Source organism: Muntiacus reevesi, chromosome 4 (genome assembly GCF_963930625.1).
Source record: "Muntiacus reevesi chromosome 4, mMunRee1.1, whole genome shotgun sequence".
Classification (NCBI taxonomy): Eukaryota; Metazoa; Chordata; class Mammalia; order Artiodactyla; family Cervidae; genus Muntiacus; species Muntiacus reevesi.
Window position 1 is genome coordinate 108,951,858 of NC_089252.1, and position 216,015 is coordinate 109,167,872.

At 44.2% G+C, this 216,015-nt stretch overlaps 5 protein-coding genes and 1 pseudogene across 8 annotated transcripts; 5 read left to right on the forward strand and 1 right to left on the reverse strand.

Annotated features, from left to right (window-relative positions):
* Nucleotides 1-999: 999 nt before the first annotated feature.
* Nucleotides 1,000-37,612, reverse strand: ARIH2 (ariadne RBR E3 ubiquitin protein ligase 2). Of its 3 annotated transcripts, none has more exons than XM_065933753.1 (16): nucleotides 37,437-37,612; nucleotides 34,642-34,717; nucleotides 32,962-33,304; nucleotides 13,576-13,643; nucleotides 13,013-13,076; nucleotides 11,681-11,831; nucleotides 10,615-10,736; nucleotides 9,344-9,453; nucleotides 7,889-8,006; nucleotides 6,888-6,938; nucleotides 6,776-6,797; nucleotides 4,595-4,746; nucleotides 3,613-3,756; nucleotides 2,949-3,017; nucleotides 1,735-1,874; nucleotides 1,000-1,514 (listed from the first exon to the last, which is right to left on the reverse strand). In XM_065933753.1, the coding sequence occupies exons 3-16, from the start codon at nucleotides 33,208-33,210 to the stop codon at nucleotides 1,508-1,510; spliced, it is 1,467 nt and encodes a 488-aa protein (XP_065789825.1). In that variant the 5' UTR covers nucleotides 33,211-33,304; nucleotides 34,642-34,717; nucleotides 37,437-37,612; the 3' UTR covers nucleotides 1,000-1,507. The 3 variants fall into 3 exon arrangements, with proteins under 3 accessions (XP_065789825.1, XP_065789824.1, XP_065789826.1); XM_065933752.1 differs by having other exon boundaries at nucleotides 1,735-1,818; nucleotides 37,437-37,610; XM_065933754.1 differs by lacking the exons at nucleotides 34,642-34,717; nucleotides 37,437-37,612 and adding an exon at nucleotides 20,217-20,262 and having other exon boundaries at nucleotides 1,735-1,818; nucleotides 32,962-33,101.
* A 7,537-nt stretch (nucleotides 37,613-45,149) lies between these two features.
* On the forward strand, nucleotides 45,150-80,223 carry SLC25A20 (solute carrier family 25 member 20). Its single transcript, XM_065933755.1, has 9 exons — nucleotides 45,150-45,356; nucleotides 54,386-54,478; nucleotides 57,761-57,888; nucleotides 60,706-60,796; nucleotides 76,762-76,879; nucleotides 77,650-77,722; nucleotides 78,099-78,208; nucleotides 78,813-78,937; nucleotides 79,358-80,223. The coding sequence occupies exons 1-9, from the start codon at nucleotides 45,252-45,254 to the stop codon at nucleotides 79,418-79,420; spliced, it is 906 nt and encodes a 301-aa protein (XP_065789827.1). The 5' UTR covers nucleotides 45,150-45,251; the 3' UTR covers nucleotides 79,421-80,223.
* LOC136167829 (adenosine 5'-monophosphoramidase HINT1 pseudogene) lies at nucleotides 49,997-50,370 on the forward strand (annotated as a pseudogene).
* A 5,661-nt stretch (nucleotides 80,224-85,884) lies between the features above and the next one.
* On the forward strand, nucleotides 85,885-156,808 carry PRKAR2A (protein kinase cAMP-dependent type II regulatory subunit alpha). Its single transcript, XM_065933756.1, has 11 exons — nucleotides 85,885-86,410; nucleotides 109,593-109,628; nucleotides 120,191-120,243; nucleotides 122,672-122,755; nucleotides 127,982-128,088; nucleotides 130,924-131,077; nucleotides 139,240-139,341; nucleotides 139,521-139,595; nucleotides 150,032-150,097; nucleotides 152,308-152,449; nucleotides 152,935-156,808. Exons 1-11 carry the CDS (start codon nucleotides 86,158-86,160, stop codon nucleotides 153,066-153,068), a joined length of 1,206 nt encoding a protein of 401 aa, XP_065789828.1. The 5' UTR covers nucleotides 85,885-86,157; the 3' UTR covers nucleotides 153,069-156,808.
* Nucleotides 156,809-172,832: 16,024 nt separating this feature from the next.
* On the forward strand, nucleotides 172,833-195,889 carry IP6K2 (inositol hexakisphosphate kinase 2). 2 transcript variants are annotated; one of them, XM_065933757.1, is made up of 6 exons: nucleotides 172,833-172,965; nucleotides 188,045-188,375; nucleotides 190,256-190,478; nucleotides 191,605-191,780; nucleotides 194,496-194,671; nucleotides 195,118-195,889. In XM_065933757.1, exons 2-6 carry the CDS (start codon nucleotides 188,174-188,176, stop codon nucleotides 195,616-195,618), a joined length of 1,278 nt encoding a protein of 425 aa, XP_065789829.1. In that variant the 5' UTR covers nucleotides 172,833-172,965; nucleotides 188,045-188,173; the 3' UTR covers nucleotides 195,619-195,889. The 2 variants fall into 2 exon arrangements, with proteins under 2 accessions (XP_065789829.1, XP_065789830.1); XM_065933758.1 differs by lacking the exon at nucleotides 172,833-172,965 and adding an exon at nucleotides 178,942-178,960.
* Nucleotides 195,890-197,710: 1,821 nt separating this feature from the next.
* On the forward strand, nucleotides 197,711-210,145 carry NCKIPSD (NCK interacting protein with SH3 domain). Its single transcript, XM_065935376.1, has 13 exons — nucleotides 197,711-197,972; nucleotides 200,500-200,609; nucleotides 200,834-201,038; nucleotides 201,226-201,316; nucleotides 201,510-202,021; nucleotides 203,346-203,516; nucleotides 203,651-203,737; nucleotides 203,828-203,966; nucleotides 204,055-204,135; nucleotides 204,310-204,438; nucleotides 204,554-204,646; nucleotides 204,781-204,953; nucleotides 209,229-210,145. Exons 1-13 carry the CDS (start codon nucleotides 197,802-197,804, stop codon nucleotides 209,430-209,432), a joined length of 2,166 nt encoding a protein of 721 aa, XP_065791448.1. The 5' UTR covers nucleotides 197,711-197,801; the 3' UTR covers nucleotides 209,433-210,145.
* The last annotated feature ends 5,870 nt before the right edge of the window (nucleotides 210,146-216,015 follow it).

The window sequence follows — 216,015 nt, forward strand, 5'->3', positions numbered from 1 at the left end:
AGAGCCGCAGGAACCCCGGGAATCACAGATGTAACTTCGGAAAGGCCCACAGGACCAGGTTCAGGACAAGTAGGATACCATGCAAACTGCTTGTTCCTTTGCACTGTGAAAAGACTGGCCTTTTCCTTGGCCAGCCTCCTGGAACAGGAGCAGGGACCACCAAGTAGGAACCCCCCCACCAGCCTCAGACTCCAGACCCCAGAGGTGTTGCCCTCCAACACTGGAAACCAGGCGAGGGGGAGCACACCCCACCCCCAGAGCAGGTCATGGAGACAAACGCTCCAGGTTAACATGAAAACAATTTGTGCAGACACAGCCCGAGCCAGGCAGACCAGAGCCCTAGGGAGGGCTCTGCTGAACTCTGACCTTAACATTCACCAGAGGAGAGCGCAGCAGGCCAGCGTCAGGTATGGCTGTGTGTGAACCTGGTTGGAGTCCCTCCATGGGAACACTGGCACAAAAGAAGGGGCCGAGGTAAAACAAGTTTTTGGGGGAATGATTCCCTTTAAAAGTGGATCTCTCTCTTCAGGAAACAAAAGAAAACTGTGCTGAACCCGCGTCCCCTGTGGTGGAGGGCCACAGCTCATCCATGCGCTCTGCTGTGGGCTCTAGCCTGAGTGGCCAGGCCCTGGTAAAGCTCATTTTCAAGATAAATGAGTCCACAGACACGCAGTGCCATTGGACATGATGATACCCGGGGGCAAGATTCTGTTCTGTATTGTCTCCTAACTGCCAAGGTGAGGCAGTACCCCTGATCACAGAAGGGTCTACAAGGACCAGGCAGGAGGCACGGCGTGATTCTCTGCACACCACGGTGTTACACAGGCCAACCCCATTTCCCACCATCTGCCGCCCATGCTCTTTACTTGGGGCTCCAGCTGTGGCCAAAGGCGTGTGAATCTGGAAAGCAAGTACCACCCGGGGCCCTTGTGCAGCAGACATCCTGAGGCAAGGGGGGCGGACAGCGTATGTCACGTTCTAAGTAAAATAGCTAGAGGGTAAAACACTCCAATGCCAGTTTATTTTTAAAAAGGGTTCTGTGTCATTCTATGGTTTGTTTGCCCCCCGGTTTTGTTTTTGTTTTTTGTATAATTGTACAGCCTTTGAAAATTACATAAGTTGTAATGATCTAATACTATTAATAGTCATTCAAAAAAAACTTTCCTTCCCTCCCAGCAACTATCCAGGGGGAACTGACGGTCCTGAGAAGAGGCCAATTCAACAGGGCCTCTACCCTGGTGGAAACAAAAAGCAAAAAGAGGAGGGGGAAAAAAAAACAACAACACCAGAAATCGACTAAGAGGTGTGTGGCCAGTGTCTCTCAGGAGTGGGGTCCTGGCTGTTGCCTGGGTGATGAGAGGCAGGGAGCCTGCAGCATGCAGCACGGCAGCCGGGAGACCTCGCAACCACATCGTCCTCAGCCGGCACGCCCGAGTCCCAGCCTAGGTGTCATGGAAGTCCTTCAGCAGCGTTCTCCTCCGCTGCTCTGCTATGTGCATCTGGTTCTCTAAGTCCTGCACCAGGGAAGCAAGACACGGGCTTGCATGGCCCAGCCCCGTGAGGATGGGCTAGCTGAAGCCGCCCCCTGCCACGGGCTCCGAGGAGTCAAAAGCACGGCCCTCCCCACCCTTCTCAGCAGCAGCCTCCAGCCCCTAGGCCAGCCACCATGGGACCGATCACCACACCAGCTCTCCCTTGCCTGCCAGAGGGTCCTAGAGGACAGCAGTCACTTACCCCTCTGTCATAGCTGTCCGCCCGCTCCACCTTCCATGACAGGTTTTCAATCTCAGCCTCCAGCTGAGCCTGCTGGTATTCAAACTGTATGGGTAGAGCAGGAAGGTCAAAAGGAGTGGGGACGGTAGCCAGGGCAGGGCCTGCAGACGGGAGGGGCAGAGGCAGCACCTCAGGCTCGCAGGAGCTCCAGACAGCCCGGGTGCTGTCCTCAGAGGGCAGTCCTACTTCCTGCACCCAGAGCCAGAGGCCGGCTCAATGGTTGCCTGCGGAGGACAGCCACGTGGCCAGGCTGCACTCGCCCTCCACCCCCAGAGAAAGGGGAAGGACTGAAGCCACAGAGGAGAGTGCTCCCGACATACGGGGAAATGGCCGCTGCAAAAACAAGTCAAAGTGGACATTCACAGACTCTGCGCTCACTGAATACTTTGTTTTTTTCCAGCCCTTCTGAAAATCAAGAGTCTTCAAAATTTTCAAACCATTTGACTTAGTAAGTATACACCTCTTGCACAAAGAGGTTTCCCAATGTCTTATTTGTGATAGTGAAAAACAGAATAAATGCCTCAAATGATGGTACAACCATATAATGGGACATCTATGCAACTATTAAAAAATGGCATTTTCCAGCCTGGTGAATAATGACAGCTGCAAAAACTGGTGTAACAAAAAATGTCATATATATAACTGTGATTATAGAAACAGTACTAATTTTCAAAGGCTGGAAAATACTAACAGTGCTCATTTCTTTCTGGGGGGATGATGGATGATATAAATGTTTTCCTAATTTTTTCAACATTTGAACAATCAATGTGAATCTCCTTATAATTGGGGAGGAAACAACCCCTATCTAAGATGAAAATTACACAAAGATGCAAATGAACGCCACAGTATTTAGGAACATGCATGCTGGGTATCCTCCCAAAACATAAGCACTGGTTCCCAAGTGGTCACGGATATTTTCAGCCAGCCACCCTAAAAAATATAGCTGTTAACGGCTTCAGTACACCTGCCTTCCTATTACATGAAATGGCAGTACCTGAGATCCACTCTGGAAATGCCTAGTCGGGGCCCGGGGATCAAAATTTTTCAGTGGCCAGTTTTGTTTTGATTTTGCCCTCCCAGCCACCAGGGGTCTGGTCCCTGCTCGCCTGCAAGGTGCGGGCAGAGAAGGCCCCTCTGAAGCTAAGAGGACAGAGCAGAAGGACGGCTTCCCTTACCAGCTTCTTCCTGGGCCCGGACTCCATGTAGTAGGCGTATGGATACGTGTACTGCAGGGTGTATCGACACTGCAACAGAAGACAAGGGATCTGTGTCTATGACTCTTAATTCCACGGACCTCATGGGGCTGATACAGGCCTTACCCCACCATGCAAATCAGCCTGGCTCTACGGGAACTGGCCTGAAAGAGATGAGGCCAAGGCAAATAAAAGATGAACTGGGGGACAACATGGCAAAAAGTGAAACAGAAACGATTACAGAACACCCATGGTTCCTCTCCACACTAGGATTTATTACCAGCAGCTGCCTCAACGGCTCTTCCCTCGTGAGTCGGACCTCAGAGTCCACACATCTATCTCAATACTTGTCCAAAGACAATCTCTTATTTTCCTCTGAGTGATGCATGGATGGGACAAAAGAAGAGAAGGGCTCTCATTTTCCCTGTGGTTCTGTCCCCGCAGGCAGAGGCACTGGAATACTGAGTGCCCTGGATATCCGGGGAGGGCAGGGTCCTCAGTGGGCACAGCCCAGGAAGATGTGGACCCATGAGCAGGCACATGCGGGACTTCACAGGGGGTGAGCCCTGCCCTCGACAGCGCCTCCCACCCTCAGAGGCCTGGGCCTCACAGAGAACTAGGGATGCGAAGACTGAGGGGGACAAACCTTGGCCAAGAGCTTGGCAGCATTCTGGAGGTACTGCCAGTCGATCCAGGTGCCCAGGTTGTTCATGACCCTCTCCTGGATCTTCTCATGAATCCGCTGGTATGTTTGTGCCTCCAGCTGCAAGCTCTTGTTGTGGTTTTCCCACTGTGGGGTCAGAGGAGAGAGAAAGCTGCAGGCATCCAGGAAGGTGGCTGGCTGTTCAGAATGGTCACAGCCTTGTCTAGCTGATGGGGGCTGTGTGTCCTTAGGAGCGCACGAGGCGGCTTCCTCAGTCCACACTACCAACCCTGTCTAGAGCCCCTATGTGCCTGCCAGATCACTCTACCCGCTTACAGCAACAGGACTCTAGCCCTGAGGACAAAGCAAAGCTAGGTACTCCCAGGCCTCTTGGTCTCTTGTGCTTAGAAACCAAAGGTTCCATGCTCTGTGGGCTTCCGGGGAAAACTGCCCTCTGAATCTGACTATTAAGACGGCACTGGATTGGGGGACATGGCAAGATGTGGGCTGGGGGCTGAGAGATACAAACTGCTGTGTGTGAAATAAATAAGCTACAAGGATACTCTGAACAGCACAGAGAATGTAACCAGTATTTTATAATGATGATAAATGGAGTATAACCCTTAAAAATTCTGAATCACTACATTGTACATCTGAAAGTTACAGAACATTGTTAAGCCAGTTATACCTCAATTAAAGACAAACAACAAACGTGGCACTGGATGGATAAAGACCACCTGATGGTCCTTCCTTCTCCTTCACAATTCAGCATCACACAGGGTCGGCAGGTCCTTCCCGGTTGGCTGTGCCTGCCCTGGGGAGCCTGAGAGCCGCACCTGGAGGCAGCACTCGGCCCGGCTGGCACTCCAGGCCCTGACTCCAGTGTGCATGCGCTGTGCAGCCACCGGTCACTGGGAGTTTCGCCCAGCAGGGCCAAGTGGAAGAAGCCTACCCTCGAGAAGCAGGTGCAGGAGAGGACGCCTACCCTCTCAAAGTAGAACAAGTACTTCTTGAGGGCCTCCCTGGCCTGGGCTTGCTGGCTCTGGTTGACAATGTCGGGGTTCTCCTTGTACCGGCTGCACTCGTAGTACTCGCTGCCGTGGGTCTTCCAATCTCCTAGACACATCCAGCAGAAGTCTGCAGGGACAGAGAACACAGCCCTGACACACATGACGCAGGCCCACATTCCTCCACAGGCACGGGCGGCGCAGGAGGCCGGACAGAGCCGGCTCCAGCTCCGGGGATCGCCTGGCCAGGACGCTCCCCGGCCGCCCCTTTACAGAGGGCGTGGACACGTCTCGGACACGTCTCAGGCCCGTCACAGCCACGGTCCCCACAGCCGGCCCGTGCCGATCTGAACTACAGCCTGCAGGTGGTCTCCGTTTCGAGAACGCATACGCTTAGTGCCTTTTTAATCCAACACAGGCAGACGCTGACCGTACAGAGGCCACGGGTCTGCTGCATCAGTGCCTCCTCAGCAACAGAACAACGTGTCCGACTGAGGCCCCCTGGCCTCACCTGCCCTCCTGTCAACCTACCCCTCTCAACACCTGTCCTAGGTGTTACACGTGAAACTGGGGATGAAGACTTTCCCCCCTTTTTCTTCTTTCTTAAAAAGCACATTTTTATGGGAATCCCCCAGTGGTCCAGTGGGGGGTCTTGACCAAGACTCAGTGTCTTTACTGCCAGGGCCCAGGTTCAATCCCTGGTTGGGGAGCTAAAATCCTGCAAGCCAGTGTGACCAAAAAAAAAAAAAAAAAAAAAACCAAACAAACAACAAAAAAAGAGAAAAAGCACATTTTTATCAAACTCACTGCTACCCAATAGTTCATGCCCAGAATTATGACTGTTTCCACACCGAGGAAGCCAAGAGGGAAAAACAGAGATCCCCTATGGATGCTATATATCTGAACAATTACTGTGCCTTAATGGACAGGGGCCAACCACGGTTGTGTGTTCTGACTGCCAGAGACCCAGACAGCAGTAATCACTGTTTCCCACGATGCACTCTCATAAGCTGGCTCACTGACTTCCTCGGGGCTTGTGTAAAACTTGGGGAAGCTAGAGCCAAAAGCTAGACCCAGAGGTCGTTCACTTCTCTTCTCCTGGGAGGCTTCACGGAACAGTGCAGTACAGCTTTCGCCTCCGTCAGCTAGGTTGTGTCTGCTGTCTTAAATACTGCCACATTGCTTAGGGTTGCCCATCCGGGTGGTAAAACTATTCAGCAACACGAGGGATGGTAGTTAACTCTGGCCAGTACAGGATGGGGAGAGGACACACCGAGGACTCTGCAATACCAGGCCTGTGGTGGGTACTGGGGTATACACTCGGGCATTTCTCTTTAAACTGTACGCATGCCTTACGCACTGTTCTAAGGGGATTGTGCACATCCCTCTCATTCAAACACATGCAGAGAAGACGGTGGAATTTCACCGAGGAAACGGGCCACTACTCTTGGCCTATCTTCATTCTACACTTCGGCATCACCGTTCCCTTCTAAAACCTCGCCTTGACTACTCTGATTACAGTGTGATCCTGGGAGGACCCAGGGACAGCAGTGGCCAGGCTCTTACAAAGAAAAACGCTCAGGACCAGCTGGGCGGCATGTCAGCAGCTGTGGAAGAAGTCTATCTGGACATACATTCTACCTGAAGGAGTTTTATCTCTTTACTTGATCTGGCAGGAAGGAAAGCAAAACCAGTGGTTCTGTGGAACCTACACCGGCCAGATGAAGGAGGCCAGAAACCCTCTCTGAAAACTTTTATAAAACCTCAAAGGCAAACTAGGATTTGACTGCTTCCAGGAGAACCATGGGCAGCCTGCTCTAAATGGTGTCCGTCAGGCAGCACAGAAAAGTCCCATGCTACTTACCTGCCTTGGCAAAAATCAAAAGAACACACTAAAACGTTGTTCTTGGATGACTGAGGATTTGTGAGGGTGTAAGAGCCATCCCAAAGTTGGCAGCAGGATTATTTGAGGGACCAAGAAACAATAAATCAGCAAATGCAGAGCTGCTGTACTCTGGTCCTCATGGCTGTAAGTGACGGAAGGCACCCTGCTTGATCACTGTATCATGAAAGCAGTGGAAAAATACAAGCAGTGGAGACCCAGGCACAAGAAACAGAGACTGTGCCGCTGGGCCTGGGGCACCAAGCTTGGGACTCACCGTGTTTACATTTGGAGCATTGCTGTCGGAGGGAAACAGAAGAGAACATGTTAAGGGCACGCTGACCAAAGGCTTCAGGTCACACAAGCAAAACGTACAGGCCTCTGCTCACCATGTGATTGCAGCCGCCGTTCTTCTCAATGCAGATGTTGCACTTGGGACACTGAGGAGACAGAAGGGCGCCGTTAGGCTCACGCACCAGCAGGCCGGCTCTAAGACAAATTACACAAAGCTCCTGGCACCCGTGCCCAGCAGCTCATCGTGCGAGCACTTCTGGGGAGGAGCCTCTCACTTAAATGTGGCGGGTCGCTGAGGCTGGAACAGCAATTCAAGGAAATGAGGTCAGCAGGTTTGGCCCTGAAACACTCCAGGCTGAGCCCCGCTAAGTCTGCCACCATCTGTCCCTGCCAGGAGGCCGCTCGGATTAAGCTCAAGCTGAGTCAGTAAAAAGCTGGCCACTTGAGAGGAACGGCAGCGCAGCCTACGAGCTGCCACCCTGGACTGGGGCCCGCTCAGCCTGCCTGAACTTCGACTTCCAGAAGAGGGCATGGAAATCACCTCCAAAGCTCACTCCCATCTGAGAGACGCCAGCAGCCCCAGACAGAGTGGGGACCAGTCACGCCGGGCGCTTCACGGTCATGAAGAGGGCCTTACTTCATGATGTCATGCTCACAGCTGCGCTGCAGGGTGCCTCGCCTCGGCGTGTGACTGGCACCGGCTAGGGCCCGAGTGCTGAGTCATGCGCAATTCTAGGGGCTGCGGGCCGTGCTTTCCCATGGGACGTTTCCAGAATGAGAACTGGGCAGGCCTGGGGATTGCATTCGAGTTTTGCTACTTATTTAATGTGGCTGTCAACCACCTCCCTCCCAGGGCTGTTAATGTTGGGGAGGCATTCAGTAAAACCTAGTTTCTATCTAATGAGTCTTCCTGAGGGCCAAACTTCTCCAAGCATTTTAGCATTTCATTCAAAGAAAGGCACCTGGTGCACGCTAAGATAAACTGCTGCAAACTCTGCTGCGCCGGGGCAAGGGTCTGCCACCTCCATCACGAGCCCCACGGCCCTGGGTGGCACTAGGGAGGGCAGACCCATGACAGGTAAGATACAGTCCTTACGTCTTTAGTGTGGGCACTAATGTAGTTGGCTGTTTCAGAGTCGTCTGCACACTTCGTGAGCCATTTCCGGATTGTGGCGCAGTCTGTGGGGGCGTGATACATCTGACGACACTTGAAACTTAAAACCAGAAAAGATAACTGTTAGGTCAGATCCTATGTTTTTCCTTTTCCTTCTGTCCAAGCCAACAGATCTGGAATTAGAGCTTTTCCAAGAGGTAAAAAGTCACCTCTCGTGGCGTCCGAGACCTTGACTTACCCAGGATTATTCTGAAGTCCTGGGGGACTTCTCTCAATAAACCCAAATGAGACGTTTGTTTTAAATATCTTAGGTGATGTCAATCCTTCCTAACAGGATATCAAATTCAGAACTCGGATTTTCAAAGGGCTCGGAGGTGTATTCTGAGAAGAGGACTCAACTCCTACCCAAGGCAGGAATGAGATCCAGGCCTGGGAGCCCTGGCTTATCTGAGTTCGAGGTTCCCAGCGGATGCACGCTGTCGGCACTTGTGTAGTCTGTGAGGGGCACGTTACCTCTGATGAGACCGAAACTTAGAATCAGAAAAGGAAAACTCTGACACTCATCCGGCCAGGCTCCTGTGTTTTTAATTCCCCTTCCGTCCAAGCCAACATGACTTTCTGGATAAAGGCTCTCAGGCAGGTAGCCTACCAAATGTCCCAGGGAAAGACGGCCCTAACGTGGGACACAAAAGGTGGAGAGCAACTGCATTAGTGGTTCTTAACGCTTGCTGAGTCACAGACTCCCTCAACCATGCCTTGAAAGGCAGGCACATATGCACACGGACCCCATTTTCTCCCTACTTTCACTGAAGCCCCACTGTGACTCTTCCAGCGAGGTGCAAACAGGGAGCAGGTCTGGACCTAAATGAAGGCTCTGCCATTATCTGCACCTCGCTTTCCTCACCTATAAGTAAGGGGAACAGCAGTACCAATCACATGCAGTCGCTGTGACAATGAAGGGAAAGTGGTCAGGAGAGAGTGGTTCCACTGATAAGCCTTCAGTATGCTTCAGCTAGTTCCATCATGTTTACTGAATAGAGTAAACCCCAGATAGATGTAAACCACATTTATGAATTGCAGTGTTATAAAATTAGCAGAATGGCCAACAGAGAGAAAGATTAAAGTGCTGGTGGCTGGAGCCTTCATATACGGCAATATGTGAATTTTCTGTGTAGATAAATCTACATCCACACAGACACGCAGTCTCTGGGCCCTGAATCTTAGTAGCATAAACCCCAGCCCATTCTCCAAGAGTCTGTGTCTCCTTCTTGTCTCCTGACCAAGTATCACCAAACATCTGCCCACGTGGAACAGCGCTGCTCTTCTGGCCCAAAGGCCCTGCCTCTCCCAGCCCGCCCTCACAAGAGCCACAGCAGTGATGCTGAGAGGAGGAGAAGGCACCCGCCAGGGCTGCTCGGCACCCACACTCACTCTTACCAGAAGACCTCGTTGCACCGATTGCACTGTACTCGGCGAGCTCTGGGCTCCTGTACCCGGATAACCATGGGGCAGTCTGCACCAGGGCATAGCTGGAGCTGGTAGTGACTCTGTGAACATACCAAGGGGGGGACAATGAGGACATCCCCTAGTTGGCGCCTCCAAATTAGACCTCCCTGAGTATTCAAACGCCTCCTGTTCTTCCATCAAGAGGCTACAGGAATTCATGACGGATGTCATGAAGACCAGACATTAGGCAGGTCCTGAAAATGCCCTTTGAATGTTTAGCTTAAACCAGGGAACAACTCACCAGAATGACCTAAGCTTAGATGACAGAACGGAATACAGAATTGTGTCTCCGAGATGAAAGTGCATGGGGACTAGGGTTGCGAAGGAACAGGGCTCAGTCAGTTGTGCCTGAGACTCTGAGGGGCTCAACAACCCTCAGGCATCTACCAAAGGCAGCAAACAACACCAGGAACAAGGCCTTTTGTTGTTCCTTCAGCCCGTGCAAGAGCCGACCCAGATCATCATTCAATCCAATAAGCTTAGGAATAAAAGGCAAAGATCAAAATTATGCTGCGTGGAACCAGCAAGCCTGAACAGGCAGCCCAACAGAGGGGAAGGACTCCAAAACTGACCACTCTGAGAACTCGAACAAATTGCCAAATCGCCCAAAAAGCAACACCGCTTCTTTGGGCTGACTCACACAATGAAGGGAATAGAACAGCAACTCCTGAGATATGCCTGACTTATGTTTATCCCCCTACATACAAGAGCTTGTTTAAGTAACTCTGTATTGGGGCGGGTGGGGCAGGGGGGTGTGCGGCTTCCCTTGTGGCTCAGCTGGTAAAGAATCTGCCTGCAATGCTGGAGATCTGGGTTTGATCCCTGGGTTGGAAAGATCCCCTGGAGAAGGGAAAGGCTACCCACTCCAGTATTCTGGCCTGGAGAATTCCATGGACTGTACAGAGTTGCAAAGAGTCGGACATGACTGAGTGACTTTCACTTTCACAAAGTGGGCGTGCCTGACCATTCTACACAAGAAAGAAACCAAGGGTCAGAGAAGGACTATAAGGGGTCAAAGGATACAGAGTGAGGAAGAAACAGACTTGGGATTTACTAGTACTCTAGAGTTTTCAAACTTTTTAAAAGCTGTGCAGCTCTTCAGATGGAAAGCATCTCCTGGCAGCCTCCTCTGTAGAGTAACTGGTGAGCATCTGATGAGACGGGGACTCAGGAAGACCAGGCACAGCGGCGGCTGGGCATACCTCCACGTAGTCCCTGAAGAGGTAGCGCCTGTATTTATCTCGCAGTTCTTCATTGGGCAGCAATGGAAACACGAAGTCCTCTGGTGTTCGAAGTGGGCAGTCCTGAGCCATGCAAGAGACACCTGTTGAACAAAGACAACCGGATGGACAACTGTATCACAGAAGACACACCTATAATGTATTTGCTGAGTTCACCCAACAAATTCACATTTTACACAGGGAACCCCGGAAGCATCAGAATTTATTCAAAGAAGAGAGAAATCAATATGTTTACATAGTGATGCAGCTAAAATATTATTACAAATTTTTAAAGGACAGGGAATTCCTTGATGGTATAGCGGCCAAGATTTTGCACTCTTTAACTGCCAGAGCCCTGGGTCAGGGAACTAAGCTCCTGTAAGCTACACAGCACAACAAAAAGAAAAAACAAACAAACCAACCCATGAAAACCAAAACCAACCAAACAACAAAAACAAAACACTAAAAAGCCAAAACCAATTAAACAGTATATATCACAAATAGCACCGATTAAAAAAAAATGCTTAAAAAATCTCAGAGGGTTCTTGACTTACAACTTAAGTTTTGTGATGTGCATGTGATTACCATCAACAGAGTGAGCTTTTACAGATATTATTAATATAATGCTGATTTTAATATCATGAAGTCATATAATTTAACAAAGACTCCTTTAACTCATCACCAAGTTAGATTTGTGCTTACCTAAATCACAGTAAACCCTCTAGGAGTTTCTGAGGTACGGCTGCCACTTTGAGAATCAAGATAGACAGGGTAGGCAGCTTAAAGGACAGTTTTCCCTAAAGGCAAGAGAATGTAGCCTTGCCGTCACACCAGCATTTACATAAACGCCCAAACATTAGCCTTAATTCTTGGATCTTGCTCAGGACTAGGGTAAACTTTGCCATTGTTCGGACTGACATGTTTGGAAACCAATGGTTCCCATTTTGAAAACTTCAGTTAGGCTCACAAGAAAACCTGAATACCAGAAGGGGCAGAGCTGAAGCTAAACAGTTCCTGCCAGCCTGTTATGCGCCCGTGGCGGACTCACCCACACCCACACCGTCCTTGACGAGCACTGAGCAGTGCTGCTCCCAGCAGCTGCGGCAGAACTGGTGCTGACAGGCCAGAGAGAGGAGGTTTTCCTTCCGCACGAACTGCATACACACTGCGCAGTGGTGAGGGGAGTGGGCCGGGGGCACCTGCAGGGAGGTAAGCGACGTGAGCCAGCCTGCAACAAAGGTCGGAACTCAACTGCCAGGTATGGGCTCTGTGAGTGCCAGTTCTGAGCGGAAAAATGTATTATCAGGAAGGCTTCTCGAAGGAGGTGATAGTGGAGCTAGGCTTGGTGAACCCCTGAGTTTAGAGGAGCACAGAGAAGATGGAAATGAGCTCTTACAGTAGTTTATAAGGTCAGGATTTCGGAACTGTCAAGGTCCTGAGAGGTCATTCCATCTACCTTCTTTGGGAGGCTACTGCGTTTCTTTTGAAAACGGCCTTCATTCAGCATGGCATAGAGTTGCTTCTCAACAACTACTATAAACCCAGCCAATAGATTCTTAGGGGCTGAAGTGTGAGCCTCTAATAGCTCCAGAACCCATACTCTGCTACACAAACTGGCAAAGACAGTCTGGGGACACCAGCCAAAACCACAAACCAGTGAAAACCTAACATGAGGTTCTTGTTAGTTCACTGGGAATACCAAAAATAATTTGAGGAAAAGGACCATACTCTGTCTAGTATGTTCCTGGAAATTTTCTAAGAAGCTACATAAGTTATATGGTGATCTGAGCCCCAATTCTCCCCCATTCATTTGACAAATGCTGACTGAACTCTTAGCAACAGGAAATTGCTATACACTGTAAGATATGATTCCTAAACTTAAAAAGCACTTACAGTCTACTATGGGAGCTAAAAAGATATGAGTGTATCACTGAAACGTACATGTAAAGGTAGAAAGATATAATTAAAGGAGTTTGGAGGGGAGTGTTCCCAGGAGACAGGTTTTGTGAGAGATGGCTTGGATTTGGGTCTTTAAAGGTGAGTTCCATTCTCACGAGCAAAGATAGGGACAGGATCTGGACATTCCTGGCCAAGGGAGGCACCAGCAGGGTTAAAGAGGCATGCAGTGAGTGGGCACCCTAAGAACACAGCAGGAACAGAGAACAGGCTGTATGTAAGTGCAGGAGACAGGTGAGGCTGGAGAGGGCGGGCAGTGACTCATTCCTGGTCTGTGAGGAGAATTTCCAAATGATATCGGAAATGGAAGATTTAGGCCTATACTAGAACAAGTATCTTGGGCATGCTGCACTATAAACAAAGTAAGATGGTTCTCAATAACTGTGTGAGCCACAGCAAGAGTGCGTCAGGAGGGGATACTCACATGTTTTGATGGATTGGGCTGAACTCGAGCCTCAACGAGCAACTGAGCAGAATTAGACTTGTATCTACAAAACAAAAAGCATAAAAGGAATCAGAGCTCCAGTTCTGGAGGTATGGTTGTAAATGAGCTGACCTTTTTCTCTGAAGGTAATAAGCACTAAGTCATGATATATTTATTCCACTTGATGTGTCTGAAAGAAATAACTGGAGATACTGCCAAGTGTTATCTAGAAGGGCACTGATTTAACATTAATGATAGCATAAAAACTCTGACCTAACTTCACTGTCCAACAACAGGGGTTTGGAGTAGGCTGGAACATCAATATGGTAAAATACTGTACCTCCATTAAAACTGGGGGTACAGAAAGAATATGCTGAAAACATTGGAAAATGTTCACCATATACTGAGAGAAAAAAGGCTATAAAATATGACCCAGTGTTTTAAAAATACAATCTGCACATTGTAAGAATATTCTCCATAACACAGACAATTATTACCACTGCATGGGCAGGCAGAGAGAAGTTACAGACAATGCCATCTCTTCCTCCCCCAAAATACCTTACCTGTCCAGTATCTCTGCAACTTGCCAGTGGAAATTAACTAATATAAGTTTAGCAACTGAATGAGATACCTAGAAAGAAGAAAAAAAGAAATCAAATTATAATGTAGTTTTTTTTCCAGAGTGCTCTTACATTTTGAGAAATGCATACATTCCTCTCTACTGCAGGTCCAGGCTTGATTTTTAAAATCTTCCTCTTGGTTCTGTTTTATCTTTTATGATCAGACTCTTAAGCAATTTCCTGGATCTCTCGATTTTTCAAACTTTGTTTTCATTAGCAACCCTTCAAAGAAATTAGTTTGATTTCAAACTTACACAAAACCATCCTATCTACAGTAAATAAGGACCTAGAATCCAAAGTAAGCAAAAGAGCTATAGGTTCCCTAATGTGATTTATGTTTGCTGAAGCTGCCATAGGAGGCCATACACGAGCACCTCCAGTTAGGCGTGTTACTTGCAGAAGCTCTCCAGGCTTGGACTTTTTATATAAACCCAGAAAAACAAAACAAAGCAAAAAACACCCCTGGTTAAAACCTCTGACTCTATAACAGAACTATTCATCCACAAAGACCGCTATCACAGAATGAAACAGAGACAAACTATTTGGTATAAATGTTAAAATTTGCTTGAGAATAGCTTTTGGATACAAATATATTTTTACAACCTGAAAATTATATTGTTTTATTTTATTTATTTATTTTTGGCTGCAGTGTGCCGCTTGTGGGAGCTTACTTCCCTACAGTGGAAAAGTGGTGTCCCAACCAATGCACCGCCAGGGAACTCCCAAAATGAAATTTCTTGACCTTCCCAAAGAAAGAGAACTTCAACCCCATACCTGGCCTGACCCCTTGATCTCAAGAGCACGAGCAACCGCAACCAAGCCTCAGAACCAGCATACCAGGTGCAGCCCTTCCGTGTGCGGAAACGACCCGGGCCTCCGCGGAAACTGAACATTTTACTGACGACCACAGGTCCACTGTGACCAGCTCAGTATTCCAGTGGAGTTCTGGTGAGAACTGACAATGTGAAGAGAGGACGTGTCTCAGTTCAGCTCCGTCGCTCAGTCGTGCCCGACTCTGCGACCCCATGGACTGCAGCACACCAGGCTTCCCTGTCCATCACCAACTCCTAGAGCTCACTCAAACTCATGTCCATCGAGTCAGTGATGTGTCCAGCACCTTATAAAACTGAATAGATGTCCATCTATTCTTTCAAAGCCAACTGCTGAGGATCTATCAATATATACAACGCTGTAGGCACAGGCGCCTCCCTCCAGTCTTCTACAGGAGGCACTGTGATTGCCCACAGTGTATCACAGACTGTCAAGGACTCAGTTTCCCCCAATTAATCCATTTAGGAATGTGAAGGAATTTTGAGAGCATTAATTAAAGCAAATCGTAGAATGATGGCACCTTGCCCAGTAACGGACACCAAGAAGATCTACAGGGAAGTCAGGATACAAAGGGCCCTCTGCGCAAAAAGCAGCACAGGGTGAAGGAAGAGTACCTAGAAGAATTTACGCTAACAGGTAGTCTCCGAAGAGAGGCCACCTCCTCCCTGATTTGGGTCACAAGAGAACTGACTTCACCACCCACTGTCACCCGCAGCAGTCTCCCAGAGGAAGAGATGTCAGGTGATGTGTGGGGGAGGGGGGCACTACTTAAGTTACCTTTAGCAAGAGGGCCAAGACAAATATATGATATTAAAACATTACAGATAAAAATCTGTCATTCTCAGAGTGCAGACAGCTGAGCTCAGGAAAGAACTAGCCAAGTATTCACACCATTTTACTGTGTAATGCTTAAAGAGCTTGGCAATCCATTCTGAATCTATTAAAGTTGACACTTGGTAACTGAGGAAAGTCTTCCACTCTTTTTATGTGTTCAATTGTGGAAAACAAGAGTCTTCCAGCAGAACCAAGACAAACTATTGCTAGACTGTTTTGATCAAGCAACTAATAACCTGTGAGTGGTTAGGATTATGTGTTACCAAGAAGGACTTAAAAGTATCTATGTATGTACCTATGTATGCATTATCAAGTAGGTCTTAGAGCATTCATTCATTCATTCATCTTTGGCTGTGCCACAAAGCTGTGAGATTTCAGTTCATGGTGGTGAAAGCCCAGAATTCTAACCACTAGGCCACCAGGAAAACCCCCCAAGAAGAACCTATGAGGTCAAACCTCTTCCAAAAAGGGTGATAAACAACCACTGCTAACCAAAATAGACTTAATGACTTGGGAAGGACACATGACCATGTCACATTCAAGACAAATTTGCGGTTCTATAAGATCACCATGTAATAAGAAAATTAAAAGTCTTATTTATGTATGAGGCTTTTTTCCATTTCTGAATACACTTTCAGAAAGGAGAGCAGGAAAGAATACCTCTTTCAAATTCACTTTGTGAAGCTAACACAACTCTGATAAAAGGCTGATTTAACATGTGAAAACGCCTAAAGCAATTCACTGAATTAACAAAGTAAAAGTAGAAAAAACCCAAATGATCATTTCAATAGACACAAGAAAACTCATTTGACAAAATTGAGGAATCACTCAAGATAAAAATTCTTAGCAAATTAGGAAGAAAAATAAAACTGCCTAAATCTAATACAGGGTATCTAAGGAAAACATTATACTCAGTAACAACACAGTGAATGCTAAGATCAGGGACATGACCGGGAAGACCACTCTCATCATTTCATTTAACACTGTGCTGAAGGCCCTAACAAAGCATGGGAGGAAAAAAAAAGACACACAAATAGAATGCCAATATATAAAAATCACAAATGTGTTTCTACATAGTGGCAAATAAAAATTAAAATTTATTGATAAATATATTTTATTTAACTGAATATATCTAAAATATTTCAACGTTAATGCATTGAAAATTATTAATGAACTACATTTTACATCTTTTTTTCCATCTAATTGTTCAAAGTCCATTGTATTCATAATTATAGCACATACCAGTCCAAACTGGCCACATTTCAAATGCTCAATGGCTACATATGATCATAACGCAGCTAGAGACAGAACACAGCAATCAAAATTAATCAAAATCAAAGCAGGGGGTTAGAGTATAAATTAACAGTTGACCCTAAAATGTATGGAGAGAACCCAGAATATCCAAAGCAACCTTGAAAGAGCAAAGTTGGAAGACACTTACACCATCTGACTTCAAGACTTACTAAAAAGCTATAGTAATCAAGAGAGTGGGTACTGGCTTAAGGACAGACATATATACAGATCAATGTAACAGAATAGTAAACTCATACACTTATGATTAATTTTCTACTAAGGTACCAATGTAATTCAACAGATGATAAACCAGTCTTTTCAACAAATGGTTCCAGAATAACTAAACATCACTATACAAAATACAGAACTTAAATGCTTAGTTCATGTCACACAAAAATTACCTCAATACAGTTCACAGTATTAAATGAAAACTGAAAACTATAAAACTTTCAGAAGAAAATTTTTGCAATCTTGGTTTTTTAGGTAAAGATTTCTTAGATATGACACTGAAAGCACAATCCTTAAAAGAAAAAATATGATATACTGGAGTTCATCAAAATTAAATTTCATTCTTCAAAGGACATTATTAAGAAAATGGAAGAGACGAGCCACAAAATATATGATTTGCAAGAGAAAAAATAACTGCAAATCATATATCTGATAAAGAACTTAATTCAGAACATATAAAGAACTCAACTCAAAAAGCTCAACATTATTAGTCGCTAGGGAAATGCAAATTAGAACTACAAGATACTACTTCACACTCACTAGAATGATACAGAAGACTGACAATACCTAAGTGCTAGCAAGCAGGTGGAGAACCCGTAACACTTATATAATGCTGGTGGGAATGTAAAATAGCAGAGTCTCAGAAAACAGTTTGGCAGTTTCTTAAAATGTTAAACGCAATCCCACTGCTAGATATCTATCCAAGAGAAATGAAAACATGTCCACGCAAAACCCTGTTATACAAACCATCACAGCAGCATATTTCATGAGAGCCAAGAACTGGAATCAACCCAAATGTTCATCAACTGATGAATGAATGAATAAACAAAATGTGGTATATATCCATAAAATAGAAAATCCTCACTGGGCAGTAAAAGAAAGCATTACTGACATGTGATACAACATGGATGAACCTTGAAAACATGTCAAGTGCAAGAAGCCGGACACAAAAGACTACATAATATAAGATTCAATTCATACGAAATTTCTAGGAAAGGCAAATCTATGCAGACAGTAAGATGATCAGTAGTTTCCTGGGACTGGGAGTGGGGACTAACTACAAATGGATATAAGGGAACGTTTTGGCTGATGAAAATGTTCTATAACTTGTGGTGATGGCTATACATTTGTTTACATTTACTACAACTCTTCTACTGGTACACTCCAAAATGGATGAGTTTAATGGAATGTAAGTAATACTTCAGTAAATGCTAAAAATAAAATTGATCAATGGACAGATACATGATAAAGTAAACGCAGGAAAAAGTTAGCACCTGTATAATCTAGATGGTAGACAAATGGATATCTACTGTACAATTCTTTAAAAGTCCTTGTATATTTTCAATTTTTCATGAAGTTGGAGGGAAAGTTTGCCAACTTTAATTCAACGGTAATCTTCTGAATAAACAAATGTCACAAGAAACAGAGGGTTGACCCTTACACCATTGCATCAGAATAGTTCATTTTGATCTTTTATGTACTCCTCAGAATGAAAACATCCCCTTCAGAATTTTGAACATACATAGTTCCAACCAAAGATGAACTGACTAGACAATGTGAATTTTAGTATAAGTAGGTCTGTAATGCCAGTAACTTCACAACACTCCGGATCCCTCTAAACCTCCCACACCAAATCCTCGAGGGAGGGAGGGAAAGTAGTGGTATACAGTTCATCAAACACTGGAGGGTCCCGAACTCCCTGGGTTGTCCAGAGAAGGCTTTCAGAGTCAAAGATGGAGTCAGATCATGGTCAAGGGTAGCCCATCTTCCTTACCCTTCCCTCTCATTCCTTCTGCCTTCAAACCAGACCCACGATGGGTCAGAAGGCTCTGGAGAGTGTTCCGTGAGCTTGAAAGGACCGTGGGGTCACCTCTGTCATCATCCAGCCTGGACTCTGCTCTGTACTGCCCATCCAATCTGGCTTGGCTTTGCCATGACATTTACAATCTCAACACCCTCAGATGGTTTTCAGATCTTTATTTCAGGAAGCACTTGGCTACATGAATGTCAAAAAGGACTTGGCTGCTGGACATCACTATTTCCCAGAGGTTGCAGGCAAACTTCTGTCATCCTCCCTAGTTTGTGTTTGGGAGAGACCTTTAAAAAGCTACTTTCCAGATACAGGCCCTCAAAACATGTTCAGTAGTTACCACCTGTGCAGACACCTAAAGGCGTAGATGACTGTTGGGGAATCAAGTTCTCCTTTCTGTTTTTTTAATAAAGAATATACAAAGTGTCCATACAATTCTATCCCGGCTTCAAAGCAGGGTCTGCCGGGGTGGGTGGGGAGGAGGTGGACCTGAGGCCTGAGGGGGAAATCCTGGATAGCAGCCAATGATGCTAAGCTTTTCTCACAGAGATGCAGTGATGTGTACATGAGGATTTTAGCTGCTGTTATCAGCAAGCCATTCCTGACATGGCTAACAGCACACAAGTCCACAACCTCAGCATTTCAGGAGATATTCTGGACGCACTTTCTTCTGTGATCTAAGGGCTTCAGAAACAAGAGAAGTGAAATGGTAAATAGTGAATAGGGCTTGTCAACTTGGAATGGAGACTATCTTGATAAGATAAAACTGCTGGATCTATGCGGCCTCTGACCCACTCAGTTTAAGGAGACAGATGCGGATTCCAGGAGCTTAGAAAATGCAACTCCAGCAGCAATTTGGTTACTGGCTTATATTTTAGCCTTCCTATGACTTGCTGCCCCACTCTATGTTTCAATTTTCTTGTATGTATTTTCTCTGTTAGGTCCCCAAGCAGAAAGCAGACTATGGTGAATCTGTTTTTCAAATTACAGGACCCCAAGTCCACCTGAAGTTCGTTAGTACATGAGAGCCTCAAATTTCTTTTCTGATTTCCACCAAACTCAACTCTTTCCCCAGAAAAATTCAAGTATCAGAATTTTATAAATTAATCACTGGAACAAACGTTTTTGATCCCCTGACCACAAAGCACTTAAAATACCAGAGGGAGATAAATCCTGCCATGGAAGGAGATGCTCAGTACATACAACATTCTGAATCCTTTCTAATACACAGCCAACATCTACCTTTGGGGAAAACGTATTCAGAATTTCAGGAAATTTAACCAATATTACTTGACATCCCAGAGCACTTGGATTGTATGCGTTTATTATTCAAGTAATGCACAGGACATGCTAATTTGATATATGGATCAGGGCACATACTGAATAGCCTCCATTCCTGACAACAGCTCCCCAGGAAAACCCTGAGCATGGTTAGTTGCTTCTTCATCTTTTTCGTCTCCTACAGTTGGTTCAAGCCGTCCAGTCCTTGGGGACGAGTTAACAGCACAGCTTACAAATAGATTTTTTCCCCCAGAAAACAGAAATTCAGCAGCCCACCAGAACTGTCACCAGCCCTTCCCACACTTACCAGTGCCATAGGGAGGATGCAGCCGATGGCAGAGAGCATCAACGGCCTGAAAAAATACAGGTGGTAGTTTCAATTTTTATTTAGACTTCTTACTTGCCAACTGCCTGAAATCTTTTAAGGCTACCCGAATGGGGTCCATGCCTCAGCCTGTTGTTAAGCCACTTCATGGTCCAATCACATTTGTTAACAAACACTAGTGGTCATTCACTAAAAGACAGAGAGGAAGGAAAGGAGTGAACTGTTGGCCAGCTTCTGGTCTAGGGTAGGAAGGGACGTGCTATGGGAAAACTAGCCTAAGGAGATCAAGATGGATGGATTCAAGTCTTGGAGGGCAGAAGGTGAGGTGAGAAAGTACTGAAGGAATAAGAGAAAGAAGTAAGGTTTACGCACAGAGACAAAAGAGAAGGTGAACACCCGGTTAGAATGGGGCAAAATCAGCGGTGGTGGTGGTTGTGGGGTCCCAGAAGATCAGCTCTTAGGCAAGATCCAGCCCTCAAGTCTAATTTCAGTGGTGGGCCTTCACTCCTCCCATACTCCACACCTACATACTCTCAGACTATAAAAGGTCAGCTCTCTGGCACCTTATTCTAACTTTGCTTCCTTGCATTTTCTGTCCATGAAGGGAGAGCTGACTGGTAATTGAGGCACTGACATGTTATAAATGCTCTACAAAATCTGATTAATGAACACTAATTTGAAGATTTCTCTCCAGTCTAACCTTAGTTCTGTTATGGTCTCTGGTCATTAAAATCAATGCCAAAAACATCTAAAGACCTCACTAACTACAATTACTTATGAAAAATATAATAAAACAGAAATACAAAAGTCATCCCTTCCTTGATCTTGAGGGTACTTTGTTATGAAAAACTCTGAGCATCTACATAAGTGAAGAGTATGATGAAACCCATGTACCCATCACCTAGCTCCAACATCAACTCAGAGCTAGTCTATACCTTACCTACCCCACTACCCTCGAGATTGTTCCAACAAAAATCTCAGCCAGCATATCTTTTCGGGTTTGCATTTCCATGAAAAGCTTCTGGGAAATACTTAGTACAAAAGACAGATTACAGCCCCTTCTAGAATTCCAAAAGGTTTTCTAGGGAGGAGCCATATACAGCTAGGATGAATACTACTTTAGTGAATCAAAGTCATATCCATTAATCACAACCAAAAGGAATGTAGACAGGAGCTCACAGCCAATGAATGACACACAGTAGGACTGAAAGCCAAGTCTCCTACCCTATTCCTGCAGCTACAAGCCCATCCTGTCCACGTGTGATTTCAAACGATGCACTGTCTCTTCCAGCTACAGCGACTGTGAGGAGGGCAAAGGAGAGGGAATACCAGACACTTGTAGGGCGTTCCAGCTAGGTCACCTCTCTTCTCCAGAGGGTACTCAGAGCCCAGCATATCTTAGCGACAAAGCCACAAACTCCAACAGCATGTTTCAAAGAGAGCCGCTGAGAGCTGCTGTTAACTGTGCTCAAAACGTATCACATTTCTATACCCTTATATGTGTATATAAATAAACCTCCATAGGAATGAAGTTCTTTTCTGGGGGAAGAGGTTTCTCACAGCACCTCCCTTCTCTGTCATACCTAAGCACCGAGAACAATGCCTGTGCCAGTACTGGGTCCCATATGCTAACACTTCCCTCCACCTGTCTCCTGTGGTCTCATCTGAAATCACTGCCTATCCACAGCCTCCTCCAGAGCCCAGGCAGGCAGGCAGGCAGACAGGCATCAAAGCCTTCCAAGTCCTCAGGGGGTGCACAATCTAGCAGGAGAGGCCAGATACAGATCTAAAAAGGAAGGTTTAAAGGAAAAAAAAGAATGGTGAGCTGAGAGGTCTTTTAAAGTGACAGGAATGGCAGAGATGCTGACAGGAGGATTGAGGAGCCAAAAATCTAACGTTAGGGAGCAGAGCAGGAAAGAGTTTAGGCTGGAATCTGGAGAAACCACTTCAAGTTTCTCAACAGAGCAAGATAAAATGGTGTTTTCAGTGGCTGTGTCAGAAAATACGGAATAGAAGCAGAAAACATTTTATTTATGCATACCTGCTTTCTGTCTTATCATTCTAAAAAAGGAGGCAGAAAGTAAAGGCCAACAGACCTTTAAGTTATTTTATGGTAGAGGTTAAATTGGTTTTTCCCCATCTTTCTTAGCATCTATCTAAAAGTTAAAACAACAGAAGATACTCAAAAACACTTGTTTTATGGAGAATCAACAAATTCTCAACCTATCCCAATTATAGCAAACTCGGAACCTACTCCAATTATCACTGAACAAAAAATAAAATGGTTCATAAAATGCATTTTGATGAAAAGGAACAATATCTGCCACTCCATCCCACCCCATCCTGATCCTCTCCCAGTCTTCCTAGCCAGGACAAATCTCTCCCAGTCACTTCTCTGGGTTCTTCTGGTTGCTACCAACATCGCTGAGCGCGCCCATAATTCTCTACCAGACCTAGCTTACTTATGTCACTCCCTACCCACTCCCATTCCAGCCCCAACTTCTGAATATTTAAATCACTATTTTCAGTTCCTCTATCTGTAGCCTTTGTAATTTTAAGACATTGTTTACGGGACCAGAGTTGCATTTTCACCCCCGAGCTTTTTCAATGGCATGCTCCTTGGCCCACTCAAAGAAGAATGTTCGTACCTCTGGCATAAATACATTATCATTATTAGTAGCTGCCAATCACGCATACTTGTGTCACATGGCGTTTGCTTTCTATTTATTTGGCTTGTGATTTTTGTGTGTAGTTTTCCTGCTTTGCATGGGAAATTCTAATTCCCTTCCCCCTTGTGAAGAGCTCTATGGTTTCTCACCACATCCCAACCATCTTCCAACTTCTTCATTCTATCTATTGCTAGGAATCCACCTCACTCCTATTCCAGAAGAAATTTTTCTTGGATCCCACCAAGTTCTGTTCCAGTCTGGGCTGACCATTTTCCAGGCCTGCTACAAGCACAACATGGGATTTTTCACAGGACTGCTAAGTTACTCTATTTCTTGAATTATTATTTTTCTTTTTTGATCTTCATCTTGAATTACTTCAGCAAAGGTACAGGGAAAGTAAATATTTGGAGTCCTTGCTCATCTGAAAATGAGTTTATTTTTGCAATGACAGAATTGTAGATTAAAAACTCTTTTTCCTCAGGACTTGGAAGACCATTGCACCACTGTCTTCTGCTTGTCAATGCTGGAGATGGGAGACATGATTCTCATGTCTTTTAGAAAGGTGTATATTTATGGAAATCTTTAAGGTTTTCTGTTCTTGTTTTTCTGAAATTTCATAGGGACAATTCTGGCAATGGCTCTTTCTTTACCCTTCTGGGCAACAGACAGACACTTTCAATATGAAAACTATTCCTTCTGGCTCTTGGAAATCTTCTTTTACTTTTTTAATCTTTTCTTTCCTTCAGTTTTCTTTGTTCTCACTTGCCACAAATTCTGGTAAATCCTGGGTATCTGGATTGAATCTCCATGTCTCTGTTTTTTCACACACACACACACACACACACACACACACACACACACAGCCTGTATTTTGGCTTTATGTTGAGAGATTTTCTTGGTTTTATCTTCTGATCTATCTATGGTATATTTTTTAACTTGGCAAACCCATAATTCATCTCCACAGGTTCTTTTCTGCTTTGATTTTCTTCCTGACGGCATCTCTGATTGTTTTACAGAAGCCACATCTTGAGTATCCTGGCAAATACTAAATAGTGCACTTTTAAAAACAAGCAAAATTACTTATTGGTCTACATCAGCTACAGTCAATTTCTCTGTTTCTCTTCCATTATGCATGTTTTCCTCAAATGTCTGGTGATTCTTCGTTAGAATCACCATTCACAGTCAACAAAATGAAGGGCAACAAGGGGGATGAAATACTGATATAGGCTACAACTTGGAAGAGTCTCAAAAATGTATGCTAAGAGAGCCACCAGACACACAAGGTCACATATCCATGATTCCATTTCTATAACGTATATAGGTCAATCCAGAGACACAGAAAGCATATTTGTTGTTGCCAGAGACACAGGGCGTGGAGAGTATGTATACATGCTTACTGGGTATCAAGTTTTCGTTTTGGGGGTGAAGAAAATGTTTTGGAACTAGATGCAGAAGATGACTGCCCAACACCATGAGTGTATTAACATGCCACCAAACTGTACACTTTCAAATGGTGAATTTTATGTGAATGTTACAATTTGTAAAAAGAGGGGGTCTCAGGAAATGAACCCTAACTCTGTGTACATGAACAGAACCAGGCAACTGCCAGGCTTCTCTTCAGGGTGAATGATTGGAAGCAGCTATTATTCAAGATTCAAGGGCTCCCAAAATGACAAATAAAGATAGCTAAATCTGACTTTCTCTAAGTGCCTGATTTCCCTAAGATTATCCAGATTATTTTGCCAAGAGAGAGACCAAGTGGGGGTGGGCCTGGCTGTTCCACATACAGACCTTTAATTAATCCTCCCATCTGCAGCACATTTATCTTCTCCAGTCTAAGTCAGTCAGATCAAAGCCCACAACCTCTTCAAAGACATGCTGGACAAACTGGCTCCCGTGTGCAATAATGTCCCATATGCTGCCCCTACATGTTCTCTTTGTTATTCTGTGTTTGTAACATATATATGCCTTTACCTTCATTTTTGTGGTATTTAAAAATGGAGAAGTACTTCCATATTTACCTCATGCTCTTTAATAATCTCTCTTCCTGCCCTCCCCAGCTCACCGGGCAACCATTAATTTATTTTCCTTTACAACAGATAAGTTTGCATTTTCTAGCATTTTATATGACTGAAATCATAAATTGCTTTTTCCCTCACCACTACCCCTGAGTCCCTTCATGCAGCATATTCTGAGATTTATCAATGGTACTTATATGAGCAGCCCACTCTTTTTATATTGATGACAGCATGCTGTTCTATGGGTATGTTACTGTTTGTTCATTCATCTGTTTGTAGATATTTGGGTTGTTTCCAGTTTTTGGCTATTGCAAATAAAACTGCTAGAGACAGCCGAATACCAAACAAACAAAAACAAATGCAGAAGGGACAAATGTACATGAGGGCAGCCAACCAACTTGAAGCAAAGACTTGAAGTGTTCTACTAGAGTGTCATAAAATAAAAAGCCTTTAAAGTATTCACATTGTATTTATGATTGCAGATACTATTAGTCATTTTCACAGCTACTCATTATCAACGTAGACATAAGAACCCACTTTTATTTTGTTAAGGAAATATGAAGTTACATTTAGATGTCAAAAATATTACAGGAATCCTATCCAATTTGTGAGTACAGGTGGGCAGTACACTCTACATCCATACTGTACATCCTACTCCCATTCTGGTTACAAAACCAGTCCACTCCAAATGTTGGATGTATCTTTTCAGCAGCCAAAAAGAGGATGTACTGCTCACTCCTCATTTCAGTAACCTGGATTGTTTCACAATTTTTTTTGTACTTCCACGGGAATATAATGTCAAATACCTCATCTCATCTCTGAAAATTCTGTTTTATTACATCTGCACGAAGTTCAGTCTTCTACATGAGAACTGCCAAAGCTAAATCTGACATGCACACCAAGCTAGGAACCACACATCCACCAGATATATACTATCTATATTTAAAACTCAGCTGACTTCGTGGAAGCCCTTAAACAAGCATATTGTCTATTTACAAATGGAAACATATAGATGTACAGCCTTGGGGTGAGATGCTCAACTTTTGTAATTACTGGCCTGGGCTTATTTAGACAGTCTTATCAAAAACAAGCAACACTTACTGAGAACAAAACATAACCAGGCATTTTTGCTTGGTGCTGTTTATACAAAGAAAAAGTATGGACATATATCTCAAAGAGTTCAATTCCTGGCTTACAAACAACTAGTATCAGTATATATCAAGAAACATGCAAAATGCGGGGCAGAGGTAAGTGTCTGAATCTGCCTGGAGATCAGAAGTCAAGGGTAAGTCCTCAGTTTCCAGCTTGATGGAGGTGGTATCCCCGATGAAGACAGAGATTCCAGAAAGCCAGGCTGGATGACACTGGAATATTGTAAAAGGCAGCAAGACTGGAAAATGATGGTGAGCGCACTGAAGAGACCAGTAAAAGTCTAAAACAAGGGAAAAAGGAAATGTGTGGGTAGAGCATGTACTGGGCAGGAAAGAAACTGTTAGTCAGAGAGAGCAGCATTCCCGGATAGAGACCACTCTTTGTTCACGACTATAAGAACAGCTCTGTTGTCCTGTTAAACTCTCCAAACAAACATCTCGCTCTTCTTGCCTGTTCTTTCCTCTATTTATGATTGATTACTTGTGGTCACCACAGCAAAACCATTTCATGTTTATAAAGGACTATGACAGTTCAGAGAAAAGAGAACACAACACAAGCTTCGAATTCTGAAATCCATGTCAGTTTAAGTTATCGAGCCACAGCAGGACACATTTCAGGTGAAGCAGGATGCGAAGCCTCCTGCTGTCTCAGTCTGTACCTCTTCTCAGATTTTTGCTCTAAGCCTTCCTTCTTTCAGACAGAGAAATCAAATCCTTTACATTTTCCTGGGGCAGCAGGGGAGTGAACTGGGGCAGAGCAAAAGTTAAAGTGCTTGGGAGGTGTTTGGGAATTCCCTGGTGGTCCAGCGGTTAGGGCTCTGAGCTTCCACTGCAGGGGCCACAGGTGTGATCCCTGGCTGGGGAACTAAAGATCCCACATGGTGTGTGGCAAGGCCAAAAAAGAAAAAAAGTAAGGAGGCATCTTAAAAACAGGATCCTTAGTAAAGGATCTCAGAATTAACTAAGCTAAGCAAGCTAAGCACTTCACTAAGGAGTGCTGTCAATGCAGGCACGAGACCAAACACTGCAGTTAACTAGAAATGCAGAAACAAAAGACAGACCATATTCCCCTGTAACCTCTTCCTGGTCCCAATTCAAAATTCAATTTGTGTTATTTTCACTTTTCTTATCAGGAGGCCCCACGAGAAGGACATCAGAGTATCTGGATGAAGGCAAGAGAGCCAAAAGTCCATGATCCAAGTACCACATGCACACTCTCAGAATTGTCAGTCAGTAATACGTCACCCAGAACCTTCTGCAATTTGGTTCCCACCCTGCGACTCAAAATGCACAATCCTGAGAATGTGTTCTAAGGAACCACAGCACACATGTGACAGCAATATTCTCAGTATTCAACTCCTGCCCTGCTTCTACCATGACTATGTTTAAACATTCATGTGTCAGGCACTTTATGTGCATTATCTCACTTAATGCTGGGAAGAAGGTATTAATTATCATTATTTTATAGATGAGGAAACTGAAGCTTACAGATGTTGAGAAACTTGCCCATGGTCATGTTATATTAAATGGCAGAAAAGGAAGCGGAACTCAGGCTAGCCTGACCACTAGCCGTGCAGACCCAACAACACAGAGGCCACATCCATGAAAATGCTCACAGCAATATATCCAGTCCCCGTAACTGTAACACACACGTACTCACCTAAATGCCTAATGGGGAAAGCCGGAGCAAATTATGGTTCAAAAACAAGACAATGTGTTATACATAAAATAACATATGAGGATGAAGTATAAACAAAGGAAAGTGTTTGAAATTCACATTTTTAAAGACAGAATATATAAATACATGCACATAATGAATACTAGAATGTACTGTCACTCAGAGTAGAGATTTTCCATTTTGTCCACAGGTATGTTCCCAGTGTCTGGCACACAGCAGATGCTCAATAAATAGTAGCTGAATGAATGAATTGTGGAAAAGTAACATTATCTATGAATACTGACAAGACCTGTGGGATAATGAACAAGGAAGAGAGCTTTTACTTTAGGGTAATGAAATTATGAATGGTATTCTTCAGTGGAATTAGAATCACCCCCTTGATTACACAGTTCCTAAGGCAGTGTGCAAGTACAACAAAAGGCCAGAATGAAAGCTGGCCTTGAACCTCATGGAGAGGTTCTTTTCCAAAAGGCAGTGAGCATGTGGTATGTGGTGCCAGGTACGCAGTGAGGGCACAAAGTCAATGATAACAATAACCTTTCTAAGCTCGCCAGACAGGCATAACTCTAGCACTAGCAGCTCTTAGGCAATTCTCAATGTCACTCTGGACATTTCTCATCTCCCTTTAAAAAATGCATTTACACACCAGTAAAACACTTACCAGACTTCCAGACTAAAAAGCATGGTGAAGTATGTCAACACATCCACTAATGACCAACTATTTGAAACACAGGAATTTAATCTAGATTCTAGTGAGATAGAGGCACGCAAAGAAACCCGACATCAGATCATAAAAATAGAAATAAGATGGCCGCTCAGCACACAAACATTCAGTGTTACTGGGCCCAGCTTAAAGACACTTTACCATGAGTAGTAACATGAAAACAACCATTACTTGGTTAATTAATGAATGTATAAATAACAGTAAAATGTTCTTACATTCAGCTATACCCAGATACAAGAAAGTTAATTTAATAAATACAATTAGTCTTTTCCAGATATTATATAAGAACTCAGTGCTACTTGAGAGAAAGGATAAATATAAGGTAATTCACCCACAAAAGGGAAAAATGACCCACAGAAGAACTTGGAGAGATTTTCCAGCCACAATTTGCTGAAGAGCAAGCACTAGATCTTAAAACAAATTCAAGCGAGAGGGTGGCAGAATAGTCTTCTGGGGAACATTCTCCCAGCTCTACTGCAGTTAATATAGCAATTTGTAAGGCAAGAACTATAGTAAAAACACTCACAATAATCAGTTTGTATCTCTAACCCTATTTGAGGAAAACCAGGCTTGAGAAAAGTAAGCAGCACAGTTCAGCAATGAAGTTTAAAAAAATCTAATTCTTTCCTTCAACAGCAAAGACACTTTAAGTGGCATTCATGATCTATTTCATTCCTTTTTACCTATACATCTCCGTCTCCACTCTAGCCCAGAAGGTACCTTCCCGCCCCCATGCCTAACTGACCAGTGGAATTCTATCACTACCACTCCTGTCACATCCCATCTTGAGGTTCTCTTATCAACACAAAGCTGAGAGCTCACAGCAGCTCCACGGACCAGATCTAGTCCAAAATGGACTCTTCTCCTTTCTGAAGCTTGGGCGGGGCTCTGAGCAGCAACATCCCACCTTTCCTGCCCACAGCCCTAACAAGCTGCTGAGAAGGAGCACACAACTCGGCAGGCACCTCCAGCCCATCCTCACCAGTCAAAGCCAGCCTGGGCTCTGTCTGAGGCTGGACCACGGCTGAGACCCTTCTTGAGAAGCCTGACAGCAAATGCCCCCTGAGATTCAGAGAAGAAGTACCAACAGGATTCGCTGAATGACGAAACTCTTCTAAGTTAACTACACCACATTTTGTAATGAAAAGGGCCTGTTATTACTAGAGAAGGCCTCCCGTATCTACCGCAGCAATAATACATTTTTGTGTAAGTTTCATATAAAGAACAGCATGTTAAAAAGGTAACTTTGCTCATTTTTTAAAGACTCAAATATCACAAAAATATTCGTCAGAGATTGCCCCCTCTTACAACGCAATCCACCTCTTTTGGCAATCATTTCATCTTTCACAGCTATTTCATTTGTGTAGGATAGCTCATTCTCTAAACAAGGCTTCTGTTTTGCCATTATTTGAATATCAGCAGTTCTCCCTCTACCCCATAACAGGTAAGCATTTTCTCCTTTGTCTATCCTCAGCCCTGAATTTAATTTTTCTGGGCACTTTCTTTTCTCAATTAATGATCTTACTCAAGGACTGGTCACTGAATACATATAGGAAGTTACGCTCTGATAGCAAGAGCCCTCAATAAACCAAAAGCCCAGTGTCCCAGACAGCTGGGAATTTTCTGCCTAAGAGACTTGAAATCCCACAAGGTAACAGAAGGTTTAACTTTATGTTAGTCTATGGCTCATCCATAGGCAACTGCCAGAACACAACAGAATGAATAACACAGATCAGTGGCTAACTGATGCCACTTCTCAAACTCAGCTTTTGCTCATGGATAGCTGGCTGTTCACGAGGCTCTAATTTGAAACTACATACACATCACATTTCCTATTAGCCAAATAACACCTAAATCATATGAAAGAAATATCTCAATAAGTCATGAGTATGCAAACAGCATGTGATTGGTGAGGGAAAGTAGTGACCTGGGAGACGATTATGGAGCTCCTTTCTCACAGACACATGCAACAGGAGTGAGAGTAGCCAAAGCACCTGTGAACACTATTCTGTAAACTCAACACTTCAACTGCTTCCTCTTATCTCAAAAAAATTTCAAATACAAGAGTAAAACCAATGCTAGGTTTTAGCCAGCCTGAAAGAGGAAGACTGTGTGGAATTCCTTCCTCCTGTACTCTTGACCAAGCCGTTTCTGCCTGTCATCTTTGGTCAGATTCCTGAACCACTCAGAATACCACGGAGCCCCCTTATGTGCAGCCAAGCCGCCAGAAGAGCCAGGACCTCGGCTGCCCAGGCCGAGAATGGAAATGGTGTTAACACACTCCTCAGTGAGGGAGGGGAAAAAAAAAATCCAGCTTCCTTTTCTACCATCATCTAGAATTTCATAGATTATCTTCCTCTCTGCTTTATTTTCCCTTTCACCCTTTCTTGGGGTTTCAACTTTCTTCTTTCTCTCTTTGTTCCTTCATCTCTGTTCCCAGTTCTTTTGGTCCTATTTTTCCTGATCTTGCGGGCGAGAATAATGCCCTTTTACAACAGTAGAGGATGGATAGCATGGACTAGAGAATCGAGCTCATACCAATAAAGTCAGCGATGTCATCAACAGTCGACAAAATCCACAGTGCCCCCAAATTATTCAATGCCTGCAGTGGATGAACACTTGTGATAGGAATCATGGAAGAGACAAGATAAAAAGTAGTTTCTGCCCTCTGTGAAGTGACAATCAGTGAAGAGAACATCCAAAAATATGTGAAAATGTAAAAACGACATCAAACAGTCAGAAGATCGCACTATATGAGTTAATAAACTTGGGTTGCAACATCTGGGCCCTGGGACCAAAACACTGTGGTCTAGAAGGGTGCGAGGAGGCTGACTCGGGGAGGGCGCAAGGTAGGCCTGAGAGCGCCGTGAGGGCACCAGAGAGCAACGGGGGGGCCTCCCCAGGCCCACAGTAAGACAGCCGGACAAAAAGGAAAGGAGTAAAACGGTCTACTTTATGGATTTCATTACAATTAAAAAAAAAAGAAGGAAAGGGCCTGTGCCCCTCAGCCGTCTCTGGCAGAGTGAGAAAGTCGGCAGGGGGCTTAACAAACTGAGAGTTCCTATACAGAGGTGGAAACATCCTGATGAACTTTGCCAACTGACTGTCCAGAACTACATACCCGACAACGCCTTCTCTAATTTTAAATACCAACACCATGTAAACTATGGTTAAAGAAAAAGAAACTAGTTGACCAGAGAGGGAGAGGTGGGAATAATGACGAAGGAAGAGATCTGAGATCGCTTTTCTACCAGGGAGATGCCCCAGCAACTCTGCTATTGCTATGAGCAGAAATCCCAAACCCCGAAGTTCCAATGGGTCTTCATTCTTCAAGTTTTCTGCTGAGCGCCAGAGAGGAAACCTGCCCATTTCTAGAAGTGAGTTGCACAAAATCTTTAGCTTTCAGCTTCTAGCTAGCTGCTAATAAAGCCCTGAGTATCCAAATCCAAGGTATTAATTAACATTTGCTGATCACCTGGGAAAAAAAAAAATTCCTGGACTAGTAGGATAAAGCAACTTTTACAGTACGGCACACGTTCGTTATTTCCATTTCAATACCAACATGAAAATTATTTGGTTGAAATCATGCCAATGTGCTCTTGATCTTCAGTTTTAGCAAACAATAAAATCCATGCAACAGCTCCTGAAAGGAAGGTCAGTGAAAACCGTAAAGTAGGAGAAACGTTCCCACTTTGACACAATGGTCCACATGAGAGGAGAAACATGCTGGGACACTGCCTGAAGGACTATAATAATATTCACAGTAAATGGTGTTCTACGTTTTACTCTGTACTAGTTCGATATTATGTAATACAAAATGTCCCCTGTGAGGATAATACCTGGCCTAAGGTGCAAGACATTGAAAACTATGCTAGTTTAAGTGTTAAAAATAAGCCACTTGCTAGAATAATCAATTGTTACTTACTTACAATTTTAATTTCATACCACCTCAAATCAATGAAATACAAGCTATGAGAACTTACTTTATTCTTGGTTACTGCTAAAATCTCTTTCAACATCGGACATTAGTCACCAGTATACGAAACAAATGAACTCATTAGCCTAGAAGCACCGATTATTCACAGCAAATCGGGAGATCTAGGAACTTCTCTTAAGAGATTTAATCAGTTGCCCACACACTGTTGGGTGATTCTGATGCTTATCCTATGTTACCTCATAAAATTTCATAAGACTTTCTGAAACAAGTGTTAATCTACACAGCTCTGCTTCTGTGTATTTCTCATCTACTTCCCCTGAATCCACTCCACCCTGCCTTTCTAATTCCTAGTCGTCTGAGAAGCTGAGGTCCTGTGATATGCACCTAGTGGAAGACAAAGCAAATACATCAGATGTGTCCAGAGGACGTAACACATAATTCAGTTTGGCTTCAAGCTACAGTCCATTTAACCAATCTGGAGACTTTAGCAACAGCTCATATTTAGATTTAATTTCAGGGATTACACTTGGGAGTTGACAACACTGCTCACCTTTAGGACAGAAGCTAAGCTGGTCATGTGCTCATTGAGGGCACCCTCGGACTCTTTGTAGGTCAAGCAGGTGAACTGGTATTCCTCAGGATCGAAGGAGTCGGCCCCCTGCTGCTCCACATCGCTGGCCACTCCCACGTAATAGTCCTCTATGTCACCAGGGTCCTCGTCCTCTTCCTCCTCCTCACAATTTGGGTCATAGTCCTCTTCATTGCTGTCAGACCCCTGGCTATTCATGTCCACAGACATCTTAACATCCAGTCAAGTTGCAGATCAGGAAAGCAGTTTTTTTCCCTCCCCCCAAACTTCACCACTTTTCCAAACTCATTAGTGTTTTTGTCTTCTAAGGGAGGAAAAGAAAAAAATATGTGTTAGTTACTTTCACTGTGAAAAGCTGTAACAGAAACCACTCAAGAACCAAAATGGCACAGCCCTGGTCCTACCCCTACTATGGCCTACTCCAACTCTCCTCTCATCCAGGAAATCTCACCATCATCTACCTGCCCAGGCTTTTCAAAGGGAAACCCTTTCCTGGAAGGGTCTGGCATGAAAGAGTAAGGCTGTCTGCTCCATGTCAAGGAGTCAAATTCCCATAGAGTTGTCCCTTCTGCCACGGTCCTTAAGAGAGAAGCACGTTCCCACAGCTGATTACCCAAAGCAGAAGTATCCTAAAGGCTGATGATGAGCCAATGTTTAAATTTTCTCAGCCAATCGTGCCCTACTGAGTGGTGACACAGAACATAAATAGGGACACAGTTCCACCCCGCTACAATTTCTGGGGAAATAAACCAGTGTTTTACAGACATCGCTCTCACATATATGGGAAAAAAAGGTGCATAGTAAAGAAAAAATAAAAACCACACAGCTCTTCAACATCAACATCCTCCTCTTGTCTGCAAAGGTAACTGATTTTTCCACTTTAAAGGGTTCTACTAATCCTCTAAAAGAAGTACTTAGAGGCAAAGAAACTGACTCGATAGTGAAGGAAAACTACAGATATACTACTTTGGCAGGATTGAGCCTAGGAAAAAAACAGAATCTACCTAGGGTAAAGAAACATGATCAAATGGCAACAGCTACTGAAAAATCCTCATATATCAAAATGTGACTCCATTACATATAAATAAAAAGAGAATACTAGTTGAAAAAGTAAAACAGTCACATATCTTAACTCTTGGAGACGATTTTGGCAAATACCTATTAACTTCTCTACACAAGAACTATTTCAAGTGACCGTTTCCAAAGAACAGTATCAAACAGTGATTTAAATCTAAAACTAAGAGGATCTTAAAATGCAAGAGCATGTGGACTGAATGGAATGAAATAATTTATATAACCTAATCTGGATTAAATACTAAACTAAATTTAAAACCTATTTGAAGTAGATAATCTCTCCAAAAAATTAATAATGAGAAAAAGATTAAAATGAATGTCTACTGAATATGTAACCAGTCTAAAGGACTACAGAGTCACATTTTAATGATATTATAAAAATATCAGTGAATCTACCTCTGATATTTTACCTATAAATGCTTAAATTAAAAAAAAAAGTCACACTAATGAGAGGGCAGTTTGACTTTTAACAAATTGTGTTATATGCTAGAACCACCTAATCACAACTGAACTTAACTATAGTATTTTTCCTTTAGGAGAAACAATTAATCTTTAAATTAAAAATACCTGTAATTCTTGAAGATCTTGCAGGAAGATGTCACCTAAATAGTCATTCATATAATTTCATTCATATAATTTCCATCTAAAATGAAAAAAGATAATTCTATTTACATACTATAAAACTGGTGCCCCACATTCACAAATTTTAAAAATAAAGACATTTAAAAGAACAATCAGCAAAGGACCAGAAATTATTTTCTTATAAGTCCCATAGAAATCCACTTCACAATTATATTGACATGAGTTACATGGCCTTCTAAAAAAAGAAAGTATTTAAAGTAAACAGCTAATAATAATTTAACCCCGGGTACCCAGTTCCCTCTCATTCGTTCCCTCAGTTTGAAAGTCCACCACTTCACTTCTTTTTCTTTAATTTTTATTGGTGTATAGTTGATTTACAGTGCTGTGTACCACCTCGCTCATATTGTTCAGATTTCCTAAATTAACTATTTTCCTAAATTAATTAAATTAACAATTTCAATCTTAAATGTTACATAGAGATTGACAAAGCAAATTTTAACTGACTTGAACTGGGCTTTTACCATAAAGTCATCTCCATTGTTGTACTCTAACACTTATAGAATACTGTTCAGTATTTCAGCTCTCACTTTATTCATGAAAAATTATTTTCAAATAAAAAAGTTCACAAGAGAAACAAAACAAAACTTAAAAAACAAAATAACAAAAACAGGGGGAGGGTGCAATTTCCTAGTGGTCTAGTGGTTAGGGCTTAAAAAAAGAAAAAAAAAATGTTCCTAGTACAATGCTCACTAGGCAGTATTAACACCCATTTTGTACCTCTCTTCTGACATGCTCAAGGTCTACTTGACTTTCTCAGAGCTACAGATCCCACTATCAAAGACTAAGTAAGCACCATTCATGTACTTAATCAGAAATTTTAGGTCCATGTTTTTATCCTTTTAAATTTCTTGGAAAACCAGCGATAACTTTCAAAGAAATACTTCTAACACAGACAGGCAAATATAAACTAAATGAAAATCAAAGTCCAAATAATGATTGTGGAAGATGATTTCCAAAATAGTAAAGGAACAATTGATTTCTTAAGTCTGTTTTCTTTTATCTGCATTTTTACATAAGATACTGCTTATTAGGCAAATAAGCATAAATAGCATTACAAATACTGCTCCCATCTATAAAATAATCACTACCAAGAACAGCTTTCATTTAATGAGAGCCAATTTCAAGTCAGACTCATTCTCATTAAATGTTTATAATCCTACAAAGTGGCGATCATCCTCTTCTTACACATGAGCAAACTAGAGTTCAAAAAGATTAAGCAACTCGCCCAGGACCACGGTGCTGACAACCAGTAGAATCCAGCATCACACTTTTCACCAGATCTGTGATCTATGAGGACTCACAATGCCCCATTCACCCTCCCAAAGAGCCGAATATTATCCAAAGCTACCTACAACCACAACAAAAAAAGCACAGTTTTCACTTTCTCTGGATTTCTTGCCAGGATTGGGGCTTCTCACCAGCTAAATATTCAAGAAGCAGGGGAAAACTTCAGGCTCCCTTCCAAAAGGGGGGAAATCATTTCATACTTACTGGGTGCTCTAGGTCCAGGTTTAAATAAAATCTTAATTACTAATCTTTTCAAAGTTAAATATTCCTATTCTGTTTAAAAGAGTGCTGACACTGTTTAAAGGGGCCAGTATGTTATTGCTTCATTAACACAACAGATAACGCTTTGATTTCCTTCAGATGTTAAACATTAGCCTTACGTCCCAAACAGGCAAGGATTAACAGAAATTACTGCGCTCCTCCTCGCGCCCCCCACTCCGCATCGAAGTCTCGAGTTCATAAGCGATGCCAACCATCCAGGGCTAAGGAATTCAAATGGAAGACTTCTCAGTATAAAACTGACAAGAACAAGACAACAGACTTTTTGGTATCAACGTTTACTCCAGATATATTTAGCACTGAAGCTCCATTTACTAAATCCACATTTCCGAAGAAAACTAGTTGGTACAAAAATATGAACCCTGTCTGATGGGGTAGCCACTAACCACATGTGGTCATTTACATTTAACTCAAAGATGAAATAAAACCTGACACTTGGATTTTCAGTCGCACTAGCCATAAGTCAAATGCTCAGTGGCCACATGTAGCAGCTAGTGGCTATCCTGGTGAACAGCAAAGGTACAGAATAGGACCGGTGTGGCAGAAAGTTCCATGGGACAGGGTAACAATCAGTACTGAGGTGAAGTCATCCTGAGAACCCGATCGCCTCTCCGGCGGCTACCACAAGCGGCGTCCGGTGAGGCGGCGACGCAGCTCCAAGGCCGCCTGTCCCAACCCCAGGCACCGGAATATATCCTCGAGGACACGGAGGCCACGCGCTGTGCCCCCTCACCAGCAGGCGTTAACTAACCGCGCGGGGAGCGGGGCACTGCGAGAGCTCCCGAAGATGACCCGAGTGGGGAGCCCCCGGAGGCGCCGCGTTTCGCCGGCACGCCGGGCGGGGAGGGCCTAGATGCGCCCGGCGCCAGTCGGTCAGAGGCGCTGGCCTGCGACCTCTCGGCGAACTGCAGGCGGCGGGAGGCGGAAAGACCGCGAGACATCAGGCGCCGGTCCGCCCTGGCCTCGGCCACCGGCAGCTCATCAGCAGGATGGCGGAGGGCCCTGAGACCCAGTACGAGATGCCGGGGGCGCCGGGACCTCGCGGGCAGCGACGAAGGCGGAGCCCCGGCCGGGCTAGGGAGGCGCGCGGAGAGCCCACCCCCTCCCCCGGCCCGCCGGGGTAAACAAGGCCGCTACTCGCGCCGCGCACTTACCGGGAGCCGCGGCCCCGCGGCCGCTGAGCCCGGGCGGGCCAGACCGGGTCGGGCCAGGCCAGAAGAACCGGACCCAGGCGCGGCGGCGGCGGAGGCGGCGGGCCAACGCCGGTCAAGGCCCGCGCTGCTTCCTCCGGCGGAGCCGTCGCCGCAGCTCCGGAAGTGCTCGGAGCGGTTGCGTCACTTCCCGCCAGGGGTCGCCCCGCGGTCGCCGGGGTCGCGACAGGCGCTGGGTAATAACGCCTCTCTGCGGACGCTTCACTCCAGCCCAGCGCAGCGACCGGATTACGCCCGCCGTACGGCTGGCGCCGACGGCTAGCAGCGGAGAGGCTTCTTGGAGAGCGGTCACGGCATCGCTGCGGGCTTTTGCCTACCAGCGCCGCCGGCCCGGATCATTTCAACCAGGGTTTTTGTTGTTGTTTTTTTTTTTTTTACGTACTCTTCTCAACTCACTGTACTCGGTGTCCGGCGCGAAGACCTCCAGTCGTTCGTGGAGTGGATAAAGGACTCATGTTTCACGGCCGCTGTTTGGTCGAAGGAGAGCTGGGTCTTCGTGTCAGCAAGCCGGGCCGGGAATTTCTGCCTAGGCCGATTCGTAGAACCATGCCACGCTTCCGCTTCCCTCTCCGCGGCCTAGTCCGCTGCCTAATTTCTTTGGCTTCCCAGTCACCCGAGATTGAATCTTAACTACTGCTGCGCAGTTTATTCACACAGTATAGGAAGTGCCATTATGACTTTCAGTACCTTCTGGGTCAAGTGTTATGGATAGACAGCCATGAAGCCTTACTTAAGTTGCTGCTGCACAATGTGGAAATGCCGGAGTGAAGCCAATGATGTTAGGGAGCTTCCTCGCTGTGCAAGTCTGTAGATAACCCGAACCATTTCCACCTATGCATGAGTCGTGTATGTGCTAATATCCAGGATATTGATGTGTAATGGGCTCTCTTCAGTTCTTGCATGTAGTTGTGTATACATGATTTTCAGCTTCCTGTTTAATTAGGAGCATGTGCCCAAATTAGGTGCATTCAAATACCAGAAACCACCCCCCCACCTTAATTTGGAATGAGAACTAATAGTAATGAGTGAGTGACATGTTGTAAGGTTGTGAATTTTATGTATTAGCACCGTAAAAGTCTGTCTATAAGTTGCTCAGTTGTGTTCCACTCTTTGCGACTCCATGGACAAGAATATTCTCCAGGCAAGAACATTGGGAGGAATCTTCCCAAGCCAAAGATCTAACTCAGGTCTCCTGCATTGCAGGCACACTCTTTACCATCTGAGCCGTCAGGGAAGCCTGTAATTCCATGTACTTATTTGTTATAAGAAAACATAGCCCTTTACATCATGACACTAGTGAAGGACCCAAACTATATTTTCTGCTAATGAAATCTCTTTAATTAGACACATTCGCTCTGGGTTACTGGTAATAAATCCTCCCCAGTAAATAAAAGGGAACAATGACTTTTTCTGTATAATTAATACATTTGCAAAATAGTGCATGAGGACATTCACATATCAAGCATACAAATGTACAATATATTGGAATCCCAGGTACTATCCTTATTTGTTCTCCTGTCTCTCCCCTGCTGAAGGTGAGTTTCTTTTCTTTTTTTAAAATATTTATTTGGCTGCACTGGATCTTAGTTGCAGCACACAGGACCTGTAGTTGCAGCATGTGGGATCTAGTTCCCTGACCAGGAATCAAACCTGGGCCCCTGGATTGGGAGCACAGAGTCTTAGCCACTGGACTACCAAGAAAGTCCCAAGGTGAGTTTCTTAAGGTCACATATCCATCCTTGTTTTCAACATTACTCTATTAAATAGATGTTTATTAAACTGTTGCTAATACCTTTTTTTTTTTTTCTTTTGGCTGTGCTTGGGTGTCTGGGATATACTCTTCAAAAAAATTTTTTTTTTAAATTTTTGGTGGCCCTGGGTCTTCATTGCTTTGCTTGGGCTTTCTCTAGTTGCAGGGAGTGGGAATTACTCTCATTTTGGCGCTTGGGTTTCTCTTTGCGGTGGCTTCTTTTGTGGAGCAAAAGTCTAGGTGCATAGGCTTCAGTAGTTACAGCTTACAGGCTTAGTTGCTTGCAGCATGTGGAATCTTCCCGGACCAGGATGGAATCTGTGTCCGCTACATTGGCAGGCAGATTCTTAGCCACTGTACCACCAGGGAAGTCCTGTAATATATTCTTAAGTGATAAAAATAGGATATGAAATGATACGTGTAGTATTCAGTCTTCAAAATAAATATGCATATAAGATATGTAAACAAAATACAATGTCTGTCAGTTTCTGTGTCACAGAATCATTCCCTATAGTGGGAATGATTGGTTTTAGCTCCTTGAAGTCTGGGGCCTCATCTAAAAGACTCTTATTTCTTCACCAATATCATACAACACTTCTTCTTAGATTCAGGTTGACATGTTTTCATTTTTGAAAATCCACTGGAGAACATTGAATTTCTAAGAATAACTTAAAGGGTAGCACTGATAGCCTCATTATTTAGTCTTTGCATCCAAGGAATATACTATTTCTTTATACTTCTTTTGTTTGTCTTTTGTGTATTTGAATTTATATAGCTTTATTCACATGGATCTTTGGTTTAGTCCCGCATACATTGTGGGGTTTTGCTGTTGTTCTGAATAGGATTGATTCTTCCTGTTTGTGATCTGTTATTGTTAACATTGTCAGCAAAGGTCCATCTAGTCAAGGCTATGGTTTTCCAGTGGTCATGTATGGATGTGAGAGTTGGACTATAAAGAAAGCTGAGTGCTGAAGAATTGATGCTTTTGAACTGTGGTCTTGTAGAAGACTCTTGAGAGTCCCTTGGACTGCAAGAAGATCCAACCAATCCATCCTAAAGGAGATCAGTCCTGGGTGTTCATTGGTAGAACTGATGTTAAAGCTGAAACTCCAATACTTTGGCCACCTGATGCAGAGAGCTGACTCATTTGAAAAGACCCTGATGCTGGGAAAGATTGAGGGCAGGAGGAGAAGGGGATAACAGAGGATGAGATGGTTGGATGGCATCACAGACTCAATGGACATGGGTTTGGGTGGACTCCGGGAGTTGGTGATGGACAGGGAGGCCTGGTGTGCTGCGTGCGGTTCATGGGGCTGCAAAGAGTCTGACACAACGAGTGACTGAACTGAACTGAACTGATCAAAAAGTGATTGCTTTCTGATACTGTTTCTTCTATCTGTCTCCTTACTTAAATTTGCTCATTATTTTTCAACTGATTCTCTTGAATTTTCAAAGTAAGCATTTGGATCACTTGAAAATAGGAATATTTTGGACTCTTAGTTCTTTGCTTTTTTGGTTTGATCTCTGATCAAACCACACTCCCTGCGGTGGAAAAACAGTCTTAACCACTGGACTGCCAGGGAAGTTCCAAGGACTCTTACTTTTTAATATTTAAATTTCTTATTTCTTTTCTTCCTTTTCTTTTCTCCCTCTTTTCCCCCCACACTCTTCATTCTTTCTACCCTACGGGCTTCCCTGGTGGCTCAGCAAATAAAATGCCTGCAATGCAGGAGACGTGGGTTCGATCCCTGGGTTGGGAATATCCCCTGGGGAAGGGAAAGGTACTCACTCCAGTACTCTGGACTGAAGAATTCCCTGAACTGTATAGTCCATGGGGGTCACAAAGAGTCAGACACAACTGAGCAACTTTCACTTTCTTTCACTTCTTCCTTAGTTTGCTATTTCTTTCCCTCCCTCAAGTCCAGTAAAACGTTAAGCAGTAATCATGATTAAAAAAATCTCTACTTGTTTTCCCATCATTAATAGGATAGCTTCTAATAGTTCACCATTAAATTGTTTTGCTGAGAAAAAAATATGGTAGTTACTAGTTTGCTTTAAAAAAAAAAAGTAGTTACTCTTTATCTATCACAAGGGAGTTTGCTTCAAATCTTAAATTTACAGTTTTATGTTCTTTTCCTTTTGGTTTTATCTTGTTTTTGCTAAGAAATGATGTTGAATACTACTGTTGCAGGTTGGACTCTTTGGAAGCAAGTACTGAGATGGAGCTTGGGGAGCAAGATACTTATTAGGGACCAATGTATGTAAAGGGAGGGGGCTGGAAGCAGAATTAGGCAGAGGCAGCAGTTAAACTGTGATGCAGGCCCAGTGAAGCCAACCCAGCAGAGAGCACTGGAGTGTGAATACTACCTGTCAGAGTATCTGATACCACGCCAGAGTGGTCAGGCATTAAATCTCTACCTTGCTCAATCACAGGGTGTGGACGGTTTTGGGAAGGGTGTGACCTAAGGGAATGTCTCCCTCATTCCTGTTTGATTCCCAAGGTCTAGGAAGAAGGCTTCTCAAGCGAGGTCCAAGTGATCTCAGATGGCCTCGGCCTGCAGCCGCATGAAGTTGGGCCTCGTTCCCTGGCCAGACATTGAGGTTGAGGAGAGGCAGTGAGAGCACCAAATCCTAGCTGCCAGACCAGTGGTCAGTGTCAGGGCCCTGGCTCTTTGGCTTTGCAGAAAAAGAACTTCCACAAAGACGGAAAGTAGTGAAACAAGTCAAGTGTTTATTAGGAGGAAAGAAGAGTACATATGGATAGACACATGGGTGGACTCAGAGTCCCAGAGTCATGCCCTCGTGGTAGTATGATCACTTATATGGAGCATTTTTTTCTGGGTTTCCTTTGGCCAACCATTTTTATTTCCCTGGCTCAGAGTCCATAATTGGTGTATCTTAGGATCCTCCTATGTGTGTGCACACATCTCTCAGCCAAGGCAGATTCTACTTTAGAGGCGAGGCAGATTCTACTTTAGAGGTATAGAGGTAGTTAGCATCACCTAGCATCACTCCCCCTTTTGACCTCCAAGGAGCCTTTCTGTGCATGTGTAGTCAGGGAGGTCTGACTTTTCTCATTTCAAAAATGAGAAATAAGTGGTCTCTCCTCTTTGGGCAGAGCCCAGCCTCCTCCCTCAATTGTCCTCCTATTTTCATCTTGCAGTATCTACGCTGAGTGGGGTCCTCTTGCCTCACAAAGATAGCTTCACATTCCTTATGAAGCTTGTGGTTCAGTTCAGTTCAGTTACTCAGTCGTGTCCGACTCTTTGTGACCCCATGGACTGCAGCACGCCAGGCTTCCCTGTCTATCACCAACTCCCGGAGTTTGCTCAAACTCATGTATATCAAGTCAGTGATGCCACCCGACATGAAGCTTGTAGAACTGATAGCAAACCTGGAGGTGTACATTTTTCTGGGGGAGAGGGTGCCAGGAATTCTCTACCTCCCAGATAGATGGCTAAGAACCACTGGTTGGACAATGTCTAGCATATGGGCAACTTGGTATCAATCTCCTGCATCAATATGTTACCTGGAGTGGGGAGAGGAAGGATACCTTGTGCTGAAGGGGACAGGAAATGTAAAGGCCTGGCCATTGCGGGGTGGAGGGTGGGGTCAGTTAAGTCACAGGACTGTGTGGTAAACCAGTAGAAGCTAAGTTTGCTTAGAGAGGAAGATACAGTCTAGGGAAAAACGGTTGAAGCAGTAAGGTAGCATGAAATATGAAAAGCCTTGTCTGCCCTGAACCACTTCTATTTTATTCTGATGCAGTGAGGAGCTGAGGAGGTTTTTTGGCCAGGGAATGACAGTCAGATTAAATTTCAGGTAAGTTTTCTAGCAGTGTGTAAAGGCTTATCAGATGAGGAAACAGGAAGACCATTTGTTTGGGGGATCATCAGTTAGCCTATGAGGATTTAATAGAACTTGGTGGGCTTGAGTGGAGTCCATGTTCAGGTCTGTCAAGGTTTACCAAGAGGGTCTACCAGGAGAGTTTATCAGGAGGGCTGTTCTAGAACAAACAGCACCTCTTCCTGAAGCTGCTCTGATGCAGATTGACTCTAAGTTAGCTCCTCTTCTGCAGCCAGTGTTAGAAGTCCCAAGTGAAATAAACATGGTCCCATTACCAAACCCTGAATCTTGGACATTCCAATAAGGCCAATCCAGTGATGAGCACCCTGTTCAATTAATGCCTTCACTACCTCTTGCCTGGGCCAATATAATTTTCTCTTAACTGTTCTCCCTGCTTCCATTCTGTCCCAACACAAATTCATCGATACCAAATAGATTTTCTGAAACAAATCTGATGTCACAGCTGTGCTTAAAATTGTTCCATGGCTCCCCATCCCCACCTAGAAAAAGCCTATAACACAGAGTAAATAGACTTTTGAGCCTTGCCCCAGCCTCCAGTTGCCTTCCACTCCCGCTACAGGTCTTCTATCCCAGTTAGACCCCATCACTTCCCGACCCCAATTTTGTTCTTGTCACTAATCTTCCCACCCCTAGTGTACATGGTCCATCCTCCCCATTCTAGGCTTCCTCCTAGCTTGAGAATGCCTGTAGGGGAGGATTGCTATCAAGTTAGCTGGGCAGTGAGGTTCCTGTTACAGAGTAGGGGTATGCTTATTGTTTACAAATTTTTAATTTGACAAATTTCAAACATACAGAAGTGACAAGTTATATAGTGGATACCTGAATACCATCCACCGAGAGTCAATAAGTCAAAAACATAAGCATCACCCTTATGGCAACCCACTCCAGTACTCTTGCCTGAAAATCCCATGGATGGAGGAGTGTGGTAGGCTACAGTCCATGGGGTCGCAAAGCGTTGGACACAACTGAGCAACCTCAGTTCAGTTCAGTTCAGTCGCTCAGTCGTGTCCCACTGTTTGCAACCCCATGAACCGCAGCACGCCAGGCCTCCCTACTCCTGTTGTATTCATTAACAATTCCTTTAGGTTCTTCCTTCAGAATATATTCAGAATCCAGACACATCTTAGCACCTCCTCTGCTGTGCTCTGATCCAATCCAGTCCAGCATCTCTGACTATGACCTTTAGCCTCCTCAAGTCTCCCTGCTTCTTAGTCTGCCCTCAACTGGCAGTAAGAGGGATTTTGTTAACTCACGAGTCAGGCTGTCACTCCTCTGCTCAGAACCCTAGAATGGCTCCCACCTTCTTCAAAGGAGAGGCTGATGTCCTTACAGTGGCACACAAAGCCCCGCTTGATATGTCACCCTTGGCACCATGTCGGCCTCAGTGGTCCCTCAAACAGTCGACACAGCCCATCTCTGGGACTTTGCAGTCTTTGCCTGGAAGATCCCTCCCTCCCCCCACTCCGGTCCCCCCTATATCTATGAACAGAACTCACCTCCTCAACTTCTCGGGTCTTGAATCCAGTCACCTTCTCCGTGAAACTGTCCTTTACTCACCTAATTAAAACTGCAGGTTACTTGCCCTCCCCCCCCCCCCAGTACTAATCCTTATCCTCTTTCCAGATTTATTTTTCTTCATAGCAGTTCTCACCACTTGATACACCATGCATTTTTCACTAACTTTGCTACGGTCTGGAAGCTCCACAAGAACAAGGACCCGTGTGCTGTGCCTCCAGCACTTAAAAGGGTGCTTTGTCACACAGCAGAGCGCAGTCGCCTTCAGCGGAGTGGGTAGAAGAACGGGAACTTAAGGGAGGAAACCGGTGAGTCCAGGAAGAGTTTCTGGAGGAGTAAGTCCCCTCGACACCCCTCAACCGCCACTCCAAAATACGCCCAGAAGGCGTAGGGGCCAGCCCCTCTCCCGCAAGCCACGCCCATCTAGGAGGGGCTATGGCCGGAAGCAGCGCCGCCGGCGGAAACACGGGCCGGGCAGGCGGTTTAGGCCCTCCTCCCGACCTGCCCCGGGCTCATGCCCCGCCCACCCGAAAGTGGGTGAAAGGTCGGCGGCGCCGGCGCCGCGGCTGGAGCAGTGGAGCAGAGCCGGCCGGGAAATCACCGGCACTGTGACGGACGGACTGACCATGGCAGACGAGGTGAAGCCCATTAGCCCGCTCAAGAACCTGCTGGCCGGCGGCTTTGGAGGCATGTGCCTGGTGTTCGTGGGACACCCGCTGGACACTGTCAAGGTGCGAGGAGGCTGGGGCGCGCGGGCTGGAGGGAGGAGGCCCGACCGAGCAGGGCGCGGAAAGCAGGGTCTCTCGCGACGCTCGGTCCGGGACAGAAGTGGGGCCCGGGGGTGCTTCCGTGAGAAGTCTGGGGAATCTCCCTCTCGACCTTTTCGGGTGTGGAGGAAACTGTTCCTGCGCCCCAAGGAGCCAGACGGCGCACAGTGAGAAGCCTCTAATCGTCCACCGAAGACTCTTGATTTAAAAAAAGTTCTCTGTTCGGCAACCTTTTCTGATCTGGCGCCCCTACTTTGGGGATGGTAAAGAAAAAACGTCTGCTCAAAGTTCTAACTTCTGCAAACCCTAACATCAGCAAGGTTGAAACAGGTCATCTGTAAATCCCTCTTCTGGAAGAGAGCTAAAAGCAGGTTACTCAAGATAGGTCTTTTGACACATTTCTCTGGAGCCAGAGTGCTCCGGCACTATGTCTTTTGCACCTTTCTTAACCATCTTCAGTCTGTAGCCCCTCCTTAACCTCAGCGGTCTCCTGTGGGAAGCAACAATGCCCTCAGTGACTGAGTCCCTTCCAAGGAAATCAAGTGATCAGCTTTGCCCAGGGCCAGGCTGATCCTCGCAACACCTGGTGTGGAAGCCATGGTCAGATTGAGGCTCTGGGAAGGTGGAAACTCATCAAGGCTTGTTCCCTGATTATCCTCTCATTGCACATCGACTCTTTCCCCTGTAGCACTTTCAGCAAGTCCTTACTGGAGACCAAAGTCCATACCCTATGACTTAGCATTCAGAACTTCATCCTACTTGTCTAACCTTATCTCTGCACACACTTGGAGAAAATTGACAGTTCATGGCCAGGGTGAGCCTGTGGAGAGCAGTTGTGTGTCTTGCAAAGTGGGAAGCCTGGGTAGAGGACTTCTTGGATTGTTGAATTGGGTTTCCTCCACCAAAGCAAATTGCTTTGGTGATGTTCTCTGAGCAAGTCTGGGCAGCAGGCTCTTTGCTGCCTTTCATCTAGAAGAGGATCTGGGGTCATTTTATCACAAGACTAAGATTAAAGCCATCGGGCTGGTTTGGGCACTGTGAAGCATGAAATCAGATGTTTTATTCAGTAGTTGATCAGTGCCATATGTGTTAGGGCTTCCCCAACAGTAGTCATTCTAAGCAGCACTCATGTAGGGGAGAATTGTCTGACCTCTCTTTCTACTCTTGATCTTGTTAGTTCTAGTTATCTGGGGCCTCTCTTTAAAGAAAAACAAAATCCTGTTGCTCCCTAATACCAGTGTCGCTCCTACCTCCATATCTTTTTGCCCTTCCTCCCCATCAGTTGTCACTCCGAGGAAGGGAAGGATGATCTGTGTCCTGAAATGTAAATGACTGAAAATGCTCACTGCGTTTTTTAAAGCCTGTATCTTTTAAAAATAATTAATTAATTTTACTTTTGACTGTGCCGAGTCTTCGTTGCTGTGTGTGGGTTTCTCTAGGTGCATCAAGCGGGGGCTACTCCCTAGCTGCAGTGCACAGGCTTCTTATAGCAGAGGCTCCTTTTGTTGCAGAGCACAGACTCTCGGGCATGCAGGCTTCACTGGTTGCAGCACCCAGGCTCAGTAGCTGTGGCACTAGGCATGTTGCTCCATGGCATGTGGGAACTTCTTTCACCAGGGATTGAACTGGCATCTGTTGCATTGCAAGGTGGATTCTTAACCACTGGACCACCAGGGAAGCCCTCACTGCATTTTTAGTAACCAGACAGTCTCCTTTTGATTTAAGCCCAAACCACAAATTGCTGACTACTGTCCTTTTGACCTTAGGGAGCCAGGTGGGCTCTGGTCAAAGCTTGGCCAAGAGACACTTTCAGAGACCCAAGGCAACTAACAGTGGTCTGAAAAGGCAAGAGCTGGAGCTCTTCAGCTTGGAAAGACTTTATGGTGGGTGGTGAAGGGCTGGCTGAGTTCTAACTGGAGAAGTAGGGAGACCCAGATATTCCAGGCAGAGAGGAGGCAGGACTGAAGGTGGATATAGGCTTGTCAGTCTGAACCAGGCTGTAAAAGAAGACCAGCCATGGAGGACTTTAATGTTCTTGCTGGGCCTAAATGGTGGATGTCATGATGAGACAGGTATGGATTTATACAATATCACAAAAAAGGTATCAGTCAGAAGTTTTGGTCCATCTCTCTCTCTCTTTCTACTAACTTGAGGAGTTTGTGCCTGACCATGGAGAATCTGAAGGCCAAGTAAGGGATATTGGATGTAAAGCAGTGGGAGCCTCTGGACATGTCTACTGTTATGTTCCATAAACTCCTCAGCTTTGCATGTCACCTCCATTGCCTAGAGCGCAGGACTAACAAAAGCCCTAACAAAATCAAGAATGAAAAATTTGTTAGGTTGGTGCAAGAGTAATTGTGGTTTCAGACCCTGAATTTTAAATCATTATAGCTAGGCTCAAACACATCTTTATTAATCAAAATAAGAACCATTACAAGCAACACATTTTTTGCCAATGAGAAATAAGTTTGTTGATTCCTGTAGCATAAAAAGCTATGCTTCAAAAAAAAAAAAAAAAAAAACTATGCTTCAAGATTCAATGAACTCTTAAAAAGCATTTTCTGCATCCTGCTGATTGTGAAAGCATTTTCCCTGCATGAAGTTGTTGAGTTGCTTGAAGAAGTGGTAGTCGGTTGCAAGAGGTCACATGAATATGGCCAATGAGACAAAATTTTGTAGTCTTATTCATTCAACTTTTGAAGTTTTGTTTGTGCAATGTGCAGTTGGGCATTGTCACAGAGAATTGGTCCCTTTCTTTTGACCAATGCTGGCTGCAGGCATTGCAGTTTTCAGTGCATCTCATTGATTTGCTGAGAACACTTCTCATATATAATGATTTCGCGAGGATTCAGAAAGCTGTAGTGGATCAGACTGGCAGCAGATGACCAAACAGTGACCATCACCCTTTCTTGGGTGCAAGTTTGGCTTTGGGAAATGCTTTGGAACCTCTTCTCAGTCCAGCCACTGAGCTGGTCATCACAGTTGTATGCTATCCACTTTTTGTCCCATGTCACCATCCAATCAAGAAATGGTTTGCTGTTGTTGCATAGGATAAGAGAAGACAGCACTTCAAAATGATGATATTTTTTTGTGATCAGCTCATGAGACACCCACTTATCGAGCTTTTTCACCTTTCCAATTTGGTTTAAATGCTGAAAAACTGTAGGATGGTTGACCTTGAGTTCTTGAGAAACTTCTCATGCAGTTGTAAGAGGATCAGCTTTGATGATCTTCTCAATTCATTTCAGTACAGTGCAGTTGCTCAGTCGTGTCCAACTCTTTGTGATCTCATGGACTGCAGCATGGCAGGCTTCCCTGTCCAACACCAACTCCTAGAGCTTGCTCAAACTCATGTCCATTGAGTCGGTGATGCTGTCCAACCATCTTATCCTCTGTCATTCCCTTCTCCTCCTGCCTTCAATCTTTCCCGGCATCAGAGTCTTTTCCAATGAGTCAGTTCTTTGCATCAAGTGGCCAAATATTGGAGCTTCAGCTTCACCATCAGTCCTTCCAGTGAATAGTCAGGACTGATTTTCTTTAGGATTGACTGGCTTGATCTCCTTGCAGTCCAAGAGACTCTCAAGAGTCTTCTCCAACACCACAGTTCAAAAGCATCAATTCAGTGCTCAAATCCTCTCAGTTGGTCTTTGTCAGCTTCCAATGGTTGACCACTGTGCTCCTCATCTTCAAGGCTCTCATCTTCTTTGCAGAGCTTCTTGAACCACCACTGCACTGTGTGTTCGTTAGCAGTTCCTGACCCAAATGCAGTGTTGATGCTGTGATTTGTCTTAGCTGCTTTATGACCCATTTTGAACTAGTATGAGAAAATCACTTGCATTTGCTTTTTGTTTAACATCTTTTCCATAGTCTAGGATACATATAAAGTAAACAGTAAGTAACAATTCATTAGCAAAAACATAAAGCAGCAAATGTACATTAAAGATGTATAATATAACCACATTTAAGAATGTATTCCAAAACAAAAAAATTTAAAAAAGAAGAATGTATTTCAATATCAAATGGCAAAGTTCAACAATGTAAAACCAAAATTACTTTTGCACCAACCTAAATAAATAGAGGAAGAGCATGATGAAAATGGTGTCTTGGAAAGGTTAGTATGATAGCAAACTGAGAAGGATTAGGAAGTAGAACACAGAGCAGGAAAAAGACTGCAGAAATATAATAACTGGGTGTATCAGTTATCTTGCAATGTCACAACTTACCCCAAAACTTAGTGGCTTAAAACAACAACAATAGGGACTTCCCTGGCAGTCCAGTGGTTGCAACTCCATGTTGCAAGGGGGCATGGGTTCGAGTTCAATCCATAGTTGGTTAACTAGGATCCTGCATGCTGCACAGTGCAGTCAAAACAACAACGACAACATTTGTCAGCTCTCTTGATCTTTGTGAGACAGGACTTGGGGAGCAGCTTAGGTGGGTAGTCTGGCTCAAGGATTTCTTGTGAAGTTGCAGATGTTGTCTGGGATCCAGAATATATAAAAGAACTCTTACAAGTCAATAACACAAAAAACAACGCAATATAAGAATAAGCAAAATCTTCTCCCGACCTTTTCTCCAGCCGGCCGCATGGGAGGGAGGCAGAGATGGCAGATGAGATCACCAAGGCTCAGGTGGCCTGGCCTGGTGGCGACATGATCTTCAAGAAAATGATTCGCAAGGAAATCCCAGCTGAAATCATTTATGAGGATGACCAGTGTTTTGCTTTCCATGACATTTCTCCTCAAGCACCAGCACGTTTTCTTGTGATACTAAAGAAACATATATCCTAGATTTCTGCAGCAGAAGATGATGATGAAATAATGGGCATTTGATGATTGTTGGCAAGAAACGCGCTGCTGATCTGGGCCTGAAGGGCTATCGAATGGTGGTGAATGAAGGTTCAGATGGGGGCCAGTCTGTCTATCACATTCATCTCCATGTTCTCGAAGGTTGGCAGATGAACTGGCCTCCTGGTTAAGCATGCTGTAGGGATAATTTTGCCTTCTCTATGCAGTGATCAGGTTTGCAAGTTCCAATATGCTAAACAATTATTTTTTTCTGCCTGTGAATGGAGATATTGCAAAAATAATTTTAAAAACCCATACATAATAAAAGATTGTTGCATGGTCTGAAAAAGAAAAATAAGCAAAGTACTTAAATATACATTTCTCCAAAGAGGATATATAATTGGAAAAAACCATGAAAGAAGTGTTCAATATCACTAATCATTAGGGAAATGCAATTAAAAAGTATAATGAGATACCACCTTATACCCAATAGAATGGCTGCTATCAATAAAATAACAAAGGTCGGGGAGGATGCAGAGACTTTGGAACCCTTGTGCACTATTGTTGGGAATGTTACAGCCACTATGGAAAACAGTATACCACTATCTTAAAAAAGTAAAAATAGAATTACCGTATGATCCAGCAATTCTACTTCTGGATATTTACCCAAAAGAATTGAAAGCAGATTCTTGAAGAGATATTAGTACACCCCGTTCATAGCAGCATTTTTCACAATAGCTGAAACATGGGAGCAACCCAGGTGGCCACAAATGGAAGAATGAATAAGCAAAATGTGGCCTATACATATAATAGGATATTATTCAACCTTAAAAAGAAGGAAATTCTGATACTTGCAACCACATGGATGAATGTTGTAAACATTAGGCTCAATGAACTAAGTCATTCATAAAAAGACATGTACTTTATGATCCTACTTATATGAGGTACTTCAAGTACAGAAAATCTTAGAGACAGAAAGTAGACTGGTTACCAGGGTCTGGATATATGGCAAATGGGAAGTTATTGTTTAGTGGGTAGAGATAAAAAGAATTGTGGATGATGGTGACGGTTGCATAGCATTTTGAATTTATTTAACATCACTGAAAAGTGAAAGTGAAAGTCACTCAGTTGTGTCCGACTCTTTGTGACCCCATGGATTATACAGTCCATGGAATTCTCCAGGCCAGAATACTGGAGTGGGCAGCCTTTCCCTTCTCCAGGGGATCTTTCCAACCCAGGGATCAAACACAGGTGTCCAGCATTGCAGGCAGATTCTTTACCAGCTGAGTCACCAGGGAAGCCCAATATCAACGAACTGTGCACTTAAAAATGATCGAGATGGTAAATTTTATGTATATTTTATGACAGTAAAAAAAAAAAAAATTGGAAAGGAAAAAATGGGCAAAGAATCTGAATGACATTTTTCCAAAGAAGATACTCAAATGGCCAATAAACACATGAAAAATGTTCAACATCATTATCCATCATGAAAACATAAATCAAAATCTTAGTGAGATACCACCTGATAACCACCTAACACCTGCTATAATTAAAAACAAAATAAAAAATAGATGTCAGTGTTGGCAAGGATGTGGAGAAGTTGGAACACTCATAAACTGCTGCTGGGAGTGTAAATGGTGCAACCTCTTTGGGAAACAGTCTGGCAGTTCCTCAAAAGGTTACATAAACAGAATTAACATCTGACCTAGCAATTCTCCTATTGTGATTAATTTTATGTGTCAACCGAGCCATGGATGTCCAGATATTGGTCAAACGTTATTCTGGGTATATCTGTGAGGATGTTTTGGGGTGAGATTAGCATTTAAGGGAGACTAAATAAAGCAGATTGCCCTCACTAATGTGGGTGACCCTCATCTAGTCAGTTGAAGGCCTTAATAGAACAAAAGCCCAAAACTCCTCCCTCTTGACTGATTGAACTGGGATGTTGATCTTTTCCTGCCTTTGAACTCTAACTGAAATGTTAACTCTTCTTGGGTCTTGAGCCTGCCAACTTTTGAACTGGGACTTAACCATTAGCTCTCCTGGTTCTCAGGTCTTAACACTTGAAATAGAACTATCTCATTGACTTTCCTGGGTGTCCAGCTTGCTGACTGCAGATCTTGCGGTTTGTCTCCCTCCATAATTGTGTGAGTCAATTCCTTATAACAAACAAACAAATAACTCTCCATAGCCTATTGGTTCTGTTTCTCTGGAGAATCTTGACCCATACAACACCCAAGAGAACTAAAAACATATGTCCACTCAAAAACCTGTACACAGAAGTTTGTAGCACCGTTATTCATAATAATAAAAGTGGAGAAAATGTAATTTGTCATTATCTGATGAGCAGATAAACAGAACATAGTTTATTTGTGTAGTAGAATATTATTTACCAATAAAAAGAATAAAGAATCGATACATTCTGCAACATAGGTGAACTTTGAACACTTTATGCTAAGTAAAAGAAACCAGATGTGAAAGACCACATGCTGTGTGATTTCATTTGTATGAAATATAGAGAATAGGAAAATTCATGGAGGCAGAAGGGGGCTTAGTAATTGCCAGCGGCTGAGAGAAGAGGAGAATGACTACTAATGGGTGTGGTGTTTCTGGGGTGATGAAAATGTTCTCAAATTGATTATAATGAAGGTTCCACAACTCTGCAACTGTTAAACACCCTCTAACTGTATACTTTAAATGGGTGAATGTTATGGTATACGAGTTATATCATAATAAAGCTTTAAAAAAAAAAAAAGAAAAAGCAACCCCGTACTGGACCAAAAACCCTCCCTTCCAGTCAAAAACAACAACAAGATGTTGGGCAGGACTATACTCATCTAAAGAATTGACTTCCGCATGGTTCATTCACCTGCTGGCAGTTAGTGCTGGCTGTTGAGAAGAGGCCTTGTTTCCTCTACACATGGCCTTTTCAGGCTGTGTAGGTATCCTCATGGCATAGTGATGGACTCCCCAAAGCAGATAACTTGAGATGGACACAGGCAGAAGCTAGCCTTGGAAGTCACATAGCATCAATATCATCACATTCTGTTTGACAGAAGTGAGTCACTGAGTCTGGATCACATCCAAGGGGAGGGGATTTAGGGTTTAACTTCTGAAGAGCAGGAGTATCAAAGAGTTAATGGGCATTTTTGAAAACCACCACACTGGGTAAGAATGGGCAAGCACTTTGCCTGGAAGAAGACTTCAGATGGAGAGAGGAAGAAATTAGGATCCTGGCAGCATCTTGAAAGAACTTTCCCTTAGCCTTGGTGCCCACATGGATAAGAGGAGAAACACAGGAAATAGTTGGATGCTAGAGTTTCAAATCCTGAGAAACAGGGTAGACTGGTGGCTCTGGGACAAATGGGACATGCATCGAAAGGATGAGATTTTAGAGGTGATTTGAGTAGGGAGAGCTTCCCCAGGCAGTGGAATATAGCCCAAAAAGTGAGGTGAGAAAGTCTGAAGATGGCTGAGTAAAAGTCATCACTGAACATAAGCTGAAGCCCTGGAACGTGTTTTCTGTATAAGTACCGTGTGCTAACCGATCGCGCCGCTGGAGCTCTTGGAACATGTTTTCTGAAAGGGATAGTGGGACCCCTGGAGTAGAAAAGGAGACAAAGGATGGAGTGCTAAGATGGGAGATTTAAAGAGAGACAGCTGGAAGCATTGAATCCACCGAAAGGTGGAGAAGGATGACCAAGGAAAGCAGGATTAAATCCACCTCTTTCCAAAATATCTTTGTCAAGCATGTTACCTGACCTCCAACAAAGCACTTCAGATGGGTGTGGAGAGTGCCTGGAATTGAGCTGAGCTTTGCATCAGCCAGGTCTAGTTACTGGCACATCACATTTTGAGGCACATCACTGGGCCTCAGGGAACCCAGTCTCCTCATTGGTAAATTGGTCATACCTATTCCATTTGGTCACCGTGGGATCCGTTAGGTAAGAAATAAACAGCAAAAGTGGCTGAGGAAATCAGAGGAACTGTCTCACTCTTCAAAAGCATGCTACTGATGACTTATGAGTACAAGGTTGGAATAAACTGGAGGAAAGAGAAGTCTGGATCCAGCAGATAAGGGGAATGCTGAAGACGTGCACACAGGAGCCGCTTACTCTGATGAGATTCTGGCAGATGGTCAGGTCATTGCTTCCGACACGCAGTTCTGCTTCTGGGATATGACTGTGTTTTAACTTCTGGTTTTAGGTCCGACTGCAGACGCAGCCCCCAAGTTTGCCTGGACAGCCTCCCATGTATTCTGGCACCTTTGACTGTTTCCGGAAGACTCTGATGAGAGAGGTATGGAATCGTGGTGCTGGGCATTTTCTTATTCAGAGGAACACATTTTCAGAGGGTTGGAGTGTTACTTCTCCGGGGGACTGGGTGACTGCATGGCTCTGCAGGAGGTCCGGCCCACGTGCCTGGCTCTCTCATCCCCGTGTCATCCCATGTCCTTCTGTTGTCATCGCTTTGGAGTGTTTGAGAGTTACAGTTACTGTTTTATGTGGATGAATGAAGCTAATAAAGTGGTTCTGTCTCTCTTGGAAGGCAAAATTTAGACCACAGGGAATTCGTGAGGAATAATTGGAGACATGAAATAGAAGAAAATGCAAAGCTGGTTCAGTCTGTTTGACAGGGATCAGTGTCAGAAGTTCATGTAAAATTTGGAGGAAAAGTCAGCTTGTCTGAGGAAAAAAGAGAGTGAACGAGAGGGTCTTCAAACCCATAGACAAGGAAACTAAATTGGTGTGAGATTATTGAATTGTATAATCATTTTTCAGGTATTTCTTAGTGTGAAAACATGGGATTTTAGAAGTTTTAATGACTAGTGATGCTTATTACTGATGTCATCAGCACATAGGTAGCAACACCTTGTTAAGAACTTTTCCTTCATTGCCGAAAATATAACTCTGATGTGAATAAATATTAAATATATAGTCTTTGTTAAATATACAGAAGTAAGAAGCAGGTATCACCCAGACAAAGAGGGGATGCTGGTAAATGATGGACTCAGTCTAGGAGGAGAAACTGTTCCCAGGGACCCTGCAGGACCCAGGTGTGGGAGGAAGGTTTGGAAGTAGAATCTACCCAATCATCCATGCTGGAGATGGTGCCGTCTTTTCTTCTGTAAGGCTATCTTTCTCTCATCACCCAGAATGGAGTCTGATCAGTGTCCAGTGGAGGCTTTGAGCTTCCAGTATGCTAAGAGTTCTCTGCCCTTACAGAGAGACAGGATTATATGCCCCTTGGTCAGCAAATGTTACTGAGCACCTGTACAGCGCCTTGGCAATGTGCTGGGTGCTGGAGGCTTGGTGAGAGTGGCTTGTATAAACCCAGCTCATATATATGAAATTTAAAAAGATGGTAATGATAACCCTATATGTATAAACCCAACTCCCTGCAGTGTCGAAGAGGCTTCCTCAGTCCATATTTGTGCTTGTCTCTGGGTTTCACTGTGCCAGATTGAGCTCACTTTCTGGTACTACTGGACGGATATTGGTTGTACTGCATGGAACTGGGTGGGCCAGACAGTGGAAGGAAGGCTGGAGTTGTTGAGAGTCGCTGGCCCTCCAGGCCTTGGGCATCCTTCTCAGCCAGGTGGGAAGCTGTGGGAGGGGCTTTGGGAGGGTTTTGTCCCGAGGGGCTTTTGCAGATCCTTCTCAGAACCTTCTCTTCCTGTTCACCCTTCCCTCTTCACTTTCTCTGCCCTTGGAGAGTCTGCTTACAGCCTGTAGCAATGTTAGACCTTTGCAGGATCTGGGAGGAGTGCTGACAAGTACAGTTGTGCCCTTTAGTTCTGGAAAGAAGATGGGTTGTGAGTGCCCAGAGTCTGCAGTGAGTCGGGTTCTCCAGCTTAGGTCTGTGGACCTTCCCAGAGTGTAGCATCCCCTTCCCCTGCCCTTTTCTCCTGCTATTTCCTGTTGGGAGCAACTGTAACATGTTTTTTTAAAATTAGCCCTTATTTTGTATTAAAATGATACAAGCACTTAGTTTGTTATTGAAGGACTTGTAACAAAGTAGCCCCCCACCCAATTGTTTAGAAGTTGCTACTTTCTACTTTCTCAGTTACTGTTTTTCCTCCTCCCTTTTTGGGAACTTCTCTCACCAAGGATTGCACCCCTGCCCCCTGCAGTGAAAGTTCACAGAGTCTTAACCACTGAACCATCAGGGAAGTCCCTCAGCTCTCTGTTATTAATGCTGTTTTTTACCTAGCTGCATGCATGTATTTTATCCATTTAAAACTGTTTTAGCTACCTGTTTGTGGTAGATGGTTGTAACTCTTACATTTCTGAGTAGCTCCTCTTTTTGCTCTGCCCAATAATTTTCATCATCCTTTGTGGTTTAATAGAGTTCACTGTTTTCATGATTGCAACTTTATGTATGTTTTTTCTCTGTTAACAAAGTAATGTCCTTCAGTGCGCTTTTCATTACCGCTTTTTGTTTTTCTTGAGGTTGCCTGCACAATTGTGTCAGTTTCTCTTGCTTGTGTCTCTTTGAGCCTCTGCCTCTGTTGTCCTGTGTCCTAAATGTGCTGTAGAATACCTTTTTGTTTGGTTTTCCACACTGCCTGACACTTATCATCTGTTGTTCCAATGTTTGCTGTTTGCTTTGTTTTTCTTAGAAAACAAACAAACTCCTCCTGGAGTCCTATGTCCCATACTCCCATGTCGACTGGCTTCTTCCCAGGCCCGTCGTACCCAACACCTTCCTGGGAACACCCCTCCCCTCTCTTGGGCCAAACCCTTGGTCTCTTGGGTCCCAGATCTTCCTCGTCCTTGTTACACTAACTTGTTTGGTTGGAATGTCTATTTGTCTGTCTATTTATTGGCTACTACATAGTCAGTTTCATTATCTAAATGTACTAGTGAAAATTGATGTGCAATCTTGCTCTTGTTTTTAACAATAAGAATCTTGTGTCTTTTTTGGGAGGGGGCATACTGGGTGGCTTGAGTGATCTCAGTTCCCCAACCCAGGACTGAACCCAGGCTACCACAGTGAAAGCCCAGAATGCTCACCACTAGGCCACTGGGGAACTCCCCTCAGGTCCTAATGCTTGGGAAATACAAAAATTTCTTAAGCACCTGTAATCTCACCCCCAAGCAAGTCACATTGTACATTCTGTTTTATAGCCTGCTTTTTCTTTCCCCCAATTTAGTAATCTCTTCTCATGTTACAATGTGATTATATGGCTGTGTGATAGTCCAATACGAGGTTTCTGTAATTTGTCTCATAAATCTCCTATTTGGGAATGTTCCAAAATGCAGTGCTTAATAAATGTCTGATGTCATTCTTTTTTATATCTTTGAGTATTCCCTTAGAATATGTTTCCAGACAGGTAGTTTTCTGATGGAGGTGTAAGCTACATGTTGCCAGTTTGCCTTCCAGAATAGAAGCTGTTTTCAGTTTCTCCAGCAGTATATAAGAAGACAACCATTTCTGATAAATGGGAAGATTCTTCCTTTTAAAGCTCTCCTTGCTTGGGGAAAGGGGGTCACAGATCAGAGGACACACTGCTTCCCTGCTTCAGTGACGGAGACGTCAGTAGTGTCTGTAAACAGCTTCTCCTATGCTTCCTTGCAGGGCATCAGGGGTCTATATCGGGGCATGGCCGCCCCCATCGTCGGGGTCACCCCCATGTTTGCCGTCTGCTTCTTTGGGTTTGGTTTGGGGAAGAAACTGCAACAGAAACACCCAGAGGATGTGCTCAGGTGAGTCCTTACTTACCGGCCCAGAGCACTCGATGCTGTTCTGCCAGTGGTGTGACGCAGGTTACAGGAAAGAACTGTCAGACCGGCAATGGCTGTCCTCTTCTCCACATGAGGGAGGTATTTGGGTTTCCTTTGCCCTGTGCACTGATAGGGGAAAAGATAAAACCCAAAGCCCTCCCCCAACCCCCCTTACTAGGTTGTCATCATTTCTCATGTGAAGTAGTCTTGCTTACTGGGGATGTTAGTAACACCAGCCCTGCAGCACTGGGCGGTCCGGATGCTAAAATCTGTGTCAGATACCACGACGGTACCTGGTGCTGCAGCAGGGACAGCAGCAGCCTGTTTCTCATCCCCTGGATGGAGAAGGGATGGTTTCAGCTTCTGTCTTACTTCATTTTCATAACATGATTATAATTACTTCCAAATATTGGTGTCTCTGTTGCGGTGAAAGAAATTAGTATATTTCCTTCCAGTAGACTTTCAGAAGTTGGATTTGGTATGGAGAGGCAGATGAGGTAGAATTAGGGCTCAGAACTGACAAAGCAGTGAATGAAAATTGGCTTCTTGGGATGCAGGGGCATTCTGAGTTGACACCTGGGATGACAAGGCACACTCAGTCTGGGATGACGCCTCTTGGGTGGGGCTGCATACAGCACAGGACCCACAGCAGCTGGCTGGGCTTGGATTCTAGAGCTCAAGGGAGGAAGCCCAGGGTGCCCTGTGGTTGATTTCAATCACTACTTCAGGCCGCAGCAGGCTGAGTAAGGGGCGAGGTGTAAATAGAAGTGCTTGTAACATGAAACTATTTCTGGAGTCCCCGTGACTCTCTGAATGTGGCCAGCTTCTATAAAAAGTCACAGGTGGCCCCAAATGTGAGTGTAGGGGGCGGGGTCCTTCGGAAGCTGTGTTTGACTATTTTTTTTAATATATATCTTTATTTATTTGGCTGTGACGAGTCTAGTCCCCTGACCAAGGATCAGACTTGGGCCCCCTGCCTTGGGAGTGTGGCGTCTTAGCCCCTGGGCCGCTAGGGAAGGCCATGTGTTTGCCTGTGATAGTCTGAGTAGCCTATGGACACATGTCCTCTCTGAGCTCCTGGGCTTTTAGCTCATATGCTAGCTCACAGCTATATCATGAATCAGGGCCATGCCCAAGAACTTTCATGGGGTGACTGCTGCTGCCTCAGCCTGTGAGTTGTATTCCCTCTACCATCACATCAGTGCTCAGAGAAGTACCCTTCCTGCCTGGGCAAAGGTTCAGACACTCGGATCCCCGTCCCATCATCCTGCCATGTACTGAATCCTGAATGTCAACCCTGCCACCTTCCCCTCCCCACTGTAGTGTTTGGGCATAGTGCAGAAAGGAACATTACCAGGACCTTGGATGGAAGCTCAAGGGTCAGACCTCACAGATGCTCCCTGGGATGGAGTGAGGGGTGGCGGAATGGGCCACCCATGCAGGCTGTCTGCATGGTACCCCGTGTACACGCAGAGACCCTGTTCAGAGGAGAGTCCCCAGTCCCAGGGGATGGAGGTATGTGCAGCCCAAGGTCTGGGCATCCATGGAAGAACAGGTGTTGGTCTCATGAGGGGAAGTTCCGTTGCTGAAAGGGTGCCTCTCGGAGACAGCAGTGTGAACTGAAACTGTGAAGGAGGCCAGGCCTGAAAGCAGGTTCTCTTGATGGTTGAGCAAACAGCTTGTATGCTGGGCTTGCGTGCCTGAGGTAGTTGTGTGAGGCCTGCCTGGGGTGCATGCATAGGAAAAACAGCCTTGCCCTGCCTCGTGACCAAACTCGTACTGCTCTTAAGACCTTAGACCCCGCCCCTGGGAAACTTGATGTCAGGACGGGAAGTGGATGTCTCCTTATCCCCATTTTTCGTCTCTTCTCCAGGTTTTGGGCTCCTTGTGGGGTGGGACATTCCTGAAGGCTCGGCTTCCAGAGGCCTGGGATCAGGAGGGGCCTGAGGCTCAGGCAAGCGGGTGAAGTTTTTCAACAACATGTGCTCAACTGTGGGGACTCCGTTCAAACACTAATTGTTAACTCTGTGCTCCATTGCTTCGAGACCAGTCTGGTAATCTAATGTCAGAAAGGAGAGGAGATGCCAGAAGTGGCACGGGCAGTGATGCTAGGAGCCCCCAGTTCCTCCACATACTCAGTGTGGCTCATTCTGTGAGGGCCACAGTGAGGATCCAGATCTCTGGCCACCGGAGGACTATTCCCCGCACAGAAGCCATGGGACCCATCACAACTGACTGGGTACCATTCCTGATGGGACATTCCCAGCAGCTTACAGCATATACCTCACAACTCGGCCTGTGGATATGGCCACAGCCATTCCCCTTGCCTTGATGCTGTCCTGTATGAGTCTTGGCTTAAAATGTTATCAGGCTCTTGGTGATTCAGAGGAGGGGAGATTGGAGGAGATCTGGGGTTAACTAAGGTCTGCATCCTGGGTTATGGGCAATTTCCCACAACCACCCTGAACTTTGCAGATCAAGGCTCAGAGAGGCCTGGAAACTCATCCATAGTCACTGCATGGCCGGCCAGGGGAGAACTTCTCCCATGACTGAGGCCATCTGAGTGTGCCCGTGGGCCTTGTGTCCAAGCTTGTATTGCTCTTGGCACTGAGACCCCTGCCCTGGGAAATCTGATGTCAGAATATACATAGAACTTGACTTTGGTGTGAAACAATCTATTTGTGCTGGACTTCCGCCCAGTCTGAGTACTTATTTGATTTTTTTTTCCTTTGCTGGGGCTTCCTCTGTTCTGTGTGATTAGTTACAGGTTCTTGCCTCTTGTTTTTATTTTCAATACAGCTACCCCCAGATATTTGCAGCTGGGATGTTATCTGGAGTATTCACCACAGGAATTATGACCCCTGGAGAGCGGATCAAGTGCTTGTTACAGGTGAGGATGTGATCAGGGTTGTGGGAAATATTGCTTGGAGGCAGGCGGCTAGCTTTTCTACTGGGTATACAATTTTGTGTGGGTGTGTATGTCCTTTTACCCTTTATAAAGGCTTCAGATCAGGTGTGCAAACAGTTTCAAGGTTTTCAGGAACACGGAAGCATGGAAGCAATTGTACTAGAGTCAAGAACCAGGACAGTGTAACAAATGAACCAAATGTCACTCCGTGATGGGTCAACTCAGACTTATCCACCCTTATTAGCAGCTACTTCAGGAACTCCAGAAGGTGAGTCGTGTGTCTTCAGAGGTGGAACGGAGGCTGCTCCTGCCCAACATCGTCTGTCTCCACCCAAACTGGCCAAAGGCTCAGTGGCCTTAGAGTGTCTGGGCTTGTTCCCAGGCTGAGGCTGTGAACTGCCCGCCTGCCTTACCACACAGGGCTACCTTCAAAAAAAAGCAGTACTGCTTCTTTCTTCTAATGGCCAAAGCAATTTAATACATAATTCTTCTCTAGAAAAATTTTGATAATGCAGAGAAGCAGAAGGAAAACAATGTATTTATCACCCATGAGGTAACCATCATTATACTTTCTGTGTGAATTCTTCGTCTTTTTAGTAAACAAGTATATTTTTAAAAACGTATCTTTTCAAATAAAATTGGGGTTACATACTGCCATAGTTTTGTAACCAGCTTTCTTCATTTGCTATGTCACAACATTTTTGTGATTATTTTTCTTAGATATCATTTTCTGTGCTTTATTTCGATATATGGCTGTAGCTTACCCGATAATCCTTTATCTGGGGATAATCCAAATTATATATCACAGTGAAGATCTTATGAATAAGTCTCTGCATGTGTTCCTGATTATTTTCTTAGGATAAATGTCTAGACTTGAAATTAGTATATTTAAAGATATGTACTTTTAAAAGAATTTTCAATGCACGTTGGGGTTTCCTGGTGGTTTAGTAGTAAAGAATCCGCCTGCCAATGCAGGAGACTTGGGTTCGAACCCTGGGTGGGGAAGATCCCCTGGAAGATAAAATGGCAATCCACTCCAGTATTCTTGCTGGGAAAATCCGCTGGACAGGAGCCTGTAGGGTCGCAGAGTCAGACACAGCTGGGTGACTGAGCACACCCACATACAGTAATGTATGTTACTAAGTGGCCCTCCCAGAAAGGTCTGTCACTTTCTATTCCCATCAGTAGAAGAAGAGCTCTCACGTCCCGGGAGATTCTGCAGCATCTAATTTACAATCTCTGCTAGTGTGTTGTGTGAAATATTTGCATTCTTTTAGTTTTTCTTGCTTTTTATTGTCGATGAGCTGAATTACTTTGATTCATATTAGCTGTTTATATTTATCCTTCATGAAATGCCTGTTTGTATTCTTTGCTCATTTGTCAGTTTGTTTGATTTATAAAAGCTTTAGACATGTTTTGATTTAATATTATCATAATGATAGTAAATGCGACACATGGGATCTTAGTTGTCCAACTAGGAATGAATGGAACCTTGTGCCCCCTCCGTTTCGAGTGTGGAGTCAACCACTGGATCACCAGGAAAGTCCCTGATTTTAAAAAATCTTTATACAATTTTTAGATGTTGCCCTCCTTTTACAGTTATTGCAAAATATTGACTCTATTCCCCATGTTGTGCAATACATCCTTGTAGCCTGTCTACACCTGTCTACACTATAAACAATAGTTTATACCTCCCACTCCTCCACCCCTAAACACTTTGGACATATTAAGGTTATTAATTTCTTATCATATGTGGCAAATCTTTTTCATGCTTTGCATTAGTCACTTAATTTTGTGCATTGTTTAAATTAAATGTTTTATTTTGAGATAATTAAAGGTTCACATACAGTTGTAAGAAATAATATAAAGGGAAGAAAAGAAATAAATATACAAAGAGATCCCACATGCTCTTTACCTCGTTCTTCCACAGAGGTAATGTACTGTAAAACTGTAGTACAATATCTCAACCAGAATACTGACATTGATACAGTCAAGATGCAAAACAGTTCCATCATGCCAGCGATGCCTCATGTAGCCCTTGAATAGCCACTTTCATTTTCCTTTCCCCACACCAGTCCTTTTTTCTTTCGGCTGCCTGCGCAGCATGTGGGATCTTCGTTCCCTGACCAGGGATGGAACCGGCACTCCCTACATTGGAAGTTAGGAGTCTTAACCACTGAAATGCCAGGGAAGTCCTTCCATTCCAGTTCTTAACCACCCCAACAGTCACTAATCTGAACTCCATTTCTATGCATTTGTAATTTCAAGACATGTATAAATGTCTTGTAATTTCAAGACATGTATAAATGGAATTGTACAGTATGTAACCTTTTCAGATTGGCTTTTTCAACTTAGCGTAAATTTTCTGGAGAGTTGTACAGATTGTGGCATGTGTGAATATTTCATTCCTTTTTGGTAGTCCCATAGTATGGATGTACTACAGCTATGTTTAATTTTTTATCCATTGAAGGACATCTGGGTTGTTTCCAGTTTAGGGCTGTTATAGATGCTATAAACATTCACGTACAGAGATTTTTCTGGGAAAATCAATCTTCATTTCTCTGGGATAAATGCCCAGAGGTATAATTGCTGAGTCACATGGTAGTTACATGTTTAGTTTTCTTTTTTTGTTTCTTATGGCCACGCCACATGGCATGTATAATCTTAGCTCCCTGACCAGGGATCGAATCCCTGTCCCCTGCAGTGGATGGGCAGTCTTAACCACTGGACCTCCAGGGAAATTCCATGCATGTTTAAAGAAACTGCCGATCTTTTTCTAGAGTAACTGTATCATTTACATTCCCATGAGCAGGGTATGAGTGATCCAGTTTCTGTGCATCCTAACCAAGATTTGGTGGTGTCACTAGTCTTAATTTTACCATCCTGATAGATGTGTAGTGATACCTCATTTTAATTTGTATTCCTCTAATAGCTGAAGGTGTTGAATATTTTTTCATGTGCTCATTTGCTATCACTATATCCTATTTGGTGAAATGTCTGTTCATGTGTTTTGCCCATTTTCTAATTGGATTATTTGGGAATTTTTTATTATTATTACTGAGTTTTGAGAGTCCTTTATTCTAGATACTACTGCTTTGTCAGATATGTGGTTTGCATATTATTTTCTCCCAGTGTATAGTTTGTCTTTTCATCCTCTCAACAGAGTCTTTAGAGCAAACGTTTAAATTTTGATGACGTCCAGTTTGTTATTTTCTCTAATTTTGATGGAGTCCAGTTTGTTCATTTCTGTTTTATAGGTAGGGTTTTGGATGTTTAGGACATCAGATCTTAAGGAATCTTTACCTAGCCTGAAATCCCAAAGATTTTCTTATATGCTTTTTTCTGAAAGTTTTATTTATAGTTTACCTTTTCCATGTAGGTTTGTGAGTCCACTTTGAGTTAAGTTTTTTATCATGTATGAGAATTAGGTCAGAGGGTTCTTTCCCCCCTGGGACTGTCCAGTTGCACCATACCATTTCCTGGAGATTTACCTTTATTCTACTGAATTATGTTTGCATATTTGTTAAAAATCAGTTGAGTGTATTTGTGAGGGTCTACTTCTGTGTACTCTGTTTTCTTTCGTTGATCTATGCACCTTCCCCTTCACTAATATTACACAATCTTGATTAGTTTAGCCATAGGCTGTCTTGAAACTGTCTAGACTGATCCCTCCCACTTTATTCTTAAAAAAAAAAAAAAATTGTTTGGGACTTCCCTGGTGGTCTAGTGGTTAGAAATCTGCCTTCCAAGGCAGGGGATATGGGTTCGATCCCTGGGCCAGGAACTAAGATCCCACATGCCATGGGGCAACTAAGTCTGAAGACCACAGCTGCTGAGCCCACAAGCCCTGGAACCCATGCACTGCAACTAAGACTCAACATAGCCAAATAAATAAATAATTAAAAAAAAAAAAAACCTGTTGTCACTTCTAATTTCTTTGTTATTTCCATGTTAATTTTAGGATAACTTAGAAAACTGAGAAAATTCTTGCTGAGAGTATATTGAATCTATAGATCAATTTGGGTAGAATTAATACATTATTTTGAGTCTACCAATACCCAGACATGTCACATCTCTCCATTTATTTAGAACTTTAATTTCTTTCATCAGCATTGTGTAGTTTTCAGCATATAAGCTCTTAATGTGTTTTCTTACACATCTAAGTCCTTTGTAAAGTGGCATTGTAGAGGGTATTATAGTTTTTAATTTTGTTGTCTGCATGTTTATTGCTAGTTTGTAGAAATACACTTGATTTTTTGGAATATTTATTTATTTTTACTTTTGGCTGTGCTGGGTCTTTGCTGCTACTCAAGGGCTTTCTCTAGTCACGGTGAGTGGGGTCTAGGCTCTAGTTGCAGTGCGCGGGCTTCTCATTGCAATGACTTCTCTTGTGGAGTACAGGCTCAAGGGCACTTGGACTTTAGTAGTTGCAGCACATGAGCTCAGTAGTTGTGACACAGGGGCTTAGTTGCCTTGTGGCATGTGGGATCTTCCCGGATCAGGGATTGAACAAGTGTCTGTTGCATTGGCAGGCAGATTCGTAGCCACTGAACCACCAGGGAAGCCTGAAATACAGTTGATTTTTGTATGTTAATTTTGTATCTTGTGAACCTTCCTGAATGCTCTTATTAATTCTAGATTTTTTTTTTTTTGGTAGATTCTTTGGGATTTCCTATGTAGATAGTACTATTATTTGCAAACAGGGACAGTTTTATTTCTTCATTTCTGAACCTTTTATATCCTTATTTCACTGGCTAGAACTTCCAGTACCATGTTGAATAAGACTGATGAGAATGGATGTTTTTCCTCGTTCCCAGTCTTATGGGGAAATATTCAGTATTTCACCATTAAATATAATCTCAGGGAAGCCCAGGTGGCTCTGTGGGAAAGAGTCCTCCTGCCAGTACAAGAGACACAGGTGTGGTTTTGGAGTGGGTTGCCATGCCCTCCTCCAGAGCATCTTCCCAGCCCAGGGATTGAACCCAGGTCTCCCACATTGATAGATGCTCTTTGTCAGTTTGAGAAGGTTACCTTCTCTTCCTCTTTTTCTGAGAGTTTTACGGATATTGACTTTTGTCAAATGTTTTTTCTTCCTTTATTAATGTGATCATGTGATTTTTCTCCTAAACTCTTAATATAGTGAATTACTTCCATTGATTTTTGTACACTGAACCAATTCTTCATTCCTGGAATAAACTCCCCAACCTGGTATACGATTCTCTTTATATATTGCTGAGTTCTATTTTCTTATATTTTGTTAAGGATTTTTCATCTATAGTCATTAGAGATATTTGTCTGTCATTTTTTTTTTTTTCTGGATTGTCTTTGTCTGGTATCAGAGTAATACTAGCTTCATAAAATGAATTAGGAATTGTTCCCTCTTCTACTGTATAGAATATGTGTTGATTTTTCTGTAAACATTTGGTAGAATTGGTAGAATTTTATAGTGAAATCATATAAGCTTGAGATTTGGGGGAAGAAAATTTTAAATTATGAATTCAGCTTTCTTTAAAGTTACAGGCCTATTCAAATTACTTATTTCATATTGGGAAAATTGTGATAGTTTTTGTTTTTTTTTTATTTTTTATTTTTAGTTTTTGTTTTTTTACCTAAGTTGTCAAATATGTTTGTGTGTAAAGTTGTTTGTAGAACTCCTTTATTGTCTTTTTTATGTCTGCAGGGTCTGTGGTTTTATCTTCTGTTTTATTACTGGTATTAATAATCTGTGACTTCTCTTTTTTCTTTGTCAGACTCACTAGAGGTTTGTCAGTTTTTATTGATCTTTTAAAAAAAGATTTTTCTTTCTTTCGACCAGGGATTGGAAGCAGGCCGTGGCAGTGAAAGCCCAGAATCCTAACCCCTAGGCCAACGAGGAACTCCCCTCTTTGATTTTCTTTATTATTTTTCTGTTTTCAGTTCCATTGGTTTCTGCTTCTGTTTTTATAATCTCCATCCTTTTGCTTCTTTTGGGGTTTAATTTGCTTTTCTTTTCTCGCTCTCTTTTCTTTTTAAGCTTTTGAAGTGCAAGCTTAGAATATTGGTTTGAAGCCTTTCCTCTCTTCTGAAGTGTGCAGTCAGTGCTATAAAGTTTCCTCTCAGCACTGCCTTAGCTATGCCCCACAAACTCCAATATATTTCAGTTTTCAGTCAGTTGAGTGTGTTTTCTGGTTTCCTTTGGGACTTCCTTTTTGAATTGCTTTGAAGAGTGTTGTTCAGTTTCCAAGTGTTGGAGGTTATAGATTTCCAGTTTGAGTCCATTGTGATCGAAGAATATATTCTGTATTATTTACATTCTTTTAAATTTCTTTTAAATTTAGGTTTGCTTTATGGCCTTGGGTGTGGTTTATCTTGGTCTTTGTGCCACAGGCATTTAAAAAGAATGTGTGTGCTGCTGTTGTTTGGTTACATAATCTATAAATGCCGATTATATCCTGTTGGTTGATGGTGTTGAGTTCTTTATCCTTGATGATTTTCTGTCTAGTTGTTCTGTTTGTTGATGGAGGAATTCTAAATCTCCAGTTGTTACTGTGAGTTTGTTTCTTCTTTCAATTCTTTTAATGTCCCTTCACATAGTTGGCAGTTTTATGGTTTAATGTATACACACTTAGAATTGCTATGTCTTCTTGGTGGATTGGCCCTTTTATCACTGTGTAAATGTTCTTCACATTACCATTATATAATATTCCATATTTTTGCTTACTGTGTTCTTCTGATATTCCAGAGTTCCTTCTTTTATAGTTTCTTTTCTGTTTAAAGAACTTCCTTTAGCCATTCTTTTGGGATATATCTGTGAATGACAAAGTCTGTTAGTTTTCTTTCATCTAAGACTGCCTGATTTTCCCTTTATTCCTGAAGGATATTTTCACTTGACATAGGATTCTGGGATGACAGTTCTTTTCTCTCAGCTCCTGAAAGATACTGTGCCACTTCTTTCTACCCTCCCCAGTTTCTGCTGTCATTCTAATTATTTCAGTGTTGTTGTTCTTCAGTTGCTGAATCGTGTCCAACTCTTTGTGACCTCATGGACTACAGGGCTTCCCTGTCCTTCACCATCCCCCAGGGTTTGTTCAAACTCATGTCCATTGAGTCAGTGATGCTATCCAAACATCTCCTCCTCTGTCGCACCCTTCTGCTCCTATCTTCAATATTTCCCAGCATCAAGGTCTTTTTCAGTGAGTTGGCTCTCCACATCAGGTGGCCAAAGTATTGGAGCTTCAGCTGCAGCGTCAGTCCTTCCAGTGAATGTTCAGGACTGCTTTCCTTTAGGATTGACTGGTTTGATCTTCTTGCAGTCCATGGGGCTCTCAAGAGTCTTCTCCAACACCACAATTCAAAAGCATCAATTCGTCAGTATTCAGTCTTCTTTATGGTCCAACTCACATCCACATGTGTTATTTTTCTCTGGCTACTCTTAAGCTTCTTTCTTTGTTTTCAGTTTTCGACTAAGTCCATTTGTGATGTGCTCTGGCATGGATTTATTTGGGGATATTCTGTTTAGGTTTTGGTCAGTTACTTAAATTTCTATGTTTCAGTTCAGTTCAGTCCCTCAGTCATATCCGACTCTGCGACCCCTTGGACTGCAGCATGCCAGGCCTCCCTGTCCATCACCAACTCCCAGAGTTACCTCAAACTCATGCCCATTGAGTCAGTGATGCCATCCAGTCATCTCATCCTTTGTGTCCCCTCTCCTCCCACCTTCAGTCTTTCCCAGGATCAGGGTCTATTCAAATGAGTCACCTCTTTGCATCAGGTGGCCGAAGTATTGGAGTTTCAGCTTCAATATCAGTCCTTCCAGTGAATATTCAGGAGTGATTTTCTTTAGGATGGACTGGTTGGATCTCCTTGCAGTCCAAGGGACTCTCAAGAGTCTTCTCTAACACCACAGCTCAAAAGCATCAATTCTTAGGCACTCATCTTTCTTGATAGTCCAACTCTCACATCCATACAAGACTACTGGAAAAACCATAATCTTGACTAGATGGACCTTTGTTGGCAAAGTAATGTCTCTGCTTTTTAATATGCTGTCTAGGTTGCTGATAACTTTTCATCCAAGGAGTAAGCGTCTTTTAATTTCATGGCTGCAGTCACCATCTGTAGTGATTTTGGAGCCCCCAAAAATAAAGTCTGCCACTGTTTCCACTGTTTCTCCATCTATTTGCTGTGAAGTGTTGGGACCGGATGCCATGATCTTAGTTTTCCGAATGTTGAGCTTTGAGCCAACTTTTTCAGTCTCCTCTTTCACTTTCATCAAGAGACTCTTTAGTTCTTCTTCACTTTCTGCCATAGGATGGTGTCATCTGCATTTCCGAGGTTATTGATATTTCTCCCGGCAATCTTAATTCCAGTTTATGTTTCATCCAGCCCAGCATTTCTCATTATGTACTCTGCATATAAGTTAAATAAGCAGGGTGACAATATACAGCCTTGACGTGCTCCTTTTCCTACTTGGAACCAATCTGTTGTTCCATGTCCAGTTCTAACTGTTGCTTCATGACCTGCATACAGATTTCTCAGGAGGCAGGTCAGGTGGTCTGGTATTCCCATCTCTTTCAGAATTTCCCACAGTTTATTGTGATCCACACAGCCAAAGGCTTTGGCATAGTCAATAAAGCAGAAATAGATGTTTTTCTGGAACTCTCGTGCTTTTTGATGATCCAGCAGATGTTGGCAATTTGATCTCTGGTTCTTCTGCCTTTTCTAAAACCAGCTTGAACATCTGGAAGTTCATGGTTCACATATTGCTGAAGCCTGGCGTGGAGAATTTTGAGCATTACTTTACTAGCATGTGAATTGAATGTCTTTGTGCGGTAGTTTGAACATTCTTTGGCATTGCCTTTCTTTGGGATTGGAGTGAAAACTGACTTTTTCTATTCCTGTGGCCACTACTGAGTTTTCCAAATTTTCTGGCATACTGAGTGCAGCACTTTCACAGCATCATCTTTTAGGATTTGAAATAGCTCAGTGGGAATTCCATCACCTCCACTATCGTTGTTCGTAGTGATGCTTCCTAAGGACCACTTGACTTCGCATTCCAGGATGTCTGGCTCTAGTTGAGTGATCACACCATCGTGATTATCTAGGTCACTAGATCTTTTTGTACAGTTCTTCTGTGTATTCTTCCCACCTCTTCTTAATATCTTCTGCTTCTGTTAGGTCCATACCATTTCTGTCCTTCCTTTATTGAGCCATCTTTGCATGAAATGTTCCCTTGATATTTCTAATTTTCTTGAAGAGATTTCTAGTCTTTCCCATTCTACTGTTTTCCTCTATTTCTTTGCACTGATCACTGAGGAAGGCTTTCTTATCTCTCCTTGCTATTCTTTAGAACTCTGCATTCAATGGGTATATCTTTTCTTTTCTCATTTGCTTTTTGCTTCTCTTATTTTCACAGCTATTTGTAAGGCCTCCTCAGACAGCCATTTTGCTTTTTTGCATTTCTTTTTCTTGGGGATGGTCTTGCTCCCTGTCTCCTGTACAATGTCACGAACCTCTGTCCATAGTTCATCAGGCTCTCTATCTATCAGATCTAGTCCCTTGAATCTATTTGTCACTTCCACTGTATAATTGTTAGGGATTTGATTTAGGTCATATCTGAGTGGTCTAGTGGTTTCTTCAGTTTAAGTCTGAATTTGGCAATAAGGAGCCACAGTCAGCTCCTGGTCTTGTTTTTGCTGACTGTATAGAGCTTCTCCATCTTTGGCTGCAAAGAATATAATCAATCTGATTTCGGTGTTGACCACGTAGTGATGTCCATGTGTAGAGTCTTCTCTTGTGTTGTTGGAAGAGGGTGTTTGCTATGACCGGTGCATTCTCTTGGCAAAACTCTATTAGCCTTTGCCCTGCTTCATTCTGTACTCCAAGGCCAAATTTGCCTGTTACTCCAGGTGTTTCTTGACTTCCTACTTTTGCATTCCAGTTCCCTATAATGAAAAGGACATTTTTTGGGGGTATTAGTTCTAGAAGGTCTTCATAGAACCATTCAACTTCAGCTTCTTCCGCATTACTGGTTGGGACATAGACTTGGATTACCATGATATTGAATGGTTTGCCTTGGAAATGAACAGAGATCATTCTGTCATTTTTGAGACTGCATCCAAGTACTGCATTTCGGACTCTCTTGTTCACTATGATGGCTACTGCATTTCTTCTAAGGGATTCCTGCCCACAGTAGTAGATATAATGGTCATCTGAGTTAAATTCACCCATTCCAGTCCATTTTAGTTTGCTGATTCCTAAAATGTTGACGTTCACCCTTGCCATCTCCTGTTTGACCACTTCCGACTTGCCTTGATTCATGGACCTAACATTCCAGGTTCCTATGCAATATTGCTCTTTATAGCATCGGACCTTGCTTCCATCACCAGTCACATCCACAACTGGGTGTTGATTTTGCTTTGGCTCCATCTCTTCGTTCTTCCTGGAGTTATTTCTCCACTGATCTCCAGTAGCATATTGGGGACCTACTAACCTGGGGAGTTCATCTTTCAGTGTCATATTGTTTTGCCTTTTCATGTTGTTCATTGTATTCTCAAGGCAGGAACACTGAAGTGGTTTGCCATTCCCTTCTCCAGTGGACCACATTCTGTCAGACCTCTCCACCATGGCCCGTCAGTCTTGGGTGGCCCTACACGGCATGGCTCATAATGTCATTGAGTTAGACAAGGCTGTGGTCCATGTGATTAGACTGGTTAGCTTTCTGTGATTGTGGTTTTCAGTCTGTCTGCCCTTTGATGAAGGATAAGAGGCTTATGGAAGCTTCCTGATGGGAGAGACTGCCTAAGGGGAAAACTGGGTCTTGTTCTGATGGGTGGGGCCTGCTCTGTAAATCTTTAATCCAATTTTCTGTTGATGGGCGGGGCTGTGTTCCCTCCCTGCTATTTACCTGGGGCCAAGGCAGATTCTTTACCAGCTGAGCTGTCAGGGAACCTGTTTATGTTTTGCCAAATTTGGGGAGTTTTCAGCAGTTACTTCTTTGAGTATAGTCCTACCCTCTTTTCTCCTCTTCTTCTGGGACTGTGAAGACACAAATACTAAGATTTTCTGACATAGCCCCATGGGGTTATAGTCCCTGAGGTTCTGTTTAATTTCTTTTAGTTTGTTTTGTGTCTTGGTCAGATTGGATATTTTCCAGTGTTTTGTCTTCTAATGCTGGGTTTGTTTTTTTCTGTCTCTCCCCTGTATTCTGCTGTTGAGCGAGCCATCCACTGAGGTTTTTATTTTGACTGTGTTTTTCAGTTCTAAAACTTCCATTTGGTTCTTCCTCATATCTTCTATTTCTGTGCTAAGATTTTCTTTCCTTGCTGTGGCTTTCTAATTTTTTGCATCTATTTCAAGCACATTCACGATTCATCATTGAAGGATTTTTACAAATGCCTGTTCTAAAATGTTTGTCAAAGAATTTGTACATCTCTGTCATCTCGGTGTTGGCCTCTATGCTTCTTTTTTCTTTCAGTTTGAGATCTTCCTGGTTTAGGATACAACGTGCCATTTCCAGTTGGAATCCGGATATTTGCATATTTTATTGAAATTTTGGATCCTATATAAACTTCCTGTTTGTGTTGGCTTTCTCTGACACTGCGCCAGTAGGACCCGAGAGTGAGAACAAGTGCAGGGGCCCCACTTGCCTCTATTGACACTTGAGGGCGGGGCATTCTTTTTACTGTTGGGTGGGTGTGGGAGTTCTAGTGACTCCCAACGACTACACAGGACAGGAGAGCCCTGGTTACAGCTGTCAGGGATGAAAGTCCTCATTCCCTCCTTGGTCTACTCTGACTCCACCCAGGCAGCACGTTGGGTACCTCGGTGCAGGCCGGCAAAGGAGGAAGTCCGGGCTCCCCACATGGTCTTTGCTCATGTGGGTGAGGGTGAGGCTACAGTTTTTTCTATGATGTATGGCTGGAGTAGAGTGTTTTTTTGTCTAAAGATGTTCTGTCTTCCTAGGCTATTCTGATCCTTTGTCTAGGGAATGCAGGCTTTCATTGGGGGCTTCTTTTTAGTCGGTGCCTGTTGGCACTCCTGGATCACCAATATCTTCTGCCTCAAGTCTGAGACTCGTCAAACAAGAATATCCAGGGAACTCACCATGATGTCATTGCTCAAGGCAGGAAGTCCTTAGCGAGTCTGCCTCTCCTCTGCAAATTCTGAGCCCTCTTATATTTGTTTAAAACAAATAATGGTAGGGCTTTTTTGTTCTTCGGTATTTAGCAGGAGGAGTAAAGACTTGCCAGAAGTCTGTATATTGATTTTGAGTTAGTGAATGTTTATTTTCAGTAGCCCTGTCCATTAGCCTTTTCCATCATGGCTTCTTCCTTTTCTTTTATGCCTGAAGTCCTTTTCTTTCTTTTCCCTTTTTGATTAATTAATTTAGTTAGTTTTGGCTGTGTTTAGTCTTCGTTGCTGCTCAAGGGCTTTCTCTCGTTGCAGTGGTTTCTGTTGCTGCAGATCACAGGCTCTAGGCACACGGGCTTCAGTAATTATGGCCCACGGGCCCAGCTGCTCTGTGGCATATGGGGTTTTAGTTCCCAGACCAGGAATTGAACCCATATCCCCTGCATTGGCAGGCAGACTCTCAACCATTGGACCACCAGAGAAGTCCCCCTGATTTCTGCTCCTAGATGAGACAGTCACTGTGCACTGCTCCACTCTGCTGGCTGGCTACTCTATATCTCTCTTCTCTTCTCAAACTGGCACCCTCTCAGCAGATGACCTGGCTTTCTACTTCACAGAGAAAACTGGAACCACCAGAAGAGAACTTTACCAGATGCCCTCCACTCCCCCACTGGCGCCTGACTACATCTGTGGCTGCCGGGCCTGTTTCCACCAAGAATGGCCCATGCTTCTGCTTCTGCTTGACCCCTCCTCCTGACCCCTCTTGCCCATTCAGGGACCTGGTTTCAGCAGCTCTTCTTTCTCTCCTTCAGCATCAGTTTTTGCTTTCTAGTAGATGGTTCTCTTTGGCAGTAACGGCATGAACCTGCTTCTGTGTTCACTTTTAAAATATAGACTTCTCTCTTTTACCTTCCACCTCCATTTCTGGGCTTCCTGTCTTTGTTCTGTGCATGTTCATGCACGGGTGCTTAGTCACTCAGTCATGTCAGACTCTTTGTGACCCCATGGACTGTAGCCCGCCAGGCTTATCTGTCCGTGGGATTCTTCAGGCAAGAATACCGGAGTGGGTTGCCATTTCCTCCTCCAGGGCATCTTCCCGACCCAGGGATCAAACCCGAATCTCCTGTGTCTCCTGCACTGCAGGCAGATTCTTTATCCTTTCATCAGGGAAACTCCGAGTTTACTCCCTCTTACATTGAAACTCTTTGAAAAAGTTCTTCGTTTTTGTTGTTTTTTTCCCCACTCTTTGTCTCTAGTACGTCTTCTCTAATAGTTAAACGTACATCAATCAGACTGGCTTTTGCCTCACAAAACTACTTTTATCAAGGTCACTAGTGACTTTTATACTGAGTCCAGTTTTCAGTTCTTGGACCTGGACATTGATCCATCTTGATTCATCAACAGAATTGGACTCAACTGGTCCCCTACTCTTGCTTGAGGAGCTGTCTTCACTTGGCTTCTCTCCTGACTTTCTACCTACTTGGCTGCTTCTCCTCTATGTCCTTTGTTGACACATCATCATCTCAATCTTTTAATGTTCATGTGCACGAGACTCAGTACTATTACAGTCATCTCACTGATGATTTCTTCTTGTCTCATGACTTTTAGACACAGTCTGTATGATGATGATTTTCCAATTTGTATCACCAGCTCAGATTTTTCCTGCACTCTGGACTAGTTCATCCAACATTCCCACTAGACACTAATAGGCACCTCAAAGTCACCATGTGCAAAGCTGAACTCCTGGTCTTCCTCAGTACTTGCTTCACTTACAGCCTTCTACAGCTCTGTTGGGGGCAATACCATCTGTCTAGTTGTTCAGCCCTAAAACCCCAGAGTCCTCTTGGATTGCTTTTTGTCTCATTGTACAGATCCCATTTATTGAACAGTTAAGCTGGCTTTTACCGTATCCCAAATCTACTCCTTCCCACCACCTCCTTTGTAAGCCACGTGGCTCCAGGTCACCTTCATCACTGTGCTGAATGACTGTAAGGTCCTCCTCACTTGTTTCCCTGTTTATAGTCTATACCATATGTAACAGTGAGAGGATTCTGTTACTGTGTCAATTCCATGCTCCGTCCTCTTTGTCCCCGCAGGTCACTGTGAGTCAACTCTAGCATCCTCTAATAACACGGGCCTCCCTGCCATTCCTCAGACATACAAGGTTTACCTGTGCCAGGATCATCTGGGGAAGTTTTTTTTTTAAAGCCATTGATACTCAACTGACATTGTCTTAAGTTTATTTAGAGAAATTGACATCTTCCTGATTGAAAATTTCTCCTAGCCAGAATTGTTGCTGTTGTTCTTCAGTTGCTAAGTCACATCTGACTCTTTTGAGACCCCGTGGATTGTAGCCCTCAAGGCTCCTCTATCAATGGAATTTTCCAGGCAAGAATACTACAGTGGGTTGCTCTTTTCTTCTCCAGGGGATCTTCCTGACCCCCAGGGGTCAGACCGCATCTTCTGCATTGGCAGACAGATTCTTTACTAGTGCGCTACCAGGGAATCCCAACAAAACTCTTGCTCTCTTTTTATTCATCTCTTCTTTTATATCCCTTGGAAAGGTTTTAGAGTTTAATTTATACCAATCCTGTGGCTTGATGCACGTATATTTTGTTATTTTGAACGAGATTCTTTTCCATTATTCTTCAACTAGTTGTTGGTATATACAAAAATTGTTGGATCTATGTATTTATTTTGTAAGCATTTCTCTTTGGGAACTCTTAAATCTGAACTCCCTTTCCAACTTAAATTACTCTTTGGTTGATGCCCTCGTATGTTCAGCTTCCTCTTGACTCTGTACTTGCTTTGGATCCTCTACAGGCTCTCCTTCTCTCAGATCTTTTCTGGAATACCTCTTGCTTGCCCTTAGGCTCTTGGGGAAATGAACACATTTTCAATAGGTTTCCCATATTTGTCTACATTTGCTTCTTTTTGTCCCCCTTCTCTACAAGGATGGTGTTTAAAAAAATTAATGCACATTTAATTTTCTTAGTTAGAGACTGGGACAGAGGGCCTCTCCTTGGCCCTCCCCTGACTCTGCACAGGACCTCTGTCCAAGCACTTAGAGCTCTGAATACAATTTCCAGTTCACCTTCTCTTAACCAAGCTTCATGATCACTTAGAGCTTGGAATGGATTTAGTATTCCATGAATATTTGTTGAAGGAATAAGTAAATGACTGAAATATTTGTCTAGTCCTTTCTAGAACTTCCAACTACCTTTATTGGGGATAAAGGTATTTGGGAATTTATTTTTCAACTTACTTTCCAATTCTTCTGCTTTTTTTTTTTTTTTTTAAATATGTCTGTGTTTATTTACAGGCTGTCCTGGATCTTCATTGCTGCACAGGCTTTTCTCTAGTTGCAGCGCTTGGGCTTCTCACTGCGGTGGCCTCTCTTCTTGTAGAGCACAGGTTCTAGGGCATGCGGGCTTCAGTAGTTGCAGCTCCCAGGCTCTAGAGCACCGGCTCCGTAGTGGTGGCACATAGGCTTAGTTGCTCCATGGTATGTGGGATCTTCCCGGATCAGGGCTCGAACCCATGTCCCCTACATCATCAGGCAGATTCTTTACCACTGAGCCACCAGGGAAGTCCTCTTCTGCTGTTTTTTATATTTTCCTAATCAATGTGTATATATTTTGTCATATTTTCACCTAGCCTTATTTCATAGTGATTTCCACCAATATTACATGTTCTAAACAACTGTCGATTTGACAGTGAAGTCTTTCGTTGATCTAATGCATAATGACCACTGGCACACTCACTGCGTAATCTTTCATAGCCTGCTGTTGACTTGGATGTTGCTCTTGCTGACTTGATGATTCTTTCCTCCCTCTCAGATTCAGGCTTCTTCAGGGGAGACCAAGTACGCTGGTCCTTTGGACTGTGCGAAGAAGCTATACAAGGAGGCTGGGATCCGAGGGATCTACAAGGGGACTGTACTCACGCTCATGCGAGGTAACCTTTGAGCCCTCCACCTGTGGTGGATTTGCCACAGGGAGGTCTTGCCTGGATCTCTGGATTAGCCTTGGCCCCATACGTGCCACAGCCCTGACAGGGCTGGAATGGTGTGTTCTGTTTTTAGGCCATTTCACCTCTGGCCAGCATGGACATGCATGAGAATGGGGGGACCTTCCATCCTTCTGGTAGGCTGGCCCTCAAGGGTGGAAATCATGACAGTGGCAGTAGCAAGTAGATGGAAATCATGGCTGGAGGGATGAGTGGGAAAAAAGAATCACATAGGAGACTTCCCTGGTGGCCTAGTGGTTAAGACTCCAAACTTCCAATGCAGGGGGCATGGGTTTGATCCCTGGTGCCATGTGGTGCAGCCAGGAAAAAAAAAAAAAAGAATGACTTAGTAACAGTGAAGCTCTATTTGGCTTGAGAAGCATGTCGTACTGGGGTGGCGGCAGAGGCAGCAGAGATAGCCCTGAGATGGCAGTTTGGAGGAAGGCCAGGTGTTAGCTCCAGTTAAAACTTCTTGGAGTGGGCATGTTAGTGGGGACCACTCAGAGGGTCTCTGAAGGTGAAATAATGTCATCCTTGTTTGTGCTCACTGACACCAGTGCTGGCCCCAGAGCCACCTCTGATCACTGCAGACAGGAAGTGCTGCTGAGGAACTTCTCAGGAAACCTTCAAGGGTCCAATGCCAAGGTTGGCTCTCCTAAGATCAAGAAAGCTGTGAGGATTTTCTGTCATTTATTTTACATCTTTCTTGCCACTAACAGATGTTCCAGCCAGTGGCATGTATTTCATGACATATGAATGGCTGAAAAATATCTTCACTCCAGAGGGAAAGAGGTGAGGAGAACAGAAGAGCTTAGAAGCTACTTTCCCTCATTACCGGTAGGTTGCCCTTTCCCATTAGTGGGTCTGAAGGCAGAAATGGGACCTGCTTCTATCTCCATGTCTACTTTCCTCTTGTTACTGCTGAGCCCCAGCTAACACCAATACCTCTTACTCTGTGCCTCACCCAGTAGAGCAAGGGTTTGAAACAAGTACAGGAAACCTCCTCCAAAGAGTGGCAGCTACCTTGTCACAGGAGTCTTGGCCTTGGACCACCTCCCTCCAGCCAGTTCCTCCCTCTCTGTGGCCTCCATGTCTGCAGAGAGGGGAATGATCTGAATGCCACTCTCACAGCCTTTGTGTAACCAGGGCTGTCTTTGGTGTTCTGCAGCGTCAATGAGCTCAGCGTGCCTCGGATCCTGGTAGCTGGGGGTTTTGCAGGAATCTTCAACTGGGCTGTGGCAATCCCCCCAGACGTGCTCAAGTCCCGCTTCCAGACTGGTTAGTAGGGGAGAAGAGGGGTGGATGGGGTTGGAGTGGGCCCCAAAACCGGCTGCCCCTGGGATACAGAGCTCTTAAGGTCTTAGGCACACTCCCTCTCCACAGTAGCTCTCAGCGAGTGTCTGGCCAGCATTCTCCCTTGTAGTCATTTGTGTCCTAAGAATGTGAGACTCATTTTCTTGTCAGCCTCAACATAAAGTAACTGAGAGAAGGACTTCCCTGGTGGTCCAGTGGTTAACACTCCACTAGATGGGGCATAGGTTCAATCCATGGTGAGGGAACGAAGATCCACATGCTATCCAATGCGACCAAAAAAAAGTGAGAGAAGAAGTCACATCAACCTTCCTTCCCCCAACACGAGCGGAAGGACCATTTCATTGTTCATTCTTTTCCCCATTCCCTCGGCACTAGTATGATGCAGACGTTGGTTTGTCCCAAGGTGAACTGTGTTGTCTGTGGACTGGTCCTGGGTGACCCACACAGTAGCCTCTCCCTGGTGCTGGGACCCTGCAGGAAGACTTGACTACAAAATTGTCCCCATGTTGGTCACCATGGTCAGGTGAGAAAGCTTCCTGAAGCCTTAACAGTTGGGTTCTGCCCACAGCGCCTCCTGGGAAATATCCTAATGGTTTCAGAGATGTGCTGAGGGAGCTGATCCGGGATGAAGGCATCACATCCTTGTATAAGGGCTTCAATGCAGTGATGATCCGAGCCTTCCCAGCCAACGCGGTGAGTGATTGGCAAGAGCTATGATTTTTCCATTTGGGGCTCAGAGCAGAGTGCAGGTGGACCTACTTTTGCTTGCTTCTGAGACTGAACTGGGGGCTCAGTTTTTCTGGAGTCCCACCCTCAGCCAGAGCCTCCTTATTTGTCCCCTTTCCTGAACCTGTCAGAAGAATTACCTTTGTGATTCTCCAAGGTGAGGAGTTTTAACTTCCTGGCCTGACCATCAGAAGTGGCCAGTTGTGGGACATGCATTTTCTTTCCCTATTAGGGATGAGAAAGCACAGCTTGATTCCATGACTTGAGCGGGGAGTAAGATTAGGAAGGGGTTTTGGTCCTGACAGGGCCAGCTGAGCACAACGCTGGGGGTCTCTGTGAGTAGTCACACTCTTGTTGGCTTTTCTCTTCCTTCCAACCCCTTCTCAGGCCTGTTTCCTGGGCTTTGAAGTTGCCATGAAGTTCCTTAACTGGGCGGTGCCCAACTTGTGAGGCTGAAGGCTGCTCCAGGTTTCAGGATGCCAGAAGTTGTCATCCAGGAGGAACAGTGGGCAGGACTAGGCAGTCCTGAGGTGTGAGGAGAGGGGGATGGTGGGATGAGAGCTCTGTGCATGGACCTGTCGAGACCATTGTCTTAATCACACCCTCTACCTGGTGTAATTTGCCATTTTGCAACTTGAATCCTCTCTTGTCAATTTAAGGAATCTCATGAGGACTTGGAGGTGGAGTAAGTAGCTCCTAGACCACATACTACCTGTGGCCAGGGTGCTGTCTGCCAGTTGACTACTGGCCCTCCTACACCCAAAATACTCTTCAAGAAAGAGGCACTGTCCACCTCTCACTGGAGACACTCTGCATGTTTGTAGTCAGCTGACTAGGAGCTGGGGCCTTCCTGCATCCTTAGCCAGGAGCACCCACCAGGGTGTCCTCTAATCCTGGCTTGCACAGCTCCAGGTCCTCATGGGAATGTGGATCTGAGACCCACATCTGTCTGTCCAAGCAGACTGAGCAAATGTGCCTAGGGGCAGGGAGCCTGTTAACACTCGGGTTTTGTTTTGTTTTTTTAATGCATGCAAGTAATCAGAATTAAAACTAGAGTAACCTAATTTCCCAGGAGTTAGTGGAAAGCTTTTCCTCCTACACAGCGTGGAGAGTTTTGAATAGACCATCCCAGCTTGCTAGGATAAGTGAGAAAGTGAGAAAGCCCAGGGTGTAGGAAGAGTCTTTTTGCACACTCTTTTCTCATGAGAGCGCCCTATTTGAACAGGAAATAATAAATATTGTTTCTAATTTTCGCATTGTGTGAAATTTTTTTCTTTTGATTCTGGGTCATTTCAGCAAGCAGCCAGGGGCCTCTCCGTGGAGGCTGTTAGGCATGCAGCAGCCTTCCCTGGATGGGATTCAGGCAGCAATTTCAGCAAGAGAAAGAGGAAGAAGTCTTGGCCCACCGGCCTTCCCAGACTGCCCCCCGGCCCAGCTCCTGGAGGGTCAGATTGGTGGGGTGAGATATGGCAACCTGACTGGTAACTGTTCCCATAGCTCTTGGGGGTCGCTATATGATCTGATGTCTGGCCTTATCAGGCTGAAGATGATGACCCAGTGCAGCCAGGGGAGATGAGGGAGTCAGAGTGGAGAGTGACATGCTAGTCCGTCCTTAGCTGGGGGAGGGAGAGGCTACTAGAGTTGGGCTTCTCTGGCTTTGTCCCATCTGGCAGTCACACTTCCGCTGGCACTTCCCGCCTCACTGCAGCGCACAGAGATCCTTGGACTTTGGCTTCAGAGCTATCACTCAGCATAAATGGGTGAGAGGGGGAAGGGACCCACCCCCATCTGGGAGTGGGTGTGGCCAATTTGCCCGGAAGCTGAAGATTTGGGGGTTTAAGGAAGGAAGCTTTATTCCTGGGAAGATATTTCTGAATGATGGTCAAGTAAAAAAAAATAACTGTTTCAGGGATGAAAATTGTTTGCTCTCTTCCTGGGAAGATTAATTAATTCAGTGTTACGCTTTCCCGTCTCATGCTGCAGGATAGTTTTGTTTAATCTCTCGAGGATGGGGAGATGACCTCCAAGGTGTCTCCTGAAGCTCTTCTCGGCACTGCTCAGTCCTTGAGACAGTCTTGAGAATTCAACCTTTTCCTGGGAGCCCTGGGAGTGCGTTTGCATTCTAGCTAAATGCCAGCCATTCCCATGGCTCAGGATCACTTTTAGAGTCTCCTGCTTCTGAATAATTTGCCCTTTCAAACAGCTTCCATTTGAAAGTGGAATATTTTGATTCTTTGATGCTAGTGCTGGTGGATCCTTTTACTCCTCTGGGGATTCAAGAGATGTGAAGTCAAAAAAAGGGAAGCCCCTGGAGGCATATGTGTGAGGGGAGCAGAACAGATGGTGAGTAACTCCCTTCTGGCTGACACTTCCTGTTTATGATGCACTTTGAAATGCCACCTGTTCCTGATATATCTCTTCTTTCCTTGATGGGGGTAAGGGTGGGGGAGAGATTGGGGCCCCCTTAAGGAATTTCTTAGACTGCTACAGACAGCCTTAAGTAGAAGCCAGTAATAGTTAAAACAACCAGCCAGTGAGAACAGCCTTATGCAAGCACAAAGAGGAGTATAACTGGGTCAAAGGTAAAGGACAGAGGGGAGGTTGTTCCAGCCTCAGCCTGTTAGAAGCAATAGCAGCACCATTTCTGCTGTAAGGTCATAGCATCTCTACCCACAGTTCTTTTACCACAGTTCTTTTAGGCTCGAGCCCCCTATTCCTTTCCTAACCTCTTCAGGGATTCATTCTCATCTCTTTACCCCATGTAACTCAGGGTTTGGGCTTCCTAGTGGCTCAGTGGTAAAGAATCCTCCTGCTAATGCAGGAGATGCACATTTGATTTCTGGGTTGGAGAGATCCCCTGGAGAAGGAAATGGCAACCCACTCCAGTATTCTTGCCTGGGAAACCCCATGAACAGAGGAGCCTGGTGGGCTACGGTCCAAGGGGTTGGAAAGACTCAGACACAACTTAGCAACTCAACAACAGCAACAAACTCAGTGTTTAATGGGTGGGGATTTATACGTCCACTTTCAGATGTGGAAGCCAAAGCTCAGATAGGGTAAACTGATCTATCAAGATCACCACCAAGTGGATATCAGAGTGTGGCTGACAGAGTGGTGTCTCAGTGTCCACAGGCCTGAAGAAAGGTTTGTGACATTATCAGCAGTCCTGAATTGCTTGACCCAAACTCCAAGAGCCTGCCTGTACTGCAGGATCAAAGCCCGGGCAGCTGGCCTGTGAATCAGGCCAGGGACGGCACACAGAGTCCCAGCAGACACAAGGAAGGTCAAGGGTTCCCCGAGGGCTCCTTTTTTCTAACTTCTTTGCTCTAGTTGGCATGCAGGCCTGTGGCTCTCCAGCCAGGGCTCTGCTTTGCTTCCCAGGTTCTGTCCTTGCTCTGAGATGTCTCAGAGGCAGACCCTAGGTCCACTCTAGAGACTGACACTTTCTCGGGACAGTGTCCAGGGTGGAGCGGGTGAGTGGTGGTCATAAATGGCTCACAAGTGTAGAAGTAAGCAGCCCAAGAATTAACTGCTCCCTTGAGTATTGGTGCTTACTAAAATAACTGGACCAAAGGCAGTGGCTTCATGGGGGAGGCACTATGAAGGCTTGGGTGAGGGCAGAGGAAACAGTGCACTTCCTCACTCCCCTCTGGCCACTGGAGGCTCATGGACACTTCTAATGCAAAATAAGCTGAAGCTGAAACTCCAGTACTTTGGCCACCTCATGCGAAGAGTTGACTCATTGGAAAAGACCCTGATGCTGGGAGGGATTGGGGGCAGAAGGAGAAGGGGGCGACAGAGGATGAAATGGCTGGATGGCATCACCGACTCGATGGGCATGAGTTTGAGCAAGCTCCAGGAGTTGGTGATGGACAGGGAAGCCTGGTGTGCTGCGATTCATGGGGTTGCAAAGAGTCGGACATGACTGAGTGACTGAACTGAACTGAACTGAATGCAAAATAGAAACAGGTGGTGGTAGATACTAAGTATGCAGGGAGACTGGGCCAGGGAACTGGCATGTAGAGCAGGTCAGATGAACAACAAGTCCCAGGAGATGGGTGGGGGTTGGGCTAGGCTTAGAGAAGCAGCCCCTTGGGGCAGAGGAGAGGGAGGTGTTCCTGCTGGGGGTGATTCCCCCAGAGCAGGTGGAGGGCATCAGAGGGCAGACAGTGAGTTAACCAGAGGTTCTGGGCCAAGAGCAGGGTGTCCTCCAGAGAAGTCTAGGGGACTGTGAGCATCTCCCTTCTTCCTGGAAAGAGTCGGGGAAAAAACCTTTTAAATCATGAACCTGTCAAGAGCACAGGAAATAACTGTTCCATTGGAAATAGCAGTTGGTACCCTACCCATGTTCATTATCACCAGTCTCACTGCTCTTAGACTAACAGGTGCCCCACTTGAGTAAGCATAGTTGTAAACAATTCTGAGAACTGGCCCCATGGTGTCCATGTCTGTTCTGAGGTTGGTGGTGTGGCAGCCCATGCAAAATGATGACTACCTTCTGGGTGGTGAGTATATCTGGGTTGAGTAGAGCATCTTGCAGGACTCTGGGACCTCCTCTTCTGTCTATCATGTCTCTGTATTTCTCTTGCTTTCGAGGGTCTCTGCTCTTGACCTTTCCCACCCACCATTACTGGCTGTTGGCAGCTGTTTGCCAGTTACTGGCTGCCTGTGGGTTCAGTTGCCATGGTAACCCCCAGTGGTGCTGGTGGACAGGCTTGAATGAAGGCAGTCCTAGAAGGGTAAGGATAGAAGATGTGGGGCTTGGGCTTCTTGTAATCTCTCTTGTTCCAAGGCCCTGTTCTTTTGCCAGCTCAGCTGGGCCTTCATGAAGGCCCTGGGAACTCTCCTTGCTATTGAAGGGTTTCTCTGAAGGGGCAGAGATGGATCCCTGCTCTGAGGACCAGGTGCAAGGGGAGGAGAGTCAAGCTGGACCTGGAGGCTGGCTCTCCATCCTTCCTCTGAAGCTGGTCTTCAGAGACAGGTGAGGAGCAGCTATGCAGTTCCCGATTTCTGTGGTCCTCACTTCCTCCAGGTCTGAGGATGCCTTTGAATGCCATGTTTTCTGGCTGGCTGGCAAAGCTAGGGTATCTGAGACTAAGCCAGGAGGACCAACCTCCTTCAGGCAGAGGCTGCCCACAGCCAGCTCTGTTATCAGTCTGGAGTAGCTTCCTCCTACCCTGTTTGCAACTGAGGTTGGAGTCCTAATTGTACAGCTGCCTGTCCCCCTTTCAAATGTATAAAATCTGACAAATGGGCAAACTAGAGAGTGGAGTTGTGAATTTGCTTTTCTAGAAGGTCAGTGGTAGGATTTCCTGAAGTGGGTCAGATCCCCAGGTGTGGCAGGGCAGTGGGAGTCCCACCTAGGTTTCCTGAGGATGGGCTGACTCCTGGAAAAACTTGGGTTAGTCTTCACAGGAGCAGAGAAGAGTTGAGGAATCCTGCCCCTCCAGCTTTTCATTGCCCTGTCCTTACTGAAGTCTTTGTATTCTGAGATCAGACACATAGCTTTGAATCAAAGGATCCTAGTTCTGAGACTGAGATCAGGAGAGCAGTCTCACTGGCTCTTCTTGCTGTGTGAAAATTTATTATTCATTTATTCAGTAAATCTTTTGCAAGACTGTGCGATAAGGACCCCAGCAGAGAATGAGCTGGACACTACCCCTCCCCTAACAAAGCTGATGGTTCAGGACTTCTCCCAGGAGTCCAGAAACTTGTCCAGGGAGCACCAGTGGGGATCAGGTATTCCTGCTTCTAGACGCTCAGTTCCCAGCAGCACTGAGCTCCTGGGTGTGTGCCAAGACAAAATGAGAGGTCCTAGTGAGGATTTAATTAATACTGGGTAATTACCAGGTGGAGCTTAACCATCCCAAATGCCTTTCAGATTCCCAAGGCTATATCTAGTCACTTTTTGACTTGGCCCAGCAGAGAGACAGAGGATGCTGTCCCATGCTTACTGGGACTTTGGTCAGCACCTGGGCTGTGTTATGGACACACTGGGAAGGTTTCCACTTTTTTCTCTTCCTTTGCAATCTGCTGTAGGTGAAGGTGCAGTTTGGGAAATAGCATGGCCTCTCCCATTTGCCTAGGCCCCTTCCTAGGGACAAAGGATAACAGTGCCTTGCCATCTGCTCAAACACCATCAAGCAATGCTGACCCAGGGCCCAGGGCCCAGGGTCCAGGACAGAGTATGGGGAGAGAACGGGTGTGCAGACCTAGTCCTGGGAATCCTGATGGGAATCCTCAAGCAGAGAAACAGGCACAGTGGTCATTCCTGCCCTAGGCTTTATTCCCTTTTCTCAAGGAACATATTTCGAACTCATTCTTCCAGATTTATCTGCCGGTGGCTCCCAAATTATTATATCATCAAAACTCCTACTGCCTACAAGGCCTTCTTTCTTTGACATCTCACAGACCTCCTGCCAGACTTTGGAGGGTCCTACGGTCATGCCACCAGGCCACCCAACAGTCAGGGTGGTTGTGACTTTCCCAGGTCTTTACTCTTGTTGTCCTCTATGCCCACATGGCTTTCCGCTGGCTCTTCCTGTGGTTAGGTCCTGCCCAGGCCTCGGAGTCAGCTTGAATGTCACCCCCTAAAGAGGGTCCCCTTGTTCTCCACCATATCTGGAACCGCACCGAGATGGTAAGGTGGCATTCTTGCGTCTGGCTCTCAGCTATGTCCCAGGTACCCAGTAAGGGCCGGCAGATGGTTGGATCTTAGCGCGTGCTGAAAGAAGAAAAGAAAGATAAGAGGCACTAACACTCCGCTTAGCGGGTAGACCTCTCATCCTTGCGCCTGGATCGCCAGGGTAGCGGGGCGAGCGGACGGCCCCTTGGCGCAAGCGCACTGAGAGCCGGCGCTCGGCGGGAGCGCGCACGCCCGCGGCCGCGTGCGTCACAACCCGGGCTCCCGCCCCGCCCGTCCCGCTCGCCCGCTCGTCGGTGCCCGCGGCGGCGGCGGCGGCGGCGGCTGCCCAGTGACAGCGGCGGCGGCACCAGGCCGGCCGGAGTAGCGTAGGGTGGTGGGGCCCGGAGACACACACCCGGCCAAAGGGCGGCGTGGCGCGAGGAAGGCCCTACCCGGGTCGCGCGTGAGGAGACCTCGCGGGCGCCGGGCGAGAGGCCGGCGTGAGGGAGCGCCCGCCCAGGCGGTGGCCGCCGGCCGCCCGGTCCCGCCTGCCGCCGCCGGCATGAGCCACATTCAGATCCCGCCCGGGCTCACAGAGCTGCTGCAGGGCTACACCGTGGAGGTGCTGCGGCAGCGGCCACCAGACCTCGTCGACTTCGCGGTGGACTACTTCACCCGCCTGCGCGAGGCCCGCTCCAGAGCCTCCACCCCGCCCGCTGCCCCTCCTTCCGTCTCCCAGGATTTCGATCCCGGCGCTGGCCTGGTCGCCGACGCGGTGGCGGACAGCGAGTCGGAGGACGAAGAGGACTTGGACGGTAGGCGGCGGGCTGGGCGGGGGTTCGCCGTGGGGGGACGGAGGGAGCGGTGCCGGGGGGCGGGGGTCTCTCGAGATCCAGAGAGGGGCTGCGAGGGGCCAGGCCCGCCACCCTGGGCCGGGACCTTGGAGCCCGCGAGGGGAGTTCGACCGGGTTCCCCGAGCCGCCGGCGTGAGCCTCGCGTGCGCCACTTCCAAATTGAGCTCGGCGATCCTGCCAGCCCCGGAAAGCAGCGAGCGAGTTGTCAGATTCAGCTCGAGGGAAACGTGCGCGCTTTCGGCCCGCGTGCTGGCGCGGGGCCGGAGGGGCGTGGAGCCCACGGCCGCCTCACCTCGGCTGGAGACGCTTCGCCCGGTTTCGCTGCGAAGACAAGAACGTTCGTCTACCCCGACTCGGGTTTCCTAACCAGGACGGTAACTGGGGAAATAACTCATTTTGTTAAAAGTTATCGTGCAAAACTTTAAGCGTAGACGGAAATAGAAAAGGTGACACGAACTCCCTATATGCCGTCACCCACGTTACACAGTTGAAATATCTGTCACAGATGTTTCATCTATACTTTTTTTTTTTTCTCCTCCTTTGCTGAAGTATTTTAAAGCAAGTCTCAGCATTTCACCTTCTTTCAGCCTTGGATACTTCAGTATGCATTTCTTCATGGACCCAGGGAATATATGTATAAAGATATATTTCATTTGCCTAAAATGATTGGATCAAATGTGGTGAGGGTCAACAATACAATTTTTTTCTCATGTGGTGCAGGAAAGAAGATTAGTAATACCTCTATATCTGATTTCAGCAAGATTGTCAAAAAGCAATTCCGTTTTCCTTGATGGCTTCAACATAGGCTTTGTCAGTTTAACGATAGAATTACCCTAGTTTTGAACAACCAGAATTTAACAAAACAATGAAAACATTTGAGAGACAAAGTTAGAGACTTTTGTTTACTAGCTCACACTGAAAAAACCCCAAACAACCTAGTTTTGAGTTGAATCCACATTTAAGTTAGGCAGGCAGGGAGTTAATTATTGGTCATTGCTATTGCAGGTTGTAAGGTTCAGTGCTGTGGACAACTTCCCTTAGTTTATTCACACTAAGAATGGAAATTGTTCGACCATGTTACCCTGGCTTTAATGCACATTAAATTATTGGTTTTTCACCTTAATCCTGGAAATCAGAAATTATTTCACAAATCCCTGCCACAGAATTGCTTTGTGGTCTAAGACAAACCGTGGAACTTGTCTGATTTTTAATTTGCTTATCTTTAAAATAGGGTTAGTGACCACAATCTCTCAGGAATAAATGTGTTTTTAAAAGATTTATTTCAGGAGTGACTTCTGCATTTGTTTCACTGTCATAACAATAAATCACAAAGTTGTGACTTACTTTGCAACAATCTTTATTTACCCAAAACATTATTATTTTAGCTATTAGTCTGAAGTGCGTAGAACAGAATTTCCAAGTTTTGTGTCATGTCTTCATTTTTTGGTCATTTTTTATATCTTTTTCAAAGTTGAATTGACTTGAATCTTTGTAACCCTGTGCTTTATTTTACTGGTATTTAATTTTTTTGAATATATCTCTTCAGTGGCTGTGCTAAGTATAATTATAGAAGTCAACACAAGGTGAACTTCTATTTACAGATAATAGACTAAAAATACACTGCACACAGTGAGATACCACTTCATACCCATGCGGTTGACTTTTATGAAAAAAAAAAAAAAAAAAGAGCAAGTGCTGGTGAGGATGTAGTGAAATTGGAACTCTTGCTTACTGCAGGTGGGAATGTAAAATGTCCTGGCTGCTATGGAAAACTGTTTGACTTTTCCTTAAAAAGTTAAACATAGAAATACTGTATGACCAAGCAATCCCACCATGTATATACCCCCAAAGAACTGAAAGCAGGGAGTCAAACAGATACTTGTAACCTGGTGTTCATTGCTGCGTTATTCACAATAGCCAAAAGATAGCCCAAGTGTTCTATAGACAGATGAATGGATAAATGTGGTATGTATACAAAATTTGGTATATATGTATAATGGCACACTATTCATCCTTAAAAAGGAATGAAATTCTGATGTATACTACAGCATGGATGATTTTTTTTTTCTAACAACGTTTCATATTTATTACTGAGTCTCATAGACTGATAGTGAGGAAACAAAGAACATCAGGAGCCAAGCATTACAGTAGTGATGTTCTCACTGTGATTTGGCTGGTTAAAAAAGTGGTCTTAACCTGTGTGCCACTTTTTATGTGAGGCTTCTTATAGACCCAGCTTGGTTCTTCTCCAATGTCTTCTCTGGGAATTGTACCTGATCTTATTGCCAGTTTTCATTCGAATCCATTGAGGAATGGGACGAATCTGCTTTTTTTCTTGGCTAGGAATCACTTGATCCTGAAAGTCTTGAGACGTCATGGTGAGGAGAGAACTCAACCGCACATAGCATGGCGGAGAAGAGAAAAGAGGAGGAGCATGGATGATTCTTGACGACATTATGCTAGTATAATATGCTAGACACAAAAGGAGAAATATTGTATGAATCCATTTATATGAGGTACCTGGAATAGGCAAATTCATGGAGACAGCAGAATAGAGATTACTAGGAGCTGGGGAGAGTGGACAGTGGGGAGTTACTGTTTAATGAGAGCTGAATTTCTGTTTGGAACGATGACAAAGTTCTGAGATTGGATAGGGGTGATGGTTACACAACGTTGCGAATGCACTTAATGCCGTGAATTGTACACTTAAATGGTTGAAATGGTAAATTTTATGTTATACAGAAAACATATGTTTTTGAAAAGATAAGAAAAGAAATACTAGGATGACCAAAAAGTTCATTCAGACTTTTCTGTAACATCATACAGAACACATTGCATAGCCAGTGATTAGGAACATTAGGATAATAAGTCCACAGTACCTAAAATTAGAAATAGAGTATATAGTATTAGAACCACAATACATCAGAGAGACTTTACTTAGTAGGGCTTCCCTGATAGCTCAGTTGGTAAAGAATCTGCCTGCATTGTCAGTTGGTAAGGAATCCGTCTGCAATGCAGGAGACCCCTGTTCGATTCCTGGGTCAGGATGAGCCTCTGGAGAAGGGATAGGCTACCCACTCCAGTATTCCTGGGCTTCCCTAGTGGCTCAGCTGGTGAAGAATCTACCTGCAGTTCGATCCCTGGGTTGGGAAGATCCCCCTGGCAAAGGAAAGGCCACCCACTCCAGTATTCTGGCCTAGAAAATTCCATGGACTGTATAGTCCATGGGGCTGCAAAGAGTCGGACACGACGGAGCGACTTTCACTTTCACTTTACTTAGTAAGGTCCTGAGTGGCTAACCACCAATTCAGTTTATAAAACTGTATGCTACTAGAAACACTCAAAAAGCTTCATTAATTGTTATTGGTTTAGTTTAACAACAGTTTGATATCAAACAACACATCAAATATGAAGTATTAGAATGAATATTTCATTCTTGGGAAAGCCTGAAGAGTTCAGACTTTATTGACTTATTAATAAGTTACTCTGACTGCATCCTCATAAGAACAATAACTTGGCATCTAGACTTGATTCACTTCTATAATTACAGTAAAACATTTACATTTGTGGGTCTCAGCATTTTTTTCTTTTTTGGTTTATGGAGACATAATCCATATACCACGTAATTAACCCATTTAAAGTGTATAGTTCATTGGTTTACTGTATCTACAGATATGTACAACTGTCACCACAGTCAGTTTTAGAACATTTTTATCACCCCACGAAAGACACCCCGCACACTTTAGCCATCACCTGCCCACATCCCTGTTCCCCTCAGTTTTAGGCAATTACTGATTTCCTTCCTGTCTCTATGAATGCGCCTATCCTGGCCAATTAATTTAAATGGAATCATAAAATATATGGTCTTTTTGCTTCTGGCTTCTTTCACTTAGCATAACGTTTAAAAAATTCATCAATATTGTAGCATATATTAGTGCTTCATTCCTTTTTATTGCTGAATTCTGTTCTGTTGTATGAATCTACCACATTTTGTTTATCCATTCAGCAGTTGATGGGCACTTAGATTGTCTCCACTTTTTTTTATTATTACGAATAATGCTGTTGTGAACACTTCTGTGTATAAGTTCCAGTGTGGACATGGGTTTTCATTTCTTTCTGGTATATACGCAGTAATAGAATTCTTGCACCATATGGTAACTCTTATACTTCATATTTTGAGGAACTAATTGTTTTCCGAAAGTGGCTGTGTCATTTTACATTTTCTAACCAGCAGTGTATTGAGGTTCTGATTCCTCCCCATCCTTGTCAACACTTTTTATCTTCTTTATTATAGCCAACCTAGTGGGTAGGAAGTCATAGCTACCTCACTGTCGCTTTGCTTTGCAGTTTCCTAATGATATTGAGCATTTTTCCATGTGTTTGTTGCTCATTTGTGTATCTTTGAAGAAATGTCTATTCAGGTCCTTAGTCCATTTTTTAAAATTGGTTTGTCTTTTTATTGTTAAGTTCTAAGAGTTCTTTGTATATTCTAAACAAGTCCTTTATCAGATATATGACTAAAAAATATGTTCTGCATTTAGCAAGTTGTTGTTTTACTTTTTTGATATTGTCTTTTGAAGTACAAGTTTGTAATTTTTATTAGGTCCAGTGTATCATCTTTTGTTGTTTGTGCCTGAGGTATCTTATTTAAGAAGCCATTGCCAGACCCAAGGTCAGGAAGATTAACTTCTCTGTTTTCTTGTATGAGTTTTACAATTTTAGCTTTACATTTAGGTTGTAGTACTTTGGGGTTTTTTTTTTTTTTTTTTTTTTTTGGCTACGCAACATAGGAGATCTTAGTTCCCCAAGCAAGGATTACACCTATGTCCCATGCAGTGGAAATGTGGAATCTTAAGCACTGGACTGCCAGGGATGTCCCTAGGTTGTAGTACATTTTTGTTATTTTTTGTTTAAGAAGTAAAGTACTTCATTCATTTGTATGTGGTTTCTCTAGGACCACTTTTTTTTTTTTTTTAAATATTTATTTATTTGGCTACACCAGATCTTAGTTGCACCATGTTGCAACTTAGTTGCGGCATGTGGGATCCAGTACCTTGATCAGGGATTGAACCTAGGCCCGCTGCACTAGGAGCACAGTCTTAGTCACTGCACCACCAGGAAAAGTCCCAGCACCACTTATTAAAAAGACTATTCTTTCCCCATTTAATTGTCTTGGTACTCTTGTTGAAAATCAGTTGACTGTAAATGCTAGAGTCTGTTTTGAACTCTCAGTTCTATTCCATGTGTCTGACTGTGTGCCATTCTTGCATTCTTTGACTACTGTAGGTTTGTAGTAGTTTTGGAATCAGGAAATGTGAATTTTCCAGCTTTGTTCTTTTTCAGAGTTTTGCCTATTTGCATCTCCATATGAATTGTAGGATTAACTTGTCAATTTCTGCAACAAGGCCAACTGGGATTTTGATAGAAATTGCGTTGAATTTATAGATTAATTTGACGAGTATTGCCTTTTAACAATGTTAAGTCTTCAGATCTGTGAATATAGAATGTCTTTTCATTTATTTAGGTCTTCTATAATTTCTAAATTAAAGAACCACAAGTGTCTTATAGTTTTTAGAATGTAAGGTTTGCACTTCTTTTATTAAATTTATTCCTAAGTAATTTATTTCCCGTGAAGTGATTGTAAATGAAATTTTCTTAATTTCATTTTCAGATTGATCATTGCAGATGTATAGAAATACAGTTAATTTTTAAGATATTGACCTTGTATCTTGCAGTCTTGATGAACTTATTTATTAGTTCTCTAGTTTTTTAGTGGATTCCTTAGGATATTTCCCCAGCATTTTTTATTGCACAGTATATACCACATAACAATTGGAGTTGGTTTAAGTTGCCTTATTGGAACTTTTCTGAGACTTGCTTAATAATAACAATATTTCTACAGTTCACATATCTGGGTCTCTCAGGAGGATTTTGACACAGTTGAACCAGCCCTCTTTGAAAATTTTTCCCCTCCTTGGCATCGGTGTCTTTATTCCCCTGTGTCTTCACTCTCTCACCTCTGTCCTTCAAGTGTCTGTTGATGATCCCCAGAATTTGGTTTGTTTACTGTTTCTCCCTCAGTGACAGTTCTCTTCCTAAGCATTGAACCTGCCTTGAACCTGAACCTCCAGAATCAAAACTTGCTCTGTTTGACACACATCCTGTTTATGGTTGTCTTGTCAGCTGGTCACCTCTCATTCATCTTTCAAACTCATGATGCCTAAAACTAATGTTATCAACTTACCTGTCACACATCTCTATTTTCTCTGCAGTCACCTTTTTCTGATTTCTTCAGCAAGAAACCCAGAAATCCATCACTTTCTTCTTCTCTCTTTTGCAGTTTTTCACTTTGATTTGTTTTGATCTCTGGGTTCCCCCATCTTCTCCTTCCCTACTGTCCCTTCCCTGCCTTGGGTTTACTTTTTATTACTTCTTAAAAAAGAAAAATTATTTGACTGCACTAGGTCTTAGTTGTGGCATGTGAACTTTTAGTTGCAGCATGTGGGATCTAGTTCATTGTCCAGGAATTGAACCCAGGCCCCCTGCATTGGGAGTGGGGCATATTAGCCAGTGGACCACCTGGGAAATCCTTATATTGCTTCATAACTGGATGCCTCCTGTAGGTCTCCCACTCGTCTGTCTTCCATCCATCTATACTCTACACTGTCCCCAAAATCACCATTCTTTCCTTTTACCTCGCTGTAAAGAACTGTGGTAAACTGTATGTAATGTAAAATTTGCCATTTTAAGTGTGCAGTTCAGTGCCATCAGTACAGTACATTCACAATATTGTGCAGTCACCTTTTTCAGTCAGGTAAACTTTTTGAAGTAAAGCATATGTGCAAAAAGGTGCACAAGTCACAGTTGTGCAGCGTGATTGTTCATAAAGCGTACACACTATGTATTCCTTCAACTTGCTCTGGAAATATTAGCTGGAGGAGACTTTTTTTTAAACTCTTTTTCTACATTTTACGTAATTTACCCATAAATACTGTTCTGCGACTAGGACAGCTTGCATTTATTAAGCCTTTATTCTTTATTAGTCTCAGTGCTCAGTTATTTATTATGCATTGTCTCATTGAATCCTCCTGATCTTCTAAAAAAGGTAGAGACTATAATTATCTCCATTTCACAGATAAGGAAATTGAGACCTAGAAACTATCCAAGACCATATAATAAGCAGGGTTTGACTTTAGGCTGGATTTAATGCCATTATACTGTTCATTTTATTTCATGCCTGAATTGCCTCTCATTTTTTTCTTGCCTTATTTATTTTTTTTTTTTTACAGAAAAGGTTATAAGCATTTAAAAATTTCTTTACATAGCTGTCATAATGCATTTTTTATTGTGGTGGAATATGCATAAAATGTACTGTGTTACCATTTTATTTTGTGTGTGTGTGTGTTACCATTTTAAAGTATACAGATCAGGGGCATTCAGTACATTCATTATTTTGTGTAACTGTCACCACTATTTTGTTCTTCTTTTTCAAGATTCTTTTGAGTTTTCAGGACTCCTTGCAGTTCTATATGAATTTTAGGATCAGGTTTTCCATTTCTGCAAAACAAAAACAAAAAACTTGCTTTCTTAAATTTCATATTCAGCTTGTTGATTATGAATATATGCAACTACAACTGATTTTTGTATGTTGATCTTGTACCCTGCAACTTGTGGATTCTTTAGGATTTTCTGTATATATGATCATGTAATTTGTGAATAGTTTTACTGTTTCTTTTTGACTTGAATGCCCTTTTATTTATTTATCTTGCCTAATTCCTCTGGTAGGGCTTTCAGTACTATGCTGAATAAAAGTGACTGAAACAGGCATCAGTGGTGTTAGAAGCAGTGAAGAGGTCAAGTTGGATAAAGCCAGTGTTGAAATGATTGACTCAGCTGTGATTCTTGGGGACAGAGGCTCCAGTGGGGTTGTGGTGGAAGAGGTCAGGTGCCAGTGGGTCAGGGAGTATGTGTGTGTTGGGGGTGGGGGGGCGGTGGAGGGAGGGAAGGAATAAAGAAGGAAAGAAGACAGAGCCTGCAGAAGATTCAGATAAAAATTGGTGAGTATGTTTTGAAGAAGAAAGGACTTGGCGAAGTACAGGTCTCTGATTTTGTTTTGTTAAGTTAGAGTCACCATAAGCATGTTCACATGCAGAGGGAAAGGAGCCCGTGGAGAGGTAGTGTCTGATGGAGCAAGGTCCTAGCATCAGGGGTGGGGAGGCGGATTAGAATGGAGGGAAAAAGTGCGGACATCTCATATTCAGAAACGGGAGAGGAATGGTATTTGCTTTAGCTGTTATTTAATTTAAAGGGATAATTTAAAGTTTTACTTCTTTGTGCTCTTAATTCAAGGCCTTGTCTTTTACTTACTTGAATCTCAGAGGTGAACATCTAAGCTAAGGGGAAACAGTAGGGAGGTTTTCCAAAAAAATTTAAAGAGAACTATTGTATGTCTGAGCAATCCCAGTTCTGGATTTTTTTCAAAAGAAAACAAAAACACTAATTCAAAAAAATAAACACACCACTGTGCTCAAGGCAGCATTATTTACAGAAGCAAGATAAGAATGCAACCTGAGTGCCCATTGTTAGGTGAATGGATAAAGATGTGGTATATATTTACAGGTGGAATATTACTCAGCTAAAAAAGAGAATGACATCTTGCCATTTATGACAACATGGATGGGCCTAGAGGGTATTATGCTGAATGAAATAGGTCAGACAGAGAAAGACAAATATTGTATGGTTTCACTTATATGTAGAACTTAAAAAATGAAACAAATTTACAAATGTATTAAAACAGAAACAGATACCGAGAACAAACTGGTGGTTACCATAGGGGAGTGAAGTCAGGGGAAGAGTGAAATTGGTGAGGGAGATTAAGAGGTTCATACTTCCAATAATAAAACAAGTAAGTCACAAGGATGTAATGTACAGCATAGGGAATATAGGTAACAAGATGATAATCATTTTTTATGGTGATAGTGGTAGCAAGTTACTGTGGTGATCATTTTGTAGCATATAAAAATATTAAATTACTATGTTATACATCTGAAACATATAATATTGGAAGTCAATTACATTTCAAATAAAAAAAGATAACTTGATCTGCTAGGGCTCTTCTTGCATTTTCTTTTGCATTTGAGATTCTATTTAAGTGAATTTAAGATTAAAAAATAGATGGCTTGAGGTTTTTAGTCCAAGCCCTGATATTTGCCAGGGAATTTGTTAACAGTTTTAAGATGTGATACCCACAAGACAATGTGTATGAAGACAGTGACTAAAGATGTCAAGATTTGGATGAAGATTTTTTTGGTAAACCAGTGACTGGAGAATTTTTTTTTTTAAGACATCCATTATTTTTAAACAAATGTAAAATGATAAGAGGAGAATTTGCTTCATGCTGTAAATGCTTGATGACTCTCTTCAGAAAGATTATTAAAGTTTTTTGTTTGGTGACTCCATGATCATTAACAGGGCAACTGCTCTGTCTTACTGTTACCCAACCAAGAGTTCAATGTTCAACTAATGGGTTGGTTTCTCAACTCACAGAGAAGCCATGTCTGATTGATGATGCTCCAGGGTTGTTTTTTTTTTTTTCTATTGATAGTGATCCATAGATAATTCTCAGAGTATGGTTCAATTTAATGCATACCAAATTTTTAAGTGTTGTGTAGGTCTAGCAGATGATTGGTATCTGAAATGCCAGCAAGTGAGAGAGGGATTTAACACCCTAAAATGTATAGCTTTTTTCATGCTTTCTTTATTTTTGTAAGTTGGCTAGGGAGTTTTCACAGTTTGTTTTTTTTTTTTTTTTTTTTTTCACAGTTTGTTTTTGTTGAATAATAAAGAGTATGTCTGGCCTTTGTCCCAGATTCCTGGCGCAGAACTTCTAAAACTCTTAGAATTTCCCAAGTGATGGAAATATTTTTGTTACACATAAGCCCCCTTGGATCAGGCTTGAGTTTATGTTAATGAGATGATTCAAGATAGGGCCTGGTCACCAGAAAAACCAACCATGTAATTAGAAAGTTTGAATTTTGAGCCAATCTGACTTCTGGGGAAAGCTGAGGGACTGGAGATTGGATTTAATATTGTAGCCCATGATTCAGTCAATCGTATCTATGGAATGAAACCCCAATAAAGCTCTGAACATCAAAGCTTGGCGGAACTTCCTGGTTGATGATATGCTGGGAAGGTGAAGCACCCTGATTCTGTAAGAAGAGACGGGAACTCTGTGTTCAGGACCCTCCCAGACTGCTCTGTGTGTATCTTCATTTAGCTAATAATGATTTGTATCCTTTATAATAAAACTGTAATAATAGGAATGTGCTTGCTTGTGTGTGTTCAGTGATCTAACTCTTTGCGACTCCGTAGACTGTAGCCCACCAGGCTCCTCTGTCCATGGAATTTTCCAGGCAAGAATACTGGAGTGGGTTGCCATTTCCTTTTCCAGGGGATCATCCCAACCCAGGGATCAAACCCACATTTCCTGTGTCTCCTGCATTCTCAGGGGGATTCTTTACCCACTGAACTATCAGGGAAACCCCCAGGAATAGGTATGTGTGAGTGTGTGCTCAGTCGTATCTGATTCTTTGCGACCCCATGGACTGTGGCCTGCCAGGCTCCCCTGTCCATGGAGTTTTTCAGGCAAGAATACCAGAGTGGGTTGCCATCTCCTAAACTCCTGTGTGTTGTTTTACAAGTCAAACCTGAGAGTTGTGGGAACCTGTGAATTTATAGCCAGTTGGTTGGACATGTTGGTGGCCCAGGACCACTAAAGTGCAACTAGCAGCTGGAGGAAGGGCAGTCTTGTTGGGGACCATGTCCCTGAACTGTGGACTCTGGTGCTACTCTGAGTGGTTAGCATCAGAATTGTATTGAAGTTTACCAGTTGGTGTCAGAATAGTTTTATATTCCTGTTATAATTCAACTTAAATTAGTGGCCAGATGTGAGTTGATGAGGTGATAGACCCAAGAAGGGGGGGCATGGCTTTTAGTCCTTTCCGGCCCACTTAATAGGGCCTCATTCATTCAGTCCATCTACATTTAGTGTCTCTATATGACAAGGTCTGTGCCAGACAAAAGGTGGTAGGAACATCCCCATACCTATTCCTTAGGCGTTTTTATGTGTGATGTAGTATACGCATTCTGTGAATAGAGAAGGAATCTCAGCTCTTGGAATGGCATTTTCATTCTTTGGCAGGACACTGGGGCTGGGTTAGAGATGGGTCTTCTAGGCAGTGGGTATACTTTAGGACCAGAGAGATGTCCTGTGGTTGGGGACAGGGGGTTGTGGGTGCCAATGGTTGTTTCAGAATAAATGACTCTGTTTAGTGCCTGGATGTGTGTATGAGGGCAGTGTTTTTGCAGAGAGGGTCAATGGACCACTGTATCAGAATTTATCGGTCCCCTGGTTCCTCCATCTGCTCCCAGGAATGCTGGTTTTCTTTTCTACCTTTTTTTTAAATGATGGAAAATGTTGATGAGCGGCAATAATAAAATGAATAGTGTAATAACCCCCTCATCTATTTATCCCCAATCTGTTAACTCTTGGCTGGTGACTTGATTTATAGTGTTTGCTAATTTCTCTTGGGGAGTCTTTACCCATGTATTTACTATACCAGTATCAAGCTACCACACAATTTCACTGAACAAGAAGTTAGGTAAAGATTTTCAGAATCAGTTCTCCTGATCCCAGTTCATAACTCAGACCACCTCCCTCTTTGATAACTTTTTTTAAACATCAAAAATAATTTTATCCATAAGTATTTAGGTTTATGTCCCCCAGGACTAGTTTTAAAAATATATCCACAAAACTTTTATCATATCTAAAATAATTAACAATAATTCCTTAGTATCAAATATTCAGTCTATGTTCACACTTCACACATCTCCAGTTAAGGTCAAGAATTACATTTGACTGCCTTCTCTCTCTTCGGAGAAGGCAATGGCACCCCACTCTAGTACTCTTGCCTGGAAACTCCTGTGGACGGAGGAGCCTGGTAGGCTGCAGTCCATGGGGTCGCTAAGAGTTGGACACGACTGAGCGACTTGACTTTCACTTTTCACTTTCATGCATTGGAGAAGGAAACGGCAACCCACTCCAGTGTTCTTGCCTGGAGAATCCCAGGGACGGGGGAGCCTGGTGGGCTGCCGTCTAAGGGGTCACACAGAGTTGGACACGACTGAAGTGACTTAGCAGCAGCAGCAGCCTTATCTCTTAAGCCTCTTTTAGTCTGTAGGATCTTTCTTGATCTCTCTCTCTTGTTTCCTTTGAAGATTATTTGTAGAATAAAGTTTATTTTGTAGATTTTTTCACAACATATAGTTTTGCTGATTGCATCCCCATGATGTTTGCATCAAAGTTTCCCATCTCCTGTTCTTCCTCTCATTTCATAATTGGCACTAGAGCAGTGGTTTTCAAATGAGGTTCCAGGATCAGTAACATCAGCATCATCTGGGAAACTTACTAGAAATACAGATTCTTAGCTTCACTCCAGGCCTGTCGAATCAGAAACTCTGAAGAAGAGGCCTTCAACTTCTCAATGATTCTGATGTATCCTAAAGTTTGAGAACTATTTCTACGTCAGCTTGATCAGATTCAGGTTTGTCCCTCGCCCATCTCACTGCCTTACCCTCACCGGCAATGGTAGGTGTCAGGGAGATGCAGTAGAGCGAGGAAGGGACAGACAGTAAAGGTGAGCCGCCAGCCTCCTGCGGAGTAAGGAGCACTGCCCCGCTGCATCTGGTGTCTGAGTTCTACTCAGGAGAAAATTTTACTATTCAGTGGATGCCTCCACAGTGCTTTATCAGACAAACTGCCTTGATCATGAAGAACATTTACTTCTGAATTTGCTGACTTCAAATGCTTAGAAACATCTATTTTGTATCTTATAGAGTCTCACTATGCAGAGAGTTACCATCTTCTTTATGTTACTTAGTTTCTACAGGTGGTTAGCATGAATACTTTTTAGACTTCTCTCCTTCCTGAAAAAAAATTACAAATGTTCCAGCTTTGCTTCCCTTCCAGTTGACTTCCTTTAGTTTAGTTCATTAAATGTAGTGTAATTTCACCCCACAAAATCAAGATGAGCTCAATAACAAAAGTGGCAAACTGGTAGGAACAGTTATAAAGTAGTTAATACTTTTTAAAAAGCTCATTCCATGTAAATTTTTTTTCCTATTAAATGAGAAAGAAGTGAAGCTGGTCACTGGGGATGAGAATCTTCAAGAAAAAAGATTAAATAGAGCATGTCTGTAAAAAGGTAGAGCACATCTGCTCTGATCCGGCTCCATTTTTGGTCAGCATCACTAGCCTCAGCACTTCTTCATTGTCCATCTCAGTGGTATCCAGGCCAGAAAGTTGGATGTCCTGTGCCCTCACTGCAGTTTTTCACTTCTTCACCAAGTAGGCTTGGGAATCAACTCAATTAGATTTTAGTGTGTATGGAGGGGTGTTTGTTAATCTTACATAGAAATTCTGCTTAATAGAGAATTTGAACAAATTGAACAGGATAGATTGAGAGTACTAAGGTGCCTTTCTGCTTTCACATAATCTTCAACTGCCCAATTTCATATAATAAAGAACTTTTTATCTAATTAACCTTCCTTTAGGGTTCCTCCTCCAAAGCTGTCTCCCTAAACATTTGTCTTCCAGAAAAGTGTGTGGTGATGCGGGGAGAGAAGGAAATAGGAGCAGAGGTCCATCACCATTATACTAAGAATGGCATGGGGAATCAAATTTGATTCTGTTGGGCTACCCTTTTCTAAGCTGGGTCTTAAAAATTTCCAGTATCTCAGATTTTGTGCCGAGGTTTTAAGTAGCATGCACACTAATTCTGGCCTTGAAGGAACGGAAAGAAATGGTAGCAGGGTGCAAGCTAATGAACCAGTTGAACAATGAATTATATTTTATTGCCGGATGGTGGTTTTTGTCACATCTCCTCCTACTGAATATGTGATACATTTTTCAAAGCAAATGAGGACGTTCAGGATAAGCCATTATTTAATCAGTGATAATGAATATGCCCCTGCAGACGTTTTCACAAATATTGAGATAAACATTTTAACTTTAGTGTTTCTAAAGAAAAATAAATGATCAAAGTAATTTCTGCTTATTATCAGTAATTGTAACAGATAGTCCTTTGAAGAACAAAGATTCAAAGCCAGCAAGAAAGCAATTATTGTGAAGTAGACTGGCTTACTGATCTTGGACTTGAGAACTGTTTTTCAGCATCAAGTCACAGAGGAGAGGAGAGAAGATTTTTTTTTTTTTATTTCTAAGATGATAGGGGATAAAATCTTGTTAACTCTTCAGAAATAAGGATTTTTAGCAGTGATAAATAAAACTGTTTACATCAGTCATTAGAAATGCAAATCAAAACCATGGTGAGATACTACTTTATACCCACTGATGTAACAATAAAAAAGATATTAACAAGTGTTGACCAGGATATGGAAGAACTGGAACCCTCCCATCCTGCTTGTAGGAGTGGAAAATGGAAAACAGTCTGGCAGTTCCTCAAAAACTTAAGTATGGAGTTTCCATACAACGCACCAATTTCACACCTAGATGTATACCCAAGAGAAATGAAAATGTGTAAAATGTGTATACCTGAAGGTTCATAGTATTGTTATTCTTAATAGCCAAAAAGTGGAAAAAACCCACATGTTCACCAGCTGGTGAACGGATAAATGAATGTGGTATATCCACACAATGAAACTACCTGAAAACAAAAGGAAATGAAGGTGCTATGAAAAGCCACATATTGTATTCTACTTATACACAATGTCCAGGAAAGGCAAATCTATAGAGACAGTAAATTACTGGTTTCCTAGGGCCAAGGGGATTGGCGGAATGGGGAGGGAGGGCTGATGGACGTAGGGTTTCTTTTTGAGGTGTTGAAAAAGATCTGAAATTGATTATAGTAATGGAGACACAATTCTTTGACTATACTAAAAACCGTTGTATACTATAAGTGGTTAAACTATGTGATATGTGAATTATATCTCAGTAAGGCTATCACATTAAGAAAAATAAAGCTTTTTTTTTTTTTCTTCCCATCTTATCTCTAGCTATTGCAATCCCAGGCCCCTCTGAGAGGTTAAGCTATAGCCATGTACAGTTATGCTTACTTCTGTTTTTCTTTATATTGACTCAGTCTGTGTACTTAAAGTGAACTTAAGTGGGGGAAAAAACGTTTTTAAAAGAACTGTTAATGCTGAACTCAGAAAAGTACTCAGTTTTGGACCAGATTCATCAGTAAATTTTGATTAGTTGTTAAGTACTAATGCTTGATAAATTGAATTAGTCTCACATCAAGATTCCAGATGCAGATTTCTACCGGGGGCTTTAAATGTCATTTAAAAAGACATTTTAGACATTTCAAGAAAGAAGGTGATTTCACACAGTTACACTGATGTGAGTGTTACCGGCTACCCTTCTGGCATCCCCGGGCTGATTTTGGATGTTGTCCTTCCATGGCTACCTGTGGCTGAGAGCACGGGCTATGAAGCTAAGAGCGCCAGCACTCAGTCTGGTTCCACCTTTGTTAGTAGAATGAGTTATTTAACCTTTCTTGCCTTGGATTCTTTATCTAAGTGTAGTAGTACCTCATAAGTTTATGTACTTAATGACTTCATAAGTATAATAGTACCTCATAAAGTTTGTATCAGAGTTAAGTGACTTAATAGCTATGAAGTGTTCAGGGTAGATCTTGGCACATAACTTTTTCTTTTTTCCTTGACCAAGACGCATGCGGGATCCCTGACCAGGGATCAAACTGTGCCCCCTACATTGGGAGCTCAGAGTCTTAACCTCTGGACCACCAGGGAAGTCCCATCCTGACACGTAAATGTTATATGTTTTTGTTTATTTCATCTCCATAATTTCTAGCATTGTTTGTTATCTGGATCAGCAGAATTTCCTTTTGGCTTCTGTATTGACTAAGATTAGGTTTTTTGGATATATATCTGAAGAAAAAGGAAGCATTAATTTGGAAAGATACATACACCTCTGTGTTCACAGTAGCATTCTTTACATTAGCCAAGATACAGATGCAACCTAAGTGTCCATCAGCCACTGAATGTAGATAAAGGTGTGGTGCAGGGACTTCCCTGGTGGTTGAGTGGTTAGGACTGCATTCTCTCATGTAGGGGACACAGGTTCCATTTCTGCTTGGGGAACTAAGATCCCACATGAATCATGGCCCCCAAAAAAGAAAAAAAAAGATGTGATGTGTACACACACACACACACACACACACACTGCTTGGGGAACTAAGATCCCACATGAATCATGGCCCCCAAAAAAGAAAAAAAAAGATGTGATGTGTACACACACACACACACACACACACTGCTTGGGGAACTAAGATCCCACATGAATCATGGCCCCCAAAAAAGAAAAAAAAAGATGTGATGTGTACACACACACACACACACACACACACACACACTGCTTGGGGAACTAAGATCCCACATGAATCATGGCCCCCAAAAAAGAAAAAGAAAAGATGTGATGTGTACACACACACACACACACACACACACACACACACACACACACATTATGCTCAGTGAAATAAGTCAGACTGAGAGGCAAATATGGTATGTTTTAACTTATATGTGGAATCTAAAAAATAAAGCAAATGAATAAATATAACAACACAGAAACAGACTCACAGATACAGAGAATTGGTGGTTACCAGTGCGGAGAGGGCTGAGGGAAGAGGGGCAAGATAGGGGAGGGGAATTAAGAGGTACAAACTACTAGGTATAAAGTAAATAGGATATGAGGATGTATTGTGTGGCACAAGGAATATAGCCAATGTTTTGCAGTAACTTTAAATGGATATAGTCTATAAAATTTATTGAATCATTGCAGTGGTATACAGCTGAAAGTGAAAGTTGCTCAGTCGTGTTCGATTCTTTGCGAGTCCGTGGAATTCTCCAGGCCAGGATACTGGAGTGGGTAGCCTTTCCCTTCTCCAGGGGATCTTCCCAACCCAGGGATCAAACCCAGGTCTCCCTCATTGCAGGTGGATTCTTTACCATCTGAGCCACAAGGGAATCCCATTATACAGCTGAAACTAATGTACTATTGTAAAGCAGCCATACTTCAGTTTGAAAAAGATGAGGTTTGTCTGTAAGTGGCAAAAAGTCGGCAGCCTGAAGTTCAGGACCAGTGGGACAGGGAGCTTCGTGAGGTTGGGGATCCATGTCCTGCTACTTTGCAAGCCTTTTCCTGTTCTTTTCCAGAGTTGAAAGACAAAGGGTAATTAAAACACACAGGATTCGTAGTGTAAGTGTGTTAAGGTAAAATAAATCTCAGGAGAAATAGCCAAACGAGTTGATGCAGTTGCCCCTGGGGAGCAGGAATTGCAAGTAGGGAGAGATGGATTAGAAAAGGGCTCTGTTTTATTGATGTTGTTTTCTTCGTTATAGCCTTATAGTACTAATTGGTTTTTAAATTTGTGACATGTTCAAGTTTGATGACAAGATTTTTAGAAAATTAGGGTTATTTCATATGATTGTCAGACTTTTTTTTTACTTAACAGTATATCTATCTTGAAGGTCTCCCTGGCAGTTCATGTAGGTCTGTGACATCCTAAATTTTAATGTGTGCATAGAAGTTCATACTGTAGCTATACCAGTATTTCCTTAACTTCTTTTTCTAGACAACTTTTATTTTTACTTTTTTCTATTATGTACAATACTATAGTGATTATAGTGTTACATATAGTATTTTATATACATATATAAAACATATTCTTGGAAGTGGAATTATTGCTAGGTCAGAGGCAGTTCACAGTAACAATTTTGACAGAAACTGCCAGATTTTCTTCCAAAATTTTGAGATCACTCTGAAGACTGTGTGGGAAATAGATTGATGTAGAGCAAAATGGGCTGTGGGAAGACAGGTTTGACAGTCATTCCTGGCAAGAAATGATGCCCTTCAGACTAGGGTGGATATGGAGAAAGGTAGACTGATTCAAGAAACAAAGTGGGTGGGAGAACAGATGGAATTATTAATGAAGCAGATGTGAGTAATGAAAGAAATGAAGGAGTCAGGATGATTCAGGTGGACCCGTGACATCAATTAGAGTTGTCATGTGAGATGAAACTTGCTTGCCATGACCAGATTAGATGAATTCAAAAATACTTTGCCACTCTGACATTTTATAACTTGGGGATCCATGACAGCACCCTTATTTATAGATTGAATGAAGCGCATATTGAATACTTTTTCTTTTGTAATTGTAGGTGTATAACTTCAGTTGATTTTGTTATGGAGCAAACATTGAGTTTATCACTACCTTAAAATTATAGATTTTAATCTTCTGTAAATCTCTAGACTCCTTTTATTTTCTTCCTGTCTGCAGCCACACATCTGACCAGTGCACTACCTCCTTCCACCAACTGCAGTCAAGAGTAATCTTTATAAAATCCAGTCTGTGATGACTCCCTTTGCTCCAGTTTCTTCATGTTGAAATGCTGTGTCCACAGCTGATCTACACACAGGGATCATTTCCAAGTGGTTCTCTCCAGCTCCACCTTGTCTGGGGTTGTCTTCATCTCTCATTAAGCCTTAATCACTCTTCTCCAGATAGTCCCCTCCAGTTTTGCAGTCACATCCAGGGGAATCTTTATCAGGTTAAATCTTTGTTCCTACTCTTCTCTCCCAGCTGAGCAAAAAAGAAAATACATAGAAATAACTATGGTTTATTAATTCTGAATATTGCTCTGCCACAGGATGGCTTCCAAAATGGGCCTTGCTCACCTCTTCTCCCTTATCTCTGTGTTCCTTTCCCACAATGCTCATGCCATATCATTTCATTTGTCTTTCCCGAAATCCTAAGTTCACTCAGCTTCCATACCAACCATGCATAGAACTGACTCTCTATAGACCCAGACCTTCCTGGGCTTTATGTAGGCACTCTTCCTATGTGCTCATGGAGTACTCTGTACTTGCCTTTGTTGTAGTATCAATAGATATCACATCATTATGATGACAATTATTGGTCATTTTTAGATAGCTCCTAAGATCTTTGTTGGGCCTCCCTTGTGCTCAGCTGGTAAAGAATCTGCCTGCAATGAAGGAGACCTGGGTTCGATCCCTGGGTTAGGAAGATCCCCTGGAGAAGGGAAAGGCTCCCCACTCCAATATTCTGGACTGGAGAATTCCTTGGACTGTATAGCCCATGGAATCGCAAAGAGTCAGACATGATTGAGTGACTTTCACTTTCAAGATCTTTGTGGGCAGGGGCCATATCTGAATCACTTTTATTCATATTTCCCCACTAGATTGCATAGTGCCTGTCATAGAAAGGTTCAGTAATTATTTGTTGAATGAATGAATATATATTTGGCATCAACCAATATTGAATGATTTTTATTTAGCTCAGGGATAGAGGAAATAATCAATATAGAAGAATAACATAGAGGAAAATTGTGATTTTAGAAGAGGCTACTTTAATAATAGTTGGAAGCTAGGTTGCAAAAGCCTCAAAAAATAAATAAATTAAAAAATGGTCAGCTCACAAAACAGCTCATTTGGTAAGTTTGATGTTGGAGGGAAGTATTTATGTGAATTTTATGGCTAGAGGCCCCAGCAGGGTCTGATAGGAGTTCTCTGTGGGTAGATTGTGGGAAGATGGATATCAGATGTTGGACAGACTAGAGAAAAAGCTCAATGGGATGGACTTAAATATCATCATATAGTCACAGGTATTGGCAGAAACTGCCATACCAGGGCAAACATACTGTCGGAGTTTTTGCTCTAAGCTTCAACGACCGTGTACCTTGTTCAACCAGCAGAAGATTCTACAGAAAGAAAAAGTGAAGAAAGGATAGCAGCATTCCTTCCCTCTTCTGACCCTCAGAGAAAGCAGAATTAATTTGTGTGTGAACTCATGGAAGATACTTTATCTTTTCTCTTTTCCTTCTCTTCTTTTCTCTTTTTTCTTAATTGTGAACCAACAGTGAGTCCTAGAGTTTACTGATTGGGTCTCAGGACCTAGTTGGGTTGTGCTCGGTTGCTTCAGTCATGTCCGACTCTTTGCGACCCCACTGACCGTAGCCTGCCAGGCTCCTCTGTCCATGGGATTTTCCTGGCGAGAATACTGGAGTGGGTTGCCATTTCCTTCTCCAGGGGATCTTTACAACTCAGGGATCAAACCTGAGTCTCCTGTGTCTCCCGCACTGCAGATGGATCTTTTACCGCTGAGCCATTACCCAGCACTTTTCTTGGGCTTCTCTTGCTTCATTGAGTGGTCCTCCCCTGACACCCTACTTCCCCCTCATCTGTTTCCAGGCACCCTGGGATATTTATCTAATCCAAAAACCTTCTTGCCTTTGGGGCTTTCCTCAGGCTTTGCCCAGAGATGCACTCTTACCCCCTGGCCTATGTGGGCCCAGCACAATTGTCACCCTTTGGCGGCAGCCCTTCCTGGCAGCCTCCATGCTGTCATTAACCGTGCTGAAGGGCCTGCCCCGACAGCTGCGCTGTATTCCACTTTTGAGATTTGCTGTGCTGTGCTGTTATACTAGGCTGAGGTCCTTCAGACCCGAGGCCCTCGTTGAAGTCCTGCTTCTGTTCTCTGCCTCTGTACACAGCCGGTGCTGCTAACGTCCCACCAGCCTGGCTTTGAGTGTGCCTATTTGCCTTCCCAGGAGTCACAGAATCTTTCGTCCTGAGCTCTAGTAGTGTTAGTCGCTACGTCCGACTCTTTGGGACCCTACGGACTGTAGCCTGCCAGGCTCCTCTGTCCATGGGATTCTCCAGGCGAGAATACTGGAGTGGGTTGCCATTCCCTCCCCCAGAGGATCTTGCCGACCCAGGGGTGGAACCCGAGTCTCCTGCACTGCAGGCAGGTTCTCTACCGTCTGAGCTACAGGGCTGTGCCCCACCCTGATGGTGCTTGCGTTTTGTTCTCCAGGCGTTTGTGCCATTTCCTGCCCTGGGAAAATTCTGTTACCTCGGCTGTCATGTTTCAATTTAAGAGAGACTTTGGGAAATGTTTTCAAATTCTCCAGATGTTGTTAATGTTTACCACATAAAATATTCTACATGCTCAAAGAACCATGTTTTAGTTTTCAGAGTATGTCTGTATTTAGGAGTTCATTTAATCAGTAATAATGATTTTTAGTTTCCACTGAGACTGCATTTATTAATATTTTTGAGGCACATGTTTTCAGATCAGATAACCTAAATTTTAAGTTTTTCTACTTCCTATCAGTATTTGTTTATGATAGAAAAGGAGAGCATTTTAGGCACTGTTTTCTGCTGGAAGATTTTCTCAGATTTGCACTGGTTGAATACTTGGATTAACATAAAGTCTAATCTGCTGTGTTTTGAGCTCTCTAAGCAGTGGTGAAATTAGAATCGGTGGTCTCTGAGTTCTGTAGTTATTGACTGCATCCTCTGTGTGCCTTGGCGTTGTATCTTCTTCCAACTACAGCTGTTTCCTCTGACCCTATAAAAGTTTTTAAGATGTGTACTAATTTAAAATGAAATAGCACATAGATTCATCAGGCAGCATGTCTATGCCCATTTTATTTACCTTTTCATCCACATAGTCATCCATTCAACCTAAATACCTTAAGTCTCTTGTTTTTAACTACATTTTGCACCTTAAATCAACTTTTTTTTTTTTTTTAACACTTTTGAATTCGTTCAGTTAGTGGGAATGCTTTAGGAATTTTAAAAAATAATTTTGTCTTTTTTTTGCATGATAGATGGAAGTAGTGATTTTAAGTTCACATTTAAAAATTTTGATTCCTTCTTTGTCTTTGTTTTAAACATACAGTTCTTATTTTATGATAGGTCTATAATTTTTCTATCTAGCCCTTTGAGGTATCCCCTGATAGCACCCATGCTAAATTGTGTCACTGTGTGCTTTATAATTTCAAGTTGTATACTAACATTTGGTGGGGTTTTAATTACGGAAACCCCATGAGGCCTGGATTGAGGGCTTACGCTGGTGTATTTTCATCTGTTTACATGAGTGATGAGACGTATATTTTAAAATGATCAAAGGCAACTCTCCCACATCCCTCAAGCTTCATAAAATGAGGGATCTTTATTTTGTCCACTAATGTTTTCTAAATTGTCTACTACACTGCATGGCATGTACTAGGTACTTTGCTTATATTTTTAATCCATTCTTTTATTAAGGAAGTAGTGGCAGGCTATTATAGGTACTTCCAGGAACCACTGGGATTTTCTTTTGATTATTTGCCTATTTGTTCCAGTAACATATCTTTGACCCTGTGCTATGCAAAACGATAATTCTAATCCTATTAAGATGAGCATTTCCCTCCTTCCTGGGTCTATATTTGTTTCAGAAACTTTGCATTAGAGTTTGGCTCTCAGAGCCATCTTCAATTTCTTTTTTAGTAATCCTCAAATTTCTGTTTTTTGGAGACTAATAAGGCATATTCTGTATGTTTTTTAAAATAAAATTAATCAGATTAATCTTTGAAGGTAGAAAAACCCACCTTGTTCAAATGATATAGTTCAGTAGTAAGAATTCAGATAACCATCAAGCACAAGGAGTGATATAGGTGAGAAGCAGGAAAAATTAGCAAAAAGAAAAAAAGTTTTTTTAACTTAAAGACATATGATGCATTTTTCTGATTAATACACTGACCATGGGTGCAGAAAACCCATCCATATTGAAGGAGAGTATAACTTAATGGTTCATTTTTTTATTTTAGTGTAATACTCATTAAATTATTTTAAAAGGAAATGTAAATACTATTAGTTAGCAGGTCTTGTAATTATTTTTAAAAGAAGAAAATTTAAATGTTTGATATCGTGACATTACCAGTAAATTTAGTATACTTCTTACTCATCTGGTGTGACACAAATTAGATGGAACTTGAATGTGAGCAGAAATAAAATTGCCACTCATGTTAAAGTTATGAAGAGTTTGTTTTCAAAGACATATATATATATTCTTTATGTTGTCTTTATGTGAACATGTTGAACCACTGTCTGTGGTTGATGATGGAAGAATATGAATTGACCCACCACTTGATATTGAGTTTCCTGGTATTGCTCTGAGAGGTCTTTACAAAAGGGGAAATAAAGATGGGGTCGTGTGACATAATGATGACTAAACATTGTTTTTTTGTTTTGCAGTTCCAATTCCTGGCAGATTTGATCGGCGAGTATCAGGTATGTATTCTTTTTCATAACATACTGCTAAAATGCTATTTTAAGATGGAATTATCTTAAATAAAAACATGTTCATCTTTTTAATAAAAAGGTAAGTTGATAGCATTATAGAACATTATCAGAATTACCTGTGATGCCTTTGTTGTTTCATTTTGTTTTAAATATATATGTGCTTATTTTTAGATTACTGTAGTAAGTTTGTCTCATTTATGTCATTGATATTTTTCCATGTTCATAATTAGGGCTTCTAAAAACAACTTTTCATATGACTATTTCTGGCATTCTAGATTACACTTGCCATTAATTTTTTTTAAGGTCTATTTATTTTTATTTTTTGGCTGTGGTGGGTCTTCGTTGCTGCACATGGGCTTTCTCTAGTTGAGGCGAGGGAGTTGCTCTGTGCTGTGGTGCACGGGCCTCTCACTGAGGTGGTTTCTCTTGTGAGGCACAGGCCCTAGGGCGCGAGGCCTCAGTAGTGGCAGTTTTCAGGCCCTGGAGCCTGGGCTCAGTAGCTGTGGACATGGGCTTGGCATGTGTGATCTTCCCAGAGCAGAGATTGAATCCGTGTCTCCTGCACTGGCAGGTGGATTCTTAACCACTGAACCACCAGCGAAGTCAGCCATTAACTTCTTGCTCATGTTGTTGAGCCCCTTAAATTACTTCCTCAGTTGTAGCGCTGGGAGTAGCAGTCTCTGGTCAGAGACTGAGCATTGCCTTGGCTGCTTCTTTATTCTACTTTCAAGAGACAATCTAGAAAATGGGCTAAAGGGAGAAAGACGCCCTGCCAAGACCTGTTCTTCACCTCCATCTCACTAATATAGGCGGTGCTGACTCCTTTCATTTATTTTTTAAATATATTTTTATATTCTTGACTTACAAATGTACTCCTTTAATTTAGAAGTAAAATAGTGCCTCAGATTGTTTTATTTGGCATTCCTTTGATTATTAACAAAAAATGAATATTTTCCAAATGCAGGAAGTCTTTTTATTTTTTTATATGCATCTATAAGCTCAGTTGGTAAAGAATCTGCCTGCAGTGCAGGAGATCTGGGTTCGATCCCTGGGTTGGGAAGATCCCCTGGAGAAGGAGATGGCAACCCACTCCAGTATCCTTGCCTGGAAAATCTCGTGGACAGAGGAGCCTGGTGGGCTGCAGTCCATGGGGTCGCAGAGTCGGGCACAACTGAGTGACTAACACAACAACAACAAGTTTAATAATACATTTCCCATTTAACTGTTGGGATCTAGATAATTTAATTTTGCTCTTTTTTATTGACTCAAAAATTTTGATCTGTGACTGGTACCTACTTCCTGGCACACAGCAAGTACTCAGTAAATATGTATTGACTATATATATGTCTTTTTATTTCATGATTGTTCTTAAGCTGAGAAGGTTCCCATTTTTTCATAGAGCTGATAAATATGTTTTCTGAAAGTTTTTCTTATAATTAAAATGCTAAGCTTCTGGATATATCTAGTTTATTTGGTCGTACAGGTGGGATGTTAATGTGTTTCAAAATTGCTATGTGAGCTATATGTGTCCTGTCATTCTTTCATATCCCCCTTTCCAGGGAAGTTTCTTGATTTTAAATTGTCATGTGACCTAATTATCTAGTAAGGCTCCAAATCCCTTTTCTACTCCTCAGTCCTTTTCTTTGAGAGAATCTGCTCATTTATGTTTTCAGAAAATTTTTGCTAAGGCTGTACACCAAAGTCTGTTGAAAGGAGATGGAAGAATGTGTTGTTTCCTATAAAAAGTCATTTACAGAGATAGGAATTCCCTGGTGGTCCAGTGGTGAGGACTGAGCTTTCACTGCAGGGGGTATGGGTTTGATCCCTGGTTGGGGGTGAAAAGGGATTTAGATCCCCTATGCCTCGAAGTGCAGCTAAAAAAGAAAAAAAAGTCATTTATGGAGAGCAAATAGAGTAGAAATTAAGGCTAGTATGAGACTTATGAACTGCTATCTCCCATTTCTGTTTTACCTGCACCTCGTTTTACCCAAAGTTTCGTAATAATAGCTGTTGACATCTGTGGGACAGGCCTGGGAAATGGAGAGTGCAGCGACACCTCCTCCAGAGGTCACAGAGGGTCACAGATGAATTGCTGTGTAGGCTGTTTGTCAGTGTGGTTCAGTCCTTGAACTCTGCAGAGCTCAGACAAGTGCTTGGTATTATCCCTCAACCTTAGCTCTTACAGTCTTATTGAAAAGTTAAAACTTATTAATATATCACTCAAATGTTAAATGGAAATAAAGAATTCTTAACCAAAAATGATTATGCAGCAGAGAAAATAGCTTGTTAGCAAGAGCTAATGTTTTTTGAGTGTAGGCTGTGTACTCGGTACATATTTTTAAGGTCTTCCTAAATGCCTGCCTTGTGTTATTGAATATAATCTTCACACTAACACTATGAGTTACATGCTGTGATTACCCCATTATACAGGTGGGGAAACTGGGGCAAAGCAGAGGTTACACAACTTGAAACAGTCAAGGTGATAAAATGCCCAAAGATGGCTTAATGCCTAAGTACTAACCTTCCCAACCCTAAGTACCCATTCTTGTACCCTCTAGAACTCTTGCTCAGTCTTCAGCTAAATCCCCTAAATTTCTTAGCCCATACTCTGAGTTCGGTCTTCATCTTCATTATCTAGCTGAAGCTTGGCTTGCCCTGAAGGCTCACTTCTCTTTCACTTTCCTTGTAACACTGATAGCAGATGTGTGAATGTCTCTTTTTCCTCACTGTTGCTTCCAGACGCCCTCTCTCTCCTCCCTAAAGCCCTCAGCCTCAAACCTCACATTATATTCTCCCAGCCACCACCCCTCCTTGTTTTAGTCCTCTAATAGCCCCCAGGTTCCTTCTTATTTCCACATAGGTAATACTTTGACCATCTGGTCCGTTCATTCCTTGACCTCCTCTCCTCCGGGGTTGTGGTCTTCCACCTACTTCAGCTGCTCACTGCCGTGGTTGTACTGTGGTAGGACCAGCATCGCAACTTTCGTAGGCTCAATCACTGATCCAGGTCTTCCAACAGCTCCTTTGCTGTCCTCCTCCAGCTCTCACAACTCATTGATCCTGTCTCTTTCTCATTCTTTCTCAGTTCCTCCTTACTAAGCTTAAATTTCTTGATCAGTGATTATAACCACTTCCTCAGTTCTCTTTTCCTTTTATATTTGCTTGGCTAAGCCACGCTCTGGTTAAAGCCATTCTCCACATATTCTGTGTCTGCACTGCGTCTGTCCTTGGTGGAAGGGAAACACGCAGCCCTGCTGACTGGTCTTACCCTCAGCTCATGATCACTGACCTCTAGTGCGCTCTTGGTGCCCACAGTCACACTGTTTCTATACTTCTTTCACTCTCTTGTTCTCCCAGGTAAGTCTTTCATACCTTCTTTCTCCCCAAACCTATAACACCTCCTCCTGCTCCTATTCCTAGCAGATAATCTTCTCAATTTAACTAAAGAAACAGAATTAATAGAAGAGAATTTCCATTGACTCCCACCACATCTGACCTTCCCACCTGCCTGTGAGTCCAGTTGTCCACCTGTACACTAGATCTCAACCCTGCGTCCTTCCAGCAGTTACCTCTTCTTTACCCTGCGTAATCCTCATCATTCAGCTGGTTTTTCTCAGCAGCACATCACTCACTGGCTCTCCCTTCTTAAAGTAAAACTTCTACAAATCACTGTTCCCTCTCCAGCTACCACTCTTTCTCTCTGCCTATCTTTACAGCAAAACCTCTTGAAAGAGTGGTCTGTACATACTTCGAGTTTCTCTTCTGTTCTCTCTTCAGCCCATTCTAGTCAGACTTTTGTTCCCATATCTCACCAAAGCTACCTTTGTGGACTGCTCACTCACATTCTTCAGACCCTCATTTGAAGGATACCTTCCCAGGCCTTAAGTAAAGCCTATCTAAAATCTTCGCCCCTCCCCAGCACACAAACACAACCTATCTCCCTACTTTATTTTCTCCTTAGTGCCCTTCCTCTTTTAACTTACTTATTCCATTTACCATCTAGTTCACTATGCAAGGTATAAATGCCAGTCGGGCAGGGAATTTCATCTGTTTTGTTCGCTGGTGTATAGTTAACATTTGGAACAGTGTTGGTAAATATAGCTGGATCAGGAAGGATCAGGAATCAGGAAGAGAAATTATTGTAGGCAGAAAAAAAAAATCAAGAAACGCTTCTTGGAGGGAGGCAGAAGTTGCACTGGAAGTTGGAAAATATGGTTACTCTTGGGCTAGTACCAAGAAGGATGCATTCTAGGTAGAAGAATGTCTTAAGACTTGAAGGAGGATAAACGGGACCCAGCTGCTCTGGCCGTCGGAGAGGAGATAAAATTGGAGGAACTTCTCTGGTGGTGCAGTGGTTAAGACTCGGCTCCCACTGCAGAGGGGATGGGTTCAGCCCCCGGGCAGGGAAGATCTGCATGTGCCATGAGGTACAGCCAAAGGAAAAGAAAATTTTAATAAAATAAATTGGAAAGAGGGTTAGGAAATGGGCTCCTGATGTGATCCAAGGATCTCAGCTAAACTATTTGTGTGAATACATGTGCTTTGTCAGACACTGCAGAAGAGAATTCAACGACTCAGGATGTCTGACTGAGTAATAACCTGGAAGGTCGAGCAGCAGAGGAGAGCTCGCAGTTCTTGAGTGTCTCCTGTGAGCCAGGCCTTGAATGTGAATGTGAATGTCTCCTCCTGTTATTAACCCTTTAACATGGTTCTAGTATTGTTATACCCTCATACCATGGAAGAGACCAAGGACTGGGGATGTAGAGAAATAGTGAGTGTGGAATAATGGGTCCACTCTCAGACTGTTGTGAGTGTAGCTTCAGAGATGAGGCCTTCCCCTCTTTGATGCGGCCTCTCCCCTGCAAAGTACTGGAATTGAAAAACTGCACCTTCCAAATCCTACGTTCTAGTAGAACAGCCCCTCTACATCAAGTGATAAATACATCAGTTGAAGACAGTCCATAAATTCTTTCAAGGCAGATTTCTTGAATTCGTCCTAGATTAGCGTTAACTGTCCTTGAGTTTGAAACGTTAGTTTGATTCTGTTAATTTAAAAACTTAAAAAAGGAAAACCAAAAGCCTTTCATTTTATAGATTACTGCTGTTTGTTTATTTATTTATTTTTTTAGATTACTGCTGTTTAAAAAGGCACCCAGTCTGTAGTGTTTTGTTATGGCAGCTCTAGCTCTCTAATATACCAGGCTGTATCAACTCCTCATGGGAACCAACAGGGCGGGCCTGAAGCCAGTGATCAGGCCTGGTAGAAGTGAAGGGGTTTTCTCTCACAAATACACTTTAGTGTTTCACATTTCTGGATGAAGAAAGCAGCAGTTAAAATCTAGAGGAGGAGATTATACTGGATAAGCCATTGTTGCTTGTAGTTTCCTATTACTAACTAGTGACATCTGCTGTGCAGTGGAGGCAATTACTTCCCTCAAGTGGGGCTGTGCTGCTGTTTTAGCCTTTGTCTTCAACAGGTCTTGAGCATCTCATGACTTTCAGTGTAGTTCTTGAGGCTCCAGAGGGGATCACACTGACCCCGGGACTCCCCAGGTAACTTGTACACTGAGATAAGCTTCTTGATATTTAGAACCATAAGGGACAGCAATCACAGAGACCTAAAAATAGATTTTTATATAGAAAATGAGAAAAGTAATTTGAGATCAGGACCAGGAAGAAGTAGAGAGGTTGAGGTAAACAGAGGAAGAAGAAAAAGGAGTTGAGTGTGATGTTCAAAAAGAAAGGTGAAAACATCCAAACCAGTTTAAAACAATAAAGATACACCGCTTTTCCACTAATGTCTGTGTGTGCTCAGTCGTGTCCAACTCTTTGCGACCCCATAGACTGTAGCCCACCAGCTTCTCTGTCCATGGGATTTCCTGGGCAAGAATACTGGAATGGGTTGCTACTTCCTTCTCCATTTTTCACAAATAGGAAACATATTAATAATTTTAATGAAAACAATTGCTTTTGTTTAAATCATAGTTCTGTGTCTTAAGACTTCAAGATGTAACATTTGTTGCCTCAGTTACATTAATGTCTAAAAATACAAAAATGAGCTAAGGCGCTACAGTACTTTTCTCCAAAATCAGAAGAAGAGCAAGCCTGAAAATAAGCGAGCTCAAGACTAAGTGTCATTATCAGTAAAATCCTGTCAGTCTCATCATTAAAAGACTTGTTATTTTCAACTTTTTAAATGAAAAATTTCCATACATATGCAAAAGTAGAGAAAGTTAGTATAATGCCCGTGTACCCACCTATCTCCAAAATGAGGGTTTTCAAAATGCATTTTTCAAAGAAGACATTTTGAAATCCTGGATCAAGGAGTAACAGGGTAGACTGAATAGAGGTCAAATATGAGAATATTTCTGAGGCAGAATTTGATGTATTCATTGGGTAACAGGTGGAAAGAAGGCAGTAATGGTGAGTTCCAAATTTCTAGTTTAGAAAACTGGGCTGACAATGACAGCGTTAATCAAGAGCACAGAGAACCAAGAGGTTTGCAGTTTAACGTAGTGTCTGATGAGCTGCCTTCAACACAGCTTTCTCAGCCCCCTACTCAAATACCTATGAAAATATGAAAAGTGACAGCAGGAACATCTAAGAACTCAGAAACGTGTCTGCCTTAATCTTTAGGACAGTCCTGAGATAAACTTGTTGCCTTGTGGAAACAGGAATGGCTTGGCGAAAAATAGGGAGTCATTATATTCCATCCCTTCCCTGGCTCAGCTCCAAAAGCCTGTGCTACAAGGAGTTGGGCAGCGCTCTATACAGAACATTACCTGATGCTGTTTTAGGGATTAGAATGATGTCTGTTCTCTTACTCCCTTCTCCCGAGTTTTTCTCAGTCTGTTTAAGGATTCTGGTTTCCTGTTAGGCAGAGTATTGATGGCAGTACAGCACAGAAGACATGGCCCACACCTATAGGCTGGACAAGAAAGGGCATCCTGTCCACAGGTCACGTGGGGAGTTACCATTTCTCAGGTATTCCATTAGTTCAAAAAGTCAATGAGAAGGAGGAAGCTGGGGGGCAGCTAGACCAGCACTGCAGTGAGTAAATGTCTCTAAGAAATCAGGAATGGAGTGGTATGTATCATCTCATCCCTTCATTGTAGATACATAGAGATTTTTAGCCATTATACAGAAGAATGGAGTGTAGGGTCAAGAACCAGTCATATTCCTTGCCTGCTCACAAATAAGATGTAAACCCTAAAAAGCAACATAAGGCTTATAAATGAAGTTGGTGGATTAAGGATATAAGAGGAATGAAGATTAGAAGGGTCCACTACAAAATGCTGATTTGTTGTTCAGTTGCTCAGTCATGTCCGACTCTTTGCAACCCCATGGACTGCAGCATGCCCGGCTTCCCTGTCCTTCACCATTTCCTGGAGTCTGTTCAAACTTATGTCCATTGAGTTGGTGATGCTATCCAACCATCTTGTCCTCTGTTGTCCCCTTCTTCTGCCTTCAGTCTTTCCCAGCATCAGGGTCTTTTCCAGTGAGTCAGTTCTTTACATCAGGTGGCCAAAGTACCAGAGCTTCAGCTTCAGCATCAGTCCTTCCAGTGAGTATTCAGGGTTGATTTCCTTTAGGATTGTCTGGTTTGATCTTGCAGTCCAAGGGACTCTCCAGAGTCTTCTCCAGCACCACAGTTCAAAAGCATCAATTCTTTGGCGCTCAGCTTTTTTTATGGTCCAGCTCTCACATCCATACATGACTACTGGGAAAACCATAGCTTTGACTAGACGGACCTTTGTTGGCAAAGTAATGTCTCTGCTTTTTAATATGCTGTCTAGGTTGGTCATAACTTTTCTTCCAAGGAGCAAGCATCTTTTAATTTCATGGCTGCAGTCACCATCTGCAGTGATTTTGGAGCCCAAGAAAATGAAGTCTGTCGCTGTTTCCATCATTTATTTGCCATGAAGTGATGGGTCCAGATGCCATAATCTTAGTTTTTTGAATGTTGAGTTTTAAGCCAGCTTTTTCACTCTCCTCTTTCACTTTTATCAAGAGGCTCTTTAGTTCCTCTTCACTTTTTGCCGTAAGGGTGGTATCTGTATATCTGAGGTTATTCGTATTTCTCCCACCAATCTTGATTCCAGCTTTGCTTCATCCACCCCAGCATTTCTCATGATGTACTCTGCATATAAGTTAAATAACCAGGGTGACAATATACAGCCTTGACATACTCCTTTCCCAATTTGGAACCAGTCTGTTGTTCCATGTCCAGTTTTAACTGTTGCTTCTTGACCTGCATACAGATTTCTCAGGAGGCAGGTCAGGTGGTCTGGTATTCCCTTCTTTAAGAATTTTCCACAGCTTGTTGTGATCCACACAGTCAAAGGCTTTGGCGTAGTTGCATGAGAGGGCAAGAGAAGTAAAATTTTTAAGGGCAAAATCTATAATACAAGACAGCCTTGAAGAGAGGACAATTGTTGAAAGAGCTCGGATAGAGAATAGAACCAAGATAATAGTAATTAAAGTTCCAGAAAACCAGAACAAATGAAACATGATAATAGCAGTAGTTCAACGAGTTGACATTTACTGCCTCCTTACTGTGTGCCAGGCACTTGTTTACTTGAATCCTTACAACAGTCCTCAGAGGGGAATCACTCGCTCCAGTGTGCAGAAGAGAAGGTGGAGATTTGAAGTAAACCAAGCCAGGTCACACAGTTATTGCAAATAATTGAGGATTTTTTTAGAAGAAAAACTTTTCCTTAGCTATAATGACCTATTATACTAAAGCTGTTGTGAGGAAGGAACAGGTTTGTTGCTTTCTGGGTAACACCAGTGATCACATCTAGACATTCTTGGCAAAATAGTTTATGAGTACACTAACTTTTTTATTCATTACATAATTCATTGTGTCTACTATTGTCATCCCTATGGGTAAGATTTTAAAAGCATGACTTGTATTGACATCTCCAATTCTAACTCATCTAGTGTTCTGTATTTGTATTAATATTCCCCTTTTCTCCAGTAAAAAACTAAGTGTATATTTGTTTACTCACAACTGTAGTACACAGAGGAGTTTTGGAATTATTGTACCACTGCCATCATCAATTCTTTTTTGTTGTTGGATACATCCCACTGAAGGTGGATGGTCAGAGTATTATGTTCAGAAGATACTTAAAATCATTCCCCTTTCCTTTTCTGTGGTTATGTTATCAACCTGATATGTGGTTAGGGTCATTTGTTTTTCTTTGTATTCAGTTTTTGGGTTCCTCCATCCTTATCAAATTTATTGTTAAGAATATGTAAAACATTTTAACAGAGCTTAAATGTCAAAACTATATAAACTTTTGTTCTCAGAGAAGTTTCATTCCTTTCCCTACCCTGTCCCTTTTTGGTTTCTGCCTACCTTCTAGGAAACAATTGTATTACTTTTTGGTTTATCTTTCTTTTGTTTCCTTTTGGAAAAATAAATACATTAAAAATTTTTGTATGGGCTTTCCTGGTGGCTAAGCTGGTAAAGAATGCAGTGTGGGAGACTTGGGTGCGATCTCTGGGTTGGGAAGGATCCCCTGGAGAAGGGAAAGGCTACCCACTCCAGTATTCTGGCCTGGAGAATTCCATGGACTATAGTCCATGGGGTCGCAAAGAGTCAGACACGACTGAGCAACTTTCACTTCTGTGTATGTGTGTATATATCTCTCTCTCATATGTGTATATATATATATTCATACTTATTTATTCCCTCTTCCCACCATTTTTAGCTCTCCTTCTTTCTCATGGAAGTCCTTCTTTATGGAAGGAGAGTCTGCTACGTATTAATAGTATATTCTTCACCTCCTTTTTTGGCCTTTTTTCCCATAGAGCTGACTGTTTATTAGCCAATGGGATTCTTTCTCAATCTTTCTCATAGCTGAATTATTCAAATGCATACTTACATCATTTATGATATCGTGGCATTATAAACAAATGTTTGGTTAGCATTGTCTTTTTATTTGGTTAACATTTTTTAAATCTTTGAATTTTGATAAACACAAGTCCTGCAGCCCACTGGTACAGACACAGATTACCTACAAAGAAAACCAAGTTGGCTTTGAATTCTATAATATTGTATTTATAACAGAGCCTGACAAATAGTATTATATTTATTTTGTTAAAATTCATTCTTTTAAGTCACTCTAACACATAATGAGGTTGAGATATTTTGATTTTTTTTCGTGATTACTCCAATTCCATATCCATATGTTTATATTGCATGTATTGTGCTTGGTGGTTTTCTGTTCCTGCTTCATAGCTCAGCAGAGACAGTACTTCCTTGCTTATCCTTGCCACTACCATAGAATTTAGTAGATGATGTTTTTTATGGTTTCTCTTCTATTTGGATTACCAATCCCTGGATAGCTGACTTTTCATCACTAACAGAATGCCTGGCATTACTAGGTACTTAATATATTTGTTAATTGAAGGAAGGGGTTGCAAAGTTCATTATAGCTTTAGAAAACAGTGAACAAAAGGAAATGATGTTTACTTCCTATTTTCCAGTAAAATACACATCTGTTTTATTCATTTTTCTCTATTTTTTTTCTCTCCAACTTTAGTCTGTGCTGAGACCTATAACCCTGATGAGGAAGAGGAAGATACTGATCCAAGGGTAAGAACTGCAGCCAAGGTATTAGGTAGAATAATTTCAGTCCCCACTCCCCTTCTCCTCTGTGTACCAAGTCTAATCATGCTGATATTTAAAATAAATAAAGATTAAAGTCTCAGCAAGATATCGTCATTTATCTAACAGACTGACAATTATTAAGAAGAATAGGAAGCAAGATTGGTTGAGGATATGGTAAGAAGGGGTGCCTAGCTGTAGCTGTCAGCTTTATACTTAGTCAAGCCAACTGACTCAGCAGTCACCTGCAGGAGAATTCATGCCTACCAGTTGGATCCTTCCTAAGGATCCTTTCTAGGGAGATTATTGCAGTATTATAATAGTGAAAGATGGAAGCAACATAAATGAACTAAAATAGGGGTTTCCAGGGGCTAAATTATGGCACATTCAAATCAAGAAAATCTGAAGCCATTGGAAATGATGGTACAGGACTGGGTTTAAGGACATGGACTGTTGTAAATTTGAGGTACATTTTATACAGCATTTTGTAATACAAAAAAATTTTGAGTATCTATCCATCTTCATACCCATTTACTTGTTTACCTATTTGTACAAAGATTTATGCCTGGAAGGCATACATCCCAGATTTTAACAGTAGTTGTTGCAAGACTACAGTTGATTTGGGGGTTGCTTTTTCAAAAATTCAAATTTTTAACAAGTTACTTTTATAAAAGCAAATTTGAACCGTCTTTTTAAAAAGATTGATGTTATAAAGAAACTTTAATGATCTTTCAAATATGCCTTAAAGTGAGCAGACTAGAAAAGATTTCTGAACTATTCTAATAATAAAATGCTACCATTGTGTGAATATAATAGACATGTAGGTTTTTAAATTTTTCATTCTTGATGTTATAAAATTTTGAAAAGACTTTTAAAAGTTAAAACTTTTTCAACTGACTAATATTATAAATTTAAATTACTTAACACTTTTGACATCTGTTATTTCTGGTCTAAATTAAGTGATGTAGATTTTTTAGGATGAAGACAATATTTAGGATGGTGCTTAATAGGTTTTACAATTATAACAGCGATGCTGGGCAATAATTCTTTTTTAGTTCGAAAAACAAGTATTGACTATCTATAGTATTAGTGGTAGTAGTAATAATTATTGAGCACCTACTGAATGCCAGCTTCTATTTTAAACACTGCTTGTATCAGCTCATTTAATTCTATGGCAACTGACTTTGTAGGCACCACTAATATTACTGGTAATACTAAGTTTGTCGATGTTTGAACTCCTGCTCATATAGTGGTTGTTTACTTGCCATCTCCATTTAGATTTCAATAGACAACTTACAGTGAGCTCCTGATGATTTCCACTGAGACATTCTTTTTTACCCACAGTCTTCCCCAGCTCATTAAATGACAGCTCTATCCTTCCTGTTGCTCAGGTCCAAAATTTTAAGGTCACCCTCAGCTCCTCTTAATTTTTTATACCCACATTCAATTTTTCAGCAAATCCAATGGGCTCGGTCTTCAGATCATATCCAAAATTCCAGTACTTCTCAACACTTCCATGGCTACCACCTTGGTCTTAATCATAAGTTTAACACTAGGATAATCACAGACGCTTCCTGGCTTCTGCTCCTGTGTCCCTCAAGGCTGTTCTTCACTTAGGAACCAACTTGAGCCTTTAAAATCATCAGTCAGATCTCTTTCCTTCCTCAGTCAGAACCCTGAGATTGCCCCCATGTCACTAGAGAGAAGTTCCAGTTCTGTGATTTATGTTGCCCTCCACCTAACCCCCAAACCAGGTCTCTTCCTGATCTTTTCCCCTCGCTCTTTGTCAGTCACACCTGTCTCCTGGTTTTTCTCAAACATGCTATTCACCCAACATATTGTTTTCATCTGCTGTTCCTTCTGCTTGAGGTCGTCTTCACAGAGACGTCCACACGGCTCACTCCCGCAGATTGTCCTCAGTTCCTTAGGATCTTGACACAGAGGTCACCTCCTCAGGCCTCCTCTGGACACATGCCCGCGTGTGCACACGCTTTTAATCACCCTGCCCTGCCTTGTTCTTCTCCTTGGCCCTGTCACTCTGCCATACTCCATGTATTTATTGATGGTGGGAGCAGGTGTTTATGTCTTGTGTTCACTGCTCTGTCCTCAGAGCTGAGATGGTGCCTGGCACCTAGCTGATGCAAATGTTTGTTGAATGAATGAACGTGTAACCTTCTGCTTTACGGATGGGGATTCTGGGGCTCCCAGTGGATAGCTGACTTGCTGCCAGCCATACCCCCATCCCATTGCCTGTCCACGATCAGGGTACTGCTTGGTATTTGTATAAAATTAAAATTATGGTAAACATACTCTTCATTTTCCCCATTTTTAGGAGAAAGAAATATTTTAATTTGTAAGTTAAGTAATATTTTAAAATGGAATATTAAAATTTCCCTTGTTTTCTTTGGATTGGCAGGTGATTCATCCTAAAACAGATCAACAGCGGTGCAGACTTCAGGAAGCTTGCAAAGATATTCTTCTCTTCAAAAATCTTGATCCGGTAACACTGACTTTGTGAAATATTTTTGTCTTTTAGCTTTTCATCATTTAAGCAGTTTTTAGCATCTTAGCCACAGCCATATGAGGCAATAAAACCTTAACTGCTTCTTTTGCATTGTGTTTAGCACTGTAGCTAAACACAGATGGCTTTTAATATTTCTCTGAACTGCCTTGGTACTTCCTCCAAGGCAGTACGATTTGCGGACCATGCATTTGGGTCATGTCAAAAGGAAATGCTCAGGTTTGCATGACCCTGGCTTAGTTCGGAGGATCTTTATTTATGCTGCAGAGTAATTTCTCTAAAGATGCCAGTGTGGTGTCCCCCTTACCAGTAGCAGTTACACACTGGAAGTGGGTGACTGCTTCTCACCTCTTTGGTGTGAGGCATCTCTTGTGATTATTCTCAGTGAAGACCCCAGGACTGGGACACACAGAGTGGTGTGTGTCTGTCGGGCTCCACAAAGGATCTGTGTGTGCCTGTCTTCCCCCTCTTGGTGACGATGGAGAGCAGGGCTGCCTCCTGAGCACAGAGATGCTTCAAGTTTCCTATTTCTTCAGTACTTTGAGGGCCATGTGCTGAAGGCCCATGGATGACTGACGTGCTGGGCCTGCTGGGGAATCCCAGAATGTGCAGAGACAGAAGGGATGGGAAATAGAATTTTCCTACTACCCAGTTCCTGCAAATAAAGTCTTCTGAAGATATTCCCACAGCCCTCTGGGAATTGGATTGGTCAGACGTGAGTCCATGATGTATTCCTGGCGTCTGTAAAAACCAGACTGTTTGGTAGCTTTGTGGTTATAGGGATAGCTGGAACTTTAATCAGAAATTTATTAGTCTAAGATTGAATAAAACAAGGACAGTGAGTTCAAGGAAAGGCTGGTTGTAAGAAATACTAGTCTGTCTGCTGTTTTCCCTGGAAGACCCATCTGTATCAATAGAAAAGAGACTTACTTTTTTATCTACTGTGAATAAAACCCCTTGTAAATGTTATACTAGCAGATGTTCTAAAGGAAGTTGCTATGTCAGTCTAGTATTCAGATTTTTCTTAGTGATGAAGAACATCATTTTACCATTTCGGTATTGAAAAATAAATTTTTCAGATTTAATTATATTTTTCTGACATTTTATCATGAAAATGTTCAAATACAATGAAGTGAGAAGGGTTTTACAGAACATGTATGTATTCTCTGCCTTGATTCTAACATGAACATTTTACTATGCTTGTTGTGTTATATGCCATCTACCCTCAACAAAGGGGTTGGCAACCTTTTGCTGGAAGAATCAGATGTGTGCTGTGCTTAGTCACTCAGTTGTGTCCGACTCTTTGGGACCCCCTGGACTGCAGCCCACCAGGCTTCTCTGTCCATGGGGATTCTCCAGGCAAGAATACCGGAGTGGGTTGCCATGCCCTCTTCCAGGGTTTCTTCCCAACCCAGGTATCGAACCCAGGTCTCTCTCATTGCAAGTGAATTCTTTACCATCTGAGCCACCAGGGAAGCCCATAGCAAATATGAAACATTTCTGTCACAACTGCTGAACTTCATTATTGTAGCAGGAAAGCAGCCACAGGCAATGCATAAATGAAAGTGTATGGCTGTGTTCCAGTAAAACGTTTATAGTCAGCTGTTTGCTGCCCTACATTAACCCATCTTATTTTTTTTGGATAGTGTAAGTATAGTTCCCTTAAATATTTTGGTATTCATATCATGAACTGGAGTTCAATATTTGTTTGTTGCTGTTTACATGTAATGAAACGCATGCATGAGTTTTAAATGTACATTCACTTAGGTTTGACAAATGTATACATTTAAGTAATCCAAGCCCCTGTCAAGAATATAGAATTTTGGGGACTTCACTGATAGTTCAGTGGCTAAGACTCTGCACTCCCAATGTAGAGGGCCCGAGTTCAATCCCTGGTCAGGAAACTAGATCCTGCATGCCGCAGTTAAGACCCAACACAGCCAAATACATAAAAATAAAAATAAATATTTTAAAAAAAGAAAGAAGATTATAGAAATTAGGACTTCCCTGGCAGTCCAGTCGCTAAGACTAAGACTGCACTCCCAATGCAGGTACTTATCAGGGAGCTAAAGTTCCTCATGCCACACAATGTATGCAGTCAGAAAAAAGATACAGAATATTACTACCACTTCAGAAACTTTCCTCATGCCTTTCATGATCAATTCTTGTTCCCCTCCCCACAGAGGCAACTTCTATTTTGATTTATTCTACCATAAATTCATTTTACCTTCTAGAATTTCATGTAAGTGGAATCATACAAGATATAAGAAACTACTTTTGCTCAGCACAATATTTTTGAGATTCTTTTGTGTTGTTCAGCATTCCATTTTCTTTCTTCATTTGTTATTTTGAACTAGTTTTAGCCTCACAAAAAAGTTGTAAACATAGTAAAGAGTTCCCATATGGCCCTCATCTAAGTTCCCCCAATGTTAGCATCTTACATAACCATGGTACAGTTATCAAAACCAGGGAATTTACATTATTAAAATATCATTAATTAAACTAAAAACCTTGTTCAGATTTCATCAGTTTTCTCCCTAATGTTTTTTTTTCCCCCATAGTTAATGATCCAGTCCAGAATCCCATATTGCAACCAAAATCCCATTTTGGTTGTTATTTTTCCATAGTCTCCTCCAGTTTGTGATAGTTTTCAGTCCTTTCTTGTATTTCATGATCTTAACAGTTTGAAGAGTGCTGGTTAGTTACATTATAGCATATACCTCAATTTGAATTTGTGTGATGTTTCTTCACGATTGAAATGTGGTTGTACATCTTGGCCAGGCTACTGTAGAAATTATACTGTGTCCTTCTCAGAGGACCAGCTCTAGGGATGCATGGTGTCAGTGTGCCATTGTGCATGATGTTAGTTCATTCCCTCTTCTTTCTGAGTAGTATTCCGTTATATGAAGAGGCCAGTTTGCTTATTCATTTTTCTGACAATGGATACCTGGTCTGTTTCTTGGTTTTTAACTCTTGATGATAATGCTGTGGACATTTTGTGCTCTTCAGTAAAACACCCGAGGACAAAAATAGCTGAGTCATAGGGTAGATGTATTTTTTATTTTATAAAAAACTGCTGGATCTTTTTCAAAGTGATTTTACCATTTTGTATTCCTTCCAACAATGTATGATATTTCCAGTTGTTCTATATCCTTACCAACTTTTGATATTATCCGTCTTTTAAAATTTTAGCCATTCCAGTGAGTGTATTTGTTTCCACTTTAAAAACAATTTGCTTTTCAAACTTTTGTGTTTAAATTTTCAAATTTACGGAAAAATCAAAACTTGTGTATATTCTTTACCTAGATTGACCAGTTGTTAACATTTTGCCACATTTACTCTGTCTCTTATGTGTATATGTATGCACATATATAGGTACGTATAAACTGCTTTTCAAGGTCCTGAACCATTTATGAATCTATTGAGGACATCATGGCTCTTAGCCACTAAATGCCTTAAGTTATATTTTCCAAAAACAAAGTATTCTCCTCCATTAACATACTATCATTATTAAGCCCAAGAAATTTAACACTGTTGAAATAATAATATCTAAATACAGTCCATATTAAGCTTTTCCCAGGAAAGTTTTCTATAGCTTTTTTGTTTTGTTTTCCAGTCCTGAATCACATGTTGCTTTTGGTTGTCATGGCATGACTTTAGTCCCCTCTAACCCAGAATGCTTCTCCCATATATTATTCTATATCTCATGACACTGATGTTTTTGAAGAGTCTGGGCCATAAGATTTGTTACTCAGAACATGAGGCTGCCAACGGATAGGCCACAGGCCAGACACACCAGGTGTAGATGTACGTGTTTGGTCTGTATTGCATGTGAAAATTTGAATTTGTTACCTGTGTTTAAATGTGACGTTTCAGGCAACACTGGGCTCACACTCCACATGAATGTGGACACACGAGTAGCAAGCCTTCTTTTATAGTATCTGTCAGCTTGTACAGTATTCACCCATGGAACTATGGAACTAAAGAGCTACTTGTTGGTGATACATTATTTTAAGTAGCAGAATGCTAAATCATATGGAATTATTCAGCAATAAAATTATTTCCTTGCCAAGCCTTCAATCCACATTCCTCCAAAGAGAAAGTCTTTCTGTGAGTTTCTGTGAAAAACTGGTCTCTAGTGCTCCCTAACAGTCACTGGGGCTTCCCAGGTGGTGCTAGTGTTAAAGAACCTGCCTGCCAATGCAGGAGACATGAGAGATGAAGATTTGATCCCTGGGTTGGCAAGATCCCCTGGAGAAGGGCACAGCAACCCACTCTAGTAGTCTTGCCTGGACAATCCCATGGACAGAGGAGCCTGGTGGGCTGCAGTTCATAGGGTCACACAGAGTTGGACACGACTAAAGCGAACTTAGCATGCATATGTGCTCAACAGTCACTGACAGAGGGATGCTGGCCCTAGACTGAGACCACTGTATTGTTAGAATTTAATAGCACTGTTTTGTTTTGATTATTTTAATACTTGTTGGTACAGTTACCTTCTGGTTATTGCAGGTAATATTGGTAAGTAATTGTATGTGTTGTATATAAATAACTATAGCAATATTAAGTGTCTGATAATAGAGCTTATTTATTAAGTACCTATTATGTGATAAATATTTTCCATAGATTTTTCTCCTTTAGTCATGAAAGTTGATGAGCTGGAAGCTATTTATTAAACACTGTTTTGTAATGAAGAAACAGACTCAGATTAAGTGATGTGCTTGACTAGGAAGGGCGGCTGCGCTGCTCCATGAGATAACCTCTGAGACATCTCAGTCTGTTAGATTGGATGATCCTGTTAAGATCAACACCTGTAGGAAGGTGGTGTCATAACATTACACATGATACAGTAGAGCCATAATGGCTGTCCACGTGTCATCAAGGCAGGTGACAGTCTTGTGGGTGTGGCTGGATGAATAGGCACCATGGTTGAGATGCCTGTTTTCATGTAAATTGTAGAAATTTTTTTTTTCCCCCAAAAGCGATACTGCCTCAGAGAGCTTGGTAACTGGGCTGTGTATGTGGACGTGCAAAGCTGAATGGCCACAGGAAGGCATTTGTTTCAGACCCTTAGATTTCTGCGTGCATGTGGGGGATAGTCTGATGTGAGGACTTCTCCCATGTAGTCACCATCTGAGGTAAACAGTCTATTTTTTTCCCTCATAAATGTAAAGGCCGTCTTTTCTCCTTGTGTGTTCCCTGCAGGAACAGCTATCCCAAGTCCTTGATGCCATGTTTGAAAGGACGGTCAAAGTTGATGAGCATGTCATTGACCAAGGAGATGATGGAGACAACTTTTATGTCATTGAACGGTAGGAGATGGTGTTTTGTAGTTGTACACCTGTACTTAGTAATATTCGCGGTTCAGGGCAAGTGCTTTACCCTGTGCCTTGTTCAGCCCAGACAGGACTTAGGGCCAGGTTAACAAGCTCCGCAAAGTTTGCCGCTCTCTGCCCACAGCCTGCCCTTCTCTATCTTCTGCTGTCCTGAGTCCTGAGTACAGGACATACTTGGGTTGCACTATCTACAATTAGGTGAGCTGTGCAAGATGCGCTTTATAAACATGTTATTTGCAAGTGTCCAAGAGAAGTAATTTCCATGACACTTTATTGTCATCCGGATCATTCAGTCCTAGCCTGATTTTACACTTGAGTGTATTTCCTCAGCCTCCATACCTCTGGCCCCTCTTGGCTCTGTCCCAGGTTTAGGTCTGTTGGGAGACATGAAACCTGAGGGTTTAACCTGCTCACCCTGGGGTGTCCTCACCTCTTGAGCTATTACTATTGGTACCATCTGGGGGATTCCCTCTGACTCCCTCTCAGTCCTGAAAAGAACACTCTCACCAGAGTTTAGGATCAATAAGATGTTGCTTCACCGGTATCTTCCATTAGTTATTTTTCATTTTGTCTTTTCAAGTAATTTCACAGTTATAGAATTGTTACACAAATAGTACAAAAAATTCTTAGAAACCTAGGTTCTCCAGGTTAATATTTTACCAGATTAGCTTTGTGTTTGAAAGTAAGTTGCAGGTATAAGCCCTTTTATCTCCAAATACATCTATATATTTCCTAAAATAGGACATTTTCTTACATAAGCAGAAACCAATTATGAAAATCAGATAGTAACATTTTATACAGTACCCTCATCTACTGTGCAGATCTTATTCAATTTTTTCCAATTGTTTTCCTGATTTTTAAGGGTCTTTTTATCTGTATCAAATAGCTGTACTAGATTCAACTGTCCCCTTTCTTATCTAAGCCTTTTGCTCATTCATAAAAATGTTCAAGAATGTATTCCTTAGATAACTTTTGGGCCCTTGATACGGTGACAAATGATTCCAATTAGAGTTAGGAAGGAAATGTTTTATTTAAAGAGGAAAGATGATACAAATAATATAATCTTAAAGCGTCTTTTACTTCATCTGTCATGCTTAGGCTTCCTTCATAGAATTCTATGAGTAGTGGCAGAAAAAAATTTTCAAGTTATATCACCACTTCTTTGCTTCTTGTGTAACATGTGATACCTAGTGATTTTTATCAGACACGTGGAGGCTCTTTGTAGGAAATTTAAGGAAAAAAAACAAGCAAAACAGGGAAGAAAGTAATTTTGCCCTAATTTTATCACCAGAGTATATTTTTTCTTTTTTTCCCCTTTGCCTTACTGTTCGGTCAGATCCATTACCCCAAATTTGGTTCAGATATCAAGACTGATCATACCACACACACAGACTAAAAGGCTATGAAAAGATTGATCATTCTCATAATGTGTGTTTTAAAGGTGAACAGGGTAGGTTCCCAGGAGGTTCAGAAATGACTTGAGGCAGCACAGAGAGGTGACTGGCTTGGTATTTCATGGTATTAGAAGGTAGAGCTGAGGTAGAGTACTCTTGTATGTGGGCAGGCTCTTGTCCGATTTGGATTTCCCATCAACACCAAATGAGGGAGCACCTAAGTTTTCTTATCAACTTTCCCAGATGTGAGACAGAAGAGGAAAAAGTATTAGAGTGGTAGGGCTTCAAAGCTGATAACAATCAAACATGTAAAATGTAGTTAACTCTTTATTAAATTTATATATATGTTTTCATGTACATTGGCTTGATTTTAAAAATCTGTTTGAAGTGGTTTGCCATAGGATACAATATTATTCTATGTCATCATTTATATTGACTGCATAATATCAATATAGACATATATTTAACCCATCTTATTGTTAGCAGATTAAATTGTGATTTTTGCTGTTATAAATATTACTTGGTGAGCATCCTTGCAGTTAAATATTTTCCAGTATCTTCTATTATCTCCTTTAGAATGCCTAGAAATGGAATTACTGTGTAAAAGGGTCTCTCCAAGGAAAATGTTCTGTTGTTAATTATCTTGGAGAAATTTAGAAATGTTTACATTTGCTTCAGTGTTGTATTGAGAGTGCCTATTTCTCCAAATGCTGTCCATTGTGAGTATTTTTCTTTAGCCACTGTTAGTGAACACTCAATGGAGAGAAAATTGTATTTTAAAAAAATTTTAATCAGTTCTACATCCTAGTTTTCAACAGACTACAAAAGAAAATCCAACCAGTCATTTCAGTACCTCTGGGAAAAGCATTTGACAAAGTTTAGCACCTTTTCATGGTAAAAACTCAGCAAAATAGGAGTAGAAGGGACTTTTATCCAACCTAATTAAAGGTATTTATTTTAAAAAATCTATAGCTAACTTCATACTTAATGGTGAAAAACTGAATGTTTTCCCTTTAAGATGGAGAACCAGAGAAGCATGTCTGCTTTCACCTCTTCATGCAGTATTACACTGTAGGTCCTAGCTGATGCAATAAAGCAAGGAAAAAGAGGGAGTGAGGAAAGAAGAACTGATGGGAGGGAGGAACGGCATACAGGTTGGAAAGGAAGAAAAATAAACCTGTCTTTGTTTGTGGATGACATGATCCTCTAGAAAATGCCAAGTTCACTCATTAGAACTAATAAATGAGTTTAGCAAGGTCACATAATACTAAGTCAAATGCAAAAATCTATTATATTTCTATATACTAGCAAAAAATCTGTTGGAATTCCCCCAATAACAACATTGTATATCATATATACCTTCTATTCGTGTATACCTGCCCGTTATAAATGAAGTTGTTTCTTATTGTATTTCCAGGGGAACCTATGATATTTTAGTAACAAAAGGTAATCAAACCCGCTCCGTTGGTCAGTATGACAACCATGGAAGTTTTGGAGAACTAGCTCTGATGTACAATACCCCGAGAGCTGCTACCATTGTCGCCACTTCAGAAGGCTCCCTTTGGGGACTGGTGAGTTAAAGAAATGATTCACCTTGCATAGCATGGTATTACTCTCCCTGACTTCTGGGTCTCTGTCCTTGGCTATTCGTTCACAGTATATTTTATAGCTGGTTATCTGAAAGACACTGTGGAAGATTTTAACCTATGTGTTTTTCCATTTCCTTGAAGTGATTTGTCAACAGACTGTTTATTCCAAATTACATGGAAAAAACTGGGTCTTGTGACCTAGCAGTTGTGTCAGCTCTTACCGCATTTTCTTCTTATGTTTTTATCAGATAAGCAGAGAGAAGAAGGATAACTACCTAAGAGACCAGTCTAGAAAAATAAAGTGTCATTGAAAGCTCTGCCAAAAGTGTTTTCCATCTCTAACTATCTTAGGACTAACTTTTCACTAACAGATGGTGTTTGACCATATGTTTATTCATTGGTCCATGCCAATAGTCAGTAGATTTAGATACCAGAAAGGCTGACAGCCATGTTCTGGGAAACAGAACTTTCCCAGAATATCTTAGGCATCGACTGCTAAGGTCCTGTCCTCTATTAATACATGACCCACCTTGCATCCTTCAGTATCAAGCCTTCAAAATATATAACTTTTCCTTCTTAAAAGAATCATCCTCTTGTACAAATTCCAGATTTCCTTTTTAAAATGTTCATCTCTATGGTAATTTGTTTCCATTTACCCTACAAGCAGAATTAAATGTATACACTGAAATTATCAATATATTTCCTAAAAAAAAAAAAATCACATTTTAAAGACATATTAAAGCACTTTATTGTGCTATACTAGTGCAGAATTAAGAATGCTCCTAAAAAAAAAAAAAAAAAAAGAATGCTCCTGAGCAGGATTTTGCAGGAAGAATGAAGGGATAGAGCCAAAGCAAAAACAACACCCAGTTGTGGATGGGACTGGTGATAGAAGCAAGGTTTGATGCTGTAAAGAGCAACATTGCATAGGAATCTGGAATATTAGGTCCATGAATCAAGGCAAATTGGAAGTGGTCAAACAGGAGATGACAAGAGTGAACATCGACATTCTAGAAATCAACGAACTAAGATGGACTGGAATGGGTGAATTTAACTCAGATGACCATTATATCTACTACTGTGGGCAGGAATCCCGTAGAAGAAATGCAGTAGCCATCATAGTCAACAAAAGAGTCCAAAATGCAGTACTTGGATGCAGTCTCAAAAACAACAGAATGATCTCTCTTCGTTTCCAAGGCAAACCATTCAACATCACGGTAATCCAAGCCTGTGCCCCAGCCAGTAACACTGAAGAAGCTGAAGTTGAACAGTTCTACGAAGACCTACAAAACCTTCTAGAATTGACACCCAAAAAAGTTGTCCTTTTCATCATAGGGAACTGGAATGCAAAAGTAGGAAGTCAAGAAACACCTGGAGTAATAGGCAAATTTGGCCTTGGAGTACAGAATGAAGCAGGGCAAAGGCTAATAGAGTTCTGCCAAGAGAATGCACTGGTCATAGCAAACACCCTCTTCCAACAACACAAGACAAGACTCTACACATGGACATCACCAGATGGTCGACACCGAAGTCAGGTTGATTATGTTCTTTGCACCCAAAGATGGAGAAACTCTATACAGTCAGCAAAAACAAGACTGGGAGCTGACTGTGACTCAGATCATGACCTCCTTATTGCCAAATTCAGACTGAAATTGAAGAAAGTGGAGAAAACCACTTGACCATTCAGGTATGACCTAAATCAAATCCCTTATGACTATACAGTGGAAGTGAGAAATAGATTTAAGGGACTAGATCTGATAGACAGAGTGCCTGATGAACTATGGATGGATGTTCGTGACATTGTACAGGAGACAGGGAGCAAGACCATCCCCAAGAAAAAGCAATGCAAAAAAGCAAAATGGCTGTCTGAGGAGGCCTTACAAATAGCTGTGAAAAGAAGGGAAGTGAAAAGCGAAGGAGAAAAGGAAAGATATACCCATTTGAATGCAGAGTTCCAAAGAATAGCAAGGAGAGATTAAAAAGCCTTCCTCAGTGATCAATGCAAAGAAATAGAAGAAAACAATAGAATGGGAAAGACTAGAAATCTCTTCAAGAAAATTAGAGATACCAAGGGAACATTTTATGCAAAGATGGGCTCAACAAAGGACATAAATAGTAGGGACCTAACAGAAGCAGAAGATACTAAGAAGAGGTGGCAAGAATACACAGAAGAACTGTACAAAAAAGATCTTCATGACCCAGATAATCATGATGGTGTGATCACTCACCTAGAGCCAGACATCCAGGAATGCAAAGTCAAGTGGGCCTTAGGAAGCATCACTATGAACAAAGCTAGTGGAGGTGATGGAATTCCAGTTGAGCTATTTCAAATCCTGAAAGATGATGCAGTGAAAGTGCTGCACTCAATACGCCAGCAAATTTGGAAAACTCAGCAGTGGCCACAGGACTGGAAAAGGTCAGTTTTCATTTCAATGCCAAAGAATGGTCAAACTACCACACAATTGCACTCATCTCACACGCTAGTAGAGTAATGCTCAAAATTCTCCAAGCCAGGCTTCAGCAATACGTGAACCGTGAACTTTCAGATGTCCAAGCTGGTTTTAGAAAAGGCAGAGGAACCAGAGATCAAATTGCCAACATCTGCTGGATCATCGAAAAAGCAAGAGCGTTCCAGAAAAACATCTATTTCTGCTTTATTGACTATGCCAAAGCCTTTGACCGTGTGGATCACAATAAACTGTGAAAAATTCTGAAAGAGATGGGAATACCAGACCACCTGACCTGCCTCCTGAGAAATCTGTATGCAGGTCATGAAGCAACAGTTAGAACTGGACAGGGAACAACAGACTGGTTCCAGATAGGAAAAGGAGTACGTCAAGGCTGTATAGTGTCACCCTGCTTATTTAACTTATATGCAGAGTACATCATGAGAAATGCTGAGCTGGAGGAAGCACAAGCTGGAATCAAGATTGTTGGGAGAAATAATCAATAACCTCAGATATGCAGATGACACCACCTTATGGCAGAAAGTGAAGAAGAACTAAAGAGCCTCTTGATGAAAGTGAAAGAGGAGAATGAAAAAGTTGGCTTAAAACTCAACATTCAGAAAACTAAGATCATGGTATCTGGTCCCGTCACTTCATGGGAAACAGATGGGGAAACAGTGGCTGAGTTTATTTTTTCGGGCTCCAAATCACTGCAGATGGTGATTGCAGGCATGAAATTAAAAGATGCTTACTCCTTGGAAGGAAACTTATGACCAACCTAGACAGCCTGTTAAAAAGCAGAGACATTACTTTGCCAACAAAGGTCGGTCTAGTCAAGGCTATGGTTTTTCCAATGGTCACGTATATGTGAGAGTTGGACTATCAAGAAAGCTGAGCACCAAAGAATTGATGCTTTTGAACTGTGGTGTTGGAGAAGACTCTTGAGAGTCCCTTGGACTGCAAGGATATCCAACCAGTCCATCCTAAAGGAGATCAGTCCTGGGTGTTCATTGGAAGGACTGATGTTGAAGCTGAAACTCCAACACTTAGGCCACCTGATGCGAAGAGCTGATTCATTAGAAAAGACCCTGATGCTGGTAAAGATTGAGGGCAGGAGGAGAAGGGGGCGACAGAGGATGAGATGGTTGGATGGCATCACCGACTCAATGGACATGGGTTTGGGTGGACTCCAGGAGTTGGTGATGGACAGGGAGGCCTGACGTGCTGCGGTTCATGAGGTTGCAAAGAGTCGGACACGATTGAGCGACTGAACTGAACTGAGCAGGACTTCCCTGGAAGTCCAGTGGTTAGAACTCTTTGCTTCCACAGCAGGGGACTCAGGTTTGATTCCTAGTTCCCACAGAGAACTAGGATCCTGAATGTGGTGTGGTACAGCCACAAAGAAAAAAAAAAAAAGATTGGTCCTGAGAGATGAGTATACACTGTCTTAAGAATACATCACACACTTGGGAACCCAGTGCTTAAAATATTCAACATAGATCATCAAGAAATAATGGGGGTTTATCTATGGTGAAACGGACCACCAGCCCAGGTGGGATACATGAGTCAAGTGCTCGGGCCTGGTGCACTGGGAGGACCCTGAGGAGTCGGGTGGGGAGGGAGGTGGGAGGGGGGATCGGGATGGGGAATACATGTAACTATATGGCTGATTCATGTCAATGTATGACAAAACCCACTGAAATGTTGTAAAGTGATTGGCCTCCAACTAATAAAATAATATTAAAAAAAAAGAAATAATGGGGGAAAATAAACTCAGTTTTAAAATACGTTGATGACAACTTCTAGTCTAGGCCAAGACAGAATAGCCCCATTCCTCCCTAGTCTTCCCTCTTAAAGCTAGAAAACTCTGGATATCATACAACAGACGAACATAGGCGACCCTGAGAGGAGGAAACGAGAAGGTGGACTAGTTAGGGCTTTCAAGACTTAAGGAAGGATATAACAGTGAGTTCCCCAGGTTTTCTTATTAATTGCCATGTATCCCAGCATTTTTCAAGAACTGAAAGAAAAGAGCTGTCAACTGAAAATTCTATACCTCATGAGAATGTCCTTCAGAAATGAAGATATTCTCAGGTAAAAGAAAACAGAAACTTTGTCACCAGCAGGCCTACCTTGAAGGAATGACTAAAGGAAGTTCTGTAAACAGAACGGAAGTGAAAAAAGAAGATTTGGAATATCAAGAATTAAGAAAGAACAACCAAAAGAGTAAACATATGGACAGACATAAAAGCCTATCCTCCTCTAGTTTGCTAAAATAGGTTAGATGCTTGAAGCAAAATTATAACATTGCCTTATGTGATTCTCACTGTATGTAGAGGAAATATTTCAAAGGGGCCTAAATGAAAGTTAAGCTTCTACACTTTACTCACACTTCTAAAATGTTGACACCAGTAGACCATGGTAAGTTACATATGTAAATATAATACTTAGAGCAACCACTAAAGTAATCCGTGCAAAGATATATTCAAAAACTGTACAAATCAAAAGGAATTCTAAAAAAGTAATTCAGGTAACCTATGGAAGGGCAAGAAAAGTGAAACAGAAGAACAGAAACCAGAGGGGAGAACAGAAAACATTGACTAAAATGGTAGGTGTAGGCCCTAACATATGATTTGTCTCTATGGATGATCTGTATATGCCAAATAAGTGACAGAGACTGGTAGAATGGATTATCTTAAATGACTCAACAATATGATATTTATAAGAAACTCACTCAAATATAATAATATAGGTAGGTTGAAAGTAAAAGGACGGTGATAGATATACTATGCAAACATTGACCAGAAGAAGTCAGAAGAAATTAAGTTAGTATCAGATAAGTAGATTTCATGGCAGAGAAAATTACCAGATGCAACAGAAACTCTAACTCTGTTATTTTCATAATAATGAAAGAGTTAATCTACCAAGAAGACATAGAAGCCCTAAATCTGTATATACCAAACAACAGAGCTTCAGAATATGTAAAGCTAAAACTGATAGACTGAAAGAAAAAATAGATAAATCCACAGCTGTATTTGCAGACTTCAACACTTCTTTCTCAACAATTGATAAAACAACTAGAAAGAAAATCAGGAAGGTTATAGGATTTTAACACCACCATCAACCAAAAGGGTCTAATTGAAATTTATAGGACATGTCACATAACAGCAGAGAATACACATTCCTTTCAAGCCCATGAATGTTCACTGAGATAAACTACATATATCCTGGGATATAAAAAGTTAGCAAATTGAAAAGACTTGAAATCAGACAGTGTGTTCTCTAACCACAATGGAATGAAACCAGAAATCAGTAACAGAAAGATAACAGGAAGATCTCCAAACCCTTGGAGATTAACCCATTCCTAAGTAATCTGAAAGTCTCAATAGAAATTTATTAAAACTGCTTGCCTTCTGATTGGGATATGAGAATTAAACAGAAGGACACAAGAGAAGCCACTTCCTTAGTGCCTGGCGTGTGTTGGGTGCTACAGAGTGGGGGCCCCCCGCTTGCCTTGGTTGTGGGGCTGCTCACCACCCTTCTGTTCCTGAAACTCCCTCTCCTGAGATCCCTGCTCTGCCTTTCTAGTTCCTCGCCTTATCCTGTGCAGTCTTTCTTCCTGTTCCTGCTATCTTAAGTGAGATTCATCTCCCTGCTGCCTTAAGCAGCAGTGATCTTTTTAGGTGTCTTTTTCTCCTGCTTTACAGTCCAAGCCCTTCCAGCGCTTCAGTACTTCCTTCAGGAGAGTGACCCCGAGAGCGCCCTCCACAGGTGACTTCTCACTTGTGCCTTGTAAATGCCTTCTGAGGCTGAATCAGGGAGTACCTGGTGTTGCCACTGAGTTTCTCAGATTGGATTCTGTATTCCTTCTTTTACTAGGGGCAACTGCTGCACAGTTTCTGCTCAGACACCATTGAGCAACTAACACTTTCACTTTGTAACATTATAAATGAATTTAGAAATAACTGGTTTTTTGACAGTGTCTACTCAAACATAAGGAAGGGAACTTCATAACTCCCATTGTCTCAATCTTGAGTGTTGTCTTTCCCCAGCACCCATGGCCTTGACTGGCCCAGAAAACACATGGAAACTGAAGTCTAAAGATAATGGAGTGATATTCCAAAGTACAACAGTAACATATTAAATGATATTAATACATCTCCAGCCTTGGACTTCAAAAAAGTAGTGGCAAGTGGTGCAGCCCATGAGAGCAATCAGGGATTGCATGGCTTTTTGCAGGCAGACAAATGGAGAAGAAAACGGGGGCAGAGTCTGGCTTAATGCCAGGGCACAGACATTATTTGTATGTCAGTTTAGGAAGGGAAGGGGCTTCCCTGGTAGCTCAGACAGTAAAGCGTCTGCCTACAATGCAGGAGACCCGGGTTCGATCCCTGGGTCGGGAAGATCCCCTGGAGAAGGAAATGGCAACCCATTCCAGTATTCTTGCCTGGAAAATCCCATGGACTAAGGATCCGGGTAGGCTACAGTCCATGGGGTCGCAAAGAGTTGGACATGAATGAGCCACTTCACTTCACTTCACTTCACTTAGGAAGGGAGAGTAGGAGTCTGCCACATTTTATACCAGGAGCACAGGGTACAGGAGGTGATTTCTCTTGCAGATGGAACTTGGCATGGGATTGGACCAGGGAATTCTGATGGCATATGAGTCAGTGAAGTCTATTTAGACATCTCTACTCAGTTATCTTCTATGTGTTTTCTCCACCCAGCTCCCACCCCATCATCAAAATACTAAAATAGCAAACCTGCATCTAAATTTGCCCTACCCCCTTACTGTTTTTCATTCTTTCAGCCTTTAGGATGTTATTAGTATACTTAAAAAAAAAAAATCTTTCTATTCCTGAGAGCCCAAGGTAGAAGAAAGGTGCAATTAACTGAGGTATAAAAAACTACCTAACCTTGTAGGAGCCTAAGCAATTAACATTCTCCTGGCTGCATGTCCCTCCCCACACACGCATACATGTATTTGAGAAGTACCTGACCATAACTCTGGTTAACTGTCTTGAGTTTGAATCCCTGACTTGCTGGGGTCAAGATATGTTTCCCATGCCTGCCTTCCATCTTGAGTTTCCTACTTTCTCCATTAATTTATAAAACCTACCTCCCCTTCGGATACCAGACAAATTTATATTTTTGCAGCAAAATTTTCCTTGATCACTCCAGGCTATTGTGAATGATCTCTCTCCTCAGAATTCTTATAGGACTTGCTTTGTCTCTGTAGTTCATCTAGCAAATTTCATGTGCAGTCTTGAACTGTGGTTTTTTTATTCCTATAAATTTTGTATTACTTCTCCATTGAGATTATAAAGTCCTTGAGGGCAAGAACCATCTTACTGTTTTATCTCCTTTTTTTTTTTTTTTTGAAGGTGTATCTTTTTACTTTGAACAGTGACTATGAGTTCACAAATGTTTGGGACTTTTTTTATTTTTTATTTTATTTATGACCCATAGGTGGCACTCATTGAGTACTTGACAGCAAGTGACAACATGAGACATCTGTCTTGTCCAGGCTGCAGATCTTTTTCTTCTAGTGATGACTCAAATTGAAATATCATTAAACACTCAGTTGATCCAGTACCTTCCAAAGACCTCTGATCTTTGCTGTGGCATAGTTTTAATTAAATCACAGATACTCTCTTATACAGGCGTTCACCAGAATTTTCATATTATTTCTTACAGGACCGTGTGACATTTAGAAGGATCATAGTGAAAAACAATGCAAAAAAGAGGAAGATGTTTGAATCATTTATTGAATCTGTGCCACTTCTTAAATCACTAGAGGTAAAGCCTATTTTAATAAGAGTCTGTATACGGGGACTTAAAAGCTGTTAAAACAATTCTTTTGTTAGGTTTCTTAATTCATACTATTCTAGCCCATTTCAATGTTGTATAGATACTGTCAGCATTTGTGACTTTTATTTAAGGTCTTTTCCTTAGAATTTGTGTGTTCATTGATTCAGGTGTCAGAACGAATGAAGATCGTGGATGTAATAGGAGAAAAGGTCTATAAGGATGGAGAGCGCATAATCACTCAGGTGAGTGGGGACCTCAGGCAACTCCTTTCTCGGAAGTCACCTCCTGAAGGACTAGTGCGTCGTTTGTCCACTCATCCTGGGGAACTCATGTTGCTAAGTACTCAGGCACACTTCCTGCAGAATCTTCTGAAGCCCATTGATGTTCATCTCTGGCCTCTGTTCACCTCTCCTTGGTTTCTGGTTTTGTTTTTTTGATATCATTTACTTTCAACCCTGAGTAAGCCTCCTTCATCACTGTTAAAACCTGGAGGTCAGAGGGTTGTGTATTTTCTCTCTCTGTTTGGCCCAAAGTCTCTCTTAGCTAACCCAGTACACAGCAGTCTTCAGTGACTGACCAGATTTGTAAGGTCCCTTTAGTGTTTCCTTTGTACTCTTCTGTCATGTTACTTCAGGTACTGTAAGGGTCGCCACACAGTGGACTTGAACATTATGATGAGTGCTGTGTAATAATTTTATTTATCTACTGTGTTTGCTTTTTAAATTATATGTAAAAGGTATTATAGATTTTTCCATTTTGTATTTTCATTTCCATATTATAAACTTCTCTCTGAGTGGTTTTGGCAAGATCACTGGGAAGGGGACTTCCCTGGCAGTCCAGTGGCTAGGACTCCATCCTTTTGCAGGAGTCACGAGTTCAATCCCTGGTCAGGCTGGGAGCTAAGATCTCACAAGCCACACACTGCAACCAAAAAATTTTTTTTAATTAAAAAAAACAAAAGGAGCACTGGGGAGATGTCTGGTTGGTCTGGGTTAAGGAATGTGCCCTCCTTGAACCTCAGTTTGGGGCTAGAAGGAAGACTCAGAGTGGACAAACCTAAATCCCCAGACCACCCTTGGGGCCTGGAGGTGGAGTTGACCCAACCAGTGCCACAGAAATTAATCAGGCTGATCGCAGAAGGAGAGAGAGCTGCTCCCAGAGAAAAAGGACTAACGAATAAATGGTGTCTAAGTGGCATCTCCAAATGCCTTTGTTTTCCAGATAGCCCCACTGTTAATAATTCTTTTAATTAGAAGTTGATTTGATTCAGTAAGTATTTTTTTTTTCTTCTATTTTCAGTAGTTAATGTTTGTTTTTTTTTTTTCATTTATTTTTATTAGTTGGAGGCCAATCATTTCACAACATTGCAGTGGGTTTTGTCATACATTGACGTGAATCAGCCATAGAGTTAACATGTATTCCCCATCCCGATCCCCCCTCCCACCTCCCTCTTCACCCGTTTCCTCTGGGTCTTCCCAGTGCACCAGGCCCAAGCACTTGTCTCATGCATCCCACCTGGGCTGGTGATCTGTTTCCCTATAGATAATGTTCATGCTGTTCTCTCTAAACATCCCACCCTCGCCTTCTCCCACAGAGTCCAAAAGTCTGTTCTGTACATCTGTGTCTCTTTTTCTGTTTTGCATATAGGGTTATCATTACCATCTTTCTAAATTCCATGTATATGTGTTAGTATACTGTAATGTTCTTTATCTTTCTGGCTTACTTCACTCTGTATAATGGGCTCCAGTTTCATCCATCTCATTAGAACTGATTCAAATGAATTCTTTTTAACGGCTGAGTAATATTCCATGGTGCATATGTACCACAGCTTCCTTATCCATTCGTCTGCTGATGGGCATCTAGGTTGCTTCCACGTCCTGGCTATTATAAACAGTGCTGCAATGAACATTGGGGTGCACGTGTCTCTTTCAGATCTGGTTTCCTCAGTGTGTATGCCCAGAAGTGGTATTGCTGGGTCATATGGCAGTTCTGTTTCCAGTTTTTTAAGAAATCTCCACACTGTTCTCCATAGTGGTTGTACTAGTTTGCATTCCCACCAACAGTGTAAGAGGGTTCGCTTTTCTCCACACCCTCTCCAGCATTTATTGCTTGTAGACTTTTGGATAGCAGCCATCCTGACTGGAGTGTAATGGTACCTCATTGTGGTTTTGATTTGCATTTCTCTGATAATGAGTGATGTTGAGCATCTTTTCATGTGTTTGTTAGCCATCTGTATGTCTTCTTTGGAGAAATGTCTGTTTAGTTCTTTGGCCCATTTTTTGATTGGGTCATTTACTTTTCTGGAATTGAGCTCTAGGAGTTGCTTGTCTATTTTTGAGATTAATCCTTTGTCTGTTGCTTCATTTGCTATTATTTTCTCCCAATCTGAGGGCTGTCTTTTCACCTTACTTATAGTTTCCTTTGTTGTGCAAAAGCTTTTAAGTTTCATTAGGTCCCATTTGTTTATTTTTGCTTTTATTTCCAATATTCTGGGAGGTGGGTCATAGAGGATCCTGCTGTGATTCATGTCGGAGAGTGTTTTGCCTATGTTCTCCTCTAGGAGTTTTATAGTTTCTGGTCTTACATTTAGATCTTTAATCCATTTGAGTTTATTTTTTGTGTATGGTGTTAGAAAGTGTTCTAGTTTCATTCTTTTACAAGTGGTTGACCAGTTTTCCCAGCACCACTTGTTAAAGAGGTTGTCTTTTTTCCATTGTATATCCTTGCCTCCTTTGTCGAAGATAAGGTGTCCATAGGTTCGTGGATTTATCTCTGGTCTTTCTATTCTGTTCCATTGATCTATATTTCTGTCTTTGTGCCAGTACCATACTGTCTTGATGACTGTGGCTTTGTAGTAGAGTCTGAAGTCAGGCAGGTTGATTCCTCCAGTTCCATTCTTCTTTCTCAAAATTACTTTGGCTATTCGAGGTTTTTTGTATTTCCATACAAATTGTGAAATTATTTGTTCTAGTTCTGTGAAGAATATCGTTGGTAGCTTGATAGGGATTGCATTGAATCTATAGATTGCTTTGGGTAGTATAGCCATTTTGACAATATTGATTCTTGCAATCCATGAACATGGTATGTTTCTCCATCTGTTTGTGTCCTCTTTGATTTCTTTCATCAGTGTTTTATAGTTTTCTATGTATAGGTCTTTTGTTTCTTTAGGTAGATATACTCCTAAGTATTTTATTCTTTTTGTTGCAATGGTGAATGGTATTGTTTCCTTAATTTCTCTTTCTGTTTTCTCATTGTTAGTGTATAGAAATGCAAGGGATTTCTGTGTGTTAATTTTATATCCTGCAACTTTACTATATTCGTTAATTAACTCTAGTAATTTTCTGGTAGAGTCTTTAGGGTTTTCTATGTAGAGGATCATGTCATCTGCAAACAGCAAGAGTTTCACTTCTTCTTTTCCTATCTGGATTCCTTTTACTTCTTTTTCTGCTCTGATTGCTGTGGCCAAAACTTCCAAGACTATGTTGAATAGTAGTGGTGAGAGTGGGCACCCTTGTCTTGTTCCTGATTTCAGGGGAAATGCTTTCAATTTTTCACCATTGAGGGTGATGCTTGCTGTGGGTTTGTCAAATATAGTTTTTATTATGTTGAGGTATGTTCCTTCTATTCCTGCTTTCTGGAGAGTTTTAATCATAAATGGGTGTTGAATTTTGTCAAAGGCTTTCTCTGCATCTATTGAGATAATCATATGGTTTTTATCTTTCAATTTGTTAATGTGGTGTATTACATTGATTGATTTGCGGATATTAAAGAATCCTTGCATTCCTGGTATAAAGCCCACTTGGTCATGGTGTATGATTTTTTTAATATGTTGTTGGATTCTGTTTGCTAGAATTTTGTTAAGGATTTTTGCATCTATGTTTATCAGTGATATTGGCCTGTAGTTTTCTTTTTTTCTGGCATCTTTGGTTTTGGAATTAGGGTGATGGTGGCTTCATAGAATGAGTTTGGAAGTTTACCTTCTTCTGCAATTTTCTGGAAGAGTTTGAGTAAGATAGGTGTTAGCTCTTCTCTAAATTTTTGGTAGAATTCAGCTGTGAAGCCATCTGGTCCTGGGCTTTTGTTTGCTAGAAGATTTCTGATTACAGTTTCGATTTCCTTGCTTGTGATGGCTCTGTTAAGATCTTCTATTTCTTCCTGGTTCAGTTTTGGAAAGTTATACTTTTCTAAGAATTTGTCCATTTCTTCCAAGTTATCCATTTTATTGGCATAGAGCTGCTGGTAGTAGTCTCTTTTATCTCTCCATTTTCATTTCTGATTTTGTTAATTTGATTCTTCTCTCTTTGTTTCTTAATGAGTCTTGCTAATGGTTTGTCAATTTTGTTTATTTTTTCAAAAAACCAGCTTTTAGCTTTGTTTCTTTTGCATTTATTTCTGCCCTAATTTTTAAGATTTCTTTCCTTCTACTAACCCTGGGGTTCTTCATTTCTTCCTTCTCTAATTACTTTAGGTGTAGAGTTAGGTTATTTATTTGACTTTTTTCTTGTTTCTTGATGTAAGCCTGTAATGCTATGATCATTCCCCTTAGCACTGCTTTTACAGTGTCCCATAGGTTTGGGTTGTTGTGTTTTCATTTTCATTCATTTCTATGCATATTTTGATTTCTTTTTTGATTTCTTCTATGATTTGTTGGTTATTCAGAAGCGTGTTATTTAGCCTCCATATGTTTGAATTTTTAACAATTTTTTTCCTGTAATTGAGATCTAATCTTACTGCACTGTGGTCAGAAAAGATGACTGGAATGATTTCAATTTTTTGAATTTTCCAAGACTAGATTTATGGCCCAGGATGTGATCTATTCTGGAGAAGATTCCATGTGCACTTGAGAAAAAGGTGAAGTTGATTGTTTTGGGGTGAAATGTCCTGTAGATATCAATTAGGTCTAGCTGGTCCATTGTGTCATTTAAGGTTTGTGTTTCCTTGTTAATTTTCTGTTTAGTTGATCTATCCATAGTTGTGAGTGGGGTATTAAAGTCTCCCACTATTATTATGTTATTATTAATTTCCTCTTTCATACTCGTTAGCGTTTGCTGTACATATTGCGGTGCTCCTATGTTGAGTGCATATATATTTATAATTGTTATATCTTCTTCTTGGATTGATCCTTTGATCATTATGTGGTGTCCTTCTTTGTCTCTTTTCACATCCTTTATTTGAAAGTCTATTTTATCTGATATGAGTATTGCGACTCCTGCTTTCTTTTAGTCTCTGTTTGCGTGAAATATTTTTTCCCAGCCCTTCACTTTTAGTCTGTAGTAAGTATTTGTTAAGATAGACAAGTAGGACCAAATTTAAGTGCCATGAAGAGAGGGGAAAGAATGACAATGAGAGTGTAGAAAAGGAAGTATTCCATATGGTTTCATAGAGGAACCAACCTTTGAACTAAGCTGAAAGAACAAGTGCATTTTCAGCAGTTGAGGTCAGGGAAAGATCTTCCAGGGCAAGAGAACAGTATAAGCAAAGGCCGTGGGTGTGAGCTGTGTTCCAGGCCAGGTGTCCTGGTATGGGAAGAACGTGCAGCTGAGTTGCCGAGATGGAATGTGTTGACTGGCCACATTAGTTTCTGAACCTGCAGCACTTTAATTTACCCCCAGAAGACCTCTATTTTGTCCTGAAAGCCCCAGGCCTTCAGGAGGTATATCAAGAGCTATAAAAACCCACAGTGTTTTCTGGGATATGTGTGTTCTTGAAGTCAGGAGTGCTAGGTGGTAGTGCAGAATGGACACAAATTAAGATGATACCCACCTTGTTATAGACCCCTTTTGGCAGTGTCTCTTGACCAAGACTTCTCTGAGGACTAGCAGTATTAGCATTATATCAGAATGTTAGAAACTGTTAGGAATTCTGGTTCCTGGACCCCACGCCAGACTAACTGCAAAAACCACACTTTATGTTGTTTTGTTTTTCTGCTTGTTTGTTTGGTCAGCTTTGTTACCCTGAATTTGACATACAATAAAATTACCAAGTTTAAGTATACAATTTGAGAGTTTTATAACCACCCCTATAATCATAGTGTAGAGCTTTTCTAATCACCTCAAAAAGCTGCTTGTTTGTATTTTAACTAAATCCCCTCACCCCCTTATTCCTGAAAACCACTGATCTGCTGTCACTTTAGAAATTCCTTTTCTAGAATTTCACACAAATGAAACCATATAATGTGTAGTTTTTTTGTGTCTCACTTCTTTCTCTTAGCGTAATGTTTTTGAGGTTTGTCTATGTTGTATGTTTCAGAGGATAATTCCTTTTTGTTGGAGAATAGTATTCTGTTATACAGATGTACCATAGCTTGTCTTTCCACTCCCCAGTTGAGAGTCATTTGGGGTCTTTCCAAATTCTGGCAGTTATGAATAAAGCTGCAATAAGCATTCACATACAAGTCTTTGCATGGATATATGTTTTTATGAAATTGCTGAGTCACATGGTAAACATTTGTTTCACAGGTTGCCGAAATGTTTTTTAAGATGTCTGTCCCATTGCACATTCCCCCAACAGTGTTCAGGAGTTCCCGTTGCCGTGCGTCTGCATCAGCACTTAGTATCAGGTCTTTAATGTTAGCCATCCTAGTGTGAAATGTCTCGTTTTGGTTTTATTTTCATCTACGTAATGTCTAATGATGGTGAGTGTCTTTTCCTGTGATTGCTTTTCATCCATATGTTTTCTTTGGTGAAGTACACCTTTTGCCCTATTTTAAATTAGGTCATTCAGCTGCTTAATATATTGAGTTGTAAGAATTCTTTAAAAAGGAAAAAAAAGATGTATTTATTTATTTATGGCTGTGCTGGGTCTTCTTTGCTGCATGCAGGCCTTCTGCAGTTGCGGAGGCTCCTCTCTAGTAGCAGTGCCCTGGCTTCTCTTGTTGGGAGCACTGGCTCTGGATCACTGGCTCGGTAGAACTTGTGGGATTTCCTTGATCAGGGATTGAACCTGTGTCCCCTGCATTGGCAAGTGAATTTTTTTTTACCACTGAGCCACCAGGGAATCCCCTGAGTTGTAAGAGTTCTTTATGTACTCTGAGAACAAATCCTTTACCAGGCAAATGATTTGTAAATATTTCTCCCAGAATGTGGCTGTGAGGCTTGTCTCTTCATTTTATTAGTAATACCTTTTAAAAAGCAAAAGTTTTAAATTTTGGCAAGTCGTTTGTCATTTTTTTCCTCTTGTAATTCACTCTGTGTCCTACTTAAAAAAAAAAGTTTGTATAATCAATAAGATTTTCTCTTATTTAACTTCTAGATAAGTACTATTCAGTAGAAATATTGTGTGAGCCACATACAATTTAAAGTATTTTAGTAGTCAAATTAAAAAAAAAAACAGGTGAACTTTAATAGGGTATTTTAACCTACTATATCTAAAATATTACATTTCAACATCTAAGTGATATAACAATTTAATAATGAGATATTTTACATTTGGAGGATATTCAGTCTTTAAAATTCAACGTATATTTTACACTTAGAGCACCTATGAATCTATACAAGCCACAGTTCAGGTGCCCAGTAGTGACATGTGACTAGTGGCTCCTGTCCTGAGTCATGCAATTCTAGTCTCATAGTTTTAGATCTTACATTTAGATCTGTGATCCATTTTGAATTAATTACAAGATAGAGAAGGTTTAGAGCTTTTCATGTGGATGTCCAGTAACTTGAGCACCATTTTCCTGTTCCATTGCCTGGACACTTGCAGTGAGAATCAGTCGCCCATATATGTCTGGTCTCTCTTGTTCCACTAATCTATGCCTGTCTCTCAGTTAATGCTGTATTGTCTTGATTACAATAGCTTTATATAGTAAATCTTTCAATCAGTTTGTTAAAAGCCTTCCAAATTTTTTTTAATTAATTAATTTGTTTATTTATTTTACTTTACAACATTGTATTGGTCTTGCCATACACTGACCTCCTTAAAGCCCTCCAAATTTGTTGTTCTTTGTCTTAATTATTTTGTCTGTGCTATGCTTTTTGCATTTCTATATATATTTTACAACCAGTTTATCAACTTCTATCAAAAAGACCTGCTGAGCTTTTTTATTGGAATTACGTAAGTTGAATCTATAGATAAGTTCGGGGAGTAGTTGACATCTTAATAGTGAGTCTTTTGTTACAGTCTCAGCCTATTGAAAGTGATGCTGTTGGCTAGGAATGCCTGGGGCACTCATCTGTGCCCATACAGTTAATACTTGCGGTGAGCCTTCACAAACATTTACCCTGGCAGAGCCAACGCTGTAGCTGGACCAGCCCTTCTGGTTCTTATTATGATTGCAAGATGCACCTTGAGCAACAACCATCTGGGAACTTTGAAAAAACAAGGTTTATTACTCACAGGTCCTGAGGGGCAGGCCCAGAGCCACACAGTGAGTTCACAGGGGAAAGTCCATATATGCGCGTGTGCTGACCTGGAGTTGCCTTTACTGGGGTGACGGTGCTTGCGGTGCCCAGGGTTTGAGGTTTACTCCTTATTGGTATACCTCAGACGTAAGAGTATCTTCCCTGGTGGCTCAGACGGTAAAGAGTCTGCAGTGAGGGAGGCCTGGTTCAGTCTCTGGGTCGGGAAGACCCTCTGGAGAAGGAAATGACAAGCCACTCCAGTATTCTTGCCTGGAAAATCCCATGGACAGAGGAGCCTGGCAGGCTACAGTCCATGGGGTCATAAGGAATCAGACACAACTGAGCGACTAACATATACACACAAACAAAAGAGTAGGAATTTGGGCACAAGAATGTAAAAGTGGGGTCACTCAGGCAGCTTTCATTTGATCTAGGGGTGGTTACACAGGTGTATACAAATGTAAAAATTCATCAAACTGTAGCATTGAAATGAGCACTTTAAATTATGATTGTTATATATCTTTCTAAACAAAGGGCTCGGACACCGCCCTTTACCACTTCTCACTTCTACAGTTCTTCCTACCGCACACCACTCTTCTTGGTCACCAGGGTGTTTCCGTACATTCGACTATTATTACTCTTGACCTCCCGGCAGCACTGAACACTAGTGATCACATCTTCCTTTATGAAACTTCCTTCTTGGACCTAGAAACAGTTTTCCCTCCTGGTGGCCCTGCGTCTGGCTCCTCTTTCGTTTCCTTCATGGCTTCCCATCCTTCATCAACTTATATCCTAAAGCTATTTGTATTACATGAATCGAACTTATTGGTGATTTGGTTCTGCTGGATTTAGGGTCAATTCAGTCACTCAGTCATGTCCGACTCTTTGCAACCCTATGGCCTGCAGCATGCAAGGCTTCTCTATCACCAGTTTCCGGAGCTTGCGCAAACTCATGTCCATCAAATCAGTGATGCCATCCAACTGTCTTGTCCTCAGTCATCCCCTTCTCCTCCTGCCTTCAGTCTTTCCCAGCATCAGGGTCTTTTCCAAGGAGTCAGTCCTTCCCATCAGGTGGCTAAAATGTTGGAGCTTCAGCTTTAGCATCAGTCCTCCCAATGAATATTCAGGACTGATTTCCTTTAGGATTGACTGGTTTGATCTATCAAACCAAAGGATGGCTTGATCTGTCTACCAAAGGATGCAGGGTACCTACCCAACATAGCAACACAGAAATCCACAGACAGCCCATTATAAGGCTATGGAGCAGTGATTATTATATGGTAACCTGGAACTAGATTAACTCAGGAATGTCAGCCACAGCTGTCTGTGGTCCTTATGTGGTGCATGAAGGACATGAAGTCTTATGAAGACATACAACCCGTCACATGGAATGAGAGCACATGATTAGTATTGAATTATTCAATGTAGATGGTCTTTGCTTCAGAAGTTAAGTGAGAAGTCAGAGACTGATTGCCTGAGAGCTCCTCTTCCATATCTGCTTGCCTACCTCTCACCTCCTTCCAGGCTTCACTCACATCTCACCTTCTCACTGAAGTGCTCCTGTATGCTATATAACATCTTTTCACTCACCACTGCAGATCCCACATTCCCTGCTCTACTTTTTTCCTGTGGCCCTTGTTGCCTTCCAGTACAGCAGCATAATTTACTGATTCATTATGTTGGTCATTTACAGTTTGTTTACCCTACCAGACTGTAATTTCCACAAGGGTAGGGATATTGTTTATCCACTGATTTATCTCTCATGCCTGGCACATAATAATTATTTGTTGAATTACCTGAATAACTGGTTCAGCTAAGTGGTTTAACATCAAAACAAGCAAAGCAAAGCCTGAGACTTATCAGAGTGACATCATCCCTCATAAAGACACCTGCCTCATCAAAGCAGTGCTTTTTCCAGCTCCATGCTGTCCTCTGGAGGGCTGTATTTGATGGTGGAGATCATCGCTGGGCTTCATGATCCAGGGTTAGCCAGGGTCATGATACTGCATGCAGCCGACTTGACTACTTACCCTTTATCACAGGTCTGGTTAGCTGACCAAAATGCAGCTGTAAGGTATGCAGTTACCAACCTGGGTATATTCATGGAGACAGATGGGAATATTCCGTGTTAGGAAGAAGAGATGTTTGTCAGTCGTAGTTGTACTGACATCCCTGGTGATCAGGATCCTCCCGTTTTTGTTCTGAATTTGTTAGCCATTGACTGGTTTGTAGGTTTGGAAAATAAATAAAATCAGAGCTCAGACAATGTGAAGATTGTCTATTTCTGTGTCCCTCAGTACATATGCGTGGCTCTGACCTCACCTCCTCTCCCTTTTCAGGGTGAAAAGGCTGATAGCTTTTACATTATAGAGTCTGGTGAAGTGAGCATCTTGATCAAAAGCAAGGTGAGTTTACATGTGACGATGTGAGTTGTTTCAGGGGAGATCCAGATGCTAGGTATATGCACAGACCGTAACTGCTTTAATAGTGTGAAGTGTGTTTCATGTGCCGGAATCATCGTTACATGAGATATGTGACTGACAGAGACCAAGGTTTAAGCCCATTCGTTGGTAAAGATTTAGTATATATATATATATCTTTTTTGTTACTTTTACCTCTGTCATGTAATTAAGGGTATGAGAAGTACTGGCCTATAAATCAATAAGAAAAGGGGTAAGTACCCTAATAGAAAATGGGAAGATTATTGAATATATAACAAAGAATACATTGTTAGTGTTGGTTATGAAAAAGCTTCCTTTTTAGCAAGGGAAGGGAGTCTCTAGGACAGTTATTATTGTGGCCATTTAATGGATAGGGAGACCTAGAAAACACAATGACTTATAAGTGGAAAGAGTGATTCTTACCATAAATTCATCATCATCAGATATTGTTTCAGTTTTTTTAAGAATAAAGAATTTTTTTAAAATACTGACTACTATATAATACTAAATGAACTTAGTGTGAAACCTTTTACAGAATACTTTTTGTAAAAGTTAAGTGTGGAGAAAGAGGTCTTCCCCAGTGACTCAGTGGTAAGGAATCTTCTGGCCACTGCAAGAGACGCGGGTTCGATCCCTGGATCAGGAAGATCCCCTGGAGAAGGAAGTGACAACCCAGTTCAGTATTCTTGCCTGAAAAATCCCATAGACAGAGGAGCTTGGCAGGCTACAGTCCATGGGGTCGCAAAGAGTCAGACATGACTAAGCAACTAAACAGCAACAATGGAGAAAGAAAAATATGATTACTGCCTATAAGATGGCTTGATTCCTAATTAAAAATTTTTTTACTTAGTTTCTGGACTACTGATAAATGTTCGTACATTTCTCATATTCATTGACTTCTACTGATCACAGCATAGTATTGTGTTTGTAGGTCCAACAGCACTGTGGCACTGGATTGGGAAAGAAGGGGAGCTTGTCTCAGAGATTCAGTCTTGTTCTCTGCCCCAGACCTACCGAATCAGAATCTGCATTGTATCAAAACCTGCAGGGGGCTGGTGTTCACAGTACAGTGGGATAAGTGCTGCTCTAGAGAAGGGACTAGGCGGACGTGAGCAGTCCGCCACCCCAGAGGATATGATAGAGGCTGGAGAGAGAGCGTTGGCTCGGAAGGGGCAGAGCAGCTTCAGAGCAAACAGGTCAGGGCAGAAGTGCGGAAGGAGGGAAACTAAACCATGTAACTGGGCGTGGTGCTTTTATTTGTTCCACTAAATTAACCTTCAAAAAATTATTTATCTGCCCCTGCCATAAAGTGGTTCTTACAGATTGAAACTAATTCTTACTAATAAGTTATAAGTATTTTTTTATTTAAACAAGTTATTGCTTAGCTTAGCAGATAGGCTTGTTAAAAAAAACTAGTAAGTAAAATATAGTACATTATTTTCAGTAATTCAAAAAGCACAAAATATAACCTGTTTGATTTCTTAAACTATTGTTTCAAAATTCAAATTACTGTAAAAAAACTTTTAGTTACTTAACTCTTCTAAACAAATGTAGTGGGATCACTAGCTTAAGATGCAGATAGTACATAAAAATAAAATTGATCTCTGTAATGTATTGTCTGAGTCCTGCTGGGCCTTAAATCAAAAAGAAGTAGCTCTGAATTGTAACTCTTTAACCAAGAGAAGCATTGGCATTATTTAAGAAGAATTAGCAAAAAAAACCTTGTCTTTTCCCTTGTGTCTCAGAAGTCAGCATCTACCAAATGGATTGCATTCATATATATATTTAAATGTACATGTAATATATTAAATATTCCATACATTTAATATATGTTAAAGTATATTAACATAATATTATATATTGGTTTATATGCTGTATTACATTAATATGTAATATTAGTATATAATATATACTACAATAATATTTATTTACATATATATACACACACACACACCTCACCTCTTGGTAAAAACCAGGCCCCTGAGAGTAGCTCATGCAGTTTACACACACACACCTCACCTCTTGGTAAAAACCAGGCCCCTGAGAGTAGCTCATTCTGCAACATGAATCTCTAGGTAATTGTGGTAAGTGTACCGAGAAGCGACTGCAAAGGTATGCAGTTGGACATGTCTACTTGTGATTCTGGAATCAGTCGTGTTCTCTACCTGTTCTAGACTAAAGTCAACAAGGATGGTGAGAACCAGGAGGTCGAGATTGCGCGCTGCCACAAGGGGCAGTACTTTGGAGAGCTTGCACTGGTCACCAACAAACCTAGAGCTGCTTCAGCTTATGCAGTGGGAGATGTGAAATGCTTAGGTAAGAAAGATGTTTTGTGCATTAATATTTTTTTTTCCTAATATGCAGTATTTTTTCCCCATCAACACGCCTTGACTTACTCCACCAGCTGTCACATCTAAGCTTGCACAGTTTGTGTGACCAACCAGAAATGGGTGAATGTGTTCTTTTAGCAAATATTCCTGAGCACTGACAATAGCCTGTGAGTAAGACGGGCATAGAAGCCCCCAGCCTGTGTGGAAAGAGCAGAGATGGAGACTGGGGAGCAGGGTTATGTGGGGACAGAGAGAATGGGTGCTGCTACGCTGTCCAAAGTCTCAAACTTAGATGACATAGCCCTGCTATGTCCACATAACACCCCGTCTTTTTCAAGTGTCCAGTATCCAGTAGTCTGATTCCTACAGCAGGAATGGACATGTTTAAGAAAAGGTTTATGTGAGGGAAGCGACTTTGACTTGCTGGTGTGGAGAACTCATTCTCTCCCTCACCTCTTTCTAACAATACAGTTATGGATGTGCAAGCGTTCGAGAGGCTGCTGGGGCCCTGCATGGACATCATGAAGAGGAACATCTCGCACTACGAGGAACAGCTGGTGAAGATGTTTGGCTCCAGCATGGATCTGATCGATCCTGGGCAGTAGGTGTGCCACACCCCAGAGCCTTCTCAGTGTGACACCAGAAACTTCCGGTCAGCCACAGAACACAAACAGAAGACATGACAGAACCGTTCCTGCTGTTGCCACCGCCGCTGCCATTGCCATGGCCGTGGGCACTTAGAAAACTTGAAAGTCAGCACTAAAGGATGGGAGAGGTTCAACCCACACCTCCACTTTGCTTCTGAAAGCCCATTGTTAGACCACTCGTCACGATTACTCCAACCCAGTCTTCACATCTTTGGTTCCAAATGGCATGTCTCTCCAACAATTTAAGTGCCTGATACAAAGTCCAAAGTGTAAACATCTTCCTTTCCTCTCTTGCTGCTACTCTGGCTTTTGAAAGTTACCACAGGTTGGCACAAGCCTGTGGTGTAACTGTAGACACCCTCCCCCAACCTCTGTCAAGGAGGGACATGTTGTAGCCTTCCGTCTCCTCATCTGTCTTTGGAGAAAGTCCACATTTGTTCACAATTGTAGCCTTTGGTTTTACCGTTGAAAATGGTGGCAGATGTGATGGAGGCCTGTGGGCCTGTGGCACTGTACTGTCTGCTGGCAGTGGCACATGACAGCTGTCCCCCAATTCTCAGTGATGCTTAGGGAGAGGCCCTGCCCAGGGCCCAGCAGGTCAGCACCCCAGAGCTCACCCGTCGGTCATCAGAATCCACGTTAGAGCAGAAAACTGGGGTTTGGCACTTTCTTCCGGTAGCAGAGAGCCAGGGAAGGTTTTCTGGGTTCGGGGGTGTGTTTTCTTTCGTTTTAGTACATTTCTTTTCGTTTTGTTTAATCTCTGTGCAGTGTGCGTGAGTGGATTGCTATCCATCTATAACGAGCCATTGCTCTGTCTGACCTAATTATGTTCCTGGGCCACTCCTGCCTGTCTTGTTTCTGGTCGCTTCTACCAGCTGATGGCAGTGTGCTGGCAGAGCCCTGCTCTTCTACTCCAGAGTGGTTACATAGCTTTGCTGTTGAACCATCAATTTTTAAACTCTTTAAAGAAAAAGCAGCTATCTTTGTGGAAAAAAAATTTTTTTCCCTCTATTTAGAGAATTGCCCTTGCACCTACTCCTTTATATCAGTTTGTCAGCTGACTCAAACATTCATCCTAAAGATCAACTCTTTTTGTTAGTTTAAAAAAAATTGGTATCGTGTCCAATTTCATAAAATTACTTCAAAGACCTTTCTAATTAAGATGTTGGGATTTTGGGGTTCCAGTTGTTAATCCCACAGGAAAGCAGCTTAGCTTTTTTTAACCTTTTGATTATATCAGGTAGAGTTCTGATGAATTATTGTAATTAACTAGATATATTTCAGAATGAAATTTTTTTTCTTCAGAATGACCTAGAATCAGATGTTACAAGAGATCCTAAGAGCAGTGTGACACTTACCTAAAGATAAATTTGGATGTCATAGCCATGTTTATATTAAATCAAGAGGCCCTTTCTGATATGAATTTTTTTAAACTTGTATATCTCAGTGAATCCCTGGGAGGTTAACATGCTGGGGCTCGAGTCATCCTGTTATAGACATACGGTCCCTGTATGAGCACCCTGTTGGAGCCCATGCAGTCACCATTGCCCTCTTAAACCAGGCTGTGTCTGCTTTTGCCACAGACAGTATAGTTGAGAGATTTTTATAGTGGTGACTCGTCATCACCTTGCTCAGATCTCCCTTTTCCTTGTTCTCCATGAAGTGAAAGCAGAAAGACTCTCAGTTGGTAGCCTGCGTTGCAGCTGTAAGAATTGGGAAAGGTTATAACTAATACTCCAAAACTGGCAGCTAGCACCGGGAAAGCCTGTGTGGTTTTCCCCATGATTTTCCAAGGTTCTTCTTTTGTATGGCATTGCTTTATTATCACATAAATTAAGAAAGCAGACATTGCACTTTAGCAGACAAGAGCCATACCTCTCACGCAGGTAACAGGTACATTGGGCTTCAGGAGTGATGCAGAGATCTCGCCCCAGACTGTGTAAGGACTCTGTGTGAACACACGCCCCCTTACACCCTCCACCCTATCCCCATGCCAGCATTAGTTAGGGCCAGCTGTGAATTCCTAGCCAGTCACTCCTGCAGGCTGCTAGGGGTAGGACTTCTCATCCTGCCCTCTTTCACATCCCAGTTCAGTCTTCCCCTTCATAGAAGCTCTGTGACACCCCCAGTGTACTGACAGTTTCTGTTTTACAAAGTAGAAATCATCAGGTTTCAGTCTTCCTGCTCTAACTGCGGATTGACATATGGATCATCAGTGCAGACTCTCACTGCCTATAGGGCCCCTTGAGGGTCTGGCTTGAGGAAGGGAGTCAGGGGACCAGTGTGAGTGAAAAGGACACAGCTGTTACCAAGGCATCAGGAGCCTGACAGTGTTCCAGTTTCTCCTTACAGCATGGCGAGTGGAAGGCAGCAGACCAGGTTCGACTCTGGACTCTGCTGTCCACACTGTGCCATGCAAGCTCTGCGCTGAGAGCTGAGCCTCACAGGGAGGAGCATCTATTGGGAAGAGATCTTTCTGATCGTCGTTTTGTATCGTTCTCTCCTAGGATGGGTTAGAGCTTCATGCCCTCCATTCTGACTTTGCTATTGATTTTGCATGGTGGAGGTTGTTCCTGAGAGCCTTGAGGTCTAACCTGCAGTGTTATTTTTCCCACTGACCCCACTTTATCACACCCCCTGCCTTCTTCTTTTGGTTGTATTCTCTGAAGGAAAGGTTCATCTGCCTTGTCCTCTCAATCCGTCATTCTTATATATAAATGTGTCATGTATGATTGCAGTAGATTCTCAGAAATCAGGGTGGAGCTTTTCTTTGAATGGTTTAATAAGTGAATTCAGCAACGAAGTGTCAAGAGATGATTCTCCAGCTAGGAGAGGTACTGTTCATCCTCGTACTGCCCAGATTCTCTAGTCACAATGGTCAGTGAGGTGCCACTGGCGCCCAGCAGCCCCTGGACACACAGCATCTCCATGTCCTGTCATAGTGTACAAACAATCCTCTCATTTACAGAAATTAAAAGAGCATTTTTGCACAGAGCAAAAGGAAAAAGACCCATGAATGTCATCTTTTATATTTTGTTTTCAGTTGGCCAATGTTGGAATTTTTGTTCTTGACATGCACTTGTAAACCAATCTCGCCAAGATACAAGTTGTTTTGGCTTTTCACTACAATTACCTCTTGTTCCTCCTGTCTTGACTGCTGACGTTGCTCAATGATTCTAATGTCTATTTTATGGGAAGCAGCCTTCCCATGGGTTTCCTTTTACACACTGCAGGGCTATCTTTATACTTCAAGAAATAAAAAAAAAGGAGAAAACTGTCACCAAACTCATGGGGGATTTGCAGAAAACCATTTAGGCCACCTTGAGTGAAATGTAGATTCCTCGTTGTTTTCCTGAGCTCATTGTAGTAAAAGAAATCTAATTCAGCATTATTGTGCTACCTCAAAGGTAAAAATGTTGTAAGGTCTTTTTGGTCTTGAGTTCTACACATAGTGTTTGAAATGTCTTTCAATTGGAATTATTTTTAAATCATGGGGGAGAATCTTGTTTTAACCTGTTTTACACTTGTATTTTAATCTCTGAAGAACAAGTGATTAGAAAGTAATCAATTCTTGCTCTGTGGTATTGAACATATACTTAAAATCATTGTTTGCCATAAAAAAGGTTGGGTTTTTTAAAAGGAAACTCTAGGGCTCGGCTTTGCTCTTGGTTAATAAAGGCTGACAAATCATGTCTGAATCTTTGGTGCAGCCTTGTGTTGTTTTCGTCCTCTCATTTCAGGACTCTAGGCAATCACAGCATTCATCTGGCAGATACATTATTGAGATTGGGGTGTGAGCTCTTGAAAATTAGAAAGGAGGGGACTTCCCTTGTGGTTCAGTGGTTAGGACTCAGCGCTTCCACTGCAGGGGGCACAGGTTCAATTCCTGGTCAGGGAACTAAGATCCTGTAGCCCAAAAGGGAGGCAGGTAGAGAGAGAGATTATAGAGAATTGGCTCACACAGCTATGGAAACAGGCAAGTCCCTAGATATGCAGGGTGAGTTGGCAAGTTGTAGACCTAGAAATGCTCATAGTTCAATTCTAGGCTGAGTCTGAAGACGTGAGAACCGAGAGAGTCAATAGCATAGTTCTTATCCAAAGACTGGCAGGTTAGAGACTCAGGAAGAGACAATGTCCCAGTATGAAGGCAGTCAGGCAGGATAATTCTCTCTCTCTTGGGAGAGTCAGGCTTTTTGTTATGTTCAGGCTTTCAACTGATTGGATGAGGCCTGCCCACATTAGGGAGGGCAATCTGCTGTACTGAGTTCATTGATTTAAATGTGTGCATGCATGTTAAGTTGCTTCAGTTGTATCCAATTCTTTGCAACCCTATGGACTATAGACCACCAGGCTCCTCTGTCCATGGGATACTCCAGGCAAGAATACTGGAGTGGGTTGCCATGCCCTCCTCCAGGGGATCTTCCCAACCCAGGGATCGAATCTGAGTCTCTTCTGTCTTCTGCCTTGGCAGGCAGGTTCTTTACCACTAGCACCACCTGGGAAGCCTGATTTCAATGTTAATGTCATCCAAAACCACCTTTACAGAAACTCAGAACAGCGTTTGACCAAATACCTGGGCACCCCATGGCCCATAAGTTGGCACATAAAATAAGCCACCACAGCATGGTATTTGAATTGTGTGGGGATGGTATACAAGAGTATCCAGTATATTTCTTGCTGGGGAATGATATACTCACTAATGAAGCCTAGTAAAGAACATCTCCTGTCTGACAATATTAATTATTTCCTTCTCTGTAGCATAGTTATTGGCTTCCCTGGTGGCTCAGTGATACAGAATCTGCCTGCCAATGCAGGAGACACAGTTTCTATCCCTGGGTCGGGAAGATGCCCTAGAGAAGGAAATGGCACCCAATCCAGTATTCTTGCTGGGGAAATCCCAGCAGAATCCCATAGACAGAGGAGCCTGGCAGGTTACAGTCAATAGAGTCACAAAGAGTCGGATACAACTTAACGACTAAAAACATTGCTATAAACAGAACTGGCAATGCCTCTGTGATAGCCCACTGTATTTACAGTTTCTTTCCCAGTGACCAATGGAATCTCATTCTATAACAAAATCATGTTCCACTTTGACTTGCCTTCACCTGACATTACAAAAGGGCTAAGTAATAAGTGAATATACAAAACACCCATGTGTCAAGGGCCTGAGAAACTGGTTGTTGAACTACGCAAAGCCAAACTGGCGTTGTTTCAAGGCTTTAGAAATTAAATATGGTTTGGCCTTTGTGGTTTTGATGGTGGTATTACTATGAACAGTTAAGGAGTGCCTGGAAAATGACAGGATCGTATGGTTCACAGCCTTCGCCTTGAAGAGTGAACATTATATGAGGACTTTGCTTTCTATATATGTTCTAACAGGAAGCTAGAAAGTTGTGCCATCAAATTAACTGAATATATCTTTAGTGATTTTACTGCATCAACTTTTTAACAACGGAATTGAAACTGTATTACTTATAATGTGACAAAGGAGATTAGAGTTGTTTCACATCATTCATGTTAAATATGAATTTTGCTTTCTTTACGCATCCTCTCTAAAGACAAATGTCCCATCACAGATGATGGCCAGCAATACATGCCGCTCTCTGATTGTTTGGGGAAATTCAGAGCATCAGCCAAGAGCATATTAAATAATCATTTGTGAATTCAGATGACTATTATCTAAGTTCTGAATTAGAATATCAGTAATTAGGTCTGAAAGTGTTAGTTGCTCAGTTGTGTCCAACTCTTTGCGACCCCATGGACTGTAGCCCACCAGGTTCCTTTGTCCATGGAATTCTCCAGGCAAGACTACTGGAGTGGGCAGCCATTCCCTTTTCCAGGGAGGGGATCCTCCCGACCCAAGGATCAAACCTCGGTCTCCTGCATTGCAGGCAGATCCTTTACCATCTGAGCCACCAGGGAACCTTATGAATAGTGTGAAAAGGCAAAAAGAAATGACGCTAAACGATGAATCCCCCAGATTGGTAAGTGTCCAATATGCTACTGGAGAAGAGCAGAGAAACAGATCCAAAAGGGATGAAGAGGCTGAGCCAAAGCAGAAACAAAACCCAGTTGTGGATGTGTTTGAAAGTAAAGCTGTAACAAACAATACCACAGAGGAACCTAAAATGTTAGGTCCATGAATGAAGGTAAAATTGGAAGTGGTCAAATGGAAGATGGCAGGAGTGAACATTAACATTTTAGGAATTAGTGAACTAAGATGGATGGGAATGGGCAAATTTAATTCAAATGACCATTATATCTACTACTGTGGGCAAGAATCCCCTAGAAGAAATGGAATAGCCCTCATAGTCAACAAGAGTCTGAAATGCAGTACTTAGTTGCAATCTCAAAAATGATAGAATTATTTTGGCATTTCCAAGGCAAATCATTCAATATAACAGTAATACAAGTCTATGCCCCAACTACTAATACCAAAGAAGCTGAACAGTTCTATGAAAATCTACAAGACCTTCTAGAACTAACACCAAAAAAGATGTCCTTTTCCTCGTAGGGGACTGGAATGCAGAAGTAGGAAGTCAAGAGATACCTGGAGTAACAGGCAAGTTTGGCCTTGGAGTACAAAATGAAGCAGGGCAAAGGTAACAGTTTTGCCAAGAGAACACGCTGGTCATAGCAAATACCCTCTTCCAACAACACATGGACATCACCAGATGATCAATACTGAAATCAGATTGATTATATTCTTTGCAGCTGAAGATGAAGAAGCTCTATCAGTCCGTTCAGTCACTCAGTTGTGTCCGACTCTTTGCAACCTCATAGACCGCAGCACATCAGGCTTCCCTGTACATCACCAACTCCCTGAGCTCGCTCAAACTCATGTCCATTGAGTCAGTGATGCCATCCAACCATCTCATCCTCTGTCGTCCCCTTCTCCTCCCTCCTTCAAACTTTCCCAGCATCAGGGTCTTTTCCAGTGAGTCAGTTCTTTGAATCAGGTGGCCAAAATACTGGAGTTTCAGGTTCAGCATCAGTCCTTCCATTGAATATTCAGGACTGATTTCCTTTAGGATAGACTGGTTGAATCTCCTTGCAGTCCAAGGGACTCTCGAGAGTCTTCTTCAACACCACAGTTCAAAAGCATCAATTCTTCGGAGCTCAGCTTTCTTTATAGTCCAACTCTCACACCCATACATGACTACTGGAAAAACCATAGCTTTGTCTAGACAGACCTTTGTTGGCAAAGTAATGTCTTTGCTTTTTAATATGCTATCTAGGTTGGTCATAGCTTTTCTTCCAAGGAGCTGCAGTCAACATCTGCAGTGATTTTGGAGCCCCCCAAAATAGTCACTGTTTCCCCTGTTTCCCCATCTATTTGTCATAAAGTGATAGGACTGGATGCTATGATCTTAGTTTTCTGAATGTTGAGTTTTAGGCCAACTTTTTCACTCTCCTCTTTTATCATGAGGCTCTTTAGTTCTTCTTTGCTTTCTGCCATAAGGGTGGTGTCATCTGCATATCTGAGGTTATTGATATTTCTCCTGGCAATCTTGATTCCAGCTTGTGCTTCATCCAGCCTGGCATTTCACATGATGTACTTTGCATATAAGTTAAATAGGCAGGGTGACAATAGGCAGCCTTGATGTACTACTTTCCAGATTTGGAACCAGTCTGTTGTTCCATGTCCAGTGGAAGTAGCTCTATACAGTCAGCAAAAAGAAGACTGGGAGCTGACTGTGACTCAGATCATGAACTCCTTACTGCAAAATTCAGACTTAAATTGAAGAAAGTAGGGAAAACCCACTATGTCATTCAGGTATGACCTACATCAAATCCCTTATGATTATAAAGTGGAAGTGACAAATAAATTCAAAGGATTAGATCTGATAGAGTACCTGAAGAACTATGGACGCAGGTTCATAACATTGTATAAGAGGTGGTGATCAAAACCATCCCAAAGAAAAAGAAAGGCAAAATGGTTGTCTGAGGAGGACTTACAGGTAGCTGAGAAAAGAAGAGAAGTGAAAGGCAAAGGAGAAAAGGAAAGATACACCCATTCGAATGTAGAGTTCCAAAGAATAACAAGGAGAAATAAGAAAGCCTTGTTAAGTGAACAATGCAAAGAAATAGAGGAAAACAATAGAATGGAAGACTAGAGATCTCTTCAAGAAAATTAGAAAATATATATACTAGAAAATTAGAGATATGAAGGACAAAGATGGGCACAAAAAGGACAGAAACAGTATGGACCTAACAAGCAGAAGATATTAAGAGTTGGCAAGAATACACAGAAAAGGTCTTAATGGCCCAGATAACCATGATGGTATGATCACTCACCTAGAGCCAGACATCCTGGAATGCGAAGTCAAGTGGGCCTTAGGAAGCTTTACTACGAACAAAGCTAGTGAAGGTGATGGAATTTCAGCTGAGCTATTTCAAATCCTAAAAGATGATGCTATGAAAGTGCTGAACTCAATATGCCAACATATTTGGAAAACACAGCAGTGGCCACAGGACTGGAAAATGTCAGTTTTCATTCCAATCCCAGAGAAAGGCAGTGCCAAAGAATGTTCACACTGCCGCACAGTTGCACTCATTTCACACGCTAGCAAGGTAATGCTCAAAATTCTTCAAGCTAGGCTTCAACAGTATGTGAACCGAGAACTTTCAGATGTGCAAACTGGGTCTGGAAAAGACAGAAGAAACAGAGATCAAGTTGCCAACATCCACTGGATCATAGGAAATGCAAGGGAATTCCAGGAAAATATCTACTGCTGCCTCATTGACTATGCCAAAGCCTTGACTATGTGGATCACAACAAACTATGGAAAATTCCTAAAGAGATAGGAATAGCAGATTACCTTACATGCCGCCTGAGAAATGAGTAGCATTAGATCAATGAGCAGCAGTTAGAACCAGACATGGAACAATGGACTGGTTTCAAATTGGGAAAGGAGTACGTCAAGGCTGTATATTATCACCCTGCTTATTTAACTTCTGTGCAGAGTACATCATGCAAAATGCCAGGCTGGATGAAGCACAAGCTGGAATCAAGATTGCCAGAAGAAATATCAGTAACCTCAGATATGCAGATGATAACCACCCTAATGACAGAAAGTGAAGAGGAACTAAAAAGCCTCTTGATAGAGGTGAAAGAGGAGAGTCAAAAAGCTCGCTTAAAACTCAACATTCAGAAAAACTAAAATCGGGACTTAACTGGTAGTCCAGTGGCTGACAATGTGCTCCCAGTGCAGGGGTTCTGGATTTGATCCCTGGTCAGGGAACTGGATCCCACATGCTGCAACGAAATTCTACCTGCTACAACTAAGATCCAAGATCCCAAGTGCTGCAACGAAGACCTGGCCCAACCAAAATAAAATAAATATTAAAAAAAATAACCTTAGATTATGGCATCTGGTCTTATCACTTCATGACAAATAGATGGGGAAAAACTAAAACAGTGACAGATTGTATTTATTCTTGGGCTCCAAAGTCACTGTGGATGGTGACAGAAGCCATGAGATTAAAAGACACTTGCTCCTTGAAAGAAAAACTATGACAAACCTAGACAGCATATGAAAAGGCAAAGACATAACTTTGCCAAAAAGGTCCATCTAGTCAAAGTTCTGGTTTTTCCAGTAGTCATGTACAGGAGAGTTGGACCATAAAGAAGGCCGAGCACCGAAGAATTGATGCTTTTGAACTGTGGTGCCAGAAACAACTTGAGAGCCCCTTGAACAGTAAGGAGATCAAACCAATCAATCTTAAAGGAAATCAGTCCTGAATATTCATTGGAAGCACTGATGCTGAAGCTGAAGCTCCAATACTTTGGCCAACCGATATGAAAGGCTGAGTCACTGGAAAAGACCGTGATGCTGGGAAAGATTGAGGGCAGGAGGAGAAGGGGATGACAGAGGATGAGATGGTTGGATGGCATCACTGACTCAATGGACATGAGTTTGAGCAAACTCCAGGGGATAGTGGAGGACAGGGAAGCCTGGTGTGTTGCAGTCCATGGGGTCACAGCTGAGTGACTGAACAACAGTTAGGTCTGACTCAGCTCATTTGCTCATTGAACAAAATCTTGATTACCTGCCGTGGATATTCCTGACACTGCTTAAATTCCAGAAATTATCAAGAGTTGTGATACTGGGGTCTGAAGGGCACTCCTGGAACTTTCCTCCAGTGCTCTGGAGCTTATCCTCATGTTTCTGGACTCATATGGAGAGCAGCCCCAGTCTCCTGCTTCAAAGATGATCACGCTCCCAGCGCCTGTGGCTGCCCTTGGTCATGCTCCTCTTCTGTATGCTCTTCTCACTGCCTTTTCTTTTTCTTTTTTCTTTTTTTTTTTCTTTTTCTTTTTTCAATATTTATTTCAAAATTTTTATTTATATATTTATTTATATATACCAGGTCTATGTTGCAGTCAGTGGGCTCTTTTTTTAATACTTACTTGTATTTGTTTATTTGCTTGGCTGTGCTGGGTATTAGTTGTGTCATGTGGGATCTAATTCCCTGACCAGGGATCAAACCCAGGTGCTCAGCACTGGGAGTGTGAAGTCTTAGCCACTGGACCACCAGGGAAGTCCCAGCAGGTGAACTAGTAGTTGTGGCGTGTGGGATCTAGTTCACCGACCAGGGATCGAACCTGGGCCCCCTCCATTGCGAGAGTAGAGTCTTAGCCATTGGACCACCAGAGAAGTCCCTCCCTTTGCCTCTTAAAGTGAACAGTTTGGACACAAGCACGCAGCGTCCCTCGCTGCCTTGACTTGCATCACATGATTATGGTTCCGGAAGCATCTGGGGAGCTGACAAAAGAGAAAGATAAGATTTAAGATTTTTAAGAAAGGCTCCCTCCAGATAAGGACTTCTCAGATATTGTCATCTTCATGCTGCTGCTGCTGCTGCTAAGTCACTTCAGTTGTGTCCGACTCTGTGCGACCCCATAGACGGGCAGCCCACCAGGCTCCCCCGTCCCTGGGATTCTCCAGGCAAGAACACTGGAGTGGGTTGCCATTTCCTTCTCCAACGCAATGCATGAAAGTGAAAAGTGAAAGTGAAGTCGCTCAGTCGTGTCTGACTCTCCGCAACCCCATGGACTGCAGCCTACCAGGCTGCTCCCTCCATGGGATTTTCCAGGCAAGAGTACTGGAGTGGGTTGCCATTGCCTTCTCCGCATCTTCATCTAGTCAGCCTAAATATCCAGATGAAATTTGGCCAGAAACGCCTTGCTGACCTGGTTGCTTCTGTGTCTCTTGTGTGAGACATTGCTTCCCCTTCCTCTTTGACTTCTTCCCCAACAGAATCCTCCATCCTGGCACTTCTTTCTAATCTCTAAAACTGGTCATCTGACTTGTCTTTAAGTATGCAGGGTCAAGCAGTGCCCAGCCCATCTGAAGACTACAAGGCAGGAGGCTGACCAGACTGGAACATGAAAGCAAAGGGAGCTGTTCCGACACTTGGAAGCCAGCAGGACCTGACTCTTCACCAGTCAGTCCATCCCCACAGGCGGAAGAATGGGTGTATGCCAGTCTACTCTTGGGGAAGGCAGTGGCAGTAGATGTTACCAGCCAGATCTCCACGGCCCTTCGTCCCTCGGCAGAACTGCACTGAGGCAAGGGTCAGAGGTCACTGTGTGTGCTCCTGAGAGCGAGGATCTAGCAATCTCCTTTCTGGCCAGGCCCTCCACCCCCAGAAAGAGGAGGGAGGGGTGTGCACTTGGATTTGTTTGTTTGTTTGAACACATAACTGAAAAGGAAGAACTGAAGTCCAGACCCACCCGATTAGCAAAAACAGCACTTTCAAGTGTAGTTAAATTGGACGTTTTTCTTCTGGGTATGAAGGGACACCTGTAGTTAGTACACATTCCCAGGACTGTCCTCAGCCCATCCTAGGCAACTGAAGGAGCAACTGAGCCTCAGGCCTGTGGGGCAGGCAGGGAAGAGGCCTCTGGAGGCACATGTGCATTAGTCCCAGGCAAGTTGATATCCTGCAGGAGACCCCTTGGCCCCTGGGTGTCCTGTCCCAGAGCTGTGCAGCGGGTCCAGGATGAGAAATGGGGCCATGTACGGGCTGAAAGGCCCCCAGGAATTGGCCTGGACCCCAGATGAGGGGCTCTGCCCTCTGGCAGCTGTGGCAGCCTGAACACTTTCCCAAGCAGGATGGAGCTGGGGGACAGAGGGTATATGACCCCACAGACCCCAAACTCAGGCACTACCTCTGCCTGAGAACTCACGATGATTCTACCCAGCTGACGGCTCCTGCCCGAAGCCCCACCAGACAACGATGAGCTGGAGCCCTCATCTAGGGCCTTGGCTTGCTCCACTGTGAAGAAAGAGGTAGACTCATGGGAAGGCATCCACACAACCCCTGCCCTTGGCTTTGCCCACAGGCAACAGGCCAGGAGGTTCCCAGCCTTGCCTCTCACCTGCCTGGGCTGGGCCAAGGCACAACTACTGTCAGGGGCTGGGGCCTGGTGGGCGGTGCGGTCTCTCCCTCTGTGCTCACTTTAAGCTGGACATCACCAGCTCACGAAAAAGCAGCCTCAAGTCCCTGAGAGAGCTGACCTCAAAATTTCAGACTAGGGTGAGTTATCCTCATACCTGATCCATGGCTAAAACCAGTTTATAACAGACGAGGGTGAGCCTCACATCCAGGACTAGGTTGAAGTGCCAGGTTGACAACATGCCGATGAAAATACCGTAAGAGTACAGATGCAGGGCCTGCCGAGACCAGCCTGGCTTCCAGCACAATGGAAAGTTTTCCACCTGCCTCACTAGACTCTTTACTCCCCGCACAACCTAGTGACAAGGGTGTATGTGTCAAGGATGTATGTGTTGAGGGGAAAAAAAAATCTTAGGAGTCATCTATAGCCAGTCCCTCCCACCATGGCCCAATCCCAGGGCTGGCCGGGGATGAGGGGGGGACATCTGGGATTTGAGTTCCTCCCCTGCCCGGGTGGGAACATCATGTTCTCTACTCAGGGATGCTCATCCAACCGCTGAGCACTGGGGGCCCTGGGAGGATTCCAGGCGGGAGGAGATGGGGTTGAGTGAGAATGGCCAGCTCGATTTGAGAAACTGGAAGGGAAAGGAACTCCAAGAGACGTTTGATTCCAGAACAGCCCTCTGTTTTCCTAGCCCCGGCCCTCCCCTGGCCCAGGCCCTGGCAGAGAGGAGCACTACCTCACTCCCAGCCCCAGCCCAGGGCTGGAGGGAGGACAAGGCACCACAGCTGTTCACACACATACCTCAAGCTCTCCCCTACCGTCGTCTCCAGCACAGAAGGGCTGCCTTGATCTGGTCCAACCCTGGTCCCCTGCGCCTTCGGACGGCCTGTTTCACCTCACAGCCCATCCCTGCCTGGGGCCTGGTTACTTCTATGTCCCTGAGATGAGGTCTCTGATTAGCACATCCCCTCCATCCTTCACCTCCAGGTCCCTCGCGCTGCTCACAGTCCAGCCCTGTCCTCTAGCCTCTTGTAATCCCTGCTCACCCTCCCCCAGCAATGGCCTCAACTGGTTTTCAGGCAGAAAAGAGAAGCGATGGTCAGAAGTGCCGGGCTCCTCCTCTGACCACACGTGCTCCGCTCGCTCCTGCCCCACGTTTCTCCCTTCACTGGCAAAAGCCCTAAGACTTGCCTGCAGCTGCACCCTCACCTCCCGGCCCTCCCAGCCCAGCCCGGCCCTGCGCTTCCCGGTGGCTAACAGGGTGGACAGAGCCGAGCCTCTGGAGTCTCAGCCCAATCCACCAGGCAGACTTCTCCCTTCTACCTCAAGAACCACCTTCCCAGGAGCATCCAGGTCTCCTGGTTTTCTTCCCACCTCCGTTGCCAGGTGTAACCCAGACTATAGTTAAAGGCTGAAATGACCCAGGGCTCCACTCTGGGTTCTGCTCTCTCCCGCCTTGGGAGGTTTCGGCAGGGACAGCCTTAGGGTGTTACCTCCCTGTTGAACACCTCGGATTTAGACCTCCACCTGGGACATCCGCTGAGCTGAAGGTCTGGTGGCCCCAGGCCAGGATCCCTCTCCTGGCTCTTCGCTCTTCCCACTGGGAACTTGCTGAAAAGTTTGCTTTTCTTCCATTTTTTTTTTCCTTTAAAAATTTTTTTAATTGGAAGATAATTGCTTTACAGTGTTGTGAGAATTTCCACTGTACAACATGAATCAGCTCTAAGTATCCATATATCCCCTCCCTCCTGAGCCTCCCTCCCACCCCCCTTTAATTTTTAAATTAAAATTTTTTAAAAGTGTGGAATATACCAAAGGTGTGCAAGACAAAGACATTCCACTCAATGGTTTCCCATAGGCCAGGAACTCGGAGTACAGCCCAGATGAAGACAGTGTCAGGGCCCTGCAGCCCCTCTTGTGGCCCACCAGCCATTCCCTCCTGCTCTATCCTGAGTTTTAAGGTAAGGTGGTCATCACTTTCTTGATCGTTTTTACCACCTAAACATATCTAAGGAATCACCTTCCTCATACAGTGAAATATATACCTGTAATTAAATGCAGAAGGGAGAAGCCATCCTCACTGCTAGTTTTGAACAGTCTCGTCTTTCTTTTGCTTCCTCTGCCTCTCCCTTCTATCATCACTACTCTCTGGAACCCGTGATTACCAGAATATGTTCCCTATATTTCTCCTTGCTTATATAATCATATGTATACACATACTATATAGTGTGTATACTATACATATATACACACTATATAGTATATATATATACACACATATAGCATGTGTATATATATATGTATATAGTATATATATACATATACATATATACACACATTTACACAGTGGTCTTTCTTTTACATATTTAGATAATTTTTGTATACATTTTTCTTCATCTTACTTTTCTCATCCCAACTTTGCGGTAGGTCCCCTAAATCAAGTTGTATTATTTATTCCAACTCCTCCCTTTTGATGGTGACTTAAAACAGGTCCCCACACTTTTTGATACTTCTCCCACAAAACGTGGAGTCTAATTTCCCTCTCCTTGGATAAGGCCTGGTCTTAGTGACTTTGACTCTGAAGAAGAAAATGAGGCAGAAATGACTCTGACTTCTGAGTCTAGGTTAGAAAGATGATACAGCTTTCATCTGGCTTCCTCTCCTCTCTCTCGGGACAATCATCCTTGGGACGTGGCCACCATGTTGTGGGGAAGCCCAGGTACATGAAGAGGCCATGTGTGGGTGTTCCAGCCCCAGGTAAAGTCTTAACTGACAGGGAATTCCCTAGTAGTCCAGAGGTTAGGACTTGGGGTGCTCACTACTGAGGGCCCAGGTTCAATTCCTGGTCAGGGAACTAAGATCCCTGACGTCATGTGGCATGGAACAAGTCACGTGGAACAAGTCATGTGATGTGGTCAGAAGGAAAACAGTCTTCACTGACAGCCAACATCAAACACCAGAGTTCAAGTGAGGAGCCTTCAAATGATTCCAGCCCTAGTTTTTAAGAAGCAGCAAAGAGTGGTCTCCACTGAATTCTTCACAAAGGGCAGGTTTGTGAGCAAAATTAAAATATTGCTGTTTTAAGTCACTAAATTTGGGTAATATATTACACAACACAGTAACCGGAACAGTATGGAGATACTGAAATGTCCCAATGGTGCCCCGTGGATGGGCCATCACTTTGCAATTTTCTTTTTACTACACATATTTCTATAAGTGAGAATCTTAACATTGGGATTAGAGTCCAAAAGCATATGTATTTTTATTTTATTGGACTTTGTCAAATTGCTTTCCAGGGCTTCCCTGGTGGTTCAGTGGTAAAGAATCCACCTGCCAATGCAGGAGATACAGGTTCAATTCCTGGTCCAGAAAGATCCCACATGCCACTGAGCAACTAAGCCTGGGCATCACACACACACACACACACACACACACACAGACACAACTGCTTTCCAAAAAGGCTATAACTGATCTTACCTTTAGCAACAGTGTTTGGACAAATATTTTTCCTCACATCCCTGAAAACCAGACCTGGTGTAACTCTTTTTCTCTTTTTCCTTTGTTTTTTCTTATCGTCCACACACACACGTCATGTGGGGTCTTAGTTCCCTGACCAGGAATTGAACCTGTGCCCCCTGCAGTTTAAAGTAACGTATTCTCATTATTACACTTCAAAAAAAAAAAAAAAATAGACTTTTTTAGATCAGTTTTAGGTTCACAGCAAAATTGAGCGGAAAGTACCGAGAGTCCCCATATAACCCCTTCTCCTGTGACACACAGCTTCGCTCACCATCATTACCCTGCATTAGTATCATAGTTTGTTCCAGTCAGTGACCCAGTGTTAACACATCATCAACCAAAGTCCATAGTTTACACAGAGTCCGTTCTTTGTGTTGTACATTTCATGGGTTTTTGTAAATGTGTAATAACATGTATCTACCATTATTTCAGGGCTTCCTAGGTAGTTTAGGGGTAAAGAATCCACCTGCAATGCAGGAGTTGCATGTTCGATCCCTGGGTCTGGAAGATCCCCTGGAGAAGGAAATGGCAACTCATTCTAGTATTCTTGCCTGGAGAACCCCCTGGACAGAGGAGCCCAGCAGGCTGCAGCCCAGGGAGTGGCAAGAGAGTCAGACACGACTTATAGCAACTAAACAACCACCACCATTATATCAATAGTATCATACAGTATATTTTCACTGCCCTAAAAAATTACTTGTGCTCCATCTGTCTCTCCCTCCCCATCAAAAACCTGGCAACCACTGATCTTTTTACTGTCTTCATAGTTTTGCCATTGTTAAAGTTTTCACTTTGATTTGCATTCCTTGCTTTCTGATGAATTTGAACATCTTTTCACTTCGTAAGGTTTTGTTAGTTGCCTCACAATACCCTTTTCCCCTTCATCTTTGCTAACAAGCCTGAATTTTGTCCAGAGCAGCAAGTGTCCAGTCCCAATTGATTCCCTGACCCCATCCATTCCCTCATCTCTTAATCTTATATCTAGGAAATCACTTGGAAATAAATATAAGTCTACAGGGAGTTCTGGAAAGGTGTTTGCTTACCTGATAAAGGGAAAAGATGTGGGTGGTGCCAACAGCAGGATTTTCTTCTGCTTTGCATACTAATGTGATGTCTGGAGAGACAACTACCACCTTGCAAAGCTGGGTCGAAAAGCATGAAGACAAAAGCCAATAAGCTAAGGATGATGGTGGTATATGTAGTCATGTGGTAGAATACTATACAGACATGAAAAAGAAACACTAAAACAATACACAACAGTATGGATGAAACTCACAGATATAATGCTGAATAAAAAAGCCATACGAAAAGTACATATTGTATAAGTCAATCTATATGAAATTTTAGATAGACAAAATTTGTCTACAGTAATGAAAATCAGGATAGTGGTTACCTCTGCAGGAGAAGTAGTAACAAGGACGCCAGGGGGTTACCTTCAGTGTGGCAGTGATTAACTTTGGGTGAGGTGGTTGCCTTCTGCTGAGGACCATTCTCAGAGAGCTGAGAGTTGAGATCTGGACCACACACCACATCAGGAATTTAGTATCTTTTCACTTGTTTTTATCTTACCCTTTAATATTGTTCTATAAGTTTCATGTCATTTAATAAGATTTTACAGGTTTCTCACCTATATAGTTCAATACTTTTCTTAATAAGTTTATTCCTAAATATTTTATAGTTAACTGAATGTTTTTCTTGCTTATTTTTAGTAAATGCTCTTATTTTAAATATATTTTCTTATATTTATCACCTTAACATTTTCTCTTATCTATTATAATAGTTTTCAAGAAAACTATGTAGTAGTTTTCTGTATTTACAGTCATTGCATTAACTAAAGAGAAGATAAGGATTTGGTAAATCATTTGCATTCCTGCTGTCCATTCTTGCCACGTACCCAGTGTATAGCCCAGGGAAGCCTGCGTTAAGCACTTATGGAAGGAATGGAAGAGTGAATTAAAACTGAACGGCCCCCAGGGAGAACTCGCCCTGTCCAGCCTCCTCCTCACACATAGGAGCACTGGAATGGGAGACTGGGTGGGCAGAGGAAGGGACAGGATACGTCCGTGAGCAAAACAGATTTTCATATGAGCCACGAGAATGCACAGAATGTGAGATGTTAGAAACTTTAGGAGGTGAGCCATGGTGCCAGAGACAAAGAAAGGAGATGCTGGCAGAGCAGTGATAGGGAATAACGGAGCCCCTTCCTGCTCTGGCTTTTCTTCGGGGGAGTTGCTACTGCAGGGTTCTGAGCAGTAGGAGAGGTTCTGACTTATATATACATAGGCTGATGTGAGGAGAACAAACTGAAGGTGGCAAGGGAAGCAGGAAGAAACTGGGACATGACTGAGGCATTGTCCTGGGGAGAGATGGTGGTGGCTTGGACTAGGTGGAAGCCATGGGCCTGGTAAGAAGTGGTTTCATTCTGGGTAGATGATTCTAGGGAAACAATGGGGCTTTCTGATGCATTGAATATAAGTGGGAAAGAAAGTCATCAAGATGTACTCTGAGGTGATTGGCCTGAGCAGTAGGAAGGAGAGAGCTGCTATCACTTGCGCTGGTGGAGCTGGGGTGGAGTAGGTTTGGGGGATGAGCTGGAGCTAGGGTGGCACAAGTTGAGCTTGAGATGCCAAGAGGAAAGTCAGAGTGAGATGCCGAGTCCACAGCTGGACATTGATTGAGTCTGGCACTCAGAAAAGGTCTGATTGGACAAACACCTTTGGGACTGATTGACATGTACGTGGGATTTGAAGCCATGACCCTGGGGAAGATTATGAGAGCAATAGTGTAGACAGAAGATGAAGAGGAGAAACCACTGATGGCAGAGGAAACCAGGAGGCATGGAGCCCTGGGAGCCACACAAGGAAGGTGCTTCCAAGAGAGGAAAGATCGGCTGGTCACAGGAAATCTTTCCAGCCTGTCATCATAAGGTCAGGCTTTTTCTTTTTTTCCCCTACTGTTTTTGTTCACTCACTCCTGTTATTTTCAGTATGGAGTGTAGGTGCTCCATAAATACTTGTTGAATGAATGGGTATGTTCATGAATCCACACCTCTGCAAGCTCCCAGCACACAGGTGATTTTGATTTCTTTTTTTTTTTAAGAGCAGAGAACAGGTAGGAGGCCCTGCCCACTCTTAGTAGCATCCTTGTCCTGCCTTGCCTTTGACAGCCACATTAACATTCACTCAGGTGGGAGCCCTTCTGGCCAACACAGGGCATAGGACAAACAAGCTTCAGACAATTACTGAAGGGTGGAGCTTGGTGGAACCTGGGTTGAACACGGGATCACCCACCAGTCCACAAACGGACTATACAGCCCTTCCTCTGTTCACCCCTCTATTATCTAGTCATTTGTCCATCCATCTACATCCGGCCACCTGTCCACCCATGCATACAACTGCCCTTTATCTCCCGTCTACAGCCACTGTTTTGTCTTTCTATCCAACCACATTCAGTCCTCTGTCCATCCGTCTACTAGGGTGACCAACTTGCCAAATTGCTGCACACACTCTCGATGTTAACACTGAAGCCCTGCATCCCAGGAAACTCCTCGGTCCCAGGAAAAATGATACAGTTTGCTCATCCATAGTATCCCTGGCATCCCTTATTGCACCCATGTGCTCGAAGCCCATCTGTCCACAGACCCCGACCCCCTTGGCTACCCTCTCCATTGAAGGCAGACAAGACTCCACCCCTCTCCCTAACTCCGCCCATGCCCCGCCCCTTCCGGAAGCGGCTACAACGAATCCGGGCGCCCTAGCAACAGCGCTTTTTGGGCCGCCCAGTCCGCGAGCTGGGCTCCTGGTGCGAGCCAATAGTGAGGGGCTCAGGGAGTGAGGCGCAGGGGGCGGGGCTCGGCGCGGCGGCCGCCATCTTGGTGGGAGAGAAACAATAGGAAGGAAGCTCCGCGGGACCGGGCTGAGGCAGCAGGTAATTCCCGCTTTCCTCGGCCTACGGCCCTGCCTCCCCGGGGACTTTGGAGGAGGGTTTCTCTGGGTCTTTAGGGAGCGAAGTCTCTGATCATTAGGGGTGTCCCCAGGTTTTGGGGGAGGGATTCTCCGCCGATTCTGAGTGTAAGGGAGATCTCTCAGGGTCCCTGTGGGGCCACATTTCCCCCGGTCATTCGAGAGAGGCATTATTTCTTCAGGTTACTGGGAAGAGAAGATCTCCCCTGGTTTTGAGGGGCAGAATCTTCCCTGGTCATTGACGGAGGGGAGTGGTCTCCCGAATATTTTGGTGATGCGGGGTCTCTGTTGGTCATTGAAGTCTCCACTCTTTGGAAGAGGGGAAGATCTCTGGGTCGTTGAGGGAGGTCTTTCCAGGACACTGGCGTCCACGATATCTCAGGTTATTGATGGGGGTCTCCCTGAGTCTTCTGTTGGAGAACTCAGCCCAGCGCCTCAGGTACGATTACCTGAGGCCGGCAACTGTGCAGCCATTTTGAGTGCTGAATGTCAGTTGGGTTTGTCAGCTGGTGTCAGCGAGGGCGGGGGGGGGGGGGGCATTTGCACACCTAACCGTCTTATCCCCCAAAGCTTTAAAATGGATCCGGGGACGACGTCTTCATAGTGATAAGCTTCACCATGCATGGAGCTTGCAGATCTTTCACGTTGGGTTGATTGCAAACTGCTTTTTGTCTCTTGGGTCCAAGTGATTAGTTTCGTTTTTGGATTTTACTCAATTTCTTATAGCCGAATTGCAGAAAAATGCGTCCAAATGTTGTGAAAAGAAAATGTAGAAACCAGTAAAATCTAGTGCTCTTAGATACTGGGGAAGTAAAACTAATCACTGCTTGAAATGAAACATTTTGGTAGTGAAATGTTCATAGAACAAAAATAAGATAAAATCATCTGAAAATAGTTTTAAGCACTGAGAGTTCTGAAAAGTGGTTACAAAAAATGTTGCAGATCACAAGTTTTATGATACTTTGTATAAAGCACCATGATTACAGTAGTTTTGATGAATTCTGGTATTTAATTATTTGCTGTATTTGCATTTTTAGCAGGGTAACATTTAAGTGATCTAAAATGCTTATTTACATAGGTTGCTCTTGTTGAGTTTGTGTAATTTCATCCTGTAACCTGGTGTTTAGGATTTAAAGAGAAGTTTCAGGCTGGTATTGCTATTGTTTTAACTTTAACCACTACCAGAATTAGAAACCCGAGCAAGACATATACTTTTATCAAATTGGTGTAATGAATACGTTATCATGTTGACGTAATAGACCAGTTGATCACTTGGTAGTTTTTTCTGGAGGAAAAAGTCAGTTGAATGGTTAGCTGGTATTCTACTTAGTTTACCTTCTTTGTAACTTTAGACTTTAGAGTCGAATTCGCAGGAATTGTTAGGAATTGGATGGATGAGAGCTAGGACTGGAGTTGATACAGTTGTAAAAGCCAGTTTAGCAGATGTAATAAACTTCTTTTCGTTTCAAGACTTTGCAGGTGACGTCCACCAGCCCTGTATTTGTCTGAGCAGTGGAAGGTATGAGGAAGGTACAACTACTGACTGATGAACTGTAGCCAGTCTTTTTTGCAGAGGGGTGCAAGGGGTGCCAGAGACTTCTGTAAGCACCGGAGATGTCACCCGTCGCTAGGCAACAGGGCTGAGACTGAGCCTCCCCAAGGCCAGCTTGCTGAGGTGAAAATTTTCCATTGTTTGGCTCAAGGAGGATGCGCTGGAGATGAATTTTTCCTTCAAGTGAAGTTATTTTACCTCGTGGGGTAATCACCTTAAAGACATTGAACGCATTTTTGTTTAGTAAATGATAGCTTTCATGTGATTACGCATGAAAAAGCATATTTTTGTTTTTTAAATAAATTGTATTTTTGCTTATTTGCATACCAAGTAGCAATAAGCAGTTCTAGTGTTTGCAGTATATTCTGGTAGCAAGGAAGAGGCCTTTTCCCCAATAACTGAGTCAAGTGTTTACCTCAGAATTTGAAGGAAAAGAGTCTCCGAAAATGATGGATAAGGTGGTTTAGGTCTGTTAACCATCCATCCATCAACAGCCTCTGCAGTTAGGAACTCCTATCTGATCTTTACACTCTGCCTTCCTCCCCTCCTCTTAAAAAAAAAGTTGAAAGTTTAGGAGGCCTATCCCCAAACTATAATATCCATAAGTATTTCATTGCATATCACTAAGACAAGGGGCTACCCACAGTTTCTACACCAGTAGGCCTTTCGTTGTTGTTCACTTACAAAGTCACGTACGACTATTTGCCATCCCATGAACTGCAGCACACCAGGCTTCCCTCTCCTTTACTATCTCCTGGAGTTTGCTTGAACTCATGTCCCTTGAATCAGTGATGCCATAATTTCTTGATTTTTCTCAAATATTCATTCATGGTCAGATGGCCCTGATTGTCTCATTGTTGTTTTTTTTTTTTTTTATAGTCAGTTTGTTCAAACTAGGATCCAAATAAAGTCTGCAATTGCATTTGATGAAGTGTCTCTTAGATATGTATATGGTCACTCTGTTTTGTAATTTACCTGTTGAAACAACTGTCTGTTATCTTGTAGGAGTTCCCACATTCTGACTTTTATTGATCACACCCTGTGTTTGAGACCTTTTGACAATGGTGACCAGGTTTGAACGGGTCACGACACTTTTATGTCTTTTTAATGAAGAAGTGATGTAGTGGCCAGGGCTCATTCAGAAGTGAGCCCCAAACCATGAACTCTTGAGGACTATCAGGGACCTATAGGGCCACACAGTGTAAGACCCTCCTCCTCCCCTGTGTCGTGTGGTCCAGATTTTCCATGTGGCACAGTAAGTCTTACCGTTGGCCTCCAGGAGAATGTAGGTATTTTGCTCCTTGTATCCTCAAAGACCTCCTCCTCTCACCGGTGTTGCTCTCTCTGCCCACAGGCTGTTCACTTATGGGCATCTTGACCCAGTGCTCTTCTTTCTTTCCATGTTACTCTTGGAGTGCCATCTGCTCTTTCCTTTGCAGCTAATTTCCAAATCTGTTTTCAAGTTATGTTCGCTCAGGCTTCACTCCCACCTTACCAATTACCTGCTGAACTTTTCTTCTTGATGGCTTGATCATCCCTTATGTTTAATTGTTGGCAGGTCAACTCACATCTTCCAGCTGTATCTGACTTTATGAACAAAACATCCTTGTTCTGACTTGTTTTGAAGACTCAGTATCTGACTCATTCCTGTAATTTGATTCCCTGTATTAGGGGTTTTGGAGAGAGGGTCTGTGCTTGCCAGCTCCACGCATCATATGCAGAGTTCTGGGAGGGTATGCATTTTCAGGACAGAGGCCTACAGTTGTCTCAGGTTTTCTCGGGGGTCAACTGCGCCCTCAAGGGTTAAGGACAGCATGCTATGCCTCACCCTCCACCAGATCCTTCTCTATGTTCTCCCCCTCCCTCCTTAATTCCCCCGTGTGGGCTGGGCTCTGTGGGTGTAGTGGAGAAGACAGGAGGCCCCGTGCCCTGCCGTGTGTGCCACTGAGTCGGGGAGATGACGTTAATGAGGTCACTCCAGGTGAGACGGGTGTCTGGAGATGGCAGTTCTGCTGTCTTAGTGGCCCTAGAGCCTGGGGGCTGTCAGGATGTTTTCCCACCTGCCCTCTTGGGACAAACAGATGCAGAGAGACTCATAAAAGGAGGAAGCCCAGGCGGAGAGATGATGGAGAGATCAGCTTGGTTGCAGTCCTAATGGCCTTCTGGGGATCACAGCTTTATTTTTTTGGGGGTGGCGGCTATTACTGCTGTCATATCCTCCCTCCAGGGAACCCCCAAGCTTGGGACTGGGAGGGTGTGTTGCCTCCTTCTCTTTCACCTTTAGTTTTGACATCTTCTAGTAACCAGATATTAAATTCATAAGCTTACAAAGTTATCTGAAATATTTCTATGGTATGAAACATGACAGAGAAGCATGAGAGAGAGTTTTCTAAGGCACTCACAGTTTTTCTTTAAAAGCTTAAGGATTTTTCTTCTTTTGATCCCCTTTTACACATGAACTTCTAATAAATATGAAGAGGATTGATATCTCTTCCTTTGTTCCTTAGGTAAGAATGCACACAGGCTGGTTCCTGCTGCCCCCATCCCTCCACTCATGTCACTGTAGTAGTGACCGGCTGGACCTCTCTGAAGCCAGGTTTTTCCTTGAGACAATTTTCTGATATAAAATGTCACAACAGTGCTCCAGAGTCCAGTAGCTCACATACCTTGTGGATCAGGTCAGAGTGAAAGAATGGGTGCTATCTTTTAAAACCTATGCTCTGTCCCAGTGGCAGTTCTACTTCTAGGACTTTTTCTTAGAGAAATACTTCACAGGTATGCAAAAACAGATAGAAGCATGCTCACTACGTTATTATTGTAATTTCAAAGTTGGAAATAATGTCGGTAGGGAAGTAGATAAATACATTACAATTTTGTGTGACTATACACAGCCTTTAAAAGGAATCATATATAGCTAGATGTAGCAGGCTGTCTTAAGTCATATAGTTCAGTTAGGGGAAAAAAGTGGCAAAACAGAAGACAAATGTTGAATAATTTTACTCAAAATCATAGAAAGTTGAATGGTGGTTTCCAGGGGCCAGGGGCTAGGCAGAGTGGGAAGTTACTACTTAACGTGTATAGAATTTCAGTTTGAGATAATGAAAAAGTTCTGGAGATAGTGGTGATTATAGTACAACATTGTGAATGTACTTAACGCCTACCTTTTGTGTCTACCCAAAAATAGTTAAAAAGGTAAATTGTATATTGTGTGTATTTTATCAGTAGTTTTTAAACATTAGGTGAGAAAAATAAAGCTGATTTTACTGACGGGAAGAAAGGCAAAACAACGCATATAACCTGATCCTATTTCTGGAAAGAATAGAAAAGTGCACTGAAGAAAATCGACAGGATGAAGAGACCCCAAACTAACAATGGTGGTCATCTTATCACACTTGTAACCAGTTGAAAAGTCTCTTTTGTAAGAAATGAACAGGATGTCCTTTGGCACTCTGTTCCTTTACCTGTTACCCCTATCTTCACCCTCCCCCCTCCACCAGTGCAGGCTTAACGTGCCCTTACCCACTTATACTGTCAAGTCCATCCTCTGACCTCCATCTCCTGTTGGACTTTCTGTAGGAACTGGGACAGTGGACAGAGCACAGCTCACATTTGAGGAGTGCATTACCCACACCAGGCCGGAGGCTCAATTTTTAATCTTGTTCCCATCTCATGGCGCCTTCTTAAAATTACCGTGCTTGGTTTCCAGATAAAGACCAGCACTGAGAGTAGGTGAAGCACCGTGTGGACCCAGGTATCAGACAGGCCCCAGGATGTCAGGGAGAAGATTTTAAAAAGAATGTTTTGGTACAGCTTACAGAGAGGTATTGAAAGTTGGATTTCTTGTAATGTTTATTTTTAATTGCACATACGTGTTTAGTTATTATCTCTTTATAAATAAATAACTTCCTTTAGAAGTTACGCTTTTTATCCACACAGGGAATGGCAACCCACTCCAGTACTCTTGCCTGGAAAATTCCATGGATGGAGGAGCCTGGTAGGCTGTAGTCCATGAGATTGCAGAGTCAGACACGACTGAGCAGCTTCACTGACTGGTCATGAATTGGTTCTCCAAGTTGCCTGTGTGCATTTCTGCCATTCCCGTGGCCACCTTTGGAGGTGCTCTCCTCTTAAATACTGTCTACTCCTCTCAGTGTGGACATTGTCACTGGAACTTTCTCCCAAACTGGCTGTGACCTCTGCAGTGTGTTGATATTTTAAAATTACAGCTTTATTAAGATACAGTTCACATCCCACGTAATTCATCCCCAAAGAAACCCTGTATCCCCTACCTGCAGTGTTGCTCCCTCCCCGCTGACCCACCCACCGTCCCGAGAGTCCTCGCACACTGGCTTGTTTGAAAGGACACCACTGCACTTCGTCCCACCCCCGAACTGGAGACAGAAAGCAGGTCAGTGCTGCCCAGCTGGTCCTGCTGTCAGTTGTGGTATCCTCCAGAGGCAGTTGCCTTGTGACCAAGGAGGCTGTAGCCATTTACCATTTTGCCATTTTCCATATGTGAGATTGGAGGTTGGGGACTTCCACTTACTCAGTAAGAGTTAGCTGCCCCTCGGCATGTGAAATCTTCCCAGATCAGGGGTCGAGCCCGGGCCACCTGCATAGGCAGGTGGCTTCTTAGTCACTGGACCACCAGGGACGTCCAAAGCTGCTATATTGACCCAAGTCAGTGTTAGCGTGGGACGCTTTGCATACCCTTGAGGGGAGCATTTACCTGAACGAGGTGTTGTGAGGACCCAGAGGAAACTGTGCCCTCCGAGCACGGGATCTGGTGTAGCGCAGGGCACACCTTGGTTCCTCCACCAGCAGGTACAGCACTCATTGTGCTGGCCTGCGCAGGTTGGGGCTGCCTGCGCTCTGTGGCTGCCCATGAGGACTGAACCATTTTTGGCACCGTTTGTTCCAGAGAATGGGTTCATGTGTCATCTGGTTTGGGAACTGCTGAGAAATGGGCAGGGTAAACACTGACGCAGGCAGGGAGCTGTGATCCTGCCTGAAGCTAGTGGGCTGTTGCTTTACTGGCACAAGAGAGAACCATGAGTCAGGATAGGAAAGTCCCCCATAGATCAAGACCAGTTTTGGCCAGAGTCTTCAAGCAACACTTCTGTTGTTCCTGTTGGGTATGTTGCCTACACGGTGGTGGTGGGAGTTGTAGTTACAAGGAGGAGGTGCCAGATGGAAAATGGCCCTTGAAGAGGGGTAACAGGCTTTTTAAGGAGGACTGAGAATTCTTGGTCTGTGTATGGAATACATTTAGATATTTATAAGTAAATTTGATATTCTGGTAAAGGGGACATGTGACACCTTAGAATCAATAATTTAGACTTTCTTAAAGGAGCAGTGCCCTGGTTTTAGCTTGAAAAACTTTTTAAATTGCTCAAACTTTGTCATTCAAGCATTGTAACTGATAAACATATTTCCGGGTTGGCTAAAAGCTCCTTCCCCTTGTCCTCCCTCCATCTTGGGGCCCTCAAGGCTTTCATTCTAGAAATTTGGTCTGATGAGGCAAAGAGATGAACCAGTGTGATCCTCAGAGAAGCCTCTGAGAGTCTGCTCTTCGCCTTATGGAAAAGTTTGTCTGCATTTTTGGAAGAGTCTGCTGTTTTATTTTTTCCTCAGAATTGGTGGAAGGATCTGCATTGTTGTGACTGTCATGAAATACACTTACAACTTGTAGTTTCTCCTTTATTAAAACTAGAAGAAGATGCTAATGAGGAGGGGAATGAACACCTGGTGTTGGACCCCAGGCATCTTTGTCAAATCAGTTGCAGGGATTCTGTGTTGTCTCTCTAGCCCTGCTGTGTTCTTTGATGGAGCCACTGCTTGCTGTGACATGAGGGTGACCCTTCCACCTTCCTAGCAGTGACTCATCTCACTGAGTTAATCTCAAAGAACATCTTGTTTTCCATGATGAGGCCTAGGTGGTCTGGTGCCTCAGTGCAGCCATGTGTAGGGGAGTGATCTTAGTATTTACTCCAGAAGGCTGTTGCAGGAGGAAAGGAGTTACAGAACAGACTAAGTGCTTGGTAAACAGTAGCTCTTGTCTCTGGCATGGTTGTATCCCATCGTCACTGAAGGTTAAGTTGGTCACTTCCTCCTCTGACCTTTCAGCACCTTGTACACACTTTGGGGGCAGGCTTTATTGGGGTTATCATCCTCACTTGTTTACATGTGGTTGGTCTCCCAGTGTCTCCATCGTGGAGCAGAGCTATGAGCTTGCAGTGTGGGCGGCATCAGTGTTTGTTTGTGGATGATTTCATAATATTCAAAAGCTGAGCAGCCATCTGCATTTTTCTGTTTCGGTCATAATGAATTCTTTTGTTCTTCCTCCTAATGTTTTCATTCTCAGTTATAAAGGTAATAGACATGCTCTGTTATAAAGGTAATAGACATGCTCTGAGTTTTAGAAAATTTCAAGAAGTTTGGAGCATTCAGGAAACTGAAGAGAAGGGAATAATGATCTTACCACTTAGTACAGGGCAAATGCAGCTTTTCTGGTGGCTGTAGTTTATATAATGTAACATAAATATATGTAATTGATTTATATAAATATATAAGTATCATCCATCTTTAAACAAAAGAATTTACAGTTACGAAAACAGTAAGGTAAGAAAGTGAACTTACCTGCAAAACAGAAATAGGGTTACACATGAAGAAAACAAACTTAGAGTTACCAAGGGTAAGGAGAGGGGAGGGATAAACTGGGAGATTGGGATTGCCATATATATACACTACTATATATAAGATAGGTAAGTAATAAGGGCCTGCTGTATAGCACAGGGAACTCTACATAGTAACCTGTAATGGCATATATGGTAAAAGAATCTAAAAAATAGTGGATATGTGTATATGTATAATTGATTCACTGTGCTGTAAATCTGAAACTAACACAACATTGTAAATCAATTATATGCCAATTAAAAAAAGGAAAAATCACCAGTAAGGTGAGAAAGTAAATTTGGATTGAAAGAAGAAAACCAAAAAAAAGTTATACATTAAAAAATCAGTACTACTTTTTTTTTTCTGCTGTGCTGAGCGGCATGTGGGATCTTAGTTCCCTGAACAGGGATCGAACCCATACCCCCTGAGTGGAAGTGTGGACTCTTATTAGGGCAGTCCTAATACTACAGTACTTTTCCCCCTACCTTTCCGGGCAGTGTGTTGACTGCCTCATTTTATGACAGCAGTGTCATAATTTTTCTATAAAAAGGTCACATAGGGATTTCCCTGGTGATCCTGTGGTTAAAAATTTAATATTTTTTTATGCAGTGACTCTAGGGCCTTGGGAATAGATGAGCAGCCATGAGCCCTGTGAGTCGGTGTTACTTTTTTCAGTGATAACTTAGCAACCTGAAAGCTGGGTCTTTGGGATGTCAACTCAGTGCTAACACAGAATTTCTGAATGCTAATTAGTATATTTGTAAACGGTGAGAGGATTTTAATCTTCTTGTACCCATATTTTAAAGTTTTTTTCTTCATTGACCATGCTTTTGCCTGATTTTCTACAGAGAGAATTTTCCAAGAGGTTGGCTCTTATTAGATTAAGAGCTTTGGCTTTGTTGATGTGAAACGGTTCCACAGCCACAGGTCCCAGATGAGTGTTCAGGTGCAGGGCCCTTCATTTACATGTCACGGTTAATGCAGACTTAATACGATGGGAGATTATAAATGCAAAATTAACACCTAGTCGATGCTGAGAATGTATTTGGTAAAGTGTGTGGCTATGTAATGGTTGTACTCCCTATATGGTTGGGGTGGGTGGATCATTGCAGCGGGTGGGTGCCTTTCGAGTTCTCTCAGAAGTGATTTGAGGCACCTCTTATGGAGTGCTGACTCTGTGCTGGGGCTCTTCTGGGCTCTGGACATTGAGCAGTAACCAGGGCAGTCAAAAATCTCCTACTTTATGGACTTGGTTTTCTGGTGGGTCAGAGTGGAGGAGACAGAAAGTGAACAGAACAAATAAAACATATACAATATGTTAGATGGTGATAAGTGCTGAGGAGAAGATAAAGCTGAGTTGTGTAAGGCATTTGGATGGGGAGATATGGCACTTTCAGATGGGGTGGCTAAGGAAGACTTCATTAAAGAGGTGATGTTTGGATAGAGAGCTGAAGGAGGTAAGAGAGTAGGCCAGGGGGATATCTGGGAAAGAGTGTACCATGCAGAGGGCATGGCAAGAACAGAGGCCCTGAGGTAGGTGTGTATCAGGCATGTTTGAGAAATAACAGGAAAGCCAGGATAATTGAAGCAGATTTGCTGTTGATCTTTCTTTTGTGATGGGTGTTGTACTGAAAGGCTTATTGCACCATTTTGCGTCTCTGCTTATTTGTGTGTAAAGGATGCTTTTGCTTTGACTTTACAAAAATTAAAAAAGACAGCCATGCAACTGGTATAGGTCTCCTAGTATTAGCTGTGTGTGCGTGCTCAGCCAGTTCAACTCTTTATGACTATGGACAGTAGCTTACTGGGCTCCTCTGTCCATGGGATGCTCCAGGCAAGAATACTGGAGTGGGTTGCCATTTCCTTCTCCACTCTTAGTATTAAGAGTAAAAGCCTGCTAAAAACTAGGCTTTGAAGGTGACCAGATGGCTTCAGGATTAGCAGTGGGTGTCATGGATTTAAGAGAGAACATGGCTGTCCCTGAAAGTCTCTACCATCAGGGAGCACCCTCACAGAAAGGGCAAAGGCCTTACTTTGACCAAGGCTTATCTTGCTTGGCATGAGTGACTCAAGATGCTCAGTGGAGGCAAGTGAGCCCAGTTAGAATAGATAGGAGGGTAGATAGGGGGTGAATTCCAGCTAGTGCCTTTGCATGTAGAAACTATTTGTCAGCTGATAGGGTCTTTTAACTGCAGTCTTTTCTGATTATTTTAATTTGTACTTGTTATGAAATTTTTATAAATTAAAAAAGTATAAGGAAAAATTCAAGCTCTTTATTGAAATATAATTTATATACAGTAAGATTCCTTAAGTCTCTAATTTGATGAGTATTGACAAATTTATGCAGCCATATAATCACTGTTCCAGTCACAGCATAGAACATTTTCATTACCCCTAAATGTTCTCTTGGACCTCTTTGCAGTCGGTCTTGTTCTCCTACCCTCTGCCCCCTGGCAACTACTTACCTACTTTCTGCTATTGCTTTTTCTTGAATGTCATGTAAATGGAATCATACAGCATACATTCTTTTGTGATTGGCTTTTTTTTTCAGTTAATCATAATGCTTCTGTGATCAGTCTTTGTTGTTGTGTATATCGGTACATTCCTTTTATTGCTGAACAATATTCCATTATATGGATACATCACAGTTGGTTTATTCATTCCCCCATTTGATGGACGCTGGAGTTTTCCCCACCTTCTGGTTATTGTGAATAGTGCCACTGTGAACATTCGAGTACAAGTCATTATGTGGACATTTGTTTTCACTTCTCTTAGGTCAGTACCTATGAGTAGGATTACTGAGTCATATAATAAGTATATGTTTAACTTCATAGGAAACTGCCAAACTGTTTTCCGTGGTGGCTGTACTTCTTTTTCCTACCAACAGTGTTTGAGAATTACGGTGACTGACTCTGGTGGTATAGTCCTGGGTTGTAAGTGGATGTGGGCACTGGCTCTGAGGCTCATGGAGGAGGTTCAGCTGGTAAAGGTTGTTTTGTTGCTGTCCCCTGTGAGACTGCTCAACCCTGGGGCTTTTCCTGGGGCTTTTCTTAAGGCAGAGTAAGTGGCCCCAGCAGATCCCGTCCGTAGCCTCCCACTTTAACCAAATTCTAGATGTGTGAGCTAAGGGCCCAAGGGTCTTAGTTGTTTTATTTTCAGTATTTTAAAGGATAAGACTATTAAGACATTGTTTGCAGCAGAACCTTAAACAGGTTTAGGGGCATGAGCTGTGGGGGAAATATGTGTCGTATCCTAGGATGAATCATGTTCTGCATTTCTCACCGATCGCTAGTTTTGTGGACAAATGTGAGGTAATGTGGAAAGCTAAAACAGATGCTAAACATGAAGTCAGTATTTTCCGGTTATTCCCTTTCACACTAGGTTCAGGGTTCATCACATGGACTTCTTAGTAACCATTAATGTTTTAGGATTCCTGGGAAACCAGGCCTTAGACTACTCAGATGTTGAAAAATCTTTAAGAGACCCAGCTGCTCAAACCACACCTGGGAAAAGAGTAGCCGTGAAATGCAGCAAGTTCTTGGGGCATTTTTCTTTTCTTCTGATCAGGCTGAAGCCACTGGAGAAGAAGCTGATCTATGGTATGCTGCTGCTGCTGCTAAGTGCCTTCAGTTGTGTCCAACTCTGTGTGACCCTATGGACAGCAGCCCAACAGGCTCCTCTGTCCACAGGATTCTCTAGGCAAGAATACTGGAGTGGGTTGCCATTTCCTTCTCCGATCTATGGTATAATCATTGGGAAATTGCTCCTTCATTTTCCCACAGGCATGCAATCTTTCAGGGACCCTAGAACAAATGCTCCATTTCTCTGCAGCCCCAATGTGAGAAATATGTTGTACAGAGAAGCCACAGTTATCTTCAAATTGAGAGACCGAACATGATTGAAATAAAAGAATCACAAAACAGGACTTACCTTATTATCTGTGATGCAATGGGTTTTGCTCTTTTTTTTTTTTCCTATTTGATTAAAACAGACTGCCACTCACTAATTGGATTATACCACACTTAGAGTAGATATCTGGTGGTGGTTTAGTTGCTAACTCGTGTCCGACTTTTGTGATCTCATGGGCTGTGTAGCCCACTAGGCTCCTTTGTCCATAGAATTTTCCAGGCAAGAATACTGGAGTGGGTTGCCATTTCCTTCTCCAGGGGATCTTCCTGACCCAGGGATTGAACCCGAATCTCTTGCGCTGCAGGCAGATTCTTTACCGACTGAGCCACCAAGGAAGCCCTCAGAGTAGATGTCTACCCCAAGTCTTTCCTTCCCACATTACAGACCAGAAAACTGGAACCCAAAGGGAGCCGGTGACATGGGGGTCTTTCTCCAAGCGATGAAATGGCAGAACTGGGGCCAGAATCTGGCTCCACCTCACTACAGGGTCAGTGTTCTCCCCGGTTCTACCATGTAGAGGCTTTCCTCCGTCGTCAGACTTGGCACAGACGGGAAGGGGCCTTCGTTTTCTTGCCGCTCCGCAAGGTGGCGATTCTTCTCCAGGGAGCAGTGTTGTGAGAAGTGCCTGAGTTGGGTGCTGGAGGGAGGGTGCCAAGGTTCCAGCCACTAATGAACACACGGGAGACCTGGGAGAAGGTGGAGCCCCTCACTGGGGTTCTCAGCCTCCAGCCACACCCATGAACCGTACTCCAGAGAGCTGCCATGAAGGACCAGTTACTGTTTGGGATTTTTCACTGGAGGTGGGGAATGAGTGAGAGAGATGCCTGGAGAGAGATTTTTTTTTAAATACATTTAAGGAATCTTGAACAGTTATTAGAAAGGTGTTAGGCATTTGGTGTTAGCATTGCTGTGGCAGCAAAAGGAGTTTTCACATTTATGAAAGGTTTGAACTGTGTTTCTAAAGCCTGGCCGATGAAGAACATCTTGTGCTTTTGTAATTTAATAATTATGGTACCTAGTTCTTTCTTGGGTACCGGCAGACTGATCATGAGTCAGTAACTTTCCTTTGGGGTTGCTCTTACTCCAGAGGTCTTTTTCATTACTGAAAAACTGGTGTGAATAGGTCTCTCTAAATCTAAAGGGCTTGTGTGGCCACACATCTCAGAGCTCCACCTTCTGTAGAGAGTCTGGAATGGCTGGAAGCTACTCATCCTTCTAGCTGATCACCTGTGTTGTGTCTTGGAGCTCTTCTCAGCACCTGCCCTCCTGAGGGCTTCTGTAGTGAGAAGGTAGTGCCGGGTGTGAGATATCAGAACCTTTGATTTTCTGCTCTTTGCATATAGGAAAGCATATTGATTTTTAATCCCTGAGTCCAGTGGGAGCCCACTGTCAGTTCTCTGAAAAGAAAAGAGAAACACCAGCTAAACTCTTTGAAAGGGGCTGCTTTATAAATAGAAAATATAAAAGCACAGTGAAAACACTGTCACAGGACAAGCTAAGTGTCCCATGTACATCTGAGTGGTGTACCAAAGCACGTGTGCCAGAGACCCTGGGCCCCAGAGGCAGCTGTGGAGAGACAGCCAACAAATGGAAGTTTGTTTGGAAACTCCGGCTTCTTGGCTCTAGCCCTGGATGATTTTCCTCAGCTCCTCCAACCAACTTCCTTGTTTCCGACAGGGAGAATAATGTCTCCCTCACAGAAAGTATCCGAAGGATCAGATTAAGTCCCTGCAGTGAGCCTAGCACAGAGTGGGTGCTTTATCCACCTTAGAGGACAGTGGGCAAATGCCCATCCGACCCATTCTCACCACCACCACCATCTCATTTGGAGTCATGGGAATTGGAGGAGTTCCCAGTAAGAACCCCTTATAGATACTGAAATATAGCCCAAGCCCCCCTGTTAGTATTGCTAGTAGCACCTGTGTAGTCTGTAAATTCTAGACAGAAAACAGAATGAGCCTGACATACCCTGAAACGGCTCACTAACGCGTGGAGGTGTGCTTTGCTGAGATCCAGTGTGCTTGGGGATCCGAAGTTCCTGGACCTCTGAACAAGTGCCCCAAGAATGCAGCTTTGGTTTAAAGGTGTGCCCCAGCTTTTGGAGATAGGGAGAGAACCAATAAAAATAGTCTGTGACCTAGAACACTGTGTATCTTTTTCAAAGGAGTTAGCAAGCCTGATCTGTTGTTTTTAGATACAGAGGTTAATCATTAAAGCTGGGCCCAAGCTCCACTGCTAATAAGGTTAATGGGGCTTGTCTTTGGCCTTGAGCGGGGGTAGTGTGCACACCTGTGGTGGGCGGATGGTGGGTAATCTTACTAGGTGGTGCATAAGCAGTTTCCCTTTTAAATGCATTTAATAAAAACATAAATAACGGCCAATAAGGAACCCTGTTACCACCATGTAAACTATGCTGTGTTGTATAGATTCATCATCATATGTAACCAGTGTACCACTCTGATGGAGGATATTAATAATGGAGAAGGCTGTCTATGCATGTGTGGGGCAGATGGGTATGTGGGAAACCTCTCTATTTTCTCAATTAACGGAGAGCCTTGGATGTCAATTACTCTAACAATTGTAGTAGAAAATGGTAAGATTTAATGCGACTATTAGGTTTGAAATTGTGATTTTACCTCATCGTGGCTTCGTGGTAGTGGCCTTTTAAGGCCTGGTGGGGGTGATTGGAGCTGTTTGGGGTTCGCAGCCAGTCCCTGCCAGTCGCCTTCCGGCCCCGCCCGGGACGTCGGCGGCTGTTTGTTTCTGCGGGAGGGGGCGGGGCCGAGTGGGCGGCGTGGGCGGGCCTCCGCGGGAGCTCAGGCTGTTTTGTCTTTTCTGCTGGAAGAGGACGGCCCGCGCCTCTGAGGCGGTGCTCGGCTGTTTCCAACTCCGTTTTCACTCTCCTCAGAGCGTCCTGGCCCACACGGCCGCGGAGCTGAGGCCAGAGAGACGGACGCACGGACAGACGACAAACGGAGGACGCGCTGGCCGCTGGACCCCGCTGCCCCCCCTTCTCCCTGCTGCCCGCACCTGGAGGATGAGCCCAGCCTTCAGGGCCATGGACGTGGAGCCCCGAGACAAGGGCATCCTGCTGGAACCCTTTGTCCACCAGGTCGGGGGGCACTCGTGTGTGCTCCGCTTCAACGAGACGACCCTGTGCAAGCCCCTGGTCCCCAGGGAGCACCAGTTCTACGAGACTCTCCCAGCTGAGATGCGCAAATTCACTCCCCAATACAAAGGTGAGCCCCCAGCTGCCTTAGGGGTCGCCTGCGCCTGGCGAGGACACGCGAGGCGTCGCGGCCAGAGGAGGTCCGGGCAGCCATCCCGGGAACCCTTACCCCTCCCACCCACTCTATGTTTTCCCTCCTCCTCCTCTTGGCCCTCCGCCCAGCACCTCACACCCTCAGTTTTCAAGCCCTGGTAAGATTGCTCAATTCTGTTTTGTGTGTTTGTTTTGAGTTTATTTTTGGTGGAAGTATAGTTGTGTTTTATGTTCAGGTGTCTCTTGATCACGGTAACCCATAGTCCCCCATGACAGGACATTGGGGAAGACTTTGAGAGAATTTTACCCAGAATACTTACCGCCTGCTTTTTGTCCTTCAGGAAACCAGAAGCCCGGGTGATTAGGTAGGCTGGGAGCAGGGTTGAGTCAGATGGAACGCAGGAGTGGGAGGCTTGTGGTGATTAGTTGAAGCCCTTTGCTATTACGGAATGTCCCCGAAATTGCTATATTACGGCAACCCTTTGATTCACATATGGTGACTGTCTTCCTTTTTATAATGGGGGGAATCAGCATGATGTCTTTCTTGGGGAGGGGGAATCCTTTGTAAATCAAGGAAGAATCCTTTAAGGAAATTAATTGTAAAGCTGCATTGCCTGCTTATGCAAAAGACTCCTGAACAACTTGGGTTCTTTTGGGACTGCTGAAACATATTCCTTGAGGATAGAATGTTAGAGTCGCCTCTCTGTACTCTGAATATGCATGGTGCTTTGTGGGGGTGGGGGAGTTGGGGCCCTCACTTGGTCCTCTCTGTTGTTTTTTCCAGGACAGAGCCAAAGTTCCCTTGTTAGCTGGCTGCCCTTGCCCCCATTTTTTCCCTGGTTCTTTACCACCACAGGAAAGTGTGGTCCCCTGAACTCCCCACCCCAGCTCCTCTGCGCCCAGAGCTGGGTACCACCTCAGAAGCGTCGTCTCTCTAAGCACGCATTCCCTTGCAGCAAGCGAGCAAGCGGGCGGGCAGCAAGAACTGAGCAAATTGAGTGATTCCAGGCCAGAGAGGCCTGGGAGGAAAGGTGTTCAGCCAGTCGGTTTTAAGGCACTCGTCGGCACCTGCTGAAACCCTCCCACCCGACAGCCCCCTTCTCAAAGACTGTCTCATTACACATGGCAGGTTCTAGAGACTCGGGGAGAGCTGCTTTCAAGGCCACTACGCATCTGTGCTCCTAGCCCAACCCCATTTGCCTTGTGTTCATCCTGTTACAACTTTTGTGACATGAGACTGCAAAGATCAATAAAGGAATATATTTGAGAAGGACAAAAGGCTTGGGGTGCCCACCGTGTGGGGGCGCTGCAAGAAGCCTTTGCCAGGGTGTCTTGTGCTGTGTGGTTTGTTGTGTTTGCTCCTTTATTTTATTTTGCTTGCCCAGTCTTCCCTTACCCTCGGACACATCTTACCCTTCAGGCAAATCTCTGTTCAGGCTCTGCTTTAAAGCAAGCCTCAAGGCCGTCGGAGATTCTGTTTAAGGTAGTAAAAAAATCCCACAAGATTTAAAAAGCAAATGTCCTCATGTCTCTCTTAGGATTAGAAGAATTACATAAAAATTAATAAACATTTTCAATGATGGAAAAATGTGTCTTGTAATTCTTTGGCTCTTGCCTCGTTGAGTGAATCATAGAGGAAGACTCTCGGCCATGTTTGCTCCCTAATCGCTTGTCTTGTATGGTGTCATCTTTTCTAGCTGTTTTGATATTTGTTAGGTTTGCAGATGAGTTTGGGGCCTCTGGCAACATAGAGACTAAGGAACAGGGTAAGAAAAAAACAAATGTTCCAATCATGTTATTTGTAACACATATTCCTGTGGAACTGAAAGTCTTCCATGTTCCTCACCCTTCTTCTAGGTGTGGTATCCGTGAGCTTCGAAGAAGACGAAGACAGGAACTTGTGTTTAATAGCATATCCATTAAAAGGGGACCATGGAACTGTGGACAGTGTAGATAATTCAGACTGTGAACCAAAAAGTAAGCTGCTCAGGTGGACGAACAAAAAACATCACGTTCTAGAAACGGACAAGACCTCTAAGGAATGGGTGCGGCAACACCGGAAAGAGGAAAAGGTGAAGAGGTGGGTACAGACTGGAGAGGGGACTGGACGCGGGAGGGGGGAGGGATCTCAGCACAGCCCTTCCCCCGGGGCTGAGGACTCACATGATGCCCCTGGTAGGTGCCTTGTCACTCAGGGGTCAGTTCCCACATGGCGTGCCCAGCTTCTTTTTGCTTGACTCTGAGTTAGATCACGCCATTTCGGGTAAAACAAGTGTCGTGGCAGCTGTGAGAGAGTTTCAGCCGCTCTTTCCTCCTGCAACTGTCCTGTGCCAGGCCCTGGGTGGCATCTGGGAATGTAGCAGGGACCCAGACAGAAGCCATCCGTTACTGCAGGTTGTTCCCTGATAGTGGGAGATAGAATGGACGCATCTTGGGGATCCCCCTAGGCAGAGCCCGCCCAAGTGGCACACCTTGACAGAGCTTATGAAAAGATAAATTACGTATGTATATGTATTAAAAACATAGCTAGGGACTTCCCTGGCAGCTCTGATAAAGAATCTGCCCGTCAGTGCAGGAGCCACAGGTTCAACCCCTGGTCTGGGAAGATCCCACAGGCCTCAGAGCAGCTGAGCCCAGTGCCCACGGCTCCTGAGCCTGCGTGCCCTAGAGCCAGCAGTATGCAGCGTGAGAGGCCACCGCAAGGGGAGCCTGTGTGCTGCAGCTGGAGAGGGGCCCTGCTCGTCACAACCAGAGAAAAGCCCACAGAGCACACCCAGAGATGATTTTTTTTTTAAAGTGTAGCCAAGCAGATTGACTTATTCTCATGGAATTTCACTTCAGCCTCTGTCTCCAGCGTCCTGAGTTAGGGAACTTGGATGTACTAGAAGCCAGGGGGTGGTACTGCCTAGAAGATGGGAGCACGGAAGGCTGTCTTGTGGGGTGTGGGCTGGAGGCAGGGGCTGTCCTTGCATCTTAGGTTTTCCTAAAGCAGCAAGCTAACCCCTTAATTTTTTTAAAAATCACCTGTCTTGAGATGTGATATACTACAGTAAAATGTACCCATTTGAAATGTTTAATGCGTCCACTGAAACAGCCACCACATCAAAGTGTCAAAGTTCCTATCACTGCAGAAAGTTCCTTCATGCTTCTTTGCCCCTGACTTCTGATGAGATGTTATGACTTATCAGCTGCTTGTCTCTTTATAGCCATAAGTTAGAAGAAGAATTTGAGTGGCTGAAGAAATCTGAAGTTTTGTACTACAGTGTAGAGAAAAAGGGAAATGTAAGTTCTCAGCTTAAACACTACAACCCTTGGAGCATGAAGTGTCACCAGCAGCAGTTACAGAGAATGAAGGAGAATGCGAAACACCGGAACCAGTACAGTATCCTTTGCTTGTAGGGCATCTCTGCGTTGGGGGGAGGGGAGGACAAGGGAGGAGACCCTTCAGGCTTGGAGAGAGAAATTGGATTTTTTGAAGTCATGGTTGTGCCAGGACACCCTGTGTGATAACTGGGCAGGCATCACTTCCCTCTGGGCTGAGGGCTGGTCTGGGAATGCAGGTGCTGGTGAGGAAGTTTAATGGGTTCCTGGGAGTGAGAGTCACCTCATGAAGGGACCAACTTACATTTGGGGTGCTTTACCCTGGCATATAAGGAGCTGGTTTATGTTTTCACACACTTGCAGAAGTCCCCAAGTAGAGCTTAATTGCCAGGGTCTGCGGTGGGGTTGGACTGATCTTTCAGTCTGGTTTACCAGGCTGCCACATGAAGAAATCACAAGGGAAAGAAAGGTTCCTTTCTTTTTTTCAATCAGGGAACCTGGATGTACACTATAGAGTAATGCATTGAACCTAATAGTCACCCAGTTTCAGCAGTTGGTTTACCCACTTATGTCAGTCTCCTGTGTCTATACACCCAGCACCCCCAATTGAACTCTCTGAAGCAAGTGTCAGATAATTCATCTGTATACACTTCAGCATGTATCTCTAAAAGATATAGATATTTTAAAACATTAATACTATCATTACTCCTTGAAAAGTGAACAGTAGTTCCTTACTGTCAAATATCTAATTTGTTTTCCCATTTTCCTAATTGTCTCATAAATGTTTTATTTATGCTTTGCTCAATGAGGGTCCAAATTATGTTCATATGTTGCATTTGGTTGAAACATTTAAGTCTTCTAAAATACATTTCTGTTTTTTTCTTCTTGGAAATTTCTTGTTAGAGAAACTGGGTCTTCTAGAGTTACCCACCCTCTGGATTTTACTGATTACATCTTGTGGTGTCTTTTACACATTACTCTTTCCCCTCTGTTTGGATTAAATTGATAATTTGATCTACAGGCTTGATCAGATTCAGGGTCAGTTTGAGGGAGCAGGGGCAAGACTCCTTCAGAGATGGTATTTACCTGTTGACTGGGAAGCAGAGTTTCATCGTCCTTCTCTTTTGTATTGCCATTGCCTTAGATCCATTTTTTAATTAGGTGGTTTTTTGTTATTCCTTTTTCATTCACAAGCTGGAATCCTGCTGTAAAGAGAAGCTTTTCCTCGTCAACTACGTGCTTATCATGAAGTATAGTTCAAATAGGAAAGGCAGGTTAAATGTTTATTTTCCTTAGTTTACTATTTGAAATAATGAGATGGTTTCTTAACATCCTCCAAAGGTAACCAGTGAGGTTTTCCGCATCATCATGAACCCATGAATTTGTTTAAGTTGTTGAATGTGGCATGTGGGATCTTAGTTCCCTGACCAGGGATCAAACCTGTACCCCCTGCAGTGGAAGTAGAAAGTCCTAACCACTGGACTGCCAGGGAATTCCCTAAACATAGTTGACGTGTTTTAGTTCATTGCAGTTATCTCTGATGCTCCAATTGTCCCACGCTTGCCGAGTGGGAGTCTTTTAAAATAGGCTCCTGAGTCATTTTTACACAGGCATAGTCTGTGATAGCTGCCTTACTTTTCTGGAATGAAGAGATGGTACAGGGTCAGGTATGTTTCGTACTCCAGATGTGAATTCAGTCATTCCTCTAAGGCAGGGGTTGCGAGCTTTTTCAGTAAAGGGCCAGATAGATAGACTTTGCAGGCCATACACTGTATCACAGCTCTGTCATTTGTAGCATGAAAGCAGCCATAGATGATGTAAATGAATGAACGTGGCTGTATTCTAGTTAAGCTCTTATTTATGGTTGCTGAGACTTGAATTTCATTCAACTTTCATGTGTCATGAAATATATACACTTTTGACCTCTTAAAAATATGAAAACTGAAAATTCCCTGGTGGTTCAGGGGTTAGGATGCCATGCTCTCATTGCCAAGGGTCCAGGTTCAATCTCTAGCCAGGGAACTCAGATCCCACAGGCCATGTGACCAGAAAAAGAAAAAATGCATTTCTAAGAACCCCTTGTTCCTAACTTACCAGCTGTGAAGCAGTGAGCGGGGGGCCGTGGTTCACCAGTCCGCGCTCTGGGAGCACTGGGCTGGGCATTGTGCTAAGTCGCTTCAGTCGTGTCCAACTCTTCGCGAGTTGGACTGGAGCCTGCCAGGCCCTTCTGTCCATGGGATTCTCCAGGCAAGAATACTGGAGTGAGTTGCCATGCCCTCCTCCAGGGGATCTTCCTGATGCAGGGACAGAACCTGTGTCTCTTATGTCTCCTGACTTGGCAGGCAAGTTCTTTACCACTAGCACCACCTGGGAAGCCCCAGGGGAACTCGTACATCTGGTCATTGTTTCTTGGCCTTTTCAGTGTCCCCATCTGGGAAATACATATTTATTTCAAAAGGGAAAACTTAATGAGTTCCTAAATGATGTTTCTAGCTCTAATTTAAGATTGGGATTACTGAACTTACTGATGTTCTATGATTTAGGACAGGATGCTGTTGGACTGTGGTCCCACATCTTGGCTGAGTTCAGGAAATGGTGTGTGTGTCTCCCATGCTGCGCAAGAATTGCAGGTGCCTTTTAGTCTTCTGGTCAGCCCTGGGCTGCCCGCCTGGGAGATAGAGCAGGATTTCTGGGATGCCATGTGCAGGCCCTGCACCCTGGGAGTGCCATGGAGCAGCACTTTGTTTTCAGAGGGGCCTTGTCCTTAACCACTTAGAATTTATCTTACTGGAGAACCTGACTTCCCGTTACGAGGTGCCTTGTGTCCTGGACCTCAAAATGGGGACGCGCCAGCATGGTGACGATGCTTCAGAGGAGAAGGCAGCTAACCAGATCCGCAAGTGCCAGCAGAGCACTTCGGCAGTCATCGGTGTGCGTGTGTGCGGCATGCAGGTGAGAGGAGTGTCGGCACATGGCGGGTGTGGGCTGGCTGGGCAGCCGGGAGCTGCCACACTTCCACCGTGGCAGAGCCCCTTTTCTCAAAAGATTCCAGATTTGACTGATCCTGTTGCTCTCTGGTGAGAAAGGAAAGCCTGTGTGCATGCGTAAGGCTCTCTGGGACTGGCCGACTTGAGTCCAGAAGCCATAGACCAGAGAGTTCACACTGGGCACTCTGCACCAGCCCACACCCTGAGCAGAGGGCTGGCGATGGCGCCCAGGCCAGAGGGCTGTATCCCAGTGGGTGTTGATTGGCAAGGACAGGGCCTTGTGTGACTGGTGTACTTAACAAGTTAAAGGATCGGGTCCAGGGCTGTCGTCTTGCTGCCGCTCTCCTGGGGCCGGGCCATCTCTGCCTGAGATGCCTGTCAGTCCCTGACCTGCTGGTCTCCCTCCTACAGGTGTACCAGGCGGGCAGTGGGCAGCTCATGTTCATGAACAAGTACCACGGACGGAAGCTGTCCGTACAGGGCTTCAAAGAGGCGCTTTTCCAGTTTTTCCACAATGGTCGGTACCTGCGCCGGGAGCTCCTGGGCCCGGTACTCAGGAAGCTGACTGAACTCAAGGGTGTGCTGGAGCGACAAGAATCTTACCGCTTCTACTCAAGCTCCCTGCTGATCATCTACGACGGCAAGGAGCGGCCTGAAGTGGCCCTGGACTCAGACGCGGAGGACTTGGAGGACCTGTCGGAGGAGTCCGCTGACGAGTCAGCTGGCGCCTATGCCTACAAGCCCATCGGCACCAGCTCAGTGGATGTGCGCATGATCGATTTCGCACACACCACGTGCAGGCTGTATGGTGAGGACAGTGTGGTCCACGAAGGCCAGGATGCTGGCTATATCTTTGGGCTCCAGAGCCTGATAGACATTGTCACAGAGATAAGTGAGGAGAGCGGGGAGTGAGCTCGCTGGCTGCACCGGCACCTGAGAGACTCTCTGTCCCGGGCACAGCTGTGCTGCGTCGGGGAGGCGGCCAGTATGGCCAGGCGGTGGCCCTGCGGCCTGGAGCTGATGCGCAGAGGCCTCTGTGAGTCCCAGCCTGAGCCAGCCCCAGCCGCGCTCGGAGTCTTTATTTATTTTAACTATTTCTTCGACATTCCACATTTGATGATGCAGATACCTCTTTCTTCCCTGAGTGTAAATGTTCTAATACAAATCTTTTTGTTAACTGTAACAGTGCTGCTGTCGTTCTTGCCAGGGATAGGGGGCCGGCAGCCAGCCCCCCTCCCAACCCTGAGAAACGTCACACATGCCATGACCTCCACCCTGGTCCAGCAGTATCCTTCTTGCCACTGCCCCCACCCCATGGGCCCTGAAGTCACCATAGCCTCTTGGCTAAGTCCTCAGTCCCCTAACCAAGTACCCACAGGCATAACCTTAAATGGGTCCATTCCAGGACCCTTACGCAGAGCACTGCACTTGACACAGGTCTTCCCTGCCCTCACGTAGCTTCAGCCAGAGTTGGACAGCAGGTGTGCCTAACCTTGGGTCTGGCTCCTGTGCCACTGGCAGCAGCTGATTGGCCAGACGTGATGTCAGGCATCCTGGAGCCAATCCTGGGACCTTAGGTGGCCACCAGTGTTTTGTCTGTTGGTGGCCACTGGCTCTGTGGTCAAGGTCCCAGGAGGTCCCAGGAGGTGGGGGGCTTGAGGGGAGGGGGTCTTCTGGGCCGCGTGGTCCTCTCGGCCACACCATCTGCCAGCACTCCTGCCTAGCCCCGGAGCCCACTGCAGCTACGCCAGTGCTGTCCTTCATGTGGTTCCAGCCTGGGCAGCCCCCAAGAGAGCTGTTTCTGCTCTGTTCTCAGAGGGTTCCAGGGAGAATTGTGGCAGGAGATCTTGAACTGCTGACATAGGCACGAGGGAGAAGGACACAGAACTAGAAAGGAGGATCTGGATGTCCAGGTCTAGCAGCCCCACCTCTTGCCTGAACCTCTCAGCCAGCACCTTCTCTCCCAGGTCCGCTATGCCTACATCCACTATGTCCAAAATCACCCAGCTGCATGCACTGGCCGGGTTATGCCTACCTGCTCCCTGGGTCTGGGCTTCCTGAGAAGACTGTGGCTGGACCAGCCTCTGGACGGGGATGGGAGGTCCCCAGGACGCTGAGTTTAACTAAACCCAGGTCCCCTTGGTTTTTCCCCACTGCCTCATAGGACTACAGTGACCTCACCAGGTCAGGGCTGATGGAATGTGGGCCAAATACTTGGCTCTTAATGCCACATGATACCCCACTCCCCATCCACCAGCCCTTCTACCTGCTCTCGGAAGCCTCAGAAATAAGATAACTGGGAATTGTAAGTCTCCAAAGACAACAGAAGAGAGTGATGTGAAAATGACTGATAAGGGTGGGAGCCTGACCTTATGTTGTGAGGAGGCGAATAGCGTCCCAGGCAGGGGAATAGATATGCAAGGACCCATGTTAGAGAGGCAGAGAGGTTAGTGGCAGAAGAGAAGAGGTGGGGAGCTAGGATGGGAGGACTATGGACAGCAAAATGGCCTGACCTGGTTTTTGGTTCCTCAGCCCCCTCTCCACTCTTGCTCCCCGTTCCCCACCGCTGGAGCTTAAAGAAGTGAGGTCAGCACGCTCTGAGACACAGAGGAGACCCGGGTCGCTGTCCTTAATTTAGTAGGTCAGGATCCACTTCCCCAGGGTGGCATAGATGCAAGAGGCTTATCAGCAGAGGACGCAGGCTCTGCCTTTGGGCTGCGGGCGGAGCTCTCCTTCGTGAAGTAGAGTGGGCCGCAGTACTAGGGCTTGAGCTGGTAAAAGGAGTGGAGGGCCGGGCAGGAGCAGCTGGGGCTCTAGGCGGGGTGCCGGGTCAGGGAGTCTGGAGCTTGGAGACGCCCAAGGCCACGGAAAGGGCCGCGCCGCGCCGCGCCGCCCCGCTTGGGGCCGCCAGGGGGCGCTGCGCTCCCGCGCAGGAGCCGACACACCGCCGGGGCGGGACTGCGGCGGGCGGGCGGGCGCGCGCGCGCACGCGCCGTGTGTCACGGGGCAGGGCGAGCGCGGCGAGGAGGTGCCGGCCTGGCGTCCTGGTTCCTCAGCCCCGCGCCGTCTCCCCTGCCCCGGCGCGACTCGGCCTCATGTACCGCGCGCTGTACGCGTTCCGCTCGGCGGAGCCCAACGCGCTGGCGTTCGCCGCGGGCGAGACCTTCCTGGTGCTGGAGCGCAGCAGCGCGCACTGGTGGCTGGCGGCGCGGGCGCGCAGCGGTGAGACCGGCTACGTGCCGCCCGCCTACCTGCGCCGCCTGCAGGTGAGTGTGCCCCTCCCCGGCCCTGCCTCCGCCGCCCCTGGACTGAGCTCCATCACCGCCCGGTCGGGGCCTCCAGCAGACGAGGACTTTGAGAACCTGACTGAGAGAGCCCGCTCCCCCCACAGAGGACCAGGCCCTTGACAGCCAACTCTTGAGGACTCCAGACGTAACTAAAGCCTAACAGTGGGACCGAGACCCCAGACCCAACATCTGAATCCCCAGCCGAATACAATTCAAGAGTCAGCCCCGAGATTCCAGTACACCAGATTCTGAGCAGTTCCCCAGGTCCCTGAGACCCCTGATTTAATTGGCCCCTCGCCTGGATCACCAGGATCCCAACACTCTTGCCTCCTCTTCCGCAGCTTCCACCCCTAAGACCCCCGGCAACCCTGGGCGCTTTCTGTTTCCCCAGCCATCTTCTACGTCTTCACCCTCCCATCCCACCCCCCGCACTTGGACCAGGTAGCGGTGGACACCCCCATCCCCTAAGTGACACCCCAAGCCCTGAGACCCCAATATCTTTTACTGTCCTGTACTCAGTCAGCCCCTAAGCTCTTCCAAAAACACCTTCGTCAATCTACGTTGAGCCTGGGTTCCCAGCTCCTGCTGACACTCCCTGGCACTTACTCTCCCTCCCCCCTTCCACAAGCCTCAGACCCTGACTTTTTGGACTTCCTTTCTTGGAAAGTGAGGGAACCTGAGCCCTCCTTGTCCCCAGCCTGGGGTGGGGGGCTACTCCGTTAACAAGGAAGTGGGACTTCCCCACGGCTTCCCCTGGTGTGGCCATGCCCCCCCTGTTTCCTTCCACTGGAAGTGCAGCCCCAATTCCTGTTTCCCCCAGAATAGCCCTGGTGTGGGGGTTGGGCTGCATTGTCTCCCGCTGGTCTATTCTGATCCCAGGGAGAAGGAGGGCCCAGAGCCTCCAGGCCTGCCCTGTGCCAGACACCCCCGCCCCATCCTAGTCTCTGGCCTGTAGGAAGCATCCCAAGCCGGCCCAGTTCAGGACAGAAATAACAGGATAAATTTGGAGATGTCATCTGTGGCCTTTACCCGAGGGGATGGGCCTGGGGCCCTGGACCCTTGGACTCCTGGCATCCAGGAGTGTCTGGGTGAGAGTGGGAGCCCCGGACACCAGGGCTGCTGGGTCTGGAAGCGAGCATATCAGAGCCAGTCTCTCTGGGTCTGGGGGCTTGTTTGAAGCCTCCAAGGAAAGTCCCCCACTTTCCCCCAGGGCCTGTGAGGCCCCTCCCCTACCTTGGCTTTTGGGGCTGGGTGTTTGGGGAGGGTAGAGAGGGTACCATCTTCTCTGTCTCTTGGTTTCTTGCTGCATATCTCCCTCCGTCTCAGTCTCCCTGGCTATCTCTGTGTCATTTTGACTCTCCCCTTGTGTGTGTCCACATCCTCCAACTCTCTCCCCTTCTCTGTCTCCAAATCTCAATTTCTTTCTGCGTTGTCTCCCTCTGCTTCTCTCTTTTCCTCTCTCTCTCTCTCCCTCCCTCTCTGTCTCTCCATCTTTCTTGCTTTCTGTGCATCATCTGCCGTTCTCTCTCTGTCCCCTTTTCTGTCTGCTATCTCCTGCACTCTGACACGCCCCCTGTTACCAAGGGGGGCTCTGCTGACCTCTGAGTCCATCTGTCTGTCCCCATCTGAGAAGCCTCTCCAACCCACTCTGGTGTGATCCCACCTTAGTTCTGAGGTCCCTGTGCCTGATGGACCATGGGTGCCAAGGGCAAGGGAGGGGTGGGAGTGACTGGTCCTGCAGTTGCCAGCCCCCTACTCCCCCCACCCTGTGCTAGCCAGGCTGAGGCGAGGAGACCCCTGAGTTGCTGTGGATGGTAACACAAAATCTGGGGCAGGGGCCAGGTTCTGTGCTTACGTCTGTCTTCTGCACAAACCCAGAACTGCTGTTTCCCAGCACAGCTCTGGAGGATTCCTTTCTCACAGCTAGAAGGGATGAGGGCTGGCAACATGGGTGTAGAGAGGAGATCCCTTTGGCCTGTCCTCAGCTACCAGGGCCTGCAGAGGACTGTCTGAGGACGGGGCTGTCCTGGAGTGTGGCCTTGGTTTTGTGATGGGTCAGCAAGATCCAGAGGGATTTGTTCAGAGCTCCAGACCCTAGAGGCTCCCTGCTTGGCATCTAAGCCTGGGATCTGAGCCAAGCCTGGCGATAGACTAAGTGTGCACTCCTGGCCTCAAACTGGGGGTCCGTGGGCTGTGTTTTTGCTTCAGAGCCCAGACTTTCAGAGATGACTTGGCCGAGAGACTTGCCATAGGTAAAATCCCGAGCGGGGGCCCGATATATAAAGCAGCAGCCTGAGCCCCTCCCTGTGGCCCAGCTTCCCGAGTGACGCAGTTTGAGAACCCCGATTGATATTCTAGTTCATCTTGCTATGTTGGCCTCTAGCATTCCAGGCTTTGAGAGCAGTTGTGGTCCTCTGTCTGCGCCAGGCTCCCTCCAGGGCTGGATCTGGCCTTCGTACCCTCACCTGGCCCCCAGGGCTAAGAGCCCACTCCTGCCCCCCCACAGGGCCTGGAGCAGGATGTCCTCCAAGCCATCGACAGGGCCATTGAGGCTGTGCACAACGCTGCCATGCGGGACGGTGGCAAATACAGCCTGGAGCAGCGCGGGATCCTCCAGTGAGTGTGTGTGTGTGTTGGGGGGGACCTCCCAGTGAGCCCCGGAAGACAGGGCCCTTCAGGGACTCTAGAGGGCAGGGTTGGGAGTGCAGAGGCGGGTGGGGCATGAGGGTGATGGGAGGTGGGGGCCCTGGGCTAGGGTGGGCAGTGTCCCTCAGGGAGCATGGGTGGACTTGGGGAGTTGTAAGGTGACTCCCCCAGTAACCTCCCTGTCCCTGCCTCAGGAAGCTGATCCACCACCGGAAAGAGACCCTGTCCCGCAGAGGCCTCTCCGCCCCCAGCCCTGCAGCTATGACCCCGTCCACCAGTGACCACCATCTGGACGCCGCCGCCGCCAGGCAGCCCAATGGCATGTGTCGAGCTGGGTTCGAGCGGCAGCACAGCCTGCCCAGTTCTGAGTATCTCGGGGCGGACGGAGGCCTCTACCAGGTACATGGTGAGAGCAGCCTGGGCAATGGACGTCGGGGTGGGGGGGGCGCTTAAGGCTTTGTCCGGAGGCTCCAAGCGTCCACCCCGGTCAGTGATGCCGCCTGGAGCCTTGGTCCTGCCCCTGCCGAGCTCAGGCCGCACCGCAGATGGCAGTCTGTGCCCTCAGATCCCACTTCTGTCCTCCCAGATTCCGCCACAGCCTCGCCGAGCAGCGCCCACCACGCCACCCCCGCCCGTGAAGCGCCGAGACCGCGACGCCCTGGTAGTCTCCGGGAGTGGTGAGAAGGCGGGGATGGGGAGTTGGGGGCACCCTGTGCTTAGAATGGTTGCTCTGCCTGTGTCAGAAAACTGGGGGCTCCAGGCTTGGGGGTGAAGACAGGGCACGTGTTGGGACGGCTGGGGGCTCTGGGGTTGGGGGGATAGGGGTCCCCAGGGGGCGGCCCCAGCACAGCATCCCCTCTCTGCCCACAGGCGGCCGCAACACCACGCCCTCCGGGGGCAGTTCTGTGTCCAGCGGCGGCTCCGTCAGCAGCACCTCCCTTGACACGCTCTATACCGGCTCCAGCTCATCTGAGCTGGGCCCCAGCTGCTCACCCACGCCCCCGCCTGTGCCCCGCCGAGGCGTGCTTACTGCTGTGTCCCAGGCCCAGCCCCTTCCCTGCAAGGTGCCAAACCCAGAGCCCCCTACGGAGGAGGAGGCGGCGGCGGCAGGAGCAGTGGAGACAGCCCCAGCCCCGGCCCCTGATGAGCTGGAGGACCTGGGGGCACTGAGCCTGGGGGCCACAGAGGAGAAGGCGGCGGCTGAGCCGGCCGTGCCCAGGACCATCGGCGCAGAGCTGATGGAGCTCGTGCGGAGGAACACCGGCCTGAGCCACGAGCTCTGCCGCGTGGCCATTGGTGTCGTGGTGGGCCACATCCAGGCCTCCGTGCCAGCCAGCTCGCCTGTCATGGAGCAGGTCCTCCTCTCGCTGGTGGAGGGCAAGGTGAGGGTGGGCCAGGGCCAGGGCCAGGGGCCGCCCCGCCACCCCTGCCCCTTCCCCGCCCGCACATGTATCCAGCCTTTACCTGACAGGTATTTGTTGAGCTTGAGCTCTCGGCTTCCTTGTGCTGGGTGTTGGGGACGCTTGGGGACAACCCGTGAAGGAGAAAGGGAGGAAGCCTCTGCAGGCAGAGGCTCAGCCTGGATGAGGGCCATAAGGCAGCACCCTGTGCTCAGCTCACAGGAGGGATTGGAACGAGGCCAGCATGGCTAGAACACCGCAAGGGAGGGAGGGAGGGAGCAAGAGGTGTGGTTGGAAGTGAGACCTCGGGCAGGGGACAGAGGAGACAGCTGTGGATGGCCAGAGGTTCTCGGGCTGCGGGGAAGGAATGGACGGAGGGCCTGAAAGAGGGCAGCGCCATGCTGGCCTTGGCGGTGGAGAGCACTGGGTGCTTCGAGAGCTATGATGGAGGCCTGAGTGCTGACCCGGGGCGGAGGGTGGGCATCGTGGGATGGGTGGCATCCTTTGCCAAGGTGGGGCCACTGATCAGGGAGCAGGTTTGGGGGCCAGATGGGCCGGAAGTGCCTTCTTCCTTGGGAGCTGCAGTTCCGGTTCGGGGTGTGGGGAGCAGGGAGGCCACGGGCTTGCCTGTGCGGGAGCAGTGGCCAGCAGGGTCAAGAGGAACACGGGAGGCGGGTTGACAGGCCTGTCCCACTTTGTGTAGAATCAGAAGGTAGATTCTGAGTCACTTGCAGGCAGTGAGAAGTCTGTGGCCTTCCTCCTCACGGAGGATGTTTTTCCAGGCCTGGGACAGGAAGCAAATTGTTGGAAAATTCCCCCCAGACGTGTCTCATGCAGACTTCTGTCTCAGGAGGTTATTAAGACTCAGGAGCCCGGAAATTCCTTGCAGTCAGTCCAGTGGTTAGGACTCTGTGCTCTCACTGCCAGGGGTTCAATCCCTGGTCAGGAAAATAAGATCCGATAAGCTGCTCGTTTATTGGGGGGGCGGGGGGCAGGGGGGGAAGACTTGGAGGCAGTGGAATTCCTTGAATTGGGTGTGTAGAACAGGGCTGGTGCCCTTGGGGGCCACATTGTTGAGGGATGGGCCGTGGGAAGTTGATGGGGAGCAGCGGGGAGGAGGGAAGACAACTGGGGGCTGGTCCCCTCACCAGTCCTGGGAGGACGCTGGCTCCAGGCAGCCCTTGTAGGTGAGGCCCGGGGCCCCTGGTCTGACACAGGCCGGGAGGGTTGAGCCCCAGGCCTCGCGGGCCTCCTGGAGATGGTGCGGGGCAGATGTGCTGAGCCCCGCCTTGCCTTCTGCCCACAGGACCTGAGCACCGCCCTGCCCTCAGGGCAGGTCTGCCATGACCAGCAGCGGCTGGAGGTGATCTTTGCAGACTTGGCCCGGCGGAAGGACGATGCCCAGCAGCGCAGCTGGGCCCTGTATGAGGACGAGGGCGTCATCCGCTGCTACCTGGAGGAGCTGCTGCACATTCTGGTGCGGGCTGGGGGCCCCCAGGGGTCCCCACCCCTCCCCCGTGCTCGGGAGTCTCCCCTACTGGTCCTCGGCACGTTCACGGGCGGCCACGCACACTGAGCGACCCCTTCACACCTCTTCCTCCCCGCCCGCAGACGGACGCAGACCCTGAAGTTTGCAAGAAAATGTGCAAGCGGAACGAATTCGAGTCTGTCCTGGCCTTGGTGGCCTACTACCAAATGGTGTGTATGTGAGAGCAGGTGGGGAGGGCACGGAGGGACCCGGGCGGAGGTGGGGCGTCGGGCACTGAGCGCACAGGGGTCGCCTGCCAGGAGCACCGGGTGTCGCTGCGGCTGCTGCTCCTCAAGTGCTTCGGCGCCATGTGCAGCCTGGACGCGGCCATCATCTCCACGCTCGTGTCGTCCGTGCTGCCCGTGGAGCTGGCGCGGGACATGCAGACAGACACGCAGGGTGAGCGAGCGAGGGGCAGCTCCCTGCCCCCTGGGGGGGTTTCCCGCCACCTGTAGGGGCTCTGACCGCCTGCTCTGCACCCCTGCAGACCATCAGAAACTCTGTTACTCCGCCCTCATCCTGGCCATGGTCTTCTCCATGGGCGAGGCAGTGCCCTACGCACACTACGGTAAGAAGGCAGGATGCGGCCCAGCTGACCTCAGGGAGCCCACGGCCAGCTGAGGGCTGGGGACCCCTGACCGGGGTCTCATAGAGCATCCCCAGGGCTCACGGGAACCCAGGGAGGCTGGGCGGGGTGGGCGGTGGGGCTGGGCTGCAGACCTCGGTGTGCCCCTCTGCCTAGAGCACCTGGGCACACCCTTCGCCCAGTTCCTGCTGAGCATCGTTGAGGACGGGCTGCCCTTGGACACCACGGAGCAGCTGCCGGATCTCTGTGTGAATCTACTTCTGGCTCTCAACCTGCACCTGCCAGGTGAGGGCGGGGCCTGCCTGGGTGGGGGGTGGTGGCTGCCTCGTGCTGCAAGGGTGGAGGAGGGCCCGCCAGGCTCAGCACCGCTGCCCTCGTGCACACCCGTGTCCTTCCTCAGTCCCAGACCAGAACATGATCATGGCCGCCCTGAGCAAACACGCCAACGTCAAGATCTTCTCCGAGAAGCTGCTGTTGCTCCTGAACCGAGGGGGTGAGCGCCCCGGCATCTGCGCGAGGCCACTTGGATGTCCTGTGACTGCCCCCCAGCCGTGATGCCCTTCACTCCCTGGAGTGACATTGCCCCTCCCCGGAGGACCGCCCTGACCCTTCTTCCCCACCTTCTAGATGACCCCGTGCGCATCTTCAAGCACGAGCCGCAGCCGCCGCACTCCATCCTCAAATTCCTGCAGGACGTGTTCGCCAGCCCCGCCACAGCCTCCATCTTCTACCACACGGACATGATGGCGCTCATTGACATCACCGTGCGACACATCGCGGACCTGTCGCCCGGAGACAAGGTGCCTGGACGCGGCCGCAGCGGGGTGGAAGCTGTCACACCTGGGAGGGGACCTGAGACTAGGGTGAGGGCCACCCCTGCAGCCAGTAAGTGGGGGAGGCCGCTTCAGCCAAGACAGGTGTGCCGAGATCCAAGGGAGCCCGCCGTGTGGTGAATCGGGGACGCACTGTCTGGAGACAGCAGGAGTGGCGGGAGGTGAGAACAGCAAGTGGAGTTTACACGAAGCCTTGGGGGCTGCGGCAGGTGGTCACCTTGTAGGGGAAGTGACCTGATCACCACCCTGAATGAAACGGAGGCTGAGAGCACAGCGGAAGCGGGAGGCCGGTTTGGAGGCGGCCGCCGCCCTCCGGGTGGCACAGGTGGCGTGGGAGGGGAGGTCAGGCCTGGGTGTGTTGGAGGTGGGTTGGCAGGACTCGCTGGTCGATTGGTCTGGACCAGCCTGGTGGAGGAAGTGCTGATCCTTCAGGTGGGGAACACCTTATGAACAGAGCTGTGCTTTGATGTGTCAAGAAGCCTGTGACAGTGCGGTCACCTCGGGTGTGGGATGCATGGGTCAGAGGGAAGCTTAGGCTTCAGTCGGGGCACACAGGAGACACTCAGGAGGAAAAACCAGGAGAGCAGGAGCCCAAAGACTTGTGTGTGAAAGAGGAGGGGATGAGCCGTTGCCACAGTGAGGAGCCTGAGTGAGACGAGGCCTGAAAAGGAGCCACAGGACTTGCCACACGGAGGTCAGGCGTGACTGACCAGCAGTGTCAGTGGAGTGGAGGGAAGAGATTCCAAGTGGGAAGTTGAAGAGAAGATTTGACGTTGGATGGGAGTGGAAAGAGGGGGAAGGTAGGAGCATTGAATGGAAACAACTCTCGTGTGTTTTTATGTGAACTGGAACTTGTTACTCAGTCAAATCCAATTCTTTGTGACTCCATGGACTATAGCACGCCACTAGGCATCCCTGTCCTTCACTATCTCCCAGAGGTTGCTTAGGCTCATGTCCATTGAGTTGGTGATGCTATCCAACCACCTCATCCTGTCACCCCCTTCTCCTCCTGCCCTCAATCTTTCTCAGTATCAAGGTCTTTTCCTTGAGTGAGTCAGTTCTTTGCATCAGGTGGCCAAAGGATTGGAGCTTCTGCTTCAGCATTAGTCCTTCCAATGAATATTCGGGACTGATTTCCTTTAGGATTGACTGGTTTGATCTCGTTACTGTCCGAGGGACTGTCAAGAGTCTTCTCCAACACCACAGTTCAAAAGCATCAATGCTTTGGCACTCAGCCTTCTTTATGGTTTTTCTTTATGGAAAAACCAGAGCTTTGACTCTATGGACCTTTGTTGGCAAAGTGATGTTTCTGCTTTTTAACCCACTGTCTAGGTTTGTCACAGCTTTGCTTCAAAAAAGCAAGAGTCATTTAATTTCATGACTTCCTCAGTGATTTTGGAGCTCAAGAAAATAAAATCTATCACTATTTCCACTTTTTCCCCTTCTATTTGCCATGAAGTGGTGGAACCAGATGCCATGATCTTAGTTTTTTGAATGCAGAGTTTTAAGTCAGCTTTTTCACTTTCCTCTTTCACCCTCATCAAGAGTCTCTTTAGTTCCTCTTCACTTTCTGCCATTAGAGTGATATCATCTGCATATCTGACATTGTTGATATTTCTCCTGGCAATCTTGATTCCAACTTGTGATTCATCCAGCCTGGCATTTTGCATGATGTGCCCTACATAGAAATTAAATAAACAGGGTGACAATATACAGTCTTGTCGCACTCCTTTCCCAATTTGAAACTAGTCTGTTGTTCCATGTCTGGTTCTGGCTATTGCTTCTTGACTCACATACAGGTTTCTCAAGAGACAGGTCAGGTGGTCTGATATTCCCATCTCTTTAAGAATTTTCCAGTTTGTGTGATCCACACAGTCTAAGACTTTAACATAGTCAATGAAGCAGAGGTAGATGTTTTTCCGGAATGCCCTTGCTTTCTTTACGATTCGTCGAATGTTGGCAATTTGATCTCTCATCCCTTTCTTTTCTAAACCCAGTTTGTACATATGGAAGTTCTCAGTTCATGTATTGCTGAAGCCTAGCTTGAGGGGTTTTGAGCATTACCTTGCTAGCGTGTGAAATGAGTGCAGTTGTGCAGTAGTTTGAACATTCTTTGGGATTGGAATGAAAACTGACCTTTTCCAGTCCTGTAGCCACTGCTTAGTTTTCCAAATTTGCTGACACATTGAGTGCAGCACCTTGAATCACCTTTTAGGATTTTAAATAGCTCGGTTGGAATACCATCACCTCCATCAACTTTGTTCATAGTAATGCTTCCTAAGTCTTTCTTGACTTCACACTCTAGGATATCTGGCTCTAGGTGAGTGAACACACCAGTCATGGCTATCCAGGTCATTAAGTTCTTTTTTTGTATAGTCCTGTGTATTCTTGCCACCTCTTCTTAATCTCTTTTGCTTCTGTTCTGTTTATGTGAAGGGGAGCAGAAAAAAGTGGGGGATCACTGGAGGGAGACATGGGATCAAGGGAAGGTTTTTTTGTAAGTTTATTTATGTATTTTATTTTTGGCTGTGCTAAGTCTTGGTTGCTGCACAGGCTTTCTGTAGTTGCAATGTGCAGTCTTCTCCTTGCAGTGGTTTCTTTTGTTGCAGAGCGTGGACTCTAGGCATGGGGGCTCAGTAGTTGCAATTCCTGGGCTCTAGAGCACAGGCTCAATAGTTGCGCTGCGTGGGCTTCGTTGCTCTGACGCATGTGGGATCTTCCTGGACCAGGGATCAAACCCGTGTCTCCAGCATTGGCAGGCAGATTCCCAACCACTAGACCACCACCTCCAAGAGAAAGTCTTTTAAAGGTGGGAGATGCTGGTGGATGTCTAAGCCAGAGGGACTGATCCAGCAAGCCGACTATGGAGAAGAGGCTGAGGTGTTGGGAGAATCAGCCACTGTGGGAGTCAAAAGTAGGTCAGGCGGCTGCTGAGAGTTCAGGCTCTCATAGAAGGATGGCCCTTGGCAGAAGCCGGGCAGTCCATTCAGTAGGGGACAGTAGTTGAGGTGAGGGTGCTGGGGGAAGACCAGGAGTTTCTGAAAGTGTGCTTGTTTTCTCCAGGAAGCACACGGCCAGCTGGTCAGGGACTTTAGATTTGGAAAATGCATAGAAGGTGGGCAGTGGTCCTTTAAGGAGCGGTAGACATGGTGGAGAAGAGTGGCAGCGGCCCTGGGCAGCGTGGTTTGTGATGGGGAATGGTGTTCAGGCTTGTGCACGGCTCCGTGATGGTCTGCTGCTTAGCTGTTCATACTAAAATTTGATGGGCAGGTGCTTTTTGGCCTGACCAAGGCTGGGAGTTAGCAGGGTGATACTGCCTAAGAAAGGTTTGGGTATTGACTCCTCTAAGCAGAGGCGGAGACTTGAGAGATGGTAAGGGGCAGATGGAGAAGTAGTCCTGGGGCCAGGTCAGCGGATCAGGGTCTAGTGAGGATAAGGAGCAGCTGGGGTGTCACACTGGAGGGGCTGTTAGAGCCGTTAAAGCCAGAGGTGCCGGGAGGGTGGGTTGGGAGGGAGGGTTGGAGGTGGATTCAGGGCAGGTAGAAGGTAAGACACCAGGTCTCAGGGATGGGTTGGGTTCGGGATGTGGGGAGAAGGGACTCAGAAAGAACACTTGTAGTTTTGACTCGAGCATTTGAACAGACAGCAGTGCTCTTTATTAAGATAACACAGGAAACGCCTTCAGCTTTGGGCAGATGGGGATGATCGTGAGTTTGATGGTAGACATAGGAGTTTGAGTTCTCTCTGAGATAAGCAGGGCATGACCAGTGGGCAGCTGAAAATTCTTACCTGCAGCTCCTGGAGAGTCTAGGAAAGAGGTCTGAGTGTAGATCACTGTTTGAAGCTGTGGGTGTGAGTGAGATCTCCCAGGGTGAGAGGAGAGAGGCAGAGGGCCTCCAACAGACAGACAGCGGCCCCACAAGGGCCCAGCATTAGAGATGGGTAAGGGCTCACCGCTTCCTCCTGCCGCCTTTCTGAGCCAGGACTTCCTGGGCCAGCCATGTTCTGGGACTGTGTGTGGACTGAGATGATTCACTTTTTTACTCACTCAGTGACTATTGAAGGCCAGCTCGGTGCCAGGTTACAGGCTAGGTGCTGGGGTGCAGCCCTGATCTTCAGTGGTGTCAGGCGGTCACGTCCATGTGGCCGCCAGAAGGCAGCAGTGGCCTGTCTGTCCCTGTCTGCTGGCAGTGGCACACGGCGCCTCCCTGGGATCCCTGAGCTTGCCTGCTCTCCCCACAGCTGCGCATGGAGTACCTCTCCCTGATGCATGCCGTGGTCCGCTCCACGCCCTACCTGCAGCACCGCCACCGGCTCCCTGACCTGCAGGCCACGCTGCGACGCATCCTGACTGAGGAGGAAGCCTCGCCCCAGTGCCAGATGGACCGCATGATCGTCCAGGAGATGTGCAAGGAGTTCCCGGTGTTGGGCGAGGCTCCCAGCTAGCACCTTCCTTTCCTCCCTTCCCTGCAGCCCTGGGCAGGGTGCAGGGGACTCAGAGGCTTGGCCCTGAGAATGTTTTGCACAGACAGTGTGAGGGGAGGTGATGGTAGAAGGGACCTAAACGGGGCCCCCCCCCACCTGACATAGAGCTAACGCCAGGGGCCAAGCACAGAATTGGGGACCACGCGCTGGGAGCTCTGCTGGGGCACGGGGAGCGTGTGAACTGAAGCCCCTCCACCTCCCGGTAGGCTGCCTCTTCAGCATGCCCCCACCCCCACCCTTACACACACACAGTCCTGCTGCTGCTCCAGGCTGGGCCTGAGCCCTCAGCCCCCGCGCCCGCCTGGTCTGTGTCCCGGGCTTCGGCACGCCGTGTCCCTGGGGTGAGGGGGGCATCGTCCGCCAGCTCTGTTCTTTGCCTTAGCTTCGCAGTGAGTGCCGTTCATGTGCTCTGCCCACCCCCAACCCCCGCCCCATGGGGGTGGTCGCTGCCCCTCACTCCGACCCCCAGAGGTCTTGGCCAAGCTGCTGCTTTGAGAGCAGAATCTTAGAGACAGGCTATCCCTCCTGGAGCCTCACAGAACGGGGTAGGGTGGCGGGGATGGCACTGATAAAAGCCAATAACAGGATCTATTTTCTCTGGAAAAACATAGACTGAGAAGCCATGTGTATTTTCCTATGTGCTGCAGCTCACCTTTGGAAATAAATCACAAGGCACCTGGAAACAAGCCTACCTGTATGATGCTGAGGGGTGGTGGGAGAGAGTGGGTAGGGGTGCGGGAACCTCAGGACCTCATCAGTAGCTTGCCCTGCCCTCTCCAACCTCCAGGTGGTCTGTCAGGACCTGAGGACCACCTGTCAGGTGGTCCCCGACAGGCCCCTCCATCGAGGTCCCTCGAGTTCCCTGGGTTCCCACTTCTCCTGGGCCACGGCCACAGCCACCAGGAGCCCCGTGGTCCATCTGCAGGTGACTTCCTTTCCAGACTTCACTTATATCTCTCTTTGCCTTGAATACTGTGACTCTCTCCCCCATTAAAACCCCTATAATCCTTTATAGCTATTCTGAAATAAGCATCTCCTCCCAGCCCGCAGCCCTGGCCTCCCTGAACTCCTCGGCCTGCCCAGCTATTTCCCTTCCTCATTTGTCTTCCACTGGATCCAGCAAGATCCCCTCATCTTGCAGCCTTAGCAGGGATTTGGTAATTACGGTAGGACCAAAAAAGTATGTCAACGAATATGGGGTTAGATGCACACTACTGTCTGAGGGGAATCAGAGGCCAGTGTTGGGCAAAAACTTCTTCCTTGAGCTAACAAGGAAGTTAACAAGTTAACACCTTGCTGCTGAGTTAACAAGGGCTTGTCGCTGTAAGTCAGGGAGGAGAGTCAGGACCCATAGGCAGACCCCAGACAGCAGTGGTTTCCAACAGTTCCCTTCATTTTGTAACTGAAGATGATCCTCATCGGATTCCGCACTTTGAAAATCAGATACTGTGACTTCCGGCCATGACTTTTCCTTTCTTGATGGGATGCTGAAAGCAAGGGGCTGTTACTCTCCAAGTAGAGCGTAATGCAGCAAAGGCCAGTCTGTGGGGTGGGGGGCCCCAGGAAAATAGGCCCATGGGTGCAAAGCACAGGAAGACAAGGAGACGTCCTTCCTGAACTGTTGACTCTTCCAGAAGGTTAAGTGCGCAGGGTCACCTGGACCCGCGGAGGGGCTGACACAGTGGCCGGCAGGAAAGCTCCATGCGGTACAGCACAATCACCTCATCCTGGAGGCCTCTGCCTCCCTTTCCCAGCCAGAATCAACCCCGCTGACTTCCAGGTACAACTCCTTTCTCATTGGAGAGCTGGAGGCAGAGCCCCACGGTTCTGAGAGAGTGTAATTCAGGGGTGAGCGCAGGCCCTCGGGAAAGCTGGGTCAGGGCCATTCGGTGGCCTCTGCGCCTTGCTCTGTTCACGCCCAGGCTGCACACGCTGACCTCGTGGGAAGGGCAGGGCTGGGCTGTGCCGTCTGCCCCCGTGCTGGCCCCCGTGAGGAGCAAAGCGAGCCCTGTGGCGGGAGGGTCAGAGCCCCTGCCCGCTTCTGCATGACTGTCCAAGGGGTCCTTGCATGTATTCATCAGGGGGGCTTGAGCCCCAGCTGAAAAAGAAATGCCGGCTCCAGGCAGCAAACAGGGGCCAGGACTCCAGGACCCCTCAACAAACACCTTCATGGTGGTCTCACCGCACAAAATTACAACCACCAGGGAAAACGGTTAGCCAGAGAATTCCTCAGGGAAGAAAGTGTCTGGGAGAACAGCTCTGCCTGCTTGATGGTAGACGTGGATGTGGTTAGGCAGGGGAAAGGGCAGAGACGGAGAACCAAGCCACTCAAGGAAAGAGGGGTGTTTGGGTGGGGCTGAGGAAAATTCACAACTTTGAGGGGCTGTGCAGGCTGGGGGTTTGGGCCAGTCTCTAAGGCTGGAAGTGGGTCCCTACAGGTGCGGCACACGTCTGTGTGACACGATTGAGGACAACAGGCTACAAGTGCATATGGCAACTCCAGGGTAAGGGGGTCAGGTGCAGACCATCTGCCTGCTCAGCCCCCAAAAGATACAGACTGAGGCTCCAAGTCCGTGAGGACAAACTTTTCTTTTTTTTCCTGTTTAATGGAAGAACATACTGTGGAAACTGCCGTCCTCAAATATGAATTAGGACAAGATGCTAATCTCGTCACCACCCAGTGTCACCAGCTCCCAAAGCCCACCGTGCAGCCCCCTTAGTCATCAACTCCTCCCTTCTCCCCAGACCTCCTCCCTAGAGGTAACTCCTCAGGAGCTTTGCCTGTTTTCCAACTCCACATAAATGGAATCATATAAGCACTGGCTTCACTCACCATCAAGTTTCACAGTTCACCCATGTCATAGTATGTGGTTGCAGTTTGTTCATTTCCAGTGTCGTGTGCAGTGCACCCTCATTTATTTATCCACGTTGACAATCTCAGTTTCCAGTTTTTGTCTATGACAAATCATGCTATCAGGAGCACTGTTGTACTCATCTTTTGGTTGCTCATATGCATTATATTGGGGGGGTGTATATTCTCAAGAGTGGAATTGCAGTGAAAATGCCAAATAGCCTTCCTGAGTAGTTGTACCAATGTATGCTCCTCCACTGGTGTCTGAGTGCCAGCTCCTCTGTACCTTTCCCCAAATCTGGTATTGTCAGTCATTTTTATTTTAGTCATTCTGGTGGAGTATAGTAGTACTTACTTTCACATTTGCATTTCCCTGATGACTAAAGAGGTTGAGCATTTTTTCATCAGTTTACTGGCTATTTGAATCTTCTCTTGTGAAGCACCTCTTCATATCTCTTGCCCGTTCATTGACCGGGATGTATATCTTTTATTGGTTTATAGTATGTATTTAGGATATGAGTCCTTGGATTGTATATCTTAACCTATCTTCTCCTATTCTTAATGTCTTTGGTTGAAAGAAGTTCTTAATTGTAATGTAATCCAATTTTTCAGTATTTTCCTTTATGGTTAGTCCATTTTGTCTCCTCTTAAAAAAATATTTGTTTAAATGTCACGAACTTTTATGCTGTCTTCTAAAAGATGTATTGTCTTTGCTTTCACATTCAGATGTCAGATCTTTCTAGAATTGATTACGTGGGTAGTATGAAGTAGGGGGTCTCATTTTTGTCTATATGGATATCCAATTGATGAGGCATCATTTATTGGAAAGCCTATCCTTTCCTTGTGTGGGCTTTTAAGAGCCACTCTTGTAAACATTCAAGTCTGCACATTCCTTTAGGCCACTCTCTGGATTTTGTTCCGTTTGTCTGTCTGTTCCTGTACCAGCACCATACAGTCTTGGTTTTGTCGCTGTAGCTTTCCTGATCTCTAGTAGAGGAAGTTGTTCTCCTTCTTAGGTTTCCTTTGGACTGTCTTGGGTGTTCTTGGCCCTCATACATTTTAGAATCCAGTTTGTCAGTTTACACACACATGTACACTTACACAGTCTTTACTGGGGTTTCTGAGTCGCATTGAATCCATATATCATTTGGGGAGAATTAGCATCCGCACAATACAGGTATACCACATTTTATTCCACTTCACCGACACTGCATCTTTTACAACAAATTGACAGGTTTTGAATGTTTATGGCAAACCTTCACTAGATAACAGACAATAGAAAGTCTATTGTTACCAGTCTTCCGACAGCATTTTCTTACTTAATGTCTCTGTGTCACATTTTGGTAATTCTCATAATATTTCAAACTTTTATCATCATCATTATATGTGTTATGCTGATCCGTGGTCAGTGATCTCTGATGTTACTTATTTTTGGCTGTACCAGGAAGTACGTGGGGTCTTAGATCCCCAACCAGGGATCAGACTTGGGCCTCTGCAGTGGAAGTGTAGGGTCCTAACCACTGGAGCGCCAGGGAATTGCTTGATGTTACTTTTATTTTTATTTATTTATTTATTTTTGATGTTACTTTTAAAAAGATGATGTTTAGGCCCACCCAAGGATGCCGAAAAAAAAAAAAAAAAATTGATTATGATTCACTGAAGGCTCAGAGGATGGTTAGCATTTTTTAGCAATAAGGTGTTTTTTTTTTTTTCTTTCTCTTTTTCGGCCATTTGTCATGAAGGATCTTAGTTCCCTGAGCAGGGATCAAACCTGTGCCTCCTGCAGTGAAAGGTGGAGTCTTAACCACTGGACCAACAGGGGAGTCCCAGCAATAAGGTATTTTTAAGTAAGGTATGTACATTTTTTTTAGACACAGTACTGTTGCACATTTAACAGACTGTAGTCTAAATACAAATTTTATATTCCCTGGGAAACCAAAACATTTGTATGATTCACTTTACTGTGATATTTGCTTTACTGCAAATATTGCGGTGGTCTGTAAGCAAACCCACAGTATCTCTGATGTATGCCTGTATTAAACCTTCCAATCTTTGAACATAGTTTTGCACTCCATTTATGTCTTTTATGTTTCTATTTTTTCTTTCAGTGTTTATTGAGATGTAATTGACAATATAGTTTAAGGTATACAACATAATGATTTGGCTTACATAAATCATGAAATGATTATGATAGTGTTCAATGTCAATATGTTCTATTGTATATGTGAAGAGTCATTGCACATACTGCATTATATTTATCCCTGGCATTTTATGTTGCATGATGCTACTGTAAATTGCATTATGAAAAAAAAAGTTCTCACTTGTTGATATATAGAAATTACAACTGATTTTTATATATTGACTTTGTATCCAGTGACTCTGCTAAACTCTAATAACTTATCTGTAAGTTCTTTTGGATTTTTTACATACACATTCCTGTTGCCTGTGAATACTTTTTTTTTTCTTTCTAATCCTTATACCTTTTTGCTATTTTTTTTTTTTTTAATCTTACTGCACTGTTGAAGCCCTCCGATATAATATTAAGGCTTAAGGTCAAGAATTCAGAATGTTGTTTTTCTCTAGTAATGCTCTGCTTATTCAGAGGTAAGGAATTCACAAATAGTCTGTTTTAACTGGGGTTAGATATTAATTAGCCCAGTGAGTTTGTCTAAGAAGAGCCAGGGTAGGAGAATTGTTATTGGACTGGCTAGTGGTTAAGGTAAGGGCTTCCTGGGTGACTTTTTGATAAAAGAATCCACCTGCAATGCAGGTGACAAGGGCAAATACTGGGTAGAGAGGAAAAGGAACGAGGAGAGGATCTGAAATGTCCTAGAGGGCAGTGGAAAGAGGAACTCTACTAGCTTTGCCTTTACAGGGAGCATGAGAAGCTACCACGGGGGGTGGGGCATAGAGGTGAGGGCAGAGGGAGAGGGACAGGCTTTCGTGGAAAAGCAGCCACAAAGAGAGGACAGCAGTGGAGGCAGGACACGGAGAGTCCTCTGCAGTCACCAAGGGTGTTACGGAGAGGCCCCAGTCTTGCTCCCCACAAGGAGCATCAGGTGAAGGCAGTGCTAGCCCTAGGACAGGGAGCAGGGCATAACACGGCCATGATCCCTTTAAACCTCATAACATTTGTCCACACAGCTTCCAAGACCTAGGGGCTCCTCCATCTTTTGGTTATTCAAAGATCTACTCAGGCAGATGGTTACATTGGCTCAGGCACCTACCTCCTCTGGGATCCAGCATCCCTCTCCCTAGCGTCCCACCTATCTACCTCCATCGTTAGTGTAAAGCTTTCCACCCTCCACTCGCTAGATCGTGAACCTGGAGGGCGAAGGTGCGATAGAAACCATGTCTTTCGCTTCCCTCCTCCAGCCCCTGCACCGAGCTCCCATCCAACCAAGGTCTGCCTTCAGCGCCTTGAGCTACTTTCTCGGCTCTGACCTTAGGAAGTCCTCAGATTCTGAGACACCAGAGGGCACCACTGGAGCCCACCCACCGGCTCTCCGTAGTCACATGAGGTGCTGGAAGGAGGAATCCCGCCTCCTGGAAGCGAAAAAGTCAATGAGGCCTAAGAATGCGCCATTTGATTGGTTGGTGGTGATGTCATAGGTACCGTTTGGGGCGGGCCAGAGGCCGAAGCCGGAGTTCTCCGCGGGTTCCAAGCAGGAGCCGCGCCCCTAGGAGCGTTCG

Excerpts from the sequence above, each read along its gene's own strand:
- ARIH2 (XM_065933752.1), bottom strand. The coding sequence starts at position 33,210 with ATGTCTGTGGACATGAATAGCCAGGGGTCTGACAGCAATGAAGAGGAC. Across the intron at positions 6,798-6,887 it reads ACGGCGGCTGCAATCACATG|CAATGCTCCAAATGTAAACA; the intron begins GTGAGCAGAGGC and ends TCCCTCCGACAG. Across the intron at positions 4,747-6,775 it reads ATGCTCCAAATGTAAACACG|ACTTCTGCTGGATGTGTCTA; the intron begins GTGAGTCCCAAG and ends CTGTCCCTGCAG.
- IP6K2 (XM_065933757.1), top strand. The coding sequence starts at position 188,174 with ATGAGCCCAGCCTTCAGGGCCATGGACGTGGAGCCCCGAGACAAGGGC. Across the intron at positions 190,479-191,604 it reads AAAGAGGAAAAGGTGAAGAG|CCATAAGTTAGAAGAAGAAT; the intron begins GTGGGTACAGAC and ends GTCTCTTTATAG. Across the intron at positions 191,781-194,495 it reads GAAACACCGGAACCAGTACA|AATTTATCTTACTGGAGAAC; the intron begins GTATCCTTTGCT and ends TTAACCACTTAG.
- SLC25A20 (XM_065933755.1), top strand. The coding sequence starts at position 45,252 with ATGGCAGACGAGGTGAAGCCCATTAGCCCGCTCAAGAACCTGCTGGCC. Across the intron at positions 57,889-60,705 it reads CACCCAGAGGATGTGCTCAG|CTACCCCCAGATATTTGCAG; the intron begins GTGAGTCCTTAC and ends TTTTCAATACAG. Across the intron at positions 78,938-79,357 it reads GAGCCTTCCCAGCCAACGCG|GCCTGTTTCCTGGGCTTTGA; the intron begins GTGAGTGATTGG and ends ACCCCTTCTCAG.
- NCKIPSD (XM_065935376.1), top strand. The coding sequence starts at position 197,802 with ATGTACCGCGCGCTGTACGCGTTCCGCTCGGCGGAGCCCAACGCGCTG. Across the intron at positions 203,517-203,650 it reads AGGAGCTGCTGCACATTCTG|ACGGACGCAGACCCTGAAGT; the intron begins GTGCGGGCTGGG and ends CCCCGCCCGCAG. Across the intron at positions 204,136-204,309 it reads AGTGCCCTACGCACACTACG|AGCACCTGGGCACACCCTTC; the intron begins GTAAGAAGGCAG and ends CCCTCTGCCTAG.
- PRKAR2A (XM_065933756.1), top strand. The coding sequence starts at position 86,158 with ATGAGCCACATTCAGATCCCGCCCGGGCTCACAGAGCTGCTGCAGGGC. Across the intron at positions 131,078-139,239 it reads AAGGCTCCCTTTGGGGACTG|GACCGTGTGACATTTAGAAG; the intron begins GTGAGTTAAAGA and ends TATTTCTTACAG. Across the intron at positions 139,596-150,031 it reads GAGAGCGCATAATCACTCAG|GGTGAAAAGGCTGATAGCTT; the intron begins GTGAGTGGGGAC and ends CTCCCTTTTCAG.